The sequence below is a fragment of the Panthera tigris genome, chromosome A3 (genome assembly GCF_018350195.1).
Source record: "Panthera tigris isolate Pti1 chromosome A3, P.tigris_Pti1_mat1.1, whole genome shotgun sequence".
Taxonomy (NCBI): domain Eukaryota; kingdom Metazoa; phylum Chordata; class Mammalia; order Carnivora; family Felidae; genus Panthera; species Panthera tigris.
This window is the reverse complement of record NC_056662.1, coordinates 29,865,963-30,151,403: the sequence shown is the minus strand read 5'-3', so window position 1 is coordinate 30,151,403 and position 285,441 is coordinate 29,865,963. Positions and strand designations below refer to the sequence as shown.

At 46.1% G+C, this 285,441-nt stretch overlaps 7 protein-coding genes, 1 non-coding gene and 2 pseudogenes across 24 annotated transcripts in view; 7 read left to right on the top strand and 3 right to left on the bottom strand.

Moving 5' to 3' along the window:
• SPEF1 (sperm flagellar 1) overlaps window positions 1-1,719 on the top strand; it is a 5,729-nt gene extending 4,010 nt beyond the window's left edge. For 2 of the 4 annotated variants that reach the window (XM_015535177.2, XM_015535173.2), the window contains exons 4-8: window positions 187-226; window positions 382-442; window positions 646-769; window positions 885-988; window positions 1,246-1,719. In XM_015535177.2, the coding sequence (XP_015390663.2) occupies window positions 187-226; window positions 382-442; window positions 646-769; window positions 885-988; window positions 1,246-1,570 (654 nt within the window). In that variant the 3' untranslated portion in view covers window positions 1,571-1,719. Of the gene's footprint in view, window positions 1-186; window positions 227-381; window positions 443-645; window positions 770-884 lie in introns of all 4 variants that reach the window. The other 2 variants (XM_042980841.1, XM_007073217.3) reach the window with 2 other exon arrangements.
• An 8,430-nt stretch (window positions 1,720-10,149) lies between these two features.
• Window positions 10,150-23,321, top strand: CA3H20orf27 (chromosome A3 C20orf27 homolog). 3 transcript variants are annotated; one of them, XM_042980840.1, is made up of 7 exons: window positions 10,150-10,270; window positions 10,652-10,708; window positions 17,178-17,293; window positions 18,765-18,907; window positions 21,292-21,430; window positions 22,316-22,438; window positions 22,674-23,321. In XM_042980840.1, exons 3-7 carry the CDS (start codon window positions 17,275-17,277, stop codon window positions 22,772-22,774), a joined length of 525 nt encoding a protein of 174 aa, XP_042836774.1. In that variant the 5' UTR covers window positions 10,150-10,270; window positions 10,652-10,708; window positions 17,178-17,274; the 3' UTR covers window positions 22,775-23,321. The 3 variants fall into 3 exon arrangements, with proteins under 3 accessions (XP_042836774.1, XP_007073277.1, XP_015390656.1); XM_007073215.2 differs by lacking the exon at window positions 10,652-10,708; XM_015535170.2 differs by lacking the exon at window positions 10,652-10,708 and having other exon boundaries at window positions 17,124-17,293.
• Window positions 23,322-24,538: 1,217 nt separating this feature from the next.
• Window positions 24,539-43,613, bottom strand: HSPA12B (heat shock protein family A (Hsp70) member 12B). Its single transcript, XM_042980839.1, has 13 exons — window positions 43,484-43,613; window positions 38,312-38,371; window positions 36,387-36,484; window positions 35,296-35,420; window positions 31,559-31,745; window positions 31,108-31,212; window positions 30,692-30,808; window positions 28,586-28,760; window positions 27,596-27,682; window positions 27,053-27,157; window positions 26,686-26,944; window positions 26,117-26,220; window positions 24,539-25,492 (listed from the first exon to the last, which is right to left on the bottom strand). Exons 2-13 carry the CDS (start codon window positions 38,352-38,354, stop codon window positions 24,855-24,857), a joined length of 2,043 nt encoding a protein of 680 aa, XP_042836773.1. The 5' UTR covers window positions 38,355-38,371; window positions 43,484-43,613; the 3' UTR covers window positions 24,539-24,854.
• On the top strand, window positions 32,314-33,226 carry LOC107179163 (annotated as a pseudogene).
• A 16,245-nt stretch (window positions 43,614-59,858) lies between the features above and the next one.
• Window positions 59,859-83,084, top strand: SIGLEC1 (sialic acid binding Ig like lectin 1). 2 transcript variants are annotated; one of them, XM_007073214.3, is made up of 22 exons: window positions 59,859-60,009; window positions 65,004-65,078; window positions 65,380-65,739; window positions 66,017-66,313; window positions 67,537-67,803; window positions 68,133-68,387; window positions 70,780-71,079; window positions 71,772-72,029; window positions 72,778-73,101; window positions 73,362-73,616; window positions 73,835-74,137; window positions 75,473-75,733; window positions 75,844-76,155; window positions 77,083-77,334; window positions 77,626-77,895; window positions 77,983-78,234; window positions 78,556-78,858; window positions 79,521-79,781; window positions 80,616-80,918; window positions 81,187-81,289; window positions 81,666-81,735; window positions 82,431-83,084. In XM_007073214.3, exons 2-22 carry the CDS (start codon window positions 65,030-65,032, stop codon window positions 82,536-82,538), a joined length of 5,163 nt encoding a protein of 1,720 aa, XP_007073276.2. In that variant the 5' UTR covers window positions 59,859-60,009; window positions 65,004-65,029; the 3' UTR covers window positions 82,539-83,084. The 2 variants fall into 2 exon arrangements, with proteins under 2 accessions (XP_007073276.2, XP_007073275.2); XM_007073213.3 differs by lacking the exon at window positions 59,859-60,009 and having other exon boundaries at window positions 64,702-65,078.
• On the bottom strand, window positions 68,943-69,133 carry LOC122237548. The gene has a single exon (XR_006216149.1). It is a non-coding gene; the product is annotated as a U2 spliceosomal RNA (small nuclear RNA).
• A 5,676-nt stretch (window positions 83,085-88,760) lies between the features above and the next one.
• On the top strand, window positions 88,761-104,650 carry ADAM33 (ADAM metallopeptidase domain 33). 3 transcript variants are annotated; one of them, XR_006215565.1, is made up of 22 exons: window positions 88,761-88,965; window positions 91,121-91,200; window positions 93,482-93,558; window positions 95,513-95,591; window positions 95,780-95,856; window positions 95,942-96,131; window positions 96,352-96,417; window positions 96,499-96,570; window positions 96,762-96,928; window positions 97,015-97,099; window positions 97,198-97,340; window positions 97,884-98,061; window positions 98,177-98,266; window positions 98,504-98,699; window positions 98,820-98,928; window positions 99,022-99,220; window positions 99,324-99,401; window positions 99,484-99,592; window positions 99,676-99,823; window positions 101,142-101,233; window positions 101,329-101,485; window positions 101,740-104,650. XR_006215565.1 is itself a non-coding variant. In XM_042980838.1 (22 exons), exons 1-21 carry the CDS (start codon window positions 88,863-88,865, stop codon window positions 101,446-101,448), a joined length of 2,376 nt encoding a protein of 791 aa, XP_042836772.1. In that variant the 5' UTR covers window positions 88,761-88,862; the 3' UTR covers window positions 101,449-101,485; window positions 101,740-104,650. The 3 variants fall into 3 exon arrangements, 2 of the variants coding, with proteins under 2 accessions (XP_042836772.1, XP_042836771.1); XM_042980838.1 differs by having other exon boundaries at window positions 101,411-101,485; XM_042980837.1 differs by having other exon boundaries at window positions 101,363-101,485.
• Window positions 104,651-106,694: 2,044 nt separating this feature from the next.
• GFRA4 (GDNF family receptor alpha 4) lies at window positions 106,695-111,249 on the top strand. Of its 2 annotated transcripts, none has more exons than XM_042979735.1 (6): window positions 106,695-106,737; window positions 108,627-108,972; window positions 109,165-109,274; window positions 109,368-109,502; window positions 110,176-110,267; window positions 110,400-111,249. In XM_042979735.1, the coding sequence occupies exons 1-6, from the start codon at window positions 106,695-106,697 to the stop codon at window positions 110,478-110,480; spliced, it is 807 nt and encodes a 268-aa protein (XP_042835669.1). In that variant the 3' UTR covers window positions 110,481-111,249. The 2 variants fall into 2 exon arrangements, with proteins under 2 accessions (XP_042835669.1, XP_042835668.1); XM_042979734.1 differs by having other exon boundaries at window positions 108,627-108,978; window positions 109,089-109,271; window positions 109,354-109,502.
• Window positions 111,250-119,036: 7,787 nt separating this feature from the next.
• On the bottom strand, window positions 119,037-276,718 carry ATRN (attractin). 8 transcript variants are annotated; one of them, XM_042980830.1, is made up of 30 exons: window positions 275,929-276,371; window positions 240,256-240,339; window positions 236,619-236,732; window positions 229,634-229,762; window positions 224,705-224,910; window positions 223,462-223,630; window positions 212,876-212,966; window positions 211,699-211,942; window positions 210,768-210,951; window positions 209,581-209,735; window positions 206,657-206,741; window positions 198,235-198,455; window positions 195,915-196,036; window positions 194,975-195,113; window positions 192,886-193,076; window positions 190,234-190,453; window positions 188,802-188,987; window positions 188,066-188,299; window positions 182,111-182,248; window positions 179,276-179,369; window positions 177,116-177,168; window positions 174,167-174,261; window positions 171,461-171,539; window positions 169,386-169,543; window positions 147,626-147,687; window positions 131,540-131,618; window positions 129,120-129,227; window positions 124,076-124,190; window positions 121,614-121,775; window positions 119,037-120,524 (listed from the first exon to the last, which is right to left on the bottom strand). In XM_042980830.1, exons 1-29 carry the CDS (start codon window positions 276,303-276,305, stop codon window positions 121,651-121,653), a joined length of 4,257 nt encoding a protein of 1,418 aa, XP_042836764.1. In that variant the 5' UTR covers window positions 276,306-276,371; the 3' UTR covers window positions 119,037-120,524; window positions 121,614-121,650. The 8 variants fall into 8 exon arrangements, with proteins under 8 accessions (XP_042836764.1, XP_042836766.1, XP_042836765.1 ...); XM_042980832.1 differs by having other exon boundaries at window positions 119,037-119,322; XM_042980831.1 differs by having other exon boundaries at window positions 121,631-121,775.
• On the top strand, window positions 155,811-156,737 carry LOC102960571 (annotated as a pseudogene).
• Window positions 276,719-285,441: the final 8,723 nt, after the last annotated feature.

Sequence of the window (285,441 nt, the reverse complement as noted above, 5' to 3'; positions counted from 1 at the left end):
CCCACTCAAGTTTCTCCCACTACTTTGTGGGAGCTTCCCAGGCAGCGGGAAGCCCTGCCGTGGCAAGAAGTGTGGGAGAAGGGTGTCTGGCAAAGGGAGCCTGGTCTTGGGGACCACGGAAGAGACATGGGGCTCCTTGGGGATGAGCGAATCCTACCTCACAGTAAACCCTGGGGGTTCTTTCAGGAGCTGGCTCCCCAGGATGGCACTGGCTACATGGATGTGGGTAAAGTGGCCTTTACTTTTCTTCTCTCCCAGGAGAAGCTTTCCTCCTGTCCTTCCTTCCTATGGGGGAAGGGGGGCCGGGGTTGGGGGAAGCAAGGGAGAAGTCAGGAAAATAGGACTCCAGCACGGTTAACTCCTTCACTTGCCTGGTCTCAGGTTTGTCCCAGAAGGCCCGAGGGGAAGGTGGCCCGGACTCTCAGGGAGGAGGGCAGCTCAGGTAAGGAGGCTGGGAGTTCCTACCTCACCAGGCCTGGTGATCTCCCTACACAGGGCTGGCAGGTAAGGGTGGTGGCAGGTTGTTCCTGGGAAAGCAGGAAGTGGGGGTGTAGGGACGGGGAGCGAAGGCCTGGCCTAGGGGCATTGGAAGGATGAGAATGGGGCCTGAGGTTCGGGCCTCCGCTAAGCTGCTTCCCACCCCAGGGGGGGTCGGCTGCCAGCACCCCGACCTCCGGGATATAGTCAGGCACTGCAGGGCGACCCAAGCTTCGTCCTCCAGATCGCTGAAAAGGAGCAGGAGCTGTTGGCCTCTCAGGAGACTGTGCAGGTGAGGGTGACTGGGAAGGCGCGGGTGGTGGTGGGGCGGTGGGTGCTTAGGGCCTGCAGTGGTGGGGACAGAAGGCAGCGGGCCTCTGGCTTGACCTTTGTGCGGCGCGGCCCAGGTCCTGCAGATGAAGGTGAGGCGCTTAGAGCATTTGCTGCAGCTCAAGAACGTGCGCATCGACGATCTCTCCCGGCGGCTCCAGCAGGCAGAGCGTAAGCAGCGGTGAGCGGCGGCCGGGGCCGCGCGGGGACGCCCCAGTACCCGCCAGAGCCCGGACGCCTAGACCGACGCACCCACCCACGCACCCACCGACGGACTGACGGACCTACCGGCGCGCGGAGCCAGCAGCTCCAAAGAGCCTCATGGGCGCCAGCGCTCCCCTCCCTTTGGTTGGGGGTGAGTTGGGGGGCAGTGAGGCAGGAGCCCTCAGAACGCAGCCCCCCGGACTGACCCACCTCCTTCCACTCCATCCGGGTCAGGAGAATGGACCGCTTTGCAGAACCCAGAAGCCACGTGCAGAGACTTGGCATGCTCCCCAAAGCCATGCCCGACACCAGGGGCCCCACCTTGGTGCTCCCTGCTCTTGGCCTTAGGGGGCGGTGCCCGGACTCGGTGCACACCCCTAGAAACAGGTCCCCACCCAGCCCTGAGGACTGCGGCGTCTCCATCCGGGCTAGTTCTCTGCGCTCTGGACCTCGGGGGAAGCTGCCCGAGGCAGCTGAGGGAGAAGCTTCCCTCTCCGGCGCGCTCACCTGGGGCCCAACTCGAGGCTGGAGAGCACAGCAGCTGGAGAGGAAGGGGTGAGGAGTGGCTTCAGCCAGGAGTGGGGAAGACATGGGCTGTGCCTGTTCCAAACACTCTTCCCTCCCCTCCTAGGGGGCACCTTTGAGAATGTTTTGGAGATACAGGACCGCACTACCCCCATTAAAGAAGTTGTGCTATCTTTCCTGCGACTGCCTTCTCTGTCTAGATTTCTTGCCCTTCTTAAGCCGCACTGCCCGCCCCCCCCCCCCATTTTGAGTGAAAGAGCCTTGTAGGCCCAGAGTGGGTTTCACCTTTGGTCAGCTGGGCCCTGGGTGGCCACTGCCTGGTAGGTTGATGATATCACAGGGTCAGGTCTTGTGCACTAGAACAGCCTGACTTCTAACACTGGCCTTAGACTGACCCCCAAACTCACCCTCACAGAATCTTCTAGCCCTGTCCAAACCCAACTCCAAACCCAGGCTTCAGATTCTCCCGAAATGTAGCTGCACCCTCACCCTCAACGCTGCCCATGGACTGACCCCTAAACCTGTCCTCTGTGTGACTCCCAACCCTGCTCACAGACTTGATCCATAGTTCTATGGACTGAGGCCAAGCTTGATTCCCAACCCTGACCAAGATACTATGGCCATGATATGACCCTAACTCTGAAAATTTACTGACTACTGGCATTACATTTTGAGACCCCACAATTCTATTCCTAGACATATTTCAGCATATACCCAGGGGAAACTTAAGCTCTTGTGTTCTGTATTCTGTAACACGGGTATAGCAATAGTCATAGCAACATTCTTTGTAATAGAAAAGAATTGAAAATAACTTGTATTAGTTTCTATCGCTGTGTAAGAAATCACCACAAACTTAAAACAGCACAAATTTATTATCTCATCTTTTCTGTGTGTCAAGAGTCCAGGTGTGGCCTAGCTGGGCCCTCTGCTTCAGAGTTTCTCATAAGGCTGCACTCAAAGTGGTGGCTAGGGCTGTGGTTTCACCGGAAGTCTTAACTGGGGAAGGATTCACTTCCAAGTTGACTTGGTTGTTGACAGAGTTTGGTTCCTTGTGGGCTGTAGGACTGAGGGTTTCAGTTTCTTGCTAGTTGTTGGCTGGTGCCCTCATTTCCTTGCCATTTGGTCACTTCCAGTATGCTAGCTCACTTCATCAAAGCCAGCAAGGGAGAGAGTTAACAGAGTCTTCTTGCAAGATGGCAATTACAATCCTATCTAATATAATCACAGAAGTGACACCCATCACATTTGTTGTATCCTATTTTTTTTTCTTTTTTTTCCCTTCCCTCCCTCCTGTTGTATCCTATTTATTACAAGTCATGAGGTCCAGCCCACATTCAAGGGGAGAGGTGTGCATGGGTGTGAATACCAGGAGACAGGGATCATTGGGAGCCATTGTAGAAGCTGTCTGTCTACCACAAGGAGGAAAAAAGCAGTGAAAGGATAAAATCTAGGATAGTGGTTACCTCTGAGAGGAAGCAGAAGGCAGAGATGCAAGAAGCATAGGAGTGAGTTATTTTTAATGTTTTAGTCCTTGGACAGGTGGTGGGTTTACAGGTGTTCATAGTGGGCTGTTTATGGACAAGCAGGGAGAGAGTGTTATGAACTAAGGACTATGGGTAGCCCAATTCTGTTCACCTGAGCTCCTAAAATAATAAATAAAAATACAATTGATGACTACTCCTGACCTTGGTCTGAGCCTCTTCCCTGCCTCTTCTCTGCACTCAACCTGGACTTAGGTTAACACTGGCTTCAGCCTGACCTTCTACTTTCCCCAAATTAACAACCAGCCCTCACACATATTGACCCCAGCTCTAGCACTGTTATCCTGCCGTAGTCTGCACTGATTCTCCAAAGTTCTGTTCTCTGAATCTGTCATCATGGACCACACACACCTGGAGACTCCTATGTGTGGAGCTGGTAGGAACGGTTTGTGGAGGGGCTTGGGGACCAGGAGGTTGGGTAGGGTATGGTTCTGCCTGACGGGAGGACAGTGGGCCCAGAATACAGGTGTGGTGGCAGGGATCACCCTCTCAAGAGTCTGCTGGCTTCCTCCACGGCAGAGGCTAGGCCAAGTCCTGGAGGTTCCTTTTCCTCGAGTTCCTGCCCCAACCCTGGCTATTCCTAATACCTGGATGTGCCTGAATCTAAAATCATGTTCGAAACCCTACAAATTAAATCCCCCAAACAATGGAGAATTTTACTGAATGTTTCTTGGGAATAAATATGAAAGTGGATTACATCACACATTATAATTCTATACCTCTTCTCAACATCTCTCTTATTCTCCAAACTTCCCCTCTGACAGCCATTGCCATATTTCCCCCCTCTGATCCTCACACCCCTCTTCCCTTTCTGACCCACAGGAAATCTGATTTCTTCTGGTTCATTCATTTATTAATTCCTCAAATGTTTGTTTAGTGCCTACTACGTACTAAATGCCAGGAACACAAATATAAAACACAATTTGTCTCCCCAAGTGTTTACAATCCTAGAAGAGGAGAAGGCATGCAAAAAGATACTTAAATTTTGTTGTTACTCAATGTTTTGAATAATAAAACACACATAAAAAGTAAAAAGTCCACTCGGTGCCCACACACATGTAATAGGGTTAATTTTGGTTTCTGTGCATTCTTTCAGAATGTCTTTTTGTGAATGCAAGCAAATATTCACCTTTATGGCTATTCTGCCCCCCGCCCTTTTCTTACCATAAAAGGGAAGCATACTACCCACTCTGTCCTGTATCTTGATTTTCCACTCCATACAATCTCTTACAGGTATGCAATGGTCAATGTTATATGCCAACTTTACTGGGCCACAGGGTGCCCAGATATTTGGTCAAACATTCTTGGTGTTTCTGTGAGGGTGTTTTCAGATGAGATTTGCATTTAAATTTAAAGGTAGGGGCACCTGGGTGACTCAGTTGGTTAAACGTCTGACTTTGGTTCAGGTCATGATCTCAAGATTGTGAGACTGAGCCCCGTGTCGGTCTCTACACTGGGTATGGAGCCTGCTTAAGACGCTCTCTCCCTTTCCTTTTGCCCTCCGCTTTCCCTCAAAAATAAAATAAAATAAAATAAAATAAAATAAAATAAAATAAAGATAAAAATAAATAAAGGTAGACTGAGTAAAACAGATTGCTCTCCCTAATGTGCACGGACCTCATCCAATCAGTTGAAGGCCAGAATAGAATATAAAGGATGTCTCTTCCCTGAGTAAGAGAAACTTTCTTCTTTCTGATGGTCTTTGAACTGGGACTTTTTTTTTTCTTTCTGCCTTTGGACTCTAACTGAAATGTCAATTCTTCCTTTGTCTTGAGCCTGCCAGCCTTTGGATTTGACTCTCCTAGGTTCCAGTTTGCTGACTCATTCTGTAGATCTTGCTACTTTCCAGTTAGCTCTCTTATCACAAGAGCTTATTACTTATAATAAGTCTGTATCTGTATCACCTATATAACCTAAAGCCCTGTCTCTATATCGTCTCCCATTAGTTCTGTTTCTCTGGTGAACTTCAACTAATACAATATTTTTCCATACCGTTACATTGAAAACTTCCTGTTTTAAAAGCCATATAATATTCTATTGTGTGTACAAAATTTAATTACTCAGTCCTCTCTTCATGGACATGTAAGTTGTTTCTGTTATTAAAAACAATAATGCAACAATGAATAACCTCCTGCATCCATATTTAGTATTTCATGCAAGTATAGCTGCATGGTTAATTCTACATTAGGACAAAGAATATGTACATTTGTAATCTTGATGGATATTGTGAAATTGTCCTTCGCAAGGGCATGGTTCAGAGCAGAGGCTGAAGACTGGTGGCCTGTTGCCCTGTGTTGGTTTGCACAGTGTCATGTTTTTACAAAACTGGTAATTTTTGTACTGATGAGGAGGTGAGGCAACTAGAACTCTCCTAGTACTCTGCTGATGGGGTATGAGTTCAACCATTTCAGAAAATCGTTTGGCAGTTTCCTATAAAATTAAACACCTGCCTATGCTATTGTGTCAGTTAGGGTTTAATCATAGAAACATAGAAACAAAAAACATAGTTGGCTTTGGGTCAACTGTTAAACAATTTCTGTAAGACTGTTGTTTCGTATCTGATGCTGGAGCTTAAAGTCCACAGGTCATGCTGTTGGGAAGGGAGGATGGATATAAAGTGGGGGAGAGAAAGGACAAGCCGGAACCCATGAGAATAAGCTGAAAGCTTTGATTGCCAACTCGAGCTCGTGTCGGTTCCCACTACCTCCAAACTTGATGATATGGGTTTCTTGCAGGAGAGGCTGGTGCCCTCTGTTATCTGACCCAGGAGTCAAAGAAACTGAAGGAGGATCCAGGGAAAGGTGGAGTAGTTGCAAGCCTGACTGTGACCCCATGTCAATGACGTGAGCCAGCAGATAGGTAACAAAGTGTATGGGCTAGACAACTTCTGCCTAGACTTTGCAAGTCTGCCAATACAGCCACTGCTTTTCTTTTGCCCTCTGAATATCATGCCAAAATGCTTGCCGTGGGGGTGCCTGGGTAGCTCAGTAGGTTGAGCATCTGACTCTTGATTTTGGCTCAGATCATGATTCCAGAGTTGTGGGATTGAGCCCTGCATTGGGCTCCGCGCTGAGCGTGGAGCTTGCTTAAGATTTTCCCTCCCTCTCTCTCTCTCCCTCTCTCTCTGCCCCTCTCCCCAAATCACACTCACCCTAAAATAAAAAGTAAAGGGGCACCTGGGTGGCTCAGTCGGTTAAGCGTCCGACTTCGGCTCAGGTCATGATCTCACGGTCCATGGGTTCGAGCCCCGTGTTGGGCTCTGTGCTGACAGCTCAGAGCCTGGAGCCTGCTTCAGATTCTGTGTCTCCCTCTCTCTCTGACCCTCCCCTGTTCATGCTCTGTCTCTCTCTGTCTCAAAAATAAATAAACATTAAAAAAAATAAAAAATAAAATAAAATAAAAAGTAAAAAGGGCGCCTGGGTAGCTCAGTCAGTTGGGCATCCAACTTCAGCTCAGGTCATGATCTCACAGTTTGTGGGTTTGAGCCCTGCATCGGGCTCTGTGCTGACAGCTCGGATCCTGGAGCCTGGAGCCCCTGCTTCGAGTTCTGTGTCTCCTTCTATCTCTGACCCTCCCCTGCTCATGCTTTGCCTCTCAAAAATAAATAAACATTAAAATTTTTTAAAAAAATAAAATAAAGGGGCGCCTGGGTGGCTCAGTCGGTTAAGCGTCCGACTTCGGCTCAGGTCATGATCTCGCGGTCCATGAGTTCAAGCCCCGCGTCGGGCTCTGTGCTGACAGCTCAGAGCCTGGAGCCTGTTTCGGATTCTGTGTCTCCCTCTCTCTGACCCTCCCCCGTTCATGCTCTTTCTCTGTCTCAAAAATAAACGTTAAAAAAAATTTTAAAAAAATCAAAAATAAAGAAAATAAAATAAAAAATAAATTAAAAACATATTTTACAAATGACTGTTGTGGCCCACCCTAATTGGAAGGGAATTCTGGGAAATGTAGTTCACCACAGCTAAGTTGACACCTTATAAAGGCATCACAGCTATTCCCCAGCAATTTCATTCCTCAATATATACTCAAGAGAAATTGCATATATATGTTTACCGAGGTGGGTACTAGAATACACAATACAGTTTATACTATCTTTGTGCAGGGCTTCTTTTGCTTAATATTGCCTGTGAGAATCATCCATGTTGTTACACATATTCAGTAGAGGTTGTTTTATGTCACGGCTGTATGATAGGCCATTGTATGAATACAGTGAAATTCATTTATTCATTCTATTGTTGATGGACACTTAGATTGTCTCCAGTTTGAGGCCATTCCAAATGGTGCTGCCATGCGTATTTGTATACATGTCTTTTGGTATGTAACTAAGAATGGAACTGCTCGGTCAAAGGGTTGGCATTTTCAGCTTTAATACTGCCCAGCAGTTTTCCAACAAGGTTACAATTGTTTAATTTTTATTAAAAAGAATAGAGTCCAGAATACCATATGTTTGGAGCTGGAATGGGTATTTTACATGAGTTCAGTCTGTTCTCCTAAACTGGAGTTGTTCTTTTTTTTAAAAATGTTTATGTATTTATTTTTGGGAGAGAGAGAGAGAGAGAGAGAGAGAGAGAGAGAGAGAGAGAGAGAGAGAGAATGAGCAAGGGAGGGACACAGAGAGAGGGAGACCGAGAATCCCAAGCCGTTTCTGCACTGTCAGAGAACCGTGAGATCATGACCTGAGTGGAAATCAAGAGTCAGATGCTTAACCGACTGAGCCACCCAGGTGCCCCTTTTATTTTTTATTTTAGAGAGAAAGAGAAAGTATGAGCCACCCAGGTGCCCCTGGAGTTGTTCTTAATGCCTTCCCTTACTGCCCCAATCTCCAGGGTGCCTGTGGCTTCCCTCAAAGCTCTATTAAGGCCCTCTGCGCAGGAAGTCCCAGGGCCTGGGCGCCACTCTGATATTAGCATCCCTCTTCTTGGTAAACAGACCCATTGGGCTGCAATGGAGCCTGTAGTATCCCAGGGCATGGGCAGCTCTGTATTGCAGATCCTTTCAATTGGCCAGTCCCCCAAACTGCCCAGCACCTAGGAGTGTGAAGAGTGTTTGGCAGGGACAAGAAACCACAGCTGTTTTTGTGTGGCGTACTCCCACCCTGAACTGTGAGAACATGTAACTCCATAGCCTAGCACAGTAACTTGCTCATCATACACACTTAGTCAATATTTGCTTAAAGAAGTTGACAGGAAATGGCCCCAGGCAGTGCCCAGTTAGCAGCTAGTCTCTATTTGAAACAGCCCACACCAGGGATAGTTTTGAGAAGAAGTTGTCTTCAAAGAGATAATAAAGGCAGGTCTTAACTTGGTCTTGAAGGGAGTGTGAGTTTTGTCCATGAAAGGAGAGTGGAAAGGGCATTCTAGGTGGAAAGGTAGCATAAGGAGGGTATCATGAAAGCAAATGTCTGCACAGTCCCAGAAGGTAAAATCAATGTGAGAAAACAGGGATTGGTGGGGACGAGACAGCAAGTTGATGTGCCAGTCCTTGGTGCCAGGCTAGAATGTGAGTCCACGTTGTTAGATCTTCTGATATTTTAAAAGGGGAATAAGAAGAGGAAGAGGAGGAAGAGGAAAAAGAAAGAGAGGAGGAAGAGAAAGAGAAGGAGAAACGGACGAAGAATTAGAATTTTTAAAAGCCTCGTGTGGGCTAAACAAAATATATCTGTAGTCTCCTTTAGGCCCACTGTCTGCCAACTTTAAACGCTGCAGAATCGAATAGACAGACATGAGAATACAATTTAGTGGAGGGAGCATAGTGGGGTACATGGAACGGTGGGGCTGGGTAGTGAAAGATCATCTGGCAGAAGTGGATGGGCTGGGATCAGAACGTAGGAATCTCCCAATGCCCACGCTGGAGGGCAGTATCTCAAACGCCAGAGTGCACATGAATCACCCAAAATGCTTCTAAAAAGTTTGTGAAATTCTGCTTGAGGCAGTCCCAGAACACGGAGGTTTTGGAGGAGGGGAAGATGCGATGGAAACAATAGCTCAGTAAGATTAATTTGCCAACAGTGTGGAGGCCAGAGGCTATGGGATAGGTTAGGAGTCACGGGTATCCATCGGAAGACAGGAACCTTGACGGGTCCCCAAAGGCAGCGACCCAGGTCCCTCTAAAAGGAAGCCGACCCTAAGCCGTGCCATACCATCTCTCCCCCTAGTTACATTGGAAGGAGAGAACCTCGGGCTCTGGAAGGCTCCCCGCAGGCACTTTAGGGACCCTGTCAAAGCCAGCGAAATGTGGGAGGAGGACTGTTGTTCCAGGACCACCCGCGGAGCAGCTACTGTAATTCCTAAAGACCCTAGGACCACGCCTCTCGCTCCCAGTCTCCGTGCAGGTGCTCACATCCCACCCCGAGACGCTGAGCTACGCGCATCCCGCTGCCATGGCGACCGCCTCCATGGAGACCAGGAGCAGAGGCTGCGGTCCCCCGGGGCCCATCCCGCGTGCCTTCTTTGTTCTGATGCTTAATCGGGCCGGCCCAGCTCCCAGGACGCCTTTCGAGTCTGCGCGACAGCGCTTCCTCTGAGGCGGAGGGATAGGGTGGAAGAGGAAGAGGCTGAAACCCCGAGGTCGCAAAGTGGGAAGGATGGAGGTTTCTCAGCTCCTGAACCGGAGGATCTAGCTATGCCCATATCGATTGCCGATGCGGGCTTGTAAGCCTAGGGAGAAAAGAGACCTACAGGCGCCCCACCTATCTCTGAGTCCTGCCTTATGGCTGCTCGAGGGGACAGAGCCCAGGAAAGCCCCCTTTCGAGTTGGGGCCCGGGCGGGTCGTGCAAACTCCACCGATGAAGTTGGGACTCGGGCGGGGCCTATTCGAGACGCTCCTCCTTTCCTCTCCCCTTTCCGCCCCATGCTGGCCCCTGGCCGCGTCTGGCTGCCTGGATCCTTTCATCGCGAGAACTCGCCGGTAGGTGTAGGCTCGCCTGGCGCAGCAGAGGGCCCCCTGCACGTGATGCAGTGGCGCAACGCCCGTTGGCGGTTCTCTGGCGTCCTCTTATTGGTCGGAAGAGTCCTCGCCCCACCCCCTCGGTCGGCCAATGGGCGGAGGCGGGGGCGTGCCGGTGAAGCGGGCGGCGGCGGCGGCGCGGGGTTCCCTCCTCGTGCCCGGCGTTGAGTCCCCGCTGCCGCCGCGACCGCCACCGCCGCCACCGCGGTCGACCGTGCCCGACTGGCCCCGGGGTGCGCCCTGCACGGTGAGAATGCTCCTCCTCCTGCCACCTCCCAGTTCCGCCCCACTCGGCGAGATCTCCTCCCGGCAGAGCGCCGTCCTAGGCAGTTGGTGACTAGGACCCCACCGGGCTGGGGCGACGGTTCCGCTGTCGGTCCGCACCGGGGTGCTCTCTGGCATCTGAGCTGGGGAAATGTCAGTCCGGAGGCCGCGGGTGACCGTTAGGTGGTGGAGACGGGATGTTTTCCGCGGCGCGTTGTCGGGGGCACGTGTGACACAGCGAGGGTGGGGGCGTAATGGGGTCAGCACCGTCAGCACACACGTATCCCTCCCCCGTTATTGTCACTGCCTCGCTGTGTGACCTTGGACCAGTAGCCTCTGAACCTCTTGTTCTCGACATCTTCAGGGAGGAGGGCGGTGATGTCGGGCAGTGCGGACTCCTGAGACTCCTGCGTCAGCAGAGGTGAGGGTGGGGAGGGCAGAGGATTATCTGAGGGACAGAGCTGCCACCTAGAAGCCTGCGAGGGGTGTGATGGAGGGGGGACGTCTAACTGCATCTCTTCCCCCAGAAGATGAGAAAGGGGCGGTGATGGGGCGCCACACCCACGGGGATGGAGGCCCTGAGAGGATACAGGGTCTTACACCCGGGCCCCTGATGCCTTTGGGGGCTTGGCCATATCCTTCCTATCATCACAGCAGGAACGGTTTTATTTAAGTTCTGGACCAGGAGCTCTGCTGGACTGAGAAGAGAATCTTTAGGTTGCCTTTTTTCTTGAATCTTGGTATTGGGAAGTGGGAGTAGGGCATTTCTCTCCCCTGGGAGCTAAAGAAGGTCAGGGGCAAGTGTCGCCCCCTGGACCAGGCCTGGCCTCTACTTCTTGGGGCCTTCAGGTGACAGGCTCAGGGCAAGGCCTCGGTGGGGCAGGCAATCTGGAGTTTAGAGGGGTCTAAGAACCCTCTAGCTGGGGCATGGGGGAGGAGTTTGGGGAGACACAAGTGTGTGGGATGGTAGGGGTCTCTTCCCCACTTCACCCCTGCTTGTGAGAGAGAGACACTATATTTAACCCTGCACTTTTGCCTGCTGGAGAGAGGAGGAAATGGAGTCACATCCAGACTGAGTTGATGTAAAACTGCCACCACCAAACCTGGCACCCAGGCTTGCTTTTCCAGGCTTTGTTGTAGGCATGCAATTCCCTCACTATGTGCCCAGTCCTATGTCAGGTTCTGGAATCAGCAGGTCAGTGTCCTCTCAATGGGCACTCTGTTTACAAGTTTGAGCTTTAATGAGAGGCTGGACAGTGCTCCTGCTGGACTGAGTCCTTAAGCCAGGATTTAGCTGTGGGCTAGGGTGGGGTGGGAGTGGGGGAGGCGGGGAGGTAGAACGTCGTGGAGTGCCTGGCTCAGAAAGTCCTTGCACAGGTTGAGGGTGGGGATGGAGGAATGAATGAGAAAGAGACCCCAAGAGTTTGGGGCCGTGCCCCCAGCCGCAAAGTGGAGGACTAGCTGGGGCTTGCCCTGTGATGCCTGGGATCTGAGGGCTGCTTCTGAGGCCGAGAAGTGGTATTAGGGGTGCAGCTGTGGGATGGAGGAGAAGCATGGCATATTCTGGAGCTCCAATTTGCCATGGGTACTGTCTTGGTGCTCTTTTCAGTCTGGAGCCTTGGGCCCTATCTTGGGACAGCCTGGAGTAGCAGCTAGCACCCTGTGGGACAGGAGCCTGGGGGGCTGAGAACTCCGGGTTTCTGGGTAACTGTCCATTTGTCCTTCTGTTTGCTCACTTGCCGTGTCCCTGGACCTTCTCATGCCAGAGGTTCCACCGGGCCTGGCTGAGCCCTGCCCTAGATAGGGTAACCTTGAAGCAGCCTTTCTCTTTAAAGCTGAGAGGGACCTCAGCTCTCTGTCTCCCAAAGAGACTGTTCCTCCAGTTTCCCTGAGAGTAACTAAGAACCAGACAAGACCTGTAAGGCCCTTGTTCCAGCTTTCCATCCCTCCCCATCCTGTGACTGTCCATGGTATCACCACCGGTGACCTGTTGACAGTTTATCTAATCTGGGGAGGGGGTCTTGTTTTTGTTGTTGGGGTTGGGACATTTCTCAGAATATACATTCTTCACATCTTCCTCTGGTTGAAGGGGGCAGCAGTCTGCAAGTCTGCTCTCTGGCAATCACTGGGGACCTGGCTGGCTTGAGAGTGGGGGAGGAGAGAGGCAGGAGAAGGGAAGGGGGGGAGGCCCCTCACCCCTTGAGCTGTTTTCTGAGAAGGCTGAAGTCCCTGGGGCCCACCCTGAGGGCCATTCCAGGATTATCGTGAAGAGCCTCTCTACCACTGCTACCCTGAAATTGCTGTTGCTTTAGAAACCGGGCCTTTGGGATTTGCTTTTGCAAAGATGGGCGTGGAATGGGCAGCTCTGTCAAGAGGTTCAAGTACCAGCTGCACCAAACTCACAGAGGAAGAGGTCACTGCTTATTCCTGTGTTACAGATGAGGAAACTGAGGCACAGAGACTGAAAGTAACTTCCCATACTGCCTGAATGTGAACCAGCACTGCTGGGCCCTGGAGCCCATGCTCCTGACCACGTCCCCACTGTCTCTGTGGGGCTGTGCAGCTTGGGCCACACTCAGGGCTTGGCTAGCACGGGAGGAGGCCTGGGGTTACGAGGGGGCCTAGCAGTTCCTGTGGACACAGCTGCAGCAGGGGGAAGCTAGATACCTTCTCCTCCTGCTTCTGCTGAGGAATTGTGTTTGGATGAGAGTCTGGCTCCCACGGGACAGAGACTGACAGGGCTCTCTGCTGAGAAAGGAGGCTTGCTTTTTCTAGCCTCCTCTGGCCCCTTAAGTCACTTGCCTTCCATCTCTGTGTTCTCACTGCCCAAGCGCTACAGGCATGCTTGAATGCCTGCTCTGTACTGAGCTCTGGGCAGTGCAGAGGGCATTCCATCTCAAGGGGAGCAACTGATTGTGGCAAGGCTAGAATAATGCCCAGTGGGAGGCCACACTCCGTGAGATGGGGGGAGGGGAGTGCCCTCTGGGGCAAGGGTTGGCTAAGAGAGCAGGGTGAGTTCCTCTTTCTGAGAGCTTCCGGTTTAGAGTCACTGGCCTTGACATGTCACATCTACCAAGAGGGTCCAGCCAAGGCCCATGCTTGGGTTCCCCTTAGTTTGGTCATTCATTCATTTAACGAATATAAACTGGACACAGCTGCTCCCTGCCAGGTGCTGGGCTGGGTACTGGGGACAAAGAGCTTGGCAAAAACACAGTCCTTGCCCTGGTAAGGTGGGGAACATAAAATGATGAACATAAAATGAGGATTGTGCTACCCTAAAAAAGTCCTCTGGGGCTGAGACTGAAGCTAAGGTTTGGATGGGGGCAGGGGATTGTTCCAGGCAGGAGGGAGGGCCTGGACAGAGGCAGGCAGGCCATAGCAGTGGGTTATTGGGAAAGACAGGGAGGGGGCCCTGCATGTAGTGGGTCAGAGTGTTTGTGGAAGGAGTCTCCAGGAGACTTTCCTCACCAGCCACTGGTTAAGAGTTTCACCCGGGCCTGCAGGAAGGGTCTTGGGAGATGGGGGGACTTTGCGGACGTTGAGTTGTTGTTCGCCTGTGGCTGCAGAGGTGTGGCTGGAGCAGCCTCTGCAGAAGGTAAGAAGCGGGCCTGGTACCTTCGTGCTTGGTCATTTTTCACATTTTTTACATGGTTCTGAGTCTACAGCTTCAGCAGATGGCTGGAGTAGGTGGGTTGGGGGGCAGGCCTCTCTTTAAGGACCAGGCTCTCTGGGGATGAGTTGAGCATTCCAGGGCTAAGGGGCTGCCTTTCTGGGACTGACCCCAGAGTGGCACTGGCCAGAGATAAGTGGGGGCATAGTTCCCTTCCCTGTTCCCTGGGCCTGGGAGCTAGCTGAGGTAGGGGCCGAGGGAGGGCCTGGGAAGGGCCTGGGACCTTGGGACCCAAGCCTTGCCCTTCGCTGTACCTCTGTAGGCTGCCTCACATCTGTGGGAGGCTGGTACCTGAGCTGTTTACGACGCTCATGAGGCCCTCGGGGCTGGGTGGGCTTCTCTTGCACTGGGAAGTGGGAAAGGAGTTGAGGCCTGCTACCGGGGCAGCTTGGTACCTAAGGGACCTCAAGGTCATGTCCTCTGCAGGCCCAGCCCCCCACTAGGAGGCCACCCTGTGGTTTCTCTTCATTCCCCGGATTAGCCAAGGTCATTCATGGGTTGCTCATCTCTAAATACTTCAGTGTGTATCTGTGAAAAATAAGGACATACATCTCTATATGACACAAGTCCATTATCTCAACGAGATCAGCTAATATTTCTTAATGCCACCTCAGATCTAGTCCCATTCACATTTTCCAGTTATCCCCCAAATGTCCTTTCTTTATAGGTAGTTAGAACCCCCTACCCCATTTATTTTTCTTCTTGCAGCTGATGTGGTGGAAAAATCCAGGTCACTTGTCCCATAGAGTATCCTTCTTGGTCTCTTTGTGTGTTAATTTAGAACAGCAGTTGGCAAACTTTTTCTGTAAAGGGCCAGATAGTAAACATTTTAGACTTTGCAGGCCATGTGGTCTCTGTTGCAACTACTCAAAGTAGTTTTGCTTTAGTGCAGAAGCAGTTTTGGACAACATGTAAACAAAGGAGTACAGTTGTATTCAAATACAACTTTACAAAAAACAGGCAGCAGCCTCAGGCTATAGTTTGCCCATCCCCTATTTAGAACAGCTGCCCCTCCTGTATTTTTCTTTTTTATTCTTTTTTTTTAAATTTTTTTTAATGTTTATTTTTGAGAGACAGAGACAGAGCCTGAGTTGTGGAGGGAGGGGCAGGGAGAGAGGGAGACACAGAATCCAAAGCAGGCTCCAGGCTCTGAGCTGTCATCACAGAGCCCCACGTGGGGCTCAAACTCACAAACCGAGAGACCATGACCTCAGCCGAAGTCGGATGCTTAACCGGCTGAGCCACTCAAGTGCCCCTCTTTTTTTTTTTTTTTTTTTTTTTTTTTTAGTTTATTTATTTTGAGAGTGAGAGAGAGCACACGCACAAGCGCCAGGGAGGGACAGAGAGAGAGGGGGAGAGATAATCATGTCAGTGCAGAACCCCATGTGGGGCTTGAACTCATGAACCGTGAGATCATGACCTGAGCCGAAATAAAGAGTCGGACACTCAAATGACTGAGCCACCCAGGTGCTCCTCTCCTTTATTTTTCTTGCACTTTGGGGGGAAAAAAACAAAATGACCCATCAGTTGTCTTGTAGAATATTCTGACTTCTGGGTTTGCTTCTTTGCTTTTTCATGGAGTTATCTAATGTGTGCACTAACCTCTGCATTTTCTTTTTTTTTTTTAATTTTTTTTTAACATTTATTTATTTTTGGGACAGAGAGAGACAGAGCATGAACAAGGGAGGGTCAGAGAGAGAGGGAGACACAGAATCCGAAACAGGCTCCAGGCTCTGAGCGGTCAGCACAGAGCCCGACGCGGGGCTCGAACTCACGGACCGCGAGATTGTGACCTGAGCCGAAGTCAGACGCTTAACCGACTGAGCCACCCAGGCACCCCTAACCTCTGCATTTTCAATAAGCAAGAAGTTAGAGCTCGGGGCTTCTTTAGATCTAGGTTAGACATTTCAGGCAGGACCCCCTTGTCAGTGATGCTGGGACTTCATGGCGTCTCACATCAGGAAGCCTCTGTGTGTCAGGTTGTCCCATTGTGAGTGAGGGGAGCTTGCTTGACAGCGTATGACTGGCTGACACTACATCCTTCCATGCAAACTCGTGTCATTCTTCTTAAGAACCCCAGGCCATCCGTAGGTGGCACTGGGGCATCTGTGAGCATCTACTTCTGCCAACGTTTGCCCTCCTTGTTAAGGATCCCCTGCCTCCCTGCCTCCAGCCTTTGTCTCTTTGGCACTTGCTTGGCATTTGGCCATTCCTTTGTTACTTAATAGTGAGGATTCTTCTGTAAAGAAGAGCCTTCCTTTAACCACCAGGACAATTTAGTTACATGAAAGGCCGAGGGACAGGCTGAATTATTTCTCTTTATTGCCAGTTTTCCGAGTAAAGAGGGCCTTGCTACTGTCAGTGAACGAGGGTTCGGGTGTGTTTATTTTGCGTTCTTCTTTTTTTGTAATCTCTGTGAATGCTCCAGTTTTATGTATTCCATCTGTTTCCATCAGTTGCCCTCATTATTCTTTTTGATGCTTAGATGGTCCCAGCTCAGCCCATCAGAGGCCAGGCTGCTCACACAGGCTTCCTGGGGGTGCCTCCTGCTGCCCCTGCCCTGAGGCTGCCCTTGGGGAGCTGAGCTAGGAGGCTGGCCCAGAGAATGAGGCCAGAGGCCGAATGGTGGGTTGCAATGGGGCAATTCCTTCACGGGGCATCTGTTCAGCATATGGCACTGACCTGTCACCGGGAGGGAATCTCCAAGGACCCATCTTAGGTGGGCCCCCATTCTTGCTCTCTTTCAAGCATCTTGTTGACTCTGACCTAGACCCAGCAGCACTGGGTGTGTAACCTGAATAATGTGGCATCTGGCTACAGGAGGGTCTAGCCCTTGGGGTCACCAGCATGAGAACTAGCCTCTAAAAAGTGCCAGTGGTATCCTTTTCCTTTTCAGGCTGTCCCTCCTGCCAGCCTCAGGTGGGTTGGGTACCAGAGTCCCGTACCGATGCTTTGGCACTGAGAAGCCACGGCTCAGCACATGCTGGTGGGGCTCTGGGTCAGTAGGGCATCAGGCAGGGGTGAGGGCTCTTGGGGAATGTGAGGAGTGGGGGAGCAGAAGCCCCCCCCCACCATGCTAGAGGGTACAGGCACCCCTTGGGCTGTTGAGAACAGCAGGGTGTTGGGTTTTAGTGTCTTCCCTAAAGAGATCTCTGCTTTCCCCCAGCCGTAGGGCCATGGGTGGCCCTGACCCCTGCCCTCCCCACTCCCCATCCTTCAGGCTCCTGCTGGCGTCCCTGAGCATGGGAGGCTGCTGCGCTTGAGCGGCGGTGTCTGGCTGGAGCTGCGCGTCTTTCTCCGTGGCAGGGAGGGCATCCATGGCTGCAGCCAACAAGGGTGAGTGCCTTCCTAGCTTGGCAGATTTGCACAGGTCTCCCAGGGGACCCTGGTGGGAGGGGTATTGTTACTTGTGGGGCCTGCATTGGCTGTGTGTGTGTGTGTGTGTGTGTGTGAGAGAGAGAGAGAGAGAGAGAGAGAGAGAGAGAGAGAGAGAGAATTACATTACATCAGTGTAATTATACCAGTGTTTTTGTTGGGTCCTGGTGCTCATGCAAGCACTAGCAGGAAACCTGAGGACGCTTGCTGGCTCCTTGGTGTGCTGGTTTATGGAAGTATGTGCCCTCATGTCCCTCTGTTTCAGCCCCCCTATTCCACTGTGGGGGCTGGTGGGGGGCATTAGGACCTGGGGGTGAGCACTGAGGCTGATAAGGTAGGTAGGGCCACAGGAGGCTACAGAAGGGAATTTTGGTTTCATTCAGGGTCCAGAAGGGCTCACAGAGGGTTTTAGGCAAGGGAGGCCAGGTAAAATTTGAGGGTCAGTTCTGGGGCCTCAGCAGGGAATGTGGAAGTGCCAGGCTGCCCCTCCCCACTCCCCGGGCCTCCAGTGAGTGTTCAAGAACCCAGGCCAGGTCCGGCCCAGCCCCTCCCACCAACAGGACTCTGGGCAGGGCTCCTGGGAGTCTGTGGCTGTGGGCCAGAGAGGATTGAGGTCCTTCTCATGGCAAGATGGGTCTCCCCCAGCCCAGGCCCTCAGCCCAGCTCCAATTGCTCTGTCCATCTCAACTCCCTGCCTCCTGGCCTTGGAGAACCAGACACAGCCAGGGATAGCTGAGGGCCCTGTGTGTTTTGCAGGGTGGGGTGGGGTGGGGTCATGAAGTAGAGGAGGGAAGGGTGTTTCTGGGAGGGGTCTGAGAGGCTCCCCTGGGTTCTTCCATCTTCCTTGCTGGTGATCAGTGATGGAGTTAAGAGGTAACTGCAGCCTCTTCTAGGTGGGCTCAGTGTGGTTTTTGGCCCCCTTTGCTTTCTCCCACCCCCAGAAAGGTCCCAAAGAGGCTGTTTGTGTCCCTGCCCACCTCCTCTCAGGTTAGGGTTCATCAGGAGGGGCCTTGGCACTGACAGACCTGGAAGAGAAGATTCCAGAGATGGGAGCTTGGCACTGTGAAGGAGAGCACTGCGTAGGGTACCCAAGGCCTGGGGCTAAGAGTCTGGAGGACTCTTCTGGTCTCTGTCATCAGCCTCATCTCCTCTAAGTAAGAGATTGTACTAGCCAATCCCTGACTCCCTCTGTCACACCAGTTCTCAGGGTGCTTATATTTTGTGGGAGGACTGGGCAGGTGGGCAGCTTTAACCCTCATAACCTCTAGCGTTCAGTAGGACGTGGCCTAGCCCTGAAAGGAGTCCAGGCAGTGTGTGCTAGATGATGTCAAGGGTAGTTGCCAGGGGGTCGGCCAGGGGGTGACAAGGGGGAATAGTTTCCTGGCGGTAAAGGAAGCCAGCAGCCCCTGGAGCCCTCCCACTCTCTTCCTAGGCAACAAGCCCAGAGTCCGGAGTATCCGCTTTGCGGCAGGCCATGATGCAGAAGGTTCCCAGAGCCATGTACACTTTGATGAGAAGCTGCATGACTCTGTGGTCATGGTCACCCAGGAGAGCGACAGCAGCTTTCTGGTCAAGGTATGTGCACACCTCCCCCGCCATCTTCCGCCTTACTCCCTCTACATCCTCCATGGCCCTGCCTGGCTTCCTGGACCTGTCTGTTCCATTTCCTCTAAGGTGGCTGCAAAGGCACATCTTTGTCCCTTCCTGGGCCTTGGTTTCCCTATCTGTAAAGTGGGAGGGAGGTGGTGAGATTGCAGTGATGAAATGAGTACCTTTAGCATGGTACTCGAACAAGAGGAACCGAACTCTTATTAGTGTCACCCCAACAACAGCAATGGAAGGTGGTATCAGGGCTCGAGGTGCCGCAGGGCTTGGGTTCAGGACCAGGCCCACTCATCTGTCTCTGTGACCCTGGGCAGGTCACCTCAGTTTCCTCTTCTCTGAGATGAAGGCAGTTCACACCTCAGAGAGTGCAAGAATGAGATGAAAGAACGCAGGTGTGAGGGGAATTTTGCTGGCAACAAGGTGTGACGTTATTTCCCTTCTTGCCAGACCTCTGGCTGATTTAGGCTCTTTGCGGTGTGAGTGTTTACTGAGCACCGCCATGCTTTCTGGGTGGAACGTCCACCTCTCTCAGCGCCACACCTCACACACCCTCTGGTGTGACTTCCCCAACTGCTGGGGCACTATCAGATCCCACATGCACTTGGAAGGTGCAGGAAGAAGTGTCTGGAGGGGATGGATTGTGGGGAAACGGAGTGAGGCCTTCAGGTTGGCAATAAGCCAGGGCTCTGAAGCTGAACAGGAATGCCCTGGCAAGGGGAGGGCATCTGGTCCATCGAGACCTCCCTGAGGAGGGGCCCAGACTCATCATTTTCTGCCCAAATGTAACATCCGTGCTCTTTTCCTTTAGCTGATAACTTCCTCAAGGGAATAAACAGAATGAAACAAAACTTTAGGGAATAGCTCCCTTTCCCGCCACCTCCCCATTGCAAAATCCATTGACGTCTATTAGAGAAAATTTGGAAGCTAGAGAAAACTATGAAGAAATTTAAAAGCACACACAATCATAGTATCTAGACACAATGACAGTTAATTTTTGATGTGTGTCATTTCAGCTTTTTTTTGCTCGTTTACAAAAACAAAAAGCTAGTATCACAGCGGTGTTTTGCTTGCTTGTGTTGTGAATCATTTCCTATGTCAGTAAATAATTTTCCACAAGATTTTACAACTGTCTGGTATTCCATTAAATGTATCATCATTGACTTAGCTGGTTCACTATTCCTGGTGTTACGAATGTTTCCATTTTTTATTGTTATAAATGAGGCAGCAAGGAGTGTTTTTTGCACATCTCTGAGATTTCCCCTGGAAAATTCTGCAGTTGGTGCGGCTGGGCCACAGGGTCACCATTGGCAGGATAGCCAGAAATCGTTCTTGAGGACTGTGTCCTCCACCTGCACAGTGCGGGAGCCACATGGGCTAAGCTTTGTCATACCGTGATGTCTGCCTGTCCCATCGAAAGGCCAAATGCTTCACGCAGCCAGTCCTAACAAGCCCCAGGAACAGAGCTGTGCAGCCCTTGAAACTGAGCATGCCACTCTGTGTGCACATAAGTTGTGGGTACATTACGCACCCCTGTGCCTCCTGGACTGCCCTCTGGCCAGCCTACCTGCTCAGCTGCCACCCCAGCTTGTGGCCCTTCACATGACTGGACTTAACCAAGGTTGGCATCTGTCCCAGGGGGCACTGGTTGCCAGTCACCGTGTATGAACAACAGAAATGGCTTGGGGCTTTGGGCACACTGAGCATTTGAGTGGGCAGGCAGGCGTCCACGTTCAGGTGCCAGCAGAGTTCAGTAGCTGGTGCCCATGGGCCAGCTTTACACTGACACAGCTGGTCTAGTGTCTGTTTTCCTAATTCTATCCCATCCTTCATCCTGTGCAGTATGTGTGCTGCCCACTATCTCCACAGGAGTGGCTAAAGGACCCGTGTCCCTGACCCCAGCCTATTGGCTCTGGGCAGGTGCTGGCAGTGGCGGGGGCAGGTGAACGGCCTGCATCGTGGGACTTTGAGCTAGCTTCCCCTGTGGGCAATGGCTGGTGCCTTGATATGTGCCACATGTGGCAGGAGTGGCTAAGAGGCCTAGGGAGACCTTTACCCTGGCCATACTGCCTGGCTTCCATTTCCTTATCTATAAAGTGGGCCACCGTTTGCTGTGGGGCCCACACAACAGGTGCTGAGTAACCAGCTGAGGGGATGAGGTCCTCAGGCGAAGTGCCTGGAGCCACTGGACTTGGTGTGTGGACAAGCTGGAGTGGCGGAGGGAGTTAGACCCCCTCTGGGATTCCTACAGCAGCCGGTGCAGGGGCCCACAGGATCCCAGGTGGCAGGAGCTGGGTGGGCCCTGGGGTAGGCTGAGAGTGACTAGGTGCCTCCCCCTCCCCACCTTCTTGCTACAGGTTGGCTTCCTGAAGATCTTGCACAGGTATGAGATTACCTTCACTCTGCCCCCGGTGCACAGGCTGAGCAAGGACGTCCGAGAAGCACCTGTCCCTAGCCTACACCTCAAGCTCCTCAGCGTCATGCCCATCCCAGAAGGTGTGTGCCCTGCTCAGGGTGCTGGAGGCCTACCCTCCTCCAGCAGGGCCTGGATGTAACCAGAGTGAGAGCATGGGGTGCTTCCCCCTGTTCTAGGGTAGATGGGCAGTTCAGCAGTTGGGCGACATGACGCCTCTTTAAGAGCTCGCAGTGTGGCATCTCAGCAGCTCCCATGCCCCAGGCCTTGCTCCCTGGGCAGGGGTCCCGTGGGCTCACCCTGCTGGCCAGTGCCTGTGTATCACCGGATAGTACCCTCAGTGAGGTGGTGGAGCCAATGAGCAACTGGCTCTGGGCTTCCAGCTCTCCCTCCTGTCTGCCCTTCAAGAAAAATCTGCCAGAGCCCCAGGGACCCTGGGCAGCTACCTCCTAGCACCCGGCAGTCACAGGCTTTGGACTTGGGACTGCTTCTGCCTTCCCTGTAGCTTCAGGCCCTCTCCTGCCACCTGGAGGCTAGGGTGTCAGTTTCATAGTCACTCACACCCCAGTTTCAGTTTCATGTCCCCCTATTTCCTCCTCATGACTTTGCCCTTAAGTGGATTCAGTGAGCTCCCACAGGCCTTTACCTCTTGCCACCCCATCTGCGAAGGGCTTGCCCATCCCCCTTTCCCTATCAACCCCCTCTCCCTGCCTGCCCTTTTGGGGAATCAGTGGACCCTCCTCCTGGAAGCCCGAGTTTGACCCTTGGAGCCATAACAGGGTTGTCCACAGGCTGGAAACACATAGACCTCATTGAAGAGGAGGAAGTTTCCAGGGCCTGTGTGCCCGGCCCTGGGGGGACAAGTCCTGGGCCATCCTTACTCCTTTGGAGGAGGTGGCCAGTCTTGGTGCCAGTGAGTGCTGGGGGACAGGGGCGGGAGGCCACAGAGATGCTGATCATCTGGGCAGGTTACAGCGTCAAGTGTGAATACTCGGCCCACAAGGAGGGAGTCCTCAAGGAGGAGATGCTGCTAGCCTGTGAAGGTGGCACCGGCACCTGTGTGCGAGTGACAGTGCAAGCGCGAGTCATGGGTGAGCGTGCGAGCTTTGGGTCTGGCTAGAGGGGGGAGGTGCCAGCTTGACTGCAAGGGATTTCTGCCCTCCCCATCTGAAAGAGGGGTCCTTGCTCTGGCCTGGGGTTCCCGGGTACCTTCCCCCCACCCCCATCCCAGCAGAGCCCAGAGGGAAGGTGGAGGGGAGTCTCCTAGAGTGGGTGGGTGGGGCCAGGGAACCAGCCTGGTATCCTGATTTGTCACCTGCCTTGCAGACCGACACCATGGCACACCCATGCTGCTTGATGGGGTCAAGTGCGTGGGTGCCGAGCTAGAATACGACTCAGAGCACAGCGACTGGCACGGCTTTGACTGAGGCCTGCGGCCCTGCGCGCCTCAGAGCCCCACAGCCTTAAACCCCACCTCATCTCCCCGAACGCTGTATCATGGTGTGGCTTCCTCACCCCTCCCCGGGGTGGGTGTGGGGTGTCCAGGGGCCTCTCACCTCTGCCTTCATTGTGCCACCTCCCTGCCTCTCGTGTGTCCTCCTCTCCCACTTCCTCCTCTCTGTGTGCCTCAGTCTCCTGCCGGAAGAAATGGGTTGAGCCCCCAAGGAGGCTATCTGAGGAGGGGAGGGGGGGCCTGGGGTGGGTTCTACCCACCCCCCACCCCAAGTCACAGGGGCTCCAGCCAGGGCTTGGGAGAGGAGGGAACTGGCTCTGTGACGTCGTCGTCACTCCCATTACTGCTGCTGCTGTCTGGCTTTTGCCCTCCCCTGCCCCCTCCCTCTTTCCTACTGCTGTCCACACTGAGTAGGAGGGAGGTGCAGTCCCCAAGCCCTAACCCCCAGATCTGTGTTACTTGGTTTTTAAAGGACTGGTTGGGATAAAACCCTAAAGAAATAAAAGTTTCAGTGGACATCAGAGGCCAGCTAATGTTTGTTTTCCATCGCTCTGAGAATGCCCAATCCTTTGCAGATGAGTTAAGGAACAGCTCTGGTTGTGTTCATTCTTTTAGGAGGCAAGGGCATGGGGCACCTGGGTGGCTCGGTCGGTTGAGCGTCCGACTTCAGCTCAGGTCACGATCTCGCAGTCTGTGAGTTCGAGCCCTGTGTCGGGCTCTGGGCTGATGGCTCAGAGCCTGGAGCCTGCTTCCCATTCTGTGTCTCCCTCTCTCTCTGCCCCTCCCCCGTTCATGCTCTGTCTCTCTCTGTCTCAAAAATAAATAAATGTTAGGAGGCAAGGGCACTTCATGCTATTATAGCACCTAGCCCCCAAAGAAGTATGCACGAGTGGTATTTTAGGCCTGGGAATAGTTGACAAAAGTTTGGCTGGGGTGAGGCCTTATGCCTAAGCCAGAGAGAGGTCTTAGGGGAAGTTCTGTTTGGGATATTTGACAGCAGCACCCCCTTCTGGTCATTTCCCAGCTCTGCACAAAGCTGAAAGCACTCTCCCTTCTTTGAACCCAGGCCCCCTCCACTACTCCTCCATTGGGGTCCTCTCCTGTGAGGTACCAGCAGGCTCTGGCTTCACCTGAAGCATAAATGCTTTATTGTCGCCTTAGGGTTCTCAGGCAGGTGGGTCAGCTGCATGTCATGGGTGGGCAGGAAATGTCCCAATGGCACATTGAGTTGATGACAGAGCCACGATCAGCTCTTAGTGCCTCTTCTGTCCACCCTGCAGCTCCCCAAGTCCCACTGCGCTTGGGTAGCTGGGATAGGGTGCAAGTGGGTCATTCATAGGCTGCCCTAGGGGCCTTCTCAGATGAGTCATTTGTCCTGAAGGAAGCCCCCGCATGTTCCCCCACTCCTCTCATAAGTGCCTTCAGCCTGTATCCTCCTCATTAGCCTGCTGAGAAAGTTTTAAAATTAACAGTCACACTTGGATGGGTGGTGCCACGCCCGGGGAGGTCCTATACTCCTGTGACTCTCGTGCCAGTCCCCAGCCATTTTTCTGTGGCATGGGGCTGCTCTGCCCAGCTCCCTGTGTAGGCTGAGCCCATCAATCCACGCACGCGGCCCTTCAGGCCAAAGCTCTGCACATCCTCCTTCCTCCTGCTGCCCCTCCTGCAGCGGCCCTGCTCCGCCTCTCCCGGCTGCCTTCACACCTCCCCCCCCCCCGCCCCCCCCCCCCCCCCCCAGTTCAGGCCAGGGCTCGGTCTTCTGGTGCATTCTGCCTTCGGGGTGACGTGTTCCCTGTGGGCGCACCGGCTTACAAACCTCTTCTGATTCCTTGACCTCAGCCCTTGGCAGGGCTCTGCAGCCTTCCAGTCAGCGGACCTGGGCCCAATTCCAAAGCCAGAGTCTGTCCCCACCCATCCTGCGACCTCATCTCCCCAGGCGGGAGGGTGGGGGAAGAGGCGCGACTTCAGAACCAGCAGCTCCATCCACTAGAGCCGACCCCACGACCACAAGAGGGCGGGGCCTGGCACTGGGGAACTGGTCCTCGCGCACGCCCTCAGTTGGAAAGAAAGTCGATGGCGGCGCGCACGGAGCGATTGGTGCTGACGTCGACGGCGGTGACCTTAATCTCGGTGTCGCCAAACTGCATGGCGGCGCGGATCTCGCGGCGGCCGGAGGACGCACCGTCGTAGGGCTCTAGCTCCAGGCTGAGCGCGCCGCACTTGCGCACGCCGGGGTCTGTGATGAAGCGCGCGTCCTCGGCGGCGCAGCAGTACAGGTTGATGAGCACGCGCCGCTGGCCCGGGCGCGCCGGGCAGTAGCTGCGCCGCACCTCCTCGCCCAGGGCCACCGACTGCTCGGCGGCCACGAAGCGCTCGAAGACGTCGGTGCACCAGCGGCGGCCATCGCGGACCAGCAGTTTCTCGGGCGGGTGGCGCCCAGCCACGAATCGGTTGAGCACGCCTACGCCGTAGGTGAGCGGTGAGCGGCGCACCCGCACCACGCCCGGCGCCTGCCCGAACAGCACCGCGCCCTTGAGGATGGTGAGGCCCACGTCGTGCGGGACCACCACGCGCAGGCCGCGGGCGCCCAGCGCCGCCTGCACCGCGTGCTGCAGCACAGCCGACTCGGCAAAGCCGCCCACCAGGAACAGCAGCTTCACGCCCTGCACCTCGGGCCGTGCCAGCAGCGCCTCTGCGGGAGGGGGCGGGAGGAGAGGATGGAAAGGGAGGTGACACAGAGCACCAGCCTCTGAGGCCGCCGCGGTGCGGCCTCGGGCACCTCCCCTCCCACCATCCTGCATCCTGCTGGCAACTAGAAGCTAGCCATCTCACCCTAAAACGGTAGACGGGTTCTGAGGAAGAAAAACCGAGTTTTCACTGAGTGCTCCAGGCAGCCTTCACGGGCTCTGCTTCCCTGACACTCTACCCCCCCCCCCCTTTCCTCCTCCTCCATGTCCTGGAGGGCAAAGAGATAAGGATACACATTTACAGTGCCTGCTGCCCACTGTGGGCGCATCTCTAGTACTTCAGCTCTTCAAGTCCCTATGATAACAGTTTTGGGAACCCGGTGCTATCACTCCGTTTTATGAATGAGGAAACTGAGGCACCAGAGGGTCTTTCACTTGGAGAGGCTGTACACATCATCCCTCCTAGCTCTTAATACCCACCACACTGTGTCCTCCGGTTGTCCCAGATGATTCTGGGTCTCATTCCGGTGTTTGGATGTGTGGAGGGTCCGGGCACTAATAAGGAGTGGTCATTCTTGCGTCTGAGTGTGAATGTGGGGGTTAGTGGAGGACCCAAGCTTCGTACTCACCTATGTGCTGGATGATCCCACTGACCGTGGGCTGAAAGAGCTCGTTCATGGCCTCACAAGTCATCCTGAGCATCCCCTGTGAGGACCACTTCACGAAGTTCACGCTGTTGGTGAAGGGGGCACAGGCTCATGGGCTGGGGTCTGGAGCTCTACCCCTGCTCCAGGCCTTCTGTGCACTGGGCACTGACTGCATGTTGTGTCCTTCCACCCCACTCCCTCAGGAGCTTTTTAGCCGTCTGCCTGCTCCAGTTCCAGGCATGAAGTCCCAGGAGAGGAGCCTCCAGGCAGAGGAGCGAAGGCGCCTGGCCCGCATGGTGTGTGTGGCTGTGGGGGTGCGGGGAGGCGCAAAATGTAGGCCCTTTCCCTGGGGGCTGAAGATTCTCTTGCCACGGACCGGGCCTGAGGATTCTAGCTGGGGTGCTTAGGCTCCTCCCCTGACTCCAGCTGGTAAGACATGTACACAGGGCAGATTGGGCAGACCTCCCACTGTCCTCTGGGGCCCACATCCTCCCTTGCAGGGGCGTCCGGCATCCGCAAACCCTGCTTGAGTCCTTGGTCCCCGGGCCCACCTGCTCCGGCGCAGGGCTGTCTCCACGTTGTGGCCTCGCTGCTTGCGGTAGAAGTCAATGAAGGAGAAAGGCAGCGAGATGTTGAGTGCCCCTGCACGGTGTGGGCCTGCCGTGCGTTTGCGGGCCTCGAAGGCGATGGTCAGATCCACCCAGGCTGCCGGGCGTTGCCTTTTGAAGGTGGCGATGAAGTCTTCTCCAAAGATGCGGCCCAGCAGCTCCTCAAAAGCCAGGTCCACGCCCACCGCGCCATAGGGGCCGCCTGAGACCCGGCAGGGAGTGAAGGGGGCGTCAGCGCAGACTCAGCCGCCAGGGGGCATTGGCGGGGCCTGGGCGCGCTGGGCACCAAGGGTGCTGCCTGGCTACTCACCAGATGCCTTGTAGAGTTCCTTTAGGGTGCCATGCGGCTGCTCCAGCTGGTGCACGGTCAGGTCCACCGTGCCTCCCCCGCAGTCTGCCACCACGTAGCGGTCTCCTGCGGCGGCGAGCGTGAGCACACACTCCTGGCTTGCTTTGCACCCTCAGCTCTGCGCCCCTTCCAGGTTCACCCAGCCCCCAGCCCTGCCCCAGTCGCTAGCCTTGCCTGCGGGGAGGATGGGGGTGGGGTGGCTGTAAGGGACTTCAGGTGCTTGAACCTTACGCCAATGGGTACGGGCGTAAGGTTTTGGAGGAAAATGTTTCCAGTGCTCTGCAACTCCATCCGCGGAGAATCTCCAGAAGTGGGAGTTAGGGGCGCGGCTGAGTGGGTTGGGGGTGCAGGTAACCATGAGACTGCCAGGTTAGGTGCAGCTAATGGAGGAGGAGGGTCTGCGTTTCTAAGGTCTGAACCTCACTTCGCAAATGTTCCCATGCCCCCAATCAGTATATGATGACCCGCAGGGCTCAAGAAACACCCGTCCACCCCCACCCCCACCTGCTTGCATCTCTGCCCACAGCTCTCCGACGCCGGACTCCACCAGGAACGTGCGGCTGTGGCGGGACCGGCGCAGCTGCTCGCGGGCTGGGGGTTGAGGGACAGCAGGACAGTGGGGTTAGAAGGAGGTGCCTCAGCTACCACACTCGACCCCATCCTCCCACCAGCACCCTCCATGAGCATCTGGAGCAGCCAGTTCTTCTGAAACTCCTGCTCTACTCCTAAGTAGGAGAAGGCAATGCTGAACCTCAAAGGATCCAGAAAACCCGATGCGGTAATCTCAGGTGCTGTGACCAACAGCTGAGGGGAAGGAAGTATTTCTGGCCTCAGGACATTCCCTTAACGTAGGTGGGCTAGGGCCACTGCAAAATAGGGGTTAGGAGAGCTTGGAGGAGCTGTGTGTGTGTGGGGGGGGATCTTGGGGGATCCAGGGGAGCCTGGGACTTGGGATTTCTCCTAGTCATGGGAGGTGGCATCTGGGAGAGTGACTAAGACTGACCATAGCTGTCTCAGTGCACGGCCCTGGCACTGGAGTTTGAGCTTGGTAGCAGCAGCTCAGGGCTGTTGTGGGGGAGGGAGAAGATAGCTGATGTGCCAGGACGGGAGAAGCTGCTGATTCAGTGGCTGTTTAAGAGAAAACTGAAGACCACCTTTGGCTCAGAGTAGGGGCTGATTTCTTCCTTTCTCACCTGAGCACCTCCCCTCAGGGCAGGTTGTGTCCCCCTACCCTCAGATTCAGGACTGGGATGGAGTCCTACCCTGCTCAGACAGTGCTCCCCCAGGACAAGGTGAAATCTCTATCCTCAGATTGGGCTCTACCCCAGGTCAGGGCTGCACCTCCTTCCTCAGACTGAATTCCACCAGAGATGTGGCTGGGGGGGGGGGTGTCCTCTTCGTGTGGGACATGGCTGAGTGCCTGGCCTCAGTGACCCTCTGACCCTCTCAGGGCAAATGTAATACCACCAGTCAGTGCCCCTGAGTGCAGCTCACCCTGCCGGAAGCTGGAATCGATGGAGCGGCGCTCACCCAGGCGTCCACTGCCTGGAGCCCGGCTGCTTAGGTCCACGAGCTGGTGTAGACGCAGCTTGCGGCAATAGACAGAGGCAGCCTCTGGCTCCAGGGCGATGAGTAGTTGGTCTGCATCCTCCCTCGACACCAGGCCAGCCTGGGAATAGGTGGTGGGCGGGGCCAGGGACCTCCATGGGCCAAGTGTCATACCTAAGATGGCACCTCAGGGCAGGCAACCAGGGCCTTTGGGGCTCCCACCTCCTCCCCGTCACACCTCACCCATGCTAGGCCTCCCAGGCCCCTCCAAGCTGCCCAAATTTGGAGCTGCCTCACGGCTACCCTGTGACCAGGCTGGGGAGGGCCATGGCCATGGCCAAGAATACCATGGGGTTGCCCAGCAGGAAGAGACCCTAGGCAGTGAAAACCGAGAGCATCTGGGACGTGCCCCTCTAAGCTGCCCAGGCTGTAGCAAGGTCCCCTTCACAGGTACAGGGCTGGCCAGCTGAGCACTGGCTGAGGCTGTAAACCTAGACTCTAGCACAGTATGTATGGGGTGTAATGGCCAGACCACCAATCAGAGGAGGTGGTATGGGGGGGGGCGGTCACCTTTGGCTCACTGAGCCCTTTTCCTTCACCAGGCTGGTGTCAGATAATAGCCACAGGCCTCCCCACTCCCAGGAGAACTCTGTTCCCCAGAGAATCAGATATAGGCATCAAGAGACTCTCAACAGTGAAATTCCAGGCGCCAGGAGGGGCCAGTTGTGAGGAGAAAAACACTTGGGATCTGTTACTTCCTATATTGGGACAGGGGATCCCTGTGGGAAGTACTTTATGGTTTTGTGGGGTTCCCTGGATTCTGACCAGGTGGGGGTTGGGGACGGGTGGGTATCGAGACTTCCTGCCCAGGGCCAGCCCTTCCTGAGCTGGCAGCCAGGAACAGTGTGGGAGGAAGCAGAGTGGATAAACCAGCAGGGGGCACTAGGGTGGGGGGTGTTTATTCTGGCTGGGCACAGCCTTGCTTTCATCCTGGTCTCTGTGGGGTGGGGGAATGCCTACAACCTCAGGGTTAGCTCCTTCCAGGGACAAGTGTAGGCACCTGCAGACCTGGCACCTGGGGCATGCCTGGCCCACAGGAGCATGGGGGGTTGAGGGTTCTGGTATCTTCCAGGGGGTGCACAGGCAAACCTTTTGGAGGTCCTTGGGTGTCCCCCAAGGCCCCAGGGGGAGGACCAAGCAATGAGTTTTGCTCTGAGAGGCTGTGCTCCCCTCTTTCCCCACCCCATCTTCCTGGAGGTGGGGGAACCTGAGCTGTGCACTCAGGTCCCCCCAGTCTCCAGACCTTTGGGCATCTCTTATGGTAGGAAGCCCAGGAAGCATTGACCCAAATCACCTCCCTTCATAGTTTCGTAGTCCTGTCTCCCCTACTGCAGAGCTTACAGTGGCTGGGGCATGGTGGTGGAGCCCCTGAAAATACCGGAGCTGGCTGCCCAGCTACGGTGTGTTAGCTGCTATTGGCTCCCAGCTGCCCCCCCCCCCCCTTCTCTAGAGAACTGCCCTCAGCTGAATGGAAACCACCTCACTTGGAAAGGTTTCCCCCTCACCTCCAGCAACCAACAACAGACCAATATGGATATACAAAAAGCGGGCCCCCTTGCCTTCCTGTGGTCAACTGCTGGGTACAGTTCTCCCTCCAGTGCTCTTCATGGGATTGGGCTGAGGCTAGACTCCAGTTGAGACCACATTCCTGCTCGGCTCTTTCTCTTGGCCCATTTCCCTCACTCCTCTTTCTCCCAAGAGCCCTTCTCCAATACACCACATGCATAGGACCCATCTTGGGCTCTGCTAGGAAACCCGACTTAAGACGCTGGCTAAGCTGGCCTGGGCCATGCCTCTCGTCCCTCTGCTCTCTGTTCCTGCAGGCTCACACCCTCTCCTGGTGGCGACAACCTTCCAAAATGCCCAGCAGGGGAAGGCCAGAGGTCTTTGTACACAGTGACCAGTCCCAAGGGTGGTGGGTAAATGAGAATCTGGGGCCATCCCTAGAGCCCTCCAGAGCTATGCCCACTGGTCTGCCTTGCACATCCTCACCAGGTAGGCAGCCTCACGCATGAACTGCTTGGCAGGCTGTTTCCAGATGGCAGGCACCGTCAACACCCAGCGCACGGTGTCCTTCTCTGGCAGCGATGGGCACTGCTCCCTCAGCTCCTGGAGCAGGAGGGGGCAATGAGAGGTAGGCTGGCTTGGGTTGCAGGGGTGGGAGGTGTCTTCAGCCTTCTATGGGAGCTGGAGGGACTAATCAGGCCTCAGGAAGGACTTCCCAGCTGAGTTGGAAGAATTCCTAACACCTCCTCCCCCAACACCCGTATGGCCCATGCAGGCTCTATCAGATAGGAAGGCAGGGGCTGGCGAAAATGACTTCTGACCTCTAACGGATGGGCTGACAGGAAAAGATGGACCTGGCGGGGGTCCCTGCCCCGGTGGGCAGGGATGGGGCCACAGCACACCTGAAGGGCATGCTCCTTGAAGAAGCGTAGGGCATGGGCGAACACCTCCAGGGCAGGCATTTTCTTTCCGTTTACAGCCTCTAGCTGGGTCTTCAGGGTGAGATCCTGGCAGGAACATAGGCGATTCTGCAGGAGGCCATAGCTCTACCCCCATTTCCTGACAAACTCTCTCTGAAAATCACGCCATTTCCTGGTGCTTCCCCTCCGAAGTGTGGGCTCAGCTGGGCTCTCCTGCTAATCCAGGAGAACACCAGTTCTGTCCCCAGCCCTCTCATTAGCCCCGCCCTCCTCTAATCCCGGCCTCACCCCTTAGCCCCTCCTCCACTTTGACTCCCAAGCCCCCTCAGCCTCTCCTCACCTTTTACCTTTGCTCACCCTCCTTGAGCCCTGCCCTTTCCCCTCCTGCCCCCGCCTCCCTGGCTGGAGTGTCCCAAGCCAGAATGTGCCTTACAGTGGCGCTGTGGATCTTCATCTTGAACTTCTCGAAATAGAGCCAGTCCCGCGCCTCCTCAGGGTCCAGATCGTGGTAGTAATCGCGGGCAGTGTAGCCAAAGCTGTGAAAGGCGCCCTCCGGGGTCAACAGCAGGCAGGTGGGGGTCTTCTGGTGGGCCACTCCTGGGTCCCCGCCCTCCCATTTCCTGTGGGGGCACAGGACTGTCAGTGTTGTCAGCGAAACCCTCCCTTCCTGAGGTTGGGTACCCGCTCTGGAATCAGCTGTGTGACCTTGGGCAGGCCACCTAGCCTTCCTGAGCAGCAGTCTTCCTACGTGTAATATGGAGATAATAATAGTACCTACCTCTTAGAGTTCTCCTGAAGACAGTGCTTGGCATCCACTCAAATCTCCATAAAATGCTGCTCATGGGATCCTTTCTATCCATGGGGCCACAGGACCTATCAACATTCTCAGCTCCTGCTTCCTCCATGAGGTACACCATTGGCCTTCGCCTCCCTCCTTAAGCAGCAGCAGGCCATCATCCACCTGCCTGGGTCTGGCCTCCTGACGTATCTCCTGAGGACTCTAGCAGAGGCTTTCTCCCAGCCAGATGGTGTGCCCTCCTCTAGGCTGTCTTCCACCGCCAAGCTTCTTCAAAGCATTTGTGATCATTCCTATCTGACCCACTTCAACAGCTACACCCCAGTTGACTGCACCTCCAGCAAGATCCCCAAACCTGAATGAGATTCCAAGCCTCCCTATCTGCAGGCACCATGTGGATCTCCACCCAGAACTCCTGGTCTAGTTCACTGGTCTGGCAACTTGTCTCTCCCCTTCCTCTAACTTCTCTGATGCCCTGAACCCTCTCGGCCAAGCTTGTCCCCTGCAGCCTTTAGGGGAGAGAACTGGGAATCCAGGCAGAAGGCACAGCATGTGGAGAGGTGTGAAAGCGCAGGGATAACCAGCTATAGGCTGGCTCAAAATGCAGAAGGAGAAAATACAGGAATGTTAAGGTCAGCTAGGGAAGAGCATCAAATGCCACATCTGAATTCTTTTGGTGGGCTTTAAGTAGAAGAATGAAGAATCATGACCACATTTGCTTTTAGAAAAGTCACCGGTTGATCTTTGTGGTAGCAGCAGCAGTGACCACCATTCAGTCGCTGGTATGTAGCTTTTTGTTCGCACCCAGGAGCTTCGCACTCAGGAGCTACACACCCTCGAGGTGGCTAGCCAGGAGACAGTTGCCCAGATCAAGGCTCACATAGACTTGTTGGGGGGGCCATGCTCCAAGGAGATCAAATCGTGCTCCTGACAGGCACACCCCTAGAAGATGAAGCTATCAGGGCCTGTGTGGGGTGGAGGCTCTGACCACTCTGGGGGAACCATCCACATGCTTGGAGGTGAAGTCCATGGTTCTCTGGGCCATGCTGGGAAAGTAAGGGGGTAGACTCCCAAAGTGGCCAAACAGGAGAAAAAGAAGACAGGCCAGGCCAAGCAGTGGATGCAGTAAAACTGGTGCTTTGTTAATGTCGTGCCCACCATTGTCAAAAGAAGGGCCCCAATGCCAACTCTTAAGTCCTTTGTAATCCTGGCTTTCTCTAATAAAGCTACTTAGTGAGTCAAAAAAGAAAGAAAGAAAAGAAGAGAAGAGAAGAGAAGAGAAGAGAAGAGAAGAGAAGAGAAGAGAAAAGGAAAGGAAGAGAAGAGAAGAGAAGAGAAGAGAAGAGAAGAGAAAAAGAAAAAAGAAAGGTCACTGGTCCCCACATGGCAACAGACGGAGGGGAGGAAAAATGGAGAAGGAAAACCAGAGACGAGGATTTTGCAACCATCCAGGTGAGAGTGGGTGGGGCTGAACTTAGGGGTTGTGGCTGTGGAGAGAAGTGGCTGGGTGTTCCAGAGATACTAGAGAGGTAGAAGTGATAGGGCTTGGTGACTGGTAGGGTGGGGAGGGTTTGGGAAGAAGCCAAGATGTCCCCCAATTACTTCCTGTGACTGTCTCGTCCACAGGACTGAGACACTGTCCTTTCTTGTGTCCTCTGCCCCAACATAGGGTCCAGCATGGTCTCAACGGTGTGCACTGACAAACATGCCAGCTGGGATGTCCTGCAGCCCCTTGAGGGCTGTAAGTGCCCAGAGCCATTGTGGCCTAAATGTGGATGTGGGTGGAGCAGAGAAAGGGGAAGGGAAGTTCATGCTCATGCAGGTCAAGTTCCTTGTATCTTTGGGGAAGTAACCCTTATGTTTGTTTCTCCATCCACCCCGCCATCTACCCTTCTGGGCCCTGGGGAAGCCCCTTTGCTCCCTCATCCCAATCTGGGTTGGAGCTTTGGGGTCTTCTAGAAGGGCCTTCCACCTACTGGCCGCAGCTTCCCTAAGACATAAAGGATCAGGGTCTTGAGGCCTGGAGGGGAGTATCAAATGTGTTGTTCAAACAAAACTCAACTATATCAGGATGTATTTTTTTTTTGAACATCTCTTTCATAACAGCTGTGTAACTTGTCAACTCAGCCCTCTGATCCTTCATGTCCCTGTCCTTCACCTGAGGTGTTGAACCTAGGAATCTGCCTGTAGGAGTCTACTGCGCAGAAATCCCAGCACAGGTTTTCAAGGAAGGACATTCATTGCAGCACTTCGTGTAATAGTGAAAAATTAGAGGACAAGAAACCTCCTAAAACTATCAGTAGAAAAGTGGACAAATTATGTCTGTACTCCGCAGCTGTTAAAAGAAATTGTGGCTTCAGCAGGAGCCTATATAAGAACAGACCTGTCAACCAAGATGCATGCCCAGAGCCCAAGGGAGCCAGGAGGCTGCCTTGTTTTTGTTTGGCTGGTTCATTTTTCTTTTTCCTTTTTTAAGAAAAAATAAAGCAGGTGGATTTGAAAAAAAAAAAAAAGAAAGAAATTGTGGCTTTATGTGTTGACACAAAACATCTACAAAATAATGTTGAAAGCTTAAAGTAAGGCAAGTTGTATGATATCCCATTTTTATTTTAAATTCTTTCTTTAGTGTTTATTTATTTTTGAAAGAGAGACAGAGTGTGAGTGGCGGAGGGGCAGAGAGAGAGGGAGACACAGAATCCAAAGCAGGCTCCAGGCTCTGAGCTGTCAGCACAGAGCCCAACCTGGAGCTCGAACTCATGGACCACGAGATCATGACCTGAGCCAAAGTTGGATGCTTAACCGAATGAGCCACCAGACACCCCTCCCACTTTTATTTTACAGACACATATATGTGCATATATGCCTGTGTGCATTTGTGTACAAGCCCAGAAAGGCATTTGTGTATTTAACTGTAACATTTTTTAAAATTAAAAATGAAGCCCAGGGGCTCCTGGGTGGCTCAGTTGGTTAAACATCAGATTCTTGATTTCAGCTCAGGTCATGATCTCACGGTTCATAGGTTCGAGACTCATGCTGGGCTCTGTGCTGACAGCATGGAGCCTGCATGGGATTCTGTCTTCCTCTCTCTCTCTCTCTCCCTCCCTTGCTTGCACTCCTCTCTCTCAAAATAAATAAGTAAACTTAAAAAAAAAAAACGAAACCCAATATTTCTATTGGGTGTTTCTCTGATTGAGGATGGGGCCCAGGCCTAGGACCCATCCTCTAACTTTCTGCCCCCACAGGAAGCCCCAAGCTAGGGATGGAGGGAGCTCTGGAGAGACCCCATGTCTCTTCAGTGACAGTCTTTCTGAGACCAGGCCCATCCCAGGGAGTGAGGACCCCCCGCCCCAATCTCCCAGCTCAGCCACCCTCACCTCATCATGTGGATGGCTTCAGGATCACTGGCAAAGCTGAAGGCATAGCCACTGGAGGTGGTGCCAAAGTCAATGGCCACCACCACAGAGAAGGGAGCATGCTGGGGGGCTCGGGCCTCGGGCTTCTGTGAGGACAAGATCCAGAGTCAGGCAGCAGCCCAAGGGCCCGACTGACTGCCTGCCGAAGCCCCTCCTCTCCCCTGGCTGTGGTCCAGACTGGCCCCGGCTCCAGCCACCTGCCCCAAATCCCCTCCCCTAACCTAGCCTCCAGGCTAAGCCCTGGAACTGCAACTGCTCAGAAGCCCAAGGCCTCTCAGGTCACCCTCTGCAGCTTGTGGCATAAGCTCTTGCTTTCCTCTTTCGGTTCTCTGTCCACCTTCTGCCTGGCTGGCCTGAGCCCCACCCCCATCTCACAGCACCGCACAGCCCCGGCCCAGCTGAGAGCAATCTCGCTCTTCTGGGCAGCTTCAGTAACACACAGACCTGTGTATATTTGACCCCCTAGATCTTTGTGTCCACAGTGACACGACCAGATTCTGTCAGTTTTGTGGCAGAGAAGAAAGGCCTGTGCACGTGCCCAGAGCAGTTCTGCCTTCTCCCAGGCCAGGCCTGGGCTCCCTAAGAACAAGGGGGTCTCCAGGCTGCATCACTAGGTGAGGCCATCCTGGGTGGGGTGACCCAGGGAGTTTGGGAGAAGGTTATATCCTGGATACTTCAAGCTAGTAGTTTCCAAACTAACATTTAGCAATATGTGTCTTCTCTTCCTCAGATATACCACTACATGTCAGAAGTCTCCTTGCCCTAGGCAGGCTATGGTCTATGGGTGTCACCCCAGAGTGGTGCTGTCTGGGTGTTAGTTACATTGGGCTCACCTTAGTAGACTATTACCCCTAGAGTCCAAGGTCACCTAAGGCTAACTCTTCTGGGAGGGACATGACTGGAGAATGCAAGGGCAAGATCCAGGCAGCACCCCCAGCCCAACCCAGGCCCTGCTAAGGCTCTGATAGACACCAGGCCTTGCTTTCTGGAGTGTGACCTGCCTCCATACCACCCAGGCCACCCACCACCAGGATCCCTGTTCCCGGGCTTACTGGAGACTGCGAGGGTGTGAGGGGGGCAATGCCACAGCTTTCCTGGGTCCTTGGGGAGCCGGGCGGGCTGGGCACGGGGGACCGCTCGGGGCTAGAGCCTGCAAAGAGAGGGTAAGTTACTCTGGCACACCATCATGTTAGGAGCCGGTGGCTGGGCACTGGGAGGTTCTCCATCAGTCCTTGCTGGGCTGAGGCAAGGGGCACCCTGCCGTGGAAGGGGAAATAGTTGGGGAGGGAAGGAAGGACAAGACCGAGGCAGGCAGGGGAGGACTGAGGGCCTGTTATCGATTTGAGGTGACCCATCCCTGGAGGGTGACCCATGCCTCACCTGAGGACTCCTTGTCTCCCCCAGCATCCCTAAGACACAGCAGGTGAGGGGAGAGATAGAGAAGAATTATGGGGACTGGGGGAGACTGAGTCTAGAGACAGAAGGGCAGGAGAGATGGGTGAGTGGGCTCCTGGGGCAGGGTGAGGGTGGAGGGCAGAGAAACCAGAAGAGGTGGGGAACTGCAGACAGAACTGAGCAGCAGGAGGGGCTGCTCCCCTCCCCACTAGAGTTTGGCCACATGGTTCTAATCAGGACCCGAGGGAGTCACCCTCCCTCTCCCCCTCCCTCCACCAAGGGCCAAGGATAGGCCCAGCTGGCTCTGTGGTGAGGATCAAGAAGGCGAATCGTGCTTCCCCCAGCCCAGCTCTGAGCTGAGGCATGTCCACAACACTAGGAAGTTGGATTTTGAGCCTCCCTTCCCTACAACACATGGAAACCTGGAGCCAGCATCTGGGGGCAGGAGGTCCCACTGAAACCCTCTCTCAGGCCCAGCACTGAGCTGGACCTTTGCTGGGAGGAAACAGCAGCTCCAGAAGGCAGCCCAAAGCCTGGCTTGGAGGATCAGGCAGTTTAGGGGCCTGCCTGGCTGGAAATCCCCTAGGTGTGGGCTGGTGGCTCATCACCACCCCACTGGGCGTTGCTAAGGCCCCTACCAGCAGTGCTGGGCTGCCCTGAGATTCATGTGTGGGGACAGGGAGGCTGGCCCAGGAGGCTGATGGGGTCTTGCATGAAGACCCGTGGACATGTCAACTGGTCTGGCTTGCTTTAGGCCAGGTCCTGTATTCCTTCAGTAGCTACCCTGCTGTGTGCCCTGATAGGTCCCAGCTCTTGCTGGCCTTGGAATACCCTGGGAACATGTACATACAGGGGATTCTAGGAAGTGCCTGGACAGGGCCAGAGTCTGTCTTGAGGTGCTGGAGGGGCAGGGTTATGGTGGTCAGTGTCCCAGGGCTCCTTTTTCTAAGTGGCCAGTACGGGCCTGGGCCCTGCCACCAGCTCCAGCTTGAGGGGCCAAGTTGCTGTGGCTTGGGCCTGGGAAGGGAGGCAGGAAGGAAGGCCCAGCCCACCAGGTCTTTGTTAATGGACTTCCTGAGGAGTGGCCCTCCTGACTTCTGGCCTCCCACCCCTGCAGAGAGCCCAGAGCCTGCTCCCAGACCAGGCCAGAGGCAGATGAAGGTGTACACGCGCAGAATTCTGTGCATGCAGACCACCTGCCAATATATACACTCTCATACAAGGCCTTGCACACAGACTTACCCTCAGGCAGACAGACACAGACACACAGAGACACACAGACACAGACACAGACACACACAGACACACACACTCACACTCATACCAGGTCCCGTGTACACAGACCCTGCCCAAGACATGCAAACGCATTCAGTCCTGTGCACACAGACCCGCTGTGCACACACTCACAGACACACACTCACATACACAGTCCTGTAAGCACCAACCCTTCCTGCACAAACACACTGTCTCAAGAACCTCGTCTGGGAGAGTTGCCCATGTGCAGGCTGGGGGTGGGTCTCAGTGTCAGGATGAGAGGGGTGGTGGGTTAGGGCACAGGCTGGGGGAGGGAGGAGAGTCTTACCAATGTACAGCCCTTGCAGGCCCATCTCTGGGACAGCCAGCATCTCTGCAGGCCCTGTGACTGTCAACAGGAACAGACAAACAGAATGGCATTTATTTGTTCCTTTGTTCCCTTATTGAAAGCTTATTTATTTTAGTTATTTACTTTTGGCTAGAGTCCTTTGAAGCGAATCCCAGACATCACGTTGTTTCACCTATAAATTCTTCAATACGTCGCTCCAACAGATAAAGACTCCACAAACGTCGTTGCAACATCCTCATCATGTGTGACAATATTAACAGCAATTCCTTAGGCTCGGCTAACATTCAGTCCCACAGTGCCAGCTTGTCTCCAAAATGTCTTAACATTTGCTTTGTTGGAATCAGGATGCTCCTAAATGTTTTCGAGTGCCCACTCTGTGCCAGGTGTTAGCAGACATTAGCGACCCAGAGAGACACTGTTCCCGCCCTGGAGGCCTACAGGCTGGTGGGGAAACTGATTACAGTAGGATAATCACCGAAGTGAATTTGAGATTACAAATGATGCTGTCAAGGTCACAGCTGGATACAAACCAAGCAGAAAGGCTTGGTAAGGCTGGAGAGAGAGGCTGGGCTGGGCTGGGCTGATCCTCTAGGCAGACCCTCCAGGACCCTATTTTAGATTTGGTTTTATATGACGGGGAACAGCAAATCTTGAAAGGTTTGAAGTAGCTGAGCAGAATTGGGGGCATGACTAAATCTGCATTTTAAAAAGTCCCTTGGCTGTATGGAGAGTGCAGATTGCAGCAGGCAGTTTGGAAGCAGAAGCCCTATGGGGGCACCAGGCGACAGATGATGGTGGTAGCTATGTGTCTTGAGACAGAAGTCGAGTTCTGAAGTTAGAGAGACCAACAGCGCTGATAGAAGACGGCTGGATTGGATATTGGGGATTAGGACGAAGATGTCAAGGGTGACATTGTCCGATTCGAGCTAGGGGATGGACAGTGAGATGGAGAATACCGGAGAAGGGCAGACTGGCAGGGGAAAGGGGCAGAGTTCTAGGTGCAGTATTGAAACTTCCCAGAGAACAGACCAAGGAGCCAGATGGTGTATGATGCAGAGGTCAGAGAGAAAGCTGAGGGGGAGATGCACATTTGGGAGTCATGTCAAGGGAGGCCTGGCAGGGAGTAGTGGGGGAAGAGTAGGGAGAACCAGCACGGAAAGGCTGGCTGGAGGAAGGTGTGCTGCTGGAGAAGACTGGATGCTTGCTATAGTCCCATGAAGATCTCGGATCTAAGAGAAGTACGCGAAGCTAGATGCCTTTAGAGGTTATTAGAGGAGGCTTGCAACACCTGTTCTAATGGCCCAAGGCCATCATTTCAGCAGAATGAAAGAGATGGGGTAGAAGTCAAGTGAGCCTGGGCAAGGAGCGAGCAGAGGGTAAGAGAATGCAGTGAGCACTTCCAAGAAGCATGGCTGAGGTCAGGGGCTGGTGTGAGGGCAGTAGCTGGAGGAACAGAAAGCCTGAGGACGGGAAGATGTGCTTTCATTTTCTTTTCTAAGATGGGAGCAACCTGAGTTTGTGTCTGGGGGCCAGGCTAGAAGCAGCAGCACCAGAGCCCCCTGGGAGCTGTTAGAAATGCACAACCTCAGGCCCCGCTCAAGACCTGTTGAGTCAGAACTTGCATTTTAACAAGATCTGTGCACATGAAAGTTTGAGAAGTGCTGCTTAACGTGTTCCTGGGCCGATCTTCAGATAACCTGTGCTAAAGTCCTCAGCTGTGGGCCTGGCAGCCCCCCTAAACAAAGGTGAGGCTACTCAGAGCCCCCTCCCTCTCTGTAGCCAGTGGCCTGATCAGGAAGTTTTGCTAACAGAATGCAGGTGAGCGCAGAGCTGGGCACCATCACACGCATGCACACATATGCACAGCACGCACCCTTGCTCACACACAGTTTACACAGCCCAGCCCCATTGTGGACGGACACTCAGACATGTCCAGGATACTCCTGCATGGCCAGCACCATAGACATTTCCAGACACATGCAATCCTGCTGTCAGCGGAGGCGCACAGTTGGATGCCCAGGAGTGAGAATCTCGGGAAAGACAGGGGCTGCTTTGGGGCACTCAGAGCAGCAGAGTGATGCTAAGAAACAGGAAGGCAAATAGTGCACATGGGTGTGGACCTTGAGAGCCAGGACAGGGGCTGAGTGCAGGGAGAGGGAGTAGTGTGCTGGAGGTGAGCCTCCCCAGCCATGAGAGCTGATTCTGCATCTCTCTCCAACTCTGCATTCACGGACATCACATGGGTTAACTTGAAATTAGCCATGGTACAAGTATTTACACCAAGGAAATTGGCAAACACCATAGATTGGGTTTTTCTCCCTCTGAGAGAGTTGACAGTATTGACCACAGCACACCCTGTGGATTGAGGCCACAAGGGGGAAGCTGACAGCCCTGTCTGTGCATTGTTTCGATTCTTGAGCAAAAAAAACTTATTGAGCATTTGTTTGCATCAGGCTCTGTGCTAAGTGGTTGAATGAATGAATGAATGGATTTTCTGGATGAAGGCTCTATTGTATTTAGAGGAGAATCAATCTAGAGCTACCAGGAAAAGAAGACTCAGGAGTCATCCCTCTAAGCTGGATTCCATGTCCAAACTGTGTGCCTACAGTCCTCCCAGCTATCTGAAGCTGGTCCAGTTTTCTCCTGTCTCTGAGCATGTGGACACGGATCGTGCCTACACTGGGGTCTCAGGGACGGCAAGGGTTTACGATTGCACCTGGCCAGAGTGCATCATGTCGCCTCTCTGTGCTTCAGTGTCTTTCCTGTAAAATGGGGTATGCAGGGGGCTTGTTAAGACCTACAAGTCCAGATAAGGAAGGTGGTTGATAAGGGCAGGAACTTGGACAGATGTGAGCAGTTCTTCTTCTTTTTTTAATGTTTATTTATTTTTGAGAGAGAGAGCGGGGGACGGGCAGAGAGAGAGGGAGACACAGAATCTGAAGCAGGCTCCAGACTCTGAGCTGTCAGCACAGATTCTGATGTGGGGCTTGAACTCACAAACAGTGAGATCATGACCTGAGCCAAAGTTGGATGCTCAACAGACAGCCACCCAGGAGCCCCATATGTGAGCAGTTATTCTTATCCTTCATGATGTGGATTCTGAATTTTCTCTGTTAGAAGTTTTTGGTCTTATTGAGACTTTTATTCTAATCATTCTGAGTTCTTTGGTGGGGGGGAGGACCTGAATCAATCTGTGTTAAAGAAGGGGGATCCTGCCAATTCCTTGAGAGTTGGAGGTAGAAGGGCCTGGTGGCCCCATATGTCTTTGCGACATCCCCCATCATGCATATGCCCCCAGAAACACTTAAGGACAGTATTGGTTTCTCAAAGCTACGACTGGGACAGAATCCACAGCTGGAAAGGGGGCAAAGTAGATCCTCACCGCAGGGGCCGACTAATTTCAGACTGGGGATGCTTATGGGTTTGAACATAACCGGGTGGGGCAGTTTGATTTACACAGAAAGTAATGTCATTTCCTGGCTACAAGCACAGGCTAAACTCTGGCCCCAGCTTGACCCCTACCCTACCCACAGACAGACGCTTAACCTTCCCATGGAGTGACCCCTAGCCCTTGGATTCATATTGATCTCTAATCTTCAGCTTCACACTGACCCCTGGCCCTGACTTCTACCCAATAGGTATGACCTATTAGTCACTGGGGACCATGACAGGGTGTGGCTGAGTAGAGACTCGAAACGGGAGACTCCCATTCCAGAGTGCTTCCTGGACTCACAAAAGCCTAGAACTGGCCTGATGGAGAGAATTTTCCAGAGATCTCTTCCTGGGGAGGGGACATTAAGGCTGGGTACTTATGCCCCCAAAGTGTACTCAGGGTGTGTGGTGTTGCTGGATTTCAGGGCTCCACACATACCTGTCCTCTGCCTATGAGGACAAAGAGCCCACCCTGATCTTTACAGTTCCTCTCCATCCCCTGCAGGCAGGGACTGCCTGGACCCTGCCTTTCCCATCCACTGTTTTCTGCTCAACATCCTGCCAGCCCTTTAATGGGATGGGATTCTGTCAGCAGGCAGAGAGGCCACAGGCATTTCTCCCAAGCCGCAGGTTGGGCCAACCAGGGCCAAGGGACAGATCAGAAATGGCACCCAAAGAGCTGCTCCAGTCTGTCTCTAGAGAGGAGCCCTCTGGGAGAGGGACCAGTAGGAGGCTGTGGGGTAGGGAGGTTGCCTCCTCCAGTGCTGAGGCAGGGGGTGCCATAAATGGTCTCCCATGGCCCCTCCCTGTCCTCAACTTTTCTTTCCATACATCCTGCCCCACCCCCTTTGGGTCCTCACCATGGGGGCTTCCAGTTCACAAACAACCTCTGTTCCACAGAGCCCAAGGCTTAAAGCCCCTCCCATCCTCTGCCCACCAGGCCCCCATCACCTCCCTTACCTTCTGGGGCTCTAAAGCTGTGCTTGCTCTCACATCGAGGCCATATTTTAGAGCTCCCTCCCTCCCAGTCTCTCTCCCCACAACACAAGCCTGCTTTACAGACTGGCTCCATTGCCCCTAAAGGGAGCCCAGACCCCACCCCACCTGCTCCCGCCCCTCCCCCTGGCCCCCCCCCCCCCGCCCCCCAGCTGGCCTGTGGAGAGAATCCAGAGGTCCCTGGTCAGGAGGCCATCCCAGTCTGGAACTGTGGCATCCTGGTCACTGCCACTCTCGAGCTTCTCAGACCATAGGCCCTAAGACCCTCCTCTCCCACCAGGTGACCTCCCTCCCCCAAACACACACACACACACACACACACACACACACACACACACACTCAACCCCCAGGTCTCCACGTCTGACCTAGGCATTGTGTTCTCCACAAACTGGCTTACCGGAGAAGACCCCAGCCCCACTCCAGTCCCCCAGCCCCACCCCCACCGCGGCACAGGGGTCTCCCCAGCCCCCCACACTCCGCAGTGCGTGTGTGGGGTCTCGGAGCCTGGATGTGAATACAAGGTCGCCGCTCCAACTGCTTTTCTGAACCCGCAGCCCCAATGGAGAGAACGCCTTGCAGGATCTGTCCCCAGCCCAACCCGCCAGGGTTAGGAAGTTTTTTTTTGGGGGGGGGGGTCGGTTCTCAGCCTACAGCCCGGGACAGACAGGACCGCACAGCTCGCCGCCTTTCTCCTCTCTGGGAGACCCCCGCCCAGAACTCACCTCCACCCTCCCGACAGCTCGACCTGGGTTCGGCCGCCTCGATCCCGGGTCCGCAGCCCCTGGTCGTACCCGCCGCGGCAGCCACAGCCCTCGACGTGCGCCCAGCCCGCGCCTCAGGCTCGCCCCGCGCCGCCCACCCCGCCCGCGGCCCCCTCCCCCAGGCCGGATGGTCGCGCGCTCCCGGCCCAGATGTGCGAGGCCGGGGCGGGGCCTGGCTGCGCGGGCCTCTCGGAGGGGCCCAACCCGGCCCCGCGTCCCAGCCCCTCCTAGCGCCCCTCCTGCGCCCCGTCGCTGCGCCTCCCCCCTCCGCCCCGCCGGCAGCCTGGGGGGTGGGAGGGGGCGAAGTGTGAGAAGGGGAGGTGGAAGGAGGGAAGAGGAATTCCAGACGCCTCGTTGGCCTCCTGCGGCCGAGGGGCTCCCCCTCCTCGCCCCTACAGGCCCACCTCAGGGGCTCAGTTTAGGCCAGCCCAACTCCAGAGCCTCGCTGCTGGTGAGGGAGGGCCCTGGCCCAGACTCCTTACAGTCCCCAGTCCATCCCACTTTCTAACCCCCTCCCATCCCTAGCCAGGTCTCCAAGGGTCAGAGAGAAAAGGCTGAATCGAAGGTGAGGTCAGCCCCTCGGGCCCCAGCCTGGGGCCCAGCTCTGTCCTTGAGGCCTGGGGTGTTGAGGAAGGGTTCTCATTGCTGGCAAGGGGATTACTGGGAACTCACCCTGTCTCTGCAAAGAGCACCCAGCCCCTTTCCTGTGAGGGCTCACAGCCTTCTTCCTATCCAAATCAGGCGCTCTGGGGGGTGCTGGGACATGGCTCCAAACAGGGGTTTGGAGACCCCTTTCTGCTAGGCCCTTCCAAAGCAGCCCTCTTACCTTGCCCATCACCACCTCCTGGTAGGCAGGGCCTGGGCTGGGCCCCTTTCCTTCTACCCAGTGTGCCCCCACAAGGACTCGGGCTGGGGCACAGGTGGGAAGGGGGCCAAGGTCTGCTTCTCAGCCAAGTCTCTCTGCACCAGGAGGGTTGGCTTCCTGTCTGGTCTCCAACCCCATCCCCAAACAAGGGCCGCACAGCTCTTTGGGCATCATAGCTGCCTCACCACCCCAAACCTTTGCAGAGGCCATTTTTCCCTCCCTAGAATACTGTCCCTCCTCCTCACTGCCCATCTAAAAGTTCCCCAGCTGAGTATCACCTCTCCTAGGCTTGTGGCCCTTATTATCAGGGCCACTGCCCTAGACTGCCCTGCGACAAGATGGGAATAGGGGATGAGCTGCACCAGACAGCTTTTGGGTATCAGTACGTAGGCAGTAAGTCAGCAAGGTATCCAATCAACAGCCTCCGCTGACTGTTCCCACGAGTGTGTGCATCTGTTTGTGTGTGTGTGTGTGTGTGTGTGTGTGTGTGTGCGCCAATGACTGTGTATGTGTATGTCTATGTTCATGTGTTAGGGTGGTTTTAGGGATAGTTTTTTAGGTAGTTTTTAGTTTAGATAGTTTTTAGGTAGTTTTGTGTGTGACTGTGTCTTTGTCTCTGTGTCTCTTATATACATGTGTCACTGGGTCTTGTGTCTTCGTGTGTGTGTGTGTATTTGTGTGTGTGACATGTGTGTGATGGGGGCTATCAGGCCTTCATATCATGCCAGAGGCTGAGCAAAGCCTGGGGTGGGGGTGGGGGGGTTGAAGGGGCTGCAGGTGAGTGTATGAAGGCAAAGGGTCTGGCTCCTCAGGCACAACCTGTCTCTTGTTTTTCTTTTTCTTTTCCACTGCAGTTTTCTTCCATCCCCCACCCCCAGCTCTACATGTTGGCTCATCTCTGAGGGTCACAGCAGCAGGCTCTGAGCAGGAGTGAAGACTCATGGTAGGGGGTCCTCAGCCCTCGCATCCTCGTACTTGGCCTCCTCCTTCTGTTCCCCCCCCCCCCATTTCAGGCCCCCTCAGTCTGACTTGGGAGTTACAGGCCCCACCCTTGGGCAGCTTCCAGTCTGACAGAAGAGAAGGACAGCAAGGAAGCCCAGTGAATCCTCACATTCGAAAATATTTGATTCAGTTGCCAGCAGCTTTGGGCCCAGGTGGGCATGCACAAGGATCCTGCAGAGCCCTTGCATTTAGTATCTTTTCTGTGCCCTTGCAACACCCTCCTCTCTCTCCCAGTGCCATCGTGGGCCCGCCCACTGACCTCACCGGCTTTCTGCTTCTCTGGGGAGGGGGGCAGCTGGAGGAAGGATCAGCCTCTGAGAGTATCCTCCCAGGAGCAGCTTCTCTCCACACCAGGCCTTCCCCTTCTGACCTTGGCTCATCCATTCTCCAGAGGATGCCACCACTTCCAGCCCCCTCCCTCCAACACATCTCTATTGTGCAACTGGAGGTAACTTTCCAAAGTGCAAGTCTGGCCCCATCGCTTCACCAGTTTATATTCTCTGTGGCTCCCCATCACCAAGTGATCCAAGGTGTGGACTGCCCTTGGTTGACCTATCAAGCTCCCCTTCCCAGACCTAACTTCCAACCTCTTCTCCTGCCCCTCGAACACAAGCTCCAGACCTTTGGTCCACCTGGGCCAGGCCCCACCCCTGACCTGCTCAACAACATTCTTCTTTCCCTTGAGCCCGCGGGGAGAACCTGGCCCCTTGAACCCTGCTGTGGGTCCTGTGTCAGTTTGGGGAGCCCCCAGCCCTGGTCATCACTAGGCGGGGCTCTCAGGAAAACTGTGGGTTGAGAAGGCAGAAGCAGGGCTCTCCTTTTCCAGTGCCCAGCACCCGACCTGTCATGGCAGACCAGCAGGCACTTTTAGGGCTGGGGGGGTCTCAGTCTCCCCTCCCTCCTGCCCAGGCCCAGCTGCTTGCTGTGCCCCAGCTTGGGGCACACACATGCACACCACACCAGTGGGAGGGCAGGTGCCTTGGGAAGGGTGGGCAGAGGCTTTTATTCACCAGTAGACCCTGGTGACTGAACCTCATGGTTTGCTGGTGCCTGGCTGGTACCTTACCCTGTCACCAAACCTTTTCGGGGAAGGGTCCTTCATCCTTATTCTACAGAAGAGAAAGCTGAGGTGTAGGGAGAACAGGGTACTGCTCCATTCAGACCCAGTGGTGGATTCAGGGCCCGTGCCCTTGCCTGTGCAAGGAGGCTGGCAAGGGAATATGGTACCTAGGCAGCCAGAGAGGCTCCCCAATGGTTTTCCAGCCCTGCCTGCCCCTTCCCAGGGACAGGAGGTGGATGACTCTTGGGACAGAAGCCTCTAGAGTGTTCCTCTACCAGATTCCTGAGGTGACAGCTTCCTTCCAGGAATTACTCCGCCTGACCCCACCCAGCTGGACTTCCTCTCTGTGACCCACAGCCATGTCATTTTCCTCATTGGAGATGGGAATGTGGGAGGCCCAGGCCATGGTCAGCTTTGGAAGTGCCCTGCCTCCCCTGTTGTAGGGGCAACTGGTGCCTCTTTTTCCATAAAAAGAAAGCCCTGGGGTCCTACCTTCCTGCTGAGCTTCTCCAGCACCCTGCCCCAGATGACACCCAAAGGACCAGAATCGGCCCCATTCCCGGAACTCTGCAGCAACACTGTCCCACTTGTCGCCCCATGTGCAGTGTGATGTATCAGTGAGTACATCGGGAAGACTTCTTGGAGGAGGTGACCCCTGACCTGAGCCCTGAAGGACGACTGAGAGAGTTATCCATGTGGAGAAGTGGGAAGGACATTCCAGGAGGAGGAAATAGTGCAGATAAAAGCAAGGGGGGGGGGCGGGGGACGGGGGGCGTGCAGAGAGAGCAGGAGGCAGGATGGAATTGACAGACTCAGCTTGTTTCACTTGGGCATCTTGTTTGGGATCTTTGGTTTCTACCAGACCACTGAGAATTAAGCTTCATTGTACATTCTCTCTGCTCACCCCTTTCCTTAGCTTGAGTGCTTCCTCCTCTTGCCAGCTTCTATCCCACAGAATTGCCCCTTTGCTAGTGTTCTGTGAGCGCACAGAAAAGGGCTGAGAGTCTAAGGGAACAGGAAATGTTGGGGAAAGATAACACTTCCATTTCAGTCATGTTAAGCGGGAGGAGACTGTGCAGTTGTCCTTTCCTCCCATATCTATTCTCTTGTTCTTAACAATAGAATCTTCTGGGTGCCTGGGTGGCTCAGTCGGTTGAGCATCTACTCTTGGTTTCTGCTCAGGTCATGATCTCCCAGTTCATGGGTTCAAGCCCCGTGTTGGGCCCTGCACTGCCGGTGCAGAGCCTGCTTTGGATTCTCTCTCTCTCTCTCTCTCTCTCTCTGCCCCACCCTTCCCTCTCTCTCTCTTTCTCTCTCTCTCTGTCTGCCCTCCCCTGCTCATTCTCTCTCTCTCAAAAATAAATAAACTTAAGAAAAACCCCAAACAATAGAATCTTCTCTTTTTAGCCATGCACATGGCCACCCAGCATAAAGAGATTTCCCAGCCTTCCTTCCTGCTAGGCGTGGCCATGTGATTAAGTTCTGGCTAATAAGACATAAGCAGAAGTGATATGCCATGTCTTCCAGCCCTTAAACACTGGTGGGTGCCTGTTGTTCTTTGTTCCTCATTCTGCCTTTCTCTCCTGGAGCACTGAAGGGATAACTGGAACTCTCACCACCATTTTTGGGACATAAAGTTGAGGAACACACCCCAGTGGTAGCAGAAAAGGGACCTGCAGAGAGACTGGCACGTGAGCAGTATGCCCATGCCAGCCCAAGGCTGTGGACGTCTGGACTTTTAATGCAAAAGAAAGAAACTCTTGCTTAGGATGCTGTGTTTTCAGGCTCTGTTGCTCATAGCAGAATGTAATCCTATCTGATTTGCCCCCAAAGAGAAATGTTGACTAGGCAGTTGGTGTATAGATCTGGAGCTCAGAGCACAGTGTGGGGTTGCGGGTAGAAATTTGGCAGTCATCCTCATGGACGTGGTAATGGAAGCCACGAGAGTGGATGAGATCACCCAGGCAGAGTGCGCAGTGTGAAAGAGAAAGGAAAGGGCTTCCTAGGAGGCAGCCCATCCCACCCTTTTGCCCACAAAAGACGATTCTGGCTTTGCCACTCAGTTTCAACCTCGTATAAGGAGGGTTCTGCCTCCCCAGAACACTTTTTGGGTTTTATGATGCAGAATCAGGATGGAGGGAGGCTAGGGGAAAGGTAAGAGGTGTATGGACAGGGCTTGGGGAAATTGTTTTGAGATTTTCGAGAGAGAATTGTAGGAGCAGCTATAGTGTGTGGCAAAGTGGGTGGAAGACGAAAGGAAAGGGGTTTCATAATGTGTTGCTATAACCTAAGTATCCCTTTCATGATATTCAAGAAAACACACAGAACTTGAAGTTTGTTGAAATTACTTTTTGGTTGCTAGACTGGATCTCTTCTGTCATAACATCACCCAGAGACTGGTCCATTTGCATAATGGGTTTAGAAGGATTACACAAGTATCATTAGGGGCTCCTGGGTGGCTCACTCAGTTGAGCGTCCAACCCTTGATTTTGACTCATTTTCCCACAACCATGGGATCATGACCTGAGTAGGGCTCCATGCTGAGCGAAGAGCCTGTTTCAGATTCTCTCTCCCTCCCTCTACCCCTCTGCCCTGCTTGCGCTCTCTGTGAAAAACAACAAACAAAAACCCACCAATTACAGCAGTGTAGGTAAAGAAGAAGCTTATGCCAAGGGCACAGGGTTTGTATGTTGTAGAACCCAGGGGCAGAAAAGGGTGTGTCTGGGCCTCACAAGAGTCTGGAACAGGAGCTGGAAATATGCCAGTAGCCAGGGAGCCATCACCTGGCCACTTTCCTCCCCCTGTGGCTACAAGGACTGTCCTCTCTGTTGCTCTCTGCATATCTGCTGGATTCTTCTCTTGTTGTAGATTGCCTTTTTAAAAATAATTAATAGGGGCACCTGGGTGGCTCAGTCGGTTAAGCGTCTGACTTGGGCTCAGGTCATGATCTCATGGTTCTTGGGTTTGAGCCCTGCATCGAGGTCTGTGCTGACAGCTCAGAGCCTGGAGCCTGTCTCCCTCCCTCTCTCTCCCCCTCCCCCACTTGTGCTCTTGTCTCTTTCTCTCAAAAATAAACATTAAAACATTTTTTTAAATAAATAATAATTAGTAGATTTGGGCTACATTTTAACTGAAGTACGGTTGACACCCAATGTTACATGAGTTTCAGGTGTACAACACGGTGATTTGGCAAGTCTAGAGCTATGCTGTGCTCACCGCAAGCGTAGCTGCTGTGGGTCACCCTACAACGCTATTACCCTACCACTGGCTGTATTCCCTATGCTGTACCTTTCGTCCCCGTGACTCACTCATTCCGTAACTGGAAGCCTGCACCTCCCACTCCCCTTTACTCCTTCTTGCCCATCCCCCACCCGATAGATTTTATTTTTAAAACCAGTTTCAAGTTTACAAAAATATTGAGCAGAGAGTACCGAGTTCCCATATAGCCTTTCCTGGCACAGTCTCCCCTACGTTAACCTCTTAGATTAGTTGTAGTGAATTCGTTGCAATTCATGAACCGACATTGATACATTATTAACTAAAGGCCATAGGTCACATTAAGGTTCCCCCTTTGTGTTTTACACGTATAGGTTTTGAAGAACACATAATATCATGTATTCGTCATTACAGTATCATGCAGAATAGTTTCAGTGCTGTAAAAATCCCCTGTGTTCCACTTATGTATCTGTGGAAAACTTGGCAACCACAGGCAAAAACATTTTTGCCTTTTCTTGAATGTCAACTAGTTGGAATCATACAGAATATAGTCTTTTCAGACTGGCTTCTTTCACTCGGTAAGAAGCATTTAAGTTTCCTCCATGGCTTTTCATGGCTTGGTAGCTCATTTCTCTTTGTCACTAAATAATATTCCATTGTATGCACATAACACAGTTTATTTACCCATTTGCTCATTGAAGGACATCTTGGTTACTTCCAGTTTTTGGCGATTATAAGTAAAGCTGCTAGAAACATTTGCATACCGAGTCTTGTGTAGACATGTTTTCAAGTCAATTGAGTAAAATATCTAGGAGTGTGACCGCTGGGTCATATGGTAAGACTGTGTTTAACTTTGTAAGAAACCGCCGAACTGTCTTCCAAAGTAGCTGTGCCATTTTGCATTCCCACCAGAAAGAATGGAAGTTCTTGTTTTTCTACACCCTTGTCAGCATTTGGCTGTTGGTGTTCTGGATTTTGGCCATTCTGACAGGTATGTGGTGGTATCTCCTTGTCATTTTAGTTTGCAATTTCCCAATGACGTATGATGTTGAGCATCTTTTCACATGGTCACTTGCCATTTGTGTATCTTTGGTGGATATCTGTTCAGATCCTTTGTGCATTTTTTAAAGATTTTTTAAAATTATTTTAAGTAATCTCTACATCCAACGTAGGGCTTGGACTCATGACCCCGAGATCAAGAGTTGCAAGTTTCACCCACTGAGACAGCCAGGTGCCCCTTGTTGTGCATTTTTCAATGTTTGACTTCTTATTGTTGAGGTGTAAGAGTTCTTTGTATATTTTGGATACACGTCCCTTATCAGATCTGTGTTTTGCAAATATTTTCTCCTAGTCTGTGGCTTGTCTTTTCATTCCCTTAACAGATTGCCTTTTATTTATTTTTTCTTCTCCATGCATGTGAGCATTCCTGAATTTATCTGTCCTCCATTTCAGCTACAAGCAGAAGCCAAGTGGTGTCGCTTAGTCCTGGTTCCAGATTTTTGAGAGACACTATTATTTGACCAGTCTGGTGACGTGAGAAATTAATTACGGCTGGATGGTGGCGTGGTGGCATTAAGGTAGCTGGAAAGGAGTCTGGGAAATGCAAATGTAGTTATTCAGCCTCTGTAGTAAGGTAGACAAACCAGAGGGAAGTAGGAGTGGTACCGAGTGCCGACCCTTCATAGGAACATAGGACATAGAGCAAGGTGGGTGGGAGGGGGTCTGATATGGTGTAGTATATGGAGGTAAAGAAATTCAACTGGTAAAGGATGGGACAAAATGGAAACAAAATTTCCTACACCAATTCCACTCCTCAGAACTTTTCCTATTTTTAGATACTCCAGAGTTTTACCATTATAGTTCTAAATTTAGTAACTCAAGAATATCTAATGATACCTCATCACCAAAGCAAGAATTTGGTTCTTGCTCAGTTGGTTAAGCATCCAACTCTTGGTTTCAGCTCATGTCACAATCTCATGGTTTGTGAGTTTGAGCACTGCATCAGGCTCTGCATTGATGGTGCAGAGCCTGCTTGGGATTTTCTGTCTCCCTCTCTCTCTGCCCCCCCTCTGCTCATTCTCTATCTCTCTCTCTCAAAATAAATAAATAAATAAATAAACTTTTTTTAAAAAGCAAGAATTTAAACCGCACTATCTCCCATCTCCACCCTTGCCCACTTTCTCGGTTCTGGTTCCGTTGGCTACACTATGATCACAGTCTCAGGTTGCTGTTATTTATAGTTCTGAACAATTTATATTCAAAACTTAGTTCCTCTTTACTCAACTTCAGAACTTCTTGAGCCCCATCACTATGTAAGGCTAACTAGCCTTCCTTCCCCACCTCCTTCTAATTTCTGTTGGTTTTATCTTCACATTTCCATGGTCAAAGTTTATAACACTTACATTCTGTTTTGTAATTATAGCGAAATCTCCCATTCTTCATCTTCAGGGTGATTCTGAAAACTGAAAATCAGCCAATTTTGTGATTGTATAAACATTATTTACTACAGAACCAAATAATGAGATAGCTCCATTGAGCAGGAAATGTAATCCCATTCCTTCCACCCTATGCTGCTTGAAGACTCGCTGTCTCCAACATCAAGGTCAAGTGGGTTCTCTTTTCTTACACTCCACTGGTTGCTCAAAATCATGCCTCACATGTGTTTGCTTCATATTCAGTCCCTGGAATAGATTTTGTTGTTTCTGGTTTTCTAACTGCTTTTCTTTTTACTTCCAGAGAGAAGAAACAGATGTCCTTACCATTATGTTACCACAGAGTCTATTTGTCATACACACTTTCCCATGCCTGGGCCCTTTGTCTGAGTAGTCAGATGTCGTGGCTGTTGGTGTGTTTATCCAGCACTCCTTTCCCCTCCCCCTTTCTTTTGGTGAACTGCTGCTTCTCCAGTCCAGTGTGTGATCCCCCCCCCCCAATTGCTGTGCCTTAGGGGTGGGCTTGTACACCATCACAAGATGGTGACTCTTCTGAGGGCTGGAAACACATCTGAGACAAGTGTGATTGGAGTCTTTCTATAGGATTTGACAAGTGGATATTGGGAAAGGGAAGCACTCACTCCTTTAGCTTCAGGTAAGGTTTGATCCAGAGACTGCGATGATGTCATCAAGGACAGAGGGTCACTGTGTATCTTTCCTCTACCCTCAGTGTTGTCCTCATCCCCTGGCTCCTCAGAGTGGACTGTCATCAGCAACATGTTCCTCTTGTGTATAAAATGGGGAGGGGGGGCACCTGGGTGGCTCAGTCAGTTAAGCGGCCGACTTCGGCCCAGGTCACGATCTCGTGGTCCGTGAGTTCGAGCCCCGCGTCAGGCTCTGTGCTGACAGCTCAGAACCTGGAGCCTGTTTCAGATTCTGTGTCTCCCTCTCTCTGACCCTCCCCTGTTCATGCTCTGTCTCTCTCTGTCTCAAAAATAAACATAAAAAAAAAAAATAAAATGGGGAGGGGGTGGACAATTCCACCTAATCCACAGGCTTAAGAATATAAGAGGAAAATGAAAGGGTTTTTTTTGTTTGTTTTTAACCAAAGGTAGGGTGAATTCGTTTTGGACACCCAAACCACAGATGTTCACACTCCTTTCTATTGAATTTGTTTTTATTTCAATGATTCTATTTTAAATTTCCAAGAATTATTTTATGCTTTTTTTTTTTTTTCACAGCTGCCTCTTTTTGTCTTAAGAATAAAATGGAATTATGGGGCTCCTGGGTGGCTCAGTTGGTTAAGCATCTGACTTCAGCTCAGGTCATGATCTAGCTGTCCGTGGGTTCAAGCCCTGCGTCAGGCTCTGTGCTGACAGCTTGGAGCCTGGAGCCTGCTTTGGATTCTGTGTCTCCCCCTCTCTCTCCCCTCCCCCACTCACACTCTGTCTCTCAAAAATGAATAAACATTTTAAAAAATTTAAAAAGGAATATAATGGAATTAGAGTCTTTTTATAAGTTCTCTTTTGTTCTTTTTTTTAATGTTTATTTATTTATTTATTTATTTTTGAGAAAGAGAGAGAGAGAACACAAGCAGGGGTGGAGCAGAGAGAGAGAGGGGGAGACACAGAATCCAAAGCAGGCTCCAGGCTCCAAACTGTCAGCACTTAACTGAGACAGCCACCCAGGCTCCCCCCTCTTCTGTTTTTTCAATTATGTATCCTCTGGGATCAGTTTGTTCACCTTTTGTTTAGTTTATTGAAGAGGCAGCATAGGAAGCAGCCCAAGTGTCCATCGTAGACAAATTGATAAAGTTGTGGTACATAGGTACAATGGAATGTTATTCAGCCATAAAAAAAGAATGAAATCTTGTCATTTGCAGCAACATGAATGCAACTGGAGAGTATAAGGCTGAGATGAGTCAGTCAGAGAAAGACGGATAAATACCATATGACTTCCCTCAGATGTGGAATTGAAGAAACAAAACAAGCAAAGAAAAAAAGAGACAAACCAAGAATCGGACTCTTAACCATAGAGAACAAACCGGTGATCACCAGTGGAGAGGTGGGTGGGGCATGTGGGTAACATGTGAAGGAGATGTCGAGCACACTTATCTTGACGAGCACTGAGTAATGTATAGAATTGTTGGAATACTGTATTCTACACCTGAAATTAATGTAACGCTGTGTGCGAACGATACTGGAATTAAAATAAAAAAGGGGCGCCTGGGTGGCTCAGTCGGTTAAGCGTCCGACTTCAGCCAGGTCACGATCTCGCGGTCCGTGAGTTCGAGCCCCACGTCAGGCTCTGGGCTGATGGCTCGGAGCCTGGAGCCTGTTTCCGATTCTGTGTCTCCCTCTCTCTCTGCCCCTCCCCCGTTCATGCTCTGTCTCTCTCTGTCCCAAAAATAAAAAATAAAAAAAATAAAAATAAAAAAAAAGTTGGAAAAAAAGGGGCACCTGGGTGGCTCAGTCGGTTGGGCGTCCGACTTCGGCTCAGGTCACGATCTCGCGGTCTGTGAGTTTGAGCCCCGTGTCGGGCTCTGTGCTGACTGCTCAGAGCCTGGAGCCTGTTTCAGATTCTGTGTCTCCCTCTCTCTCTGACCCTCCCCCGTTCATGCTCTGTCTCTGTCTCAAAAATAAATAAACGTTAAAAAAAATAAAATAAAAAAGAGGCAGGATACTCTCAGCTGAGTAGTTCGGGGTGCAATACAGGAAACAGGCTACCTGGGTTCAGAGTCCACTTCTCTGCCCCTTACTAGCTGTGTAAACTTCAGCCAAGTTAATTTACCGGTCTGTGACTCAGCTTCCTTAAAGTGGAGGTGACAACAGCACGTGGCTCAGAGGGTCCTTACGGGTGTAAACTGGCTCGATGCTGCCAGGTCAGCACTCGATAGCGACTTGCTCTTCTCAATCCTCCTTTGGTTGGGTTTTCTCAATTGGCTGATAATGTCTGGTGGTCAGTTCAACTTTATGAGGGAAGGGCAGGGCTGACTGGGATTGGCATGGATGGAAGGGATTTTCTCTGCCCTGAAGTGTTAGCAGTTGGGGGTGGAGAAGCACATATGCCTTCAAACTCTCGGGGAGCAGAAATGGGTGCATGAGCAGGACAGGAGAGCGAGAGGGTCAGACCACAGGCTCTGGGGCAACAGAATGAATGACAATTCAGAGTGTAGCTATGGGAGGTCACCTTGGGCGGGGAAGGGGGAGCACAGCCTTCAGCCACTGTCACTGCACTCACAGAACTGTTCTGACATTCCAGGCTTGGTGGTAGGCTCTTCACAGAGGCTGTCCCAAGGGCCTCAGGTTCAGAGTGGTTGAGCGACTTCCCCCTGATCACACAGCTGGTGAATGACATGTCTGGATTTGAGCTCAGCTCTATGTAAGGCCCAGCCTCGGAACCACTGAGCTACACGACTCCCACCTGTCCCCTGAAGATCTTTGGGCCGGTGGGGATTGAGCTGGCCGTACCTCAGACGTTGCAGTGGGATCTGAAAGGACAAAGGCAAGGAAACAGAGGGCTCTGGCGCCCTCTAGGGGAGATAGGGGGCTCTACGGAGATGCTGTCAAGGAGGTGGGCAGTTGGCCTGCAGCTGTTATCCCACCAGTTCCAAGGAATGAGTGATTTTTAAAAAAATGTTTATTTATTTATTTTGAGAGAGAGAGAGAGAGATCAGGGGAGAGGCAGAGAGAGAGGGAGAAAGAGAATCCCAAGAAGGCCCCACACTACTAGTGGGGAGCCAACGCAGGGCTTAAACACATGAACCATGAGATGGTGACCTGAGCTCAACCCAAGAGTCAGGTGCTTAACTGACTGAGCCACCCAGGTGCCCTAAGGGATGAGTGATTCAATGAGGATCCTGGTTGCTCCAAGAAAAGTCAGGGCTTCATCTCCCACCCCCCTTCTACCCCCTCAACTCCTTAGTAATGAACCTCTAGTATTTACCTGGGCACATCATCTATTGGAATAAAGACATGAGGTCATGTGACTAACTTCTGGCTCACGTGATAGAAGCAGAAATGAAGGGTGCAATGTAAAGAATTGTCCTTAAAAGATGGGGGCATGACCTGTTTTGTTCGTTCCTCTATCTTGCTTTCTGGAATGCAGATATAACGGCTGGTGTCCCAGCAACCATTTTAGACCATACGTGGAAGCAGCCCATTGAAGATGGCAAAGCAAAAAACTTAAAAGTGTTCTAGTTTCGTGATTGTGCAGCTACCACATCAGCCTTGGACACCAACACTTACCTGAGGGAGAGGGACATACACTTCTATTTAAAGCCCTATTAACTCTAATTTTCTGCATTGTAGCCAAACTTTGTATTCATTAAAAAAAATCATGCTTGCTTATTCCAGAGCAAAAGTAAAACACATTATCCAGATTTTACAAAGAGTAACACCATTAAGCCATGAAATAAATTCATTTATTAGCCAGATTTAATTTCACATTCAAAATTTCCCACTTCAAGCATTGCCACTAAAAACATACCGTGTGGCATCTCGTCTCAGGCTCTTTCCCAGTCCTGAAAGGTTCTGTTACCTTAGGATCTGCTATTCTCAGGACAGATTTTGATCTGATGTTTTCAATTGCAAAGAGATGGAACTTCAGGATACAAAAGCCTGAGAATTGTTAAAAGAGCTCCCCGCCCCTGACCTTTATTCCTTCCATTTTACAACCTCCAAACAATAAGGGTATGAAAGTAGTTATACACACTACCTTCAGCCACCTGCCTCAAGGTTGAAACCTCGGTTGTCAAGAGTCAAGGGCCTGAGCTGCATTAGTTTCAAGCGATGGAAACTGCATGCCAAAGTTGCGTGACTACCATTTATGGCGCAAATTCTCGCTAGAACTTCGGGGCGTTCTCTCACTGCAGCAGCTGGAATGAAAGGAAGGAGCCTTGTCCTTTCTATTCTACTCTTTTCTTTTTCTTTCTCTCTTTTTTTAAGAGCAATTTTAGGTTTGCGTCAAAATGAGAGGAAGATACACTGATTTTCCATATGACCCATAACCCCAACATGCATGGCCTCACCCCGTTATCAACATCCCCACCAATTTGTTGTAATTGATAAACCTACATTGACACAGGATAATCATCCAAATCCATAGTTTACGTTAGAGTTCACTCAATTTTTTAAAAAATTTAAATCCAAGTTAGTTGACATATAGTATAAGAACGATTTCAGGAATAGAATTTAGTGATTCATCACTTACATATAACGCCCAGTGCTCATCCCAACAAATGCCCTCCTTAATGCCCATCACCCATTAAGCCCAACCCCGCACCCACAACCCCTCCAGAAACTTTGTTCTGTGCATTTAAGAGTCTTATGGTTTGCCTCCCTCTCTGTTTTTATATTATTTTTTCTTCCCTTCCCCTATGTTCATGTTTTGTTTCTTAAATTCCACATATAAGTGAAATCATATATTTGTCTTTCTCTGACTGACTTATTTCGCTTATCATAATACACTCTAGTTTCATCTGCATTGTAGCAAATGGCAAGATTTCATTCTTTTTGATTGCTGAGTAATATTCCTATACACACACACACACACCCCACGTCTTCTTCATCCATTCATCAGTCACTGGACATTTGGGCTCTTTCCATAATGTGGCTATTGTTGATAGTGCTGTTGTAAACATTGGGATGAATGTGCCCCTTTGAATCAACATTAAAAAAAATTTTTTTAATGTTTATTTATTTTTGAGACAGAGAGAGACAGAGCATGAACAGGGGAGGGGCAGAGAGAGAGGGAGACACAGAATCTGAAACAGGCTCCAGGCTCTGAGCTGTCAGCACAGAGCCTGACGCGGGGCTCGAACTCACGGACTGTGAGATCGTGACCTGAGCCGAAGTCGGACGCTTAACCGACCGAGCCACCCAGGCGCCCCAGAATCAACATTTTTATATCCTTTGGGTGCATACCTAGTAGTGCAATTTCTGGGTTATAGGGTAGCTCTAGCTTTAATTTTTTAAGGAAACTCCATATTGTTTTCCGGAGTGGCTGCACCCATGCGAAAGGATTCTCCTTTCTCTGTATCCTTGGCAACATCTGTTGTTGCTGAGTTGTTAATGCTAGCCATTGTGACCGGTGTGAAGTGGTATCTCGTTGTAGTTTTGATTTGTATTTCCCTGATGATGAGTGATGGTAGGCATCTTTTCATGTGTCTGTTGTCATCTGGATGTCTTCTTTGAAAAAGTGTCTATTCGTGTCTTTTGCCCATTTCTTCACTGGATTATTTGTTTTTTGGGCGTTTGGTGTGATAAGTTCTTTATAGACTTTGGATACTAATCCTTTATCTGATATGCCATTTGCAAATATCTTCTCCCATTTCATTGGTTGCCTTTTAGTTTTGCTGATTGTTTCCTTCGCCGTACAGGTTCATTCTTCTGCATGTCGCTGTCCAGTTTCCCCCACACCATTTGTTAAAGACATTTTTTTTCCATTGGATATTCCTTCCTGCTTTGCCAAAGGGTTCACTCAGTTTTGAACATTCTATGGATTTGGGCAGGTGTATAATGACATGCATCCATCATCGTATCACACAAAACAGTTTCACTGCCCTAAAAAATCATCTGTGCTCTACCTATTCATCCTTTCCTCCCCACTAACCTCTGGTAACATCAACCTTTTTACTGTCTTCCTAGTTTTGCCTCGTCCACGATGTCGTACAGTTGGAATCAGCTGCACAGGCCTAGAGCTGAACCAACAAGTTTTATGTTGGGGTTGGAGGAGGAAGCAATGGATGAACCCATTGAGTTTTGGTCAAAAAAGGAAATGACCCAAGGTTAGGAAAGATACAGGACAGTGAGGCCAGAGTGAGTGACAGAGCCCTAATGTTCTGGGGCTTGAGGACTTTAGGGTAAAATGTCAGGAGACATCTGCTTTGTGGTTTTGGATTCTGGGTTCGGAGTTTCGTGTCCTTTTTGATCTGTACATGTGGGTTTGCCCACAGGGTCCAGGGGTCCTGACCTGCCACGGTTGGGCTCTCCACCACTACAGGTAGGTAGGGGTTGAGTTGAATTCAGTTTGAGTTGTGAAATGAGAAACGTGTTGTCACTCAACACCTGCTCCATATGTCGAATGTCTGGCACATAGTAGGCCATCAATAAACCTACATTAAAATAAAATAAACCTAGAATAAAAAAACAGTAACCAGTCATGGTGGGGAGTTTTCTTTTTTCTGCCTAAGTGGGAAGATGCTGAAATCACATGAAGGGGGTGGGGGCGTAGGACAGACAGTGAGGAAGAGAAGGTGAATCAGAGACACTTCTATGGTCTGAGGAGTATCCTGGAGGTTGGAGCCCCTGTGTCCCCCACAAGTAGGGCCTACTTGGAGGTTCTATCCCACTGGTAGCAGTGGGGCACTGAGAGGCTCCCAGGGCTGGGAGAATCAATACTTGTGTCTGGGTATCCTGTAATGCTCCTTCACCCCAGGCCGGGCTTGCCTTCCTCCTGGTTGTCAGGAGGGATGTGTGTAGAAAGTTATCTTCCTCTTCTCTCGGACTCCCTGAAAAGGCCAAGTGGCCACAAAGAAGAGGAGAATGGACACGGCTGGTAAGCAGGACCTCCCAATTTCCCGCTTTGCCTTAGAGGAGACACCAGCGTGGCCCCTGATCCCACTTCTGCTTGCTCACTACCCTAAGGGCCTTGCCAGGGTCCTTCCCCTGCCTAGGAGGTCTTTCCTGTCTTGATATTACGCAAGGCCTGCAGCTGCCTCCCTGACGAGCCTCCAGGCTGGGCAGTAGAGCTGAGGCTTTGGGAAAAGAGGAAGCAACCTCTGAGGCTGGATCTCCTCTCTTGGGGTGGCAGAGCCCTGGGAAGCCACCAGCACCACGAGCACCTGGCCTTCCTTCCTGTTCTCCTGTCCTGCCGTTCACCAGCCTTGCAGCCACTTCCCTCAGTGGAACAGGTATTCCCAACATTGGAATGCGGGAGGAGGTCTGGGAGAGGGGCGGGGTTGAGATTTGCTTGGGAGTCTTGGGGGTGGGTGCTGGACCGGAACCAACCCAAGCCCTAGATGCTAATCAAAGCTGCACTCATTACCCAAACCATTCCATGCCCCCAAATCTTCCCCAACCCCCATCCCAATCCCCATCCCAACCAACTTCCAGTCCTACCTCAACCCCAGTTCCACCCCAAACATTTCCTATGCATCATCTCCATCCAGCCTCAATCCTGACCTTCATCCTCCCCCAACCCATCACTCTCCTCCCCATGTCCACCCAATTCCATCCCACATGGCAGCCGAGCTTCTCCTTCACCCTGGCCCAGCTGCCGACCAACCCTCATCTTGCCCTCATGGGAGCCCAGGCCCACTCGCCTCCTTCATCACCACTTCTTCATCCAAGCAGGACTCCCAGCACTGTCTAGCACAGTTTCGGGAATGGCTGCTTGGGCTCTGAGCGTTTATAGCCAGATTGGCAAACGAGATGTGGGATTTCTACTGCCCATTTCAACCCAGTAGACCTCATTTATGGATTATATGGCTTTCCAAGTGAAACCTTTGGCTTATATTTGGGGCTTTCCACTATTACGAAGATAACATAGTCTGGAATTGCCCGTCTGTACCCTGATTTCCTATCTGGGGGGCAGAGCACTCCAGATGGCCGTGTCATCTCACTTCTCTCGTTCTCCAGCCTGATAGGGAAGTTAGGGAGGGGAGAGCCCTGGTGCTAGGAAACAGAAACTGAATCCTGCATAGCTGTCTGCAGTGAAATTACCTCTGCCCTTCTTTCTGATGTCTGGGATCAGAGGTCAGGGACTCAGGGCCCTAGCCAGCCCTCCCCAGTTGTCCTAGGACACTGGGTCTCACATAGGCTTTGCCACTCACTTGCTCTCACACAGGCAGCAAACATGGGCACCCACCATGTGCCAGGCCACCTCAGCCCAACCATGATGCAACATATACCAATTTGGGGGGTGGGGATTTAAACCCTGTCTTCAGAGCACCCAAGACTTGGAGATACAAAGTGAACCTCAGGAACTTTCTGAGGTCTGGGGAACAATCCTCTCCCACATGGTCACTGCTTAAATAAGGGGTTGTTTCAAGGCTGAGGGGCTCTGGTCCCCCAATACAGGACTCCCTTCCCCAGGACTGGCAACCACCCCCTTACCACCAGGGGGCGCAGGGTGCACACCAGGCGCCCAGCTCAATTCAAGCCCTAGGAGCACCTAACCTTCAGCAAGAGGTTTTCAAATAGAGACAAAGGTCTTCCTTTCTGGGGTCTGTCTTGCCCCTTCTTTTTCCAGGAAGGCTCTCTGGGATGAGGCTGGTCTTTGGGGTGGAAGAGGTTGAGCCAACGAGTTGCACTCTGATGGGTCTGATCTCTTGGGTATTGTAGCTGGGCCAAGTGCAGGTGACATCTCCATGCTGTGACTTGAGGTGGTTCTAGAAAGGATCTTCTCACATGTTTCTTTTTTTTTTTTTTAATTTTTTTTAACGTTTATTCATTTTTGAGACAGAGAGAGACAGAGCATGAACGGGGGAGGGTCACAGAGAGAGGGAGACACAGAATCCGAAACAGGCTCCAGGCTCTGAGCTGTCAGCACAGAGCCCGACACGGGGCTCGAACTCATGAACCGTGAGATCTTGACCTGAGCCGAAGTCGGACGCTTAACCGACCGAGCCACCCAGGCGCCCCTCTTCTCACATGTTTCAAAAAGCCTGCTCCATTTAGGGGTCAGTAGGTCTAAAATCCCACCATTCCTCCTGTTGGTTCAGCATTGTCCTTTCCATGACCCCAAATGGGAACAGCAGGGGCACTGGAGCCAACACGCCACTATCTTACTGATCGATGTCTCTGCTATAGTGGAGCTCACCCTCTTACCCAGTGTGGCTCTGGGCCCCAGACCCACACCTCCCCGCCACATGCCCAGTTCTGCCTTTCAGCCCAGCATCCAGGCCACAGCCACTGCCTGGGCCAGCATGAGCCTCTCCTGTGGCTAGGGACCAGGTATAGAGGGTGTGGGCACATCCTCCTGGGACAGGAGCAGGCCCAGGGCCACACAAAGAAAGAGACGGAGACAGTCAGCCTCAGCAAATGACCAGACTTGTCTGCTGGAGCAGCCCAGCCAGGGGGCCGGGTCCCCTGAGAAACAATGCTCTTCCTGGCCTTCCCACATCTTTGCCTTTGCCACGCTCCCTGCCAGGATGCCCCTTGTCCCTTCACACTTGGCTAAGCACTGTCATTCTGACAGGCAATCCAGACCCCATCTAGGCCCTGGGTGTCTGCTCAGCACCTCCCCAGGTGTGCCCCCTGGTAGTCCCCAAAATCAGTTGGGCCCCACCCTGCGGCTGATGGGCTGGGGGCTGGGAGATGTCATGAGTTTCCTGTCCCCAGTCCCAGCCTCCCCCCCCTCCCCCTGCCAAGTCAGCATTTAGGACCAGGGAGGATTGCAAAGTTTGCAACATGGGTTTTTGTGTGCATGTTGTAAAATGTACTTAATATAAAACTTAACTGTCTTAACCACTTTTAAGTGTACAAGTCAGTGGCATTAGGTACATTCACAATATTGTGTAACCATCACCACTTTCTATTTCCAGAAATGTTTCATCATCCAAAAAAGAGACTCTGTATTCATTAAACACTAACTCCCCACTCTCTCCTCCCCACCCCCCTCCTTGCTCCTTGTAACCTCTATTCTACTTTCTATCTCTTTGACTCTTCATACTCCAGGGACCTCATATAGGTAGAATCACATAATATTTGTCCTTTTGTATCTGGCTGGTTTCACTTAGGATAATTTTTTGAGGTTCGCCCATGTTGTGACATGTGTCAGACTTTCGTTCCTTTTTATGGTTGGGTAATATTCTATCGTATGGATATACCACATCTCTTTTATCCATTCATCTGTTGATGGACACTTGGATTGTTTCTACCTTTTGGCTATTGTGAATAATGTGGCTATGAACATGAGTGTACAAGTATCTGTTTGAGTCTCTGTTTTAAATTTTTTTGGGTAGATGCCTGGAAGTGGAATTGCTGGGCTTTTTGAGGAACCGCCAAACGATTTTCCACAGGGGCTGCGCCATTTTACATTCCACAGGGGCTGCGCCATTGTTCCCACCAGCAGTGCACAAGGCTTCCAATTTCCCCACGTCTTCATCTCCAGCAGCATTTATTATTTTCTGGTTGCGTTTGCCTGTTAGTAGCCATTCTAACGGGTGTGAAGTGTAGCTGATTGTGGTTTTAATTTGCATTTTCCTATTGCCTAATGATGTTGAGCATCAGGCTTCTTGGCCACTTGTGTATCACCTTTGGAGAAGTGTGTATTCAAGTCCTCAGCCCAGTTTCTGAATTTGGATTATTTGGGGGTTTTGTTGTTGCTATTTTTGTTGAGTTGTCAGAGTTCTTTATATATTCTAGATATCAATCCCCTATCAGATATATGATTTGCAAATATTTTCTCCCATTCTTTTCACTCTCTTCATAGCGTCCTTTGATGTGCACACAAGTTTTCAAATTTGACCAAGTCCAATTTTTCTATTTTTTTCCTTCTGTTGCTTGTGTTTTGGTGTCATACTTGAGAAATCCTTGCCTGATCCTAGGTCATGGTGTTTTTCACCCATGTTTTCTTTTATAGTTTTATGGTTGTATAGTTTTAGTTATGAGTGTTTCTGGCATTTCTCCCCACTCAGATTCATATCTTTGGCACTCTGTTTTTTACATTTTTTTAATGCTTGTTCACTTTTTGAGAAAGAGAGAGACAGAGTGCGAGGAGGGGAGGGGCAGAGAGAGAGACACACGCAGAATCCGAAGCAGGCTCCAGGCTCTGAGCTGTCAGCACACAGCGCAACACCAGGCTTGAACCCATGGACCATGAGATCATGAGCTGAGCTGAAGTCAGACACTTAGCCAACCGAGTTACCCAGGCGCCCCTTCATTGGTACTCTTTAGAGCCTCATTTCTAGCAGGGACTCTCGGTGGCAGAGAGCCCACCATCATGTGCATGGTATACAGTCGACATTTAACTCACGTTTGCGGGATATGTGTTGTGCAGGGCTCTTGTGTCCTGTGCCCAGACTTGCCCAGCCGCCAACTCTGGGCCCCCAAGGACCACACCTCTCTCTTGCTCACCACTGCAAGGCCTAGGGGGCTCTGCACTGCTTCAGGGCACATGTCCTCAGCCCCAGCTCCTGAGAAGTGGGTGGTCACCAGCTTCCAAGGACAAGGCAAGCACAGAGGTAGCTGTGGGGCGGCCACAGGGACCCCGAAGGGCAAGTTTCAGCTAGAATCCACCTTCAAGCTGCACCCTGAAGACCAAATAAGGTTTCAACAGGCAAAGATCATTTGTGGTGGGGGCAGAACTGGTCAGCTGGAGAGCCCGTGGGTAGATGGGAGTAGCCACAGGTGCGTGTGTGGGGACCCGGGAATGGGAGCAGAACGGGGAGCAGGATGAGGACTTTTCGGGGATGTAAGTAAATCTTAAAGGCAGCACTTTGGAAAGTGTTCGGTCAAGCCCCACTACGGCCTACAGTTGGTAAGGCTGGTGGTAAGAAGACAAATTTCAAACCATCAATCTCACTGGGTTCCGTCCTCTCTGGGCTCCAGTTCCTGTTGGGTTGGGTGGGGAAATGGGGGGGGGGGAGGAAAGGGAGAAACAGCTGTTCATCTGCTCTGGAGGAGTGTCCTTGAGGGGCTGGGAAAGCAGAACTTGGGGTGGGGCTGAGAGACGCACAGAGGGCTTTGTGGGGCATGTCACCAAGTGAAGGCATTCCCTGGTGCAGTCTGAGTCAGGAACGTGGGCTCCTGGCTCCACGCCCTGCCCTCTCACTGGGTTGGCCAGCATAGCATGTGGAGGGCACAAGGCTGGACTCTCAGCAGGCTCTGAGGCTGAGGTGCCCCGAGTTTCCCTAGAAGGCCCCCGTATGCCCCACCAGCACAGTGTGCATCACCCTCTTAGGCACCAGAAGTAGTGTCACACCTGCCATGGACTACCTGATCCAGCTTCTCCAGTTGACCTCATCTATCTCAGCAGGTAAGCTTTGCTGGCCTTCCCCATCTCACAGGGCCTGGCCTTGGTGAGTCGAGCCCTCCGTTGCCCGAGCAGACTGCACTGTGCCTGGTCACCGGTTTGTCTGCTGAGATTGAAGGAAGGCTCAGGGAGGCAGTGGCTGGCGGGGGGGGGGGGGGGAGGGGGGTGGCATCCAGAGGGGTTGCTCCAAGGGTGCTTTGCTGGGGGCAGGGCAGGCTATGGGGACTCGTCTGGGGCAGATCTGAGGGCCCTGTGGTGGTCCCCAGCCTTCATCACTCTCCTCTCTGTCCCACCTCACCCTCAGGCCTGGCCTCATGGGGTGTCTCCAGTCCCCAGGATGTGAAGGGCGTGAAGGGGTCCTGCCTCGTCATCCCCTGTGTCTTCAGCTTTCCAGCTGATGTGGAAGTGCCACATGGCATCACAGCCATCTGGTACTACGACTACTCGGGCAAGAGGCAGGTGGTGAGCCACTCGGAGAACCCCAAGCTGGCGGAGGCACACTTTCGTGGCCGCGCCCAGCTCTTGGGGCGCACTGAGCACAGGATATGCAGCCTGATGCTGAAGGACCTGCAGCCTGAGGATTCGGGCTCCTACAACTTCCGTTTTGAGATCAGTGATGGCAACCGCTGGTCAGATGTCAAAGGCACTGTGGTCACCGTGACAGGTGAGGGGCAGGGTGGCCTAGCTACTGCCCGGAAGCGTCTCCCAAGCTGCTCCTGGCCCCATTGGCTCACAGCCCCAATCCTGAGCCCACCAGCCCCGGCCTAAACCCAGCCCCACCTCTCCCTTGCATTCACCCTCAGTGGGGCTGGGGATAGAAAGCAGCCTCTCCTTCCTCTTAAAGGACCCTGCTCAGGTCTTGCCCCTCAGCTGGACTTTCTAGGGTGTTCGGCCTCATGTGTGGCGAAGAGGAGTCCTCAGCCTCTGGTCTTTGTCCTCAGAGAAGCCCGAGGAGCCCACGATCGCTTGGCCAGCGGAGCTTCGCGAAGGCATGGAGGCCAACTTCAACTGCTCCACTCCCTACGCCTGCCCGGAGGAGCAGATCAGCCTGCAGTGGCTAGGCCAGGACCCCGCGCGCTCCATCACTTCCAACCACCAGAAGCTCGAGCCCACGGGCATCAGCCACTTGGGGACCCTCCATATGCCCCTGTCCTGGCAGGACCATGGCCGGACCCTGCAATGCCAACTCTCGGTAGCCAACCACAAGACTCAGGGCAAGATTCACCTCCAAGTGCAGTGTGAGTGTGCTGGGCGCCACTCCCTTGGTACTGAGGGCACATCTGTGGCTTCCCCAGCAGAAACCGTTCCCTCCTCCAGCCTGGGGAAACAGAGCCCTCACCCCCGAGGCAAAGCCAGACATGCTTGGACCTCCAGGGTCAGGCAGGGCGAGAGACACCGCTAAGCCCTTCTGAGTCACATTTAATGGCTTCCTTGTACCTTTTGTCCCTGAGGCCAGGTTGGGCAGAGAAGGGGAGACAAAGTGCCAGAGAATTGGGGGTCAGGCAGCAAGGCCCCTGGGATTTATCCCAGCTCTGGAGGATGCACTGTGTGTGTGTGTGTGTGTGTGTGTGTGTGTAGGAGGGTTCACCCCTCTCCTGCCTAAGACTATTCAGACTCACGGTGATCAGGGTATTGCCCAGACACCGCAAAGAGGTGGTGGATGAAAGCCTGAGTTTCTACCTGATTCTGCATCTTCCCGTCATGGTAAAACATGGCAGAGCCTGTTCTAGAACAACTGCTGTTCACAGGCACCAGGCTGCCTGGATCCATGAGGCGCAGGAGCAAACGGGGCAAACTGGTCAAGTGACTTGCCCTGCAGAGCCTCCGTGTCCTCTGTTCAGGAGACTCACAGATCTCAAGGAACTGGTGTGGAAATTGCAGGGGTGCTTGGCACATACCGAGCACTCTAAAACATTAGCTGCTGTTATTTGCCTATTTACCTAGATTAAGCACTTGAACATATTAGCTTCTATTAGCATATTTACGTAGTAAGAGGCTTTGGAACAAGATTTATAGAAACACAATTGTTTTGTATGGTTGGCACCTTCCTCACACATGGGCTAACCGTTCTCAGAGCTCGTTTGACTCTGCCTTTGGACCCCTCCATTCGGTGTCTGGTCCCGTGCCAATAGCTACCACAGGCCACCTAAGCAGGCGGTATGGTGCTCACGGTCCCCAAACAGAACAGAAGGCAATGGACGCTGCCATGAGGCAGAAAGCCGTGGAAGGCAGTGTAGGCTGGACGCTAGGCCAAGTGCTGAATTATCAGGCCCTCAGTGGAAAAGGAAGGAATCAGGACCTCCTTGCGAGTTGGGGGGCAGAGCCGGCCCTGACAGGGGAAGGGATGGGCCTGACCGTTATCCAGATGGGGTTCCTTAGGGCGGAGGGTTGAGAGAGGAGAGAAGGGCTGCCATTGCCCTCCATGGGTTCCTCGCCTGATGCCCCCCATCATGACTTGCAGATGCCCCCAAGGGTGTGGAGATCCTTCTTAGCCCCTCAGGGCGGAACATCCTTCCAGGTGATCTGGTCATACTCACCTGCAAGGTGAACAGCAGCTACCCCGAGGTCAGTTCCACGCAGTGGGCCAAGGATGGGACGCAGCTCAAAGTCCAGGGTCCTGTGCTGCAGTTGCCCCAGGTGGCCTGGGGTGATGCCGGTGTCTACACCTGCCAAGCTGGGAATGGCGTGGGCTCCACGGTGTCGCCCCCTGTCAGCCTCCACGTCTTTAGTGAGTCCTGGGTGAGCCTGAGTCTTGACCAGAGGGTGGGGGTGGGGATCCAGGCTACTGTTGCTGAAGGGAGCCAGGCCAAGGTGCCTCCTGGAACGCAGGCATGGAGTCCTAGCCCTGTCTCAGATAGGTGACAAGCCTTCCTGGCAGGGTGGGATGTCACGAGAACCCTTGTAAACAGGACAAAGAGATGCAGTGCCCGTCCAGAAGGCTCTGCTGCAGAAGGGGCGTGATGCAGAACATGCAGGGGTTTAGGCTGAGTGGCTACAACCCCGGTGCCCTGGAAGTCAGCTGGGTATCCCCCCGCGTGCCCCATGCCGCCCCCACAGCGGCTGAGGTCCAGGTGAGCCCAGCAGGCCCCGTCCTAGAGAACCAGACGGTGACACTGACCTGCAACACGCCCAAAGAAGCGCCCAGCAAGCTGCGCTACAGCTGGTACAGGAACCACGTCTTGCTGGAGGACGCCCACAGCCACACCCTGCAGCTGCACTCGACCACCAGGGCCGATACCGGCTTCTACTTCTGCGAGGTGCACAATTCCTACGGCAGCCAGCGCTCTGGCCCCGTCAGCGTGGTGGTCAACCGTAAGTGGCAGGACAGGGGGGCACCGGACGCTGCCAGAGCCCGGTCAAAGGGCGGTCAAAGGGCGAGGGCCCCCACAGGAGGGTTAGGGTCCTGGGCCTGGTTGGCCTTGAGCTCGTGTCCCAGCTCCGCATAACCGGGCACGCTTTGACCTCTCTGGGCCTCAATTTCCTCCTGTTTTAGAATCCTTTCCATTTTGAAACAAGTTAAGCTTGCGAAAAGTTGCAAGGAGAACACAAGGAATGACCACCTGCCTTTACCTTAGTGTCCCCATTTGTTAACAGTTTGGTACGTTCGCTCTCTCTCTTTAAATATATACGTGTATGTATATATATGTGCATACGCACAAGTATGCATATACGTGTGTATTACACACGTGCATATACACGTATGTGTGCAAAAGTGTACACGCATTTTCTATGTAAACATATATATGGGCATTTCATATGTATATACTCTGTATGTGTAGATATCCACCAGTTGGCTGTCACGTATCTGTTAGCCACGTGCTTACATTCTTCTTTTAAATTTATTTTTAACTGTTATTTATTTATTTTTGTGTGTGCACCATTCCTGGAAGTGCTGCAATACCAGGTCGATGCGTGGAGTGGACGGAGCAAGCTCCTACTCCATCTCCCTGCTCCAAAAATCCATGTAATATATTGTCCTCAGATAGAGGACGTATCAGATATTAAACTGACAAGAACAGAGACGACACTTAATCATAGCCAAAAGGCCAAGAATCGATATTTTAAAAATCTTTTAAAATTTACATCCAGGGGCTCCTGGGTGGCTCAGTCGGTTAAGCGTCTGACTTCGGCTCAGGTCATGATCCCGTGGTTTGTGAGTTCGAGCCCCACATCGGGCTCTGTGTTGACAGCTCAGAGCCTGGAGCCTGCTTCAAATTCTGTGTCTCCTCCTCTTTCTGCCCCTCCCCTGCTCATGCTTTGTCTCTCCCTGTCTCTCAATAATGTATAAATGTTAAAAAAATGTTTTTTTAAATTTACATCCAAGTTAGTTAACATAGAGTGTAATAACAACATATAGTGTAATAATGATTTTAGTGATTCATCACTCATCCAAACAAGCGTCCTCCTTAATGCCCCTTGCCCATTTAACCCACCCATCCCCCCACCCAAAACCCTGCCAGCAACCCTCAGTTTGTTCTCTGTACTTAAGGTTTGTCTCTTATGGTTTGTCTCCCTCCCTGTTTTTTATGTTATTTTTGCTTCCCTTCCTTTACGTTCATCTGTTTTGTGTCTTAAATTCCACATATGAGTGAAAGCGTGATATTTGTCTGTCTCTGACTGACCTATTTCATTTAGCACAATACACTCTAATTCCATCCACGTTATTGTAAATGGCAAGATTTCATTCTTTTTATTGCTGTATTTATTTATTGTATATACATATACCACATCTTTATCCATTCGTCAGGTGATGGACATTGGGCTCTTTCCATCTGTTGGCTATTGTTGATAGTGCTGCTGTAAACATTGGAGTTCATGTCCCCCTTCAAGAGAGCACTCCTGTATCCTTTGGATAAATACTTAGTAGTGCAATTGCTGGGTCATAGGGTTGTTCTGTTTTTAATTTTTTGAGGAACCTCCATACTGTTTTCCAGAGTGGCTGCACCAGTTCGCATATCTACATGTTTACATTCTCAAAATTGTAGATGATGTCCCTCTAGCCCTTAACTCCTCAGCGTGTATATCCAAAGGTCATTCTCATACATAACCACAGTACACTGATCACAGCCAAGCCATTTAATATTGATACAATTGATAGTATTGATAGAGCAATATTTTTTAATCTACAGGCCATATTTGAATTTTACCAATTGACCCCATCGTGTCCTTTATGGCAATTTTTTTTTCTGGTGCAAGATCTAAGCCAGGATCCTGAATTTCATTCAGTTGTTAAGTCTCTTTATTCTCCCCTTTTAAAAAATCTTTATTTATTTTTGAGAGAGAGAGAGAGAAAGAGAGAGGCAGAGTGTGAGTGGGGGAGGATCACAGAGAGAGGGAGACACAGAATCCAAAGCAGGCTCCAGGCTCTGAGCTGTCAGAACAGAGCCCGACGCGGGGCTCAAACTCACAAACCGAGAGATCATGACCTGAGCCGTAGCCGGTTGCTTAACAAACCGAGCCACCCAGGCACCCCCAGTCTTCCCATCTTTAAAGTGGGGCCCCTGATCCACATTCACAGGGTTGCCACACTTATTGGCCAAGAAGACAAAGTGATTTGCTCAGCCCAGGGACAAATGTGTTCAACAGGCACTCAAGAGCTCTGGGGTTGCCCCTTCACAGGGCATTGTGGGACAAAGGAGGTGCAGGGTCAGTCCAGGGATTGTCCCTGTCTGAGGATGACCATCACCCATCTGTCTCCACACAGACCCGCCCCTTGTGCCAGACCTAACTGCCTTCTTGGAGACGCAGGAGGGGCTGGTGGGCCTCTTCCACTGCTCGGTGGTCAGCGAGCCCGTGGCCACCCTGGTGCTGTCACACAATGGCCTCATCCTGGCCTCCACCCCAGGGGAGGAGGACCACAGCTCGCGCTTCAGTGTCTTCTCCAACCCCAACTCCCTGAACCTGGAGATCCGAGACTTGCAGCCAGGCGACAGTGGGAAATACACGTGCTCAGCCACCAACTCCCTTGGGAATTCATCCTCCACCCTGGACTTCCAGGCCAAAGGTAAGACAGGCACAGGGAGGCTGGTGGAGGGAGCCTGAGGAGGAGGGCTGCTCTGATCTCTTCCTCCCAGGAGTCCAGAGCGCTCAGCTGAGGGGCTGACCAAGCTGTTTTGTAAAAAAAATAATAATAATAATTTTTTAAAAATCACATCAAAGATCTGGACTATACCGTCATCCCAACCTGGGAGGTTCCTGAGGCCAAGGCAAAAGGGAAACATGGCAGGTGGCATTATTCCTTATGTACACATTTTGTCTCTGAACTTGAAGGGTCCTTCATATCCATCTGTTTTTTATGTATCAAATGTTTGGGGCAGGCTCTGTTAGGAGTCAGATGCAGGAGGGAAAATGGAAAAACAGGGGCTTCCACATCTTGAAGGATGTACTGCCATTTCCTCCTGCTGAGGCCATGACAGACCGAGCTAATCGATCAAGCCAGGTTCTTGATGTAAGTCCGGGCTCTGGCTCCCAATCCTTCTCAACCATGCTGCAGCCAGCTACTACCCATAGGTCAGAATCGGCATTCAAGGACAAACCCCCCTGATACCAAGAGGTTCACAGAGCTGATGCCGTGAAGCCCAGACCTGCCTGTAGTCATGTGGGGAGAGGTGAACCCTGGAGGCCTTCCTGCAGCAGGTGGCACGGAGCTGCCGGTGTGCGGGGGACCTGATCCTCCCTTACTCCCTCTTTTGCCAGTGGCCCACCTCCTCATCAGCCCCACAGCAGAAGTGGTAGAAGGGCAAGGAGTAACACTGAGCTGCAGGAGTGGTCTGAGCCCGACGCCTGACATCCGCTTCTCCTGGTACCGGAATGGAGCCCTGCTTTTCGAGGGGCCCAGCAGCAGCTTTCATCTCCCTGCGGCCTCCAGCACCGACACCGGCTCTTACTACTGTCAGGCCAAGGATGGCCACAGTGCCAGCGGCCCCTCTTCCTCCGCCATCCTCACTGTGCTCTGTGAGCGGTCTTCCCACCAGCCCCTGCCTGCCATGGGGAGGGTCAGCCTGCCAGCCACCCCCACCTCCCTCAGGCCCTCCTGCTGCTGCCTTGCTCCAGGGTCTAGATCAGGAAGGCAGCCGCAGGTCTGCGAACCATAGAGCTCTCCACCCAGGGCTGAAATGTGGGGAACAAACCTGGGGCTTTCTCTACCTCCCTACGTCCCACCCCCCAAACCCAGCCCCTCCAGGGCCCTCTGCCTCTAGCCTCAAGTGCATCGTTGGGCACCATGTCCGGGCTTTGTCCTCCTGGGCTGGGACCCTGGACACCATGCTTCCATATATGTGTACACACTCATCGGCTGTGCCCTCACAAGCTCCCATAGCCACGAAGGCAGAACTTCTCAGCATAGAGACTGTGTCCTGTTAAGAGTGGGTGCCCCATGTTAGCCTGAGGGGCCAACCTTCAGTGTGTCAGAAGCACATGACGTTATGCTAGCCCATATGACAGCCTTGTCCAAGCTAGAAAAATGGCATTCCTTCCTCTGGGAAGACTCAGTATAGCACTATGGCACAGCTTAGCATGAGGGGCATGGGCTGCATTCCTCCTACCCCGGTTTGGTTGTCCTTGTGCAGTACACAACCTACACAGCTGTTTATGGCAACTTTAAGCACATGCCTTTGTTTAGTGTGGCTAGCCAGCTTTGAGTGGACCTGTACGACCCTGGTGGAGGCCATGGGATGAATGACTATGCTCTTCCTCCCTATAGATGCCCCACGCCAGCCCACACTCACTGCCCAGCTGGACCCTGACGCCGCAGGGGTTGGGGCTAGACGTCAAGGACTCCTCTTGTGCCGTGTGGACAGCAACCCCCCCGCCCAGCTGCGACTGCTCCACGGGGACCATGTTGTGGCCTCTTCTTCCCTGCCATGGGGCTGTGGGGGTTGTTCTCAGCACCTAAAGGTCACCAGAGCCCCCAACCTGCTGCGTGTGGAGATTCGTGACCCAGTGTTGGAGGATGAGGGTGTGTACCTGTGTGAGGCCAGCAATGCACTGGGCAACACCTCTGCCTCTGCAACCTTTGATGCCCAAGGTGAGTCATGGCAGGGAATGGGTGGCTCAGGGTCAGGGGCTGGTACTTGGGACGCTGCCACCCCTGGCTCCCCAAGGAGGGTCTGTTAGCTGAAACCACCTCCATTCAGCAGCGGGAGCTCGCTTTGCTCCCCGGCCCCATGGGAAGCCCAGGGGGTCTCATTCCTGCCTTCTCCAGCCTGGGAGGCTGGACTCCGACCCCACGGGGGAAGTGGTCAGGGTAAAGCCTGTCTCAGCTGGCCCGTGCTGCCTACTCTCCAGCCACTATTCTGGTCATCACACCATCGCGCACGCTGCGAGAGGGCACCGTGGCCAACCTGACCTGCAGTGTGAACCGGGAGGCCAGCGGCCCTGCCAACTTCTCCTGGTTCCGGAATGGGGCGTTGTGGGCCCAGGGCCCCCTGGAGACCGTGACGCTGCTGCCTGTGGCCAGAACAGATGCTGCCCTCTATGCCTGCCGCATTCTTACCGAGGCTGGGGCCCAGCTCTCCACCCCAGTGGTCCTGAGTGTGCTCTGTGAGTGATGGGCAAGGGCAGAGTTGGGTACTCAGGGGGTGAGGGAGTGGTCAGTGGGAGGGAACAGGGTAGGGTTGGGTTTGGGGGGGGTCAGAGCGTGGCTGGGGCGTGGACAAGGGCAGGTCTGACCTGTGTGTGTGGAGGGGGAGGGGCACACAGGGGCAGCTGGACTGTGGTGAGTTGTACTGGGGGTGGCCTGACCTCCTTCCTGTCTGCAGATCCTCCAGAACCTCCAAAGCTGTCAGCCCTCCTGGATGTGGGCGAGGGCCATGTAGCTGTGTTCATTTGCACTGTGGACAGTCGCCCTGTGGCCCAGCTGGCCCTGTTCCATGGGGAGCGCCTCCTGGCCACCAGCCTGGGGCCCCTGCTCCCACACCATGGCCGCCTCCAGGTCAAAGCCACAGCCAACTCCCTGAAGCTAGAGGTCCGAGACTTGAACTTGGAGGACTCCGGAAGCTACCGATGTGAGGCCACAAATGCCCTTGGATCCACCAATAGCTCCCTCTTCTTTCAGGTTCAAGGTGAGTTTCAGTTCTCTAAAGACGTGGTAGACCCCCTGGGGGCTGTTCTAGCCAGACTTTGGGCTGGGTCATGTGGATTCTGTGCAGAGATGTGAGTCTTTTCCAGGTTAAGGGAGTTTCTAGCTACCCAGCAGGCCTCCCTTTGTCTCCAGCCAAATATTTTCACCTGTAATAACTGTGGTAACCACTAGGGGGCAGTGGCAATTGCATAAGGTGGCTTGCTTGGTTGGAGCGCTTCTGTCAGAAACTTCTTTTATAATAACATAATTTTGATACATAATAAGAATTTTCATACAAAACAGAAGACACATATACTATGCATACATGTGTGTAATGTATGTGCGTGAATATGAATATGCACATACATGTATATGTAGAAATATATACACATACACATTAATATACATATATTCTTCTGTAAAAATCCTCCCTAAGTGAATAAGCCAAGAAAGAGGAAAGTTAACACCCATAAGGCTGCAAAGGCCAAGGAAAAAAACACCCTTTTTTTCCTCCCACGATGACAAACATCAATTTTCGAGCACTGTCCTTGGGCTTTGGTTCTATATGTCTTTTCTTAGTTATCATACCCATTCCACTGGAAGAGACACTGAGGGTCAGAGTTTCAGGAGCTTGCTCATGGTCACATGACTAGCTAGCTCTGGATTGATTTGGTTCTGATTCCAGGCACAGCCTGTGCTCCCACCACTCCAGCTACCCCACCTCCTTGCTCCCCACCCCAGCCTCGTCCTGCCTGGGACCCAGGGGGCACCCGGACAGCCCTTTGCTTGGTCCTCCCAGTTCGTGGGCTCTCATGACTTGGAGCCTGGGTGCAGAGCAGGCCTGGAGAGGACTCAAGACCACATAGTGGCTAACTTTCCCTCCAAGTCCTCGGCCACCCATGCTGGGTCCAGATCAGTATCAGGACCAGGCCCTCAGCGCGGCCTAAACCCCTCCCATTTCAGTGCTTCAGGGGGTCAAGCCAGCATTTGCCAAGAACTAACATGTGCATGTGCTGTGCCTGGCACTGGGTTACAGGTCATATAGGCTGGGCCTGCACTAGGCTCACCTTCTGGTAGGTGAGATATGACTGACAGAACAAAACTGTGGCTCAAGGTGGTAGGTGGTAAAGACCGGGATAGACCCAGTGCAGGGGAGTTGGCAACAGGACAGGAGGAGGCATGGAGCTGAACTGGGGCCCTTGGTGGTGGTGTGATAGGTAAGCTATGGCTCCTGGACATAGGATTGAGGTCATGCAGTTCTGGTGTGCACATACATCCCTAGACTGTGGGAGGGTATGGTGGAGAGCCCTCACCTGCTCTTGGTTTATCCCCACAGGAGCCTGGGTCCAGGTGTCACCATCGCCCGAGCTCCGGGAGGGCCAGGCTGTGGTCTTGAGATGCCAGGTGCCCACAGGGGTCCTGGAGGGGACCTCATACCTCTGGTATCGGGATGGCCAGCCCCTCCCGGAGTCGAACTCGGCCACGCTCCACTTTGCAGCCATTACTGTGAGTCAGGCTGGGGCGTACCATTGCCAAGCCCAGTCTCCAGGCTCAGCCACCACGAGCCAGGCCGCCCCTGTCATCCTCCACGTGTCCTGTAAGCTTTCATCCTGTCCATTGTTTCTTCAGGGGTGAAGGAAACAAAGGCACAGCTGGGGGAGGGGTTGGGGGAGCCCAGGCGCCCTGACCACTCCCCACCTCCTGTAGATGCCCCTCGCCAGGCCACGCTCACCACCCTGATGGACACAGGCCCTGGGCGACTGGGCCTCCTCCTGTGCCGTGTGAACAGTGACCCTCCAGCCCAGCTGCAACTGCTCCACGGGGACCACCTCGTGGCCTCTACCCTACAAGGTGTGGGGGAACTTGCAAGCAGCTCTCCGCGGCTGCAGGTGGCTGTGGCCCCCAACACCCTACGCCTGGAGATCCACAATGCAGCGCTGGAGGATGAGGGCGTCTACACCTGTCAGGCCACCAACACCTTGGGCCAGACCTCAGCCTCTGCCAACTTCGATGCCCAGGGTCAGTGTGGGGATGTGAGTGTGTGCATGGATGGCTCCTTTAAGAGAGGAGAGGAGGCTGGAGAGGGTTCTGGAAGCCTAAGGCACAGCAGGTGGGCTGAACATAAGGACTGTCTCCATTCCCATCCCCCCTTTAAGGGCAGCAATTTCCAGACTTGGGTTTCATGGAAGAGCCTGCTTTATTTTTTCATTTTTTAAACATTTTTAATTTATTTTGAGAGAGAGAGAGAGAGAGAGAGAGAATGAATCACAAGCAGGCTCCACGCTATCAGTGCAGAGCCCGACATGGGACTCAATCTCACAAACCGTGAGATCGTGACCTGAGCTGAAATCAAGAGTCAGACGCTTAACCGACTGAGCTGCCCAGGCACCTGGAAGAGTCTTTTTTAAAAACAGAAGTCTGCTGGGGTGCCTGGGTGGCTCAGTCAGTTAAGTGTTCGACTTCGGCTCGTGTTCTCACAGTTCGTGGGTTCAAGCCCCGCGTGGGGCTCCGTACTGACAACTCAGAGCCTGGAGCCTGCTTTGGATTCTGTGTCTCCCTCTCTCTCTGCCCCTCCCCCACCCCCACTCGTGCTATGTATGTCTCTCTCTCTCAAAGATAAATAAAACATTAAAAAAACAAACAGAAGTTTGCCTGATGTCCAGAGGATAAAGCTAATCAAGAGAAAGGAGGAAACACCACGGGGCAGGGGAGGCTTGTGTTCTCCCATGTGCCCCCCACCAGGATCAGGGAGGGCTCAGGGCACTCCAGGGCTCTACAGAACTCTGCCTGGGACCACGAGAGAGGGCGAGCTGTTTCCCAAGCTCGACCTTGAGCCTCGTTTACAGGCGGGCCACCTGTGCCTCTCAGAGGCTGACATGGAGACAGGTGGCTGGCTTACCCAGCTTCACAACTCTCCAGCGTCCCCCTGCCCTTCTCTCTCCCCAGCTGTGAGTGTGCAGGTGTGGCCCAAGGCCATCGTGCAGGAAGGGCAGCTGGTGAACCTGACCTGTCTTGTGTGGACCACCAACCAGACCCAGCTCACCTACATATGGTACCAGGACGGGCAGCAGCGCCCAGGGGCCCACTCCATCCTTCTGCCCAATGTCACAGTCACGGATGCTGCCTCCTACCGCTGTGGTGTGCTGACGCCTGGCCGGGCACCCCGCCTCTCCAGACCTGTCATTCTGGATGTCCTCTGTGAGTCTGGTTGGATGCAGGATGGGGCAACAAGGGATCAGGGCATGGCCAGAGTCCCACAGATGTCCAACCCAGAAACAGTCCCCATCTGTCCGATGAAGCTCAGAACAAGGAACACTGAGTTGAGGGTGAGAGGAGATATGTTCTCTCTGGGCAGTGGAGCAGGGGCCATAGATTGGGTAATCGGGGCCCTTGGGGTAGGGAGCCAGGACCCTCCTGGTTTTGAATGCCACCCGCCAACTAGCCTCCCGGCTGCAGTCCTCTGAACTGTTTCCTTTGGTGTCCCTGTAGACGCACCCCGCAGCCTGCGCCTGACCTACCTCCTCGAGAGCCGTGGTGGACGGCTGGCCCTGGTACTGTGCACTGTGGACAGCCACCCAGCCGCCCAGCTGGCCCTCAGGCATGCTGGCCGCCTCCTGGCCTCCTCGACCACAGCCTCTGTCCCCAACACCCTGCGTCTGGAGCTGTGGGAGCCCCGGCCCAGCGATGAGGGTCTCTACAGTTGCTCTGCCCACAGTCCTCTGGGCCAGGCCAATGCATCCCTGGAACTGCGGCTAGAAGGTGAGGCAGGGCATGCCAAGCCCACCAGGGGAGGGACCAGCTGTGGGATCTGGCTGGGCCTAGCTAACCCTGCTCTCCTCGGTACAGGTGTGCGGGTGACCCTGTCACCATCAGCTGCTGTGCCCGAGGGGGCCCCCGTCACAGTGACCTGTAAAGACCCTGCTGCCCACCCACCTACTCTCTATGCCTGGTACCACAACAGCCGTTGGCTGCAGGAAGGCCCTGCTGCCTCTCTCTCGATCCCAGCAGCTACACGGGCTCATGCGGGTGCCTACACCTGCCAGGTCCGGGATGCCCAGGGCACACGCAGCTCCCGGCCCACAGCCCTGCAAGTCCACTGTGAGCAGGGGTCCTTGGCTGGGGGTGCCGAAGATGAGGGCGGGTGGAGGGCACTTCTGGGCCTTTGTAGGGGTGGACACAGGGCTGCAGCGGACCTTGGAATGGGCACTTGGGAAAAGAAGGACATAGGTGGTGAGAAAAGAGACCCTAGGGTCCTGTGAATCCTGCCTGGAGGAGTCTGTCCACAAGACTCCTGAGAACTTGTCACTTCTAGGAAGTGACCATTTGTCCAGAGGCTTCACCTTCACCAGTGCCAGGCCGGTAGGCCATGGTACAGGGTTTCTTAACAAGGCCTCCAACTATGTCTTATCCTGCCACCAGATGCCCCTCGGGATGTTGTCCTGTCGTCGTTTCGGGACTCAAGGGCGAGCCCCATGACCGTGGTACAATGCACCGTGGACAGCGAGCCACCTGCTGAGCTGGCCCTGTCCCGTGATGGCAAAGTTCTGGCCACCAGCCACGGGGTTGACGGCTTGGCATCAGGGACAGGCCATATCCAGGTGGCCCGCAATGCCCTGCGGCTGCAGGTGCAAGAGGTACCCTCAGGTGACAAGGACACCTATGTGTGCACAGCCCACAACTTCCTGGGTTCAGTCAACACCACAGGGCAGCTGCAGGCAGAAGGTGAGTGGGAGAAGGGGGAGGGGAAGGGGCGCAGGCGCAGCGGGGCTATGTGTCTGTGAGGGGTGGAGCTCCTGCGAGAGGGGGCAGGCTGACCAGAATGGGTGGATCTAGCCGTGCCCCATCTGATGGAAGAGAAACAGCTCTCCTGGAGGCAGGTGCCCAGTCTGAAGGGGAGAGACAGCCTTGCCCTTGGAGAACCCCCTACGAGGGTGGAGCTGTAGCTGTGCCAAGGGGACCTTGGATGCGGGCAAGGCATAACCCCACCGTCACAGACCCCAACTTGGGGTGGGGGCACAGGCCTGCCCTGGGGAAGCTGGGGTGGGAAGAGAGACACAAGCTCTACCTTCAGGGATGAGGTGGAGCCCTACCTTTGGGGAGTCCAACCTGAGAGCAGAACACAACCTCATCCATCGGAAAGTCTGGTTTGTTAAGAGAGACACACAGCCCTGTCCTGGAGGTCCCCAGTGCGAGAATAAGAGACAGCCTTGCTCTCAGAGATCTCAGTCTTATGGGAGAGACACGGTCTCACCTTTGAGAGCCCCAAGTCAGAACGGACCTTCCCATAATGCACAGAAGGCTCTCAGATGCCCAGATCCTACCCAGAGGCTCCAGCTCCCACAGGCCTGCTGATCCCTGACGACCTCCTGGTCCTTGGCCCGCAGGTGCACGTGTGGTGGCCGAGCCAGGGCTGGACGTGCCTGAGGGTGCACCGCTGAACCTGAGCTGTCGCCTCCCTGGTGGTCCTGGGCCCATAGGCAACTCCACCTTCGCTTGGTTCTGGAATGGCCAGCGACTGCACGTGGAGCCTGGACCCACCCTTGCCTTCACCCACGTGGCCCGTGCCCAAGCTGGGGCGTACCACTGCCGGGCCCAACACCCCAGTGGGACCACAACCTCTGCTCCAGTCATGCTCCGGGTTCTATGTGAGTATGACACCACCCCCCCGCCCCTCGCCCGCCTCAGTCTGTCCACACCTCACATGCGCACCTCAGGTCTTCCTTCTCTTCTGTCTGCAAAGAGCAAAGACCTTGCAGGTATGGAGTTCCGGGTGGGAGGACTCCCGCTCACTGATTGTGTGACCTTGGGTACCCATGCCTTGGTTTCCTCATGCATGACGTATCAGTCCCCTCACCCCGCGAGGAGCATAGGAGATAACGGCACGCAGAGTGCCCGGCATACAATAGGCCGTCATCAGCCTTGGTCCCTTACTCCATTCCTCATGAAGGCACCATGCTGTCAGTCCAATATGGCTGTACTAACAAGCCACTCCAAAACATAGAGCGTAAAATGACAGCCATTTTATTTGCTCACAGTTCCGTGGGTCAGAAACAGGGGCCTGGCTGAGCTGGGCAGGTCTCTCGCTGGCCTCACCTCATGTGGCTGCAGTTGTCCAGTGGCTGAGCTGAAGCTAGACAGCCTAGGATGGCTTCATCCTCATGGCCGGCAGGGGCTTCATCCAGGGGCTGGCTGCTGGCTGGGCCACCACACGTTGTCCAGCATGCTGGCCCGGGCTTCCCACATGACTGTGTTCGCAGGAGGGCAGAAGCTGCAAGGCCCCTTGAGGTCTAGCCCTGAAGTCACATAAAGCCCCTTCTGCTTTCTAGTGGTCAAAGCAAGTCACAGATCAAGGAGTGGTGGGGGGCGGGGGGCGGTGGGGTTGGCTCTACCTCTTGATGGGAAGAGCAGCAAAGTCATCTTGCCTGGGTACAGGGAGGGGAGGATTTGCGGCCATCATCACACTCCCTGTATTCCCATAGACCCTCCCACGATGCCCACCATGACGGTCTTTGTGGAGCCGGAGGGGGGCATCCAGGGCATCTTGGACTGCCGAGTGGACAGCGAGCCCCTAGCCAGCCTGAGCCTTCACCTCGGCACTAGGCTGGTGGCCTCCAGCCAGGCCTGGGGTGCTCCTGCAGAGCCACACATCCGTGTCACGGCCACTGCCAATGTCTTGAGGGTGGACATGGAGGAGCTGAGGCCCAGCGACCAGGGGGAATACGTGTGCTCTGCCTCCAATGCCCTGGGCTCTGCGTCTGCCTCCACCTACTTTGGAACCAGAGGTAGGTGGGGCGTCCGTCTCCCAGGCCCCTCTGCACAGAGGCCCAGCTCTCGGGTCCAAAGGCTTCCTTCTGAGGTCTTCCCTGAATCCCTTCTGCTGTAATCAGTTTGACTAGTCCAGACTGGTTGCCTGAAGCGCCTTTGCATGGAGGGGGCTTCTGAGATAAAGTGAAAGCTAGAATAGTTTTCATCTTTGGGGAGTCACCTTGGGAGGGAGGATTGGAGGCCTGGAGTCATAGGCGCCACCTCAGCCTCGCCCTTGTGTTCCAGCTCTGCACCGCCTGAGTCTGTTCCAGAAGCTACTCTGGGTCCTGGGGCTGCTGGTGGGCCTCCTCTTCCTGTTGTTGGGCCTGGGGGCCTTCTGCGCCTGGAGGTGGGTTCAGAACTGGGGGTGGATGGGGTCACCTCGCCCTCCCCCTTGCCCCTCAACATTCCCTCGTGTCATTCCTACCAAATTCACAGGCTCCATACTCTCTAGCCTGTCTCTCTTTCTCCCACTGCTCCAAATTTGGGAATCGCTTCTAGAATCCTCTTTATATCCATCTTGCTATGGTTTTCTTCTTTCTTTATCTGGACCCTGTCTGTGTAAAGAAAGTGCTGGGAAGGAAGAAAGATAAGGCACCCCCCTTCCCCACAATGCTCCCACTGCTCTGTGCAGTGAGAAGTCTGGGGCTAAGCAATGGGGTTCTGGAGAGGGAGGGGAGGCAGGGGGAGGGGAGAGACTTTCTGAGTCCATTCTTGTGTTGCAGGAGGCATTTTCGTAAGGCGAGCATGGGTGAGAATTTGGTTGAGATGGATTCTCAGAAGGAGACGGCACAGGTATCCATTCACCATGTGGGCACAGGCGGACACAATGCCTAGCTAACCCACAGCGCAAGGTTGGCACCTAGAGACCGCAGTCATATACAGGATGGCCCCTGGGGCTAGGGAGAGAATATGGAGAACCCAGGGACCCCTGAGAAGATAGGGGAGCCACATTCTGACTGGGGCCCACAGCAGTCGCGGGTTTGCTCACTGGGCACTTCTTTGGGCATACCGTAGGCCAGCGTGACTGGTTCTCTATGGGACCTGCTGGCTGGGTGACTGGGGCAGACCTTCTGAACTTAGCAGCATCACTTCCACATCCAAGACACCTCTTGGAACACAGAACCCCACCTGTGTTTTGAGCTCTCTCTTTCCCACTCCTGAGTCTGCCGATCACCTGGGCAGGAGTGAAAGTCTGTTTTCCCTTCCCTGTGATGTATCACCTCTGTAGATAATCATTTGGTGGGCCAGGGCTCGTAGCCTCATGGCCAGCCAGGCACATGCTCACCAATCCCCTTGGGATCCCTACACATGGCTTGAGGTCTGGGGGACCGTCCACCAGAGTTAGAGGTCAGGTGATGACGGTTCCCAGAGTCCTCATGTGACCAGTGTTTTCTCTGAGGGAAGCTCAGTGGTCCTGATCCAGCCACATGTGGGACCTTGTCCTGTGCTCCACCCCTGAGCTGACCTGTAGCATTGCCTACCCTCAGGAGGAGGAGGTCACCAGAATCTGCAATGACGCAGGCTTCGTGAACAAGGTAGCACTGAGTCCTGCCTGCCTCTGTGAAAACAATTCTGCGACATCTGACTTTCTGTGACCTGGCTCCAAACCTCTTGCCAAGAAAAATGGGCAATGATAGGTGAAGGGGCACCCTAATCTACCCAAGAGGTGCTGACCCCCGAGGACTCTGAGGAGAAACGGACTGGTCATGTTGTCAACTTCTCTGTTCCTTTTCCCTGGATCTCATCTTTCCTTTTCTCTTCCAATGGACTGCCCCTCACATATTTTCCCCCAAGCCCACTGTGGACTTTTTGGATGGATTAGAAAAGAAGAGAATCTTTCTACAGCCTCACAGACTGGCCTAGGCACTCTGTATTGGTTAGAATAGAAGTTAGGCTGCTGTAATAAGAGACCAAATACAGTAACTTCAACATGAGGGAACTTTCTTTTTCTTTCCCATACGAGTCTGGGTATGCTATGGTAGTTTAAGGTGTTGGAACTCTAGATCCGTCTATCTTATTTTTCTCCATCCCTAAAATGTTACCTTTGGTTGTGAGGTTCACGGCAGCCCCACTCTGTTCACACTCCCTCCAGCAAGAAGGACAAAAAGTGGACATTGCAGGCACATACCTTCCCATTGTGGACACAGCCCAGAAGTTGCTTGTCACTTCCACTCACTTCCCATCAGCTAGAGTTTAGTCACATGGCTGCCCCAAGCTGCAAAGGATTCTATTCTATTTCCAAAGGACTCCCAACCATGGACTCATCCCTGAGACTTCTAACATTGGTGACAATGCCTCCAGCAGGCCTCATTTTTAGTGTCCTTCTACCCAAGGCCAGGATGTGTCCCTGGTCATTCTGTCCATGGGCTTCCCAGAGGAGTTAGTCCCTCTCACATATTAAGACTGAGGAAATCAAGAGGGTTTGGTGATCCCTAGGGAGAGGGCATGCAGGCAATTCAGTTGCCTGAGCAGGCAATTTCATCAGGCCCCAGGAAGAGATGCCCCCATTCGTACCTCCAGGGAGAGTGGAGAGCACTCTCGATTCTACTCTAGGTGCATTCCTCTCCATGATCACGAGCTCACTCGCTCTTCTTGGAGGCTTGTGTGCCCAGGGCTTTCAGGTTGAATGAGGGTCACAAAGAAGGAATAAGTTGCTCCATGAAGTCAGTGCATGAGAGGAGCCAGTTCTTGGGTGGGCTATTGACTCCCCTCATAGCCTGGTGGCAGACGGTAAGAGGAGCAAAGACCTCCCCTGGAATTTGAGCTGAGAAACATGGAGAGTAGTGGGGAGTTGTCATCGGGCGCTAACAGGTTGGGGAAGAAACTGGAGGCCAGGTAAGCTCCATGTAGCCACAGCTGGAAGCTTCCTGGTCCCAGGTTCTAGTCCTTGTAATGCATGATTGCCAGACTCTTCCTGGGGCCTGTCTGGCATGTCTTCCCAATAAACATCCATCCTGTGACATAACTGGAGTGAGTCTCTTTCTCGCAACCCAAACTGCTGCACTGGAACACAAGATCCAAATGTGAATCTCTTTCTGGGAGACTGTCTGACGGAGGGGGCCGGCAAGTGCGAATTACATGACATTTACCACAGGCTACCTTACGCTCAAGCGCTTTGCGCCCTCTCCTGCTCCTTGAGGCTCTGGGCGCTGCTCACGCGTCCACGTGCGTCCAGATGCCCAGCACCTCACTTGGCATGCAGTAGGTGAACGCTTAGTAAGCACTGGTTTTTCTACACTGTTGTCAAGTGAGAGGGTGGAAAATGTGCACTAAATCCAGAGGTGGGACAGAGGGAGAGCAAGCCAAATGCAGCTGGATGTTTTTGGGCTGTCTGGGGAAGAGAGGGTAAGGGGAAGACTGCTTCTGTGCATCTCCAAGGGGATAGGTCCATCTGGGGTTGGAAGGTCCTCAGAGGGGTTAGTTGTCCACCCCCAGAGGTCTGAGGCACCTCAAGACTTTAAAAATAAACTTCTGGGCGCCTGGGTGGCTCAGTCGGTTAAGCGTCCGACTTCGGCTCAGGTCATGATCTCACAGTTCGTGAGTTCGAGCCCCGCGTCGGGTTCTGTGCTGACGGCTCAGAGCCTGGAGCCTGTTTCAGATTCTGTGTCTCCCTTTCTCTCTGCCCCTCTCCTGCTCATGCTCTGTCTCTTTCTGTCTCAAAAATAAATAAACATTAAAAAAAATTTAAAAATAATAAATAAAAACAAACTTCTAATTCAAGTGTGACCCACATACAGAAAACTGTAAACTTAATGACTTTTCCAAAAAGGTACACACACATGTAAACAGCACCCAGAGCAAGAAACAGACCATTGCCAGCTCCCCAGAGTGTCCCTTCAGCCCCCTCCCACGGGCAACCAACCAGAAGGTAGCTACTGTCCTGATATCTAACACCATAGATTTGATTGGCCTGTTTTCGAACTTTATATAAATGGAGTCCTATAGAATATATGACGACTTCAGAAAACTGACATTATCTATGACAGCTAAAATACTCTTCCCTATGACCCTGAAATTCCATCCCTGGGCATTTATGCAAAAGGACTAAGGGTTTACATCCACTGTGAGACTTGTACGAGAATGTTTATGGTCACCCTGTTCTGGGTCACTCTTCAGAATGAGTCTTGTTTACAGACGGTGTGTGTCACCCATTACGTGAGCACGTACAAAGATTTAACTCTTACTGGTTCGCCTCCTTCCCTGGATACTCCCCAATGGCCCTGTGGAGAGTGACTCTGGCAAGTCCCTTGGGAAATCATCTTTCCCACAGTCGCACTTCTAGGATCCCTCTTCCTCCACTTTGGTTCAATGGTCCCACCCCCTCCTCTGCGACCTCAAATATAAATAGTGCTCTGAGATTTCAACAGAAAATTCCTCGGATATACTTGGACATAGCTCATCGGGGTTTGGGAGGCATCCACTTTGCAAGGATGACTCCAATCCCCACATGGCTCTTAGGCTACATGCCCACCTTGTTTTATTAGCACTGACTGTGTGCCTTGGCCTGTGCCAGGCACTAAATAAAGACATAGTCCCAGACCCCATGGAGCTCACGGTCTGGGGGAGACAGACAAGGAAATGGACAACCACACTGCTGTGTGATATATGATGCAGGGAGAAGTATATGCAGGAGACAGTAACCCAGGCTTTGGGTCAGGAAGAACCCCTTGGCAAGGAGGCACCAAAGCCTAGGTCTGTAGTGGGAATAGAAGCTCACCAGTTCACTGGTTTCTTGCCAGAGAGGAGAGGATCTTGCCTTCTCTCCCTGATGTCCACATTGAAGTCTCCCCTCCGTGTTCAGAGTGTGGCTACTCTGGGAGTCTGCTCTGCAATCCTGGCCCCCAGCTCATTTAGGGCTCAAGCCGCCTCTAAGCCCTGCCAGGCCCTGCCAGGCTGCACACTTGGCGTTGTCCTGTCGCTGTGATCTCTGGGGCTTTCTTAGTTGCTTCTTTCTTCTTCCTCTTCAGGACCCCTTTACCAGGGTTAGGACTGTATCTCCACAATTTCCCCTTTCTCAGGATCTACATTTGTTTTGGAATCTCTAGGTGTGCTCCTGGTTCGAGATGGAAGCCTAGGTCCCTCTGTCCACCCCGATTCTTCCCCAAATCCTCCCTAAGAGAAGCGATAGCAAAAACAGACCCAGGGTATGACAGGATGCCTTGCTTTCTGCTCCCCTGGCTCATCTAACAGGAGGATCAGGGAGTTCTGTGCTGCAAGGGGGGGGGGGGGCTCTGTCGCTGTCAGCACCCGTGGTGACCCTATTTCATCACTCACAGAGGGAGGGCTTGATGCCTCTCCAGCCTGTCCACACTAGAGCTTCCAGTGTGACCAAAGCCATCTAAGTCTATCTTAGGTCTGGTTCCCCAAAATGAGGTTTCAGAGGCAAGCGAAGTAAGGCTGTGCTCCGAGGGGAAACTGGTAAAGGGATGAAGGCAAGAAGCTAAAGATACATGCACATAAATGTCCACAGCAACATTTTTGGTAAACATCTCAAAACTAGGAACCACCCTAACTAATGTCCAGCAACAGTAGAATCAATGGGGAAAACAGATGTTACATTCACACAATTGGATGCTATTTGTCAATGGAAATAGCTGAACTAAAGCCACACACAACAGGCTGAGTACATTTCACAAACTGAAAAATATTTGCGACTCATATTCCAGACAAAAGATTAATACCTCTTGTATATAAAGAGTTCCTTCAAGTTGTTAAGAGAAAGACCCACAGCTCCATACAAACATGAGCCAAGGATGTGAACAGGCAATTCAGGGTATAGGAAATACAAATGACTCTTAAATGTTTGAACAATTATTTGAGGTCACTGCTAAGAGAAATGCAAATTAAGACTGCACTTTCGAGGCACCTGGGTGTCTCAGTTGGTTAGGCATCTGACTCTTGATTTCAGCTCAGGTCATGATCTCACAGTTCGTGAGTTCAAGCCCTGCATCAGCTCTGCACTGACAGTGTGGAACCTGCTTGGGATTCTCCCTCTCTCCCTCTGCCACTCCCCTGCTTGTGCTCACTCTCTCTCTCTCAAAAATAAATAAATAAATAAATAAATAAATAAATCATAAAAAAGATTCTCTCTTTCTAAAAAAAAATAAGAGAGAGAGAGAGAGAGAGAGAGAGAGAGAGAGAGACTGCACTTTCACCTTCAGACAGGCAAATATCACAGTCTGAGAACTGTGTTGGTAAGGCTGTGGGCAAAGGAACACTCTAGATATTGCTGGTGCAACCGTAAAATGGCCCAAGGAATCCCACTTGTAGGAAATCATCTCACAAATTAGTGTGTATATAAAAGTATCCATCACAGCATGGTTCGTAACAGCAGAAGGGCTGGAAACCATTTGTATGCTCAAGACGGGACTATACAAGTAAGTGGCAACGTTCAACTACAAAAATGAGGACTCCGCACACCCACTTGAAGAGCTAAAATTCAAAAGATTGACAACACTAAATGCTGGTGTGGCTGTAGGGGCACTGAAACTCTCATACACTGCTGGTGGGGATGCAAAATGGTACAGTCACTTTAGGAAATCGTTTTTTGTTGTTTTTTTTTTAACTTAAATATGCCCTTGCCGTATGACCCTGCATTTCTACTTCTGGGTCATCACAGATGAGAAATGAGAAATGAAAACATATGTCCACACAAAGACTTCACAGCGATTTTGTAGCAGCTGTGTTTAGAAGAGTCTCGCACTGGAGCAGGAGAACCCACATGCCTAACTGGAGAACACGGAGCCACCGCGCTCCCCTCGACCGTGGAACACACTTGGCACCTACCAAAGAACAAATTACTGATCACGAAGCAATGTAAACGAATCTCAAAAACATAGAGGGAAGGAAGCCAGACACAGAAGAGCACATGCTTTAGGATAACATTTATATGACGTTCTGGAAGAGGCGAAACTAATCTGTAGGCTCAAAGCCTATCCCTGATTGCCTGGGGCTGGGAGAGGGAGAGAGTGACTGGGGAGAGGCACAGGGGAACTCTGGGGGGGGGGGGCGATGGAAACTGAAGCTGGAACTCTTCCTAACCGAACCGCTGCATTTACTACTCCGAATTTACTACTCAGCACGCAAATCTTCAAAAGAAGAAATGGATGTTACCAAAGCCAAAAGGAACCCCCCACGTCTGGACCTCCGTGGCTTTGTGCAACTGTTCCCTCTGGCCACCACCAGGGACAAGGGCTGCCCCGGCCCTCAGCCGCGAGCCTGTCGGCCGCCTCGCCTTTGCGGGGGCATTAAGTCCCCGGGACTGCGGCTGGACCACCACGGCGCGCCGCGGGGACAGGGGCTGGCGGCCACCGCGATGCAGAGGCAGGCGAGCTCCGAGCCGGTCCAGCCGAGCTCCACACCTGCCAGTCGCGGTCGCCCGGCCTCCCTTCTCCTAGGGGCACTTCCGCGGGATTCTGGCCAGGGAGCGTCTGGGCAGGACTGGTGGCCAGGCGGGGACAGAGGTCCGCCCCAGGAGACCCCAGAGGGGGGCGCTCCCTGCGCAGACCCGAGGGGCAACAGGTGGCCCCCAGCCCTGGTCTCTCTCCCCCCACCCCAAAGGTCCTCAAAGGCCCTTCCGAGGGGCCCCGCCCCATCCCCACTCCACCCCGCTCCGCCCCCGCGAGGAGAGGGCGCAGAGACCCACCCCCGCTGGTTGGCGCGGGAAGGTCCCCCGTGGGGCCGCACGGATTCCGCCGGCCCTGCACCCGCCCTTAGACGGCGGCTCCGGCTCCCCGAGGGCGCACGAGGTCCGGCCCGCTGCCAGGGTGCGGCGGATGGGCTTCGGGGCTCCGTTCGGGGTGGCGCGGGAGGGTCGGGAGGCGGCGGGCCGGCCGCTCTGGCCGTGGGTCGGCCCGGATCCAGACGGGGCGGAGCCGGGAGCCGGGAGCCGCAGCGTGGACACCGAGGCACTCACAGCTATGGGCCGGGGGTCTCTGAGAGCTCGAGGGTCGCAGGCGTCGCTGCTGCTGCTGCTGCTGCTGTGGCTACCTTTGCAAGTGTCGGGGACCGAGGCGTTTCAAGGTGAGTGGGATGTGCCCGGCGGGGCAGGCCAGGTCACTGTCAGGGGATGGAGGGCCTGAACTGCCCTTCCCCCACCCACGGTGGCCAGGAGAACAGGGCTTGCCCAGGCTTTGGCACCGTTGGACCTGCCCAGGGACTGTCTGCTGTACTTGGGCTGGCTTGGAGTCCAGACTGACACAGTGCCAATGGCAAAGCAGTGGTGATGATGGTTGGAGGGGGTGGGGGGCGTCTCCTCTAAGCAGCTGCCCAAGTCCCCAGACCCCTCTTCTAGGATTCTCTGCTCTGACCACCCCCAGACCCCACCCACCAGTGTGGACTTTTTCCTGCACCTCCATCCCTTAAGGCCAGCCCACTGTTCCCCAGAGTCCCTGCTGTGCCCTCGGACTAGGGGGCCAGCTGTGGCCTCCACAGTCAGTCTGGCCCCCATGCTCACCCCACACCCCAGGGCCTTGGGGCAGTGTGTGTGTGTGTGTGTGTTGTTGATATTGTCGCCTTGTTTGGTGAGATAACGAAGGGTGCTCCGGACAGGCTGGACCCTGGGAAGTAACCTCAGCAACCCCGGTGGGTAGGAGAATTGGCGGTGTCCTGGATGTGAAGTGCCCCGCCACCTGCCTGGGAGGACACCAGGGAGGAGGCAGGAAGGGCTGGGCTGGGCTGCGCTGGGTGGCCTGGGAGTGCTGGGTTCCAGAGCACTGTGGGGAGCACCTGTAGGGATGGGGTCCTCTTCTGTTCTGGGGCCAGGAGGGGGCGGATGATAGCCCTTATGCCTTTGAGGATGGCTGCTCCCTCCTCCTCAGCATGGGGTCAGGAGAGGGTGATAGAACCCCTGGGAGGAGTGGAGAGAGGCTTTGTGCTCCCCGACACCACACTGGCTCCCCCGTTCAGCTCCCGCCCTAATCCTCCTCACCACAGCTCTGTCTGCGCCTCCCTCTCCCTCCTCACAAAGGCACACCCTCCCCTCTGTACTGAGGAGGCTTAGGGCCAGCAAGAAGTACTTTTCCACACCCAGTTAAGTCCTCTCTGGGCTGGGAGACACCCCTTCCCTACCCTGCTTACCCCTCCTCCCAGAAGCCCTCAGATCCCTCCCCACTCCCCTCCCAGCCGCCCCGCCCTGCCCAACCATGGCAGCCCACTCATCCAATCAGGGAGGGCTTCCTGGGGGAAGGGGAATCCTAGAACTGCTGCTATTCCAGGTCTTTGATGCTGGGGTCTGGGGGAGAAGATGGAGGAGGAGAAAGGACTTGGGGTGGCCTGGCAAGAGCTGAGCCACTTCCACCGTCTGCCATCTCAGCGTGGGGTTGGGGCAGGCTGGGTGCTGGGGAACTGTCAGTCCTGGGAGCTGGGCTTGCCTCCCCAGGGATTGTGTCAGAGGGCAGGGAGGGCTGCCTACAGGCTCTGGGCTGCCTGGGGCCTGGCTCTGCTGGGCAGCTGGGCGGGGGTAGTGAGGGTTGCTGGAACCCACTGTGGGGTGGGGGGCTGGGAGCATTCCAGGGGAGCATTCCAGAGCCTTCTGAGTAATGCTTGGCTCTGGTATTCCTCCAGGGCCCCCTTAAAGCGCACCCGGCCTGGGAGCACTCAGGCTCTCTCCCCCCGGGTCCTCCCCACCTCCAAGATCCAAGAAAGGGGCTTCCAAGCTAGGGTCCCTGGAAGTCCTGCTTCCAGCATGAAGCCCCCAAGGGAGCTGTCTGGGCAAGGTGGGCCGCCCAAGACATGTGGCTGTTGTTTTTCTCAGATGGTGGAGGAGACACAGTCACCCTCTCTTCACAGATCTCTCACTCCAAAGGCATCTGCTGCCCAGGCTAAAAATACCCGAGGCTGCCTCCCTCTTCCTTCTCCTCTGCACGGGGGGCTTGGTCTCTTGTGATCTCTGACCCCCAAGCCTCCCCCAGGTCAGTGGGGCCTCTGGCTTCCCCAGCTGAGCTATCCTTCCCAGGCTCCTCTGTCTCTGTTCTGCCACCTCCCTGGTGGCTCCTCAGTTCCAAGGATGCCCGAGGAGCAGGAGCGGCCACCCTCCTCCAGGCTACACCTCTGAATAATGAAGGTGGAGTCTCCTGTTCCTCTTTGCTGATGTCCTATCACCTCATCCCTCTGTCGTGCCCTACTCCTCTATGTTCCTCAGACTTCCCCCTCAGCTTTTACTCTGTCTTCACCCCAGGAGACAACCCTGGAGAGCCAGTCACCCTGCACTGGGTCCTGGATGGACGACCCCGGCGCACGGTCACCCTGGAGGAGCCGGTCAGTGCCAGGTCGTCCTTCCCTTTGCGGGGGGGCCCGGGGTCTCCCAGCCCCTTTCCCCGTCTTCAAAGTTTAGCGTGGCAGTTTGGCTGGGGTCTTTTAGGCCCCTTTCCGGAGGTTTGGCAGGTGGGGGTGGGGAGACACATGAGATCACAAGAGCCTGCACGCATGGAAGTCATTTTCAGGCTTCCTGCCCCACCGTCCTCTTCTCCCTTCCTCCCAGAATTATCCAGGGGAATTATCCTCCCCACCAGGCAGAGATAGGGCCAGAATTTGTGAGCCCTGAAACTTTTCAGGGACCTCTTTATGCAAACACCAAAATATCTTCCTTTTGCAAAGTTTACCAGAACGTGTTACCCTGTGGACACATTGCTGTCTCCTCCAGTAACACTTCAGCCTCCCTGGCTCGTGCAGAATCCACTTCTGGCCAGGGGGCACTGGTCACCCTCCTAGGGCAGGCCCGCCTGATTTTGCTTCTCCAGGATGCTCTGTCCCACTTGCTGCCAACACCCACCCATCACACACTTCCAGAATAACCATGCTCCTGTCTGTATGTGCCACACAGCTTTGCTACAAATCAGGAGGCCAGTGCCCTTAGAATCCCCATATCACAGAGGGGCAAACTGAAGCCCAGAGAAGTTGGAGAAAGTACCCAAGGTCACACAGCTCTTTAGCCCAGAAGCCTGATATCCACTAAGGTCTGAAAGACTTCTAACCATTGGCCAATGTCCCCCAATTTTAGAGAGGCCTCTTCATCCTGAATTTTCAGGTAAAAGGTGACAAACCACTGTCTAAGACAGCAAGGAAGGCAGTAGAGCACTGTCGTGAAGGCTGGAAGGCCCCCACAGGCCCAGGAGCTTTTAACCTAGGGCCCTACTGGGTCCCCCAGACCCTCAGGGGCCCCCATTCAAGCATGGTGCTGACCCGGGCTTTGAGTTAGTTGTCCTGGACATCACTGGCAGAGGGCAAGGCTGGGCACATGCTGGGCACCTCCCTGCCAGTCCAGCTTAGGCTGTGACAAGGAAGGGCATCTCAGAGGACCTTGCTTTCCCCTGCCTCGCCCCTACCCCCCCCCCGCCCCCCCACCGCCGGGAAGCCTGCCAAGCTGAGGCCAGCAGACAGAGATGAGGCAGGGAATCCTGTCCAAGAGGCAGGAAATACCCACATTTCAGGTTAGGGATGGGGTGTGTAGTGAGGAGCAGGGTCACCAGGAGGGCAAAAAGCAAGGAAAAACAGCAGAAGGACAAAGAGAAGGGAGCCCAGGGTGGGGGTGAGGTAGGAGGAGGCTTTCCATCTGGGGCTGCTGCCTGCGCTGGGTACAAACCTTTCTCCAATAAAGTAAGTGACATTCCAGCCATGTGAGCTCATGCTTGGGGCCTTGGGGTGGGGGGCTCTTGGCTGGGGTTGCAGGGTTGTCTGCCTCCCACCTGCAGAGAAAGGGCCCCCACAAGAATCTGAGCCCCTTGGCCCGGGGCCCAGCCCAGTGCATGGTGCAGGGAAGGGTGAGGGCCAGCATTCCAAAGACACAGCAGCTCTCCAGGATGCTCCTGGGCTGGTTCCAACTCTGGGCCCCCAGCCAGGCAGAGTGGACAAGGCAGAGGGGCCGGCAGATGGGGTATTTCCACAGGGTGGGAGAGGCAAACAGGCTAGCGAGAAGGAGAGGCTGCGGGCTGGCCCAGGCCAGCCCCCGTGACATCTAGCTGAGATGTTTTTTCTCTTGGCCTGAGGTAGGGGGTCAGGGTTTACTTTATGGTCTCAGCAAAGCAGGTGTGGGGCAGGCCTTCAGAAGGCTAGGGGAATTTTCAGTTTGTCAGAATTGAAGGAGGAGGGATAAAGTCTGAATTCTACAGGGAGTGGGGAGCAGCAAGAAACGAGGCCGTAAGGAGGCCTGAGCCTGGCTACCTAATGCTCCCCCAGCCAATGTCTTCAGGACCCCATTGTCCTCCCCACTTCGAGGAAGCCTTCCGGCTGTGACAAAGGAGGGAGGGCCAGAGGAAGAGTCCAGTAGCCTTGGGCAAGTCAGGGTACCTTCCTGGGACCCCTCGTTTCATCCCTCTGGAGGATGAGGTGTGCCCCTAGCAGGCTATGTCCAATGGCTGTTGTCAGAACCAAAACCGTCCCGAGTTTGGGAACATATTTGCCCGCATGTTCTCACCCCCACATCCATCCACACCTACCATGACCAGTGGGGAGCCTGCTGCCCCCTGCCCCCTGTGCTCTCCTTCGCCAGCCAGCTCCACATCCCACCTGCTCCCTCAGCCCTACTCTCCTTCTTGACCAGGTCTCGAAGCTAGACATGGGGCTGGTGGCCTTGGAGGCTGAAGGGCAGCAGCTCCTGCTCGAGCTGGAGAAGAACCAGTGAGTACCAGGCAGGGGAGGGGGCCGGGAGCCGAGAGCAGCTCCCGCTCTCTGGAGGGGATCAGTGCTGGGGGCAGGGATGGAGGGGAACCCCTAAGGCAGGCTGGATGGGGCGAGGGCTCCAGAGGAAGAGGTACAGGAATTGTCCTGCCAGCCCATGACTGGCTCCCTCAAGGCTGAAGTAGACTGCTAAGCCTGGGTCAGCCCTGCTGTGGGGCACATCCTTCATTCCAGCCCCAGGATTATCTCGTTAGCTTCCTGCCAGAAATGAATGAGCATCACCTAGTGGGTGCTCACAGGGTGTGCTGAGTCCAAAGAGAATCCAAAATGGATTCCAAAGATGGGCAGGTGCTCGGGGCTGAGGTGAGGTGTGGCCTTTGTAGGTCAAGACTCCTTCAGGAGGCAGGGATTTGTCTGGCCTGCCTGGAGGGTCTCTATCTACAGGGAAGGGAGCAGTGGGAAATGAATTTGGGGAGTCCCAGTAAAGCCAGATCACAGAGGCCTTTTTTTTTTTTTTTAATTAGAGTGAGAGTGAGAGTGAGAGCGCGCGCGCGAGAGAGAGAGGGAGAGAGAGAGAGAGGGGGAGAGAGAGAGAGAGAGAGAGAAAGCAGGGAAGAGGGGCAGAGGGAGCGGGAGGGAGAGAATCTCAAGCAAGCTCCATGCTCAGTGTGGAGCCCAATGTGGGGCTGGATCCCACGACCCTGGGATCACAACCTGAGCTGAAATCAAGACTCAGAAGCTCAACCAACTGAGCCCCGCAGGCGGCCCCACAGAGGCCATTGTAAGGCTGAGTGTCTTTGCAAAGCCAAAGATTCTGAGCTGGTGAATGAGTAGGCGGTGTGGGGCTGGGTGGGGTGGGTGTCCATGATGGAGCGTGGGGTCTGGAAACCATCCAGATGGAATTATCAACAGCCATCGTTTGTCGAGGGCTCGCTTCATTGAAGACACTGTTCCAAGCACTCTACACATGTTGGCTTCTCCCCCATGGAGCCAGATGGACCGGGAACAGGATCTAGTTCCACCACACAGAACCATAGTTCCTCTGACGTTCAACGTCCCCACACATGAGAGGGGGTGACCACAGCACCTACTCTTTGGGTTGAGTCTGTGCGTGGAGTCAGGGAGGGCAAAGCTGGAGAAGGTGGAGGAAAGACTAGGAGGTGGAGAAGCAGGCGCCACAGGTCTTTGGAGTGGTCTGGCAGTAAAGAGGTCAAGGCGAGGTGGGGATGGAGATTTTCTTTACGGAAGAGACATTAGCTCACAGTTGATCCACCTTGGTGGGAAGGACCCCGGAAAGATGGAGAAGGAAGGTGAGATCGTTAATGGAGTGGGGTCTGAAGAAGATGGGGATGGGGCTCCCTGCCCAGGTGGGCAGGCAGGAGCAGCTGTGGACAGGTGGGGATTCTCTTTTCTCTGGAAGCATGGGGTGAGCATCACTGAAGGACAGCTGGGGAGAAACGTGGGGTCTGGGGGCCAGAGAACAGAGGCCTGACAAGGCTGGGCATCGGGCAGGGCCACCCAGGGAGTTTACTGCCCTTCCTTGGCTCCAGGCCCCACCTCCTCATCAATGTCTCCTGAATCCTCCCTCCCGCCCCTCCCCAAACCTGTGGAAGGAGCTGCCCACCATAGACTCCACAGGGACCACAAACTGTTTCTCCATTCCTGCTCCTCCCTGCTGCTTCCCACACACCCACTTCCCACACCTCAGCCCTCACCAAGGCTCCTCCCTGCATCCCCCCCCCCCCACCTTTCTTCCTCCAGCCCAAGGTTTTTCTGAGCTGAGCAGCACACAGTCGCTCCTGTCCCTTCCCTCAGATACATTTGGGTGCTTCTCCAGGGCTAGCCCTATGCCTCACTCATGGAGCTGCTCAATTAGCATTCAGGGAGGAAGGCTGGAGGGCATCCTGGAGGAGGCCTGGCTGAATTAGGTGACCCTTATAACACCCCCTCCCAGCAGGCTGCTGGCCCCGGGATACACAGAAACCCACTATACCCCAGATGGGCAGCCAGTGGTGCTGGTCCCCGACCACACGGTGAGATACTTCCATGGGCTCTGAGGACAGGGTAAGGGATGCTGGGGGGGTGCACTCCCTGAGGACCTCTCCACCATTCCTTTCCCATTCGCCTCCTCTTTTTAAAGAGAGGCTGGAGCCAGCCCCCCCACCAGCCCCTCCCAGTTCAACACCAGCTGAGATTTGGGGCTGGGTCCCTTGCTCTCCAGGACCACTGCCATTACCATGGACGTGTGAGGGGCTTCCCTGACTCCTGGGTAGTCTTCAGCACCTGCTCTGGGATGAGGTGAGGAGTTCTGGGGGAGGGGGCTGGGCCTGGGACTGGGGAAAGAGTCCCCTCACACCCTCCTCTGCACTCTTCCGAACTCTAGGGGCCTGATCACACTGGGCAGCAATGTCAGTTATTATGTGCATCCACGGTCAGCTGGAGACTCCGAGGACTTCATCACTCACAAGATGTTCCCAACCAGGCAGCTGCTCAGCTGGAAAGGGGCCTGCGGCCACAGGGATGCCAGGAGCAAAGGGGACATGGCCAGCCTTTCTCGTGCCACCCAGATCAAGGTCAGGGGCACAGAGAGGGGTGGGAGTGGAAATGGAGTATCCATAGCCCTGCAAATCGGAAAAGACAGGAATACACAGCCCCAGTTCAGGGCCTCCTGTCCTGATATTTTTATTTGGAGGCTGAAGAAACAAGTTCCAGCAATTTTTAAAGTTAACTTTGTGCTTCCTGGGAATTGGGGTTGGCAGCCTGCCACTCAGGGTCACCATTGCCTCTTCCCAGGAGAGGAGGGAGGTCCGCAGGAGCCCGAGGTTCTTGGAGCTGTACATAGTGGCTGACCACACACTGGTGAGCAGAGGCCCCAGGGGGGTGGTGGGGTGGGATGGGGCCAGCTCAGCCTGCCAGGAACTCTTCTGTATGTCTTTCCAGTTCTTGACCCAGCACAGGAACTTGAACCACACCAAACAGCGACTCCTGGAGGTGGCCAACTACGTAGACCAGGTTGGGGTTGGCGGGAAGAGAGTCCTAATGGGGGTGACTGCGACATGGGCTGGCAAGTCCTGGCAGGAGGTGGCAGGGTTGGAGAGGAGCACAGAGTATGGAGCAGAGAGGAGAGGGTGCCCCCCCCCCCGGGAAGAGCACAGGCACTGTGGCACATCTTGTCCCCCAGCTCAGCCTGGTCCCGTCCACAGATTCTCAGGACTCTGGATATTCAGGTGGCACTGACTGGCCTGGAAGTGTGGACAGAGCAAGACCAGAGCCGTATCACGTCAGACGCGAATGCCACGCTCTGGGCCTTCCTGCAGTGGCGCCGAGGGCTGTGGGCACGGTGGCCACACGACTCCACGCAGCTGCTCACGTGGGTCCCTCCTACGCCCACGTGGGTCCCCGTCTGGGCAGCCCAGAATCCTGGCCCCACCGGGTCACGCTGCGTTCTGCCTTCAGGGGCCGCGCCTTCCAGGGCGCCACTGTGGGCCTGGCGCCCATCGAGGGCATGTGTCGCGCTGAGAGTTCGGGAGGCGTGAGCACGGTGAGCTCCACCCGGGACAGGAGGGGGCGGAGAGGGACAGGGTAGGAGGCATCCCCGCAGCCCCCAGTGACGCAGTGACCGTCCCTACGCCCTCCCAGGATCACTCAGAGCTTCCCATTGGCGCAGCAGCCACCATGGCCCACGAGATAGGTCACAGCCTTGGCCTCAGCCACGACCCTGACGGCTGCTGCGTGGAGGCGGCGGCTGAGCAAGGCGGCTGCGTCATGGCTGCGGCCACCGGGTACAGACGCCGAGGTCGGGGGCGGGGGGCGGGGGGCGGCAGGAGTTCCGGGGGAGGCTCCGCTAGACCAGGGGACCTTCCTCAGCTGCCTTTCTTTGGGAGAAATGGTTATCCCTCGATTTCCTCTTCCGTAAAATAGAGATAGTGGTCATAGCACCCACCCCGAGACTTCTTTATGAGGCTTAAAGGGAGGAAACGCAGAAGTGAATTCTCAAAAGTATGGAGCTTTTCAGAACATCCTAGCAAGGATTCTCCAACCCCGGGAGTAACGGCGCTAGGTCGCGATTTGACCTTGAGTGCCGGGCTGCCTGGTCCTGGCGTGACACCCTCCCGTCTCGGGCTCGCCGTGTGACTATGTACAGTTTACTTGCCCTCTTTGGCCTCCGCGTGTGGAGGATCCCGGCTGCCTGCTGCTTAGGCGGTTTCTGCGCATCCAGGGGCTGTGTGGCCAAGCACAGGGAGTAGTGGCGGGAGGGGGTCGGAGACGAGCAGGGGATTGAGGGGGGCGGTCCCCGCACGCCCGACGTCCTTCCCCTCCTGTAGGCACCCGTTCCCACGCGTATTCAGCCCCTGCAGCCGGCGCCAGCTGCGCGCCTTCTTCCGCAAGGGGGGCGGTGCGTGTCTTTCCAACGCGCCGGACTCCAGGGTCCTCGTGCCTCGGGCGCGCTGCGGGAACGGCCTCGTGGAGGACGGCGAGGAGTGTGACTGCGGCTCCAGCCAGGTCAGGTCCGCGCTCCCGGTCCCCGGGGGCCGAGGCTGGCGCCCCGCTCGCCCCCTCCCCCGGGGTCTGGGTCGCTGCGCCCTCATCTGGTCCTACACCCTCTCTCCGGCTCCAGGAGTGCCCGGACGCCTGCTGCCTCGCCCACAACTGCTCGCTGCGTGCGGGAGCCCAGTGCACACGCGGGGACTGCTGCGCGCGCTGCCTGGTGAGGGCGTGGGGGGGGCTCGGGGTGAGGGTTAGGGGGCGCTCGGGAGCGGGCTGTTGGTCTTGGCTGATTGGCGCCCTCTGGTGCCCCTGCTGGTGCTGGCTCTGCTCTGCGCGCGGGCCCGCCTGGCCTCACCTGGCCCTCCAGCCTCTGAGCCTCTGTATCGGCGTGGATCTCTCAATGTCCATTGTCTCGCTGTCCCTCGGCCGCCCTCCCTCCACCTGGTCCCCTGCGTAGCTGAAGCCGGCTGGCGTGCTGTGCCGCCGAGCTGCTGGCGACTGTGACCTCCCAGAGTTCTGCACGGGCACCTCCCCCTACTGCCCCCCGGACACTTTCCTACTAGACGGCTCTTCCTGCGCCAGCGGCCGGGGCTACTGCCGGGATGGCGCGTGTCCTACACTGGAGCAGCAGTGCCAGCAGCTCTGGGGGCCTGGTGAGACTACCCGAGTACCGCTGGCCCTATCCTCGGGAATGCACCGTTTTTTACGCAGGGGAAGATGGGGGGGAGGGGGGGGGGTACTGAAGCCAGTGCGGTCCGCCCATGCTTCCTCAGGCTCCAGCCCAGCCCCGGAGGCCTGTTTCCAGACTGTGAACTCAGCAGGAGACGCCCACGGAAACTGTGGCCAGGACCGCAAGGGTGGCTTCGTGCCTTGTGCGCAGAGGTGGGGAGTGGGGCGGAGTTAGGGGAAGCGGGTGGTGCACTGGGGCAAGAAGGACTCTCTGGCCATGCGGTCACCCTCCACTTTCGTCCCCAGGGATGCACAGTGTGGGAAGCTGCAATGCCTGGGTGGGGAGCAGCGCCCACTGGCACCACACACGGTACCGGTGGACTCCACGGTTGGACTAGGCAGCAGCGAGGTGACCTGCAGGGGAGTCTTCCTGCTGCCTGGTGTCCAGCTAGACCTGTATGACGTGGGCCTGGTAGAGCCAGGCACCCAGTGTGGCCCTAGAATGGTGAGCCCTGTGAGCCCTGCACACCAAACCCTTCCCTAATGCTTGAGTCCTGTAGGCCAAAACGTCACTCCCCCTCACTGCCTGGTGCACACACCACCCATAGGTGTGCCAGGACGGGAGCTGCCAAAACACGACCTTCTGGGAGCTGGAGCGATGCCTGACAGCCTGCCATGGCCATGGAGTGAGTGGCCGGAAAGGTGATGAGGGGGTGGCCTTGGACTTCCTGATCCCACGGGGCCCTCCTTCTCTCTTCCCCTCTGTAGGTTTGCAACAGTAACCATAACTGCCACTGTGCTCCGGGCTGGGCTCCGCCGTCCTGCAACAAGCCAGGGTTTGGTGGCAGTGTGGACAGCGGTCCTATACAGCCTGAAAGTGTGTCCAAGGAGGGAGGGGGTGTGGGGAGGGGCTGAGGCGGGGCACGTGCTGAGGACGCAGCCTTACCCTGTTGTCCACAGACCACAAGGCCTTCCTGCTGGTGGTGATCCTTAGCTTTCTGCTGCCTCTGCTCCCCGGGGCCAGTCTGGCCTGGTGCTGCTACCGACAGCCGGGATCCCGTCTCCAGCAATGCCTCTGCGGCTCAAGGAGGGGTCCTGCATGCACTGGGTAGGCTCTGAGCCCACTCCTGTGGTTGCTGCTCTGCAGAACTCTGCTGGACCTGGGGGAGCTGGGGTGGGGTCCTTAGACCTTCCCCCCAGGAGCAGAGAGATGGGCAGAAGCAAGTGGGAAGAAGCCCTGAGCAGGAGGCCACAATGGCCTCCCGTTGGAGCCGATGATGTGGACCCCTGTGGGGCCCTCTTCCCCTCCCCATTAATGTGGTTCAGCACCCCCCCCCCCCCGTTGTGTTTCTCCCACCAGGGGGCTGCCTCATCCTAGACTGCCATTGTTCTGCCAGCTAAGAATGCAGTTCTCGCTCCACTGTGCCCTTCCAGACCTTCCTAGCCTCTCATGAGTTGTCAGCCCCCTTTCCCACTTCCTCTGCCTAAATCTTTTCTGTACACCTTTGAAGTCCCCCGATGCTGGACCCAGCACACCCTTTTTGCTCCTTACCGTTGGTTAGTTTTGGCACTGGCTGCCCTTGTGCCAAGGGCCTGTCCCTAACCCAGTTCTCCATGACCTGGGAGGAGAATCACATAGTACCTAAGCATGGTTGACCTAGGGCTGGACCCTTCAGTGGGGTGCTGGGCAAGGGAGGCACCCCATGGCACATCTGACACTCCCTGGACTTGGGAGTGCTCTGGGCAAGCTGCCAGAAGGGGCAGGGTTTGGGCTAGAGATTGGGGCAGAGGGCATCCCAGACAGGGGCAGGGCACCAGCCAGGTCCCAGGTTCCGAGACGGGCTTTGACACAATGAGCAGTGATTGTGGGTCAATGGGGGAGGAGCAAGGTGGTCAGAGTTTGGTGTGTCAGCATAAGGGGGTCTAGAGACGGGGCAGGGTGGGGGACAACTGCATATCAGCACTAAAGCAGAATCTTGTGGACGACGGAGACTGTTTCAGAGAGATAGCAAAGGAAGTGGCAAGGCGCTGGGCAATGGGGCATGAGCAGCCAAGCATGGCTTGGAGGCATTGAGGGCAGCAATGGTCAGCAGGGCTACCCAGTGACAAGGGGCGCAGGCATGGCTGCTCCTGGGGGAGGAAGTCCACCCTGCTTTGGAACCTGAGTGATGCCAATATCTGGGTGGTGCCAGGGTGCTGGGGTGATGGCAGAGCTTGGGAGAAATGTCAGGGCTAGAGAGAAGTGCCGGTGGTTCTGGGAAGGCAGGAGCCTGGGCCCAGGGGCCTTTCTCAGGAGGGAGCAGGAAGGGACCTGGAGGGAGTGACATGGAGCAGAAGGGTAGAGAATCATTCAAGCAGAACTCAGGCTGTGCGCACCTGCTCAGGACCACTGTTCTGACCTCCTGCCCTCTTATCCCACTGCTTAGGCCCAAAGATGGCCCACACCGGGACCCTCCCCCTAGGAGCGTTCACAGCATGGAGTCAGGCCCAGCAGCCACTGAAGAGCCCGGACTCTGGGGTGAGTGAACCACGGTAGGAGATGGGGAGGGAGGTGAGGATGGGCTCTTGCCTTCTGCCTCCTTCTAGACGACCCCCCCTCCATTTATCTCCCAGTTACCTTGAGGCCCCTGTCCCCACCCTGCTCCAGAGACTTCTGCCTGTGGTCACAACATTTGTCCTCCACCCATTGCTCCAGACCTTAAGAACTCTGCCAGAGCCCAAGAGCCACCTTGAGAAGCATCTGTCCTGTTGCCTTGCCTGAAACCCCAAGGTAGGTAGAGACCCTCCCCACCTTACCTACCCATCTCTGTTGTCCCTCATCTGCCCTCCCCTACTGAGGTTTTTGAGCGTTATTATGCAAAGGAGATGTGACCTTGTGGAAAAGCTACTGTCATGGAGACCAGAAGCTGGCAGTCCCTAGGGTGGGAGAGAGAGAAGTTGTATCTCTTTCTGGGTCATCGGTCCTCACTGAGGGAGCAAAAGGGATCCCAGCCCTCAGGGGTGACCTCTCCTCTTCATTTGCAGCAGGTCAAGTCTAGAAGCCAAGATCCTGTCTCTGGTGAGAGAGGGGCTCCTGAGATGAGGATACTTACAGACAGGCGACTGCTGACAGCCACCACAAGAACTTGGTCTCCCAGGGGCAGAGCCAGTGAATCACACTTCCTGCACTTTTGCAGCCTGCAAGTTTCTTCCCTGAGTCGAGCTCTGCCCCACCCACTTCAGGACCCCGGAGCCTTATCAGAAGATGCCCAATGCTGCCCCATTCCCTATGGCTGGGGGGATCCTGGCAGGGTATATATTCCAGCCCAAGAATCTATCAGTCCAAGGAGCAAAGGTCATGTAGTCACTGACGTCCTGTCACCAGGGGAGGCTGGGTCATTCTGGGCATTGGGAGAGGTCTCTATCCAGGGAACTTGGGTGTCTCTGCATATGTATTTTACCTAGACCCAGCTCTGCAGAATCCAGTGACTGCTGGGCCAGAAGCCTGGGCTCCAGGGGCCCTACATTTCAGATTGAGTCTACTTCCCTGGAGCTTGGCTCTTGCAAAAACAAAACAAAACAAAACAATCCACAAAATCCTTGGGATCCTCCTCCCTCCCTTTTCCTGCCATGTCCTCCAGATGCTTCCTCAGCCTCACCTCTGTTATTGGTCCTCCACCTGAGGTTTTGGAGGAGTGTGGTTCTGCTGTAGCCCTCTCACTTTGGACATTACTCAGCCTTCCCTCCATTCCATGGGAGGGGACAGTGGGAGCTGTTTTAAAAAGGATACCAAAGTAGAAGTCAGAAGAAAGATAGGCTGACCTCAAGCTTCTGTGAGTCTTTTCTGTATGTAAATTCATCCCCATTGGGGCTCCCTGAGGGTCCCAAGGGGTGGTGGCTGGTGGGTGGAGCCTCAGATGGCAGCTGTGGACCCAGATGTACCTGGGCATAGGACAGTGTTGCCTAGCTTGAATGATCCCTTTGCCCTGTCTATTCTGCCTCCCTTGGAAGTTCTCAGAAGTCACTTATTCTCTCCCCATTCTTCATGAAAGAATTGCTGAGTGATCTTCTGTATCAGCCAGCTGTTGCTGCATAACAAAACCACCCCCAAACACAGCTTAAAATAACCAATTCTGTGAATTGGTAAATTAGGTTAAACTCAGCTGGTAGTTCATTTGGGCTCATATGTTTGCAGTCAACTTCTGGCCAGTTGGGCAATTCTGCCTCTGGGTTTGGCTACCTATTGCATAGAGTGATGAGGACGAATAGACTATGTACCCATAGCTTGTTCACGTGACAGCTAAGGAGGGTTCTAAAGAGCAGGACCAGGATTAGGGTAAGGCAAGTGACGCACTTACCTTGAGCACACACAAAAAAGGCAATCAAGATAAATAAGATCTTAATGCAATCTTTTAAAGGATCAAAATTAAAACCAAATATCAATGATGAACAAAATATCAAAATTTTAACTGAACATCAGATCAGTAACAGTGTCATGCCAAGTCATGTTGGAACCTGAGGCAGAAGGAAAAATTCATAGTAGTGATCCTGTCTCATCCTAGCCCCAGCCCTGTCAGAAAGTAAGTGGAAGCTTGTAAGGCCTCTGGAAGATTCTGTGACTGGCACATTTTACTTCCATAACATCCTATTGGCCCAAGCAAGTCACAGGGCCGGCCCAGGTTCCAGGGGTAGGGAGAGTAACTCTACCTCTTGCTGGCAGAACAGCAGGATCCTGCTTCAGAGGGCATGAAGACTAATTTTTGCAACCAACCAACCACTCCTTGCATTGGCAGCAGAGAAGAGGCAGCCCCAGAGGTTGAATGAGACGGTTTTCTAAAGCTGCCATCTGTCTGAATTGTACCCATGGGATTCTGATTTATAAAGATGACCTGAGTAATGACATGGAGAGGTTAATGCCACTGAAAGAAGTTTTTATTACACACAATTCCCAAGAGAAGGGATCATGCTATGCCATGCAGGATCACATGGGGAAGCATGAGGTTTGGCCAGGAGGCCGAAGCAGGAGTGAGGGGAGAGCCTAGGAAGGGCAAAGCATGGCTCAGGATTGGCCAGGCATGGGGCACAGGGATGGTCTTTAATTGTCAGGTACCTGGCCCTGTGGTGATTTAGGGCAGGGCAAATACTGGCTTGGTAAGAGCTAGAAAAAAGGCAGCGCTTGTGGGTATAGACTCAGAATTGGTTGGTCTGCACATGAAAGATATTCATAGGCAAATTTTCATTAACTCTAGGAATTAGCCAGCCCAGGAAGGGGCAGTCTCTCCCCCAAACACCAAGCTCCACCCCGCCAACCAAGATGTCAAACCATCATAAAATGCAAAAAAATAAGGAACATCATTAATACATCTCTCCACACTCTCATCCATCAGGGAGGTGTCTGGACCCCATGGGACTCCCACTCATATTTCATGTCTTAAAATGCCTAAAATTGCATGATACGGAGAAAAACCTGCATGATAAAAATTGAATGATCAAAAGCTGGATTTACCATGAAAGTGGTACTTTGAGGGAAATTTATAGCCACAGTATCTTTTATACAAAGAGAGCTAAAAGTCAGTGGGATAAAGGTCCAAGTTAAGAAGTTGGCTCAGGACTAGATGATTTCACTGATGAATTCTACCAAACATTTAAAGGAGAGTTAATGCCAATCACTTTCAAACTCTCCCAAAAAAATTCAAAGAGAAGGAAACACTCCCAAATTCATTTTAGGAAACCAGCATTGTCCTGATAACAAAGCCAGATAAGGACCATACAAGAAAACTACAAAGCAATATTCCTGATGAATACAGATGCAGAAATTCTCAACAAAATATTTAAGAAGTGAATTCAACAGCACATTAAAAGGATCATATACCATGATCACGTGGGTTTTATCTCACGTGAGATGCAAGGATGGTTTAACATATGCAAATCAATAAGTATGATATACCACATTAATAGAAAGATTAAAAAACATATGATCATCTCAATAGATGCAGAATAAGCATTTGACAAAGTATGGCATCCTTTGGGGCGCCTGGGTGGCTCAGTCGGTTGAGCGTCCAACTTCAGCTCAGGTCATGATCTCGAGGTGTGTGAGTTCGAGCCCCGCGTCAGGCTCTGTGCTGACAGCTCGGAGCCTGGAGCCTGCTTCAGATTCTGTGTCTCCCTCTCTCTCTGCCCCTCCCCTGCTCATGCTCTGTCTTTCTCTGTCTCAAAAATAAATAAAAACATTTAAAAAAAATTTTTTAATAAAAAAAAAGTATGGCATCCTTTCATTAAAACCCTCAGAAAATTGGGTATAGGAGGAGTAAACCTCAACATAACAAAGGCCAGATATAACAAACCCTAACATGACATCATATTCAATGGTGATTGGTTGAAATCTTTCCCTCTAAGATCAGGAACAAAATAAGGATACTTAACACCAACCACTCTCATTAAGCATAGTGCTGGAAATGCTAGTGGGAGCACTTAGAAAAAAAGGAATGAAAGGCCTCCAAATCAGACAGGGAGAAAATTATCCTTGTTTGCGGATAACATGATTTTATTTTATTTATTTTTAAAAGTGTATTTATTTTGAGAGCAGGAGAGGGGCGGGGAGAGAGAGAGAGAGAGAGAGAATGAGAGAGAGAATCCCAAGCCAACTCCATGCTGTCAGCACAGAGCCTAACTCAGGGCTCCATCCCACCACTGTGAGATCATGACCTGAGCCGAAATCAAGAGTCAGAGGCTTCATCAACTGAGCCACTCAGGCTCCCCGACATAATTTTATACATAGAAAATCCTAAAGATTCCACCCAAAAACTGTTAGGACTAATGAATGAATTCAGTATTACCACATTCAAAATCAACATACAAAGATCAGGTGTGTTTCTATTCACTGACAAATTATCCTTAAGAGAAATAAAACAGTCCCATTTTCAATTGCACCAAAAAAAAAAAAATACTACGGAATATATTTAACCAAGGAGGTAAGAGGACTGCACAATGAAAACGACAAGACTTTCATGATGGAAGTTGAAGAAGACACAAATAAATGGAAAGATATTCTGTGTTCATCAATCAGAGGAATTATTAAAGTGTCCACCCAAAGCCATTTATAGATTAGTGCAATCCCTATCAAAATTCCAATGGTATTTCTCACAGAAATAGAAAAGATGATCTGAAAATTTGTACAGAACCACAAAAGACCCCAAATAGCCAAAGCAATCCTGATGAGGGTATAGATAAGGGGAACACTAACATTTTTGTTAGCAACTTTTCTTCAAGTCTAAAGTGAGTTAGGGGAGCTTGGGTGGCTCAGTAGTTAAGCATGGGATTTAGGCTCAGGTCATGATCTCACAGTCCGGTTTGTGAATTCAAGCCCCTGCTATCAGAGGAGAGCCTGCTTCGGTTCCTCTGTTCCCTCTCTCCCTGCCCCTCCCTCACTTGGGCGCATGTCCGTGCTCTCTCCTTCTCTCAAAAATAAATAAACTTAAAAAAAATTAAAACTACGGGCTCCTGGGTGGCTCAGTTGGTTAGGTATCTGACTGGTTCAGGTCACAATCTTGCAGTTCCTGAGTTTGAGCCCCACACTGGGCTCTCTGCTGTCAGTGCAGAGCCTGCTTTGGATCCTCTGTCCCATCCCACCCCCCCCCCAACCCCCCACCCCACCCCCGTAGCTCTCTCTGTCTCTCAGAAATAAATAAACATTAAAAACAATAGTTTGGCATGAGAGAGACCAGGTCCCCTTAGTGTGTTGTGTGGGTGTTGCTCGGAGGTGGGGGGAGGGTCCACTTAGGCGCACATCCAGGTGCTCTATTCAGTGGCTCCGGGACCTACGCAAAGGCACAGCCTGGGGCGGGGAGTCATTCCCATCACAAAGGCTCCTCCCCACAGCAGTATTCCCACTGGCACAGACACTTGGGTTCCCACCAAGCTGGGCTCAGGCAGGGCTGGGAAGGGGGCACCTGTTCCACCAGGACTCTGCTTCCAGCCGTCCTCTCTGTTCGCCGCCCGCCATGGTCCTCTGCCTGGCACCCGCGATGCTGCTGCTGCTTCTGGGTAAGTGGCCACCTCCTCCCACAGACCCCTGAACTCCTGGCCTCTCTGACCAATCTTCAGGGACAGAGTGAGGGGGCAAGAGGGTGATTCTGGAAAAAGAACCGCAGGAAGGGGCACCAACAAGAGACCTGTGCAAGAGGTGTGCATGCGGATACCTGGTGGCCGCAGTGCAACACTTGCCTTTGGGCTCTGCGGAGCACAACCCGCCCCCAAGTCCCGTCTTTGTACTCCTGCCCCAGACACTTGCTTTTTCCTATTGGGTCCCCTCTCCCACCTCTGTTTCCTTTCCCCAACCCCTTCCTTCCATCTGCAGTCTTGGAGGTTCACACTCATTCCTTGCCCTGCATCTTCAGGGTCTCTGTGCCACGCATCTGCTGTTCCACCTGCTTGGCTTCCCTTCCCCAGCTGGGGCATTGTGGAGGGAGGGGTCACTTTACCAGGTGGAGGGAGGTGGGGAGAATGGAATCTGGCAAAGGTTTAAGGGCAGATGAGATATTGGGGCTGAGATGTGCTTTTTAAGGGTAACGATGAGGCAAGGGTACTACTGGCAGAGGGAGACCAAGACCTTAGGTGACACTAAGCGCTGTTGTGTGTGGCTGAGGCCTGGGGATGTGAGGGGGCTTGGCTGGGAGAGGAGGGCAAAGTTTGCCTGCTGCTCCTGGCATCCTGGAGATGAGGGAAGGGGAGGGAAGGGGAGGGAAGGAGACAGGAAGGAAGGGCTCCCCGCCTCATGTCTACCCTCTCCACTTACTTACTAATTCTAAGCCCTCGGGATCTGTTCTTTCTACCTGTGGAGCAGACGTGCTGAAATCACAGCAAGAATCACCATGGCTCCCACCATCCAATCCATGGATCCTGAAAGAGGAGGCCAGTGCCAGTTAGGGACCCTGCTCCCAGACCTGAGGCCAGGGCCACCTCCCTCCCTCCACAAACCCAGCGAGATGGATGTGGGGCCAGGCTGGAAAACTTTTACCTAGACGGAAGTGGCTCCCAGGGGCTGAGAGCCCCGTGGGGCATGGGTAGCCTGTTCTTTTGGTGACCTGGGTCCTGGGGAAGGGCTGCCAAGTCCTGACTTCCGAGACCCTGGCTTGGTGGCCAGCGGAGTGCCACTTGTCATGGCCTTGAGGCTCAGGACAGCTCTGTGGTCTGACAAGAGGGACTTCTCTGGAATCCACACTCTGGCAGCCAGGCCTAAGTGGGCCTTCCAGGGACCAGAGCCCTTTCAGGGAATCCCTCTTTTGCCTGGCTGGTGGGGAGTGGAGGGACTGGGGAAAGCCAGAGCCCTCACGGGCCAGCAGGGGTTAGTTAGATGGGCGAGAAGGGAGCATCAGAAGGGAATTGGGGCGGGGAGACACCCGCGGTAAGGCACAGAAGGAGGCGCATGAGAAGGTCTGGAAGCAGGGAGCATCAGACACCTATAGACTCACTCCAAGGCTCTCCTTGGGGAAGGGAGGAGTAGAGGAAAGGGAGAAAGCTCAGGTGTCCCAGAGTGTCAGAGGAGCAGCCTCTGCCTTCAACGCCATTTCTGATAAATGTCCTTTAGCCAAGTGTCCAGAAGCCTTGCTCTGTTTCCACTGTCAGGTGGACACCCCTTTGAACGGGTGTGGCCATTCTGGGGAAGGAGTGGTACCTGGGCCTCAGCGCCTGGGGAAAGCCAGGCCTTGGTGCGTCTCATCCATCCCTGACGTGTTGCAGGACTCCCCAGAGCCCACCGCCGCCCATCCCCGCGGCAGAAGGCCAGTCAGTGCCAGGAGGTCACGCCTCCGAACCACAGTCTGCCCCTTTGGGCTCCTAGCGCCCTGCATCTTCAGAAGGCGTGGCCAGAGGGCGGAGGTGAAGTGTACTGATAAGGGCTCAGCGAGAACAGCAGCTGCCCGCTCCTCCACTAGGGTCGCCGAGTTCGGCCGGACGGAACCGATGCTTGGATGCGGCCGAGGCTTGCACGGCTGATGCGCGGTGCCAGCGGCTGCGCACCGAGTACGTGGCGCAGTGCCTGGGTCGGGCCGCGGCTGGGGGCTGCCCCCAGGCCCGCTGCCGCCGCGCCCTGCGCCGCTTCTTCGCCCGCGGGCCACCAGCTCTCACCCACGCGCTGCTCTTCTGCTCGTGCGTCAACGCCGCGTGCGCCGAGCGCAGGCGCCAGACCTTCGTGCCCGCCTGCGCCTTCTCGGGGCCCGGCCCGGCGCCGCCCTCCTGCCTCGCACCCTTAGACGCCTGCGAGCACAGCCGGGTCTGCAGGTGCGGGCACTAGGTGGAATAAGACGGCGGCCGGGCGGGTCCGGGTCCCCGGGTGCCGGCAGGGTGTGGGAGGGAGCGGGGCAGGTCTGCAGGTGTGAGAGGGGTGTGGGGAGCAGCCGGGCGGAGACTGGGCGGGGCAGGGCGGGGCAGGGCGGGGCCTCCCGCTCACGGCCCTCCCGCCGCGCCGCGCAGGCCCCGCCTCCTGGCCTTCCAGGCCTCCTGTGCTCCCGCCCCCAGCGCCCCCGACGGCTGCCTGCAGGACCAAGCCCCCCGCTGCCTGCGCGCCTTCGCGGGCCTCGTAGGTACGCACTGCGGGGACCCGGGCGCGGGCGGGGCTCTCCCGGGGATGCCTGCGCCTGAGTGGGCCGATTACCCCGTCTTCGGGGTCCCCGCAGGCACCGCCATCACCCCCAACTACGTGGACAACGCGAGTGCGCGCGTGGCGCCCTGGTGCGACTGCGGAGCCAGCGGAAACCGGCGTGAGGAGTGCGAAGCCTTCCGGGGGCTCTTCACCAGGAACCGCTGCTTGGGTGAGGGGCCCTGGGCGGGGCGGCGCAGACTTGCCCCTTCCCAAGTTTAGAGGTGAGGAAACGGAGGCCTTTTGCAGCAGCCACGCAGCTGCACACCCCTATGCTGCTGACTCGCCCCTGAAGAAACCCTTGCCCAGTTGTCTCGAAGACAAGGTCACAGACGAAGGTAGAATTTTAGTGATGACTAGGCTGGTGACACTTCAGGCCGGAGGGAGGAGGCAGTCAAAACAAGTTTCAGAGCTCCTGTAATGGAACGAAGAGAAATTCCTGCTTCTGCCACTTCTGAGGTGGTTCCCCCTACCCCGGGAATGCCAACGCCTCCACTGATGATCTTGCCTTTTGGGTCTGAATAACTGGGTGGCCTGAGTGTGAAGTCCGATTCTGCCACTTACCAGCCTAGAGTTAGTTATCTCCCCTGTCCTCTTGTGCCCATCTATAATATGGGGCTGATAATTGTCACCTTTGTGAGGACGACAGTTTGCAAGGCACTGTTAGCACAGGTGTCTCTATTTTGTTATTCCTTGTCATGCACCTTCCATTCCAGAAGCCAGTCTCTGCAGACGTCCTATCCACCCATCCCACTGCAGGATGCCAGAGGTCTCTGTCCCAGAGGAACTGAGCCTTGTGCTAGGGTTTCCCAGCCAAGCCCACCTTGGGTCCCTTCCTTCCATAGATGGTGCCATACAGGCCTTTGATGGTGGGTGGCCAGTAATCCTGCAGGACCAGCTAGATGTCCACCAGGACCCCGAGAATAGCCTCCTGCAAGTAGGTGTAAGGGAGGGGATGGTGAGCTGGTGGGGCTAAATGGAGGCATGAATGGCCTGGGATGGGGGTGGTGGAGGCAGAGAGCAGAACCCAGCTTCTGCCTCAAGTCCACATTGTCCTTGCACCCCAAAGGTGTCCTCCACAGATGGGCTCCTGGTTGGGAGCTCCCTGCTCCCCATGCTCCCTGTCCTGGCTTTCCAGCCCCTGCTCTGACTAGGACAGCAGACCTTGGACAACATCACTGTTCCATCCTGCCTGGGGTACAGGGCCACATCTGCACCCTACTGCCCCACTGAAGTTGGACTGGTGTGCCTCCCAAGCTAGCCCCAGTGCTCTCAGCCCACTGCCCTTTTTAGGTCTGCACACCCTGTGTGCCTGTCCTCTAGAGTGAGGGATGTGGGTTGAGGGCTTGATGCAAAGCCCCTGGTTTCCCTTTTTGTGGGTTTCTTGGTTATAGGTCCCTTTCTCCACTGACCTTGGAACAGTTGGGTTCTCCCACAAGATAGGGATGGGGGGGGGGTCACCTGTGTTGCTGAGGCCTCACTGGGACTCCAGATCACCTAGAGGTCAGAAACCATCCAGATTCCCAGAATTCTAAGAGATTTCATTAGCTTCTTCAAACATAACGTGCCCTAAGGAGTACATCTGAACAGACGTTTAGGCAAAACTTTTAACACTGCAGCCTTTCATGGCACTGTCCTAGTGAGGCACCCCCATCATGATAGCCACCTATGCCGCATGACTTATGTTGGCAAAGTTCTTCCCATCCATGATATGCTGCTTGGTGGGCACCACCTGGAGTGAGAATCCAGTCCCCTGCATTGCACTGGTTGTATAGCCATCTTCCCCATGGCTTAACCTAGCACTATGAATGACATCCAAAACTCAATAAACCCCATGCACTGAGACTGGCCTTACTTTCATGTGATCTGTCTTGGGAGCCTGGAGACCAAGGTCAGCCACAGGGTATGCCTCTGCTGGTCTGTGACTTCAGATGTCCTCAGAAACAATCTGGACTACATTTGCTCACCTATGGATGCCAAACTGAATCAGCTATTAGATCCTAGTGGCAGAAATTCCTGTTGACTTGTCTTCTCTGCTCGTACTCAGATACTGAAAACTACATTTCCCAGCTAGGAGGTGGTCATGTGGCACAGTCCTGGCCATAAGTGGAGCCACAGGTGAGGAGGCTTCCAGGGGAGCTCTTGAAACGGAACTGATTTGTTGTCTGGTCCCTTCAGCCTTTAGCATCCTCTCCCTTCTTCTTCCCCAGAACTTGATGGCAGTGCCTGGGGACATTGGTGCCATTTTGAAAATGAAGCCACATGACATTGTGGAGTCACTGTACCAGCCCCCATCTGCCTCCCTCTAGACTTCACTGTATGAGAAAAATACCTTTAGTTTGTTTAAGCCAATTTCTCCACAGACATCTGTTATTTGCAGCCAAACGTAGTCTCTGATTGTTACTACCATCTTTGGGGTGCCATGGAGTCCCAGGATCACTTAGGGGACCCCCTCCTCAGTGTGCACAGAGCCCAGACCTGACAGACAACTTCAGAGTGGTGCTAATTGCTTTTTTGTTTCCACATATTCTGCCTGCTTCTGTCCATATGAAGAGTTGAATTCTTTGCTGGAGCCTAGGGAAATTTATCATAGAAGTTTTCACAAGTACCCATGTGTGGACCCAGCATATGTCAAGCGATTGTGTTGATTTGCAGTTCTGCAAAGGTGTTTGGGGGAGGAGAAGGCAGAACAATGGGGACAAATACTAAGCCTTCTGCCCACTTCCTTCTTCCTCAAGAGCTTGGAGATGCCTGATGAGTTAAGGGTTACAGAGTCTCTGGCCTGCTCCTTCTCAAACCCTGAGGCTTGTCAGGGGCCGTGAAACAGATTGAAGTGCATGTTGTTGGTGCCTTGCTCAGAGCCCTCTCTGGCCAAGCTGCTAGGGAATGTTGGATGTTAACACAGCTCACAGTTGTTCCCTTCTCTAGAAGAAATGCCTGTAGGGTTATATTCTGTTCTGTAAGGTGGACGGCAACCTTGGGGTGGGGGGACAATTCTGTGCAACATTCATGCCCCAGAACTCCCTGTGGGGGATCCGGCTGAAGCTAGATCCTAGCTGAGACCACATCCTAACTTAGTGCCTTCCCCTGCCTGCTCCTGCCTCCCTTAGAGGTTCCCCTGAAGGTACTCACTCTGATAAATCATGGCCTGAGAATTCCCATCTTAGGCTGAACTTCTGGAGAACATCACCTAAGACACAAGGGTTAAGCACAGATCACAACAAAGCCCAGGCTTTGGGCTGTCCTGACCAGAAAAAGAGCCACTGGTTCTGAGACCATATGTTTAGCAATCACAACAAACCCACAGACACCACACGTGGCAACTATCAACCAGCCTTCCAGCTTCAGCCAGTAATCTTATGGGAACCAAACACAAATCAAACCTGCTTGGGTATATACCTGAGCAATCTGGGCATCAGGCACAGCTGTCTCCAGGGTTTCAAGTGATGGTGCACTTGTTGGTCTGTGCATAGCTTCCCTTTGTAGTCAGGCAGGCTCTCACTGCAGGGTGGGTAAGAATGCCATCAGCAGCTGCAGATCTAGTCTCTCCTTTTAGGAATCTCAGCAGAGAAAGGTACCTCTTTTACCCATCATTCATGGACTGAGCCAGGCAGGACCTTGGTGGGCCCAGTGTGGGTTATAAGCCCCTTCCAGTGGCTGGGGAGTGACATCAGTGCACAAAGATCACATGAAATGGGAAGCACAGTTCTCTAAGGGGGGGTGGGGGCGGGGAGGGAGGAGTGTTGGGCAGAGTGAAGCTCAGAGTCCACCCTGTTTATGAAGAAGGAATGTTCTTGACCATCTTCACCTGCATGGGAACGCGGACCTGTATGTGGGCTGGGGAGAGATGGGGTGTTTGTGTGTGCTCGGAGCTGAGGCAGAACAGTCTGTTCACCACGACTGCATATGGTGATCCAAATGGAGGATTAAATATCTGCTAAACGACTGGCTGTATGTGAGTGCGTGTTAAACTGTGTCACTTCATTTTTGTTAAGTTTTTAAAAATGTAAGTAATCTTGGGGCGCCTGGGTGGCTCAGTTGGTAAGCGTCTGACTTCGACTCCGGTCATGAACTCCTGGTTCATGAGTTCGAGCCCCACGTCGGGCTCTGTGCTGACAGTGCAGAGCCTGGAGCCTGCTTCGGATTCTGTGTGTCTCTCTCTCTGCCCCTCCCCTGCTCATACTCTTGTCTCTCTCTCTCAAAAATAAACAAAACATTAAAAAAATCCTTTAAAAATAAAAGTAATCTCTACACTGCATATGGGGCTTGAACTCACAACCCCAAGATTGAGTCACATGCTCGCCTGACTAGGCCAGCCAGGTGCCCCTATCACTTCATTTTTTTCACTCAGACAATTAGAGTAAAATACAGGCACACACACCTTTTGGAAGACTGGGAAGATAAAAAAAGAGCAGAACCTCGTTGCAAACAGTGGCACTGTTCCACGGAAGCTGGCGGTCTTCCTTCGGTACTTCTCCCCAACTCAGGCACAGCCTTTAAGCAAATGGGAGCCGCTGTAACATCAGACAATGTGCTTTCCAAAAGAGGCTTCCTAACTGGGTGCGGTGGGAAAATGGAAGGTCACGGGGTTCCTGCTGCCTGGTTGTCTGTTCTTCCTCAGAGTGAAGATTCCCTTGTGGGAGGCTTGAAGCCATTTGGCGCATGGACCCAGGCAGCTCTGAAGAGAAGCCAAGAGGAGGGGACCAGGCGCTGTGGCTTACAAAGGTCACCATCTTGCCACCCCTGGGCCAGTAGACTTTCCAAGGGTTTTGTTGCTGTAAGGGGCTGAATGGTGGCTCCAAAGATACGTCTGCATCCTAAGCCCTGGAACCTGTGAACGTCACCTTAGATGCAGGCTAAAGAGTGAAAGTTACCTAATATAGCAAAAGATGTGATTAAGAATCTGGACAGAAGGTGCTTATCTGGGATTATCAGAGTGGGTCGTAAATGCATCCTTACAAGAGAGGCGGGGGAGACTGGATACACATGGAAGAGAGGACAATGTAAAGACAGATATGGGAGTGATGTAGCCACAAGCCAAGGAGTGTTGGTGTCCACCAGAATGGGTTCTCCCATGGAACTTCTGGAAGGAGCAGAGCCCCACCAACTCTGTGGTTTCAGACTTTTGGCCTACAGAATTGAGAATAAATTTCCATTTGAAGCCACCCAAGTTGGGGAATTTGTTACAGTGGTCCCAGGAAACCAAGAGTTGTCTGAGTTCAGTTTTTGTCACTTCTACCTGAAAAAGTCTGGCCAAATGCCTCAAGGCTGAGTCCAGCTGTGCCCCCCCCCCCCCCCCCCCCCCGCCCATGACCAGGAACAGGTCCTGCCTTGTTGGTCCATATCTGAGTGTTGGCCTCTGTGTCCTTCCAGGTAGCCTGCTTGCTGTCACTCTTTCATGTGCACTTGGGGACACTACGGTCCTGGCCCTGGCCTTATCCCTGTGACTGGGCCTCTGCTAGCCGTTGTCAACGCTGAGCTTCTAGCTGGCAGGTGGCTGGGGGTGCAGGGTGGGGTCAGGCAGGAAGGCAGGTGCTAGGAGCATCCGTGGATTTATTGGTGGAAACTTCACGGCTCATGAATGTGCAGTCTGGCTTGGAGCCTGTTGTCTAGGTGCAGGGTTGATGTGGAAACTGCATGCTGCTCACCTCCACCCTCCCTGCGCATCCCCCACTCCAGCTGAGTCAGGCAGAGCCAAACTCACAGCAGCTGCTCGTTTTTACAGGAAGTGGAGACACAGGTGAGATTTCAAGAGAAGCAGGACAGGGGCCACGTGAGGCTCCAGGAGACATCCCCCAACTGGACAGCAACTTGCCAGGGAGCCTGGCATGCCCGTGAAAGGAGACAGAGCACTATGCTCCACACAACCGACAGGTCACCTGGTCTGGTCCTTTTCCCGTGTTGGCGACACAGGATGGGAGGGGATTCTTGTCAGGTGTCACACACCTAGTAACAGAGGGCTGCAGGGTGTGTCTGTTCACATGCAGCCTACACATGTGTAGGTGGGGCTGGGGACTCAGATACCAAGAGTGATGCTGCCACTGCTGACAGAACTTTCCAGAATGATGGCCAGTTCTGGGTAAAGTTTTGAAGAAAACAAGGTTTGGTCTTCCCTTGATTTTACCCAATAGTTTGATTTCTGGAAAACGAGACTGTATCAAACCAGCTCTCAAATCCTTGTGGTTGCAACAGGGTTGACGTCTACACTAAAATAATTAGGAACAGATTTCCTCATCTCCACAAATATCGAGCAAGACATTTAAACACCGAGTGGGAGGTGGGTCAGTTCTTGGCCCGGGTGGGGCCATCCCACGTGTCACCCACGAAATCACAGCAGCGCCTCCCCCTGCAATGCAATAGCCAGAATCACCCCCACCTGTTTCCCAAATGTCTTGTGCCAATTGAGAACCGTGCCCCACAGGCCCCGGCCAGGCCCAGCTCCTGCCACGGGCACCTCTTACTGTTTGGACACCAGAAGCAAGATGAGTTGGCTTTTCTAACACTGCAAGACCCTGGATTTCAGGATTCTCCACACTTTTCCCTTCGGCCTATAAACTGGCTAATTCTAGAAGTCAACTCTTTCTTGTGATGCCTTGCCAGAAGCAGCCAATATTAATCAACACATACCATATTCTGGTTTTCTTGACCTTCTTCCCTCTGAGCTAAAAACTCAGTAGCCACGCAGACTGCTTTCCAAGCTGTCGAACTTAACAGCCTTACCAGATGTTTTCCCACTACCTGCCAGGGATCCCGGTTGTTCTGCCGCTGCCATCTGTTCTCTCCTTGCCTGCCACCTGGCCACTACGCAAGCCAAAGCTATGCATTTTAAGGTGGCTTGCCTCTATTTGGTGACTCAGGGACCCACGTGCCTTCCAACATCTTTAGCACCTGACCTCTAGGGAGTCCGGCGTGGGAACACTGAATGGACCAAGTTTAGAACTGGTGTCTATCACTTACTCCAACATTTCTCTGGCCACAGCTCAGTGTATGGTCCCCCACCTAACCTGTGGGTCCAATAGCAAAATCTAACAGGTTTGGTGAATACACAGCATGGCCTCTGCCATAACACCACACGCTCACAGGATTCCATCCTGTCTTAAGCAGCTGGTGGCACCCACAGCCCTCCCCCTAGAATAGTTTCAAGGTCTTCTCCAACCTGGCATTGGCCACAAGCCCAACCATTTACCTCCCCAGCCCAGACCCAAGTTCTGGTGGGCTGGCCGGGCCTGGTGCCTCACCCACCCTCTCCTATGTGAACCATGTTGACCCACGTTCTGATGTTCTCAACTCCCCTTATGCTGATCTCATCCTTCTAGGGCTCCTGCACTCCACACCAGGGCGCCGAAGTGTACTGTTCTGACCCTGCCCCAAGCACAGGAGCCGCACTCACAGACAAAGCTTTGTGGATGGGAAGAACATCAAAAATTCAAACCGAGGACAACAATGTGGCTGTGGAGTCCTCAACCTGTCGGCACACCTGAGATTTAGCAGTTTGGAAAACCTAAACATTCAGGAACCCGAGAGAGAATGAGAAGGTGAGAGACCAAGGACAGCTGGGTGGCTCTGGCCTCCGCGTGGGCTGTGCCCAACCCAAAACCCGCCCCGTGCCAGGGCAGAGCTGCTCCCCCCACCATTCTCCCTCCCCAGCACTGCTGTTTCAAGGGCAACACAGGCTACAGTGGGGATGTTGGGAGTCTGCTCACAAGCTGTGTGGGGCTCTCTGTCCTCCTTCATCCCAACAGGTGCCTGAGGTGCCCACCCTGCTGACTTTACACCTTTACCTTCACTGAATGCCAAGTGCTGCCTCTGAGACAGTCTGAACACTGGTAACCATCTTAAACATTGTTTCCCTTTTCTTAAGGTTCTAATGACCAAACTGTAAAAATAAATGAAATAAAACAAACTCAAAATTAAACACTCAGAGCAAAAACCACATTTTTACCAGATCTACTTTTATTTCAGAAGGAAGTTTGTATTATAGTATTTACTTCTGTTTATATACAAGTTCTTCACATTTGTGTTTAAAATGCACAGACCTCCCTTAATTCTCTTGTTCCTGCTTAAATTAGCTGTTATTTTACAATACAAAAAATACCAAAAAATTGCAGTCCTAAATGTATGTATAACACCCACAGTCCCCAGCAATGAAATAGTTTACAATACTTACTCCATATTTACATGAGTGCAATAGATGCTAAATTATACATATTAACAAACTAAGCTTGAATCCAAACCCAAACAAACAAACAAACAAAAAAAACAAAAACAAAAAAAACCCCAAAACAATAACCGTAAATACCTATAAAACAAAAACATTTCCAGAGCCAGAATTAGTTCAACAAAACAGGCTTCACTAGTGTTTAGAATGTTTTGTGCACAAATTTCAGTTACTGAAAGTCAATTCCATTATTGCCTTTGAAAGCGAAGGCGCCAGTTTTCCTCTCCACTTCAAACCATCTCCCTGCAGGTGAGGGAGTTTGAACGATTCCGGGGAAATGTCTCTTGGCGGGCCTGCCATCATGGTGATTTTCGTGGTTTGGTAAATTGGGCAAACATTTCAGACTGCGAGCTGGTGCACGGCCTGAGGACAGACCCCTGCCTTCCTGGGTTTGTCCTCAGGGTGGCCAATTCTCACAGGAACTGCCACGAGGAGAGGTCTCTTGGGATGAGGGGCTTGAGCTGGGTTTTGCTGTTAATTCCACAAAGCTTCTTTTCCATCTTGGTCACTGCCCTAGTGTTAGCTTAGGTTGTTAGTTAGTGCTTAGTGAATATTCATTGAATGGGTGGATGGATGTTAGAAACTAAAGGATCAAAGGTGTTCTCAAAAATGACACCAGCACCCAAGGAAGTGAGTCTCCACCCTCTCCCCAGATACACTCCATTGAGTTGACAGAGATGCACTGAAAAGGTAACATGTCTTTTTCCTACCGATAGTGCTCTGGTCTTCTCATCCGTCCGCCCCACACTTCCTGGTGTGTCCGCAATATTGCACTTTGGGCCTCACCCACACAAGTTCTGGTATTTTCCTGTTGCTGACAGTCTTCTGTCCAGGGCTGCTTTTCTTCCAGGTTAGCTCACAACTCCTCCCACCTTTTAGAGGTGATCTCACAGGAAGTGCAGACTTCTCCCCAAACTGTGTGTGTGCAGGAGTAGGGGGAGACAGGAGGCCAGGGGCTGTGCAATTCTCCAGGAGGGAACAGGAACTATTTATCAATGAACTAGCCACCCTACTCCCACCCCCAGTTTTCAGTATAGGAAACCATGGTTCTGGGAAATGGTCATTAAAATTTTAGACCAAACAGATACATCCTGGAAAACCCCTTTTTGGAAAACCTGATATAGTCTTTGAACTTAGAGACCAAGAGAAACAGTCCTCAGGACAAGATGGGTCATTGCTGGCCAAGCACAGCACCAAGAGGCTAACAGAAAGATTCATGATGCACTTGCAGAGCCAACAACAGTGACAGCGACCTTCCTGCTGCCTTTGCGTCTCCTCACACAATGCTGTTTAAATGGGCTCAATGCCCGATTTCTCCTCTGTGTACTGACAATTTCTGTTTTAGAGTCGTCCAATTAGTACCAGATGCGTTTGGACACACTGGCATGATGGGGGTGCCTTTTTGGCTCTGTTATCAATGTATCAGGGCCCAACGAGAGGACTTCTTCAAACTTGGATATTCAGTATGTGGCACAAAAATATACTAGGTAAAACTCAGACACCGTTACATTTAATAAAAATACATTAACATAGTTTTTTGTTTTATGTACACTCTGAATGAACATTCTGGACACTACTGTATAATTATGTACAAGTGCAACATCGATGTTTTCATGACAATTTTAACTTATATACAGGCTCTCTTGTGACACGCAGGCATTTCTCTGAAGTTCCAGATGATTCCCTCCTGGTAACTGGCTCCTAAGCTGACTGCCTCTTTCTCCTGCCACTCCCTTCCTCTGGCCTGAGTCTGGAGGAAGTTCTTCGCTCTTGACTGCAAAGGAGAAGCAGGTGGATTCAGCTGTTTCTCCACTGTTGGAGCAAAATTAAACATCACTTGCTCCTTTTAAAAAATAAACTATCTTCTAGAAAAAAATAAAATATCCAGGTGGCTAAGGGACACAGTACATGTTATTTCAAGGCCTGGAAACCCATGGGGAAGAGACTTCTTTGGCCAAAGAAACACTGGTCCTTCGAACAAACAAGGATTTTCCTTACGGGAGGTCCCTCTCCAGGGGCTTCCCTCTCTCTGGCCAAGAGGCCTCATGGCAATTGCAGGGGTAAAGCGCCACTCTGTGGCAGGCTCTGTGGGTGCTGTGGTGTGGAGCAGGGATGTGGGAAGCTTGGAAGAGAAGGGGTCCTTTCTAGAATTGTCTGCTCTTTACCAATGATGTGAAGAAGCAGCTTTTTGAGAGACAAGTCTCAAAGTAGAGGTGTTTTGTGCATCAGACAGTGTTTTATGGTTCGACTTCCTTGAAAACATCTTTCCAGGCAGCTCTTCGTGGGTGAGGGGTTGGTGCTGGGAAAGACACAGCACTCCTGCTCTAGGCACTGCATTTAAAGGTGAAATGCTGCAGTCTTTGCCCTTTTGAGTATTAATTTCTCCAAATTCACAAACTTGAGCATTTTGTCGTCTAAAGGTCCATCCCTATGGGGTAATGTCAGAGAACTCCAAAGTTTTGAAGCAGAATACAGACCTGGGGAGGCTGCTGCATAATGCCAGAATACAGAGCACCATACACAGGGACAACACGACACCCAGGCAGTGGCCGGGGGAGAAGAGCAGGACTGCCCTACCCCACTTACATTTGGTCACTTTCCACTTGGCATAGTTATTCCTCCTCATCCATTTCCTCCATGTGCTTTTCATCGTCCACAGTGGTCACTGCCCCGCCCATAGCCACCACCCAGGTCTGGGAAGGAGGATGGGAGAGCTGGGCTGAGCCTCTCCCGGAGAAGAACGGGCAAACAATCCCAGGTCCTTCTCCAGGCTTTGGGCGTGCGATTCCACCAGCAGCCTGAGGATGACCCACATTCTTTGAGCAGGCTACAGGAACACACTGTTGCTTTTAGGTGCAGGGGTCCCAAGTGCTGTCATGCTCTTTTCTGTTCAAGGGAGACGTGTAACATGAACGAGTCCCTTCCTCTGTGGTGTCCTGGCAGGAGTGGCCAGAAGGGCTGGAGCAAACATCAGGCCTAGAGTTGGGGAGAGGGGCAGGGGGCACACGAGAACCACACCTTATTTAGGGCCCCTTTTGATGACAACACAAACAGGAGCTTTCACAGTTTGGTCACTTCCGCTTTCCTCTCAGTCCCTGCTGCTAGGTTAAACGTTCCCTGGGGTGAGAAAATTCTTTCCCTGGCTGCAAATCAGATTTTAGAAAAACAGCAGATTGCCAATGGTAGCTATTTAAATTTTGTAAGAATGTAGGAATGCAATTATGTAAAAACACAGGCTTACTAACTTTCCAATTGCTAGATCTATTTAAAGTCTAGGCACTTAGTGTGTGTGTGTGTGTGTGTGTGTGTGTGTGTGTGTGTGTGTGTGAGAGAGAGAGAGAGAGAGAGAGAGAGAGAGAGAAGAGAGACAGAGATGAAGAGAAAGAGAGACAGAGGGAGAAAATTTCAAATGGATTAAGACTAAATTAATCAAGTTGCTATAGAAAACTACCTACTACATCAGTTTACATTCTAAGTAACACTGCTGACCTTGACATTTAAAATAGCTCCCTTCTACCTTAGTTTGATATGATTCAAAAGAGCCAGACCATTGTTAATTCTCAACTAGAAAAAAGCTACTCCCTGGAAGAGAGAGATTTGCCTACATCGTGCAAGAATAAGTAGCACATCTTTTAAAAAAGATAGCAGGCTTCAGATGAGGACAAATTCATTCATCTGACTAATTTTTAAAAGACCACGTTCAAGAACGACGGATGGTGAATGTCTACTTGTAAACACTACATCTTTTGTTTTTTGCAAGTTGAGACGGCCCCAAGAGCAGTTTTCCACAAGTGAACCTGAGTGTCATTCCCAGCTCCCTCACTGGCTCTATACCCCAGCGTCCTCCAGCAACAACTGGATCACCCCTGGACCTGCAATTAAATCAGTGATGTCCTATGCAAAAGTAAAAGGTTAGATGCTGGAGCACAGATGGGAGAAACCGGCAAAGAAAGCTTGTGAACATGCAGAGGAGTCAGATGTTTCGAGGGTTTCCAGTCTTCGGCCCGCTTCGCACAGCATCTCCCCGCCTGCCCCCTCCCTGCAGACGGCGCTGGCACGCCACACCTGGCTCGCTCACTCACGGAGAGTCCCTGGCCCAGCCTCAAATGCAGGTCCCAGGTTGCGCAGGGGGCTGCTGCTTCCGGTTTCTCACGGCTCCTGACTTCTCTTTGTACACTATTGGCATCTGCTGAGAAATGTCCACCAGGGCGCTGGCCACTGCGAGACCTGGGGAGAGCCCACCGTGAACATGTGTTAAGGAGCAGCTTGCTTTGCTTTTGAAAATAATTAAAAAAAAAATTTTTTTTTACATTCCTGGAGTGCAATAAACAAATAAGTAAAGCATATAGGGAAAAGTCTTCCTTCTGCTTTGTGCCTCCCACCTCCCTCCATCCGAGCTCTGCTTTCATTAGTTTGTATATATTCTTTCAGGATTTACTGATGCAAATACAAATACATATTGTTCTCCCCTCCCTACTTTTTACACAAAAGATGTAGCATGCTGTTCAGTAGATCAATGAAGCAAAGAACTCTGCTTGGCAGTTGGAGCATTTAAATAAGATTGCAGCCGTGCTTTAAGTGGTAAATTTTTCCTGCTGGCCTCAAAAAAGGGTGCCAAGAAAAAGCAGCACTCTTTTTGAGTAAATTCAGATTCATCCCACATAACTCAGGCAACACTGGTTATTTTTGTATCTATCCTATGACACAGGTTAGGACACATTCTGGGGCCAGGCTTTGGAATAAGCAAGGTTCTTTAACCGCCCCATGCCTCAGTTTCCTCATTTGCAAAATGGGGACAATAGCAGTACAGGGCCTGTGTGAGGAGTCACTGAGTGAATCCACATAAAAATCTTAGAACAGTACCTGGCTCATCACCCCACCACCTCTACCACCTGTGCTTTAGGGACTAGTGGTTCCATTCTCCTTTTTGTACTGGGAGCTGGGTTCCCCGTGCATGTGAACAAGCCAGTGCAGGCTCAGCGCTCCGGTGAGGTTCTCAGGAGCCATGGGAGTGCCACTTGTCACTCCACTTCACTGAGCCTATAAAATGGAGGCATGTGCCTGGCACGCTTGGGGAATCCACAGCAGTGACATTGTTCTAGCAAAGGCAGAGCTGGGTACTCTCAGAGTCCTGAGGAAGAGCCATCTAAAATTGGGAGTACAGAAGAGGTTGCAGGGATGGGCTCACTTGGGGTGGGTCTCAGGTGGTGTGCAGGCTTTCATCAGGAGTTGAACAGGATGGGGTCTATCAGGCAAAGGGCAGGGCAGAAAAGGCCACAGTACTACAAGCCTGTCACTTCCCTACTGCAGTCAGGGCCTTGCTCTTAGGGAGCACAGGCCAAGTCTGCTGAGCTGGGATGCAGCAGGAGACCACGCTCCAGAGTTCAGGTTAATGGGTCATTCTACCCTCAACACAGGTAAAGCCGAGTTAGGAGCTGAACTCACATCCCTAGGTGAGGGCAAATCAAGCTGTTACCCTATGAAGATGACAAATCCTGGCCTGATCATGCCTAAAGGCCTTCCTCATGAAGACCCAGAAACCATTTTGAAAGCTTGGCTGGAGGCGCCTCTGAATTTGAGAGCTACAGTTGGGGGGCTGTGGAGCTCAGGGGCTGGGCAAGGATTCTGGGACACACTTTATCACAGACATAAGGCTTTCTTTGGCTAAGGCAACCCTGACCCCCATCATTTCAATTAAAAGCTGTGTAAAACATATTGTGCATATTGTCTGAGGCATCCCTCCAAAGTACTCCACGATTTTTCCAAAACTGTATTCCATATCTCAGTGTTTGATAAGAGGATATTTATCGAAATTATGATTTATACTTGATAGAATTGCATAGAAGACACTGGTAAAATGTTATGTAGTAATCTGTAAAAATGTTTATGAGTTGTATGAAAAAAGAAGAAGAAAAAATTAGATCTATACAATCATTTCAACAAAGTTGCTGGTCAGGGCTGGAAAGGAAAGAGGACAATGAACATAGTTGGGTGTTGGATGGTACAATTATGAGTACATTTCTAAAAACTTCCTTTAAGTTGTTATAATTGCTATTTCTGCCTTATATGTGAAACAGAGTGAAAAAGCAAAAGAAATGCAGTCATGCTAGAAATACCAATCTGAGAGTGTCCAGCTTGGAGGAGAGCCATGAGAGTAGGTAAGATGACTGAGGAAGAATGCATGGACGGAGGGGGGACATCCTGCATTCAAGGCTGAGTAAGGGAAAAAGAGACAAGAGAGGGGTGGCAGAGACAGAGCTGAGCAAAACACTGCAGCAAGGGAAGGTGTGGCCGGAAGCATCAACACCACAGAGAGGCTGAGGGAGCTGGTGCAGGGAGGGAACTCTGGGATCGTCCCTGGGAAAGAACTGTGACCTCAGGAAAGACAGTTTAGGGAACACCAGGCACAATGGGATCATCTTGCCGAATCCTTACAATGACATGAGGTAGGCATGAGCCTACTGTTCACTGTCGCCTCTACACCCAAGTTCACACTTCTCGGGTTTGTCACTGGCCTTCATACGCACCTGACTGCCCGGGAGGAGGGATTCCACCGAGCCCTCGAGGCAGCCTCACAAACACAGAGAGGACAGCAGCTTTGTTGCCAAAACACGGTTCCAGAGCAATGGGTTTGGGAACAGTCTGGTGGAAGAAAACAAAGAGTTAACTAAAACGGTGTTTCTCACGTGTTAATACTGCAGCCTTCACATGTGATTTTTATCTATTTTTTAAGTTTATTTGAGAGAGACAGAGAGGGTGTAGAGAGAGAGAGGATCTCAAGCAGACTCCGCACTGACAGCCAAGAGCCCGATGCGGGGCTTGAACTCACGAAACTGTGAGATCATGACCTGAGCCTAAATTAAGAGCTGGATGCTCAGCTGACTGAGCCATCCAGGTGCCCCACAGGTGATTTTTAAATATGCCCTCTGTATTAGTTTCTACTGCTGTGTAACAAATTACTAACTTAGTTGCTTACAACAGCACCTATTTATTCTCTCAGTTTTGTAGGTCAGAAGTTCGGGCGAGCTCTGTTAGAGCTCCCTGCTTAGAGATACAAGTATATTCATCTCTTCCATCAGTTCTGGAAAATTCTCAGCTCTTATCTCACAAAGTTCTCAAGGATCTCAGCTCTTATCTTCACAAAGTGGAAGCCCAGTTATCATCTGCACTGGCTCTTATTTGGAGGCTCTAGGGAAGAATCTGTTCAAAAAACATTCAGGTGGCTGGCAGATTCTAGTTCCTTGCAGCTGTAGGTCTGAAGTCGCCATTTCCTTGCTGGTGATCTGGAGGGGATCACTCTTCCAGAGGTCTCCTCACATGGCCCCTCCAGCTTCAGATCAGTGGTGGCATGCCAAGTCCTTTTCTTGTTTCCTCTCCTGCCACCAGCCAGAAAAAACTCCCTCAGTATCTTATGGTCTCAGCTACCTTGGGATTTGTATTACTCCTACAAAATCCCTTCGTAACAGTACCTAGAGTAGTGTCTGATTGAAAAACCATGAGATGGGAATCTTGGAGGCCATCTTCGGAATTTTGCCCGTCATATCCCAAATATGCCATTCATTTCTTCAATTTGGTTGAAGAAAATAACTTCCAGAACTATGGTGGCTGCAGCACAGGGAAGGATGGGGTGGGTGAAAGGGCAGTGACAACAGTGGAGGTGTGCTCAGTAGTTGACGACAGAGCCAAAGACATGTGCTGATGGACTGGTTGTCCAATGAGAATGAGAGGAAGCATGGCCCAAGTACAACTCCAGGATTTTCGTCTGAGCAGCTAGGATGATGGAGGTGATATGTACTGAGTTGGGGGCAATATGCAAGAGAAGAGGTGTGGGGAGTAACATCCAGAGCTCAGCTCTGGACATGTTAACTCGGAGATGGCTGCTAAGATATCCAAGTGGGAACTCTGAGTAAGCAATGGGATATAGGAATCAGAGGCTCACAGAAGAGGTCTAAGCAGAGATCATGGTATTAAATATAAACCCACGATGGAAAAGATCACTGCTGTGGTCTGAATGTTTGTCTCCTTCCAAAATTCGTATGTTAAATCTTAATGCCCAATACAATATTTGGAGGTGGGGACTTTCAGAGGTGATTGATTACTGCCCTTATAAAAGGGACCTTAGAGAATTCCCTAGCCCCTTCCACCATGTAAGAACAGAGTGAGAAGGCACCATCTATGAACTAGGAAGGGGGCTCTCACCAGACACTGAATCTGCCAGCACCTTGATCCTGGACTTCCTAGCCTTGAGAATTGTGAGAAATTTCTCTTGTTTCTACAACACCCAGTCTCTGGTGTTTTGTTATAGCAGCTCGAATAGGGCTACAACAGTCACCAAAGGAGTTGGTGTAAAAGAAGTGAGAGGAGGCCCAAAGACTGAGCTGGATGTGCACCACTGTTAAAGAGGTGGGGAGTTGGAGAGGGTTGAACAAAGAACACTGAGAAAGAGCAGCTAGAAGGTGAGAGTGTGCTGTCCTGGAAGGAGAGTCAAGAAAGTGTTTTAAGAAGCAACCAACTGGGTCATATGCTGTTGATATATGACATATGGTGCTGCTTAGTACTTAAGATTTGTCTATTTTTTTTACATCCCACAAATTGTTATTTTATCATGTTTGCTTAGATTCATGTATATGTTTACCATTTCACTTATTCACAATTCCTTCTTATACCTCAGTTTCCCTCCGGGGTAAATTTTCCTTTTTTCTAGCACATCCTTTAGACATTTCGTTTGTACGGGACTTTTGGTGGCCAACTCAGCTTTCCTTCTAATTGGAAGAGATCTTCATTCTATCCTCATTCTTGGAAGGCCAAGTTGCCAGGCACGCTATTCTAAGTTAGCAGTTCTCTTTATGTTGTTTGGAGACACTCTTCCACGTTCCTTTGGCTTCTGGTGTTACTAATGAGAAGTCACAGGCTGGCACTTTGTCATTTCCTTTAAGTATCTTTTTTTTTCTCTAGTTATTTTTTAATGTGGTAAAATACACATAACATATACCATCTTAACACCCCCCGCCCCCCCGCCGCCTTTTATTAAGTAAGTTTCACATCCAGAGTGAAGCCCAACACGGGGCTTGAACTTCATGACCCTGAGATCAAGACTTGAGCTGAGATCAAGAGTTGGATGCTTAACTGACTGAGCCGCCTAGGCATCCTGGATCTTAACCCTTTTTAAGTGTATGCTTCAGTGGTATTAAGTAGACTGATGCTGTTATGCAACCATCACCACCACCCATCTCCAGAAGCCTTTTCATCTTGCAGAACTGAAACTCTACACCCATTACACAGTGACTCCCTATTCCCCCTTCCCCTCCAACCCCTGACAACCGCCATTATACTTTGTTGCTATGGACCTGACTACTCTATACATCTTATAAAAGTGGAATCATACAGTATTTTTTTTTTTTTTTTGTGACTGGCTTATTTTGCTTAAGGTTCACCCATGTTGTAGCAGGTGTGAGAATTACCTTCCTTTTTAAGACTGAATAATATTCCATTGTATGTATAGACCACATTTTACACACCCACTTGTCTACGGCACTAGGGCTGCTCCATCTTTTAGCTATTGTGAATAACGCTGCTATTAACATGGGTGTACAAATGTATCTTTGAGGCTTGGCTTTTAATTCTTGCAGGTATATATCCAGAAGAGGAATTGCTAGATTATATGATAATTCTATTTTTATTTTTTGGAGAAAGAACAATACTGGTTTTCACAGCACTACATCATTTCACATCCCCACTACCAGTGCCCGTGGGTTCCAATTGTTCCACACTGTGGCAATCATCCAATATATATATATATATATATAAAATATATATTAGGTCTTCTCATTTTATCCTCTATATATATATATTTTTTTACGTTTTATTTATTTGAGAGAGACAGAGACAGCATAAGTGGGGGTAGGGGAGAGAGGGAGGGAGAGAGAGAATCCCAAGTAGGTTCCATACTGTCAGCACAGAACCCCACGTGGGGCTTGAACCCACGAAGTCACAAGATCATGACCTGAGCCGAAACCAAGAGTCAGACAACCAACTGAGCCACCCAGGTACCCCTATACTCCATATTCTTATTATCTGTTATATTTTCCATCTCCTGGTCTTTCTGTCTTGCATTCTGTGTAATTTCTGCAAATTCATCTTCCAGTTCAAAAGTTCTCCTTTGAGTCTAACATGCTGTTTAACATGTAAACTGAGTCATTTAAAAAATTTTAACCGCTATATGTTCCATTTCCTTTTTTAAAAAAAGTGTTTTATTTATTTTTGAGAGAGAGACAGTGAGAGTGGGGGAGAGGCAGAGAGAGAGGGAGACATAGAAGCTAAAGCAGACTCCAGGCTCTAAGCTATTAGCACAGAGCCCAATCCGGGGCTTAAATCCATAAACCACAAGATCAGGACCTGAGCTGAAGTTGGACGCTCAACTGACTGACCCACCCAGGCACCTCCATTTCCTTTTTTTTAAAGTTCATTTTTTATTTTTAAGTAATCTCTACACCCAAAGGGGACCCAAACTCACGAGCTCGAGATCAAGAGTCACACGCTGTACTGACTGAGCCAGCCAGTGCCCCTGTATGTTCCATCTCTGACAGTTCCATTTGGTTCTTTTGCAGTTCTGGTCATTCTTGACTCATGGTGTCCTCATCTTTATAATTCTCTTTTCACGTCTTTAAACATTTCATACAGAGCTATATTATACTCTTTAGAGGTCTACTCTAACATGTGAAGTCCTGTCTAAACCCACTGTCCACGGTGTCTGCTAACTCCTTTTCCTGCTAGCTTGTCTCTCTTGTCCTTGGTGATCTCTGATTGCTTGATCTTGATCTGTGGGGATCCTACAGGGCTGAATTGGGGATGTTTTCCCACAGAGAGGACATGCACTTACCTCAGCTGGCAGTCATGGTGTGTGACCAATCTGGGACCACTTCACAACATATTTGGTTCTGGTTTTGGTTCATGATTTCTTCTTTTTGTGGGGAAGGATACAAGAGTATTCCCTGGGAATTTCACCCACTTCCTATGAGCTCAGTAATGCTTTAATAAGTATTTGAAAATTTAGGATCTATAACTACTTCCCCAGAATATCTGAAATATTTCATCATTTTGTCAAGAGAAACTTTTATCACTTTCTTCACAACTTTTTTTTTTTTTTTTTTTGGAGAGGTCAGTAATATTTACACTCCATGGAATGCATAGTGAATTAATGATTTTTGCCCCTTTAAGAAAATTTCCTAAACTAATAAAAAACAATGGTTCAATTTTATTCTTTTCTAATACAAGTTTTAAAGTATTGTGCCACAGGATACTTCCAAGAATATGAGACAAATCATTTATATTTTAAAATCCCTCGAACATAAGAATACTTAATGGCATGAATGAAAAACTGAAAAATGAAAGCAAAAGAGTACCTGACAACATCAGTGTGTCACCTTATTGTTAAAGAGAGAGAAAGAGAGAGAGAGAGAGAGAGAGAGAAACATAAGAGGCAACAGAATAAGGCTCTTGTTCTCTGTGGTTTCCCAGACTTAAAAGCATAAGTTTGGACAGGTTTTCAGGACTTCTGAATCACATTCTCACCTTTATACTCCCCCCAATAAGATCAGGAGGCTCTTCATCTGTTTCCAAGGCAACGTTTACAGAGGCAAAAGGGCGACTGGCCATCTGTTGCATCTCTCGAAGAAGTTGCTATTGATCAACATAGCAAGCATTAATGCACCGAGAACTAAGGGATTTTATTAGAGAATACCACAGATTAGAAGTACCTCATCCTCCCTGGTTCAAACAAATCAAGTCCAAAATGATATCTTTTGAGACAGCTGGAGAAACCTGGACACAGACCAGGTATTAGAGAACATGAGTACAACTGTGCGATGATGGGTAAGTTATTCTGCCTCTCTGAGCCTCAGTTTCCTCATCTGTGAGAGAGCACTAGGGTCAGTAACTATTTCATAGGATTGTTGTGAGGAGTAAATTAATTAATCTATATAAAACCTCTGAGAACAGTGGCTGGAATTTAGAAATGTTCAAATGTCAGCTCTTGTTGTAACAAACTTGTCTGGATTTTACTGGCATAACTTCTAATATTTTCTTATCACGAGTGATGTTGGTTATCTGGATATCCTTTCTAGTGTTAACAAGGAGGCAATATTTTTGAGTTTACTAAGAGTTTTGTTTTTAAACTAGGAATGGGTGTTGAATTTCAATAAAAGATGACATGATTATTTGGCCACAACTACAAATTTAGGTTCTATATTTACCCACTGATATAACCTATTCCAGTAGGTTTTCTGGTATGAAATGATCCTTTTATTACACTGGTCAATTAGACTGCTGCACCTACAGTCATTATATGACTGGCCTTTTCTATGCATATAATGAGTTAGGGCTCTTTTAAGCTTTCCAACTTTTCCCTTACTTGGGAACAGTTTATGTCTTTTGGAAATAAGTAATTCTCATAAGCACTCAAGGAAAAAATAGACTAGTATTACTTACATAAGCTCACCTCAAACTAAAAATCCCTGGGTAATGCCCTCTGTGGAGAGAGTAATATTTTGACAAGTTTTCAATTCCTTCCCTGGCCACTGGTTTATTGAGGCTTCCCATTTCTTTCTTTCTTACTCCATTTGGATAACTTACATTTTTTCAGAACACTGTATAATTCATCAGGATTTTAAGATGTCTTAGTAACACAGCTATTAAAAAAATCCCTCTGAATATGTTACCCACTGAATTTTAAAAATGATAATTAAAAGGATGCAACATTATCTATATGATAACAACACCTTTACATGGGTCAGAAAAGCGGTCATGGCCCCCAGGAAGAGGCCCATATCCTGGAGCCTAGGCTAACCTCATTATAGACACTAATGTTCAGTGAACAGTGCTGCATGCCTAGGAGTTTTGATTTCACACATTCCTGTTCTCTTCTAAGTCTTGTCTACAGATCAATTTTTAATACAATTAATCTTTTATTTTAAAGAGAGAGCGCACGAGTAGGGGAGAAGGAGAGAGGGAGAGAGAGAGGGAGAGAGGGAGGGAGGGAGAGAGGGAGAGAGAGAGAGAGAGAGGGAGGGAGGGAGAGAGAGAGGGAGGGAGGGAGAGAGAGAGGGAGGGAGGGAGGGAGGGAGAGAGAGAGAGAGAGAGGGAGAGAGAGAGAGAGAGGGAGAGAGAGAATCCCAAGCAGGTTCCATACTCAACACGGAGCCTGATGTGGGGCTTGATCCTACAACCCTGGGATCATGACCTGAGCCGAAATCAAGAGTTGAACGCTCTATCGACTGAGTCACCCAGGTGCCCCCAGATCAATTTTTATGTAGAAAAGGGCATGAGTAGATACAGAAAATCAAGGAGCGTATGTCAGTCTGGATCTCAGTGCCCTTCCATTAGCAACGATGCAATAGACAGGATGACTAGAAGGCAAATAATATCAGTGAAAGTTATGATAAACAAAGATCTTATGCTGTAGTTTTTAACCAAGTTTACTTAGTTGATTTGTCAATTATAAATATTTCCTTGACTTATTGGTATTTCTTTTGGAACACAGCACTAGAAATAAATCAAGACTCACTAAAAAATAAAACTCAAGCAAAAACTTAACTAGACCAGACACTGATTTATCTTTCCTTGAGTGAAGAGATATTTCTGAGATGCTTAGCTCATTAATTTTACTTTCGTTCTTGTGAAAGGCTCTGCTACTGAGCCCTCAGAACTCCTGCCTGAGTTAAGGACAGAGTGCCGGTAGAATATGGGTAGAACTGAAATCTGCAAGTCAATATTAGAGTTTCCTTTTAGAAAGTTAAAAGCACGTGGTGCAGAATTAATTATACTCTGTATAGCACTAACTGAAATCTACTGACCACATTTTGCGGAAAGGGCAGCACTACTCCCCCTACAGTATGTCTTTCAATTATCACTAAATAGCTAAAACTGACTTGCTTTAGAGGAACAGAAAGGAAGAAGCTCTTACAGGCATTCGCGAACCATCCACTGAGGCTTACCTCTCTACGCCTGGAGGCCCAACAACTTTGTTTGATCTTCCAAACCACAGCAGCCACCAGGAGCAAAGAGAGGAAACAACTGTGAGAAAGGAAAGTACTGAGTTATTATCCCAGCCCCCAGAATCAGCACTGTCACCCACACTGCAGGTCAGGCAGGGAGTGCCCTCCCAAAACCAATTCCAAGCACCTTTCTGATGATTCATCACAACCATGTCCTGGTTCACAGGAAGCCAGTGTGAGAAGACTCTCAGAAGCTGAGCTTCCTGTCCTACATCAGGACAGTACTGTCCCCACAAGGCACCGGGAGAGAGCTGCAACCTCCCACTGGGTTTTTTATTGGAATGACCAGTCATGGCTCATCCCAAATAAGAAAAACAGTTCTAGGATAATAATAATGAACGACAAGCATGCCATTTAACTGAATTGGCAAGCCTTTACTGATAAAGTCTAACAAAATGAGAAAAGTTAATTATTACAGTAACAACCAGCTTTTCATAAGGAAGAGGTAAATACACAAGAAATAATCTTCTATATAATAATATATTCAACTATAGTTTTATAAAATAAATTCATATAATTTTTATAAAATAAAGTCAACCTCAAACCGACCATTTTCTCAAAAGTATTAGCAGAGAATACCTCCCAGTGGTCTTGTAACTGCAAATGCGTTCAATGTTCTCTCATCTGTAAACCAAGTGTGGAAGGTTTGAAAAGCTACCCTGACAGCAGAGAGAATGAGTGACTTCTGTCATCTGCAAACACAAGGCATTTGTAGCATGGGGTCGGCTTCCAAGTACCCAAGTGTGGGCCGGAGGCAGGCCCCTCAGGCCGGCTGGAGAAGGGCACTCTGAGGTGTGAGGATGACTGAACTTCCACCCTCTCTCAAGTAGAAACCTCAAGGCTCCCGCAGCCCACCACTGCCCTGACATGAATGAGGGAAGACCCTTCCAATGGATTCCCTGACTAGAGAGAAGGGGCTTCCAGAGTCATCATTCAGGCGAGAGCCTTCAGTTCCTGTCTTGCTGGGCACCTTGGCTGTCCTGACACTGCTGGTCTGTTCCTCCTCCCTGACAGTCTCTATTTACCCTTTAATCAATACTTTATTGAGATAGGGCCTGTTCTGGGCCCACAAAATACACTGATGAACTGAAGACTGGTGTTCCCATGGAGTTTACATTCTGTCAGGAGGAGCTAAAGAGTAAACAAAATAAATAAGCAAATTACAGAGCATGTTAGAAGGTAGTAAATGAGACAGAAATAAAAAGAGGGTTCAGGGCAAGGGGGTTCGGGAGTGACAATGGCACGATAAAGCAGTATGGTCAGAGTGGGTGAGCCTTACTTCTTGAGGAGGTGACATCTGAGCAAGACTTGGAGGAGGTGTGGGGGTTGGCTCAGGGGATGTCTACAGAAACAGGCCTGGGCGACGGGCTCAGCCGTGCACAGCCAGAGGTAAGGACATAGACTAGAGCCGCTTGAGGAACCTGAGGATGCCACCATGGCTGGGGTAGGGGGAGTCAGGTCACAGATAAAGGCAAAGAAGTAAGGGGACACAGACCATGGAAGGCCTGAAGGCATTTGAGTGGAGAAGTATCATGATTTAACTTATGCTGAGGAGACCAATAGGGCAGCAACGGTAGAAATAGGGAGCCCAGCAGTCTAGGAGAGATGATGGTGGCTCAAGCTAGGCTCTGGTAACAGGAGTGTGAAAAGCACTCTGGAAATCTTGACATAATTGGAAGGTTGAGACAACAGAATTTCCTGATGTGCTAGATGTAGGGTATGGAACAGAGAAGTCAGAGATTTTGGCCTCAGAAACTTGCCATCAACTTAAACAGGGAAGGCTCTGGGTGGAGCAGGTCCAGGACAGCAGTCTGAATTCTGAGAATCTGCCTAGTCACCAAAGGGAGATGATGTGGGCAGATATAGGAGTCTGAAGGCTGGGTGCCAGGTCTGGCCTGGAGATGGCATTTGGAGTCATCAGTATATAGTTAACCCTTGAACAACACAAGGGTTAGGGGGGCTGACCTCCCGCAGAGTCAAAAATCCACGTATAAATTATGACTCCTCCAAAACTGAACTACTAATAGTCTACTACTGACAGGAAGCCTTACTGACATCATAAACAGCAGATTAACTCATATTTTGTATATGTATTATATACATATGTATTATATGCTATATTCTTACCATAAAGTAAGGTATGGAAAACAAAATATTAAGAAAATCATAAGGGGCGCCTGGGTGGCTGAGTCAATTAAGCATCTGCCTCTTGATTTTGGCTCAGGTCATGATTTTGTGGTTCGTGAGATTGAGCCCCAGGTCAGGCTCTGTGCTGATGGTGTGGAGCCTGCTTGGGATTCTCTCTCCCTTTCTCTCTATCCCTCCCTGACTCGCGTGCTCTCTGTTTCAAAATAAATAAAGAAATATTTTTAAAAAAATTTTTTTAATGTTTTATTTATTTTTGAGACAGAGACAGACTGAGCATGAGCAGGGGAGGGGCAGAGAGAGAGAGGGAGACACAGAATCTGAAGCAGGCTCCAGGGCTCTGAGCTGTCAGCACAGAGCCCGACATGGGGCTCGAACTCACAGACTGTGAGATCATGACCTGAGCTGAAGTTGGATGCTTAACCGACTGAGCCACCCAGGCGCCCCTCAAAATAAATAAATAAATATTAAAAAAAGAAAGATAAATTACATTTACTGCACCGTATTTGTTTTAAAAAAATCTATGTATAAGTGGACCTGCACAGTTCAAACCTGTGTTGTTCGAAGGTCACCTGCATATTGTATTTGAAGTAATAAATCTGGATGAGATCACCCAGGGAGTGAATACAAATACAGAAAAATGTCCTGGGGGGGCACCCCACTATTGAGAAGTTGGGGAGAAGAGGAAGAAGCAGTAAGGGAGTCTGAGAAGAGTAACCCGTCTTTCTTGGTTTCCATGCACAATGCTGTTTTTTTACATTTTTATTCTAATAGAAACACAAGGAGGCAGCATATCCACATGTAAGGGCAAGAAGCGAATGAGAACAGTTTCCAAGTTGGCCAAGACCCTACTGATGTAGCTGAGTACAGGGCTGTCCTCAGAGGTGAGCACCCTGGTACCACTCAGAGGCCTCTCCTGGAACTACCCTCAAGCCAGAGGTGTAAACCATGCAGCTCAGTGTCCCCTGTCCCCCTAGGCCTAGGTGGGGCTTCTGTCTTCAACGGACACTTGTTAAAAACACCAAAAACCCAGTTGCTTCCACCAGTTCCAGCTTTTCTAAGAAGCGACACAAACAGCATACCAATTCACAGTGATTGTCCCTCAAAGCTGGTATGTGCATGATTTCTCCCAGGGCAATACAACAACAAAAATTCTAGTTATTTCAAAAAACGTGGCGCTCGCTGATACACCTCCTTTCTTTTCTTCCTTCCGCTAACTTATGTACTGGTGGTGCTGTAACTCAGTCTTCACCCTACTGCAGTCTCTCTTATTAACTGTCTCCCAGATTTTTCTATGCAAATGTAATTTTAAAGAAACATTATACCATGAAAATTTTCAAACATACACACAAGTAGAGGGAATGATCTAGTGAATTCCTTTGTGTCTATTACTTATCCTTGGAAGTTATTAACATTTTGCCAATGTCACTCAAAGATCATCAAAGTGTATTTCTCGTTTCAAACCTAGGACACTAGCCCTAGGCTGAGTCTCTTACTTCCAGCCTGCATTGTACCTGAGGAGAAAACAAGAATCCTTTTGTCTTTTTATCCTAAACCTGCTCCTGCTTATCCAAGGTTTGCACTTTCCTGAGACTATTCTAAAAAAATCCATTTCTTAATTCTAGGTTTTTCTATCTTTTATATAGGTCTTCAGAAAACTCACAATTTGTGTGAGAGCTCAGCTTTTGGGGCATCTCTCTGTTTTCTCACCAGCTTAATTTTAATTGTGCAGCTAGAATGACATTTTTTTTTAAGCTTTGTTTTTGAGAGAGAGCCAGAGTGTGAGTGGAGGAGGAACAGAGAGAGAGAGACACAGAATCTGAAGCAGGCTTCAGGGTCCGAGCTGTCAGCACAGAGCCCGATGCGGGGCTCGAACTCACAAACTGTGAGATCATGACCTGTGAAGATGGATGCTTAACCGACTGAGCCACCCAGGCACCCCTAGAATGACATTTTTGAGAGCATCTTGAACTTTCCATCCAGAGGGCATGGCATGACTATTAACTAATGGTTATGTTTTCCTGCCCTTACAAGTCTGGCTTTTCTAAAACTATGTATGCATTTCTTGGCCTGGCTTTGACCTCCAAGCTAACCTGAAAGCAGAGATACCACTGCTTCTTCCCATGTTCCTGTGATTTTACACTCATCATTCTGGTCAGAATTAGATCCAGAGCAGCAGGAACCCACGATCACTTCTATCTTCTGGAACATGAAATGGATTTGCCAAAATGTCTGTTGTCAATCTGGCAAGGGTCTAGCAGAAGTTCAGATAATTACGTTTTACAAGTACATTGTATCCTGCCTACATCAGAAATTCCCATTATGTGCTCTCCTTTTGGCCAGGTGATGTGATGTCATTTATTTCTCCTTTTTAACCTCACTCAGATGCTGCCCTGGCACCCGTGACTCCAGCCACAAAGACTTCCACAGAGTGTTAGTGGGGCTCTTCTTACTACTACCAGTTGTCGTCCTAACCACTCTAGCACTCATTCCCCGATACAAAGCCCTTTCACACACATGACCTCATCTAATTCCCAGAGCAAGCAAGTGGGTCTTATTATTCCCCTCTTCATACACAAGGCTCCTACTAGAGTCTGGATTAGCATCTAATTAAGACATAAAGAGGGTTTAATGGATTTGTCACAATCTAGAGTTTATGTCACTGTGCCTGAGTCTGGAAATATTTTGCCTAACTCAACTTACACTGATTTTCTCACTTGAATCACTGAGCGCCCCCACAACATCCTGATCTACTTCTCTTCTGTGTTATCTGAGCTATTTTTCAGAGTGATTAGGATCGTTTGGATACCTTTCTTTCCCCCTTATTTTCATGTAGCTCCTTTGGGACCTGGTTAACTTGCTTGAGGAAAATATTTTCTTCCCCATGCTCAAAAAGAATCTATTCTCAGTTAAAAGATCATCATCATTCCTAGTTCTTAAAGCAAAACTCAGAAATAAACAAAGTTCTGGATTCTTTTCCAAAGGTTCCCTTTCAAAAGGTAGGAGTGACAACAACACCATCTGTCCTTGTTTACTAGACAAGATTCCATGGTCTCTAAAGATGTCCCCAGTCAATTCTGATGGTGTCATTCAGTCTTCCACCAGGCAGCAGAAGAGACTGCTCCTCATTGGGCTGGTGCTTAGCAGCAGGGTCATCTCATTCTGTACACATGTTCCAAGAATACACCTGCTAACTGGAGCTACTGAATTAGCATGCAGCCTCTCCATCCCTTCAAAGTGTGCCATCAACCAGCACCCAGTAGCTTTCTTCCCTCAGAGAGGCTGGTGCCTATGGTTCCTCAAGACTCTGCAGTTCTCCTGAAGGCTTAGTTTACTTTCCACATATATTTGCAAATGACTGTGTACTAGGTACTGAAGGTGTGTGTGTGTGTGTGTGTGTGTGTGTGTGCGCGCGCGCAGGGATGAGAGACAGCGTCTCTGCTCTCTTGAAGCTTAAGAGTCTAACTGTGGACACAGATATGAAGCAAGTAAAAAACTGTGAGAAGGACCACGATGAAAAATAGTATTGTTCTATGGGAGAGAATAAGGGAAGACCATTTAGTTCTGGGGCTCTGGGATGAAATCCTGGAGGAAGTGATGCTGTGCCAAGTTTTGAAGGATGAGTGTAGTATAATAAAAAATGTATTTATTTGGTCTCTGTCCTAAGTTCCTGGCACAGAGGTCCTAAAATTCTTAAAATTTTCTGAGTGACAGGAGTGTCCCCCTCCCCACATTTTTAGACAAATGTTCACAACAGCTTTATTTATAATAGCCAAAAACTGGAAACAGCCCAAATGTCCATCTCCATCGAGAAGTGAAGAAATAAATTGTGGTTGATCTTTACATAAAATATCACTCAGTATTAAAAAAAATTTTTTTAATGTTTATTTATTTTTGAGACGATGCAAGAGACAGAGTGCAAGCAGTGGAGGGGTAGACAGAGGGAGACACAGAATCTGAAGCGGGTTCTGAGCTGTCAGCCCAGAGCCCGACGCGGGGCTTGAACTCATGAACTGTGAGATCATGACCTGAGCTGAAGTCAGACGCTTAACCGACTAAGCCACCCAGGTGTCCCAAAATATCTCTCAGTATTAAAAAGGAATGAGCTACTTTTAAATTTGATTAAAAATTTAAAAATATATATATATCTTTAATAGGTTTTTTTTTTGTCCAAACTGATTTACACAGTTTTAGGTAAAATTTAAAAAATGACAGGGTCTCTGGGTCTGAATGAGCTGTTTTTTTTTTAGAACAGGTTTATTGAAATGTAATTCAGGAGGGTCCTTTGTATCCTAATGAATGACTCATGGGAGGGAGGGACCCAAATAGCTTCAGGATGGAGGCTGGTCACCAGAAAAACCAATCACATGATTAGAGAGCTAGAATGTTCAGTGCCCTCCCTGCTGCATCCCCACCCAACAACCAGAGGGGAGGGGAGATGGCTAGACACTGAGTTCATTAATCACGTCTCTGTAATGGAACCTTGAAAGAAATGAGGAGCCATGAAGTTTGAGGGAGCTTTTGGGTTGGTGAACACATATGTTCACGTGCTGGGAGGGGGGCATGCCCAGAGAGGGAGTGGAAGCTGTGCTCTCTACCCACCCCTATAACCTGCCCTATGAATCTCTTCAATTTGGCTGTTCCTGAGTTACATTCTTTCCAATAACTGTAATTTTAAGTGCTGTGCTTTTTCTGAGTTCTGTGAGTCATTCTGGCAAACTGTCAAATGTGGGGAGGGTCACAGGAACCCCCGAATTTGTAGTTGGCCAGGCAGAAGCATGGGCAGCCTGAGGACCCATTCGTGGTTGACATCTGAAGTGGGTGCAGTCCCGGCAGACTGAGCCCTTAACTGGTGGGGTCTGTGCCAACTCCAGGTAGTGTCAGAACTGAACAGACCTGCAGGACACCGAGTTGGTGTCAGAGAATTGGATGTTGTCTGGAAAAACCAAGCAATGAGTAAAACTATAGAGATGAAGGGTAGGGAGAAGCAAGCAAGCATTTTCCAGGAAAAAAGGAAAACCACGCGCAAGTACTGTGAGGTAGGAAAGGAGCCTGGTGCTTGTGAAAAATCGGAAGATGGCTCATGCAGTGGGACTGCAGAGGAGAGTAGCATAAGATGAATATGGAGATGCGAACAAAGGTCAGTTGACCTGGGTTAGTTTAGATACAATGAGAAGCCACAGAGTATAAGGGAACAGAGGTACATGGATTCATTTCCAAGGTCTCCTCGGATTTTGTGTGGACCGTAGAGGGGCTCTGACTGCGGGGGTGTGGTGAGGGAGTGCCTGGTGCATGGGAGACAAGTCACTCGGAAGCGGCAGCAGGGCAGACGGTGAGGAAGGACCAAAAAGTTCACTTCTGGGAGTGTTATGCCACAGACGGGACGGCAGAGTTCAATCGGAATACAGAATGAGAAGATGGCCAGGGTCAAGCTCTGGGAGAACATCGACAGTGAGAAGCTGACAGAAAAGTTCAACAAAAGAGTGGCCTCAGAGCAGTCTGGGGTCAGAGAAGGCCAGCAGAGTCTCAATGACGGGTGGTCAGCTCCTTGATACTGATGAGAATCAAGAAGATGACAACTAAAAAGCATCTCTGGGATGTGGCAATAGAGGTGCTCTTGCTGCCCTCCACACACACACAAATTTAGATGGAGTGTGGTGATGGAAGTCAGAACAGGGAGGGCTGAAAAGCAAAAAAGGTTTCTAGTACAAGGATTTTTAAGGGCAGTGAAAACACTCCATAGGGTATTAGGAGACTGGATATATGTCATTATGTATTTGCCCAAACCTATAGAATATACAACACCAAGAGTGACCCCTAAGGTCAACTATGGGCTTTGGAGGATCATGATGTGTCAGTGTAGGTTCATCCTCGGTAAAAAATGTACAATTCTGGGGAGTGATGTTGATGATGGGGGAGAGGCTATGCTTGTGTGGGGGCAGGGAGATACGGGAAATCTCTGTACTTTCTTCTCAATTTTGTCATATCTGTAAAATTGCTTTAAACAGAGATTCTAAAAAATTTAAACAAACAAACAAACCCAAACAAAATAAAAATGTGCTGGAGCCCACAGCCAATGGATACAAGAAGGGAAGGGAACTGCCACAGTGTTCAAGGGGAGCTACATTCAGCGTGGCCACAACAGGCGGCTTCTTCTCCATTCTGTGTTTGTGCTAAGCAGTGGGAGACAGCAGCTGAGGCAGTGAGCCCTGGGCCTGGGGCCGGGCAGGCCAGGCAGGATGGTGGCCCTTTCACTCAGGAGACAAACTAACAGTACAGCCTGCCCAGCAACATGCTCTGCCCCTACTCCACACTCACTAGAGGATGTGACACACAGAAACAGCATCCTGGAGGATGGGACACACAGAAATAGCATCCACACACAGACAAATGGCAGTCTTCAACACATCCCCAAATCAGACATTTTGAGGAAACCAATACTGTGAAAGAGAGGCATCAAACAACAGCAACAAAACCCAAACATCCGAGGAGAGTTATTAATAATAGCACAAAATAAGACTTCAAAATAAAATAAAATAAAATAAAATAAAATATAAAATAAAATAAAATATTAATCTCACAAAGGAACATGAGAAGAAGCTACATTCACAGTGAAACAGGCCATAAGAAAAAATATATTAGAAATAAAGTGCAAAAGTTAAAAAAAAACTTATCAGATGGACTCAACAAAGGAAATGGACCCAACTTTGGATTACATTAATGAGCTGGAAAATACTGCTGTGGAGCTCACATAGAATGCAGTGCAAAAGGAAAATGAAAGAGTAAGTGAGTTCAGTTAAGAAATATAAAGGACAGATCCAGAATCTTCCTCATTAATCTAACAGAGAATTCTAGAATTCAAGCAAAAGGATGAAAGGAGTAGAAACAAGCAAAGAGAAGACAACACTGCAAAACTCAAGACTCCAGTCCTCAGTCTGAAAGCCCCTCCTCCTCGCCCCGTATCAAATTCCTTCTCAGGTCCTTTCTGAATTACTCATACAGTCCTGCAGAACAACAACATCCAACAAAGGGAAAGGCATGGGACACATAAGATGGTGTGAGAAAAAAAATGGTAAAACTTACAAAAATCGTTCCTACAGAACCTAAAATGACTACAATCTAGAATTTAAATCCCAGATAATCGCTACTTTGGAGGCCACCGGATGGCTGTGCAGGCTGTTACAGGGCTCACTGAAAGCCTCATAGCAGACAGCTCTTGTAGGGACTGGACTCATGAAGCTGCCAGGAGCTGAGGCCGTGGTCCCATCCCCTTCAGTGGCTACACAATCTTCCTTCCCATCTGACCTCCCATGCTTTAGCTTGCGTGTGGATGGATTAATACTGCCCCAGGCCCTGAATTCACAGAATTTTCAGCTAACTTAGGGTTTCTCAATGCCAACTGAACATAAGAATCACAAGAGAGCCTTTGAAATATCACAAGGATCAGGTGCCCTAAGAGACCAAGGAATTGGCATCTCTGGGGCATGGGGCCCAGGCGGCTCCTAGTGCTTTTTAAGTTTCCCAGGGTGTTCTAAGGTACAGCTAGGGCTGTGAGACATGTAACTGTTTCAGGCTCTCAAACCCAATTTAAAACCTGTAGGAGAGGCCTCTAATTGGCCCTGTTCATCTTTGCATGTCAAATTATAGGTTCAGCTATGTATGAGTTGTTCTTAAGCTCCAGCCTGGTAAATAAATGCATTGAAGGGTGATTAAGTACTATCATAAGAGTCCCAAAGGGGATGGACTTTGGGGTGAATATATCAGGAGAAGACTCATGGAATAGGCAACTGGGTTGGGTTCTGAAGGGTTAAGACTATGACAGGTCAGTGGGATCAGGTAAATACCTTTGAGACAAATGCAGAGGAGACCCAGATAAGTCTACCACCCCTCCAGGCTCTGCAGCTCCTGTGGCCAAAAAGGAAGGAAATGACAGCTATCTTGGAGAGGCTCATAAGCTGGTGGAAGTCACAGGGCAAAGATTGATGAAATACTGAATTTGCAAGAATATAGAATGATGCTTCGGCCCCACTCTTGAAGGACCACAGAAGGTGGCTCAGGTCAGTGACCCTACCTGCCTGCCACTAAACAGAGTAAAAAAACTACTGGGAGGGGTGGGAGGAGATCTTGGGATTTTGATTTCTCCTGTGGTAACATTAGAAGGCAGTTTCCTTTTGGAATCTTTACTTCTGTGGAATGAAGAGATTTTCTTGTGAATGGGAGGTCGTTTCATCAACTTTCCAGCACTCCATACCGCTAGCATTGCAACATTTAGGAGAGAGGTTCTGTGGTGCCCACTCAGCTCCAATGAACTGTGCTGAGTATTTACTGAAAAAGGGAGTAACACAGAGAGTGAGTCCCGGGCCTAGTGGATGGTGTGGTCCCTGGAACCGAAGCAATTAATATCTTGCCTTGATTCACTGGCACTCCTACTGCAGAGTATAGTAAAGCTGTAATCAAATAGATTCCACACGGATATAGGAACACCTAAACATGAAAAGACAACAGGGAAAATACCCATGAAGAAAACAGGGAAGGACAGAGAGGTCTGCTTCGTGGAAAACACCATAAATGGGGTTCAAAGACAAACAACTGAGCACACACACCTGTTAATAGTTGCAAAATAAAACAAGGTCCTAAATTTTAGTACAAAAAAGGCAAATATCCCGATAGAAATAAAAACAAAGGATAGGGACAGGTAATTCAAAACAAGAACTATAAGAGATCAGTAAGCATCACTCATAATTAAAGACATCCAAATTTAAGATACCAGTGATACCTCTCAGACTGGCAAATTAAAAACAATGGCAATTTTTAGTGTTGCTAAGACATAGTAAGAGGAAGAGGCCATAAGACAAATTATATTCCTGCTGTAGGAGTGTAAATTCATGCCACTGTTGAGGGCCCATGGCAGTGTTTTTGCATTTTGATGCAGCAATTATAGGGACATAAAAGCTATCCCAGAGAGATCTTCATAGAAAAACGTAAAGGTATATGTAACAAAATTGAAGACAATCTAAGAGTCAGTCAAAAGAGGACTGGTTAAACAAAATATGGTACTTGTACTATGAGAAAAGCTGTTTAGAAATGAAGTGAATCTCCACATGGGAAAGTTAACCATAAAACATGGCGAAAAAGACAAGTTATAGAACATGTAAGCAGGGAACCCACTTTATAAACCAAAGAATCAGAAAAAAACAGAACTTATGTGCAGCATATATACAGAGAAAAAACTGTGGAAACACATGCATCCAAATATTAACAGTGATAATTTCTTAAAAGTAGAATTAGGAGAAGTTTGAATTTTAATTTTTACGTTGTTTGAAGTTTTACTACGAACATAAACTACTTTTGATGTTTTATAAGAGAATTATGTGTATGCTGATTTTCTACTTTAAAAAGTCTGAATGAAGACTTAATATTTTGTTTTCAAATACTTGGATTAGTTTAGCATTATTTTATCGTATCTTTTTATGTCATCCCTACCAATTTTTCCCTTTACATTATCTAGATCATTGTTGCTCAATAGAAATTTAATGTGAGCCTCATATGTAATTATAAAAGTTCTAGTAGCCACATTAAAAAGTAAAAAGAAACAGGTGAAATTAATTTTAATAAAATAGTTTTATTTAACCCAAGATTGCCAAAACATCATTTGAACATGTGACCAGTATAAAAATTGAGACATTTTATATTCTAAGTCTTCAAAATCCAGTGTGTATTTAATACTAATAAGCACATCTCAATTTGAACACTAAATTTTTACCAGAAAATATTTCATCTGTATTTAAATTTCCTAAAATCCACAAGTGAAAAAGTAGATTCACATATCCAGGTTGTTCTAAACATACTTAAAAGTTCTCTACTAACTGAATCAAGTAGCAGTTTTTAAATTATATTTAAATTAGTTAAAATGAAAAAGTCAGTTTCTTAGTCACACCAGCTACATTTCAAGTGCTTGTGAGCTACATGTGACAAGTGACTGTTAAGTCTATACTGATCTTTTACCTTCTTGTTTATTACTATCTACTTTTTATTTCTATTTAGCTTTTCATCACTTAAAACAAATCGGAACCTTTTAAACTTTATCTATTTTGGTCGTTATGTATATATTCCACTGGTTAATCTGATTTTGTGCCAGTGCCACACTGACCACTGTAGCTTGACAAAATGTTTACTATCTGGGAGGGCCAGTGGACGGTCTCCCCACCCTCTCCATTTTTTCTTGGTAATTCTTGATCTTGTTATGCTGTAATTTTGAGCAATTTATTAACTGAAGTAATACAAATATACAAATTTCATTTTTATTGGTGAAATGTAGAAATATAATTGATTTTTTCCTAAGAAACACTGAAGGCTTTTATTAGATTCTTTTATCTCCCTCCAAGATTAGAGGGCTGCAACGGTTACTTCTTGGTAGAGATGTCATCGTCATCCAGAAACTAAAGGGTACAGTTTATAGCAGGCAGAAGGGGACCCATCAGGATGTGGATGAATCTTGATGTGAGGCCATCTGCGTTCCAACATCACTTGGGAAGGGATTTCTCCTTTCACGGTAGAAAGGGGAGGGCACCCCATGGCTTACTATGGGAAATATAATTATATGGTTTTCATGACAGCGTCTGCCTTTACCAATAAGAGCTGCAAAAGATGTACACCTCTGAACGACATAAAACTGATTTTTTAATACTGCCCTTGTGTCTAGCTACTTTGCTGAATTCACCTATTAATTCTAACATTTTTTATGCAAATTCTTTTGAATTCCTCCCATAATCATGTTGCAAGTGTGATGATTTTTCTTTTTCAGTTCTTACGTATTTTATTTTTCTTCTCTTACTGTATCGGCTAGAACCTTTGTCACAATGTCGAATGAAGTAATTGGTAAGTAGAATCTGTCTTGTTCCCAAACTCGAAGAGAAAGTTTCTAACATTTTTCCATTAAGAGTGTGGTTTGCTATTGGCTTTATACATTGGTCCTTTATCAGATTTAAAGAAGTTTTTTTCTATTCTGAGTTTCCTAGAAGTTTTTTAATGAATGATATCAAATTTTATCAAATGCTTTCCCCCACTGATTAAGATGATCTTATTATTCTCCTCCCTTATTATGCAATTAATGTTAATTACATGGATTGATTTTTCTGATGCTAAATCAACTTTGTAATTCCTGGAATGAACTCAACTGGGTCATAGTGGATTTTTGCTTCTTCATTCCTGAGTGAGATTGGCTTGTAAATTCCATTCTCATAATACTCTTGTCAGGTTGTGCTAAATTCATAAAATAAATTGGGATGTATTCCTTCCTTTTCGGTTCTCTAGAAGATTTGGCTAATAATGATATTATTTCTTCCTTAAAACGTTATAAATTACCAATGAAGCCACCTGGGCCTGGAGTTACCTTTGTGGGAAAATTTTAAGTTATGTATTGTTTTTAAACAGATATAGGGCTATCCAATATTCAAGTTCCTATTCTGTATCAATTTCAGTAAGTTGTAGATAATTTTGTTTTTTTAACTGTTTCATTCCATTTGTTCAATTTTCAAACTTATTTGCATAAAGTTGCTCATAAAATACTCTTATGGAGGAAAAAAATGTCTGCAGCATTTGGAGTAATGCTTCCTTTTAAATTTTTGACATTATTTATACCTTCTCTCTTTTTTTCTTGGTCAATCTTGCCAAGGGATTATCAGTATTATTATTTTCAAAGATCCAACTTTGCGGTTCTTTCAATTCTCTCTACTGTACTTCTTCCCCTGTAACATTAATTTTACTCTATTTATACTGCTTCCTTCTACTTTCTTTCGGTTTAATTAGTTCTTTTTCTGACTTACTGAGAAAGCTTTTTTCCTTTTCCAATATGTGCTTTTTATAAAGCAGTGATCTTCAACCTTAGCTGCACACTGCAATCACCGGGGAGCTTTCAAATGCTTAAGTCCCATCCCCAGAGATTCTGACATGACTGGTCTGAGATGTGGCACGGGCATCAAAAGCTTCCCAAGTGATTCTACTGTGTAACCAAGGTTGAGAACCACAGATTTAAAGCCATACCTTCTAAGTACAACTTTAACTGCATCTTGATCATTCAAATTGTTTTAAAATTTCTGCAGTGATTTTATGAAAATTTTTATTTTTTAAAATTTTCAAGTTTATTGGTAGGGGCAGAGAGAGAGGGAGACAGAATCTCAAGCACTGACAATGCAGAGCTTTACGTGGAGCTGGAACTCATCAATAATGAGATTATGACCTGAGCCAAAATCAAGAGTTGGATGCTTAACTGACTGAGCCACCCAGGCACCCCTTCTGTAAAATTTTTAAATGGACAAATCCAATACATGGCTTTAGAAGTCAGGTGAGTAGTTATTTTGGGGGAAGAATGAAGGGGCTGTGACTGATAACACAGGGAGCTTCTAAAGTGCATGTTTAATTTGTGATAATTTATTGAGCTGGACACCTGCTCTATAAGTGTTTCTGTAATTTTATAGTATACTTAAAAATAGATTTCATACAAGGACTGGGAATTACAATGGCATTAGCCTTCTCAATATTAATACTGGGAGCTAGAAGAAACAGCATTAACGTCTTCTAAATTCTAATGGAAAATAGTTTCCAGCCTAGAATTCTGCATTCAAACTTTTGATCAAACATGAAGGTAAAATTAGAACATTTTCAGACAGAGAAAGTTACAGAAAAGTTACCTCCCCTGCAACTTTTCTCAAAACTCCTGGAGAACGTGCCCCAGTAAAAGGAGGAAATAAATAGGGAGATAATGACAGGAGATCCTGGAAACAGAGATTTCAACACAAGAGGAAGGCAGAAGAAGTTCCCAAGATGGTAATCGTGCAGCAGGCCTCCAGAGCTAGCGCACCCAGGGCAGCAGGCTGGAGGGCTCCAGGACAGACATCTCCAAAAGAAACTGAAACCAGGAGACTACACCTGCTTATGTCTGACCACAGACAGATTTTTCAGTTCTAGTTACACAGAAAACCAAATCAGGGCTAGTTACATAGAAAACCAAACGATGAAAAAACCCAGGTTACGATAAACAAAGAGTGATTCCCCCATCCAAAAAATGGGGAGGTATAATCATAGTTCAACCCAGCTGTGAATAGGGGTTTTACAGTTGTAACAACAAAAACGGGAGCACTGATTTAGCCAAACATTGTGATGTAACTATATGACATGAGGGGGAAGGCAGGGGATTTCGCACTCGTGGTATGTGGGGAGTTGTTGGGTGAGGTTACATGCGATAATGAATCCTCATCTATAGTGGGACATCGAAAGATAGACTGAACTGGAAAATCAAGAAATAGTGTAAGCATGGAGAAGTTAAATATCCTTACGACAATTTAAACTGGAGGGAAGTAAGGGATGGGAAGGTGTGGGGCAGGATGCTGCTACTTTCTCTTATGAGATCTGGAGCATGTGTATTTTTCAATTATGTGTATACAGTATTTCATAAAAACAAAGTTAAAAATAAAAGAATCCCAAGAAGTAACAAGTTACTTTTAGCTTAAAAACTCTGGATAATCACCTGAATCATCCCTGAACAAGAAGCAGCATATTGGTAGCACACACTAGTAATCATTATTGATTGTTTCAACCCCAAATTCTCCCCATATGAAGGTCCAAATTATCTACATTTTAGTATAGAATACATGAAAAGCGGCTCCCAAAAGCCAGAACATACAAAGCAAATGTTTTCATTCATCAGATTACACTGAATTTACATTATTGCAACCAACATGTAACTTCTCAAAAAGGCCTATTAAGTTAGTTGGATCTGTTTTGCCCACACCAGATTATTCATTTATCTTTTATGAGCTGATAATTAATGGGATTAAGTACCTGAATCAAAAGAGAGGATATGGTTTGTAGAAGTGAAATTACCTGAAGAAAGTCACGAAGAACTGTACCAGGTCCATAAAATTGCTGTGCTGGGAGAAGGCGATCTGTGAGGGAGAAACAGGCAGCGTGAGGAGGTAGACTACTGAGCAGCACCATCAACTCGGCCTTCCTGGTTCAAGGGTTAAGCTAAAAGACACACTTGAAATGCTCAGGAAGAGTTCTTTAACCCTTTAGTTTCTTTTCTGGCTTAACTGCCAACCCAGAGGTAATATTCTGAAGCCTCAACGCGAACTCCCAGAGTGCCAGCCTTTCTGCTCTTGACATCAGATCTAAGTCCTTTCAGTGTGACCTTGAAGACCTCTCAGACCCCCAACATGAAAACCCCAATGCCAGGCAAGCCAGTTTGCTTGCTACCTCCTCTGCCTTCCTCTGGACAAAATGCTCTCCTTGTTTGCTTTGAGTTCAAGTTCTTGGATCTACCTCGAGCTCAGGAGCTTCTTCTGTGCCCTTCATCCCTTTGATACTTACATGCTCAGCAAATACTCACTCAGGATAGTGTCCTTTCAAAAAAAACCCGTATCTCAAGTTTTACTACATTAAGTATCATCTGACAACCAATATAACACCAGTTGGAACCTAAATAATTTTATTACACGGTTAATAGTTTTTATGCAAAGAATATAAAAAAGTCCCTAATGTAGTTCATCGAAGACACCACTGACTGAAACAGGCATTATTTTGTATACAATTAAGAAAAAACATTGTCAATTATACTATGACAAAATGCTTTAAAAATCATTGACTAAGATGCATCGTGATTTCAGAGATGTTAGAACATGAAAAAAATAAGCATGTCAGGATTTATTACTAAGTATGATAACTGTGTCATTATATTAGGTATAATACTCATAGTACTAGCCAGATGTTATGGCATATTCCCTGCTTTTTAAATTTTTTATGAATTTTTTTTAATGTTTATTTTTGAGAGAGAGACAGAGTGCAAGCAAGGGAGGGGCAGAGACAGAGGAAACACTGTATCTGAAGCAGGCTGTCAGTACAGAGCCTGACGTGGGGCTCAACCCATGAACCGCTAGATCATGACTTGAGCCAAAGTCGGATGCTGAAGTGACTAAGCCACCCAGGCGCCTCTTCCCTGCTTATTTAAAGAGAACATAGCCCTCCTTGGAGAGACAATGGTACTGTAAGTAAAACAATTATTGACTAAGGTGATTACTGCTCCAGCACAGACAATAAATATGACAGGAATCAGAGAAGTAAATGATTAGCGGCTTCTTTTTCTAATCCCACCCAACTCTCTTTGTCAGACAACAGCTTCCATCCTATGGTAATGAAAGAAAAGTCCCAGCACTGGGACAATTCAAGGCTTTGTGCTTTTTTTTTTTTTTTCAATTTTTATTTTTTTAATATGAAATTTATTGTCAAATTGGTTTCCATATAACACCCAGTGCTCATCCCAACAGGTGCCCTCCTCAATGCCCATAACCCATTTTCCCCTCCCTCCCACCCCCCACCAACCCTCAGTTTATTCTCAGTTTTTAAGAGTCTCTTATGGTTTGCCTCCTTCCCTCTCTGTAACTTTTTTTTCCCTCTTCTTCTTAACAGTTTCTCGGGTCTTCTGTTAAGTTTCTCAGGATCTACATAAGAGTGAAAACATATGGCATCTATCTTTCTCTGTATGACTTATTTCACTTAGCATAACACTCTCCAGTTCCAACCATGTTGCTACAAAAGGCCATATTTCATTCTTTCTCATTGCCAAGTAGTATTCCGTTGTACGTATAAACCACAACTTCTTTATCCATTCACCAGTTGATGGACATTTAGGCTCTTTCCATAATTTGGCTATCGTTGAAAGTGTTGCTAGAAACAAGTGCCCCTATGCATCAGCACTCCCATATCCCTTGGGTAAATTCCTAGCAGTACTATTGCTGGGTCATAGACTAGATCTGTTTTTAATTTTTTGAGGAACCTCCACACTGTAAAGAACTCACCAAACTCCACACCTGAAAAACAAATAATCCAGTGAAGAAATGGGCAGAAGACATGAATAGACACTTCTCTAAAGAAGACATCCAGATGGCCAACAGGCACATGAAAAGATGCTCAACGTCGCTCCTCATCAGGGAAATACAAATCAAAACCGCACCCAGATACCACCTCACGCCAGTCAGAGTGGCCAAAATGAACAAATCAGGGGACTACAGATGCTGGAGAGGATGTGGAGAAATGGGAACCCTCTTGTACTGTTGGCTTTGTGCTATTTTTACAACCAGACTCAAAGAGGCATAGGAGGTTTCCAATGTTTGCCTTTTCTGATGGTCTTGTTTTCTTTTAGACATTCCATAAATAAAGTTCCAACACTACCTATTCAGGCTATAGGACATTATGGGGAATAGAATTTTCAGTTTTTGTGTCCTCTCTCTAGCCACCATATAGTCAGAAATACAAAGATACATAGATTTTATGCCACAGGTAAGGAGAAACCCACATTCTTTGCTTTTACTTCATTTTCTAACAGTAACCAGTCACAAATAAGATCCTTTGAGAATATGGCCACCACCCTTGCACAAAAGCTCTTTAATAAGCTGGAGAAGAACAATTGTTTAAACAAGGTTATTCAATCTTGAGGAATGAGGACTCCAGGTTACAGCATATAAAGAAGGAGAAGGTAACAGATTCCAGTCCAACCAATTCTGTTTCTAGACTTTCATCTTTTAAAGCATTAGTATGTCCTCATTGTTTAGACTTAAAGTGATCCTGAGATGCTTTCCCCACTGTCAGGTGCCAGGAAGCACGGATGCGAATAGTACCCTCTGAGGACTACCAGATGTCTGTGCCCCTTGTGCCACAAAACACTCCTCAGTGCCGCGATCACAGCTGACTTCTTGGTGAAGTAGGGAAACACCACGTTCATGTCTAATTCAAAACCACAACGAACCAATACAAATTGGTTGCCAGCGTGGCTGCTACCCAAGACTCACATTAAGGCAATCTCTTTTGTTACGTATTACAAAGGTTTTGTAGGGGGAAAAAAAAGTCCTAACATAAAAGTGTTTATGAACAGACTGACCATTTAGAAACATCTATTCTTGCTCAACACCGCACCTACCATGTCAGTCTTTGTGGATTAAGCTTTGATTGACAGGGTGATGAACTTATTGTCCAAACTGAAAACTTCTGAGAGAGAAGGGGAAACACAATTCAAAATTACACCAGGCAATCCCTATCAAAATAACACCAGCATTCTTCACAGAGCCAAAACAAACAATTCTAAAACTGGAACCAGAAAAGACCCCAAATAGCCAATGTTGAAAAAGAAAACCAAAGATGGAGGCATCACAATTCCAGACTTCAAGCTGTATTACAAAGTTGTAACCATCAAATATGATGCTGGCACAAAAACAGACACACAGATCAATGCAGCAGAATAGAGAACCCAGAAAAGGGTCCACATATGTATGGCCAACTATTCTTCAACAAAGCAGGGAAGAATATCCAATGGAAAAAAGACAGTCTCTTCAGCAAATGGTGCTAGGAAAACTGGACAGCAACATGCAGAAGAATGAAACTGAACTACTTTTTTACACCACACACAAAAATAAATTCAAATTCAAGACCTAAATATAAGACAGGAAACCATCAAAATCCTGTAAGAGAACATAGAGAGCAACCTTTTTGACCTCGGCCACAGCAACTTCTTACTAGACATGTCTCTGCAGACAAGGGAAACAAAAGCCAAAATGAACTACTGGGACTTCATCAAGATAAAAAGCTTCTGCACAGGAAACAATCAACAAAACTAAAAGGCAACTGATAGAATAGGAGAAGTTATCTGCAAAGGACATATGGGATAAAGGGTTAGTATCCAAAATCGACAAAGAGCTTATCAAACTCAACACCCAAAAAACAAATAATCCAGTGAAGAAATGGGCAGAAGACATGGATAGACACTTTTCCAAAGAAGACATTCAGAAGACAGACACATGAAAAGATGCTCAACATCACTCATCATCAGGGAAATACAAATCAAAGCCACAATGAAATACTACTTCACACCTGTCAGAGTGGCTAAAAAAAATTTTTTTTAACGTTTATTTATTTTTGAGACAGAGAGAGACAGAGCATGAACGGGGGAGGGTCAGAGAGAGGGAGACACAGAATCTGAAACAGGCTCCAGGCTCTGAGCTGTCAGCACAGAGCCCGACGCAGGGCTTGAACTCACTGACAGCGAGATCATGATCTGAGCAGAAGTCGGCCGCTTAACCGAGTGAGCCACCCAGGCACCCCCAGAGTGGCTAAAATGAACAACTCAAGAAACAACAGATGTTGGCAAGGATGCAGAGCAAGGGGAACCCTTTTGCACTGCTGTTGGGAATGCAAACTGTTGCAGCCATTCTGGAAAACAGTATGGAGGTTCCTCAAAAAATTAAAAATAGAACTACCCTACGCCCCAGCAAATGCATTACTAGGTATTTATCCAAAGGATACAAAAATGCTGATTCAAAGGGGCACATGCACCCCAATGTTTATAGCAGCACTATCAACCACAGTCAACTTATGAAAAGAGCCCAAATGTCCATTGACTGATGAATGGATAAAGAAGATGTGGAATATATACACAATGGAATATTACTCGGTGATGAAAAAGAATAAAATCTTGCCATTTGCAACAAAGTGGATGGAACTAGAATGTATTATGCTAAGTGAAATAAGTCAGTCAGAGAAAGACAAATATATGATTTCACTCATATGTGGAATTTATGAAACAAAACAGATGAACATAGGGGAAGGGAAGGAAAAATAAGATAAAAGCAGAGAGGGAGGCAAACCATAAGAGACTCTTAAATACAGACAACAAACTGAGGGTTGCTGGAGGGGAGGTGGATGGGGGGGATGGGGCAAATGAGTGATGGGCATTAAGGAGACACTTAAAGGGGATGAGCAGTAGGTGTTATATGTAAGGATGAATCACTAATTGTATTACTGAAACCAATATTACACTATATGTTAACTAGAATTTAAATAGAAAAAAATTACAGTGGGACCACAAGCATGAATTGCACTGTTGCTACTCAGACCATCAGACATGCAAACCAATTGCAAAAGTGATCTTGTGGAAGATTAGATTTTACTGAAAGTGCTGTTGGAGAACTGATCGCACAAAACCACAGGCAAATGAGGACTTGGCAGGATTATCAACTGAAGAGGTATGAAGGTAAAAACACAAGTCCTTCAAAATGCTCCAGGGAGGATTAAGAGAGGACCCTGGGAAAATTGGTGATGCTCTTGACTACTAAATCATGCTGTGAAGTCAAATCTGAAGTGAAGGACTCCATCAGTGCTGTCCGATCTCCAGGCACTATCTATCTGCACAACTGAAGCCACACCTCTACTTATCTTGCTCAAGTTTTCTTAGATGTGCATTTATTTATGGTCTTTTTCTTTCATTAGAAAATAAGATCCATGAGGAGGGACCTTGCTGCTGACTACATGTCTCTAGTGCCTAAAGCACTGACTGGCACATAAGAGTGTTTAATAAATATGTGCTGAATAAATGAATAGGGTAACTGGAAAAATAATGACCCTATCTCCACCTTCCCCCAAAACTGAGTTAAGACCTGACTGAGTTTTCTTTCTTCTAAGAATTGGCTCATGGTTGCAACCATAATTTAAAATTTGTTAACTGTAAAATTAAACACTTTCGTGCTTTTGTTTCACCTAAGACAATATTCCAATCAGAACTTTCTTCCATGAATTATTACAAAATAGACATTGAAACAAACATTGAAGTGCTTGTGGCTTTTCTGACACTGAAGAAAATGGGGACTGTCTATAATAAAATATACTTAATACAAGGAAGAAAACATCATTACGATTTGTAAATAAAACTCACAGTATCATTTTTCTCCCTTTAGTAGGTATCGCTCCCCACATTCCAGCAAACCTAGAATTCATGTCCCCTGACATTTCCACAACCTGCTTCTGCTTCACTTTCAGCAGTAAGTTTGATTAAGCTGTGCTTCCCCAGGGGACCCTCTGGGCATATTAAATAAATCTGAGAAACTAAATCCAGAAGCCCAGCTAGCCCCAGGGTTTAGGGGAGTGCACGGTGGGCCTACATTTCCCACGCAGTAATTTTGTTTCTGCCAAACACGTGTTTTCAGGTTGCTCTACTACTGAACTTGGTCTTTCCGTCACCAGAATGCCCTGCCCACCCATCTGCAGTGGGCACCCTCTGTCCCTTGCTACCCGGTCCAAACACTCCCTTCCTCATTCTGCCACCTGCTCCTCCACTGGGAATTGGCTCTCTCTTCTCTACATTCCCAGTGCCTGATCCACTTCCCTTTCAGGGCATGGGACAGTCATATTCCACCTTATATGATGGCTGTGTATGCAAGAGATGTCCTGGAAAAACAGATTCCTGTACTCTTCTGTCTACAAAGGTATCAATTTCTGACTTTCTAATTGCTATAGGATAAAGAACAAAAAGGCAATTCCCTACCTCCCACAGAAGCAGATACCCTGACCTCCAGAGGGCAAATACACCATCGTATTCCAAGAACTAGACAACGGTTCTCAAACTCTGGAGAGCTTGCAACAAAGCGTGAATCCCATTTCTACTCCTGAAGCTTTAAGCTCCCCAGGTGATTCTGATGCTGGTGTCCAAAGACTGTATTTTAGGGGACACTGAACTAAAGAATTAAAGGAAAGAGTCTACCCTGCTCCTTCCCCTGAACAATTCCTTTAGTGTTTTGGAACTACACTGAAAAAATTTGTCATTTTTACTTGGAAGGTTTGGCCCCCAAAGAAATGAACTTGGATCTTCTCCAGGGGTGGGAGTGTGGTGGGGAAAGGGGGAAGGATGAGGATAGTGCTTTGAAACAGAGAGGTATGGCCCAAACCCTGAGACCAGGAAACGGAAGGAATGGAGAAGATGTTCTAGAGTTTTGAAAGGGCCAAGGAATACAGGGTGACTGCATGGTAGGCCTGGGGAGGCTCTGGGGCCTCACTGATTATTCTGTGCTCAAGTGCCTAGGTCTGAGACACATGGGAATGAGGACAGCTGTCTTAAAACAAACCTAACGGCCAGAAGCCAGGGCAGTCAGTGAATGAAGATCAGAGTGCCTTCCCCAGATCTCTGGGTTCAGGTAAGTCCTGAGGTTTCTGCAGTCCTGAGAAGGGGATGGGGCTCTCTGAGAATGGATTTCTTATCAACTGTGGTAGGGAGGGTGCTCTAAAATTTTTTTAAAAATTAAAAAAAACTAAGGCACTTCTTATATTAAACTACCACAGAACAGATTCTTTTTCTAACATTTGTATTTTACATCTACTATATGCAATCCAGAAAAGTAGGTATTCGGAAACAAGTGAACGAATGGACGAATGAATACTGAACTAATAGGGAAAGACCACTGTTTAATACAGAAGGTTTGAAAACAGAGAGGGAAGGACCTCTAGTTTGCCTTTATCTTCTCCACCATGAGTGATCTTCGCTGTTATGAACACACAAGGTAGAGGATGGGAAAGGACAGCTGGCCATCCTGAGAAGTAAAGATTGCTAGCTCCCAGGCAGCACCTGGTGGGCTCTGAGAAAACCCAAGGTCTGTATGTACCTGACAGAATCCTGATGGGCTGCTCCGATGGCTCTTGAGGCCCGCAGCTTCACCAGGGCTCACCTCCTACTGGTCTGGGAGTCTGTCCAGACCGGGGCCCCTCTGCTCTTCAAACAGGCTCTGCAGACGCTGAAGATCTCACTTCAGGATCTGAGAGGGCCAAAGTGGCCTTGGCTGCCATCTGGGCTCCTGGCTTCACCATGCCAATCTTGCCACACAGCTGTGGCACTGCAAGGCTGGAAGTCAGGAGAGAATGGACTCCTCCTGTAAGAACTCAGGCCTCAGCTGTGTCAAAGATGGAAGACTCTGTGACCACTCTCACCGGGCTCTACTGCTGCTACCACCTTGAGTTTTGCTGTGCCACAGAAAAGTTTTCTTGTATTAAGTCTTGCCATTTGCAACAACATGGATGGATCTAGAAGGTGTAATGCTAAGTGAAGTCAGTCAGAGAAAGTCAAATACCATGCAATTTCACTCATTAGTGGAATTTAAGGAAAAAAAAAAACAAAGAAAAAAAAAGAGACAAACCAAAAAACAGACTCTTAACTACAGAAAACTGATGTTACCAGAGGGGAGGAGGGTGGGGGATATGTGAAACAGGGGATGGGGATTAAGAAGTACATTTGTGATGGACACTGGGTGATGTATGGAATTGCCGAATCACTATACTATACGCCCGAAACTAGTATTCACACTGTATGCTAACTATATTGGAATTAAAACAAAAAAAGAATAAAGGAACACTGGATGCCCTTGTGGCAGCTGCAGAAGCTTCCAGCAGAGGTGGGCCTGCAGCTTCTTCACAAAATAATTGATAGCATTTGTAGCCGAGCTTATCCTCTCTACCAGGATTCGCGCTGTGTTTGGGATTCAACAGAATGGAAGAATGTTCTAGAAGATATTACCAAATTTTTCAAAGCTGTAGTTGGTAAAAATTTACCTGATGAAGAGGTATTTCAGCAGTTGAATCAGCTGAATTAATTTCATCAAGAAGCTATCATGAAATGCTTAAAAAGTAGGAAAAGATGAAATCAGGCAGGCTCTGTTACAAGAAATAGTTGATATTTCTTCTCACAGCTACAGGATTTTGATTGGCAGTTAAAGCTTGCATCGTCTAGTAACAAGATTGCTACATTATAAATGCTACTTAAAAAAATTTTTTTTAGTGTTTATTTATTTTTGAGAGAGAGAGAGAGAGAGAGAGAGAGAGAATAAGATGAGAAGGGGCAGAGAGAGAGGGAGACACAGAATCTGAGGCAGGCTCCAGGCTGTGAGCTGTCAGCACAGAGCCTGACGTGGGGCCGGAACCCACAAACTGTGAGATCGTGACCTGAGCTGAAGTCCGGCACTTAACATACTGAGCCACCCAGGTGACCCACAAATGCTACTTTTAAACTTTAATCTAGATGTAAAAGAAAATGGCGAAGTCAAACCGTATTGTCGAAATAAGTAAAGAAGAGCTGCAGAATCTAATAAATTCTTTGGAAGCAGCTAACAAGGTGGTCCCACAGTTGAAATAACTGGAAACTATCAGATTTCACTGTTACACCTGAGACGGCCGAGTGACTGCTGTGTGTTCAGAAAACCTGCAATATACAGACTGTTATCCTGTGCTGAGAGAACAGCCGTGCTGAGATTGCAGAGATAAAAATTTATCAGCTTCCCGAGCTGAGATTGCAGAGATAAAAATTTATCAGCTTCCCGAAAGAACAGGAAATGACATGGATGACAGGAAATGCATAAAAATGAAAGATCAAAAAGCTGTAACAGTGATTTATATTTTCATAACGGTTGTTTTGCACTTATTAAATATTTGAGAAATCTTTATAGATATACAATTTCAGTTTTACTGAAAACTAGAAATGGGCTCTAAAGTAATGTAAACATACAAAGCACAAATATACTTGAATGTTGCTTAAAGGAATGTATGAATAGCAGGGTGTGTAACATGGATATATATGATTAATTTATATTTCAAAAATAACTTCCAAGAATGCATATGCTGCATATATAACTCAGCAGATTCTGTAACTTTCTTATATTTCAAAGATTGTAAAATGTAAATTTCTTAAGAAGCTCTTCTTCAGACATGAACAAGAAAAAAATAATTAAACCTGTGTGAACAGTTTTGAGTTATGAATTCTAGAAATTAGATTCTTTTACTAGAATAGGAAAAAATGAAAATAACACTGTTACTTCTGCATTTGTGTGTCTGATTGGGAGGGTATGCTCTGATAAAAAGAACAGATGTCATTGTGTAGTGTATATATAACTATTCAAATATCAGCTAAGATTAAATATAGGTCCACTTTTGTTATAAACTTCATAGTGAAGTGAATAGTTTTGGGTGTTAACAACTTCACTGGAAAACAAACCATTTTTAATTTTAGTTAACTTTAAAAACAAGTATTCTGGGGTGGCTCAGTTGGTTAAGCGTCTGACTCTTAATTTAGGCTCAGGTCAAGATCTCACGGTTCCTGGGCTGACAGCGTGGGGCCTGCTTGGGATTCTCTCTCTCTCTCTCTCTCTCTCTCTCTCTCTCTCTCTCTGTCTCTCCCCTTGTCGAACTCTCTCTCCCCCTCTCTCTCTCAAAATAAATAAATATTTATATATATACACTAAAAACAAAAATAAAATAATTTTCTTAAAAACAAAACAAAAACAAATGGGAGTTCTATCTGGAACTCCATACTGAGACCACGGGCTCTGGACTGGATCCCAGTGCCCATCAACTGGCCTCACATACTAGCCACCTAATGCTGGTTTGTGCTGGCACAGAAACCGTATACCCAGACTCTGCTCAGAGCCTCAAAGCAAGTTAATACCACCGAGCCACTCCTTCCTGACATGTGATTAGCTAACACTCACCATCCGTGCCCTCCCAGCCTCCCACCTCAACACTGCTCTGTGCTTTCTTCCCCACTTGTCCTTCCAGCCACTCCTTCCACCACTCTCCAGAATTCTGATTCCATTTTATCATGATCATTAGTAATTTCAAAGTCATTAAGAACTACATATACTGTACCTGGCTGAAATATCTATAAGGACAAAAGAGCTAATCATGCAAACCAATGGTTCCTGCTCCCTATTTCCTCTTGTAAAGGTTTCTCTCCAGAGGTCCCCACCTTTATTTAGGTTTCTTTTCAGTTCTTCTGTGGGTTACCTTTTTATCACTAATTAGTGTTTTGTTTTATTTTATTTGCTATTTCTTGACTTAGCCATTTTAGGCACCACTTACTGACTTTCCTACTATAATCAAAGGTGATTTAGGCCATTGTCTCCACCAGCTCCTTCCAGTATAGTCACATCATTGTTTTTAGGGCCTCTGTCAGTTTCTGTGTCACTGTTATGAGGGCGATGGTGTTGAAGGATGCCAACAGAGACAGGGAACGGATAAACCACCCTTGGATACAGGGAAAAGATGTGCCTGTTACACACAAACGGTTGCAGAAGCAGGAGGCAATTTGGCCATGGCCCTCTGGAAGGAAGCTTCCCAGTCCTCATAGCCCAGAGGGAGGAGATCTCAGGCCTCTGATGCACCCGTGCTTGGAGATGAGCCCAGCAGCTCTCAGGGAGGCTCCCTTTGCCATCTCACCAGGGTGAGGTGTGTTAGACTGAGGGAAAACAGGGTTTTGTCCCAGACTCCTGACTGTTGTAGAGACTGCCCAACAGCAGCCAATAACTGGTAAAACCCTAGTAAAATGCTGTGTACTTCCTGCAAAGTAAAAGAAAGTCAGTTCCAAGATACACCCCAGCTGGCCTAGATGTGCTAGGTTCCAGCTAGCCTAGGCTGCTGGCCCAGCTGTGGCTACCTTCAGGAGGTTAAATAATACACTCAGACCTTTATTCTTTTTTTCTATCACTTGTATGATCTTTTTTGCATTTTTTTATTATGGAAAATTTTAAATTTAAAAAGTAGAGAGAACAGAATAATGAACCCAGTGTGCTCACTACCCAGTTGTAATAATGACCAGCCCAAGGTCAGTCTTGTTTCATCCATATGCTAGCCTCTTTCCCCACAATCATATTATTTTGAAGCAAATCCCAGGTTTCCTATCATTTCATCCTTAAATATTTCAATACATATAGTTATCTCTTAATGCCCCTCTTTGTGAAATTAGGATGTTTGTGTCCTCATCCCTTTCTTTTCTTCTACCACTTTCGACAACTTCTAGAACAATTCAATCCTGTAACACCAGACTGTGCATACTGGGATGACAAATTCTTGGTCTCCAACCCGAGCTGGCACCTTAGCACTGGTTGGCAATCATTCTGACAATATCAGAAAAAGCTCTCAGCACCTTTAGAAAAGTTGCAAAAAACCCCACAAAGTTCTGATACCAACCCGAAAGCTCTCGTACCTACAACTATTCATCCATCTAGTGCACGTTTGTGAAGTGTCTACAGCTGATCAACACTATGCTAGGACACTGAGGACACAGACATATAAGGCATCCTCCTTGCCCTTAAGGAAATCTTTGTAGGGTGAAAAGTTTGACAAGTCTACAGCCGTGGAGGCACAGATGAGGAAAGAAAGTTGCTACCAGGTGTATCTGAGGGACACCTGATGGACCCACTCCCCTGGGTTTCCAAGTAAGAATTCTACCTGGACTTCCCAACTCAGGCCCAGCTCCCCCCAAACCATTCTCCCAACTGCTGCCAAAAGGGTCTTTCAAAAACACTGATCTTTGGACACTTCTTGGCTTATGACACATCAACAATTCCCAGTGGTTTTCAGGTCAGGGTTCAACCCCTCTGCTGAAGCCTCCAGTCTCGTCATGACAGCCTCTGCCTAGTTCTCCAGCACCTTGCTCACAGAGCTGCCACTTCACCTCTGGTGAACTCCTGCTTGTTCTTGAAAGTGACTGGGTATGCCCTTTCCCCACCCCAAACACCCCTACTCCCCAACCTCACGTTCCTGACACTCAGCCCTGGTACTGCTCATCCTCACTCAGACCCAGGTGGCATGGGACACTCCCCTCTCCTCCCAGGGCTCCCAGAAGAATGTGGGCACATCCTGCCACCCCGCGTCCGACAGCTCCTCCTATCCATTCAAGACTGCTGCTTTGGGCTACAAGTCTGTGGAGTGAGTGGATGTTAAGGGAAGCCTATTGGGTCCTGGATATGGAGGTCACACGAGAGAGGTCTGTTAGTAATGGAGATTTACCCTTCCTAGCCATAGGTGTTTTTCACAGATGGTGTCGATGAAACTATCCAGGGAGAATGGGTCCAGAGGAAATCCAAGGGAACAATGGTATTAAAAAACTAAGAAGAAACAGCCAAAGCCATAGGTGGAAAGTGAAAGAGAGGAGGCTTTCAAGAAGGAATAATAAATAATGATCCTAATGAAAATCACAAGATAGTATAAGAACCTTAAATGCCACTTTGAAACAAAGAAAGACTTATGCTTTAAGTCGCTCAGTTCTAGATGTATTTCATGGCTTTATAATTCTTAAAACTTTTAAGGTACAGATATCTGACACCAGGAGGTATGTACATATGCCATCATTATCATTATACAATAATATAAACATTAAAAGTATATTTGACATTACTCACAATAGCCAAAGAGTGAAAACAACCCAAGTATCCATCAACAGATGAATGGATAAATAAAATGTGGTATATGTATATCCATACAATATCATTCAATCTTAAAATGGAGTTAAGTACTCAGACATACTAAATATAAATGAATCTTGAAATCAGTATGCTAAGTGAAAGAAGGCAGTCTCAAAGGACCGTATATTATGTAATTACATTATTACGAAATGCCCAGAATAGGCAAAGCTATAGGGATAGAAAGTAGACTGGTGGTTGCCAGGGGCTAAGGGGAGGGAGGAACGGGGAGTGACCGTTACTGAGGGTTTCTTTCTGGGGTGATGAAATACTCTAAAATTGATTGAAGGCAAAGTTACATAACTCTGTGAATATACTAAAAACTACTAAAGGGTGCACTTTAAATGGGCGAATTGTATAGTATGTGGATTATATCTCAACAAAACTGTTACCAAAAGAAGCATATCTGAGTGAAGTCTCATACATCCTTTGCTTAGTGGAGTAATCCTGTTAGCACCTATAAACCTAAAGTCCAAATGAATGCCCAGTTCTCAATACAAATTCCGTGTTGCCTTCGCTTGTGAACACTAGCCTCTTACATAAACCAGCAGATGAAACACCCAGCACGGAGAAGGCTTTAATATTAGTTCCACATTACAATAACAACCTCTGTTGCAGAGCCAGTAACAAGCCTGAACCCCAGCTTCACTGCCCACCTTCCCAGCTCACACAAAACATCTGCCTGTCCATTCTCTATCTTGAATACCTACCCTCCCAAACTATGGGCATGGCTATGCCAGCTGAGTCCCTCTGGCAAGGACACGCAGGATTGCTTTCAGAAAGCAGAGGCTGAGGGAGGGGCGCTCACCCACAGGAGCAACTGACCAGAAAACATGCACAACTGGCCCCAACACACCCACCACCCTTCTACACACAAGGCCTTTTCAATCTGGGTGTTGTGTTTTGTTTTTTTTTTTTTAACTGTGTCTACAAGGATTTTTACAGTTGGTTTCAAATTCCCTCAGTTAGCAGTTACAGGTTTTGATCTGTTCCTAATTATGGAAAAGAATCCTGGGATTGGTACAGAGTGAAGGAACTTGAGTTCAGCATTACAATTTTTAAAGTGCCAATGTTTATATGAATTCTGAGAACTAGATTTCCTCAGTTATTCTGCTTTAAAAAATGAGAATCAAGGACAAAAAGGCTTTGCCTGCATTGAAAGCCATACTAAAATTTAACCGAATGACCTATCCTGCACCATTTAGACACTTCCTTACTCTTTTCCATAAATTAGTCTCTACATTTTTACCGAATCTGGATAGTCTCTAAGTGTGCATGGGTGTGTTTAAGAGCTAACCACATCTAGAAAAGCTAAGGCTCTGAGGAAAACAGAGCAGTACAGACACGTACAGCCCCCTTTGTTGAGCACACCGCTGGATGTGTGCAGGAGGAGGCAGGCTGAGCCCTCCACACGGCACACATCCAGGTACAGTCCCGAGTGCACAGAGAACGGGTGTCGTGTGCAGACACCGAGGACGCGCAATGCCGCAGCTCTATTTACGCTGCCTGCAAATACTACAGTTAGTTGTACCAAAGAGTAAAAAGACACATTTCCAATAGAACTTACCTGCTCGTTCAAGGAAAGCTTGGCAAATTAAATGGTGAGCACGCCATAGTTTATTTTCGAAAGTGCTCCTGAATACAGCTTTCATAAGTGGATCTTACTCAAGTAAGTGATCCAGCCCAGGTGAAGAACGGAAAATCAGGCAGAAAGTCAACATCCCTTTGACTCTTAAACTTAAAATTAGTACTTTTTAAAAGTAAGTGTGGGGAAGAGATCCCTCTAGAAGGAAATGCTCTAAAACCATTTCAGTGGCTTTCAGAGGGTGGAGCAACAGGGCACTGGGAGGAAAAAAAACTAGAACTCAGCATTGGCAAGAGCACGACTATCTCCAGCACAAGAGCCTGTTTATATGCACGGAGCCCTCTTTCTAAATGGGAAAAATGTCAGCAGCATAAGATTTTCACTAAGAACCTTAAAAACGTTCATCATTTTTCGGCTATACACAACAAAGCCTAAAGTTCAATCAGAGTCAGAAGTAACAAGGTATGTCAGTATGAAAACAACCTCAACTTAAAACAAGCCAAGAAATAATATTTACTAGACCCCAAATCAAATATTTTATAAATGTATCTGATCTATAATTGGATAGTGTTAGACGTTACCAAAGTGAAATTGTATTGACTAGAGCCTACAGCTCAACCTCTATGGGGCCAAACAACCTAAATAAATCCCTGGGTGCCACCTAAGATTCCCATTACCTTGGTGTATTCACGCTGCATAATCCTCTCCCCTTGAGTGCGGGTGGGCCTGACCTAATCAGGTGAACACTTTTAAGAAGGTCCTGAGGTCAGTCAGGAAAAGTCAGAAAAAGTTGAAGCTTCAGTAGACAAATCTCTATTTTTGGTCTAAAATTTTTATTTTCTTTTTTTTATTTAAAAAAAATTTTTTTTTTTAACGTTTATTTATTTTGGGGACAGAGAGAGACAGAGCATGAACGGGGGAGGGACAGAGAGAGAGGGAGACACAGAATCGGAAGCAGGCTCCAGGCTCTGAGCCATCAGCCCAGAGCCCAACGCGGGGCTCGAACTCATGGACCGCAAGATCGTGACCTGAGCTGAAGTCGGATGCTTAACCGACTGAGCCACCCAGGCGCCCCTAAAATTTTTATTTTCAAATGTTATAGAAATGGAATCATACAGTATACAAATTGCTAAGCCTCCCCCCACCTCAGCAAAATTTCCTTGGGATTCATCCAAATTATTGTATCGATAGTTTATTTCTTTTTATTGCTGAGTATTACATATGTATATGTATTGCATACATATACGTATGATATGTATGTAGCACAGTGTGGCCATTAACCTGCTGAAGAATATTTGGGTAGTTTCTAGTTGGGGCTATTATGAGTAACGCTGCTGAATATTGCTGCACAGGTGCTATAAACATGGGTGTACAGGTGTCTGTGTAATCACCGGTTTTCATTTCTCTGGGATAAATGCCCAGGAACGCAAATGCTGGGTTGTATACTAAGTGCAAGTTTAGTTTGATAAGAAGATGCCAAACCACTTTCCGGAGTGGCTATACCATCTTACTTTCCCACCAGCAATGTATGTGTGATCCAATTTCTTTGTATTCTCTCAAGCATTCGGTGTTCTCACTATTTTGATAGGTATGTGGTGATGTCTCATTGTGGTTTTAATTTGCATTTCTTTAGTGGCTTCTGAATCTGCGTATCTCATGTCCTTATTTGCCGTAACGTATAATCTACTTGATGAACTGTCTCTTCACATCTTTTGTTCATTTTTAAATTAGAGCACTTCTTTTTTAAAGTGTTGAGTTTTGAGAACTGTTATAGTCTAGATACAAGTGCTTTGTTAGAAATATGATTTGCAAATATTTTCTCCCAGTATGTAGCTTACTGTTTCATCCTCTTGCCAGGGTCTTACTACATACAGCAAAAGCTTTTGGTCTTGATGTGGTCCAATTTATCAATTTCTTCCTTTACGGGTCATGTTTTTGTTGTCAAATCTAGAAATCTTTTGCCCAGACTTAGGATATAAAGTTCTTCTTCAAGGGGCGCCTGAGTGGGTCAGTCGATTAAGCGTCCGACTTTGGTTCAGGTCATGATCTTGTGGTTCATGAGTTGGAGCCCCGAGTCGGGGTCTGTGCTGACAGCTCAGAGCCTGGAGCCTGCTTTGGATTCTGTGTCTCTATTTTTTCTCTTCCCGTGCTTAATAACTCCTGGAGATAACACACTGCAGTTGTGCTAGTGGTTACAGTATTTGGAGATAAAATTAATATTTTTTAATGTTTCTTTTTTTTGGGGGGGGAGGGGGGGAGAGAGAGAGAGAGAGAGAGAGAGAGAGAGAGAGAGAGAGAGAGAACGAACCCCAAGCAGGCTCTGCACTGACAGTGCAGAGCCCGACCACTACACAGCCCGATGCAGGGCTCTATCTCACAAACAGTGAGATCATAACCTGAGCTGAAATCAAGAGTTGAACACTTAACCGACTGAGCCACCCAAGAGTCCCTAAAATTAATATTTTTGACTAGAAGGATCTAATGATGCGTCCACAGAAACTGAACGTGGACACATCATTAAGATGTAATCAGAAATGGCCAGATGACTCCAGTTAACATTTCTGAAACAGCGATCACATTATTTCAAAATACTTACTCTGTAGATAAGTGTCTTTTAATTTTTTCCCCTTAAATACTTTCATTTATCTTGGGAAGGGGCCTCTGAGGGGGAGGGTGCGATCTCTTTAGCTAGCAGAGTAGCGTGCCTGTTATCCTCACACACCCTATTTTTGAGGACACCGTAGCCATGCTTCATGGGCGGTCAGAGCTGCGTACAGCAGCCTTGCCCTTTGATATCCTGGGACTCTGTCAAGTGAACCAGAGAAACAGCCCTTTGCAGCATGGCAGAGCCCCCAAAGTTCCGGGATTTACCTCCACTTCAATAATATTGAATGTTTTTTAGCATGAGAATGTGTTATAACATTTGAATTAATTTGGACTACACTTTGGCTTTGGAGAGGAATCATTTCAAATAGACACAGGTACTTTTTATTAACTTCTTATTCTTGCTATCTTAAATTCCTTACTGTGTTTAACGGCACACTTGCCAAAATACTTAGCATGTTAAAAAAAAAAAAAAGCAGGCTTTTGATTTTTTTGTTTTTTTGTTTTTTTTTAAACAGCTTCAGATTGAAGCTGAGAGTTACCATAAACAAGTTGAGTGGCAGGCCTGGTATGCTGTGTCTTGTTACATAAAGCTATTGCCAGAATCTCAGTAAATATAACATTTAAAAAATTTGTCTTTGTATATTCATAACAAATAACGACAAGTGAGAATTACATTATGCTCTTCCTGTATCATATTTTACTAAGATTTCACACTTCATTATCTACTGCTGAATTGTTTAATAGTAATGTTACATGGAAATGATAGATCATTTTTACTTTATATTTTTATATAATGAGGTAACATGAAATATAATTTGATGTACAATTTTGCCTGTTACAGAGGGTGTGCTAATTATAGTGGCATATGCACAAAACATTTTGACATGACAAGAGGCTGAATAAGTAGCCACTTTACTTAGGAAAAAAAAGGTATGATCTATAATGAGCTGATTTTGTGTAAGATGTGAGGTTTAGATCAAAGTTCATTTATTTGTCTGTTGTTGCCCAATTGTTCCAGCGGTACTTATTTGAAAAGGCTATCCTTCCTCCACTGAATTAATTGTCTTTGTTTCTTTGTTAAAAATCGTATCGACATATTTACGTGGTTCTGTTTCAGGGTTCTTTATTCTATTCCTTGATCTGTCTATCCCTCCACCAACAACCACAAAGTCTTGATTACTGTAACTAAACAATAAACCTTAACATTATATACAGTGATTCCTCCCACTTTATTCCTCTTTTTCACACTTGTTACAGCTATTGGAGACTCTCTGCCTTTTTGTATAAACTTTAGATTAAGTTTATCTATATTTACCAAAAAAAAAAAAAAAAAAAAGTCTTGCTGTGGTATTTAAAACTTTTTAAAATTAGGGTAAAACCTACATAAGGTAAAATTTACCATTTTAACTTTTTTTTTTTATTTAAAAAAAAAATTTCTTTTTTTTAATGTTTATTTATTTTTGAGACAGGGAGAGACAGAGCATGAACAGGGGAGGGTCAGAGAGAGGGAGACACAGAATATGAAGCAGGCTCCAGGCTCTGAGCTGTCAGCACAGAGCCCGACGCGGGGTTCAAACTCACGGACCGTGAGATCATGACCTGAGCCGAAGTCGGCCGCCCAACCGACTGAGCCACCCAGGTGCCCCATTAACTTTTTTTTTTTTTAATGCTTATTTATTTATTTTTGAGAGAGAGAGCACAAGCAGGGGAGGGGCAGAGAAAGAGAGGGAGACACAGAATCCGAAGCAGGCTCCAGGCTCCCAGCTGTCAGCACAGAGCCCGATGTGGGGCATGAACCCACAAACCGTGAAATCGTGACCTGAGCCAAAGTTGGACGCTTAACCAACTGAGCCACCCAGGTACTCCCCATTTTATTTTATTTATTTATTTAATTAAAAAAATTTTTTTTCATGTTTATTTATTTTTGAGAGAGACAGAGACAGAAGATGAGTGGGTTAGGGGCAGAGAGAGAGGGAGACACAGAATCTGAAGCAGGCTCCCTCTGAGCTGTCAGCACAGAGCTCTGCGCAGAGCTCGAACTCACAAATGGTGAGATCATGACCTGAGCCGAAGTCGGACACTCAACCGACTGAGCCACCCAGGCACCCCCAGGTGCTCTCCATTTTAAGCATTTTTAAGTGTATGATTCAGTACTCTTTTTTATTTATTTTATTATGATTTTTTTAACGTTATTACTGAGAGACAGAGAGACACAGAGTGTGAGCAGGGGAGGGGTAGAGAGAGGGGGAGACACAGAATCTGAAGTAGGCTCCAGGCTCTGAGCTGTCAGCACAGAGCCCGACGCAGGGCTCAAACTCACAAACTGTGAGATCATGACCTGAGCCGAAGGTTGTGGCTTAACCAACTGAGCCACCCAGGCGCCCTGATTCAGTACTCTTAAGCAGAGATGCTGCAAAAATTAGATAAGAGGATAGTGTGAGTAACTTTATGTCTATACATCTGAAAAAAATTAAATAAATAATAACTAGGAAAAATTATTTTAAATGACTCAAACAGAAAGGGAAAATCCAAAATATCCTATAACTTTTAAAGAAGCTGAAACAACAGTTTAAAAAAATCTCCACAAATAAAACACCAAAATCTCATGATTTTACAGGAGAGATCTATCAGGTACTCAAGGGTCATAGAATTCTAATCTTATATGATCTCTTCCAGAAAGAAGAAAAAATCAATTTATAATTACTAATGGTTAGTTTAACCTTGATATACACATCTAACAAGGAAAGCAAAAGGAAATTGGACGAATGGTGGTGTCATTCACTGAGAAAAGAGGCCTGGGGTTTGGGGCTGAGGTCATAGGAATGACTATGTGCGAAAGGCAGGAGCTTGTGATTGTCCAGGTAGAGATGTCTAGGCAGCCACCAAGAATATTGGTCTGGAGCTCAAGTATAAGCTGGGCTGGAGACAGCACTGAGAATCACCAATACAGAGAATCCCATAAGTCTTACAGGTGGGATGGAATTACCCCGGGAAACTGTATGGGATGTGACTGATTCGCAGACAACCCCAATATTTAAGGAAGGAGATTCCCTGGAGACTGGCCAGAGAATCAGGGAAAGAAAGGACCAGGAAGGCCAGAAAGACAGTGACTCAAACCACTCTGTGAGCAAGAGAGCAGTGAGGAGACTGAAGAATTCAGTGACTGGCATCTGCTAAGACAGGACAGTTTCAGGATGTGGTGAGGGAAGGAGGCACTGCTGTGTGGGCTGATGGATGAGTAGATAAGAGGAAGCACAGATAGGGAGCCAACACTATGAGAAGGCTGGCCAAGGAGGGAAGCAGACAGTGTCTAAGAGCAACGGGAAAAGCCGATTAGAGGATGAGCACATTGGTAGACCACTAGACAGAAAAAGGAAAGTGGTTGGTGAGAAAAAAAACCACAACACAGAACCTATCCTCACATTCCAGGAAGGAGAAGATTGCTCTGTAGTCACAGTCCCAAGGCATGGACACAAAATCACCACAAGTCCTTTTCAAACACATTGTCACTGATCAGTGACGACTTGCTTCTGAGAGTCGGTGAACGGCCACAGACCAGTCCTGTGACTGTGCTTCGATGGCTAAAGGTGAACCAGCGCTTGGAAGTCCACCCAGCCCTGAATTCCACACAGGGGGTAAAAGAGAAAAGTATGGAGGCAAGGCACTTGAGGACAGTGGCAGATGATAAAGAGCAAAAATGAGGTCACGGGTCTTGGATAAGAGGGAGTCTACTGGTCACCCAAGAACAGAGAAAACGATCAAGGTTGATAACATTGGTGGCAGCAGCAGGTGACATGCTTTCAGGTCACATACACAAAAAATCTGAGGTGTGGAGCGGCTACACGATCTGTCTAGGAGCAAGCCAGGACGCATCCCCCTGTCCAACTGCAGGGCCTGTGCTCTTACAGGCAACCTTGTGCTGCCACCCAATGCTATCTTCCTTTAAACTCTGCCCGCATTTGTGGCATCTTTCTGTATGGCACATCCCACACTCTGGCTCTCGCTGGTTAGAAGTGTGTTTATTTCATTTATACCCACCTTCCCCCAGAACCGAAGCTCTATAGGCTTTTACATGGCAAGTGCTCATTGAAGAAATGAATACAGCTGTAGTTACCGAACGTGTTATGTGCCAAGTTGCTTTCAAGAGCGTGGATCATTTCCCTTCTCAAGTGACTGAAGCCATCCCCACCACACCTTCTTTACGGTGCTCAGGTGTTCACGTTCCTTTGCCACAGAGACTACAAAGGCAAAGCTATACTGTGCACCTCATTTACCTCAAGTTCCAAATTAGTGGATTTAGCCTCCACTGAAGAGATTTCACTATGTCTGCAGGTTGAGACCAAAAAGTACTTCTTACCTGAATTTTGATGGGCCAGGTGAAATTACTGACATAGACGAAGAAAGTGATATTTGGATGGTTGCGAAAATCAAATTTCTCATTAGAGAAGCTATCTTTGTACTCCTTAATGTTGGTTTTTGAAACAACAGGCATCTCTTCTCCAGCCTGGGTTCCAGCTGTCAGGAAGAAAAGAATGAAATACAAGAGCCCCATTTTTTTTTCTTTTTTTGGGCAGAATCTGTCCTCATTAATAATGACAGTTTAGCATTTACTTAACACTCACTATGTTCCAGGAATAGCCTTTAAGAGCACAATCTCCTTTAGTTCTAACAACAACTCTTATTATTCTCATTTATAGATCAGGAAACTGAGGTTCAGAGAAATTTAGTAACTTGGCTCAGGTCACACAGCCAGCAAGAAGCAGAGGTGAGATTTGCAGCAGGAAGGCAGATACACAATGCTGTGCCCTTAACCAGAATGCTTTTGCAGGGGTCTCGGAACTCCTCAGCACTGAAACGATGGCATGCAGTTGTGAAAATACAGATACCACTGGAATCCTGCTGACAAGCAATGGCCCTCACTCTGCACGTTAACACTTCAACTGCTTTACGTTTCCCCTTTATACCTGTTTGTCAGTACTCTTGATCCCCCATATCAGGGACAGAGTCACCTCTCCCTTCCTAACTAGCAGTGACCTCATGTCTCAACAGCAGCAGGGAGAAAGGAGCTCTAGGGAATCACTCCGTCCCTTCTGTTATCAGCTACAACTGTATTTAAATCCCCTCAATCTGGCATAAACTTATCCTCTTCCCAAATAGCCCTTCAATATTCCATATTCTCCCTTAGCCAGGAATTCTAGTATCTACAAAGACTCAAAAAACAGATTTTTTTTTTCCCATGTCTGCATTAAATACTGTGACTGGAGCCCAGGTTTTTGGGTCCTCATTAAGAGAATCATTGAAAAGCATTCACATGCTCACAGATGTTGCCCTTCTCCCAAGGCTCTCATAATTCCAACTTTTTCTTAGAAGTGTCTCCTCACCGCAAGTTTCTAAACCTTCTCTGAATTCTATACAATCTTTTAAAACGTGATAAGCATGTCTTAAGATAGATAGCATATCTTTTAAGATATGATAAACATAATACATACAAAGGTTACGTTTAGGGGTGCCTGGGTGGCTCAGTTGATTGAGCATCCGACTTCAGCTCAGGTCATGATCTCACAGTCCGTGAGTTCGAGCCCCGCGTCAGGCTCTGTGCTGACAGCTCAGAGCCTGGAGCCTGCTTCGGATTCTGTGTCTCCCTCTCTCTCTCCCCCTCCCCTGCTCAAGGTAGTGTTTCAAGCACTACATTGACTACTTTGTTTATTATGTCATTTCATCCTCACCATGTTCTGCACAGCTAGGTGTTTTAATCATCCCTTGTATACACGAGAAACTGGCTCAGAAAGCTGAATTTGCCTAATCGCACAGTGCAGCATAGATAGTAACAGGCAGAGTTCAAACCCAGATCTGCCAAGCTACGTTCATAAGCACTACATCAGGCCCACCTGTTACTTCTTCAGATTTTCTTTAGTGAATCGTAGCAAGGTAAACAGGCTAGCAAACACTATGCTCTGAGAGCTTGATTTAATTCCCAAAGTATATTTCCCCTTACTTACTAAGATCTCATTCTATTTAAAATATTTCCATTTCTTGCAACTCTGAGTCATTTCCATATTGTCCTTCTGAAGCATGGATGGGGAGGTGACGGGAGTGCCGGAGCAGTGGCTACAGCAATGCTATTAAAGCTGGTAGCAGGGCAGGGGTGGTGAGCACGTACTGAGTCTGACACCGTGGTAGGCGCTGGCACGTATAACCTAAGTTCATCTACACAACAGTTCTAGGAGGTAAGTATCGTTATCTTCTCTTTACGACAACCCTAAGGTTTAGAGAGGGGTTTGGACACTTGGTTCAAGGTCTCCCAGGTAGTAAGTGGCAAAAGTGGGTTTCAAACCCATCTGTCTGTCCCCAGCGCCCCCTTTCTCAACAACTACATCACTTTTCTCAATCTGCTACTTCCACTTCAAAGGTCTTCTCTAGGTATGTCTTTACCTGAGAAGCTGGCGGCCCAGGTGATGTTGAGGTTGAAGTTTTTGGAGGCATTGATGAACATGTCCAAATCCCTGTTTTGCTGATGAGAGGTGCGAACAGTTAGAAAATTAATTATAACAGTTTCCAGATTTTGAAAGAAAACAGTAATCAAATTTTATTACTCTCAATTTTCTTCATTACAAAACATATTTTACGACGTCTTAAAAGAAACTCACACTTATAAAATATGAGTTAACATTTCTAACCAGTTTTCCCAAATAAATTTCATTTCTCTCCCTTAAAAGTATATATAATTTAATGCTTTATCATATGCCTAACTCTATGAAAAAGTATCTTTTAAAAAACCCCTCACCAGAGCACAATGTCTTAAATCATATGGCCTATGTTAAGGGAAGCAGCGTCGTAAGGATCATCTAGGTAGTTGGGCTCCAAATGTCTGGAGAGCTCACACCAATACATAAACACTTAACCAAGTCCCCAGTTTATGTGTATTTATAAATTAAACCTACATACTTCTGAGCTGATAGATTACATATATTGTGAAGTTCTCCAAAATGGAAATGGCTTTTAAAAAAAGCATATAAAACTGAAATAAACTAACTTAAAAAAATACTTTGTGTCCATTCGGGATTTGAAAAAACATTTTTCTCTCACTAAAAAAAATCAAGAGAAATATGACTGAATATTCCTCATTAGTTTTGAAATCCCTTTACCACTTAAAGACAACTATTTGAAGAGCTAGGTTATTTTGATCCTTGATTTTAATGACTGAAAAAGACCTCTCTGAGAAATGTGCTGAGCCAATGGGAAGAAGTGCACTGTTGGCTACAATGGGTAAACTGATGCTAATTTTAAGTTTTCACTGAAATTTGACGAATAAATCTCTTTCTTGTGGTCAAAGAATTGTTTTTGCAAGTGAATCAGATGTCATATTTTTAAATTTTGTAAATGGATCCAATCCTGCTGAAATTCTGTATCTTGAAAGATCAAAAAACAAGTCAGATCGGTAAGATTTGTAATGGTCTTTACAGCACAAAATCACAACAATGGAAATATTTCCAAACAGTCATTTTCAAAATGTGATCTCCAATCCAGAAGTTTCTCTTGCAAAGCAGTTATTTACCTTCTCATTTACTGATATAACCTGTTGTCCTCTTGCAGGGGACAGCTCAAGTGTTTATGTTTATTGGAAGCACACTACTAATAATTACTTCTTTTGGAAAGGATCAATAAACTTGAAATCCTAGTGCTTTTATAAAAGACAGAACATACATATTGGATAATTCTATTAAATATTCTGTCATAAGATAAACAGGGAACTCCAGAGAGGTTAAAAGATTTTCGTAGCTCCTCACCTCATCAAGAAGTATTACGAGGAGTCTTGTTTATTTAAAATAAAATCAACAACATCAATCACATCCTGAAAGACATCCTTCAACCACTTGCTGAGGAATAAGGTATTAAACAAATTTCATGTGTGGTACTTTGGTATAACCTTATCTTAAAACCTTTTTTTTTTTTTTTAAATACCAGTCACCAGAGCCATTCAAATGATACGACATACAGTGTGTCCACAGAATATTTTCATTAAGGTTACTTATTGTTTTTACTTAAAAAGAAATTCACTCATTGGAATAGATTTTCTCTAGTTCATTTTTCTTTAAATTTACCATTAAAATGGAATATAAAAAATAAATCTTACTTTCATTTCATTATATAATAAACATCCCACACTCTGGATTTTATTCTACTACTAATTTATTTATTTTTTTTTAATTTAGTAATGTTAACAATGTTTGTTAACAAAGGAATATAAATGGGCCTACCGTCATATTATCCTCTGTGTATTATTTGTTATGTTTATTGTGACAGGAATTTTGTGACTGTAAATGGCTTTGTGTATGTTGATGAGAAATAAGAAAGCTTAAACGAGGTTCCTAAATAATTTATCATCAAGTTTACTGAAATTTCATTACGTACTGGACTGGCCATTGAATGACTTTATATTTCATTGAAAAAAATCATATAGGTGTGCCTTCATGTTCTAAATGCTTCACTTTTAAATGTCGTGCTATGTTGGCTCCCTCTACCCCTAGGTAGTACCTTATGGCAGGCTGTGGTTCATCATTAATGAAAGAAGATATAAACCCACATTTCAAACAACAGTCTTAATAATTTCAATGATTTCTGGTCAACTTCTTGTTGGACTCGATTGCACCTTCACCAGTTTTATCTCCTACTGAGGCTAACAACTTATTCTAGGCATGGAAGCGTCACCTCTGCCATTGTCCTCGTATCACTGGCATTCATTTCAATCTGCAGTCCGTCTGAGGGTACTTGTTAAGCGTCTGGTCCATTTTAAGAAATGAATCTGGGCCTTGCCATGCGCCCCTCTAACGGGGAGCTCCCCTTGCAGTCTGCTCTCCTTTCCTGTATGGGGATGCAATGGGTTGATGGGCAAACCAAGTATGTGTGGAGTCAGTGTCAGCCTGTGTATCAGATCCTGACAAATCTTGACAACGTCACTCTTGTCTTTGAGATGGAGAGGAGATAAAATGTAGATCCTAACATTTCTTTCCTGCACCTCTAAACAGTCCTGCGTACTCCACTTTGGAGACCATGCTAATGCCGTGCTTCTATCCATAAGGATCAAGAAAAAGAGTCACATGAATTCAAAACAAAGCAAGAAAACTTCTAAAATCTTACTTCATCAGGTGTCGCCACAAAATTGATGGCTGTGTAATAGCGGTCATCTTCCTGGGATAGGCTAAAGGTGAACTGATAGTCAATAAGAAGAGTATCTATAGAAAGAAAGAAATGTATATTCAAAAATTAAAACAAAACAGAACAAGTCTTTAGAGATACAGACTGATTTTCTTATAAATATTCAACAGCCAGGAAACACTTTTAGCTCACTTATAACTGGGAACTAGGAAGCTTTTCAAAGGAAATAAAGTCTGTGGGCAGTATTGTTTTATTTGGAATAACCTATCAAACTCTCCTTGTATCATGATCCTGGCTGAGACTTTAGGCTCCAACCTCACTCACCTACAAATATTAATTGTACATCTATTACATGCTAGGTTTTGCTTAAAGATACACAGCTATAAATTAATGATATAAAAGGAATCGAGACTCCATGGAAAAATAGGCTGATTCCAGGTCTGGAGCAAGGAATATGTGCCTTGACTATCTTATTCGAGAAAGCAAGAAAGCATTCAAACACTAAAGTGATGTAGCAAAAGAACATGCCTTTAGAGAGAAACTAATGGCCAAAGATGGTATAATTTTTTTTTCCTAGTCCAAAAAAGGTGGTTTTATTAAAACATGGGGACAGGACCCATGGGCAGAAAGAGCTAGCTGCCCAAGATGGTAGAATTTAATTCTAAAAAGTCTATTGTACAACTCAACAACCTGATTTAAAAATGAACAGAGGACTTGAATGGATACTTCTCCCAAGAAGATATTCAAAATGGCCAGTAAGTACATGAAAGTAAGTTCAACATCATTAATCGCTACGAAAATACAAATCAAAACCACAATGAGATACCACCTCACGCACAGTAAGATGGCTACTACAAAAAAAAGAAAAGAAAAGAAAAGAAAAGAACAAGGGTTGGTGAGGATGTGGAAAAACTGGAAACCTTGTGGGAATGTGAAATGGTGCAGCTAACGTGGAAAACAGTATGGTAGTTTCTCGAAAAATTAAAAGTAGAATTACCAAATGATCCAGCAATTCTACCCAAAGAGTTGAAAGTAGGATCTTGAAGTGATATTTGTACACCATGTTCATAGCAGCCAAACAGATCATGGCTATAATTCACAATAGCCAAAAGATGGAAGCAACCCAAAGGTCCGTCAACAGTATACATAAAGTGGAATATTAAAAAGGAAGGAAATTCTGACATATACTACAACCTGGAACAATCTTGAAGACACTATGCCAAACGAAATAAGCCAACCACAGAAGACAGATACTGTATGATTCCACTTATATGAGATGCCTAGAGCAGTCAACATTATAGAAACAGAAAACAGAATGGTGACTGCCAGGAGCCAGAAGAAGAGGGAAACGGAGAGTTGTTGTTAAGTTTATTTTTTACTGTTTAAGAAACTGCCAAATGGTTTGCCAGAGTGCCTACACCATTTTATATCCCATAAAGAATGCATGGTTCCAGTTTCCCATAGCATTGCTAAAACTTGGCATTGGGTATTGGCTTTGTTTTCCAAGATAGATACGTTGTAATGTACCAGATTACAAAAAATTCACTGATATGGTTTCGAGTTCCACATTTAACTTATCTTTAAGAAATAACCAGTTGTCTAGTTTTGGTATGGTATCAAAGGATAGTATCCATAATTAACTGAAAGGGTTATTAAAATACTCTACTCCTTTCCAACTCTATCTGGTGAGGCCAGGTTTTTCTTAATGTACTCTAACCAAAGAGGTGTATTCAACAGACTGAATGTAGAGCAGAGGTGAAAATCCAGTCATCTATTAAGTCACAGTACTGACTTTTGATTCTAGTCATTCTAGGGGTGTGCCTCACTGTGGTTTTAATACACATACCCCAGATGTGTGATGTTACTAAGTCTTTTGTTCATGTTGGCCAACTGTCTTCTTTGGTGAAATGTCTATTTCAAATCATTCCTTGTTTTCAACTTGAATTGTCTCCTCATTTAGTTGTAAAAGTGTTGTTGTTTTTTTAATATATTCTGGATACAAGCTCCTTATCAAATACATAATTTGCAAACATTTTTTCTTCTCTGTGGCTTTTTACTTTTTAATGGTATTCTTTTAAATACAAGTTTCAACTTTTGATAAAGTCCCAATAAATAATTTTTTCTTTCAGGGTGCCTGGGTGGCTCAGTCGGTTGAGCACCTGACTTCAGCTCAAGTCATGATCTCATGGTTTGTGAGTTTGAGCCCCACCTTGGGCTCTGTGCTGACGGCTCAGGGCTTGGAGCCTGCTTGGGATTCTGTGCCTCCTTCTCTCTCTGCCTCTCCCCCACTCATGCTCTCTCTCTTTCAAAAATAAATAAAAATTTTTAAAATTTTTAAAAATTGTATTTCTTTTATGAATTGTGCTTTGAGAATCATATCTAAGAATTCTTTCCCCTACACAAAGTTATGAAGTTTTTCTCATTTCTTCTAAAAGAGATATATGTGTATATATTTACATATATTATATACACACATACAATGTATATCTATATGTGTATATATATATATGTGTGTGTGTCACATTTATAGGTTCCAGGTGGACATGAATTTTGAGTGGATGCTATTCAATCCAGGAAAACAGGTACAAAATTAGAGTGGATATGCGAAAACGTTACTCCGTTTCTCTGGTTCTGTAACTGTGCCTACTATGTGGATTTTCCTATAGAAAGAAAATACATTTACCCATAAGAACCTGGCCCCTTTGCCAGATTTACCTTTCACTGTAAGTTAATCATTAAATATTTTATTTATTAGTTCCTAAAGAGGTAATTAACATAAATGTAGTAAATGTGATAGAATAGAAACACATCAAATTAGGACCCACCTCCATGATATTCTTAAAGCACTTACCATTCTCAACCCATGTTAAAGTATGAAGTTTTATTGATCTATTTGGCCTTTAAACAAATATGAATTGTGAAAACACTTACAATAGCATGTTCCTTTGAGAGGGTTTCCCTGGTATCGATTTTCTACTTCACATCTAGGAGGATAAAAATGAAGATTATTTTCTATTGCTAGGTAAAACAAAATCTACATTCATTTTAAAATCAAGCAGATCCTTTTATATAAAACTAAACTGAAAACAAGTCTGAGTCTGTACAATTACATTCTTCACTGTTACTCAGATCAGGGAGCTTGATGAGAGTCTGTGTTCAGGTTCAGTAGTGATGGCCCAGCAGTTCACACCACCGCCAACGAATAAACATTTGCCAAAGTGCAGGAGACAAATCCAAATATAATAAACCTAGATCCTTGGTTTTTTGAAAACACATAAAAAACACATTTTTACTTTTGTGTGGACTAAATATTCCTCTAAGACTGAAGTTAAAATATTTTTCAAATATTCATTTCTCACTTCCTTCCTCTTGTCCCTGAATAAAACTGATCCTGTTCTGTAAAAATAAGCAGGCAAAGGCTAAACACTGAGAATCACATTTATTTATTTATTTGTTTTTTTGTTTGTTAAACCCTTGAACGTGGTTCACCAGTCTGAAGAAAAAAAATAAAGTCTAATAAAAAAGAAATCATTACTCCTCCACTGAAATACACAAATATCATTTATGAACATCAGCAAAACCCAATCTCCCACTTCACAAGGTCATTCATACTGGCAGGCCCAGTAGCTAAGAGCTATAAGAAAGGGAGGAAAGCTTGGGTCAAGCACTCTTCTCAGATAAATAATACGGGATATTGTGTCCTTTGATCCCAGGTGATTCTTAGCTCTTGCTTGTATCTAAATCTCTTCAATAGGGGTGCCTGGGTGGCTCAGTCAGTTAAGTGTCCGACTTCGGGTCAAGTCATGGTTCGTGAGTTTGAGCCCCGTGTCGGGCTCTGTGCTGACAGCTCAGAGCCTGGGACCTGCTTTGCATTCTGTGTCTCTCTCTGCCCCTCCCCTACTCACACACTCTCTCTCTCTCAAAAATAAATAAACATAAAAAACAAATAAATAAAATCTCTTGAAGAGAAAGTCTTTTACTGGACCTATACCTCATTTCATTATTGTACACCTGAGAAAAGGAGTCATTAATTTTGTTCTATTATATTTTTCTGTTTAAAGGAGCCTAGATCACAAGGCTAAACTTAATCTTTGATTAAACATTTCTTCACATACTAGCTTTAAGGCATCATGAAACCAGTAAATATGCACAGCAGTGTGAACTATAAAATGCAGACAGAGCAATTCTTTCCTTGAACATCACCAGCAAGGTCTGGGTCACTGGTGACATTATTACTACTGTTCTTTGGGGGAAAAAAGTTCACCAATGATGTATTTGTTTGTATCAGCTCAATGCTGTGATACTACTATGCATTTCTCTCACTTAAGTCTCTTCTTGAGAACGAGTCAACCTGGAACACGTGTTTTATGAGGTTTTCTGGGGAGGCAGACAGGTATATACTTGTTGGGGAATAATCTCTTGTTTCAACTCATCAGGACACTAAAAACAATTATTGCTAGTCCCACTATTGATGAACAGGAAATGTGAGGCTCGGCTTGGTTAAGTGATTTGTCTCAAGAGCACCCTGCTCAGTGGAGGCTCAGCCAGGGCTAAAGCTCCATGTCTGTCTGACGCTGTCTGAATCCTCATGGATGGGAACCCCTGACTCTTCCTTGGAAGATGTCTGACATACTTCACCAAGGAAAATGCTAGAATAAGGAGGGATGGGTTAAAGCCCTGAGGATCATCTCTACTATCAGACAACCAAAATGCTAAATAAAACACTGTCCTGGAATACCAGTTCTTCCAAATTTCTTGGGAAAGGGTGTAATCCCTGGATGTGACAAAAACTGAGTAGCGACTGAGGTGAAAAAATGAATCTAAGTCAGGAACCCAGGAAATGTCAGTGTCACTCAAACATAAAATGTGAACTAAAGAACCATTAAGGAACTGCTGCCAAACCTACGACCTCTTCAGTATGGAGGCTGACCAAATTAGACCTGTCTGAAGTAGACAGGGCGAACTTCCAAATCCATCAACCCGGGGATCCCCCAGAGCCCATGACAACAGGGCACAGACCCAGCCTGCCTGGCTGTCAGTCACTGACTCCAGGTGTGGCCTGTGGCAGGGGCCCGAGGATGTGGTACTCACAGCTGGCACTCGTCCCCCTTGACGCCCTTGGTGGTACAGAAGCACTTGCCCGTGTTGGTGTTACAGAGCGACGCATGCCCATTGCACTTGCACGCTGGGGGAAGGAAAAGGAATGGAGGTCACAACTGGCTTAAGAGATGACTACTATCACAGACTTTTCCTAAAACACGTAATTTTATCTGGATTGGATTTGATAGGAAAGACAGACGAAAATGAAAGCATTTAAAGGATAAGATTCAAGTTTTTCAGCTAATGATTTATCTCAAATAATGTAAAGGCAACATTAAAAGAACCAAAATCCAAGGACAGGAGGAAAGAGAATGCTGGTTCCCACTGCCATCTGAAGCAACCATTTTGATCTATTTTGATCTTTTTGATAGATGGATTGTCACTACTATGACTCATTCATTCAGTAAATATTTGTGAAGCATCTCCAGTATGGCGCTGGGTGTGGGGACACAGACATAGTCCCTGCCCCCACGGAGATGCTCTGAGCAATGACAGCCCCTGAGGGGAGGCTTGGTCTGGCCGCTCAGCCTCAGCTGAGGTGCCTGCTCCACAAAGGCTACGTTTCAAATCCTAACAGGGCTCAGAACTGGGGTGAAATTGCAATGGCAGGTCAGGGGCCCCGCAAGGCTCACTACCCTGGCTTCCACTTTAGCCTCTGCAGAAGACAACTCCTGTCACCTCTTCTTCCAGCCATCAACAAATCACCTTCTTCATCCAACGCATAAGTGTGAGCCAGGACACATTTTATACATGGGATGAAACAAGCCTTTCGCTCAATACCTTTTCACTTTACACCTTGTTTTTCTGTAAATAAATTAAAGGCATTAGGGCTGAGGACAGGTGTACTTAAAATAAATCCTGTGAAGAAAAAAATCACCCAAAGAAACTCATGAAACTGAATAGGGCAGCGGTTAAGAGGATGGATGCTGGAGTCAGAAGCACGAGTGTTCTGCTCTTGGCTCTGCTGGGTACAGAGAGGAGTGGGGTGTGTTAGCAAGAAGCTCGGGCCTGACGTCAGGCTGCCTGGGCACGAGTTCATTCTCCCGCACTTAGCTCCTCTGTAAGGAGGAGCTCCTCTGGGCATGCTATTTACCTTCTCTAGGCCTCACTTTCCTTGTCTATGCAATGGGGATGAGAATAGTATCCACCTCACAGGCTAGCTGCAAGGATGATGGGAGGTAATACATGAATGAGACACAGTAAGCATTCAATAGATCATGGCCACTGTCCTTCACTCAGGACTACACAATTCTAAGAGGAAAACATTACAAACTTGGTGCCACTCACAGTATTTTAAAAATCATGCTGTTATAGATTGCAGCTCTGAAAAAGAAATCTAGCTCTAAATTCTGGACAAGTGAACTCAAGCCCCACAAATGCCTCAGAGGATGTCATTTTTCTAAATGGCAGCTGCAAAAATGGGGATGATGGCACCTGGAGGCACAAGCAGGCCCAGCAGTCAGTCCCATGTCCTGGATGTGGTTCCCCGTATGGCCACAAGCCACAGTGAGCTTTTAGGCAGAATGCATGGTCTTGAAGATGATAAAGGTGCCCGAGGTCTGGTGCCTGAGGGGGCCTCAGGCACAGCGTCTTGTGTACATTCCCCAGTAATGCCAGGTACTCTGACTGCTATTGAACAGATGAAGCCCAGTCATAATGAGAGGGGAAAATATGTTTACTAAATACCTTTTAATCCGAGCAAGAACTTTTTACTTAAGAGTGGTGGGAAAGGGCAGTAGGAGGGTACTAATAACTGCCCACATCTACTGAACGCCCTGCTCTGATCACTTTCACCTCAACCCCACCCTATTCTCCCCATTTTACAGATGAGGAGACTGACCCCTGAGAGGTGAAGGGATGTACGGCTAAAATGCCAGCTCTCTCCTGGTTGCTCTGGCATCAGATTCTCAAGGGCTGTGCTAAGGAGTTTGGAGGTGGGATTTGGGAAGTGAGCAAAGATTTTCCTTTCTTATTTACTTTCCTGCTCAGAACCTGAAGGGTCTTCCCAATGCAAACAAGAACAAGCCAAAAAGCAGTTCATCATTTTAAATCCTTAAAATATACTAGAAGTGCTGAGGAGTCCTGCATCTGGTTAAAACCCTGTGTGTGGTTTTTGGGACCTGACCACAGCCCATGACCCAGGTTTACCTCACTGGCCTCCTGCACTGGCCTGGGTGGCAGTCTCTGAAGGGAGCTGCCAGCAGGGTCTCAGCCCCCGCCCTGTCCCACCCCCAGTAGGCCACACTCTCACATGTCTGCATTTCTAGCTCAGGCGCCTGCATTCCCTCATCTCTTTATCTGACGTCTGGGGCAGATCTTCTTGCCTCTGCTGAGCCTCCTCAGGGGGAAGAAGGGGGTAGCCCTGAAGACACTGCCTCCGAGTTCAGTAAGGTCCCTGGCACTTTCCCACTCCCCTCCCATGCTCAGGGTCCCTTACAGGCTTCTGCTGGAGCCTGCTGTTAGGGGCTCTCCCCACCTCTGTGCTGATCCACCTGACGGTCATCCAGCATTCACTCCAGGGGGCTGGAAACGGAGCGAGGGGACTCAGAGCTTTCCCGGTTTCAGGTTTAAGCCTTTTGCTTTACCCTCACAGTGAATGATTAAAGGCTTAACTCTTCCATTTTTGGCTCGTTGCTTTAACCAGATACTCAGACACTTGGCAGCCTTGCTCACTCCCTCCCACGTTCAGCTGAGCTCCTGACAAGTATGACAAAGAAATGCAGTATCCAAAACCAAGTGGCTTTTTTCCTCCTAGATATTCAAGTCAAACAGAAGCACTGTGTTCTGCCTGCTTTGCAGTCAGTAACCCCGAGGGACGTGACTCACGCTGACATCTTCCTCCATTTGTGGGATCCCCGTAGAAGCCAGATATGCAGGTCTCGCAGTGCTTGCCTGTGGTCAGGTTCTCACACTTCTCACAGATGCTCTGATTAATGCATTTGCTGTGCCCGTTGCACTGGCAAGCTGAAAGAAAAAGAATCTGAAGGGGCCTGTCCCATGGTAGAATAGGGTGGAGTCAGTTCCACGAGATTTACTTGCAACTGTCTTTTATTACCTTATTACCTCTAAATGCAAAATCATTAAAACTGGCCCACTAAAAACTAGTTTGAGAAATGAGATCAAAACATCCATATATGGCTAGTCCAGGAAATCAGAAATATACCACAGCAAGGTGAAAGTCTACAGCCATTAAAAAAATAATTTGCTCAAAAAAAATTAAATAAATAAATAAAAAATAAAAAAAATAAAAAAAAAATAATTTGCTCTTGTTTGTAAAATAATGTACGTTCACGAGAGTAAGTTTGAAGAACATAAGGAAGGGAGGAAAATCATAATCAACTGCACAACCCAGAGATCACTGTGCACATTTGGAATTTTAGTTTCAGTATTTTTTCTGTACAGTTTAACACAGTTTGTGCTCATATTAACACTCAATTTTGATTTTTTTAAATTTATAGCACGGTTACTTTACGTTATTTCATCTATCATAAACCATAAAAAATTTCTTAATGCTTATTTATTTATTTGTGTGCGAGAGACAGAGAGAGAGCTTGCAAGCAGGGAGGGGCAGAGAGAGAGGGAGACACAGAATCCGAAGCAGGTTCCAGGCTCTGAGCTGTCAGCAATTTTTCTCTTTTAGAAAAATAACCACTTTATATATAAAAACATTTCCACAAGTGGAGTTAGTAAGATTCTTGATGCATATAGGACTTTACAACTAGAAAGGTATATAAAACCTGGGCCTCTCAGGACTGCTGTTCACTGCAGATTCCAGTGGGGCCATCCACAGAGTGCATAACCTGTACCACTACAGATGGAAGATCTCATTCTGCAAGTCTGTCTTTTCCCCTCCAGCTCTACTGAGATACTACTGTGTAAGGAGCACAATGCATTGATTTGATACACTTATATATCACTAAATGATTACTACGGTAATGTTAGCCTTGCCTCATATCACATAATTACTATTGTTTTTTTGTGGTGAAAACATTTAAGGTTTACTTTTTAGCAACCTTTGCAGATCTCTCTTGGTTGACCAACGTGATACAGGTTTTCACCGTCTCGGCAACCTTCCACAGTCTTGCATCAGTTCTGTTTACCCACCTCTTTTCTAATCCCTGCAGGTATTTGACTTGTCCTATACAGACTGCAGCTGAAAAACTTAAAAATGACTCTATCAGTTAGGAATGCACCAAGAATACTTGGTGTGGGATATACATGTTGTTCCTGTTAAGGTGAACAACTGTATAGGTGTCAAAAGGGCAAAGTACAACACACACACAAAATGTAATACCTAAAACCATTTACCAATAAAAATCTGTGTTCTAGTTCAAGATAAAAAGACTGAACAAATGTTTCTCTCTCTCTCTCTCTCTTCCCCTTCAAAATCCCACTGAAAGTACAGAAAAAAAATGTAAAAACAAGCATAAATCAATCAGAGTATGGGATAAGAAGAAAAAGTGCTATCAGAAGTGTATTGAGAGATACTTCCGAAATACTGAACAATTTCTAGAAATTACAAAACAGATAGTGTCAGGTATCTAATAGAAAAAGGGGAGTTGAGACATTCTGTCTCCTAATGTAGAAGGTGGGGACAGGGAAAGTTACTAGATGCACTTGACCAACTGACACTTGAAAAATCCAACTGAGGCTGGGAGACAGAGCAGGCTTTGGGAGAGTGGCAAACAGCAGGAAGTATCTCGTGACCAGCTCTGTGTCTGTTCAACCTCACACAACATACAAAAATAAACCCAAAATGGATTGTGGACTTAAACAGAAGAAAAAATCTATGAAACTTTAAAAAAGAAAACACAGGGGGTGCCTGGGTGGCTTAGTCGTGTCCAACTTCGGCTCAGGTCATGATCTCACTGTTCATGAGTTCGAACCCCGCATTGGGCTCTGTGCCGACGGCTCAGAGCCTGGAGCCTGCTTCAGACTCTGTGTTTCCCTCTCTCTCTCTCATCCCCTCCCCCGCTCACGCTCTGTCTCTGTTTCTTGGGAAAATAAACATTTAAAAATTTTATTAAAAAAAAAATAAAAAAGAAAACATAGGAGGAGCACCTGAGTGGCTGAGTTGGTTGAGTCTGACTCTTGATTTCGGCCCAGGTCATGATCTCACAGTTGATGGGACTGAGTCGCGCATCAGGCTGATTCTCTCTTGAGTATCAATTCTCCACTTCAGATTCTCTCTCTCCCTCTCTCTCTGCCCCTCCCTCCCCCCAGTGCATCACTCACTTTCTCTCTCTCGAAATAAATAAACAAACATGAAAAAAAAGAAAACAGGAGTAAATCTCTGTGATCTTGGGTTAGTTAGGCACTGATTTCTTACAGTACCAAAAGCACATGGGATAAAAGAAAACACTGATACACTGAACTCACAAAATTTAAAACTTGTATATTTCAAAAGATTCCACCAAAAAAGTAAAAAGAAACCCACAGAATGGAAGAAAATATTTGCAAATCATATACTCAGTAAGGAACTTGTATCTAGAATTCACAAAGAATTTTACATGTCCATAAGAAAAAGACAAATAATGCAATTTAAAAATGGGCAAAGAATTTGAATAGACATTTCTCCTAAGAAGATGCAAATGGCCTGTAAGATGCTCAACTTCATCAGTCATGAGAGAAATGCAAATCAAAACCAGTGAGATACTGTTTCTCACATGCTAGAATATCTGCAATCAAAAAACGGACACAGGCATTGATGAGCATGGGGAGAAAGCTCAACCTTTTCAGACTTCTAGTGAGAATGGAAAATGGTGCCACTACTTTGGAAAACCCCGTGCCCATTATTCCTCATTCCCACTCCCAGCCCTAGTCAACAGTTAACCTATTTTTTTTCTCCGTATATTTGCTCTTTTTTGGCCATCTCATATAAATGGTATCATAATAATAAACAGTCTTGAATCTGACTGGTTTTACGGAGCATGCTTTTGAGGCTCATCCATGTCACAGAATATAGTACTCTGCTCCTTTTTGTTGCCTAATAGTATTCCATCATATGGATGTATCACATTTTGTTTATCCATTCGCCATCTGACAGACACTGGGTTGTTTCCACTTTTGTCTATTATGAATAATGCTGCTATGAGCATTCACCGCAAGTTTTTGGGTAGACATATGTTTTTAATTCTCTTGGGTATATATTGGGCCATATGACAACTCTATGTTTAACTTTTTGAGGAACTGCCAAACGGTTTTCCAAAGTGGCCGCACCATTTTACATTCCTTCCAGCAATGTGTGAGGGTTCCAATTTCTTGAATGTTGTTGAGCATCTTTTCATGTGCTTATTGGCCATTTGTGTATCTTCTTTGGAGAAATGTCTATTTCAATCTTTTGCCCATTTCATAATTGGGTTCTTTTTTTTTTTTTTTTTACTGTTGAGTTTTAAGAGTTCTTTATGTATTCTGGACTTTAGACTCTTACCAGATACTGTATATGATTTGCAAATATTCTCTCCCATTCTGTGGGTTGCCATTTCACCTCATATATTCCTGATATTAACAAAAAGGCACAGATTTAAATATTTCATGAATTAAACTAGTAGATAAGAAACAGAATTATAGATCCTTTGACCTCTTAGAGAGGAAAAAAGGAACACAGGAAATTTGTTTGGTAGACAAAAAAAAAAAAAAAAAAAAAACTGGTTTCTTATTTTACATTTTCCTGCTCTTTTCCTTGCCTGAGAATGACTTCTTTATATCCTTTGCCCACTTTTTCTGTTGAGCTTACACATTTTTTTCTTCCTGGAGGACAGAGGTTTACATACTCTGGATGATAATCTTTATACTGCAGATATTTTCCCCCAGCCTATTTCTTGCCTTTTACTGTTACTTAGGGTGGTCTTTCCCTTACAGAAGTCCTCATTGCCCTGTTGTCAGTGGCACCGTGTGTCAGACTCTTGGAGAAGTTCTTACCCACTAACCTCCTGGGGTCTTTGCACCTAACCTCTCCCAGCTGTTCTGGAGGCCCATCAGCACATTCTTGAGTATTTACTGACAGTCTGAATCAAAGGCCAATTTCTCAGGGTTGATTTCTCAGGACACCCTTCCCAACTCATGGTCTATTCCTTCTTGACCAACCACTGGAAGGAAGGGGGAGGAAGGGAACAGAGGGAGAGGGGGAGGGAGAGCAGGCAGGCAGGCTTAATTTTTCCTCTTGCCAGGGATAGGGACCCTTCCCTCCCCCTTCTCCCTTTTCTTAGAGCACTTCAAGGGAACCTATTTTTACAAATCCTTTCTCTTCTCCTTTAACATGTATATGTACGTAAACCTTTTCAAAAACCTAAATAAACCTCTTATCAGCACAACAATCAGAGGAATTTTTTCTTAAGGGCCTGGGAGCCATCACTTTGAAATGCAAACATCAAGGAAGCCAGCACCCTACCTCCCTGTCACTATGGGAATTTAGTCTGGGTGCATTAGTGCCACACTGTAACCAGCTGCTTGCTATAAAGATATAAGTAGCTTATATGCCTATTTAAAAAGGCGAGCTTTCTCAGGGCACCCGGGTGGCTCAGTCGGTTAAGCGTCCGACCTCGGCTCAGGTCATGACCTCACGGTTTGTGAGTTCGAGCCCCGCATTAGGCTCTGTGCTGACAGCTCAGAGCCTGGAGCCTGCTTCAGATTCTGTGTCTTCCTCTCTCTCTGACCCTCCCCCACTCACACTCTGTCTCTCTCTGGAGACTAAGTAAACATTAAAAAAAAAAAAAAAAAAAGGTGAGAAGGTGTACCACTGGCGTACCAGTCTGGTTTAATGCTTACTCAAAATAAGACTATTTTCTTTTTTTTTCTACATTTGTGAAAAGGAATTTCTGGGTTGGCAGGAAATTTATTTTTCATTTTTCCTCTAACAATTGCCACAATGTATTTTTCAGTAAAAAGCAAACTAGAACAACAGATATCATATTAATCCTATATAGCATAGTATTTTCTATTTTTTAAGTTTACATATTTATTTTGAGAGAGAGAGAGGGGGAGAGAGGGAGAGGAACAGAGAGAAAGAGAGAAAGGGAGAGAGGGAGAGAGGGAGAGAATTCAAGTAGGCTCTGTGCTGGCAGTGCAGAACCTGATGAGGGGCTTGAACTCATGAAACTATGAGATCATGACCTGAGCTTGAGTCACAAGCTCAACTGACTGAGCCACCCCCTGCACCCCAGTATTTTCTATCTCTAAAATAGAAATGGGTATGTCTGAAGGTATCTATATTAAACCATTAAAAGTTTTTACCTCTATGAAGAACTGGACCTGAGAAGAGGAATTCCAGTTTTTATTTTATCTACATCTGCAGTATTTGTTTATAATGAACATACTTCATTACTTCTGTAGTGAAAGCAAAACACCTCACTTGAACTTCTGTGTTTTCATTAATTGACATTGAAAATATTTTTCAGGGGCACCTGGGTGGCTCGGTCAGTTGTGTCTGACTCTTGATTTCATCTCTGAGAGTCATGATCTCACGATCCTGGGATTGAGTCCCTCGTCAGGCTCTGTGCTGGTGGTGTGGAGCCTGCTTGGGATTCTCTCTTCCTTTCTCTCTGACTCTCCCCAGCCTATGCTCACTCGCTGGCTCTCTCAAAATAAATAAACTTAAAAAAAAAAAAAAAACCCAAAACCAAATTAGTTAAAAAAAAAATAGTTTTCATGCAAAACTATTTCTCCTAAAATGATGTTATTTTTTTCCTAAAGGAAATTCATATAAATAACATAGCTTTCAAAGTTTTATTCTTTATAAATAGGCAGCGAAACACTTGATTTTGGGCATTCAAGACAAATTACCTGGACAATGAATGAAAGACCAGTTGTATCTGCTGTCCTCCAGGCACATGCTGGAATTGAGAAGGGGCTGCGGGTAGGAATTTCCCACAGGGGCCTGAGAAGGCATCTTCACTGGTCCTTTATAGGAGCCTTCTATGCATTTCCCTTTGCCAGTATTGCTGGGGTCAGTACACCAGCCGCAGCCTGGCTGCTCCAAGCAATGGCTGCAGGTACAGTAGCCTGAACAATTTTCAGCTGTAAGAGGGCACAAGTTACAATTCACTAGCACAATTCACTAGGTTGCTTTGAATTCATTGTATTTAAATTACCCTTTTTAAAAACAATTACCTTTTTTTTTTTTAAAACACACTATTCAACTTCTGTCAGTCAAGACTCCTATTCTAAAGTGACTGTTTAAATGACACAATAAATTTAAAGAGCCCAATACCTTGCCCAACACAGAATAGGGACTCCCCCCCCCCCCCTCAATCCCAGGATGTTGAGGGAGAAAGGGACCTTAGTGGTCATCTACCGGAGTCCATTTATTTCATCAATCAGGAGAGTAAGGTGTGGAGACGTTGCACGGATGAAGCAGTAGGATACTGAAGCTGGGCAAGCTGCTTCTGGACTCTGCGGTCTATCCCACAGGGCTTGGTTCTGCATGAAGGTTCTCCTCCGGCAGTCTCAGCATTGTCCCTAAAATGCTCAGGGGCCGACAGCGCGGCCCCACAGCAGGAACGGCACCCTTTTCACTTACGGGGGCAGCTGCTCATGGTGTACCACTCCATACACTGGCCAAAAGGGAAGGAGGCCACGTAGGCGTTGGAGTCCACGCACTGCTTCATGTTGCTGCACCACATACACTCTGAGCTGCCACTGGTGCACTCTCCACACGCCGTCCGCAAGGCACACGGCGTCCGGCACTGCTTGGCACTGTGGTTCGCTGGGAAGCAAACCCAAGAGAGACACTTAGAGCTCCCACCACGTTGGCTGAGATCAAAAAGGCCTGTCAGGGTGGGTTGTGACCCATTAGCGTGTCACGACATCAATGCAGTGGGCTACATTAAATGTAGGGGGAAACGGAAAACACAGAGTCACCATGTACTGGTTAGTCAAGTATACTCATACGCTTGGGGGGTAAAAAACTCTTTCTTTTCAAAGAGCCTTAAGGACAGACATGAGGGAACAAGCTAATCTTTCTATAAGAGCAGTGGTTCTAAAGCTCCTTACAAAATATGGGACCCAGGATATTGAAACCCACCTCAACATGAAAACTTGTATCTTTGTGTATTTGGGGGGTAGAAGGAGCACAGCATTCATTAAATGCACCAAAGCATTCAGGACCCAAAAAGGCTGAGAAGCTCCCCTACAGGAAGTTTAGCAACCATATTTTAAGGGGATTCCTACAGCGCTATGCGTTCTCTTCTACACCTGGGTACTCTTCAGACAACTTACAGTACCTTGCTAAAATGAGACACTATGTCAATGGAGTCCAGCCTCCCAAAAAGCTCCCACAAAATTCTATCTGCTGTGTGCGTCCCTGCGTCCCTCTGCAGGAATAAGACGTTTGCGCGTGCTGCAGAGGCTGCCCCCAGGCCTGCCTTTGGGAAGCTTGACTGTAGCCCAGAGGAGAGACCCCAAGCCCATGGGGAGCCTGAATGTAGCCCAGAGGAGAGATCTGAACCTGAGAAGCTACTCAGGGTGTGCTCCTCGATACTCTCTCACAGCTCTAGCGTGCTTCAGGTTTGCTTCTGCTGTCACGTAACCGCTCTCCTCATTTTTCTGTCTACTGTCCCTGCAGTGACCTGCTTGCTCTTCTGATCTTTTCTTTGCATTCTTGTTCTTTCTTCCACAGCATTTCTTTGCCAGCACCAAGACATCTGCCTGTTGGAGCAAATTCTCAACACTTTTTGTGGTCAACACACCAATCAATCTCACTGTAAATGAGAATATTAGGCTCTTTTGAATAGAATTAGTGATTTTTGTTTATGATTATGGCTCATACTACGCAGAGCCAAAGACTATTTCCTTCTGCGTTTAAATTCTGGGTGACACTCTGCTTCATATGCTTGAAACCAATACTCCATCTGTTGCTCGTGACTATCTCACACATCTCAATATTTAACTATGCCTCCTACAGTTTCTCTTTCAGTGAGCTTCCAATGACAATCATTCACCCATATACTTACCAGGCCTTTCGCAGACACTACCATTGAGTGGGTTGATGCAGGTTGCAGCCTTCAAGCCCCGAGTACTGGGTTCTGACAAGATTCCACAGAATCCAGCATCACTGGGCTCAGACGGCATCCACTGTAGCAAACTATTTGTGAATGGGGACATATCTTCCCAGCACCAGTAGGACACATTGATCTTCCGAAGGCCAACCCATGGGGTTAAGGTGAGCTTGGACTATAGGCAAAAGAGACACAGCTATGTATAAGCAATGTCTTGAACAAAACAGGCTTCTAGATAAAAACCACTAAGTTACATATACCCACAGATAAAAGAAAACCTCCCTATCCTGACTGAGCCACAGCAGAGTAGGACAGACTATCATTTTTAATGTTATATATCATCCCTGGCACTTCAATATGACCATTTTACAAAGGACAGAAATATAAGTCAGAGAAGATATAAAAATTTTCATAGAGATTAACAGCAAAGAGGTAATAATAAGTCCCTAAAGTACTATACCCTATGGCAAATGTTACACAGACGGCCATCCCCCAACCTCGGTTTAAATGATTACTTATGCATAAAAGCATCTTACCAATAATTTATGAAATACTGGTTATATGCTTATCCTTGGATCATTAACTAAGCTTGTGTTGGGGCTTTGGCCAGTTCAGATGATTGAAGATTTGTACTTTCAAGCTGGCGAGTACTGCCTGGCACTGAATTTTCTAGGGAATAAGAGGACCTCTGGGAGTCTCTGCCATCTTCTGCTCTATTAAAGTTTTCTTCTTGTTACAATTTAAAACAATTTTTAAGTCGAAGTATACGCTTCAGTCCAGCAATGAAAGATATTCCTAATATTGGCAGTTACAAACAGAATGTACAATGTATTTCCATTTTTGAGAGGAAAAAAATATACGTGCCTGTTAAAGATGTCAAAGAAATAAACATACCCAGAAGCTATTTTTAGTCGTAATAAATGATATTTATTTTGATTTTAATGCTAGCATCTTCTAAATTTCCTTTGCAATATGCATTTTTTAAGGAAAGAAAGCTAATTAAAATTAGTATCTTTTAAAAGTCCTTCAATTTCTTCCTCTTTGGCTTCAGGATAGAATTCATAGCAATCAGCATTATACACAAGGCCTCTCTGGATTTGATACCTCGTGTGGCCCGGCCACAGGACCTCCCTTCCCCCTAGCCCGCAGCCAGTCATGCAAACATACCTGCAGCTCACCCCTCGATCTCCACATCTTGCATGTGGCGGTACAATATAAAGATGGTGTTTCCCTCTCCACCTTCCCAACTCTCTCATCTTCAGAGATTACCTCTCTGGCTGTCTATCAGCCAGCCTCTGCCCTACAGGCTAGGTCCAGCGCTCGCTCTCGTTCTTCCGTGCAAGCCTGGGATTTAGGTTTAGACTCACACCTATGGAAGCACTTTTCACTACAGTTGTCTTTTCACCTGTCAGTCTCACCACAAGACTATGAATTCCTGTTGTACAAATGTGTTCCCAGCAGACCTGGGAGCTATGCAGAACCTTCTGGAGCCAGAAAACTGGAGGAAGAGGGAAAAGGTACCAGAAGATATATCTGTGGCCAGCTGGCAGAGCAGGACCCTTCTAGCCAGGTGTTCTTTCAAAGACATTCACCTGGGGGTCCCTGGTAATGTGGAAAGCTGTAAGCCATCAATTCTCTGAGGGAGTGACTACAGGTAAGACCAGCCAACAGCCAAGGACAGAACAGAGGAAGAGGCCCATTTCTGGGGCTGAGGAAAAGAGAAACAAATCTCTGATGGAGATTATGTAATGTGAAAAACCCTTCAAAATATCATAAAACATAAAATGCGGCCATAGTGTTCCCTGAGATAACCACATTTATAATGTATTGCCAGTGTCTGAAGTGTCCATGCCGTATGGCAAAGCCGCACTGGAAAAAAGACCAACTGGAGAAAAGAAAAATACTATAGCGCCCCTCCCACCAGTCACACAGCAGGTGGTATACAGAGGCCAATGTAGCCAGGACCCAGACCACACTTTCCATGTTTTTCCCTGAAGGGGGCTGCACCCAACAAAGTGCTGCTCATCCCTCTCTAGACAAAATGTGTTTGTAGAATATCAACTACAGGTCACCTGAGGGCACTGGGAGGACAGGAAGAGAACTTGGGGCTTTCTGGGCTCAGAAACGTTTGATAAGAAAGTGCTCTCTCCTTTGGAGCTGGTCAGACCTAAGGAAGACCCAACAGTTCTTAGGGTGATTACCATTAAATATTACACACTGTAACAATACCTGAAACCTGACAGACTCCAGTGGCTTCCTTCAACCTAGCTAATCGGTAGTGACATCCCCTTTCCCTCTCCCCCAGCAGAACCCAGAAGCCAGGATGAAAGCACCAGCTGATGTCACAAGGATATGTGACACATGGTGCTACTCAATATACGTGTAATTATCCCTTTGTCTTACAATCTAATCGATATGACTTACAAAGTCTGAACAATTTTAAGGTAAGAAAGAAAGCATCAAGGGAAGAGCATCTGATCGTGCCAGTCTCTTAGTATACTCACACACTAGCACTCCGCGTGCCAGGCACATCACAGGGAAGCTGTGTTCGTGCTCTCAGTGGAAGGGTGGGTGGTAGAAATTTAAGTTCTGAGGATGTTAACTCACCATGCTCTGTGATGACTGCATTATTCGCAGCTGCTTAAGGACAAATTCTACCTTCTTCTGGGTTGTAAGAGAAGCCAAAAAGGCATTGTGGTTCCTACAGGACAATTTAGCATTGTCATAATTCTCCTTGGCAGTGGTAATTTTCAAACACGAGTTTCCGACCAAATGCCAGCCAATGCCACAGATATTTTCTTTTGTAAAGCGGGGGAAAAAGAAAAAAAAGAGTTTTAGAAACCACACAAAACCACTACATTACCAGTTTGAATCACCGGAAACCTAGAAGGTTTTTGCAATTTGAATTCCACAGTACTTCACTAGGATATGGTGATGGCATCCAACCCATCACTAAGGACCAATACAGAATAGAAGAAAGTTAGACTTCACCAGTCCTATTTCCTGGATCTCAAGAGGCATACTCTAAGGTCAACTCTCTATATCTTGGAAGAAAAAAATCCTAGGTGCCAGTGCTCAATTTCTAAACTCCTTTTTGACGAACAATTAGAAACAAGACTAAAATCCTAAGTGAAGAGCAGAAAAATAAATATGCACAATGGAAGGATGGGGAAGAAAACTGTGGAGTGTGGAAATGAGTTGGTGAGTGAGTAAGACTACAGTCTTCAAAAGCTGCACTATTTTCACATCAAGTGGAAAGGGCACAAATCAAGGGCACAAAACGTCCCCAAAGTGAGGTGGAAAGATCCTTTTCGGGAAAAAACAAAACAAAACAAAACAAAACAAAACAAAACAACAACAAATCCAAAGTGATACAGCTGCAGCACATGAGGCAAGATGGGAATCTACTTCTGCAATCACCCTGAACCCACCCAGTTCAGCTCTGTGCCCTGCCCCACAGAAGCTCTGCATGCTTCCTAAAAGGGCACAGCAAAGCAACTTTGCCAGAAGTAAGTTCCCTGAAGAATGCCACCAACAATGCCCGTTACCAGTCAGTGAGGTAAGTGGAAGGTGCCATGGGAAAGGGTTCATTGAAGAGCAGATAAAGACTTGTTCTTGCAGGGTGCCTGGGTGGCTCAGTCGGTTAAGTGCCTGACTTCAACTCAGGTCATGATCTTGCAGTCTGTGAGTTCGAGCCCCACATCAAGCTCTGTGCTGATAGCTCAGAGCCTGGAGCCTGCTTCGGATTCTGTGTCTCCCCACCCCCAACCCCACTTACACTCTGCACCCCCCAACCCCACTTGCACTCTGTCTCTCTCTCTCAAAAGTAATAAACGTTAAAAAAATTAAAAAAAAAAATAAAAGACTTGTTCTTCCAAGTGTGGCATCAGTGTCACTACTCGTTATAATCTAGATTCTAGAGCCCCACCCCCGATGCATATGAGAATCTGATTTCTGACAAAATCCCCTGCAGTGCACTGAAGTTTGAGATGCCATGAGATAAAGAACGAGAAGCTCACACTCATGCAAGATGAATCAAGTACTTCCAAAGGACATTCAAAAGGGGCCAGGCAGACCTTGTTGCCCTGGGCATGCTTCAGCTGCTGCACAGAACCACAGATGTACCCCTTTTGGGCAATCGTGGTTGAGCAAATGTTATCATAGAACTTCTGTCGTGGCTGGCCAGCCTGAGGCCCTCAACTCTTCATTCCAAACCTTAGAGGCCATAAATTGAGATATTCAGGACTGGAGATCACCCCAGGAGGTGCTGCTGATAAAGGCATCTCTCTTCCTTCTTGTCAGAAGGTGCTGACAATCTAATCCCAGTGTTCAGGAAGAACTATTCATAAAGTACCCCTCAGACGGACTGGCTGCCAAAATTGCTGCATTCTACTGCCAGGTGACCACAACAGAGGCGAGCAGAGACAGTGCAGCAGGCTCGAAGATACGGAGCCAAACTGTCATTCCATTCCCCAGAGCAGCAGATGATGCTTTACTTTATCTCAAAGCACAGTACGAGCAAATGCTTAAGAACTGTATTTTCATTAAAAAGAATAACCACAATTATGGTACGGTGGATGAATGGTTAAAATGAGTTTGTTTCCTGTACTGGGTTCAATCTGGGCTGCACAGTATGGGGGGCGTGTGTGTGACGTCTCTGGACCCATGCACATCAAGATGCCCCTACAAGGCCTACCAGGCAGGGCGATGCACTCCTGATTCCGGGGCTCCCACTGGCAGTTCTGGTCCAGGGCACAGCTCCTACAGCTGGTCTTCTTGTTACAGTAGTACATGGGGTTATCCTTGGGGCAATTCTCATATGTGGAAATGGAGATCTAGAACACAGTGGACAAAAGCTTTTCTCTTAATCCCCGGCCAGAACTCATGGTGAGGACAAACAGGATGTTAAAATCAACAAAATTTTAACTGAGGAAGCAAACTGCAAATAAACACACAAATAAGATGCAGATGAATCAGGCCTGCAATGGAAATAGGGTGCTGAAATCTTCCGCACAAGGACATGCCTTGACCCAGCAAGGAGGCAAGGTGCTCTATTTTAAACACCACTCTTCTATCTGCTCATTTGTGAAATGGCGGCGTTCAACTCACTGCTTTTCAAAAGCCTCCCAAACAATTTAAAACTTTCATATTTTATGAACTGCTTTGTGGAATAAACTGTCAAAAACTATAGAAGCTGAGTCATTCTATTATTTTTTGCCCTAGAACCTAAAAAAGGAGATTCTGCAAAGACGCAGAATCACCTTCAGTCTCAAGTTCTAAAACTTGCTCCCAAAAGCTTGCACAGGTAGAGTGAGCTCACTCACACCAAACATCCAGCACTTAGCTACAGTCATGCCTCTAAGGAGTAGGGAGTACACAGAAGAATAGTCCTGCTCTCTTCTAAAACACTACACATCAACCCTTGTGGCCAGCAGGACCTTTGAAATTATGATGCACATAGCAGCCCTTCCTAAAAGAAAACCTAAGCGATATAATAAAATCCAAATCCACACCAAAGGTTTTAAAAATAAGTCTGGGCCAGTATTTGTACCATACACGCTATAGTCTTACACCTGACCCCCCCCCCACCCCGGGGCCCTTTCATCCTCTGAAATCCTTGAGAGACGGCCCCTGACCTGGCCTTCCGTGCAGCTGTGGTTCACAGGGACACAATGGTCATTGCACCAGTGGCAGTCGTTGGTGTTGGCTGTGCAGCTGTAACAATCAGTGTGCTGGTCGCATCTGTCATGGTCAAGAGCTACGAAAAGAAGAAAAATTCATCAACTGTGACAGCTCCTCCTCAGAAAAATCTGAGACTAAGGTTTTTAAAAAATGTTAACAAGGGATGGGAAGTAAAATAAGTAAAACTGGCAGGAAAATATACTGGTGTGCTCAGGTTAAGAGAATATTTAGAAATAAGTTAAGAAGTTTAAAGAAACACTCTTTTGTAAGCCCCCTACTCCCATAGAAAGTACACAGAGAGGGAAAAACAAAGATATATTCATTTCATTCAACGATAATGAGATATAATGGAAGCAGGTCAGGTTCTCTGAATACTTTTTTTCCCCGAGAAAAAAAGCAGCTAGCAATAGAATGAACACCAAGAGCTGTCGAGGACCCAAACAAAGTAACGTCACAGACCAAACCACTCCTCCTAGCTGTAAATGCAAGGCTAATCTGGGCACAGGAAGCAGGCAGCACCACAGAAGCCCAAAGGAGGCACCAGGCTGAGATACATTCTGTACACATGTATGTAAATCTAAGAGTCTTAAGTTTGAGATCTTCTGGGCTACTACAGACCTGCTGCATCTCCTGTGGACCCCTGACAGGCCAAGGTCAGCAACAAAAGAGAGCCCATACAACCATGCTGCTTCATCTGTTGATCCACTTGCAAACATGGCACATGATGGAACCCATGGACAAGACAAGGCAGGGCCCACCCCCACGAAGCATGCTCCTTGGGTTGCTGATGTCCTCCTCTGGTCATCGCCCCACGGACTGGGCCCACACAGAAAGAAGAGTGACCAGGGATATGACATCTGAGATAAGTTCACGGCAAAGGGATTCATACTGAACCATCTAAGGTAATTAAATATTATTTTCTATAATCATGTACATTTAATTTGAACTTTTAAAACCTGGATTAAAAAAAAAAACCAATTTCACAGATTTTATCCCTTTGAACCCTACCAGGTTCTGGTCCTCTCTGTTCTTCAGCGCTCACTGGGAAGTTGCCTGGGTGTCCTTTTTGAGGATTTGTACTCATCTTAATTTGAAGCATTCCAGGACAGTAAAAGCTGACTCTATCCACCATAACCCTCATGGTAACATGCTACACCAACTCTAACAGTTAAGAAATTCAGCCAACATTCTTTAAATTAATTGAAGTGAACAAATACTTTGCAGAGACATTTTTCTTACTTTTAAAGGTAGGATATTACCTCACTTTATTACAGATATTATCTCACTGTATTACACTGTGCTGTAAGCCAGAGCAAAAGCATAAGAAGCTAAGTAGACAAGATGAAGAAAGCCTGGAAAACATAAGGGGTAGTTCTAAAAGCTGGGACCACTGGTCATCCTCAGCAACTCTCTTGCCTTGCTATCATTGCTGTGCCCAGCTAGAGAAGCTACAGAAGAGTACTCTGCATAGAGAGCAACTCTACCTCTATCCACTAGAACAATCTACTCCAACATAGCTTTTCTGGGTTGCCCCTCTTAATCTCATCCTTAACATCAGAACTGCATAATCCAATATGGTAGCCACTAGCCTCATGTAATTTTTTTAAAAATTTTTTAAATGTTTCTTTATTTCTGAGACAGAGAGAGACAGAGCATGAGCGGGGGAGGGGCAGAGAGGGAGACACAGAATCCGAAGCAGGCTCCGGGCTCTGAGCTGTCAGCACGGAGCCCGACACGGGGCTCGAACTCACAAACCGCGAGTTCGTGACCTGGGCCAAAGTCAGACGCTTAACTGACTGAGCCACCCAGGCACCCCTGTAATTTTTTAATTTAAGTTAATTAAAGTTTAAAATTCAATTCTTTGGTCTCACCAGTCTCATTTCAAGTGTCTCATATAGCCACATGTGACTAGTAGCTCCCATACTGAGACAATGCACATGTAATATACTTTCATCATCACAAAAAGGTTGTCCTGGATTGCATTGCCTGAGACCAACTGCTAGGTTCAGGAGTTGGTATACAAAAATCTATGCAATGCTAAGGTTTTGTCTCCATCACTCATGGCTTCTAGGAGCCATGTGGCATGATCGCATCTATCGTAAAAATGTTTAGAAACCAATTTTTAATCACCCATAAGCCTTTGCTCCAGTTATTACCAAATAATTCTGGATAATAAAATGAAGATAAAAAATGAATATATCTTAAGTGCTTCCACGATTCAGACAAAATGAGATTTCAAATTAATTAAATTTTAAGAAAAGGATAAAAACATACTTCCTTTGGAAAAACATTCTGATTTTAACTTTTCTTCTTGTGCTTCAGTTGCCAACTCCCAGGAGATGCACTGAGATGACCCTGTGTCCCACACACACCGGATGCCGGGCCCTGCCGCTAGACAAGCAGCTTCACTCCGGTGTGCTTCACACTGTTCCGAGGTGAATACCAGGATGTCACTGAGGAGGAGACTATTGAAACCACCAAATACATACATGGTGCTACAGGGAGAAAAAAAAAAAAAAGGAGAGGCGTAGTTTACTGAAAGTTTCTATAAACAAATGCATGAAATGCTTCTTACAATCCTTAGACAAAATGTCCCCAAATGCCCATCCATTCGGGATGTGATGTGAATAAACAATGGTATATCCACACAGTGAAACAGCAGTCGGTAGATGTAAAAAGGAATGAGCACGATTTCTACATACTGCTCTGGAGTGACCTTCAGGACCTATTGCTATGTGAAAAAAAAGGAAATGCAGAGAAAAGTATATATTGTATGTTAGCATTTATCTAGTGAGGGGAGGGGAAAAAGGAAATCAAACACACACAGACACACATGCACACACACACCGCTTTTCATTTAAGAACAACAAAGCTTTTCTTTGAAAAAAATTTTTAATGTTTATTTTTGAGAGACAGAGAGAAGTGCAAGTGGGGGAGGGGCAGAGAGAGAGAGAGACAGGATCTGAAGTGGGCTCTGGGCTGACAGCAGAGAGCCTGATGTGGGGCTTGAACTCATGAACCATGAAACCATGACCTGAGCCAAAGTGGGACACTTAACCCACAGAGCCAGCCAGGCAGTCCAACAAAGCGTCTCTTTGACTTACCTTCTTAAAAGGGTAGGACCAACCTAGTAGCAATGAATATAACTGGTATTTAGATTGTGGTATCTAAAAACCATTCTCTCCCCTACCACTTAAAAAACAAAAACAAAACACAAAACCCTAGGACTCTTCAGAGGCAACCCCTAGTAAGTCAGGTTTAAAAATAAAAACAAGGGGGGGAAAAAAAAAACTAGGCAGAAAAATCAGCAGTGGTACACTGGGGGAGACAGACTCTACTGAGTCAGTCTAGACAAGACACTAAACAAACAGCAACAACCCACAGTGGTGAAGGTGGGGGAATCAGAATCCACATCTGATATTACCTAAAATGTTTCCGTTTCAATAAAATGTTACAATATATGCAAAGAAACAAGAATGTGAACCAAATAGAGGAAGCAAAACAGTCCATCAAAACGGTCTCTGGGATGGCCCACATGTTGGACTCAAGAGACAAAGGCTTCAAATCAGCTATTACAAATATATTCAAAGAAAACTGTCTGAAGAATTAAGTCAAATTAGGATACGAGCGACTCAACAGGTAAAGAATACCCATAAAGAGATACCAATTATAAGGAACAATTAAAAGGAAGTTCTGGAGTTGAAAAGTACAGTAAGTGAAATGAAAAATTCACTAGAGGGACTCAGCTGACTTGACCTGGCAGAGGAAAGAAACAGTGAATTTAAACATACATCAATAGTACCATAAGGGACTCTTAAATACAGAGAACAAACTGAGGGTTGCTGGAGGGGAGATGGATGGGGGGATGGGCTAAATAGGTGATGGCCATTAAGGAGGGCACTTGTTGGGATGAGCACTGGGTGTTATATGTAAGTGATGAATCACTAAATTCTATTCCTGAAATCATTATTATACTATATGTTAACTAATTTGGATTTAAATAAAATCCTAAAAATTAAAAAAAGATATATCAATAACGATTATATAATCTGAAGAAAAAAAAATTTTTTAATCAAAGAAAATGAAAAGAGCATCAGAGACTTGTGGGAAACTATCAAGCATCATACATAAGCATAATGGGAGTCCCAGAAAGAAAAGAGAGAGAACAGAAAACACATTAAAAAAAATAATGGTTGAAAACTCCCCAGATTTGATGAAAATTATTAATCTATACATCCATAAAATTCAACAAATTCCAAGTAGGATAGTCGCAAAAAGATCCATACTTACACACATTATAATTAAAAACTGCTGAGGGAAGGTGGGCAGGGAATGGGCTAAATGGGTGATGAGTATTAGGAGGGTGCTTGTTGTGTTGAGCCCTGGATGTTATATGTAAGTGATGAATCACTAAATTCTACTCCTGAAAACAAATTAACTTATTAATTAATTAATAAAAACTGCTAAAAAACCCAAACAAAGAGAAACTCTTGAAAGCAATAAAAGTAGGATAACGCATCACATACAAGAGAATCACACTAAGATTAATGGCTAAGACACAATGGAAGCCAGAAGGCAGAGGACTGAAATATTCAAAGTACAGAAAGTAAAAAGCGTCAAATAACATTTTTTTAACCAACAAAACTATCCTTCCACAATGAAACTGAAATAAAGACATCCCCAGATAAACAAAGACTAAGAAAATTCTTTGCTGGCAGGACTGCCTTACTGAGAAAGAGTAAAGTAACAATAATAGTTGAAGACTTCAACATCTCACTCTTAATAATGAGAAAACAACTAGGCATAAAATCAACAAGGCTACACAACACTTGAACAACATTATCAACCAATTTGACTTAACTGACAACTATGGAACACTCCACCCAAATAGAATAACACATATATTCTTTTCAAGGGCACATGGAACATTCTCCAGAATAGACCATATATGCTAGACCATAAAAAAAACTCAGTAAATATTTGCGTTTTTCCCCCCACTCCCTTCAGTAAGTGTTTTTTTTAAGAAAAGAAATCTTCAAAATATGTTCTCTAATCCCCAAAATGGAATTAAATTAGAAATCAACAGGCAGAAAGTCTGTGAACTCTACAAATATCTGAAAAACAAACAACATATTCTGAATAATCTATGGGTCAAAGAAGAAATCACAAGGGAAATTAGAGAATATTTTTAACTAAATAAAAACAAAAATATGCCATTTTAAAAGTTTATGGGATGGGATTAAAGTAGTGCTTACAGACAAACTTACAGCTTTAAACACATACATTGGGGGAAAAAGGATCTAAAATCAATAACCTAAGCTTCCACCTTAAGAAACTAGAAAAAGAAAAACAAACTAAACCCAAAGCAATCAGAAGGGAGAAAATGATATAGAAAAAAACAATAAAATATATACAAAAAAAAACAGAGAAAAATAAATGAAATCAATAGTTTGTTCTTTAAAAAATCAACAAAATTGACAACGCGTTAGAATGACCAAGAACATAGACGGAAAATAAATTAACAAAATTAGGAATGAAGAAGGGACATCATTGTTGACCTTATAAAGATTAAAAAGCATATAAAGAAATACTATGGACTTTTATGCCAACAAATTAGACAAGTTAAATGCAACAAATTCCTAGCAAGACTTACTACTGAAAGTGACTCATTCTTCAAAAAATTAAAAAGTAGAGCTACAACATGATTCAGCAATTCCACTTCTGGGTATATACCCCAAAGAAAGAAAGCTAGACTATCAACAATAGCCAAAGTGTGGAAAGAGCCCAAATGTCCATCGATGGATGAATGGATAAAGAAGATGTGGTATATACATACAATGGAGTATTACTCGGCAACCAAAAAGAATGAAATCTTGCCATTTGCAACTACGATGGATGGAACTAGAGGGTATAATGCTAAGCGGAATTAGAGAAAGACAAATATCATATGACTTCACTCATGTGAGGACTTTAAGATACAAAACAGATGAACATAAGGGAAGGAAAGGAAAAATCATGTAAGAACAGGGAGGGGGACAAAACATAAGAGACTCTTAAATATGGACAACAAACTGAGGGTTACTGGAGGGGTTGTGGGACGGGGGGTGGGCTAAATGGGTAAGGGGCACTAAGGAATCTACTCCTGAAATCATTGTTGCACTATATGCTAACTAACTTGGATGTAAATTTAAAAAAATAAATTAAAAAAAAAATAACTGAAAGCTACGACTCAAATACATATTTGTACATCCATGTTTACAGCAGCCTTATTTGCAACAGGCAAAGTTGGAAGCAAACCGAGTGTCTACTGATAAACAGAATGTGGAATATATACACAAAGGAATATTTATTATTCAGCCTTAAAAAGGAAAGAAATTCTGACACATGTACAGCATGGATGAATGAACCCTGATGATATTCTGCTAAGTGAAATAAGCTAGCCACAACAATACAAACACTGTATGATTCCAACTAAAGGTACCCAAAGGAGTTAAATTCACAGAGACAGAAAGGAGAATGCTGGTTGCCAAAGACAGGGGGCAGAGCAGAATGAGGAGTTACTGTTTAATGGGGAGACAGTTTCAATTGTGCATGATGAAAAAGTTCAGGAGATGAACGGCAGTGATGGTTACACACAATGTGAACACACCTAGTGCCACTAAACCATACGCTTAAAACTGGTTAAGATGGTAAATCTTACGTTATGAAAATTTTATCACAATTAAAAAAAAAAAAGCTAAAGAAACTGCTTAACAAAAAATAGGAAATCTGAATAGATAAACGTACCACAAGTAAAGAGACTGGATTACCAATTAAAAATCTTCCCACGAAGAAAAGCCCAGGCCCAGATGAATTCTACCAAGTCCCTGATGAATTCTATCAAACATCAAACATGTAAAGTAGTAATACCAATCCTTTATGAACTCTCAGAAAATAAAGGGGGAAAGAATACCTCTCAATTTATTCTGTCCAGTATTAATCAGACAAATATGTCATAAAAAAACATAAAACGATGGAGCAATATCCCTCATGAATAAAGACGGGGGACATTTTTGAACAAGGACGTTTGTGGGTGATGGATATGTTATCTTGATTGTGGTGATGATTTTACAAGTGTATACTTATGTCAAAATTTATCAAACTATAGACTTTTAGTATATTCAATTTGTTGTGTATATCAGCTCCTGTTGTTGATATTCATAACAGGCCATATATGCAGAATCACACCTATTCTGTGTGATTAACACAGAATAAAGCTGTTTAACAGGCCATATATGCCAGAATCACACCTATTCAAAATAAAAGCAGTTGTGTAACAGCTCCAGGGAAAGTTCTTAAATGCTATCATGGAAGGCCAATGCCAGCAAATGATGCAGTCTGTATCACAAAGTATACTGGGCCATATCTGTCACACACATGGTATCTCTCTTGTGTGATGTGTGCTGGTACATCCTCAATCCTGCCATCCACTGTGCCAGATCAGAACCTGAAGAAAGAGTTAGGTTGGGGACTGTATAGACAGGAGACATAGCACTATCCTTAAATATAATAATCTCCTGCAAAAATCTGAAGAACAGAAACAAGATCAATCAGCAGAAGACAGAAGACAGAAGATAGAAGTCGATTCCAGGTAATATAAAGGAGAACCCGCTAATAACTGGCGTCTGCAGGAAAGGAAGGAGCTTCCTTCTTAGGTGAGTTTTCCATCCCTGGACATGTTTAAAGGGGATGCCTGCATTAAGTGGAAGTTTCGAGCAGGTAACTTCCAGAACTCTTCCAACTCCAAGATCCTACAACGTGCCAGGAAGTTTAGAACTAACCCACAATGACGTGTAGAGTAATTTACTCTCACTTGCCTCAATTTCCTTCAAATTAACACAAGACTAGTTTACTAAAGCATAAAGATTTTGTGGCTCTCTTATGTATTTGCCATATATTATATTTAAAAATTGACACATTTCAATTACCAAAAATGAGCCTTACATTTAATTTTTAATCTCATTATTGGATTAGTATCGCATTGAGCAGTCTGGATTCAACTAGTCAATCTGCTGCTTCAACCAAATAAGCTCCATCTCCCTCCTGGTGCAGCTGGTGTTTTCAGCAACTCTGAATCCATCTGGTCACACGTTGGCTATGGGAGGCACGCAGAGCCCTTCAAAAAGGCCTGGAGCCGGAAAAAGGTGCAGCGGCATCTACGCAGCCTCGGTGCCTCAGAACCAGCTCTTCTTCCCACCTCCCTCACAAAACCCACGAAAACAACAACTTAAGTGAGGCACAGCTCACCCAACGCTGCTCATCAGTTAAGAAAAACCACCACTTGGAATACGGGATACGAAGAAATGATATGAATCCAAGTTTCTCTTTGAGTAAATTCTTTCACAAGATTAAACTAGCCGTGGCCTCTCTCGTCATCCGCTGCCCTCCCCCAACCCTGCCCCACATGCACAGATTATTCACATACAGGCCCAAACATACCACTGGAATTACACAAAAATGAAAACCTTATTATAACCCAGGCAAGCCATTCCTAATTCTGATTCGTGGTTAAATTCTATCGTATGGTAAACTATCAACTTCTCTGAGTTTGTATAAAACCAAAGAATGTTTTAACAGAAGATCCATTTATCTGCTAGTTACCATCACTGTACTAACAGCTGTCACGATTTAGCAAACGCCTATTATGTGTCAAATCCTGTGCCAGGAGAACCAGGAGCACAAAGATGAATAAAGCAGAGGCCCAGACACCCATAGGCAAGAGGACGACAAAATGGCCCTGCGGCTTTTCAGATGAAAGCATCAGGAGGCATACACTAGAAAACTTCAGGGTTTTCCTACACTGATAAAGTACAAGCTTACAATTTAAGAGGACACTTCGATTAGTAAAGTTGTCAGTCTATACCATCAAATGTTCTCATAGGAAAACCATATTTATCACTACATTTCAGCTAAGTTATTACTTTAAAAAGATGTCACCTTTTCCCAATATCTAAGTGTCTGAATTCTGTCGATTCTTCCCTCACGACATCCCCAAGACATGTCCAGGTCTTCATCTCATCTTGCATCGTAACAACAGAAATTTTGAAAGTCAAGGAAATCCTAACATAATGTTGGCGTTATAGCATTTAAATAGTTCCAGGGTTGATAAGGCTCAGAACTTTAGAAGGTAAAACAGACAACACTCATAACAGCTGAAACAAAATGGGAAAAGTTAAGAACATGATTAGGCTGTTTAGGAAATCAAAAATCTTTAAAGCACAAAGTAAGCAACAGGCAGAGTGGCCATTCTGGATCCTCCTTCTCCAGGAGCAGATTCACGAAGAACTCTGTTAGCTCGGGCCAGGCATTTTTGAGCGATGCAAGGAAATGGAGTACGGACTTCAGATTATCCAAGCACTACAGATTGATCTATATGAAGTTTCGCAGTCTTCCCATCTCTATTCCTCTACCTCGCCCGCCACTGAAATCTCTCTTTACCACTCAGATACAACTGTGAGAGACCTGACAACCCAAGTGGTGCAGACAACAGCGAACAGCGGAGGGCAGAAGACAGCAACTGAGCATAACTCTCGCTGCCCCATGAGACAGCACCAAACGTAGCATACCCCTGCATGCCAACAAAACCACACCAACAAACTTGGCATCACAAGGAATTCAAATCGACATCAGATATTTTATTTTATTTTTTTCCTCTTTAAAAAAATTTTTTTTAATATAATTTATGGTCAGGTTAGTTAACATAACAGTGTATACAGTGTGCTCTTGGTTTGGGGGGTAGATTCCCGTGATTCATCACTTACAACACCCAGTGCTCATCCCGACAAGTGTCCTCCTCAATGCCCATCACCCATTTTCCCCTCTCCCCCGCACCTCCCCCACCATCAACCCTCAGTTTCTTCTCTGTATTTAAGAGCCTCTTATGGTTTGCCTCCCTCTCTGTTTGAAACTATTTTTTCCACTTCCCTTCCCCCACAGTCTTCTGTTATGTTTCTCAAGTTCCACATATGAGTGAAAACATATGATATCTGTCTTTCTCTGCCTGACTTATTTCACTTAGCATAATACCCTCCAGTTCCATCCACGTTGTTGCAAATGGCAGGACTGCATCCTTTCTCATTGCCAAGCAGTATTCCTTTGTATATATAAACCACATCTTCTTTATCCATTCGTCAGCTGATGGACATTTGGGATCTTTCCATAATTTGGCTATTGTTGATAGTGCTGCTATAAACATTGGGGTGCATGTGCCCCTATGAATCAGCACTCCTGTATCCCTTGGATAAATTCCTAGTAGTGCTATTGCTGGGTCGTAGGGTAGTTCTACTTTTAATTTTTTGAGGAACCTCCACCCTGTTTTCCAGAGCGGCTGCACCAGTTTGCATTCCCACCAACAGTACAAGAGGGTTCCCGTTTCTCCACATCCTCGCCAGCATCTGTTGTCTCCTGAGTTGTTCATTTTAGCCACTCTGACCAGTGCGAGGTGGTATCTCAATGTGGTTTTGATTTGAATTTCCCCACACCAGATATTTTAAATATAAATCAGGAAATCCGTATGTACAAAATTCCATGAAAAACGAATGGGCTGAGGGAATCCTGCAAATAATATGTAAGTCCAACTCCACTATCTCATGTGTAACCTCACTTTCATTTTAAACACAAGAGAAAAGGAGCAAATGCTTCTTCTCCAATTAATTACCTGTTGTGTAAGACTGCCGAGTGGCCAAATCTGTTGACGTCATGATGAAGATCAGGTCTGGGAAGCACTGACCAGCGGTCACAAGCTAGGAGCAAGAAAAGCGCATTTCAGAAGGAATTGTTATTCATAATCAGTTAGGAACTCGCATCTTCTTTGGGAAGAAGACCGCAACAAGCACAACTCATAAAACGTATCTCTCAGTTTTTCTTAATCACACCATTATTTCGGAGGTAAAATACAGCAGCAGCAGAACAACAGGGCATGGGAGGCAGGACAATATGGCAATTCTAATTCACGAATGCATGTAACATCCTTGACACTCACATCACTCACTCTGTTGCCTATCACTTTTACCCACTAGAGTGTTTCTTAATTTGACATTTTTCAAAACTTATGTAAGTAAAATATGTGGGTTCCATAATTATTTTCCAGTTCAAACTTCACCTAGTTTTTTAAAAAGTCCTTGGGGTGCCTGGGTGGCTCAGTCGGTTAAGCGTCCGACTTCAGCTCAGGTCACGATCTCGCGGTCCGTGAATTCGAGCCCCGTGTCGGGCTCTGGGCTGATGGCTCAGAGCCTGGAGCCTGCTTCCGATTCTGTGTCTCCCTCTCTCTCTGCCCCTCCCCCGTTCATGCTCTGTCTCTCTCTGTCTCAAAAATAAATAAACGTTAAAAAAAAAAAATTTTTTTAAAGTCCTTTTCTAGGTTCCCTAGACCTACCAATTTTTCTGTTTTGTTGCATGTCAGTAACTTCCCTTCTGTACCTTAATCCAACTGGTGCTGCAGAATGCTGCCAACCTCACTCACACTCCCTCTCAGAGACACTCAGACATTCATACTCACTAAGCAAAGGTTCTTCCACTTGATCCAGACCTTTATTCAACTCTGACAATAACAGCTTTCACTTCCTTCTCCCCAGCCTAGACTCTGTGGTCTTCTTCACACAGAGAACAGAGGCCACCAACTCTCATAGCTTCCTGCCCACCCACCTTGCTTCCTTCCCTAAAACCACAGGATGGCGGGAACTGCTTTCTCTTGTTCCACCTGGCTTTCACCACAGCATTTAAATGTGCCCAAGGAGGCACTCAACTTATGTAAGCCTTTTCTTCCCTTCACAGAGAAGTGGGTTGGGTTTTTTTCTCTTTTCTTTTTTCACTAAAACACTTAACATTCATGTTGTACATCTGACCTTACATCGCTGCTATCTGGATTACTCCTCCTCCCTGACTACAGGCTAACAAAGGACATCTTTGTTGTCAAATCCAACAGGCCCTAGAGTCCTTGTTTTACTTAATTCTTCTGCACCCATTGTTAACCGCTCCCTCACAGGTCACCAATCTTGCCTCACTTTCCTCCTGCTTCTCTGACATGTTTTCACAGTCTCCACTCTCCTTCAAACTTCTTTATCCATCCATCCTCTGGCTGTCTGCTCATCCCTGATGACACATGCTCCCTAGAGGCTTGCCCCTGCCTAAGGCTTCCCACTGACCTCTGTATGGCTCAGTCCCACAGTCATCTCCAGCTGAACATGTACCTAAACCCAATTATTCCCTTCCTCCCAACCCAGTCCCTCTCCTTCTACTTCCAGCCTTGGTAAAAAGCACCTTCTACCATGGGCACACCAGATACCCAGCAATAGGGTACAAGTGCTGCCTAACTTCACCTAGCTGACTTCCTGGGGACCCAGCCTGGATGGACCATCCTCAAGAATTTGGACCTGACCTCAAGGTCCAAAGAATGTGGATCTGACCTCAAGAATTTCCCTGACCATAATCCTTACTCTCTTGAGTTAAAGAATGCCCAAAGATGCTTTCATGTATTCTTCTAAGAGCAAGCAACACCCTGAATTGCAATTATATCGTCTGTTCTCTGCCTCCCCCACTATGAGTCCCAGCACTGTAATTTACTCATCTTACAATCTCCGAGCTTAGTGGCTGGCACATATATGTCTGTTAAAAAAGAACATCTGATGATACAAGAGAACTTCTAGTATTTGTTTTGCATGAACACATACTGCCCTCTTCTGGTCAAGTATATTACCACACCAAAATTTTTGATAAAGTTCCATGTCAAAAAGTATTACATCAAGAATGTGTAAAAACAATTTTTAGGGAATGAGATAAAGCTATTGGTTAAACCAACTTAACACAATGCTGGTGGTAACAACTACGTAACACTATTATATAAGTCATTCATTTGTAACACGGAGGCTGCTCACCCCAACCCATCCTCAAAAATTAACATTCAACCAATTGATGGGAGTGACTTCACTTAATAGAACTCAATATAGAAAAATATCAAAAATTTAAATAAAAATATAAACAAGAACTTAATATAGAAGTAATACTTTTTAATAGATGTGCAATATTTGTCATATGAATATAAAAAATACCATTTGGGGGGTGGCTGGGTGGCTCCGTCGGTTAAGCATCCAGCTTTGGTTCTGGTCATGATCTTGCAGTTGTGAGCATGAGCCCCATGTGGGGCTCGCTTTAGATCCTCTGTCCCCCTCTCTCTCTGCTCCCCACCCCCACTCTCATGTGTTCTCTCAAAAATAAATAAATATTTAAAAAAATTTTTAGAATACCATTTGGACCTCTTTCAAATGGCCTGACCATTTTCAACTACCAATATTTTCAGTTTCTTCTAAAATGTTGTTTATAGGGCGCCTGGGTGGCTCAGTCAATTGAGCATCCGACTTCCGCTCAGGTCATGATCTTGTGGTTCATGGGTCAAAGCCCCACATTGGTCTCTGCACTAACAGGTGAAACCTGGCTCAGATTCTCTGTCTCCCTCTCTCTCTCTTCCCTTCCCCCACTCGTGCTCTCTCTCTCGAAAACAAACATACAGACATACATACACAAATAAAATGCTGCTTATAGACAAAAGAAGATTCTTCAAAACTAAAATGGCTTTGGGAAACTTACTAATGTCGTAAGCCATGAAATCTGAAGAGAAGCATTTGGCGCCATGGCTCATGGATGTATCATTGTGTGTGTTTCCTCCAAACACCAGCATGGTTCCACTCACTATCACAGCTGTGTGCAAGTAACGGAAAAATCGGCTGTCCTTAAGAATGGTCCTTTTGAGTTTATTTAAAAATAATAAATACAAGGTTAGTTTTTTAGGATATTTATCATCTATTTGCTAATGCAAACACAACCAATTTCTTAACTTTAGAACCAAATGTGCAAATACTAGATTTTTCCCTATATATAAGTAACTTTCTCAACAATAAATAAATATGTAAAACCTTAAAGGTCTATGAGAATTTTGACAAAGCACATTAAGAGTCTTAAAAATGATCATAACTTACGACCTTATAATTCCAGTTTCTGGGTAGAAATCACATAAAATACAGACAAAAGCTTATGTATAATGCCTTATTAATAAGACAAAAACTAGAAACCAGAACTTCCAACTGTTCAAGCTTCGTACACCCACACGACAGAGTATTTACACAGCCACTAAAATGACAGACATTTTAATGACTGACAGAATGTAAACTGGTATCCATAGCATGGTCTCAAATATGTAAGGAAATACAAAAAGAGAAACCATGCTTTATATAATCACATTATTTCATCATTCAAATCTGCTTTACATTTATTAAAATTAGCATACTTTATATAGTTCAATTTATAGGAGAGGGAGTACTGCTCTAATTTAGGTCCTGAGACCACCTCTGTTTGATGATTTCATGCAATGAAGCCAGTAACTAACCCCAATGATGACACTTCGGTCATCAAGAAAAGGTTAAAAAATGGGTAGATTCTACTTAATTACAACAATGTGCATAAGCTCAGCTTTGTAGAACAATTGACTCCTCAGGATTCTGAAGAGCTAAAATTTTACAGTGGTACTGAGTGTATGAAAATTGAAAAACCAGTCAAAAAATACTAAGCATCTTCTAATCAATCTACTACAAAATTATAGAATAATGCAACAAAATAAACTAGCTACACTATTACCTTCTGCTTCTTTCCCAACTTTCCTATCTACAACGCTGAAGAGAATTATCTGCTAGGCCTGAAAACAAAAATATAACACAATATCTTCCGGACAATTGCCAGAATTCACACCTTAGAGTAAAAGCTCAAGAAAAAGCACCCACCACATCTGGGTGTCCACATCGTATCTGTAGAGATCATCTGCGAGCCGGTATTTATTGGCGCTGAAAGCCTTGTAGCCGCCATGTACGTACAGGGCCCTGGTCCTGTAGTCATAGACACTGCTGTGGCCATAGCCCCCTTGGACAAGGGCACCCTGGGTATGTAATATACTCCATGTGTTCTTAGCTGGAAGGGGAAAACAGTTAAAGGCAAATGTTGCAGGCTCCTCCTCCCCTAATACTTTAAATGACCAATTAGTTTACAATGAGAGATTTCAGGAGACTTGATACATATACATTTCTTTTACCTTTTAATTTTTAAAGGAAAGCCATCTAAAACTTATAACAAAACCAGGTGGCCAAACATCAACCTGTTAAATGATCTGATGGTCTAATATACCATGCAGGAAAATAATTACATTAAATTTAAAAGACCCAGATTCCCCTCAGTTGAACACTCAATACCCCGTGACCTTCAGTGACCAATACCCAGATGTACTTTATGGGCCTACTTTCTCAAACTATCAATTATGGGCAGTACTCCTGCACCAAAACAGCAGATATAATAAAATTTAACCAATGGAAAGATTACACATTAAGAGGAAATCACAGTCCATTAACCCAATCTCTAAAGGGTGGTCTAATTTTTTTTTTTTTTTTTTGTCAGAATACTTGTAGTTCCAAATCACTTTTATTTATTTACTTTATTTCCAACACCTAAAGCATTTAGTGCCATCTTTGGCTCCTCACCAAACTGACAGTAACAAATATATACTACTTAGCAGCAGCAAGGATCTGAATTTCAATAGTAATATAGCAACATTCACTGCGTTTCAAGATAAAGTACTGGGTCAAAGTTAGGTGGACTCTTGTTGAACAGTCAAAACAATACGGATAAAGGTTTTAAAAGAATCACTAGAAAAAATACACCTACCCAAGTCATATTCCTGTACATTGCTTATATATCCATAGAGAGGGCAATGACCAAAGATGACCAGCATGACCACTCGGCCAGTTTTCAAAGTGACAATGTGTGCTGAGTGCCCGACCACTGCATACTGCTCTTTGGCTTTAGGGGTCAACAACACCCATGATTCATTATGAATATGGAACACTCTCAACTCATTGGTCACATTCCCTGTCGAATCAATTTTTCCTCCGTACATGTAAATTTTATCCTAGGGGAAAAAATGTAAACAAAATTCTAAAACACATCAAAAGGATCAAATCTGAGAAGGAAAAGAAGTTCAAAACCTCAATATTATTCTTAGCTTAAAAAGTGCTAGTGAAATACACCTTTCAGTGACTTATTAGGAAAAGGCCGGAGAAAGGAACAAGATAAAATGAAACAAATCATATTCTGCATCTCCCAACACTTCACCACTGTTCTTGGACTTCCTCATACAAGATCTCTAACGGTATAAAATGTGTTGGGAAGATAAAGTTGAAAAGTTCCCTTATCCTACCATAAACCACAAAAACAAGGAAATGAAAGTGATTATTCAGTTATATTGCAAGGTAGCTATTCTTGGCTAAACTTGCTAATGAACATAAAAGCTAATTTATACAGTATAAATTTTTACCATTTAGTACTATAATCATAATACCCCAGTATAATTTGAGTCCATTAAAATCTCTCAGGTTAAATTGGTTTCAACTTTAATTTCCACTTACAACCTAGCCAATTAAATAGCTCCCCATACCCGACGAATAGTAAGTTTTCCCCCAACTAAAAACCAACACTGACGTCAAAATTATAGAGACAGAGAGTAGAGTGGTGGTTGCCAGGGGCTGGGGGTGGGGGGTGGGGGGTGGGGGGTGGGATGGGAAGTTACTATTTAATAGGCATAGAGTTGTAGTTTTACAAGATGAAAAGAGGTACAGAGATGGATGGTGGTGACAGTTGCACATTAGGCATGTATTTTATACCATTGAACTGTACGCTTAAAAATGGTTAAGATGGTAAATTTCATGTTATGTGTATTTTACCACAATAAAAAAGATTAGAGACAAAAACCCAACATTACATAGCTTTTCAATCACATAATACAATAAAAAGTAAGTGTGGAAGACTTGAGTTTCTAGCTTAGTACAGAGTGGAGACATTTTACCTTGTATAATGCTAAAGAATGGCCATATCTAACAACCACATTGTTCACAGAACGGTTCAGGGCAAGCCACTCCCTAGAAGCAAGGTCATACCTACAAAACAAACATCATATTTTCACCCAAATGACAAAACAGAGTATCTTATACTTTTTTATTTGTGATATAATACAGTTTGGAGATGCTAATTAAACGTGCCATGCATACAAGAAGGCACCTCTACAAACAAACAAACCTAACATCTGGGTCCATGGGGGCATATCAGAGCTTGGGAAGCAAGGCTGGGCTGCACAGCCCTAAGACGAGGAAAAAAATCTACTGGAAGTTTCTAATGGTTCCTGAAAACCTCTCTACACGCAGTCTAAATTACTTGCAAGTTGCATTATACTCAAGGGACATTTACTGCCATAACTTCTCTTTCATTTAATCATGTGAAATTGAAGACAGGTACTGAAAAAGGAATGGTAATTAAGTAAAAGAAAACTCCCGACTTTTCCTTTACTTTATCTAATTGATTTTTTTAAAGTCGTATTTTCAAGGAAGCTGGATTATCATTTAACATTTCAATTACACTTATGGATTCATTTAAAGACTTTTAAAATACAAGCACTAAGTAAACATCATTCCAGACATTTTTGATGCATATATATAGAAAAATACACTGACAATATATATATTTATACAAAGGGGATCGTGCTACAGTTGATACTTTAAATAGTGTCAATTTATATATAATTTAATAGAAAAAAGAAGTGAAAAAGAAACCAATGCTATTGTTCTACTTTAAATAAATGTTTATTTTCTATGTTTCCCTGAATAATCCAAGTTTTTTTATTATGAAAAATTATGTAAACAAGAAAAAAGAAGAAAGTTTTATCAACAAAGTAGCAAAAAAAGGAAACAAATAAATGTCCACCAATAGAAAAAGGATTATGTCTATATAATAAAATTATAGAGTGAAAAATAAATACTCTCAAACAACACATTCTCAACATAAATGTCAAAACAATCCTAAGCTAAAGAATCAAACTGCAGAATACTGTTTCTATAATGACTAAAAATAGAAAACTTATTAATTATATGTTCATATCTATCAAAAGTATAAAGACGTGTATGTGAACAAATGATACAACATCAGGATACTGATTATCTCTGAGATGGGGTGGAACATGTGGGGATCTTTAATTATATTAGGAATGCCTTATTTCCTAACCTAGGTGGTGTATGCATTAGTATTCATTATTCTTTTCTAAACCTTTCCTTTGGTCTTAAATATTTTATACATGATCTAAAACAAAATGGGGACATTTACTGAATAATATATTAATACCAGTTATTATCTTATGTATTTTTAAATATTCCACATTTTTAAAAATACATGAAAAATTATTTAGAGGTTGGATTCACTTTAGTTTTTAAGTTACATACAAAATTAGGTTAATTTTGGACAGAATCCATTAACTTCCTGCTTTGAAAGTTGAAAACCTTAGCACTCACATTTCCTCCTATTTTTTCTCCCAATTTTTGTTATGTAATTTTTACACTGTCCCAGTTTGTAACAGCCACACTCCATTCTGTAACTGTGATACCATAGTTCTTTAGCACTGGATCTGTATTTTAGCTGAAGCAATCTCCTCACCGTCCTCTTACCACAACTTCTCCTTGAGTCTTTAATTCCTAATTTTGCTGCTGAGTGGTTTTTTTTCTAGTGGAGCTCATATATGCTCCTTTCCCTAAATTCTCTCATGTTTAAGAATACCTGCTTGGGGGACAGCCGGGCGGCTCAGTCAAGGTTGGGTGTCCAACTTTGCTTCAGGTCATGATCACACTGTTCATGGGTTTGAGCCCCATATTGGGCTCTGTGCTGACAGCTCAGAGCCTGAAGCCTGCTTCCGATTCTGTGTCTCCTATTCTCTCTGCCCCTCCCCTGCTCACACTCTGTCTCTCTCTCAAAAATAAATAAAACATAAAAGAAAAAAAAAAAAAGAATACCTGCTTGCTAGCTTTACAGCTGAATGACATCTTGGCTGGGTATAATATCTTTGGGCCATCCTTTCTTGCCTTTAGAACTTTGCAGATGCTGCTCCCTTGAAAAATACTGCAGTGAATGTTGCTATGGAGAAGCCCAAGGCTAGTCTGATTTTTCCCCCTTTCATGTGGCTTGCTCTCCTGTTTGGAAGCCTCATTCTCATTCTCTCTCCTTCTCCCTCTCTCTCCCCCTTTCTCTCTCTATTCTTTTTTAAAGTCACACTATTATATTTTACTTAGGTAGAAATAACTAAAATCCATCCAGGGTAATGTCTTTACAAAATGGACTGCATACCACTATAATACTTTTATGGAGTTCTGGTTGTGAGAGGTCTTTCCTCAGGACTGGCATGGCTTCTAAAAATACTAATATACCTAATGTTTTGTCTGTAAGCTTGAAAGAGGAAAGAAACAGAGAGCACCCAAACCCCTAGATGATTTATTCTACTTCTCTTTCAAATGACACAGAGGGTGCTCAATCTGTATCTTATGCATTTTGTTCCTCATAGTCAATGAGTCAGCTCAAGAGCCTGTCAGAGACACTAAGGTACTGGCAGGTCCCAATAACCTGGCACAGATGAACAAGCCAAAGTTCTTACATAACAGGCTGTGACTCTTTTCACAACCCAGAAAAGCAAACACAAGGCAAGAACAATATTGATGCAATAAAACATAAGAAATTCCAAGCACTAAATAAATTCTTCTGGGAGCTCAGTTCAAGATAACAGAATATTGAACAACTAGTTCTAAGACCTGGACACACAGATAAGCAAAGACAAACTTCAGGAATTCAGAAGCAGGTGTCTTTCAGAACTGCAGCCATCTCTCTCACAAACCCCTCCTTGATGGCTGCTATCACAATGATAATCACAGCACAGGCCACAGGCCCCACCACCCACAGGGTCCTGGTATTCCAATCACAGTGTCTGATCATCCGAAGACCATGGCAAAGGCTCTGTGGAGGCTGAACATGAGTCCAGCCAGAGGAGGCACAGAACTACCTGAGAGGCTTTCCATCCAATAATTTGTCCTTTATCCTAAAAGTTCAATAACTTGATCAAATCAGGTCTTGTTGAACAGCTATACAATTTTCCTGAAACCTCTTGTTCTATTTCAATCCGTTTGTCCTATTTGTTAGGTTCTTTTCTTCAGCGACAGCAATTATCTTTATATTGGATCTCCTGTCTTCCATGTGTCTTTGCTTTTCTAATTATTTCAACCTGTATTCGCTGGAATGTCTATAAAGCTGTCAGTAATTCAATTTTCTTTCTACTTTTTGCTGTATATAATTTATTTACATTTCCTTAAATGTGTAATCTCCCATTTCATCTCATTGTTGTTATTTTCCTGTCTCTCAGTTTGTTTTTCTGAATTCAAATCCTCATTAAGTTGACGTGCAGCATGCAGCAGCTGGAAGGAATCTCCTTATTTTTCCTCTATGATAGCTGACAGCATTTACAAACTGTTTTCTTCCTCTTTATTTTTCCATCATAGAATATGATGTGTTAGCTACAACATCATTTCTTTCATCTTGCTGGTGATTAGACATTGCCCTCCAGACATTTATAAAGTGTGGGTGATTTCTCAATTCTTTTTCTGGAATAGCTAAGACCAGTTATCCTTCCATCCTAGCTTTATTGTGAGAGCTGGTATTTCATCTTCTATCCACTTTTCTGAAGTCTGAGGACATGCTGGGGCTCAGATGGAGGAGTATGTAGTCTATTAGAATAAATTACCCAGACTCTGCTCTCCTCTGAGATTTTAAGTGTCCTACCCCAGTGGTCAATGCATATCCCAAATTAAAAGAAGCCTTGACTTCTGGACAGAGAGAGTCAGCCATTCAATTGATTTTCCCTCTTTTCACCCAATCCTCCTCAGCAACAATTTCTAATTTCTCTGACTCTTTAATTAAGAGGGTGAAACAACAATGATACTCATTCAGTTTGCTTCTTTCAGATGTGGGACTATTTGTGAGAACTCTCAGAATCTCACCCACATGGTTTCTATGGGGCAGAACAGGGGGTCAGTCTTACTGTTTCTGTGAATCTGTTTTAAAGTTTCCTGGGGGCACCTGGGTGGCTCAGTCCATTAAGCATCTGGCTCAGGTCATGATTTCACAGTTGCACAAGTTCGAGCCCCACAATGGGCTCTGTGCTGATGGTGCAGAGCCTGCTTGGAATTCTCCCTCCCTTTTACCCCTCCCTTGCTTGTGCTGTCTCTGTCTCTCTCAAAATAAATACACTTTAAAAAAAAAAAAAAAAAGGAGTTTACTGGATTAGGTATTTGGTTATCTGCTACTCAATATCCTACTTTAAAAAAAATTTTTTTTTAATTTTTAATGTTTATTCATTTTTGAGAGAGAGACAGAGTGTGAGCAGGGACGGGCAGAGAGAGAAGGAGGCACAGATTTGGAAGCAGGCTCCAGGCTCTGAGCTGTCAGCAGAGCCTGATGTGGGGCTCAAACTCACAAACCACAATATCATGACCTGAGCCGATGTCCAACGCTTAATCAATTGAACCACCCAGGAGCCCCACGCAAATAATGTTTTTAAACTCTTTTTTGCTTAAGGGAAGAAAATTCAGTGATAAAATTTCAATTGGAAATCTTAACCCTGGAGACAAAGACCATTTGTTTCCCAAGACGACTCCTAGGTGACATAAAATGGGCATTGCTTTTTAACGCAAGTTAGAAGTTTTGGGTTAACAGGGTTGTGGGAAAAATAGACAGTAAGTTCAATTGCTGAAATATGGCTATGTAAGAGTATAAATGATGATTAAGTTTATAATGTAAGTTCCAGAAACACTTCTTCTAAAAGGAGTCACTATATTTACCTTTCATGAGTTAGTAAAATTGTATTTGAAACTGTATTAATATTTACATGAAATACATAAAGCTATAAAAATCATGTTCTGATCAAGTACAAGAAGAAAAAATGCTACAATCTAAAAAACAAATGTGGCATATGAGATACACCAGTCAAATAAAAGCAAGAGGTGACATTAATATTTCTAGGAACAGATATTTGTGAAAGAAGCAAAGAATTCATTTACTCTCCCACTCACCTGGTAAATACTTATTTAAGCTCATTCTATGAGCAAAGCCCTGAGCTGAGTGAGCAAACAAGGTCTCTAACCATGGAGAATGTATAATAGAAAAGGCAAAACCTGAGAAGCACAAGGGGCACACGTAGCATTAAAAATGATGAACACTGCTCTAAAAGAAATGACAATTCTGAAAAAGAACAGGGAGAGCCTGTCTGAACTGGATGATCATCAGGGAAGATCTCTTGTGGGACAGTTAACTGAGATCTCAAGGGTGAGAAGAAAACAGCCCTGGGGTACAACAGCAAGAAGAATCTGGATTGAGGGAGGGGTGAGCACACAGAGAGTTTTAGACAAACAAAGAAGGCTGGTGAGGTGGGAAAGGAACAAGTTGAGTCTGGGAAGGTAAGCAGTGGTCAGATCAGGTAGGCCCCATTATGTCCAATGGGAAAAGCTACGGATAGGTTTTAAGAAGGTAGTAAATTATATGATCTACACTATATTAAAAAAATCATAACAGTTGGTATTTAAAAAGTGAATTAAGAGGAATGCATGGAAACAGACGTGCTAGGAATCTACTGCTAAAGCTTAGGTGAGAGATAGTGGCAGGCTGGGCACAGAGAGGAAAGAGTGAACATAACATGTATTTAGTGGGCTCCACAGGAGATTAGGATATGAGGAGGTGAAGGAGAGGAAGTATCAAAGTCATTCCCAGATTTTTTGCTTTGAGAGACGATAATGCCAAATACAGGGGTAAAAATCACATCAATAGTAGAATACTTGACTCTCACAGTATCTAGTATCATAGCAGAAGAGACAATCACTTTCAGACCTTTAATTTTACCTTACTTCTCAGGGCAGTGGCACTAGAAACAGTGAAAAACAGAGTGGGGATAGATTTTAAAAGTAGAGCTAAAAAGGGGCGCCGGGGTGGCTCATTCGGTTGAGCGTCCAACTTCAGCTTGGGTCATGGTCTCGCAGTTCATGAGTTGGCGCCCCGCGTCGGGCTCTGTGCTAACAAACAGCTCAGAGCCTGAAGCCTGCTTCAGAATCTGTATCTCTCTCTCTCCCCCTCCCCTGCTCATGCTCTGCCTCTGTCTCTCAAAAATAAATGTTAAAAAAATAAAAATAAATAAAAGTAGAGCTAACAATGTCTGCTGACATATGGTAGCAGACAGACACTGGGGCGGTGGTCTTCATGATCTTGTCTTCTTGGTATTCATGCCCATGTATAATACCTTACCTTCCCCTCAAGTGTGGACAGGATCTATGACTTGCTTCTAACCAACAGAACGTGGCAAAGATGGTGACATGTCATTTCCATGACATCCGTCCTACCAGCAGACTCAGTCTAGAGAGTCTCCTTGTGACCTAACGAAGCAAGCAGCCACACTAGGGAAGTCAAAGTGATAAGAAACTGTGGGCGGCCTCTAGGAGTTGAGAGCAGACTCTACTTGACAGTCGGCAAGAAGCTGGGGCTATAACCACAAGGAAGTGGATTCTGCCAACAGCCCTAGTGAGCTTGGAAGTGGACTTTCCCCCCAGCAGAACCTCTAAATGAGAACAAAGGCCAGGTGACACTATGATTGCGGAGCACCCAGTTAAGCCACGCCCAGACTCTTGACCAGCAGAAACTATGAGGTAATAAATGGGTGCTGTTTTAAGCTGCTCAATTTGTAGTCGCTTGTCGTGCAGCAATAGATAACTAATATACATACTGACATGGGATGTGAAAAAACAAGAAGTCAGGGAAGGCTTCCAAAATTTTGGGGTTAAGCAAATAGCAGTATGAAGTGGTCATTAACTGAGATAGGGTCATCTGGGGCAAGAGCTGGCCAGGAGGAAAGATCAGTTTTGGACACATACAGTTTAAGATGCCTCTGAGATAGCCAAAAGATTGAGATGTCAAATAAAGAGGTGGAGATAAGGGTTCAGATGAAAAGGCTAGGATGCAGACATAAAATTGGGGGTCACCAACATAAAGGCCAAGATATTAGATGAGATCACCAGGAGAGTGAATATATACTCTCATGGAAGAGGGCCAAGAGCTGAGCCCTGGGACACAGCATCATTCAGAAGTCAGTCCGCTGAAGAAGAACCGGCTAAAGAGGCTGCAAAGGAATAAACAGTGGGAACAAATATCAGGAGATTGTGGAGCCCTGGAAGCCAAGGGAAGAAAAGGTTTACAAGAGGAGGGATGGACAAGTTTTATCAAATGTTGGTGAAAGACCAAGTAAGATGAGGACTCAGAACTGAATATTTAAAATTCAACTCCTTGATCACATTAGTCACATTTCAAGCGCTCAATAACCACAAATGGCTAGTGACATGACAGTGACCCACTGGGCAGTGCTGATGTACAGAAACAGAGGACAGAATAAATGAGCACAGATGTGGGTAATGGCTACATGTGGTGGTGGGAGTTCGTGGAAGTTCTCTTCGGATAACTTTTACCTTTCAAAACAGAAACAGGAAGCAAGGGAATTGGCTGAGAATGAAAACAGGAGACAATGTGGTAGAGATTTGAAAAATGAAGAGAAATATGATGCCTGAGCAGGAGAATGAGAAAGACTGGGGCAAAACCAATGGACTGTGAACCCCTGTGGGAGTCCAGGATTGCTGGAGTTCGCCCAACTTCTTGCATGTACGTGCATGTCTTCTGCCAAATTTAGGCAACTATCGGCCATAGTTTCTTCAAATACTTTTTCAGACATTCTCTCTTGCTCTTCTCCTTCTAGGACTCCCTGGTGACAGAAATGCTAAGATTTATTGTTATAGTCCCCAGGTCTCTGAGGCTCTGCTCATTTTTAAAATACTCTATTTTCTCTCTGGATGAGATTGAGGGACTTCTGTTGTTCTACCTTCAGATTCATGGACTCTTTCCTCTGTCCTCTCCATTCTGTTGATACTGTCCGCTGAGATTTTTGTTTTGGTTACTGTATTTTTCAGTTCTAAAATTTCCATCTTATTCTTCCTTATATCTTCGATTTCTTTGGTGAGACCTTATTATTCATTTGTTTCAAGTATGTCTATAATTGTACACTGAAGCATTTTTATAATGGCTGCTTTAAAATCCTGTCAGATAATTCTATTATCTATGTCATCCTGCTGTCAGCAACTTAATTGCTTTTTTTTCATTCGAGTTGAGATTTTCCTGGCTCTTTGCATGAGAAATGATTTTCGATTGAATCTGAACATTTTGGGTGTCATGACATGAGCCTCCGGATCTTATTTAAATCTACTGTTATAGCAAGCCTCCTCTGTCACCCAAGTGGGGAAGAGGGAAGGCCAACTCATTACTGCCAGGCTCCCCACGCGGTCTCCACTGACATCACATGGGTGAGGGAGGCCTCATTCTTGCCTGGAAGAGAAGAAAGGCCCAGCTCCTCACTAGGCCTTCTCTAATACTGGCAGTGGGGTGGGGGTGGAGGGTTGCAGCACCTCACCACACCCTGACAGGAACAGAAATCTAGACTCTACACTCAGACTTTGCTGACAGGGATGAGGGTGGGGCCACAGTTCTTTCTGTGGTGTTTGCAGCAGAGTGGTTATTTGTGTCTTACAGTTTTCTGTCTTGCTGTCTTCCTAAGCTGCCCTTTTCCTAGTCGTTAGGCTAGAGAGAATAGGTAGGCTTTTTCTTGAGGCTTTTTCGGCTTGTGTCTATTGGCATTTTCAGATTGCTGCTTTTTCCAACATCAAATCTGGGATATATGAGACAAAAAGAAAACCCATGGAATCTACTGTTACATCATTCCTTGGGTCCCGAGGTCCCTAGCCAGACTGCCTTCTCCCTCCTTTTCACAGTTTTCTCATGTTTGTTTTATATATAATGTCCAGGGTTTTTAACTGTACTAACCTTCATTCCTTTGTGATTTTTAATAATTTCCTTTTTCATATTCTATTACTAAAGGAGTTTCTATTGTGCTTACTTACTGTGTTCCTCTTAGGCTCGTCTTTAATTCTGAGATACTTTAAAATTCTTTCCTAACTTCTATCAACTCATTTCTGGACTTTTCTACTTCTGATTCTACTGTTCTTTCATATCTCGCATCATTGTCTTCCTGCATTTTAGCTTGTCTGGGAATTCTAACTTACCATTTTCATCAGTTTGGAGAGTATATTTTTCTAGTACGCTTTCACGTACAAAGGGGGGGTTATCCTACTCCTTGGTCTCTTTATTCTATGTTACTTTAACTTTTATTTTTCTAGGTCATTAATAACTTCATATGTTTTTTTTCTGTTGCTCAATTTTAAGCAAAACTAGTTTTTTCCTAAACTTGTACAGGAGGGGCCTGGGTTAGGATTGACTTCCTAATTTCTCAGCTCTCCAGCTCACTCTTCTGTTGCTAACAGTGTGTGTTCAAACACATGGCAGCTTACTTGTTGAACTATCCTGGCTCTGTTCCCCTCCCTGACTGTTATCTGGACACCCTTTTCCTTTTTTTCTATTGTCACTGTCCTGTTCAATTTGAATTCTATTCCCAGTGGTTTCTCCTCAGTGTGGAACTTTCTCCTGCAAAGAAAATCTGCCTAGTTCATTTAGAGAGCTAATAAGGCACAAACTGTTCTAGCCCCTTCAGATCCTACTATAGATCCCTTGTGCTTACCCAGTACTAGAATATGCAAATCTTTCCAGCTCCAGCTGCTGTTCTCAAAGCAGCTTCTTCTAGGTATACTGGAGCCTGTCAGTCAGTCCCTTGCTCCCCTTTGCTTATTCCTACACAGATGGCAATACCACACAGGTTCTGGAGCTGTCAATGGGTTAGCCCCACCCATCTGTGTAGATAACTTCTGACCAAGCTTTGTTTTGTTACTCATGTGTTGTTGTTGTTTTTTTTCCATTTTGCTATCCTAGTTGCATGTGTGCTTTAATGACTACTTGGGGGATTCAGAAACTATGCCACTGCTGCCATAGTTCCAGAATCCCTTAAAGAACAGATGCTGGTTTTTGACAATCTTCATTAATAAAAAATGCCTAGAAAAAATCTCCAGGGCATAAAATCAGCATGAGTACATGTTCATAAATTTCTCCCCAAAGTCAATCTTCATAACTAACTTCATAACTCCACTGTGATAATATATATTCTCCTTTCAAGATGAACAGCATGGGACCAGCAGGAGACCTTGAACACTGGGTCAAATATTAGACAATAGCATAATTTCCTCTAGAAAACTACAAATGCAAACCATGTGACCTACAGATAAGCTAATTAAAATAAGAGGTAAAGTAACCCCCAATTTTTGTAGAACCCCCCCCCCATGTGTACCTAAAGCAAAATATGAGAGATGGTATCTAGAAAAGACGAATTACTACTTATGATAAAAACACATTCTTTGTGCCTCCCACCTTCAAAAACTAAGGATATGTCAAACAAATTCTGGAACACCACTACCAAAATATTAACAGTGATTTTCTGGGTGATGGAATTACTGATGATTTCTTTTCTTTTTATCTCTACTTTATAAATTTTTGAAATGGAAAACTAGTCAGCTTCTTGAAAAAATGTTTAAAACAACTTACGCTAGAACCATGTTGTAATCTGAGTGGTTGAACATATATCCTCCAACAACCCACATTATATTTCCATTGACCACAGCTTTGTGAGAGGCTCTGGGGAGCTTTAGGTTAGAATATTCCTCTTGAGTCCAAAATGACTGGTTAGCTGGTACAGGAATTGAACATCCAGGACCTAATAAAACAGAATAAATTAGATTCACAAAATGCAGCTTTAAAATTACTGCATTTCAAGTTTTAATCATATAAATGTAACAAATACCTAAAGTATACTTAGTTTTCCTTTAGCATCTAAATATCAAAGTCCTTTAATTCGTGCTTTCAATTCACTCAAAGCTAGTGACCAAGGGTCATCTCCAATAAAATTGAAAATCACACACTTTTCTAATTATGACCTGACCATATCCAGGTTAGGATTTTTTAGTAATGAAATACTTGCTTAAGCAGCTCTCAGAGGAAAGACCGGACAAAGGAATTATTAATTCAAATGAAAAACTTTCAGACTAAAATTTAAAGACTAGTCCCAGGAGTAATAATAGAAACTATCCATTTCCTGGAAAATCAAGAAACTCCACTGTTGGGGGTGTGGCTCCTGCTGCAAGCTGTGCACAGTGGGAGGTACTCAAATACTTCAATTACTTAACCCTTTGATGTCAGCCAAATCCCACAAAGCATTAAACAAGCACATTTCCTTTCAAAATAAAAGTGCTTGGTAGAAAGGGTAATGTATAAAGAAAATTACTAAATCAGTAACAGCTGTTATCAGAGATTCCCTGAAAGAATTTGCTACAATTTCTTTAATAATCTCTATCTGCAGATAATTCCACTCACTGACTGTTTTAGGATTCTATTATATAATAGACCCCAATTTTTTTGGAATTTATTGAAAGTATCTGAGAGATACCATTACTATTAGTTTTTGTCCCACCTCCCAGCTTGGTTCTCTGCTATGTCTTCTTAAGGTTGAGACCAAGCCCTCAAACTTTTATGAATGAATTGCAAAGAATGTCAAACCCCTCCACAATTCTCAAGAGACTACAACCACACATCTGTGAAATTCAAAGATTTGTAAGAATCTGAATAAAGAGATGCAAAAACTTAAATGCTACATACTAACATATATTATATATATATATTAACATATATTATATATATGGTATATACCCAACGAATAAAGTCAATGTAGAACATAAGGAACTAGGAAGATGCGGTAAACTGGAAGAAAAGCAAAGATAAAAGAAGCTCCTACCCTGCCAGTCTGGGAAGCAGGAGCATCCTCTGACATCACTTGAATTGCAAATGCCTCGATCGGGGAAACCACAGTTGTGTATACAATGAGGAATGTCGCATGCTTCACCTTTCCAGTTTTCAGAACATTCACATTGGACAGTGTTGCTGCTATTACTGATCTTACATTCTCCTCGGCCTGAGCAATTGTTCGGACACATGTCAAAACTATAAAAACAGTTGGGGAAAATTAAATCAACACAAAGCAACGCTTCAATTAATTCAGCAAAACTTCTGCCTACACAAGGTTTAAGACTATCTGTCACTGGCTCTCCAGTTCATTCACGAGCATAACGGCAGTACTTACCTTTCAGCCAAAGTGGGGTCACTCAACACTGCATAACTAGGGCATATCAACCCTGTTGGATTCTCATAAGAAGAGACAAGTCAAAAAACTTACTTAGGGAGAAGAAATTCTTACAAAATGTCCACATTTAACTTCTCAAGGGTGGGAAGACTATGCTGCTCTTGGTGGCCCCATCAGTGACGAGCATTAGGAAATGAGGTTACAAGTTTGGAGGAAAAGGATGAAACAAACGGCTAACAATACATTATACCATCTTCATGATACATATACCTCTGAGAGTTCAGAGAATATAAGATTATTGACCGGATTGGTGTATTTAAAATTCCTCAGTAAGTTTATCTACTCATGTCAGAGAGAAGAAAAAGGAAGGACCAGTTTCACTCAACAGCTTAACTATAATGTGTCTCATAATAACATGACTTTAAGATAACTGTATTGTCAGCATTCTGAAAAGACATAATTCAGATTTTAAAGGAGGGGACAATAACCAAACTATCAAGATACTTTTAAGAGTACAGATTTCTTCTAAGGCCTATACAGAAAACTAAAAAGAAATTTTGCAGCAAAGCATGTCAGAAAATTAGGAATCAGCTATTAAAAACAAGCTAATTAGGGGCACCTGGGTGGCTCAGTGCGTTAAGTGCCCGACTCTTGGTTTCGGCTCAGGTCATGATCCCATAGTTGGTGAGTTTGAGCCTTGCGTTGGGCTCTGTGCTGTTAGTGTGGAGCCTGCTTGGGATTCTCTCTCTCTCCCTTTCTCTCTGGCCCTCCCCTGCTTGTACTCTGCCTCTCAAAATAAATAAATAAACTTTAAAAAAAAAAAAAAAGCTAATTAATGTTCACACCTACACTGAAATATCAGTTTATGACGTATTTATAAAATTCTATATTTGTATACAGTATTTTAATAATCTATATAATTATAATGAAAGAAATGTGTATGCCTACTTTTGAAGCCCCAGTAAGCTGATTAAGTACACGAAGTATTTGGTTAGAAAAGCTAAATGACATTCTTGTAGGCCTCTACCAAGAGGTGCCTACTGTCTCTCTGTAATAATACAAACACGGAAGTGAAGCTTCAGTTTCATCTTTTTCAAAAAAAAAAGGCCTTTGGGGTACTTGGGTGGCTCAGTTGGTTGACTGTCTAACTCTTGGTTTTGGCTCAGGTCAGGATCTCACAGTTCATGGGTTCGGGCCCCTGCATCGGGTTCTGCACTCACAGTGTGGAGCCTGCTTGAGATTCTCTCTCTCTCCCTCTCTCTCTGCCCTCCCCTGCTCACACACACTCTCTCTGGCTCTCTGAATGAATGAAGGAATGAATGAATGAATAAACCTTTTTTTAAAAATTCTAAAAGAAAAAGGTCTTTGCAAGGCCAACAGTTTATAAAAAATAAAGTTTAAATTTCAGATTGGACTTGTTATTGTAAAATGGCTACAACAATCACATTTCGTTTTTCTAAAAGGCCTAAAATAAAACTGTAGCAAAAGCACTGCCATGCCACTGTGAGCACCCCTATGCCTCACACCAAAAATATGTCAAATTACAATCTCCTACTGCCACACTTATTAACCATATACAAGGGAATGGCACTCAACCAAAATCTAATGTTGCTGAAAAATGAAGAGAAGGGAGCAACCCTTAACGCCTTTTGAACTAAAGGAGGGAAAATATAACAGCCTCTCTTACACCTCAACTTCCCCACTCCAGTGCCCTTAGGCAGACGTTCATCTCATGTGCCAAAAATTAACTGTGAGCACTCTCTAAAGTTACATAAAATCTCAGGGCGCCTGGGTGGCTCAGTCGGTTGAGCGTCCGATTCTTGGTTTTGACTCAGGTCACGATCTCACAGTTCGTGGGTTGGAGCCCTGCATCAGGCTCCACACTGACACCATGGAGCCTGCTTGCGATTCCCTCTCCCTCTCTCTCTGCCCCTCCCCCACTTGTGCTTGCACTCACTTTCTCTCTCTCAGAATAAGTAAATAAACTTTAAAATTAAATAAATAGGAGCGCCTGGGTGGCTCAGTCAGTTAAGCGTCTGACTCTTGATCTCAGCTCAGGTCATGATCTCAAGGTTTGTGAGTTCAAGCCCCACATCGGGCTCTGCGCTGATGGCACGGAGCCTGCTTCAGATTCTACCTCTCTTCTCTCTGCCCCTCATCTGTTTGTGCTCTAAATAAATAAATAAATAAATAAAGTTACATAAAAATCTCAAAGCACAAACATCATTTTTTAATCTCTGAAAAGTGAAAGTGGCAGGTAATAATACATCAAAACATCTGTTTCTATGTCTAAACTGGAGTAATGAGAAAAATTGGTCTAATTATCTGTGCTTAAAATATGACTCAGAAATAAAATGAAGTGTCAATTTGTGTGAAAATAAAATATAACTATTTTTTTCTTCTTTTAAAAGAAAATCAGGGAACATCTAAGTAGCTGTGGGTAGCCAGTCTCAAGGGTCCCCCAGCTACGGTCAGACCAAAGCTAGGATTCAGTGCAACTTGAGGATGCCTGTAAAAAGAATAACAATGTTTCATGTATGTGTTTCTAGGCATTCTTCTGGGAATAAAGATCATCGTTTTATTTGGCTTTTCAAAGGGTCTGGAACCCCTAAAATGGTTTAGGACTCCTTTTTAAAGAACAGAGATCTTGGAACCAAGAAGCTATTAAAATTTAGGATAACCTCAACCTTCCTTCACTTAACAAATAAATACTAATTCTGGTCTCCAGGAGAGATCAAGGCTCCCTTAACCAATCAGGGTAAGAGTAACATGCGTTTCTTGGTCACAGAGCTAGAACTCTCCAGTGATAGGGCAAAGGGTTTCCAATGTCAAGGGGTGCTTGAATTGCGCCCCCTCCAGGGGTGCTCCCTCCCTGGAGTTTCTCTTCTCCCTCAAGGCTGCTATTATGAGGGGGCTTGCAAGAGCTAAAACTGTGCCTAAGGACCTACAGGGAACCCAGAAGGAGGCCTAGTTGAATGGCTAGAGCAATGCTACTCAGAGTGTGGACCATGGGTAGGCAGCAGCAGCATCACCCAGGAACTTATCAGAAATTTGGATTCTCAGGCCCCAGCTCTGTTGAACTACGGTTTCTGGGTAGGGTTCAGGAATCTGCGTCTTAACAAGCCCTCCAGGAGATCTCAGTGCCATGTGCAGTTTGAAAAGCCCTGGCCTAAGGGGATGCCTGGCTGGCTCAGTCAGAAGAACACCTGACTCTTGATCTGGGGTTGTGAGTTTGATCCCCACGCTGGATGTAGAGATTACTTAAATAAATACTTAAAAAAAAGCAAAGCAAAGCTCTGGCCTAAACCTCTCCCCTCCCCTTTAGAGCTGAGTGTCCCACTCAGTGCCATGGCTTTCTAACCTTCCACTGTGAACTGTGCCCCCACCAGGTCTCTGACCTTACCTTCCTCAGCTAGGGTCACCTAGGGCCCCCTCTGCTTACCCAATCTCCTAGCTGTCAGTTCCCTCCTTGAAACTTTCTTTTCTGAGCTTCTGTGACAAACAGCGCATTGGCATTCCTCTGTCCCTTAGCTGCTTCTACGGCCCCTCTCCTCACTGTGCACTCGGGCCCATAAGCCAGTGAGTCACTGTCCGCGTGCCAGTGACTCCCAGATGACATCCCCAGCTCTGGCAGCTCTTCTGGGCCCTAGATCTGAATATCAATGTCCTGCTTACACATCTCACTTGTACCCAACCAGACTCATCAGTCTTTCCCCTCAACCTAGCCTTTATGCCTGCCTGGGTCACTAAAAATCACCTTGCTAGTACTGTGATACGCTGCCCAGGCTGCCAAGTCACCAACCCCGGGCACCTGAAAAGCTAAATCACCATATCAAACAAGGTAGAGCTGGCTCTAAATAGGCCTATGAGAATATGGAGAGCCTGAGAATATGGGCAGAAGTAGAATCCAGCATAACGGTTATACATGGAGCTTACTGCCTCTGCCAGGATTTGGCAAACTTATTCTGTAAAAACCCAAATAGTATCTTAGGCTGTGTGGGCCACAGAAGCTCTTCAGCACAAACCCTTTGCTTAGGGTGCTTTATGAATTTAACCACTTATGAAAATAAACATTTCTTAAAAGGAAAAAAAGAAAGGCCAAAAGTTAGCCTCTTTCCTATCACAACAAATTCCCAAAGCTGCCTAAGTCTGTTGTCTGCATTTCCTTTGTAACCTCAACGAAGTTCTCATCAATGGGCTAACCCGAGTACGTGAAAATGAATAATAGTTGTTAAATTGCACTCAGCAAAAAAAACCCAATGCTTTTATCCATTAGCAGAAAAATGCCCCTCTCTTCCAGGAGAAGCTCAAAGGCAGTTAGAGCTGGGATGAAATTGTGGTCCCACCACTCTGACAATGTATTTTACCATTTCCCACCAGTTTCCTCAATTACAGAACAAGTGAACAAATAGTGCCCATACCTCATGAGTTTTTGAAGGAACTTTAAATGAGAAAATCCATGCAAACTTCTTAGTGCAATGCCTGGCACACTGTCAGCCCTCAACTATGTTAGTCATTATTATTGTTAAAACAAAGAGTAAAGTTTCTTCATAAAATCACAAAGATTAGACTTAAATATCTTACTTGTAAGTGATATTAAATCCAGTCAAATTATAAGCAGCATCACTAAAAAAATGCAGCAGGGCATAACCTGATGTGGCAACAACCTCGGGGACAGTCTCATTGCCGTCTCTCTCAGGAACGATGAGGCCACTGAAATGGAAACACATTTCTTATAAAGGGAAGCGTACTCAACAGGCATGTCACATGGCGGCATACAAATTCAAAACTGGAATTCATCCTTATAATTAAAAAAAAAAAAAAAAAAAACACTTCCAGGAAAAGGGGCAAATTCCTGTGATAAATGCATAGTGCCACCCTGTTAGTTCTGGATCCAGTTCTGAATCCTCAGCGGGACAGATCTGAATCTTTCCTAGGCTTGCCTTTATCCTGGGTTATATTTCTAATGAGATTTGAAATCAATCAGCCTATTCTTTTTTTATGTATACAAAACTGTTTGTAATGGTTCTTTGAAAGACTGAGTAAACCTTCAAAATTACAGAAACTAACAAACTTTATAAGTTGATGAATGCCAAATATATACTACTGAAAAGTATGAAAAGTAAAAATATAAATAAATAAATTGGCTAAACACCCACAATCTTAACTCTATCAGTATTCTGATGTACTTTTTTTTGCCTGATACCATTATCACAGCTTATATTCTATTTTACAAGTAATACACCAGAAGCATTTCCTCTCTCATTTGGATTCCAGCACACAATAGTATTTGCTGGGTGTCTGGAGAGTGTTAAAAACTATCAAATCAAAGGGTCTAAATGATGGCTTTAAGACTCTTGATCCATATGCTTTCCAGAAGCCATATACCAATCTGAAATCTCATCAATAAAGAATAAAAAGGTCCATCCTACCTCATCTGCCAAGAAGAAGTACCAGTCCTATATTAGCCTTGCTAACCTGGTAAGTGAAAAGTGATTTTTTTATATTGTGGTTTTGAGTTTCTTTTATATTCCTGAGGTTAATCATTCTTCCTGTGTTTACTTGCCTTTTGCATTTCTTCATATGCTCACATCTTTTGCCCAATAACCAACTCACTATCACCACCACAACCACCACCAACACCTCATTCAGTAAAAACCTTAATCCTTACCAGGCCCTATGCAATCTGCTTCACACACACAACCCCACACAATGAACAAACATCTCATTACTACTCTCTTCCCTTCAGTCACTCAACCCCAGCTGCACTAGCCTCCTTGCTTTCCCAAAGCACATACCGTGTAAACTACTCCCTCAAGGGCCTATGACAATCTTAAATGGTCATTCACTGTGACCTAGCAATTCTAAGTTCTTTGTAGAACGAACACTTGCTCGTGTACACAAAGACTAATATACAACCACCCTCACTGCAGCACTATTCAGAATGGCAATACATTGGAAACCACCTAGGGGTGCCTGGCTGGCTCGGTCAGTACAGCATGTGACTCCTGATCTCAGGGTCATGAGTTCAAGCCCTACATGGAGTATAGTGATGACACAAATACAAAAAAATACAAAAAAAAAAAAATACAAAAAAAATACAAAATACAAAATACAAAAAATAAAATACAAAAAAAAATACCAAAAAAAATTTTTTTTTGTATTTTTTTTAACATTTATTCATTTTTGAGAGTGAGAGAGACAGAGCATGAGCAGGAGAAGGGCAGACAGAGGGGAAGACACAGAACCAGAAGAAGGCTCCAGGCTCTGAGCGGTCAGCCCAGAGCCCAGTGCAGGGCTGGAACTCACGGACTGCAAGATCATGACCTGAGCCGAAGTCGGGACGCTCAACCAACTGAGCCACCCAGGCACCCCCCCAAGAAATTTTTTTTTAAAGAAGAAGAAAACCTCCTAAATGCTCATCTGCAGAGAGTTAGATGCATCAATCATTCCATACCGGTAGTTCTGCAGAACGAACAAGGAACTCATCAAGGCATTCTGATAAGTAGGGAAAAAAACAAGATACAAAACAATGGACCTAGTATATGTGTACATTTACACATATTTAGGTAAGTGCATATAAAAAAAATGAAATGGAAGAATAGAGAAGCGGGAAATTAGGAAGAGGAGCCAGGATTTTCATTCAATAAAAATATCTAGACTGAATTCTACAAACTCTAGGACTGTGTAGGTACTCCAGGGTTTACAAAACAGTGAAGCATTCTGCATTGTGTATTCAACTCACAAATATTCACTGATACTGAATGTGAGACACCGTTCTAGGTACCAGAACACAACAGTGAAGAAGCCTCTGCTCTCATGGAGTTCATATTAGAGAAACAACAAATAAGTCCAGAAATATCCCCCACCCCCACATACAGGCGTGTATATGTAACACCAAGCAGAGATAAATGCTATAAAAAGAAAAAAACAGTGAAAGAACAAAGGCGCTGGGGCACCTGGGTGGCTCAGTCAGTTCAGTGTCCAACTCTTGATTTCAGCTCAAGTCATGATCCCAGGGTCATGATTTCAAGGCCCACTCTGGGCATGGAGCCTCCTTAAGATTCTCTCTCTCTCCCTCTGCCCCTCCTGTTCTCTCTTAAAAAAAAAAAAAAAAGGTGGGGGGGACACCTGGGTGGCTCAGCTGGTTAAGCGTCCAACTCTTGGTTTCGGCTCAGGTCATGATCTCATGGCTCATGAGTTCGAGCCCCACATTGGGCTCTGTGCTGGCAGTGTGGAGCCTGCTTGGGATTTTCTATTTCCCTCTCTCTATGCCCCTTCCCTGCTCATGCATGCATGCACAGGCACGCTCTCTCTCTCTCTTTCTCTCTCTCTCTGTCAAGATAAAGAAATAAACTTAAAAAGGGGGGGACACCTGGGTCATTTAAGCATCCGGCTTTGGTTCAGGTCATGAAATCATGGTTCACGAATTCAAGCCCTGCATCAGGCTCTGTGCTGATAGCTCAGAGCCTAGAGCCTGTTTCAGATTCTGTGTCTCCCTCTCTCTGTTTCTCTCTCTCAAAAATAAAGATTCTGAAAAAAAGGTGCTACTTTAGAAAGGGCAGTTAGGGAAGGCATCTTGGAAAAGGTGACATTTGCTTTCATCAGTTTTATGTACCAGAATCCCTTGAAATGCTAAGTGGGGAAGTACATATAAGAGGGCGATGTAGAAACAGATATGCTGAAAGCAATCTTCCCATAAGAAATACTGGCCCAGGATGACTCGGGGCTTCAGTCACATGTGGAAAACCCAGCACTCTTATCCTAGCATGAGCTTTAGGACCAGAGGGAATGCCAATTCTCACTCCACATCCCTGGGCATGTCATAGACATCTGGGAACCTCAGTGTCCTAAGTGCACATGGAGAGAAATCCTATCCACCCGGCAGTGATACAATAAGAATCAAACTATTACAGCACGTGAAGTGCTTAAACATTGATTGCCTCACATTAATAGGTATTCAGTAAATGATGGCTAATGATATCTATTATTTATATGGTGGGGACATTTAAGTGCGCAGGACGAACGGTAGAAAGGGTGGAGGGAGAAAGAACAGAGTCACAGAAGGGGTGTGAGGGTCACCTATGTTAGATGACCATGATGCTGGAGAAAGGGGGTCAGCTTCCCCACTGTCAGAGAGACTCGGGCATTTGCTTCTTTATATTTGAAAACCTGACATTATGACAGCTTTAGAATGTGCTACTTTCTCCCAGTGTGAAAATAAAACAACTGGTTTATGTAAAAATAAACTTTTACAGGGTAAATGAATACAAATGCAGCCTCAACCCAGCATGCAAAGCAATGGAAAGTGCGTGGGTGAGAAAGTGATGCTGCAGGCATGCCATTCAACTGTCACCCCGAGCTGCTTCCCACCCCCACCCCCACCTCCTGTCCCCAGGTAGATAAATACACACAAGCACAGCTTAGGTTGCAGCCAGTTTTTCAACTTGAGCAAATCAAGAACTGCCTGCCCTGGGGTTCTACATAACCTTTATTTTAAACACAGAGTACCACTGTTCAGAACCATTTTTGAAAATCGCTATTCAAAGATATCCATTATCACGGTGCCAGGCAGACATGGGCTCTGTGAACACACCTGGGGCACACCCTGACTTCACCAACGACACTACCCAAGTTTACTAGCAGTCCTAGGTCTCCTTGCAAGACCAGACGCTCTTCAAAGGCTGGGAGATTGGAAGGTAAGCCAGATTTTTAAAGTCAGGGGTCAGAGCCCGGTGGTGGGGCGAGGCAGAGTCTGTACTTCCGCCTGGTAAAGAAGGTCCGAGACCCTGAGAGGTGCCTGCCTTTGACTACTCTCTGCGCCATGGTCTGACGACGCCATCATATGGCTCCTCTAACAGCCCTTCATCACAGTCTAAACAACTGCCTTATCAATGTCACTCCCCCACCAAAAAAGAATTAACACGTACACACAAAAAACTTTAAAAGGAATAATGTTCTGTTGAAGGATGTTCTCAGAAAGGAAAACTACTCTCCCTGTTCCATCACCACTACCACCTCTGCATCTCCTACCAACAGATCTCAGCAGAAGAGCTGCTCCACAAAGGTGCTACGTTTATACATTTGTTGAACTGAACACACCACAAAATCAAGATGTGGTACAGCTGCAAGAGTCTTGGTCCTGCGGTTCTCAGATTTGTCTGCTAATAGAACTCTGTTTGATAACCAAATTTTGTTCTGATAAACAAATTTTATTCAGAAATTCCATATGTAAAAGATAAATGTGATCAACCAGCTCAGAATCAAATTAAACTTTGTAGTTTGCAACATACTCAGAGAAAACATGGTACGATGCCAGCACTTTGGGCAGAAGCCGAGTACAAGAGCACTTAAATGACCTGTTCAGGTTCATACAGAGACTGGGGCAGAACTGGGATAAACAGTCCCCAGTTTCTGAATCCCATGTGGTTCTTTTCTTATTAGCTGGGCTGTCTGCCAGCAGGCTCTTAACACTCTGGGATGCCTGCACATCTCCCCCGGCTTGATTCCTCTCTCGAGAACTCTCCTGGCCCAGCAGCACCCCTCAGCCTCCACCTTGTGACAGCACCCTCAAGGCTTCAACAGTTGTTTTCAAGGTGTTCTGCACATCGGTGCTTTTAGGAGTTTTGTGTTTCAGGTAAATTTTGATTTTTAAACACACATTTTTTTCACTAACATCTTAGAGAATTCACACTATGTTGTCAGTTTAAATTTTAAAATAACCAATGGATTAATGTATATTATCAATTAACCAGCTTTTTTAGAGAAACATAAAAATCCTTCTATTAATCTGTGCATATACTTTGGCTTCTCTCAGAAGTCACTGACTTAGGGATGCCCAGCTGGCTCAGTCGGTTGAGCCTCTGACTGGGTTTCGGCTTAGGTCATGACCCCAGGGTCATGAGATCGAGCCCTGTGTTGAGCTCTATGCTAAGCATGGAGCCTGCTTAAGATTCTCTCTCCCTCTCTCTCTCTCTCTCTCTCCCCCCCGCCCCCCGCTCATGCTCCCTCTCTCAAATTAAATAAATTAAATAAAAAATAAATAATAATTTAAAAAGAAGTCACTGACTAGAAAAATTACAGCCTCCTGATTGTTTTGTTGCTGTTGTTGCTTCACGTGTCGGCTCACCAGACACACAATCCAGGTGAGCCACAGGGTTATGCACACCCGCTTGGCTGATGCTCCCCCAAGGGCTACTGGCAAGCTGATGCACAGTGCCTGGCACATAATAGGGACTCCATGAATTCTGACTCATGAACTCAGTGTCAAGTGAACCCCCAAGTACTATCATGATAACAGCGTAACAGAGATAGTTTCCTTACTTGTGTTGAAGTTTGGGGTGCCTTGCTATAACCTAAGGTACGCTTCAAACTCTGGCATAAAGATAAGTGCACCCAACGCTTGGACAATGACATTTTACTGCTTAGCATGGCCTATATACTCTGCTCTTTGGCTCCAGAGTGGACCTTTGAAACCCAGAAAATAACCTCGGTGCTCAGTTCAGAGACATGCTGGGGAGAATTCCAAGCCCAAGGGAATGGAGAAATACAAGGGCACATTAGTCCCCTGATCTCCTGAGCTCTCTGGCTTCTTGTGTACTCTTTACTCTCTGTTACCTCCTCGCTGACAGGAAACATCAACTACACCAGCCCCATGTGAGGAATACAAAAAATATTTGTCGAACTGATTTCTTTTTAAAGTCAGAGAAAGAAATCCAGAAAGTCAGCCGCAGATGAAAAACTGACAGCTACGGCTCTCTAAGGGGATGTGCAGTTTTGAAAAATATAGTTCATAAATCGTCTATTGAGTAAAAGGAAGAAAAATAGAATGGTTTTGAATTCCCATGCAGTCAAAAATATAATAAACAACACAACTACTTATTGTTAATAAAAACTAAAATGCTGAAACAATTCAGAATACCCCATGTATTTAGTGTTAAGTGTTTCCTAATAAGGAATATACTTGTTTAAAAAATCACAACACAAAATTGGTATTTTCCTCATTTTCCACAGGTAACTGCTGTTCATTTTCTGTGTATTTTTCCAAAAAGCTTCCTTCACCCATATTAATGCATATACATAAACACACACACACACACACACACACACACACACACACACACACAAACTATATCTGGATTCAACAAGTAACTCCTGAAGGCCTATGCAATGAGGAACACAAGGGTCAAGGTGAATGTGGGTCCTGATTTAAATTTTTCACAAAAACAATATCCAATATATTACTCACAAAACATTTTTTAAATGTAAACTTCACCACCACCACAAGAAGTAAGTAAACTTGATAGTACCACCACAATTTTATACATCAGGAGACCGAAATGAGAGGTCCAGTACTCTGCCCAGAAACTTACCTAGTATCTACAGGAAACCAAGTCAGGCCTAGCACACAAGTGACAGAGGACTCCAGAACTAGCACTCTCGCCATGAAATAAAGGTGGTAAGTAAGTGATAATAAAAGTGATGAGCAATAAAAGTTTGCAATCTAGGAGATAAGTTTGAATTCAGAAATCAGATAATGATTAACTAGTACTTATATGACAGAGCTTACCTAAAGGCAGCAACTAGTGGTGCGTAAATTGAGTCTCCATCATAAACGTATAAATGATCCCAACTACACTCTGTAGCAAAATGATTAAAACGAAGTCTCATTATTCTATTTGGCCTGAAAAGAACAAAAAAAGAGTAATTTATAATAATCAGCATAACTACCAGACATTTGAGAAGAAAACAGAGATAGATTTTTAAAGATAAATTTACACGGAGAGAAGAAATTAATAGTATATAAACAACATTCCTTTATCGGTCAAAGATTTACTTTTCTTTGTACTTACTATGTGCGAGACCACTAATCATGCAACGGTAAACAAGGCGGACAGGTCTATGCCTCTTCAGGCCCTACAGCCCATACAGTGGCTGTTCTTTAACAGCCTGTGAACCAACCAGTTAGCTGGTTCATTTCTGCACTTCTTTTCCTATTCAACTTAGGATTTCACACTACATCATTTCACACACACAACTGCCAATTCTTTAAACTTGCCTACCCTTCTGCCTTTTCATGGAGCTACCTGGCAAAGCCCCGGTCTAGAGGAAACCAGTGATCTCCTTTGATTCAAATTAAATCCAAAGAAAACTAAGCTGTGCTGGAGGTAGTCACAACACTGGATAGGCTGGTTCCAGGACTGGTCACAGCTCACCAACTTCAAATTGGCACTTTACTTCTGCCAGCAGTCAGTCCTACTACTAATTCTCTCTCTCCTTCCCCACAATTGCTACTAACTCCCAATTACTATTTCAAACCACTCAGTCTCACCTCCTTGCTTAAGCTCAGCACTCAGACAAAAATCTCTCAACTCCCCATTTTCCAAAACAGATACACCTGTCTATTCCTCCTTCCATCTCTTAAACATTTCACATCTCCCTCTCATCTGGAACTTCCCACATCCATACTTAAATGTCCTTAAGTCTCACACATTTTACCAAAAACACAACAAAACATAAAAACTTCAAATTTCAACTCTCCTTCTAGCCATTACCCAACCTACCCCTCCTCTCTCCTCTGAAGAGAGTGAGCCTCCACACAAGACTTTGCTTTCTGTTTCCTCACATCCTACTCACCCACTTTGTTCTCAAACCTGGCTTCCACCCAAACACTCCACTCAAAAAGCTCTTGGTAAAATCAGCACCATTTATACCCTGGTGATGTCTAATTATATGTCTCCAGTCTAGGCCTTCCCTCTACCCCACACGTGTCTACCTAACATCTCTAAGCAAACAATTAAGTACATAAGCAAGTTAACTCAGCTGATGATAACTACCATGAAGAAATGAAAGGAATGTGATGTGTCCAACAGGTGGCAGGGAGTTATCCCAGAAAGCTTTGGAAAAGATGAGAATGACAAGAGATAAGCCATGTGAAAAAAGCTGGGGAACAATGTTTCAGGCAGAGGGAAGAGCACAGTCTTAAAGTCTTAGTGAGAAAGGGATTGATGTGTCTAGGCAACGTGAAGAAAATCAGCGTGTCTGAAACAGAGCAAACAGAGGAAACCACAGGAGACAAGAAGCGAGAGGTGGGCAAGGGGCAACAGCAAAAACCGGGAGGCCAATTTCAAGGCTATCACCGTGGCCCAGAAAACAGAGGATGGCTGGGGTCTTACAACAACTGTAGAGATGAAGATGAAAGGGAGATCGTAAATGGATTGGGAAGACACTCTAGAGGGAGAACAGACAGAACTTACTGGCAGGCTGAATATGGAGATAAGAAAGGAAGGAGTGAAACTTTTTTGCTTAGGCTCGGGAGGAACCACCACCAAGGGCACACTGGGAGGGATGCTGGAGAAAGACGTCAGATAGAAATAAACTGACAGAAAGGGCAAGAGCAAACAACTCCTTAAAGCAGCCATTCTCAAAGTGGGGTCCTCACAATGCCAGAGGCCTTGGGACCCGTTGGCATTTACTGATGGTGCAAGAGCAGTGGTGGGTGAAACTGCTGGTACCTGAGAACAGAGCAGGGCAGAGGCACCAAACCGTACCAGTAATCGCTGTTATTCTTTAATACTACACGTTCCCAAGGAAAAAGGAGTTTCATTTAAGAGTGTCTTTATTAAGCGGTAAAAACGGCTAATTTTATTAAACTGTGGCCCACGAATACACATCTTTTGAATATTCTGCCTGACAGGCTGGGAAGTGTGCATAAAGCACTTCTGCTGTCTAACAAAGTACTGCGGGCTCCAGGAAAATCGCTTTTGCAATTGTTTGAGTGCTGAGCTGAAACTATCGCTTTTTTCTCGAACACTACTTATCATTTTTACTTGAAAGGACAACTGACAAACTATGGTTACTCAGACTCGGATATCTGGTAGATACTTCCTTAAAAATGAACAAAGCAGGTCTGTCACTTCAAAGAAAACAACTGGCACTATTTGTTGCCAAAGATAAAATTCAGGCTTTCAAAGCAATAATTAGTTTTGGAAAATCTGTCTCTGCCACCCAGATAAAACTTTCCAATGCTTAAAATTTTCTGATGAGATTAAATGGTGACATTAACCAATGTGATTTTTTTCATATTGTATCATGAAATATATCAAAATTTGGAAGATCTGAATAGTTCAGGGAACCATTATTTTCTAAATAACCCATATAACCTGTTACAAAACCATGCAAGGCTTAAAGAGCCATTCAAAAGTATAAGAAAACTCAAAAGATTTTAATTTAAATTCCAAAAGTTCATTAATAATGTTTTAGATTCCACACTGCAATTTACGTTTAAGAAATTAGCACTTGTCAAGCTTTGATGCAGTGTCAAAGAAGACCATCCAAAATTATTTAAAAATGTTATTCAGATATCCTTCCTTTTCCTACTACACATTCAAGTAAAGCCTAATTTTCTTCACATGCTTCAACCACAATAACATATTCTAACAAACTGAATGCAGAAGAAAATATGATAATCCACCTATCTTCTACTGAGCCAGACAGAGAAGTGATTTTACAAAAATGTAACACGATACCATTCTTCTCACTGATGTTTTTTTAAATATAGGGTTTGCTTTTTCATAAAAATATACCATTTTGTGCTAACATGTAGTAGGTTTATTATTGCTTTTAAATGAGTTAATAAGGAATTTCCTTAGTTTTTATTTATAATATAATAAACACAGATATAACCCACACAAACAAGAGTTATTTGGAATTTTCAAAATTTAAGAGTGTAAAGGGGTCCTGAGACCAAAAAGTTTGAGAAACACTGCTTTAAAGATGTGCCATGGAGAGAAGAAGGCAAGAGCTGGAGGGGCACAGGAGGCCCAGAGAAGAAGCTATTTTTATTTTTCTGCCCACAATAAAAATAAGTACTTAGAAAAATGATATAATATTATAATTTTCTAATGGTATAAATCATTTAAAATATTCAACAGTTCTAAGTATGATAACTGAAAATATACAAACTTCTGGTGTGTATAATTCATTCACAGCTTTAAATCAACACAAGACAAAAACTGAAAACAAAAATTGTTTTCAAATTCACAATGAAGGTTAATAAAATCATATTCACTTGTCAAATGAAAAGTTATCAAATAAAAAATATTTTAAGTACTCTATGCTACAGGTTGTTAATTTTACTTGTAAAAAAAGTAACGCCACACTGAGCTCTAAAAAAAAAAATTTTTAAACCAGCCATTACTACTTACTGTCCTTCAATGAGCCATGTACATTTTGTTTTATATTTATAATTTCCAGGTCCATCTGTTACAAACCCAGAAGATCCAGTTAGTCTGTAATGCAAAAAACAAACAAACAAACAGAAAACAAAAAACAAAAATGTAAGTCCATCCAAGTTTCACATACTAATCTTTCTTAATTCTCAAATAATGCAAGTTAAGCATAGTAAGTACATTAATGCACACTATAACCAGAAGAAAATGACTGGGTAGCTATAGTCAGATTATACTAATCTAGATGAAAAAAATAATTTCCATAAACTTAAGAAAGGGGGGTACAAATACATTAAAACCAACAGGAATTGAAAAAAAAAAGCGTATCTAAATCTTTCTAGCTGAGATAGGAAAATCATACTTTGAAAATGGCTACCATGAAAATGGCTACAAGAACTTACTTATAAATACGAGCTGGTTTTTAAAAAGATCACACAGTTACAGTTACGACTAAAGGGTATTTAATACAATAACACTGTGGAAAGCAGAACTGTGACAGGCAAGCACATCAAGCCACAATACACAACGGACCCATCACAGCCATTTGGCTGCCACTTCTGAAGGCAATCTACCACGTCCCACGAGCAGTGACCGTCAGCACCTGTCTTCCCACACTCGTGCCAAGTCCGAAGTTTAATATTTTTAGGTCTTGACTATACGATAGGCATATACTGATATCTCATTAATGTTTTGGCTGGTACATACCTTGATGCTTAAGTGTCTTCTCATATGTTTTGGTCATTTGTATTTCCTCCTCTCTGAATTAAAATTCCATACTCTTTGCCCACTTTGCTACCAAGCTGTCTTTTTCAAATTAATGTTTAGGAGCTCTTTTTATATTAAAGAGCTCCCATCTGCATGTAAAATGTACTATAAATACATTTTCTCAGTTTACTTTTTTCTTTATATTTTGTGTCTGGTATCTTTTCCTATATAGAACTTTTGAAATTTAAGAAGGATGCTATTTCCTTCCACACTGCTGTTTCCAGATCATCTTTTGTCCGTCTTCCATCACCAATGTCAGCCTGTCTGAAACAGATGCTCTCCTCTGGGTCTGCCTCCCTTACTTTCTGACTTATCTACTGACATCCCAGTTATTCCTTCTTGCCCACTGATATTAGCATCTAGTTCATTCAACTACATCAACATATAAGATGTTCTAATCAGAACCCAGGTTTTCCATTTCTTTTTTTTTTAATTTTTTTTTTTAACATTTATTTATTTTTGAGACAGAGACAGAGCATGAACGGGGGAGGGGCAGAGAGAGAGGGAGACACAGAATCGGAAGCAGGCTGCAAGCCATCAGCCCAGAGCCTGACGCGGGGCTCGAACTCACGGACTGCGAGATCGTGACCTGAGCTGAAGTCGGATGCTCAACAGACTGAGCCACCCAGGCGCCCCTGGGTTTTCCATTTCTTAACTTCACCATTAACAGTCTTTTTTTCCACCCATATTAGTCACCCACTCCTCTGGGTCCTGCCATTTCTTGTAACAGCATGAGTACCAAAATCTGCATTTTAGGCATCCTACATTCTGGCCACCATCTCTTATCTCTCAAGTTCATTTAGCCTAGTTCTCCCTTTCCAGTGAGTCATCATCCCCATGGGGACCTCCAATCCACTGAACTATCACTTCTTCATGCTCATCACCCACCACACACACATTCGACTTTCCCACTTAGTTAAGATTCCATGGTCCATCACAATTATCATCACCTTCAAATCCTTCTTGGCCTTTTGCCCTTCTCTCCCTCTGCTGTACTCACCTGGATACTGGTATCTCCATGTCTTACTCCCAACATCCATTCTAACCCAAAAAGATTAGTCTGAGCCACTCATGGTTTCCTATGCCCCCTGACAATAACTGATTAGAACCTAACACAACTGACAGAAAAACAGAAATAGTAATGGCTTAACCAAGATAATAAAGTCCAAAGGTAAGAAATACAGAGAACACAAAAGGATTTCCATAATCATGAGGGACCTAATGTTCTTCTATCTAGTTGCTTTGTCATCCTCAACATGTGGCTTCCACCTCATAATCCAAGATGGCTGCTCAAACTCCAGCTTTTATTCCCACATTCTACCCAGCAGGAAGGAGGAAAACAAAGTGCACAATCCCTCCTTCTAAGTCAAACAAGACAGTTCAACTTATATCCCATCAGCCAAAACTTAATGACATATCTAAATGTAGAGGGAGGCTGAGAAATGTAGCCACTATTCCAAATGACCATGTATTCAGTGAAAAATCAGGATTCCCTTCATTAGAGAAGTGGAGAAAGGAGACGAAGGGTCATTACTAGTTTCTGTCACAGCACATAGTCAAATACTTAAATGTCAGGGGAAGGCTTGATGGAGGCCTTCCAGGAAGTATTTTCTCATTAACAAAGACAGTGTGGTAGACAGGGAGATTTGCCACATAATCTCCCTTCTGAGGAAGGACTAACAGCCTGGTCAACAGTTTTTACCGGCTCTTACAGTTCAGGAGCTGCCTTGCCCCAGGTCACACCCTGCCCAGGGCGGTCCATACCACAAAGGGTGGAAAGTCTGGAGCAATCCAACAAAAAACAACTCTGACAGTCCTTGCTTCTGAGCACCCCTTTGTCAGGCCTACACTGAAGTTCAACTTTTTCCTTTGCCCAATTCTGCTCTCTGCACCTTCCTCTCACACTGTTATAACCAATTTGTGCCCCAAACACAAATCTCAGTAATGCAGCCATTATGCTACAAGGCTGAACGGGAAGCCAATACCAAGGATGACCAACCAAAGGAATGCAAAGGTGATGAACGCAGCATCAACCAACCACAGAGACCACTTCCAGTTTATGGGCAAATAAACTTCCCACTGGTTACTGGTTTATTGTATATGTATGTGTGGACATAGTTTAGGCCCTTCTAGCTCACAATGTTTTCTGGCTTTCTACTATGCTTGTTTTGCTCCTAAGGGTTGCTCTGGACTGCACATAGACATGCTCAGGTATTTGCAAATCAGCATCACTTTTAGAAAAGAAATAGGTCATTTTTATTTTAAATATCTACTCAGTATTTTTAAATCTAGCATTTACATAATTTTACAGACAATGCATAGTTATGATCACAGACAAGCTGTCAACTAAACGATTCACCTTTTGTAACTTTTCTCCCCAAGTATACCCCCACCCACACCACATTAAGATAAACATTTAACCACCTAGTAAGCATTCTTAACTATTTTTCTTCATATTCATGAGCCCATGATATATGCGCAGTTCTCTTAATTTTTGGCTACACATATTATACAAACTTTTCTGCATCTTCCTTTTCTAACCCAACAAAACTTTGTGAGAGTCTCTCCAACTAAACAGGTATTAGTCTAATTCACTTTTTATGAAGCATATTCTAACCTATGGAGGTAGTGTTTTTTTTCCTGCCTTTCTCCTGCTAACATTCATTTTGTTTTCAGTCAGTTGGCATTATGCACATTGCTGCAATAAATATCCCTATACATATGGCCTTACTTGTGCTTTAATTGCTAAGAATAGAATCTTAGGAGGAGGATTACTGGGCCAAAGGAATATGAATTTTAATTGTTAAATAAGCTGCCAATTTTCAAAAGGCTGTAACAACTCACATTTGCATCAGCAATACGTGAGAATATGCTATTTTCCACATCCTCTCTGTATTCTTGTTACTTTTAAATTTTTAACTTGAGGGGCAGCTGGGCGGCTCGGTCAGTTAAGCACCCAACTCTTGATCTCGGCTCAGCTCATGATTTCATGGTTTGTGAATTCAAGCCCTGCGTCAGGCTCTATGCTGACAGCATGGAACCTGCTTAGGATTCTTTCTCTCTGCCTCTTCCTCGCTCGCGTGCACTCTCCCTCTCAAAATAAATAAATAAACATTTTTTAAAAAATAAATAAATAAATGGGGGGGTGCCTGGGTGGCTCAATCCGTTAAACATCTGACTTCAGCTCAGGTCGTGATCTCACAGTTTGTGAGTTCGAGCCCCGCGTCAGGCTCTGTGCTGACAGTTTGGAGCCTAGAGCCTGCTTCGGATTCTGTGGCTCCCTCTCCCTCTGCCCCTCCCCGGCTGGCACTCTGTCTTGCACTCTCTCAAAAACAAATAAACATTAAAAAAAATCAAACAAACAAAATGAAGTTACATTTGTAATAAATAAATAAGTAAATAAATTCTTTTAACTTAAAATTCCCTATGTTCTAGTGAATGGCTAACAAATGGTTACTGAAAATTTAGAGAGATTTGAAAGGGGAAGGCTAGGAATATCAACTAAACTTTCAGGTCAAGTTTTACATTCTCGTTGGCAATCCAGGTGTAGATACCAGTACTGCCTGTGCTCACTTCACTGGCAGTCACACAAAGACACTGGATTGAAACAAAGGCTTTTCAACAATACAAAACCAGAAATATAAAGAATTAACTTGTTGCTTCTACCAACTTTCCAATTCAAGAATACGCTGAGGGTGATTATGTGGTAGAAACAAATACAGGGAAAATAGGGGAACCCTCCAAAGGAGGCGGGTTTCAAAGAAGTCAGCTTACAATTATTTCTACTTTATTTGTATTATTACCAGGCAATGTGGCCTATAAAAAAACCCTCAACTTTTCTCACCTGTTAAGATTTTCTTTGCGGTCAAGTATGTTGGACATTGATAAACTCTGACCAAAGTTCCTTGGACGTTAAAAATTAAAAAAAAAAAAAAAGATTGGGGCGCCTGGGTGGCTCGGTCGGTTAAGCGTCCAACTTCGGCTCAGGTCATGATCTCACGGTCCGTGGCTTCGAGCCCCGCATCAGGCTCTGTGCTGACAGCTCAGAGCCTGGAGCCTGTTTCAGATTCTGTGTCTCCCTCTCTCTGTGACCCTCCCCCGTTCATGCTCTGTCTCTCTCTGTCTCAAAAATAAATAAACGTTAAAAAAAAATTTTTTTTTAATTAAAAAAAAGATAATCTATTGTAGGAAATGTAAACTACTATGTATGTGTAATTCAGTTTATTGAATTCACTATTCAAACCCTTTATATTCTTACCTGTTACCTACAAGATCTAATTCTGAGAAAAGTATATCAAAATCCCATACCATGACACATTTGCCACATTATTTTTGTTTTATGTATTGAGCTATTTAGCCATATAAGCTCCATAACTATTAGATCTTCATAAATTGTCTCTTTTATCATGATAATAACCCACTTATATAGTTTGATGTTCACATTCCACCTTGTCTACTGACAACCGATTTTTTTTGTTGTTTTCCTGGGCCATAGTTCTTTATCCAACTCTATTTTTCATATTTCCTTACCAAATTTTCAAGTCTCTTTCTTCTAAACAGGATATGGTTAGGTTTTGTTTCTTAACCTGACAGTTTTACTGTCATAATATAATCTATTCACATACAGTACGACGTATGACTGCTATACTGATTTGATTTCTTCCAACCAAAAATTTAAGTCAATCTTAGTGAGGAGTAATTCATATACAATAAATGGCACCTTAAATGTACTATCTGTTAGGTTTTGACAAATGTACACACGTGGGGAACCTTCCCAAACAACACATAAAACAGGTCTTGTTACCCCGGAAAGTTCCTTCACACACTTTGCAGGTAATCCCTCCCAATACTGATCTTATTTCCATCACTATAGACCAGTTTTCTACAACCTAATTTAATAAAGTCATACAGAGACACTCTTGTGCCTCGCTTCTTTTGATCAGCAAAATGTTTTCTCAGTATTGTGTGTATCCGCAATTTGCTCCTTCCTATCGCTGAGTAGTATTCTACTGCATGAATATACCACAACCTGTTTATTCATTCTCCTGTTGACGGATGCTTGGATTATGTAGTTAGAGGCTCTTATGAATAAAGATGCTAAGAATACTGTGTACAAGCCTTTGTGTGGGCATGTGTGGACATTCCTCTTGGATAACTACATAAAAGTGAAATCGCTAGATCAAATAATAGATATATAGTTAAATTTAAAGAAACTGCCAAAACGTTTCCTAAGTGGGTGTACCATCTTACACTCCCATCCCATCTAAGTATGAATCTTCTCTGCTCCCAGGTCTCCCAACACTCCCCTGGTCTCAAGCACAGGTAAGATTCTGCCCATCCATTTAGCAATATATTGACCTTGTGGAGGTCAGGAACACCAACTATACTCCATGAGTGCAACATCACACTTTCCGGGATCTGCTGCTTCATCATCCATGCCCCCTGCTACACTGGCCCAGTTATACATCAGTTCTCTCTGTCTGGAAGGATCACAACAGATCCCAGATCCTGTAAGTTTCCTGTAGGTCCCCACAGCAAGCTGGCTCAAGAAAAGCAGAGTGCTTGCAGTTGGGAGAGCCAAGGAAACAAGTCTCATACAGGCTGCCATGTTCCTCATATCCCCCTTGGCTCCTCTTCATAGCTAAAGTCCATTTAAGTTTGGATTTTCTGTTGCTTTCAAGTAAAAACCATCCCAGTTACTAATTTCACCAATTCTGAAATGAACAAATTTTTCCTAATAGTCCAGAAACCAGGATGCACCGTAAAATCAACGGCATGTCACAATTTAAAGGAAGTGCTTTTTTTTCTTTCTTAGTAGTACACGAGGTAAGAGTGCATTTTACACTCAGTGGCATCTTAGCAAGCTGAAATTACACATATGGCAAACCCTAAACCTGGCTGAACCCAACTCTGCTTACTTAGTATATGCAACCAAATAGCCGGATAAAACTAGAGACACAACATTGTGCTGACTGGTCTTACTTCACATTTATAAACACACATCTCAAGTAGATTCTCAGCACTGCAGGACAACAATCCTTCCATTTTTCTGGTCAATTCTCTTTTATACCTTATTTTCTTTCAACTTTCCAAACCCTCTTTCCCCTCTTCAATTTCAGCGGATGATCAGTGAATTGCTTTATTCGTTTCATATCTATTTTTCCCCAGTGGAATGTAAATTTCATGACAGTGAAGATTTTTGTCTGTTCTGTTCACTAATTCCAGTGCCTAGAAATGTGCCTGGCGTCCTAACGGCACTAAGTGAATAGTAATAAAAGAAAGAAATTACGAGAGAACTAGATTTTCTTCCAATTACTAAATGCATGACTTTGCCTTCCAGTTATACTGGATGAACTATCTAAATCCATCTAAGGTTAAATTTTCTACCTGGGCCTACAATCCTCAAATTCTACTCAATCAGGGCACCAGCAGAACAAACCTAATTCCAACCCCTACCCCACACTTCTCTCTATTGTATCAGCAGAAGATGAGCTGTCGTATTCCCTTCCTAAAAAACAAACTCCCTTGGGGTGCCTGGGTGGCTCAAGTGGTTGAGCATCTGCCTTCGGCTTGGGTCATGATCTCATGATTTCATGGTTTGTGAGTTCAAGCCCCACATCAGGTTCTCTGCTGTCAGTGCAGAGCCCACTTCAGATCCTCTGTCCCCCTCCCCCTTGCCCCTGTCCTACTTGCGCATGTGCTATCTCACTCTCTCTCTTAAAAATAAACTTAAAAAAAAAAAACCTCCCTTTATCTCGTGTTCCTCTCACGTTGCTGCCACTTCTTTGTTCACTTTTACAGCAAAAGTCTTGAGAATTATCCACTCTCACTGACAACGCTCTCACCTACTAATTTCTTAACACATTCCAGCTAGGCTTTAACCCTAACCTCCTCAGCCACCCCCCACCCCACTCCCCCCCCCACCAAATCCTTTTGTTAAGTTATATAAGCATTTGAAATAGCTGATGCCTCCCTCTTTCTTAAAACACTTTCTTCACTTGGTTTCCAAAACCCTTCACTCTCAATTCACAACCTCTTCTCAATCCCCTCTGCTAAATTCACCTGCTTGTCCCAATCTCTAGTTGTAGGAATGCCCCAGGGCTCCAACTTCAATCTGCTTCTCTGATGGAAGTCATATTGATCTCATACTGGCCCAAAACTTTAAATACCATTTCTATATTTTTTTAACAATGAAATTTTCATTCCTGTGATATGGTAATACCATTCTGATTATCCCAGGCAAAAACTATGACTAATACAAGCATATCTGCTGTTAAAAAAAAAAGGGGGGGGGGCACCTGGGTGGCTCAGTCGGTTAAGCGTCCGACTTCGGCTCAGGTCATGATCTCACAGTCCGTGGGTTCAAGACCCACGTCGGGCTCTGTGCTGACAGCTCAGAGCCTGCAGCCAGCTTAGGATTCTGTGTCTCCCTCTCTCTCTGCCCCTCCCCTGCTCATACTCTGTCTCTGTCTCAAAAATAAATAAAAACATTAAAAAAAAGACTATTTCATTTTTTCTTTTCCAATATTTATGACTTTATTATTTTTCTAGCCTTATTACAATTAGTTAAGATCTCCATTATGATATGGAAAAATATTGGTGATGGTAAGTATCCTTGTTCTGCTCTCAATCTCAGGGAAAAGCTTTCAGTATTTCACCAGTGTGATATTTACCCTAAGTTCTTTGCAAAACCCTTTCTTAATACCAGATTAAGGAAGTACCTTTGTATCCCTAGTTTGCTAAAGATTTTTAACATTAGTATTGAGTTCTATTTTTTCAAAAAAAACACCAAAACTGTGTATCTAATGATCATTTGCCTTTTTTCCCTTATTCAATTAATGCTGTGAATGATATTGATTTTCAAATATTAAATTGACCTTGAATTTCTCAAATAAACCCAACTTGGTCATGATTCTTCTGATATTTTGCTGGATACAATTTGCAAATATCTTGTTTAAAATTTTTTATGTGTTGGTTAGACCGACCTGCTTTTTCTCTGTCAGGTTTTCATAACAAAATTATGCTGGCTGTATAAAAACAAGAAAGAAATTTTACCTATTTCCTTATGCAGAAGTGTCTGTATAAGATTGGTGCTATTTCTCCTGTAAAAGTTTGGAAGAATTCACTGGTAAAGACATCTGAGCCTGAAGTTTTCTTTTAAGCAAGTTGGTTTTACTAGAGTTTGCCATTTCATCTGATTTTTTCAAATTTATCAGAATAAACATTAGTAATATCCTCCTATGATTCTTCCAATGTATCTAGAATCTATAGTGATACCCTCTTTATCATTATTGACATCAGTAATTTGTTTTCTTTTTCTCTTTATCAATCTCCCCAGCAACTTACCAGTTTTGTCTTTTCTTTTTTTCTTTTGTTCTAGATTTTATTTTTTTAAGTAATCTCTACAACCAACTGGGGCTCAGACTCACAACCCTGAGATCAAGAGTCACACGCTCCACTGGCTGAGCCAAACAGGCACCAGTCAATTTTGTCTTTTCTCCTCTAATGACTTTTAATATATTTTGCAGTTCTTCCATATTCTTGAGTTGAAAACAGATCACTGATTTTCAATCTTTCTTTTTTAATGCATGCATTAAAAGCCCTAACTTTCATTCTCTGCATTGCATTAGTTGTATCCCATCTTCTGACATATAATACTCTCATTAACATTGAGTTCAAAATTTCAAATTCCCAGGGTGATTTCCTTTTTACTTCATGAATATTTTGAAGAGCACAGTAACTATATGATGTAATATTCTCCATATGTCAATTAAAAGTGTTTTAATTTTTTAAATGTTTTTGTTTATTTTTGAGAGAGAGAAGAGAGAGACAGAGAGAGCATGAGCAGGGAAAGGTCAGACAGAGAGGGAGACAGAATCTGAAGCAGGCTCCAGGCTCTGAGCTGTTAGCACACAGCCCGACTTGAGGCTCAAACTCTTGAACTGCGAGATCATGACCTGAGCCGAAGCTGGACGCTCAACCAACTGAGCCACCCAGGCGCCCCAAGAGAAGTGTTTTAAAATCTTTGTTCTATTAATCAGAGAGAGGAATATTAAAATATTTTTTAGCATCAATGGATGTTAAAAAAGCAGGAGGAAAACCTAATGAGGAGCAGAATATATGCATGGTTTTAAAGTGTTTCCCCATATACTGCTTACTGGTTGCAAGAAGGAAATAAAATAGTGAGTAGATAGTGGAAAAAAAAAAAGATAATACCTCAAACAGGAGAACAAAATTAATATAAAAAATAAGGAAGACACAGGCATCCCCTGCCTCCAAATGTGATATCCTGAGAAGGGATATCCCCTCACTTACACAGTATTCTGACCAAGGATGCATAACTTGAATCTAACCAGGAGGAAACACAAAGCAAAAGCAAAATAGGAAACTGGATTAAAAGAGGGAGGATGTATTCATGAAAGAATGTCAATATCATTAAAAATAAATATAAATAAATAAATAAGAAAGGCAGTAGAAATGTTGTAGATCAGGAATCAGCAAACTATAGTCCGTAGGCCAAATCCTGCCTAACTGTTCATGTAAATAAATGTTGTTGGAACACAGCCATGCCCTTTTGCTTATTGTCAATGTTCATGTTACAAGAGCAGAGGTGAGTAACTATACAGACACAAAGCAGAAAATATTTACTATCTGGTCCTTTACAGAAAAGATTTGCTGACCCATATTCGAGATTAAAGTAGGCTAAAGAGGGGCGCCTGGGTGGCTCAGTCGGTTGAGCGCCGACTTCGGCTCAGGTCACGATCTCGCGGTCCGTGAGTTCGAGCCCCGCATCGGGCCCCTGTGCTGACAGCTCAGAGCCCGGAGCCTGTTTCAATTCTGTGTCTCCCTCTCTCTGACCCTCCCCCATTCATGCTCTGTCTCTCCCTGTCTCAAAAATAAATAAACGTTAAAAAAAAAAAAATTAAAAAAAAATAAATAAAGTAGGCTAAAGAGATATGATGCAATACCCAACCCTACACTGGATCTGGTACTGGAGGTGGGGGAAGCAAAAAATATAAAGGACATTATCAGGTCAATTGATAAAATTCAGTACAAACAATATAGTAAAGGTATTATATCAGTATTAAATTTACTGAAGGTGAAAACAGTACCTTAATACTTAAGTCTCTTAAAACTATCACTATTCTTAGAAAATACACACTATTTTTGAAAAATTTTTAAGTTTATTTTTGAGAGAGAGCGTGCACACACGGGAGAGGGGCAGAGGGGGTGGGGAAAGAATCCCAAACAGGCTCCACACTGTCAGCGCAGAGCTGGACATGGGACTAGAACTCACAAACTGCGAGATCAGGACCTGAGTCGAAACCAAGAGTCAGATGCTCAACCGACTGAGCCACCCAGGTGCCCCTAAATAGTACTTCAATTTAAAGGGCCAAGGGCCACGAGACAGATATATCTTATTCTCAAATGGTTCACAGAAAACCACTGTGTGTATGTGTGAGAGAGAAAGAGAGAGCACAGCACAAGCAAGCTCACAAATGACAGAGTATTTTTTATCCCTTTGCCTCTCTGTGCTTCTGTCCAGGTGTCTTCCCAACATATTCTTAGACATATTCTTATTCTTACAGTTCATTGATTCTCTCTACATCTCTATCTAAAGTTCCTAAAATCAGTTACTGTATCTCCAGTTTCTGTTAATATTTTCTTCTTGAGAGAGAAAGAGAGAGAGAGAGACAGAGACAGAGACAGAGACAGAGACAGAGAAAGAGAGAGAATGCACTCGTGAACACGGCAAGGGCACCGAGTGGGGAAGAGAGAGAATCCTAAGCTGGCTCCACACCCGAAGTGTGGCTCACAACCATGAGATCATGACCTGAGCAGAAATCAAGGGTCAGATATTTAACCAACTGAGCCACCCAGGCACCCTGTTAATTCTTTTTTATATTTTCTAATTCTTTGCTGAAATTGTTGATCTTGTCATTTAGATTCTTAAAGCTATCAATCATTTCAAAGTCTGTTTCTAATCATTCTAACTGCTGACTTCTGCATGTCTCCAATAATGTCCTTCTTCTGTTCCAAGATCCAATTCAGAACCCAACACCACAGTTAGCTGTCATGTCTTCTTGCCTCCTTGAACCTGTTTTTTTTAATAATTTAAATTTTAGTTGAAATAATAGATTCACATGCAGTTATAAGAAATTATAGAGTGATTCCTTGTATACTTTGACCAAGTTCCCCAAATGGTAACATTTTTCAAAACAACAGTGAAATATCATAACTAGAACACTGATGTTGGTAAGTCAATATTATTCAGATTTCCACAGTTTTACTTATACTCATTTGTGTGTGCGTGTGCGTGTGTACGTGTAAGTTCTATATAATTTTGTCACCTGTGTAGATTCGTGCATCTATCACCATAGTCAAGATACTAAATGGTTCCAACACTATAAGGATTCCTCATATTGCCCTTCTGTAACCATACAGCTCCCTCCCACATCTCCCCCATCCCACCCCACCTGCCACTCCACATTCTTAACCCTTGGAAATATTTAATCTGTCATTCTATCTTTTAAAAAAAATTTTTTAAACATCTATTTATTTTTGAGAGACAGAGACAGAGCACAAGCAGGGAAGGGGCAGAGAGAGAGAGAAAGAGAGAGAGAGAGGGAGACACAGAATCCAAAGCAGGCTCCAGGCTCTGACCTGTCAGCAGAGAGCCCAATATAGGGCTCAAACCCACACAACTGTGAGATCATGACCTGAGCCAAAGTCAGACACTTAACTGAGCCACCTAGGTGCCCCAATCTGTCATTCTGTCTTTATGCAATGTTCCTCTTTGTCTCTGGTAATTTTCTTTGCTCTAAAATATAATTTGTCAGGGCACCTGGGTGGCTCAGTTGGTGAAGACAGAGCTCCTGCTCTGTCTCTGTCTCTCAAAAAATAAATAAATGTTAAAATGGTAAAAAAAAAAAATTTTTTTAATAAAAATAAAAAATATAATTTATCAATTATTAGTATAGCCATTCCTGCCCCTTTTATTCTTTCAGTTAATGCTTGCATGGAATACTTTTTCCATTCTTTTACTTTCTACCTACATACGTTATTGAATTTGAAGTGACTTTCCTACAAGCAGCATATAGTTGAGTCACATTTTTTCAACCAATCTGCATTTACATTTTAGGTAATGATTACATTTATAGTAATTATGGAAATGTTAAGACTAAATCGGCCACTCTATCATTCGTGTACAGTTTTCTTAGTGGTTACTCCAGGCACCAGAATATACATATGTGACTTATAACAATCTACTGGTGTAATGTTCTACCACTTTTAGTGGAGTGTGGCAACCTCACTTCCACTTAGGTCCTTTATCCTATGTTAAATATCATCATATTGAGTATCAGATGGTTTTATAATTTTTATTCAGTCACCAAATATGATTGCTAAAACTCAGGAGGAAAAGGAGAGTCTATTACTTTATGTCCCTGTATTTCTGCTCTCTCCATTGTTCCTTCTTTTTTCTTGATGCTCCAAGATTTATTCTTTTATCATTTCTTTTCTGTTTAAAGAATTTCCTTTAGCCAATCTTTAATGCTAGATCTGGAAGCAACAAATTCTTTTTTATTTTCCATCATCTGAAAATGTTTTATTTCCCTTTAATTCCTGAGGGACAGTTCTGCTGAATACAGAATTCACAAATGACAGTTATTTTATTTCAACACTTAAGAAATAATGTGCCACTTCCACTGGTCCCCATGGTTCAGATGAGAAATCTGTTATCTGAACAGGTGTTCCTCATCATTTCTCTCTGGCTGCTTTCAAGAAACCTTTCTCTGCCCTTAAGTTTCCAGGCTTTCTATACTGTTCCATTGATCTATTGGTCTGTTCTTTCACCAATACGACACTGTCTTGATTACTGCAGCTTTACAGTAAGTCGTGAAGTCAGGGAGTGTTGATCCTCCAACTTTGTTCTTCTCTTTCAATATTGTGCTGACTACTCTGGGTCTTTGGTTTCTCCATGTAAATGTTAGAATCAGTTTCCCAATATCCACAAAATAATTCACTGGGATTTTGCTTGGGATTACATTGAATTTATAGATCAAGCAGGGAAGAAGGGAAGAACTGATATCTTGACAACAGTGAGTCTTCTCATCCATGAGCAAGGGATGTATCTCCATGTACTTAGTTCTTGATTTTGTTCAGCAGAGTGTGTAGGTTTCCTGATATAGATTTTATACGTATTTTGCTAGACCTATGCCTGAGTATTTCATTTTTGGTGGTGCTAATGTAAATGGTACTGTGTTTTTAATTTCAAATTCCACTTCTTCATTGCTGATACAAAGGAAAGCAACTGACCTCTGTGTATTAACCTTGTATCCATCTCACACTTTTAGATTTCAAGAGTTTGATTATGATGCATCTTGGTGTGGATTTGAGTTTCTCTTGTATGGGGTTTACAGTTTCTGAGACCTGGAGGTTTGTTTCTTTTGCCAAATTTGGTAAGTTTTCAGCCATTATTTCTTTCAAATACTCTCAGCCCCACTCTCATTTCCTTCTGGGACTTCAATTATACAAGTGTTAGATCTTTTCCAGGGGCGCCTGCATGGCTCAGTCGGTTGGGCATCCGACTTCAGCTCAGGTCATGATCTCACAGTTCATGAGTTTGAGCCCCACATTGGGCTCTGTGTTGGCAGCTCAGAGCCTGGAGACTGCTTCGGATTCTGTGTCTCCCCCTCTCTCTGCCCTTCCCACCCTGCTCCTGCTCTCTCTCTCTCTCTCCCAAAAATAAATAAACACTAAAAAAAAATTTTTTTAAAACAAACAAAAAAACAAGTGTTAGATCTCTCTCACAGATTTTTTTCAAGTGTGTTTTCTCTCTGTTGTTTAGACTGGAAGAACTCTATCCTTCAGTTCTCAGGTTCACTAATTCTATCCTCTGTCACTGTCATTCTACTAATTGAACCCATACAATAAGTTGGCGGGGGGGGGGGGGGATGTTGTTGTTACTGTGGTTTTCAATTCTAAAATTTCCATTTGGTTCTAATTTAATTTGTAATTTGATTCTAATTTATTTAGTTCTTTACTGAGATTGTGTACTTTTATTTCTTTCAAAATAATTTTTAATTGATTTTGAAGCATTTTTATGACAGCTGCTTTAAAATTCTTGTGAGAAAATTCCAATATCTGATACATCTTAGACTGGTGTCTGTTGTCTTTTCTGATTCAAGTTGCAATTTACTTTGTTATTGGTATGACAAGCAAGTTTCTATTGTATCCTTAATATTTTGCCTCTTATGTTAGAAGTCACTAACACAGGGCCTTATTAAATATTTTATTTTAGCAGGTAGTCACCCTGTTTAGTTTTAGCATATGGACCTTACCCACTTTTCTGGGCTATTATTCCAATGGCAGATTAATTTTCAGAGTCTTTCTGGTATTATTTGGCCTGCTCTGTGTATCTGGTGCCACTGGGCTCCCAAGGGTCCCTGCTGGTGCTGCCTGAAGGGATGAAGGAGTTTCCCCAAGCCAGGCTGCCAGGTGCCTATTGGTGGGAGAGGGGTGTGATGGCCTTAGGTTCCTCCCCAACCCTCCCCACCCCCCCCCACCTCCCCACCCCCACTTCCCAGTATCTCTGAGTGGGAAAGTCAAGTCTTGAACCCACAGAGACAAAAATGACAGAACATGCTGCTTCCCATAGGTGGGTCCCTCTTGCCAGTTCCACCCACCTGCCCCTGTATCTCTGGCTAGGGGAGAAGCAGCTCAGGCCCACATAACCAAAGAAACTTCCCTGGACCAGGCCACTTGCAGCTGTGTCCTTTTTGCCACTAGTGTTCACCCCAGTATCTTTGGTTGGGGGAAGAGACCCTCAGGTCCTCAAGGACAAAGAAGCTTCTCAGACTGGAACAACTGCTGTTCTGAGTCTCACTTGCTAGTTCTGCCCACCTGCCTTGATATCTCTCAGTGGAAAAGGGAAGTCTTAAGACCAGTGGGAAAAAGACTGCTTTGTCTCCACACTTATATTCAGTGGATTCCTAATTGATTCCCCTTGGTTATGACATTAAGCTTGCCTGATGTTTTCAAAGGGATTTTCATTAAATTATTTTTTAATATTTATTTTGGAGAGAGACAGAGCATGAGTGGGTGAGGGGCAGACAGCAAGGGAGACACAGAATCTGAAGCAGGCTCCAGGCTCTGAGCTAGGAGCACAGAGCCTGATGGGGGGCTCGAACTCACGAACCACATCATGACCTGAATCGAAGTCGGATGCTTAACCAACTGAGCCACACAGGGGCCCTATGGGGACTTCCATTAGATTCATGGAAGGAATGAGCCTACCTGGACTACATTCTATTGCAGGTCAGAAGGTCAGGAAGCCTAAGGTCTGGGAGGCCCTTTTCTGTTGGCTAGGGGGACTATAATATATAGCCCTAGGGCTATATTGTTCTTCTAGTCCAGTGGTTCCAAACCAGCTCACCTCTTCTTCTTATAACCTTTCAGAGTTCTCCTTTTGTTGTCTTCTGTACCAATTCTAGGATGTATAGACTTAGCAGAGAAAACGGGTCTGTACTATCTCACCTGTACTAGAAATCTCCTATGAGTCTGCTTCAATTGTGTTTTCTCTCTGGATTTTTTAGTCAATTCTTTTATTCTTATATATACCTGGTTATTTCTTAATGTAATGCCAGACTAAGTTTTATAAATATGTTGTAGATATAACATAAAATATATATAGCTATACGTAAATATATATTACATGTTATCAGTAAATATACAAAAACTATACAGACAACTGAATCAATGATTGATGGTGTCTTTCTCCAGAGAAAATTTACCATTTACTTCTAGCAAGCAATAAGGCTAGGAGCAGGTTTCCTTAATCCAATCAAGGACTGAGGTGATTTGAAAGCTGGGCTTCAGCCTTTGTGAGAGCTAATCCTTAAGGTATAGCCTATCCTTCAGAGTTCCCAACTAAAAGCCTGGGGTGTTTTCCAATGCTCTTCCTTCTCCGCAGGCCCTGAACTCCCAATTTTGTCCCCTAACTCTGCATAACTACCAAAAACTCTACTTAAAATCTCAGCCTCTCTGTTACCTCTTTGTTCAAACTCTTAGATGCACAATTCAAATCAGCCAATCACTCTAAGGGAAAAGCTATACCGAAAGCTGCCCTCACCCCTCTGAGTTTTCCTTCTCTAAAATATGAATATTTCAAGTCCTTGCTGTCTGACTTGCTCACTTTCTAAAGTCTTAAACAGATTTTTTGAATTATTTTCCTTTTTTTTTTTTTTTTTAGTTGTTCTCAGTTGGGAGTGTCAGCTTAGAAAAAGCTATCCTACCATCGATACAAACAGAAATCTTCCCATAGCTTGTTTTGTGATATGAAAAGACGTTCTGGGCTCATTTTATAGATTTCCTGGCTTCCTTTTTCCAAGATACCCTAGGTTCCTTTTAGTGGGAATTATTATTTAGAGAATAGAGACTGGAACTAGAAGTGCTTAATGCTGTCCAAGTGGGTTTCTCAGATTTTTAGTAGAGAGAACTAGGAAATACGTTTTTAAAAAAGAAAATACAGAAGCACCTGACTGATTCTGTTGGTAGAACATGCGACTCAGTCTCAGCATTGTGAGTTCAAGCCCCACGCTGGGCATAAAACCTACTTCAAAAAGTAAAGAAAAGAAAAGAAAAAGAAAAGAAAATATATCATGAGTTCATACTGACACTTCTGATCAAATTTAAGATTCCTGGATTCTTACCCAATCTCTGATTGTATCTCTTTTCCACATCAAAATCTATGGCCTCAATCCAATGTAACTATCTACTTGCTTACAATCTTACAACACAGAACCTCCAGAATAACACTACCAATATTATTCCCAAGTATCTGATTATTAAAATCAGTTTATATCTTTGCAGCTCTTTGTCCTTAGGGGTATATCCCAGCAGAAATTTATAGTCACATTACTCTGTTTCAGAGTCACTTGAAATACTCTGTATGCTTCAAACCTGATATACATTTAGGCTCACTTATTTCATTTTGTGTTTCATTTTTTGGAATTTTTTTCCTCTCATTTTATTTTTGTTTTATAACATGGTAAGGCATTTACATGATTCTAAAGCCTAATCCACAAAACAAGGTATATTCTAAGTCTAGGTTCCATAGCTGTTTCTTGCACCCAATCCCCTCCCTCTCCTTAGAGTAACCATTATTATTAGTTTCTGGTTTACCATTCCTTTGGTAGGTCTGTGTGTATGCACAACAATACATATTTACATATTTATAGGCCCCTTTATTTGAAAAATCATAACCCACAATACCACTGTTCTGCCCCTTGCTTTTATCATTTAACAATATATTCTCAAAATGACCACATAGCATACATAGAGACATAGTCCTTGTTCCTTTTTATAGCCACTCCCTTTACAGTATTCCATTGTGTGGATATGCTGTATTTTACCTAAACAGTCCTCTAATGCTCTGAGCCCAGACTAAACTGCCATTCAATTTTGCTTTATAATTTAAATTCACTAAAAAATCAAATGCTCAGATAGCCAGATCAACTAACTTGCTGCCATCCTGGCCTTTGCCATCACAGCTTTTTTGTTGTTATTGTAAAGTTTATTTATTTTGAGAAAGACACAGCATGAGTGCGGGAGGGGCAGAGAGAGGGAGAGAGAGAGAATGCCAAGCAAAGAGAGGGAGAGAGAGAGAATACCAAGCAAGCTCCACACTGCCTGCCAGCACAGAGCTGGATGCGGGGCTCGAACCCACAAAACCGTGAGATCATGACCTGAGCTGAAACCAAGAGTCAGACTCTTAATGGACTCAGCCACAGGCGCTACTGTCTACTGTCATAGCTTTAAGCAAAGAAGCTAACCATACAAGCAAGAAGCAAAACATACTAACAAAGCTCCTAATCAAACCCCTGATACAGAGTTCTCACCTAGAATATACACCAAATCACGAAAAAAAACACAAATGGTGGGGCCCCGACATAAACCTCTCTCAGCTGGGATCTAGCATTGCACTGGTGTCTTTAAAAGCTCCACAAATGATTCTAATACATACTACAAATTAAGAGCAAATCTTCCATACACAATCTTCGAATTTCTAGGTGTTAAAGTAGCTGAATTTTTGGCACTGAAATACTGAAAATATTTCCACATTCCAAAGTCTCACCTTTAGTAAAAATGTTTTACGTAATTCCTTAAAATCAAAATACAATGAAAAAAGTTCATCAAGAAAATTCATTCATACTAATGGCCCTAAAATGTAACAGATTAAGCATTTGTCCCAATTATTAAAAAAAAAAAAATAGTAAATCTACAACTATAATAAATCATGTAACATTACAAATGAGTGCTATATGCTTAAATGTTTAGGATACCTTACCATACTCATCCACAATGATAACTAAAACTACCATGAAATAATATGGCTCCCTCATATTTTTAAAAAATAATAAATCATCGACCTTGAAAGACTCAGTAAAATCAAGGGACAATTCCTTTGTTCACATCCTGGGCTCTGTCCTAGGAGCTGTCCTGGATCCAGTCCTCCATGATCCCCCCGAATCACATCTGTATTCATGGCTTCACCTACCTACCATCTATATGCTGGTAACCACCCAAACTACATTTCCAGCACAAAGCAAGACCCATACTTGAGACGAATATTTCTTATGTCAAAAAATTAAATCCCCTTCTTTTACTGATTTTTTTCCAACATTTTGTCATCATGCACCCTCTTTCAACTCATCAATTGTTCCTTTACCTCACCCCATTCATTCACCTACAAAACCTTTTTGTCCATTCTCTATTCCCACTGTCCATGACAATGCCTTGGTTCAAATTCTCCTCATCCAAGTTTGGTCTCTGCAACAGCTCAGCCTAGCTCCCTGATCTGACCAGTTCTCTACAGAGCAATCTGTCATCTTCCTCAAAGGCCAGTCTGATCATGTCAAACCTGCCTGGAAACCTGTGTCTGCCTTGATGGACATAAGGCCCATCACAATCCAACCCCACCTTACCTCTCCTGCTCCATCTCTAGCTACTGCTCCCCAGACTGAGCAGCCTAAAGTGCAGCAATACTGAATGTCACTCTCTTCCCTCAACTTACCTGTCCTTAAGGTAACTTAAGGTAACTTAAGTCCTTAAGGACTTACCTGTCCTTACCAGTCCTTACCTTCCCTCAACTTACCTGTCCCAGGCCTTAGCACATCCTATCTCTATCTTCCCTCCCTGTTGCTTCCCCACCTAGTAAATCCTAACCACCCTTTCAGATCTCAGTTCAAAGTCCCTTGGAACTCTGGAAACCACGCCCAACGTTTTTGATGCTGAGTTGAATTACGCCTTCTCTGTGTTCAGACTTATCACGTGGTCTCTTACTGATACAGAGAAACATCTCTACCTACTAGACAACCATGATTTTCTCAAGGATATATCTCATTCACCTTTTTTTTCTCCAGTGCCTAAAACATCATAGATGTTCATGCAACATTTGCTGACTAATGAATAAAAATATCAATTCCAGCAAAATTCATAACAACAAAAATTTTCAAGCTCTTACTACCAGCAGTTTACTACAAAGAGAGTCCAAGATAAACTCATATATGTATCCATGACATTCTGGAGAGAAGAACATTTCAGAAGCTAAAAAAACTAGAGGCAGAGCCTTTGTTCAAAGACATCTAGACAGTGATCTGACTCTATACCCCCAGATGAGGAGGTGTCTTGCGGATGCCTAGTTTGGCTCAAGAACCAGGAGTCCAATAGCTTATGTAAATCATTTCCTTAAACGTCCATCAGAAGATAATTTGTATTATGTTTTTCTAAATAATAAAATTAAAACTCAGAGCATAACAGGGCAGTGCAACAGCAAAAACTGGGAGTTCCAGAATCAACAAAACTCAACCCTGCAAAGAAACCAGGAGCCAAAAAATATGGCTCTGACACAAGCTATATTCGGCTCTGCTTTGTGTGGCCCCCTCACCTCTTACAGGTTTCTAGATACATTCTTACCTATTAATTTGAAATATTACATTAATCTTGTGGGAGGAGTATCTCTTCCCATCCAACTATAGTCCACCTGAAATGAGAAAATAGCCCCATTCTCCTAGGCTCAAGATGTGGGTGTGACATTTGTTAGCTTCTTCCTCTATTTTAACCCCTTCCTCAAATGTATGACCAATTTATGATACAATTGCCATCAAAGGCTTCCTCAGACTCATCCTTTCATCTCCATTCCCCCTGCTATGCTCTACCCCAAGACCAAAATAATTCATAGTAGTCTTAACAGCCAAAGCCGCTGGCGATCTTCACAGCTTCAGAGACCTGCCCACAAAGTCTACTAAGCAGCCCACAGCCAGACAGCATTCCTAGAGCACCGAGGTCACCATGTTACTGCCCTTGTCAAGTGTTTACAATGACTGCACAGACAAGGTTCGTCAGTTTTACATTTACCAAAGGAAGAAAAGAGGAATAAGATTTACACTGAGTTCTGTCTCATTCTAGCAGTAAGTTATATTACCCACAGATTTTTTTAGAAGTACTATTCATCTCAATAAGAGATGCTCTTCCAATAAAAATCTACCTATTATGTTTAATTATTATTTCTAAAAATGTCCATTACATTTATATGGTTTGCTCATCTGTGCACTAAAAATAATCATAATGATTAGTTAATTCAGAAAAAGGTCTCATGGTAACATAAGGTCTCATGGTAACATGAAATTGAAAAAAAAATTTATTTATACACAAATCCTCGTTTTAAAGAAATATGGTAACATACTCAACTATCTTCAATATAGAAACACTCAGAATAAAATTCTATGGCAGAAATACATGTACACAAATTAGTGCATGTAAAACTGGTGAAATCTGAATAAGGTTAATAAAACTGCATCAATGCCAATTTTCTGGTTGTGCTCTTGTACTACTGTTATGCAAGTTGTTACCATTAAAAGAAACAGGATAGAATATCTCTCTACTATTTCTTATAATCCTATGTGAATCTATAATTATCTTAAAATAAAACGTTTAAAGAATTATGTAGAAGGATTTTGAAATTTATTACAAAGTAATCAAAACAGGCTGGTACTCATATAACAATAGGCATACAGGTCAATGGAATATAACTGAGAGTCTAGAAAAAAACCCATACATCTACTCAACTGACAAGGGTACCAGGACCATTTAGTGGAGAGAAAAAAATAGTCTTTTCAATAAATGGAACAACTGGATATCCGCATGCAAAAGAACAAAGTGGAACCTCCACCTCACAGCATGTACAAAAAATAATTCAAAATGGATCAAAGACCAAAATGTAAGAGCTAAGTCCATAAAACTCTTAAATATTAAACACAGATGTAAATCTTCATGCTCTTGGATTAGCTAATGGTTTCTCAGATAAGACACTCAAAGCACAAGCAACCAAAGAAAAAATAAATCAGACTTTATTAAAATTAAAAATTTTTGTATGTCAAAAGATACTATCAAGGTTATTTTTTTGTGAAAAACAATGAACAAAATTAGAAGAAATTATTTGCAAATCACGTCTGATAATATTAGAAATATCTAGAATATATAAAGAACACTTGCAACTCAACAATAAAAAGACAAAGAGCCTAATTTTTTTTTTAATTTTTTTTTCAACGTTTTTAATTTATTTTTGGGACAGAGAGAGAGAGAGCATGAATGGGGGAGGGGCAGAGAGAGAGGGAGACACAGAATCGGAAACAGGCTCCAGGCTCCAAGCCATCAGCCCAGAGCCTGACGCGGGGCTCGAACTCACGGACCACGAGATCGTGACCTGGCTGAAGTCGGATGCTTAACCAACTGCGCCACCCAGGCGCCCCAAAGAGCCTAATTTTAAAATGTGCAAAGGGTCAGAGTAGACATTTCTCCAAATTGGCCAAAAAACACATGAAAATATACTCAAAATCAACAGACACTAAGGAAATGCAAATCAAACCCATAACGGATATCAGTTACACTCATTAGGATAGCATAAAACCACAGAAAGTAAGTACCGGTGAGAATGTACAGAAAAATGAACCCTCATAAATTGCTGTTAAGAATATAAACTGGTGCCGTCTCTGTGAAAAATGTCTGGCACTTCCTCAAGAAGTAAAACACTGAGTTACACGACCCAGCAATTCCACTCCTGGGTATACACCCAAGAGACATACCCAGATGTCCACACAAACTTGTTCACAAATGTTCAGAGCAGCATTATTCACAATAGTCAAAAGGTGAAAATCACGTAAATGACCATCAACTGATGCAATGGATAAATAAGATGTGGTTTACGCATACAATGGAATATTATTCAGCCATAAAAAGGAATGAAGTCCTGGTCCATGATGCAAAGATGAATCTTTCAAACATTATGCTAAAAGTCAGTCAAAACAATCACATGTTGTATAATAACATTTATATGAAATGTCTAGAATAGATAAATCCATCGAGAGAAAGCAGACTGTGGCTGTCAGGGGTTGGGAGAAAGGAGGACTGGGGGTGAGTGACTGCTAATAGGTACAGCGTTTCTGCCTGGTGTAATGAAAATATTTTGGAATTAGATGCTGATGGTTGCACAATTTTATGAATATACTAAAAGTCACTGAATTGTATGCTTTAAAGTGGTGAGTTTTATGGCATGTGACATCTAAATCAATGGGCAGAATTCATAGCCCAGAAAAAAAATTATAAAATTATATGGGGTTATTAGAATGAAAATAAGAATTTAAGGGGAAAAAAAGGCTCAGTGCAAAAACTGACTGTTTAAGATGACCACACATGTATTTTTTTTAATGAATGAGAACGGTTATCAAACTGCTATGGAATTTGGATTCCAGTAAATTTTAAAAAATAATATAATTTTTTTAGTAACTCTGTTCTTTGCAACTATGTAAGTCCATTTTTAAAAAATGGTATATGTCAACCTAAAAGTATGCAAGGAAGTAAAAAGAATTTTAAAATTATTTTGGAGGTGCTTCAAAAGTTTGAAGATAACAACTCTAGATAATATTCATATACAGGTGCATAAAGAGATAAGTAAAGAATGTTACTTGTAACTGTTTTTGTAATAGGACAAGGTGGAAAAATCTAAATGCCAATCAGCAGGAGAATGGGTAAATAAACTGGAGTTATATATTGAATACAGCTATAAATCAACTACAGCTACATTTATCAATACAAATCTCAAAAGCATTAAAAAATGGATTTTGGGGGTGAAAACAATATGTTATAGAATAGTCACTTTTTATGAAGTCTGAAAACATGATCTTGTTTTTGGAAACAAGACATTGTGTGGGTGTGGGTGTATGTGTGTCTGTAGTAAAAGTAGAAATGTGCGAGGGAAATAATGAACATCAACTTTACCATACAAATTACCTCTGAAAAGAGAGTAAGGGGAAATGGGATCAGGGAGGAGTAACACAGGGGCTTTGGTTCGTATCTGTAACATTTTATATTATATAATTCAATATTACTATATTATAATAGTAAAAAGAAGAAGGAAATTCAGCAAAACTAGGTTGCAGGTAAACAGATGTTCATTTTATTACTCTTTGTATCTCTTCCATAGACTTGAAATGTTTCATATTAAAAGGAAATTAAAGTTAGCTCAGAGACTGAACCCAGCACCAAACATAATTGCTTTAATAAAGCAACCAGTTACCCTGCCAGGGTTGGTCAGGGTTTCTCAACCAGCCGCCCAAACGATGCTCCAATTAAAAGACAGTACTGGTATATACTAAAAAAGAAGTATAGGACACAGTATTTAAATACAAGTTACAGAAGGGCATAAAAGAAAACTAATTCTGCAAATTTGCCTCAAGATCATCTTGCCAAACCTTCTGATCAAAATCCTTGTATAGCTTTGTAAGAGGTCTCTAGTACTTCAAAAAACAATATTAAAAGGGGAAAATTAAGTGACAATTATAGTCAATCTGGCCTTTCCACTCAATTGTGAAAAAAACATCCACACAGGAAATATGGTATCTGCAGAGAAACGCTTACAAATAGCTGAAAACCACTATCATTTTATGATTTAGAAACAAAACACCAAAAAAATTTTAAGACATAATTTTTAAAGCAAAAATGCCTACATACCAATCATTAGGACAGAAAAGTCTATTTCTATAGCACAGAGTCCAATTCAATCTCTACTGGAATATAAATTCAATCCAAAATTGTCATTTTTTGACTATAAATCATGCTTTTCCTTATAAAATTAATTTAAAATATATTAATATGTGCCACATGTTAAGTAGGGAAAAGGTCAAATTTTTCTTTTAATATTATGAATATCATTACAAATTATATTTAAAATGTATACAATAGTCTGTTAAGAAATTATGTTTTAGGGGCGCTTGGGTGGCTCAGTCGGTTAAGCATCCGACTTCAGCTCAGGTCACGATCTCACAGTTCGTGAGTTCGAGCCCCGCGTCGGGCTCTGTGCTGACAGCTCAGAGCCTGGAGCCTGCTTCACATTCTGCGTCTCCCTCTCTCTCTGCCCCTTCCCTGCTCATGCTGTATCTCTCTCTGTCTCAAAAATAAACATTTAAAAAAATTAAAAAAAAAAAAAAAGAAATTATGTTTTAGTCTATTTAAAATCATCTCATCAAAAACGGGATACTTTGTTTAGAAAGATTATTTTTTAATTCCTAAGAGTCCACAAGATTGTAAATTTTTGTGAAGGGATGTGTGAAACAAAAAATACCAGAAACACTGGTCAAGAAAGGTGACTTATGTGTCTCTTAACAGCACCTGACACAGTTCCAGCCCCTAATGCTTATAAGCTTATTAATAAACAAATTAGAAAATTCTTAATTAGAATGCAATATTAGGGGCGCCTGGGTGGCTCAATCGGTTAAGCGTCCGACTTCGGCTCAGGTCACGATCTCACGGTCCGTGAGTTCGAGCCCCACGTCAGGCTCTGTGCTGACAGCTCAGAGCCTGGAGCCTGTTTCAGATTCTGTGTCTCCCTCTCTCTCTGACCCTCCCCCATTCATGCTCTGTCTCTCTCTGTCTCAAAAATAAATAAATATTAAAAACAATTTTTTTTAAAAATGCAATATCAAATTCTAAAAAGACAAAGAATTCAGCCACGACTAAAATTAACTTCTATAAGTGCAAGACAATTCAAGATGAGTAAACATGTAAATAAATAGCCAGAATTGAAGTTCACTCAAAATGTTACCTTGAAAGAACAGAAAACTTACAGAATTAAAAATTGAAAGAATCAAATCAAACCAGGGTCTCAAGTAGTAAAAGAAAAGCATTTAAAGGAAGATGACATCCATAAAATGAGAAGAAAGAAAAAATAAATAAATAAGCAAGACAAATATGAGAAAGCCACTCTCAGAAGGAAAAATGAGGAAACGTCTAGCTAATTATAAAGGGCTAGTCTGAAAGTACAAGGAGAAAAGGGAAATGGAAAGAAGAGAGTAACAAAATGAAGAATTAAATCAGTATACAATACATGGATAGAGATGCTTTTGCCACAATCATTTGAGAAATCACAGAAAATGATAAAGAGTGTGAGAAAAAAAGTTTCAGAATAGGTCAGTGTCTGATAAATTTCCAGACACAAATACTCCGAAAAGTACAACGGTTTCATTTCAGTTTTTAGAAACAAGATTGTGCTAAAGAGAAAAACTAATATGACTTCTGTTCAACCACAGTACCAGATACCTACTTCTAAATGTAATACTCAAGATAAATGTAACCTACACATTTATTAAGTCATTTCAACATTTTTAGAAAAAACTGTTTTGATCATAAATGTACTCTGTTTTTCTCCTATATATTTATCTCTCCTCTACACTGTAGTAAATAAAAAGCATTTAGCTATCTTGGGAAACTTTCAAAGAGGTAAAGCTTAAATGTCAGATATCTGCTTTCAAACATATAACTTATGCAATTATATTACGACCTTCATACTCAATTTTTCTTCTTACTCAACAAACATATTTTTACCTTTTCTTTTCTTTCTTTTTGTAAGTAAGCTCCATGACCAATGTGGGGCTTAAACTCACAACCCTGAGATCCAGAGTTGCATTTTCTACTGAATGAGCCAGCCAGGTGTCCCAATTTTTACCTTTTCAAATAAGTAAATTTTATCTTTTGGAAATCAGCAAAAAATTTTAAGTGTCTATTATGTAAGTATTTTACAGAGTTTTTATCCAATATAACATAATTGATTTCTCCCATAATTCTATCTCCCCCATCACAAAGTCAGGAGACAAATAAATGCCATTCAGTGACTTGGCTCCATGAGATTGAAACTCAGTATGGAACAGTCTTCACTGCAGCGACCTCAAAGAGCCAGCCAGCATGGGGCACCTCAGTGGCTCAGTTGGTTAAGTGTCCGACTCTTGACTTCAGCTCAGGTCATGATCTCGCAGTTTGTGGGCTCAAGTCCCATGCTGGGCTCTGTGCTGATGGCACAGAGCATGCTTAGGATTCTCCCTCTGCCCTTCCCCCCACTTGCGTGCACGCCCGCACACTCTCTATCTCTAAATAAATAAATAAACATTAAAAAACAAAAAACAGGGGCGCCTGGGTGGCTCAGTTGGTTAAGCGGCCGACTTCGGCTCAGGTCATGATCTCACGGTTTGTGAGTTCGAGCCCCGCGTCGGGCTCTGTGCTGACAGCTCAGAGACTGGAGCCTGCTTCACATTCTGTGTCTCCCTCTCCCTCTGCCCCTCCCCTGCTCTTACTCTGTCTCTCTCTCCTTCAAAAATAAATAAACATTAAAAAAAATAAAAAATAAATAAAAAATAAAAATAATAAACAAAAAACAAAAAACAAGAGCCAGCATAATGCATTCTACATAGTGGGACCCCCACAGTCCCTCATAATGATTGAGTGAATTCCTGATATACTAGGAGACCGGCATTTCATTACTTGATACAGTATTTTCAAGAGCATTCCCAATTTTCATCACCAACACTTATTGAGTATTCACCAAATGGCAGATTCTGGAAATATGCAGGGATGTCACTGTTCTTACCTGCCTAGCATGGGCCCCACGTTCTGGTACATGATGTGTGTTCTTTCTCCTTTCCTACTTCCCCATCCTCAGTCCATGCCACTTACTCCTACTGGAGCTGGGCCTCACACCCCAGCTCCACAGCAGGTGCTCAACTCAGGTACGATCAGAACATTCCCCATGACCCAAACACAGGGATTGCTTCAGTAAAGGACAAGGGACCAGTCAGCACTCTTTATTTGCAATGAGCATCTAAGAAAGGGTCATTCTTCTCCAGTGGCCAGTTCAATTTAACTTCTGGAGACACCACCTGAAGACAGTCTGCCTGAGAATATGGCCAACAGAGAGAAGATCAAAGCCAAGAGATGGAGAGAGACCAAGTGGACCCCTGGATCCAGCCACACACAAAGCCAACAATATCCCCTTGACCTTCCTGTCACATGAACCAATAAATCTCTCCCATCTTTTTTCTCTTAAGCTTACATGAGTTTGGTGTCTGTCACCAAAAGAACCTTGAAAGAAATTATATCCAACACAATTCACAAATACAAATTAATGAGCCCTCAAATGGGAAATTGGCTAAATAGAGCTGAGGTACAGGGCAGTGAAAAACAGCCTCATTCCCAGCTGGAAGTTGGCAATTTGAGTTACACAGTATCAAAGAAACAAGCTAAACTATTGCCTGTGGTAACTTAGGGTTCAGATCATGTGCCCATCAACACCGGAAAACGAAGACTTGGCAGAAAAATGTCAGGAATTTAGACCATGTTGTCAATTCTGAGAGAATGAGGCTCAAACTCCTCGGTGTAGAATATGAAGACTTTCATGATCCTGACCTATGTTCCTCTGTATGTCAGGAATTGTTCTACATTATAAGGAACAGGAAATCCAACCCTAACTGGCTTAAGAAAAATACAGAATGCAGTACCTCACAAAACTGAAAAGTACAGCTTCAAGCAACATTTGATCCAGAGATTCATACAATCATCAGGTCTCCAGCTCCATTTCCTTGACATCTACCCTCTTCTAGAAGTTGCTGTGACCATAGGTGGGTTCCTATACAACAATGCTAGCTATAACAGTTTCTAAGTTTTATATCCTCAGCACACAAAGCAGATGACAAAGCATCCCTTTCATTAAATATCCAGAGGAGAGAGCTCTCCAGAAAAAGTCCTGAGATTCACTTTAAGTCAGCTTAGATCACATGCCTACCTCAAACCTCCTAACAACCAGAGGCTGGAATACCCTGATGGCTTAGCCCAGGTCAAGCATGCACCTGAAGCTGGAGGTTGTTGGGAAAGGAAGAGGAAAGCCCATTATCACCTTCCAGGCTCACACCATTCCAACACATCCCTCACAGGTTATGCCCCAACAACATCCATGTTCAGTTCGCTAAGTGCTGTGGGTTGAATTGTGCCCCACAAAAAGATATGTTGGAGTCTAACCCTCGGTACCTGTAAACGTGACCTTATTTAGAAACAGAGAGGTTGCGATATACTCAAGATGAGGTCGTACTCAAACATCCAACATGACTGGCATCCTTACGAGACAAGAGACACACAGGGAAAGTGTCATGTGAATCTGAAGTGATGGAGGCAGAGACTAAAGTGATGCATCTACAAGCCAAGGAATGCTAACGATTGCTGGCAATTCCAGCAGCTAAGAATGGCATGGAACAGATTCTCCCTTAGAGCTTTCTGCGAGAACATGACACTACTGACACTTGATTTCAGACTTGTGACCTCCAGAACTGGAAGAAATTAAATTTCTGTTGTTTTAAGCTACCCAGTTTGTGGTACTTTGTTACAACAAACCTAGGAAACTAATACACTTAGGTAAGGATGATAGTCCATGATTCTTTGCCTTTGTACATGCTCTTTTCTCCTTCTGGAATGCTCATCTCTCCCAGATGGTCTGTCTATTCACACTAAACCTCAGATCTGCCCAAATGTTCTCTTCTTCCACCATGCCTTCCACCATGGCCCCTCTCCATCCACTATGTTTGAGTCCAGCACCACATACTGCTTGCATTTTTATGATTAAATTTTAATTGCCTGTGCACATAGCTGTCCTCCCTTCAGAATTATGAGCTCTCCAACGGGATAGCAAGGCTTTCTTACCCACCTTTATATCAAGGCAAGTGAACAGCACCTAACACATAATAATCATTCAAAAGCTTCTATGTATTGAACAGGCTGATAGCTCATCTCAGAAAAAGATAATGGGTATGATTTCAGAGAATGGTCTATAGCAGATTATAGAGAACTGAAGATGGGCTTTGAGGTAGAATCTAGATAAGGAGACAAAAAGAATATGGGGGCGGCAAGAAGGAAAGGTGTTAAATTTAGCAAATATGCAGAAAAACTACAAAGTAGATGAATATGATTAGGGAAAAAAGAATGTGTTTGGGGCAGTGGGAGCCTTCTGCTGAGGGGCATTTTCCAGGTAATAAGAGGAGTAGAAAAAGAAAAGAGGTTTCTGAGCAAGACCGTTGACACACGTTTTCAGGGGATTCCTATGACAAAGTGTTGAATGGACTCTGGAGGTGCAAGAGACCAGTCAGGGTGCAACAGAGGCAGGCCAGCAAGGAGGTGAAGGGCCAGAGGATCTAGGACAGCAGCAGCAGGAGTGCGAAGCAACACAATTTTAAGACTTTAGAGAAGAGAGAATAAACAGAAAAAGCAAAGGATTACTCTTTAGTTTTGACCTTTGGTTATTTCGCAGGATTGACTACTGAAATAAGAGAGTATAAAGGAAAAGACTATTTTTTTCCATGAGGATAAAAGTTTGTCTCAGATGGCTTACTATGAGGTGACCATAAAACATCCCAAAAAGATGCCCAGCATACAGAAGGCAAAGAAGTACCTGAGATTTATGAGAACAAAAGACACAGACGGCAATCATACAGGTAAGGATGACTTTTTTTGTAAGTCATAAAAAAGATATTGCAGAATTTTATTCTTTCATTCCACAAATATTTATTGTGCACCATGTCCTAGGCACTGTTCTAGGCTCTGGGAAGCCAGAGCTCATGGAGCTTATACTCTACTGGGGAACACAGACAAGTCTATTTGACTCATGAACATAAATTTAGGGCTTCAAGTTAATACTGCTTAGTAGTTATGATAAACCAAAACAAAAAAAATTTTTTTACCTTTTTCTTTTTTCAAATTTTATTTTCCAGACATTTCCTTTCATATAGGTATACATGTCCCTGATCAGTAGCCAAACAGGTTTGAGTAAGTTAAGGGTTTGTTTTTTCCTTTGGTTTGTTTGTTTATTTTAATGCCAGCATATTGCTGCAATAAATCTGTTTTTCCTCCTTTGTTTCTTAATGGCATCAGGAAACCCTTCCAAAGAATGTTCATAAAGGGTGACTGGACTCAGAAAAAAATGAGAGGACAAATGGTACAATGGAAAGCAAGGGTATAGGAATTAACAAGGCCTGAATTCAAATCCCAGTCCAGTTTTTTCACAAGTTGTATAAGCTGGAGCAAGTTACTCAGTATCTCCAAGCTTCAGTTCACCCATCCGTGAAATGGGAATAACTTCACTCTAAGGATTAAAATAAGTAATTTCTAAATGGCACTTGACACAACACCTAGAAAAAAATGGGGAAAATGCTGGTGGCAGCTACTGCTGCGACTAATACCACCATCACCCCATATGCCCGGCACAAAATAGATGCTCAATAAATGCCTATTTCTTTTCTTTCTTTCTCTTTCTTTCGTTTTTTAAAATTTGTTGTAAATAATTTCTACGCCCAACGTGGGGCTTGAACTTATGACCCTGAGATCAAGAGACTCACGCTCTTCCAACTGAATGAGCCAGGCGCTGCATATTTTTTCCTTCTAGGGAAGGGAAGTTCTTAATATCCTGGGTAATTACAAGGCTCCCATTCACTAGGCTATTGTAGTCTATCCTCCTGAAACTTCCACTTGATAGAAGAATTACATGCAATTAATTTCATAAATGGGCTTACTATCTTTATTTCTAATTTGATGGCATGTATTTATCCTCCAAAGAAAAATTTCAATGGTGAGGTCACAAATAGAAGAAAATGATCACTGATGAGGTGCCTGGGTGGCTTGGTCGGTTAAGCATCTGACTGTTGATTTCTGTTCAGGTCATTATCTCGTGGTTCGTGGGATTGAGCCCCGCATCAGGGATTCTCTCTCTGCCCCTCCCCCTCAGAAAAATTAAAAAAAAAAAATGATCACTGAATTATGAATGCTAACATAAAAATAAACGAAACTGGCACTGCTTTAGAAATCATCCATCAAAGATTCCATAGTAATTTTTACTAAACTGACACCAATAATAATATCCTCTGTGATTAATCACTTCTGTAGGAACTTTCATTTGGAAAAAAATTAAGTGATTTTCTAACTGCAACCACATAATAACACAAATTTTATACGACACCCTCAGAGTTGTCCAGAAGATTAAATGGCACAATGCATATGAAAACATTTGGCCAGGTCCCTGGCACATAGTATGCATCCAGCGATAACTTCAGTGAAATCTACTCCTCTTATTATCTTACATTCCTTTCAATTAACAGAAAAGACCTTATAACCACAATTTTCACACAGGAATTATGGAACTAGAAAGATTTAAAAAACACACTGACTTGATGCCATTCCAAACCAGAAAGGTATTCATTTGAATGTCTCTTCATTTAATAACAAAAAGGTCTGTGAGTTAAATCAAGACACGTACCACTATAATCAAAACCAACATTTCAGTCTTCCCCTAAAATAATCCTTCCACTAACAATTTAATGAAAGTTTTTTAAAAGGCCAGAGACATTAAGTTCCTCTTACTTTCATTTTTAAAAATGCAAATTCCAGAAGCCTACAAAATATACTGGAATTATCATGACCAAAGTCATAACTGTTTGCCCAGGAAAGAGCAGTGACACCGCCTCGAACCTGCTCAAACAGAGCATCCACAAAGACCAGGGGTGCCCCTTCACTCATGCATGACACCATCTGAGACAACCAGTGTCAGGACTGCTTATTCCCTATAACAAGTGGCTCTTCTCCAATCCTCTGGACTACAAGAGACCCCTGCTCTTTCTCCCTGGCAATCTCCCTCATACACAAATGACCCCAATGCTTACACCTGTCCTGCTAAGTGGATAGCCTAAGAGCACCCAATCTCAGTGTGTATAAAATCTCCTCCTGTGTCCCTATGTCTGTTAATGGTATTACTATCTTCTCAGTCGCCCAAGATAGGATCTAGTTTGCTTTCCCTCACCATCCCCCTCCCTTCCCAAGAATGAACCAGTTTCAAAGCAAGACCTGTCTTTTACCTCTGCAATACCACCTAGCACCTACCCTGCCTCCATTCCCACAGCCTATCTCAGGTTCTCATTACTGCCGTCCTGACCCAGGCCAGCCCCCACCCAGGTACCCAATGAGTCCACATACTCTGAAGAGTAGACAGACAGATCTTGCTATGCATGTTCCTCCACACCCTGTGGGCCCCCACTGCCTTCCACAGCATTCCAGATTCTCAGAACTTAAAGGACTCTTCTCTGACACAACCACCCATTCACTTGATCTTAGAAGATCTTCAAATTCAAAATGCTCTGGCCTTACTTTCAGGCCATTCCTGCTCTGGCTCCAATCTAAAATCCTGTAATGCCATGAAAATGAGAGTGAACTATGCCATTCCATTGCTCGATAGCTAAAGGTCAAAATTCTCAACTCAACCTACAGGGCTTCACATGGCCTGGCCCCTGCCTATCTCTCTAGTCTTGCCATGCTCCCATTTGCTCTCTGCTTCAGCTCTCTGGCCTTCTATCCAGCTTGCCATGATCCCCTTCATCCCAAGCCTCTGGACATGCTGGCCCTTTAGCACCCCACTCCTCACATAGGCAGTGCTATCCTACCCTTCAAATCTCAACTCAAAAGTCACTTATTCAACCACTAGCCTTACCATTCCAAACTAAGTCCTCTGTTTGTCCTCTATCCTTTCTTCCATAGCCTCAAGCAAAATAATAATAAATCAGTTATTAGATTTCCTATTCCCAAGCTAGAATGTAAGCTCCATAAGAGCAGGACTATGTTGGTCTTGTTTGCCACTGTATCTCACAACTTACCCCAGAGGAGCCCTCAACAAATATGAGTCAATTAATGTAATTCATAAATCAGAACACCCTAAGTTACAAGGCCACAGGGCGACTGGGTGGCTCAGTTGGTTAAGCATCTGACTCTTGGATTTTGGCTAAGGTCATGATCTCCCGGTTCACAGGATCAAGCCCCACATCGGGCTCTGTGCTGATGGCTTGGAGCCTGCTTCAGATTCCCTCTCTCTCTCCCTCTCTCTCTGCCCCTCCTGTGCATTCTCTCTCTCTCTCAAAAATGAACTTAAAAAAAAAAAAAAAGTTACAAGGCCAGCCCCCACTACACACAGGTCATGAAATCACTTGGTTACTCCCTAACAATAAACAGCTCATCTCCTCAATGTTTCTGAGTTCCCCTGAAGATCTGACATTACATGAGTCTACAGTTCTACCATTCCAAACATCCCTCTCACAGGTCTCTTCTACACACCCTGGTACCAGCAATACTTTGCTTTCTGGGCTCCACAATTTTGCTTGCATCCTTCCTCCCATCTGGAATTTTTTTTTCCCAGCTATACATTTCCAAATCCTATTTTTCTTCAAATGCTCAAATCCAATGTCGCTTCTTCCTCGAAGTCTTCTTTGCATTCCCCCAGCTAGTCACAACCTCCCTCCCTGAATTCCCACAGGTTCTCCATTATTTCATTTAGGTCTGATCAAATGTCACTTCAAATGAGAGTTCCTCCTAAAGTTACTCACTGGTTATAATTTTCTATCAGGTCATCCTGTTTTATTTTCTTGACAGCATTTTACTATTATCTGAAATTATCTTGTTCATTTTTTCTTTACTTATTTGCTTATTTACTTATTAACTGCCTGTCTCCCCCACTGGAACGTAAGATCCATGAGAGCAGGGACCCTCTGTCTTGGTTTCCATATTTCCCCACTCCTCCACACCTGACATCAAAAATGTTTAGTAAAATCTGCCAAAGGCATGAATGACTCCGTAGTCCTTATGACTAGGGTCATTTGTGTACCTATCTTTCTCTTACTGTATTCCAAATTCCAGGTGGACTAGGTCAAAGTCTAGCTAATCTATTTGTTTGTGTGCATTACCTGGAAATCCTTTCACAACTGAAGCAAATAATAGATAACTTTTAATTAACGAATTAATGATCTCTCCAGGAGGTACTGTCCCAAACCAGGCCAACTCAGAACTCCATATTCTCCAGAAACCAGGGCATACAGGAACCTCCTTCTATGCCCTCTCCATCCTGTTCCAATCAGCCACCTCTAGTGAGCTTCAAAAGGCGAGTCTCTTCACTTTCCTCGAGCCAACAACCACTGATTCTATCTCTAATATCTCACAATCCTAACCTCTTCCTTCTATCTCCAGCCAACAAATCACTTCCAGGGCCCTGTTTCTTCAGAGTACCCTACATCTCCAATGAGTCGGAGAACTCATCAGGCCCTAGGGAACAAGGAGACGTTAAAACGAAGTGTTTCTTAAAGACTAGCTCTCTTTTCTTTTATACCCCGTTTATCCGAAAGCGGCCCAGTTTCAAGGACTGGCTTGGATACTCTTTGGGACCCTAAGCTTTCTTCTCATGTACCCGCCGCACCCAAATCCCTCTGTAGTGCCTCCACCCGTGCCTCGAACCTTTTCATCTTCCAGTACAAGACAACCCTAGGCCAGAGACGATGATCTCCTCGGAAGCAAATGGTCCTCAAACACCGAGGGGCGGCCGTACCCTCCCCACTTACTGTCCGGCATCTGCCTCAGGCCTGGAGCCATCTCGGCGCCCCTTAGCCTCAGTCTCCCTCTGGGCCTGACCCTCCAACACCACCCCCCACTCACCTGAAGCGGCCCCCGCAGTGCTGGCATTGCTCGCCCACCCAGCCGGTGGGACAGACGCACTGGCCGGTGCCAGGGTTGCAGCGGCCGCCGTTGACACAGGGTCGGTCACATTCCTTGGCCTCGGCTGCGGCTGAGCCCGACACCGCCGACGCCGCTGCCGCGGCCTCGGCCGCCCAGGGCAGCAGCAGCAGCGGCGGCGGGAGCAGCAGCAGCAGCAGCAGCAGCAGCCGCGGGAGGCGCAGCCCGGCCCCCAGCCCCGGCCTCCCAGCCCCGGTCGCGTCCCAGTCCCAGCGCTGCCCGCCGTTCCTGCCCGCAAGCGCTGTCGCCGCCGTCCTGCTCCTCAGCCTCGCCTTAGTCGCCGCCGCCGCCGCCACCATCTTCCCGGGGCTGAGACGGCGCCCCGCGAACACATACACACACCGCACGGCCGGCTCCGCTTTGCCTGGCCGTGCGGGGCGGGGCTGGGCGGACGGTGGCTCGGGCGGTCAATCCTGGGGGCGGGGCCAGAGCTGCGCGGTAGGCGGAGCGGTGCGTGCGTGCGTGGGCGGCGCGCGGCGCGCGGGCCGTCCTCTAGCACACGCGGCCTTGGAGGCGGGTGTCTGACCCTTGGTCTACCGCTTGCTGAGGCCCCTTGCCCCTCGGGTCAGAGGCGCCTTTGCGCTCCGGTTCTTAGCCTTCTCTCGGTGCCCCGGCGACAGGTTAGCATCCCTGAGGCAGCCTCTTACCGTTGGCTGCCTGGGAGCCGTCCGCTCTGCTAGCAAAGCCGGCTGTGTTGAGGACTGCCCTTCCGGAGACCCCGGCGTGTGTCATCGCTCTGCCTGCGGGGGACTACCTGCGGGGCAGAAGGGGCCTAGAAGGCTTCGTCGTGGTGTGCGGTACTGTAGAAAGAGTGCTGCGCACCAGCCTCTGCTTTCCCTTCTGTAAAGTAGGGATGACGAAGTAACACGTGTATTAACCACAGCGCATAGGCTATGCGCAATAAATGCCCAATACTCTTGAGTGAAGAGTTCAGCTTCCTTGATTCAGGCCGATCCAGTGGCCGACCAGAGCCGCCCCCCCCCTTAATTCTGTGGAGGAAGTTTGGGGTTATCTTACTTTGCACTATATGTTCTCAAATACCTCTTAAGAGAGGCCAGCACCCTCAGCCCACCGCACACATCTGCACCTAGAGCCCTTCTTGTCAGGTAGTTTGTTACTTTGGTGGCCCCAGTGAAACAAGCCTCCTGACAGTGTAACCTTGTGTGGTCGTCAACCCTGGAATCTGGACTGGACCTGTGATTCGATTTAACCAATGGCAGAACGTGGCAGAAGTGACTGTGCCAATTACAGATACGAGCTTTGAGAATACCTGGTAACCTAGATTTTGATTTTGATAATCCTGAGCTGCTCCCCCTCTTCCACCTTGCTGTAGAAAGATGACACAGAGACATAGAGAGGGAAAGGCCCTGAGACATGGAGAAGTCGAGACCCAGTTACCACCAAGAAGTGAAGTCCCAGACACATGTACCTGGAGAACCCATCCCAGCTGAGGGACCAGTCATTGAGGGAAGAAGCCACCTAGGTTGTCCCAGCCATCTGAGCTGTTCCTCATTACCTGGAACAGAGGTAAGTCTTTCCTCCTGTGCCTTTTCCAAAATCCTGAGAAACTGGCTGTCAGTTGAAGCCTCTAAGTTTTAGAGAGGTTTATTACTCAGCAATAGATAACCACATATTGTCTGACATAAGCCTTGTGTTGTGAGGAATATTCCTGTGTCCGCTCAGAGTTTGAGCACCCTGCAGTCCCTGGGAAACAAAGAAATCCACTTTTGCTTTACCTTAGAGCTCAGAATTCTAGAATATACCCGTACTCATACCTAGGTCCGGACCTACCTTCCTGTGTATCCACTTCAAGGCAGGTGAAGCCTAACAGCCCACCAGTCTCCGCCCTCAGCTCTCCACCCACACATCCCTCCTATTACACAAAACACATTGTTCAGCTTAGGCCCTACCACAGGCATTCTGGTTTGCAGGTGGTTTTTGCTGCAGTGTCCTACAGGGGCTGTGTAGAATGAGGTGGGGATGGAAGACATGGCCCTACCCTCTGGCAAGAACCCAGTCAGATGGAGGTGGCTTACATGAAGCTGTGCCCTGGCTTCAGGAAGCACTGCTCTCCCTACTCCCCCAGGCCAGAAATGGAACCAGACTTTCCCTTCTTTCTTCACAGCAAAACCGAGGCCAGGCTGTGAAGTTTCACATAATTTTACAAATACTCAGAGGTAAGAGAAAATGGTTTGCGTCCACAGGGCAGCAATATGGCTGCCCTAGAACCTTGCTACAGCAAATGTTTTCCTCTTTAATCTACTCCCTTCTCTGGTTCTCTTTCCTTAGCCATGTTTTGCTCAAATGATCTTGCCTTAAAAAAAATGAAATCTGGGACGCCTGAGTGGCTCCGTCGGTTAAGCGTCCGACCTCCACTCAGGTCGTGATCTAGCAGTTCATGAGTTCGAGCCCCAGGTCGGGCTCTGCGCTGACAGCTCAGAGCCTGGAGCCTGCTTCAGATTCTGTGTCTCCCTTTCTCTGCCCCTGCCCCGCTCACACTCTGTCTCTCTGTATCTCAAAAATGAATAAACGCTAAAAAAATTTTTTTTAATAAAAAACAAACAAAATCTTACCTTGACTATGCAGGGAAATACTGCAATCTTCTTTCTCCTTTACTGTTGTCAAAGAGTCTCCTGCACTTTATACTTTTGCATGGTGGAATTAAAGATGGCTACAAATTGTTTTGCAGTCCTTCCATGGAAAGATGGGGACTAATTCCCCCAACTCCTTGAATCTGGGCTGGTCTTAGTGTTTGTTGCACCAATAGACTGTGGTGGAAGTGAAATACTGAAACTTCTGAGTCAAGGTCCAAGAAGTTTTGCTGCTTCTTTCTGAGTGCCTTCGAACACTTGCTCTGAGGAAATCCAGCTGCCATAAAAGAAGCCCAGCTAATCTGATACTGCCATATTGCAAGGAAGCAGCTGCAGCCATTCCGGACCCTAGCCATTTGGTTCTTCCCAGTTAAGACCCCAGACACTAATGAAGCAGAGGGGGTGCCACCTCTGCTAACCCACCCAAACCACGGATACATGAACAAAGTAAATAAATGTACTTCTCTAAGCCACTAAGTTTGGGGATGGTTTGTTTTAGGACTGCAATAAATTCCCAAAATACTCTAACTTCCTGCCTCCAAAGATAAGAATAAGTCTTTAAGGTAAACTTGATTAACAATGGCTGTATAATTGTATATACATATAGGATGTACAATGAGTCATTTATATATAATACACAGAGGGTTCTGATCATTGGGTCATTCTTCCTGAAAAGGGTCATTGCAGCTCCAGAAGCATGTCTGCTGGACTCCTTACACCTTACCACCAACACTCTATGACTGTTCTATCTGAAATCCCACACCATCTTTTTCTCCACTAGTCCTTTCAAGGTGGCCACTTCCAGGACCTAGAAATTTTAATGTTAATGGCAAGGAATTCCAATGGCAAAAAATTCCTGGAACTGCTTTAAGTCCAGACTCCACATAACAGAGTCCTCACCAACTGCGTGGCCAAGGAGGTTTGTATCCACTAAGACGGTTTGAAGTTACCTCTGCCCATTTTTTCCTTCTTTTTTTTTTTTTTTTAACTCAGGAAAGGCATTCTCTCTGTTTGTATGCCCTTTGCTCTCTCTAATTTCATGTCATCATTTTCTATATCTTTGCATTGTCTCCAGGTCATGGACATGGATGTTTTTAACAATTGTTTGGCTTTTACTCATGCGTTGTCTTAGGTCAGTTTCCTTAGAAGCAGAGCCCGAAACAGGATTTATTATGAGAGTACTCTCTGGAGAAAGGCAATGAAGGAAGCAGGACAGATAGGGAAGGGAGCTAAGCAAAGATGTGGTCTTATCTGGAGTCAAGAGGCAGCCTAAACCTATGGAGAGCCTTGAGACATAGATTGTATCTAAGAGTTGATTCCACCTTGAGACAAGAAGGCATTGTTTTGTATACAAATCTCATTTGGCAGCCAGCCAACACTCACAGCCATAAGAAAGATCCAAAAAAAAATTTGGGAGGGGGATCAGTCTACTGTATACAACAAATACTTATGGAGCACTGGATTGTACGGATGAACGCGCCCTGGTAAGATCTATCTGATCAAGCTGTCTGACCTTCCCTAAGTATCAAGAGACTTCACTCTGTACTATTGGAAAAATCAACATTTTTTATGTCAAGGATCTTCTTATACTCTTCATCTATTTGGAACAAAGCAATTCCCTAATTATAGATATCAGAATCTTACCTAACATGTAAGGTACTATATTGCCTGTGAAAAAGGTTGATCCTGAGGGTTTGGAACAAACACAATGGTAGCAATGGTAGCTCCCGTGTGAAGGATAGGTCAACTTACAAACATAAGATCCCTATAGTACTTGGGAGGCTCTACAAGTAAATGTTCAGGGATCCTTGATCTGGGAGCATAGGATTAGCCCCCTTAGCTGTTGTCAGAGCTCCTGGTGGCTGCCATAGGTAAGGCCCACGAATACAGGAAGTGGCCTTTATATCAACTCAAAGGACAGAGGACTTGAAAAAAACCTTATAATCCAAGTTACAATTAGTTATTAAACTTAAAATGGTGCTTTAAAAGAAATGTCCACAGGGGTGCCTGGGTGGCTCAGTCAGTTTAGCGTCTGACTTCGGCTCAGGTCATGATCTCATGGCTTGTGAGTTTGAGCCCTGCATCGGGCTCGGAGCCTGGAGCCTGCTTTGGATTCTCTGTCTCCCTCTCTCTCTCTGCCCCTCCCCAGCTCATGCGCTCGCTCTGTCTCTCTCTCTCTCTCTCAAAAATAAACATTCAAAAAAAATTTTTTTAAATAAAAGAACTTTCCACAAATTCTTTGATAGTCTCATTAAAAGTTGGAGTTTAATTCCTCTCTGTAGAATAAAGGCCAGACTTAGTGACTCTCTTCTAACAACTTGAATGTGGTAGAATTATACTATATATATTCTGAGGCTAGATCATACAAAGGATAGTTTCTCCTTCCCCTCTTCCTCTCCTTCACATTCTCCCTCTCCTCCCTGTCCTTCTCTCTTCATTTGCTTTGGAGGAAGCCAGCCATCATGTCATGAGGACACTTGAGCAGCCTGTGGAGAGGCACAGGTGGGGAGGAACGGGAACCTGCCACGAAGAACCAGCACATACTTACCAGACGTGTGTAAGACAACTTGGAAATGGATCCTTTGGCCCCTGTCAGGGCTTCAGATGATGCCAGTCCTGGCCAACATCTTGACTGAGACCTCACAAAAGACCCTGAGCCAGAATTGCCTAGTCAAGCTGTTCCTGAATTTCTGACCCATAAAAACTATGAAGATAATAAATTGTTGTAGGCCGCTAAATTTGGGGGCAGTTCGTCTTACAGCAGTAGGTAATTAACACAGGCCACAAGAATTTGGAAGTCCCCCTAAATATACCCAACACCGTAACAGAAGATACTACCATTGAGACAGTATGGCAAACCCGTGGAAGATGTCCATTTCCTTGTTTCCTGCTTTGGCTCATAGAGAAGCCAACTCTCTAAGCTGGCTCCCATGAAAGCCCACTGTGCTGGTGCAGCCAGAAACACCGTCTCTATTGCTAGTGCTTGCCCAAGGCACGGATATAAACTGCTGCCAGTGTTGTGATCAAGGCTCCTGATGCCTACACAGAGGTCCCCATCTCATGTTGCTGCCAAGCCATTGGCATAAACTCCCATCATCTGAGAAGCCACTGACAGCAATGCAGCCTTCATTACAGGGAGGTGGTTCTTGTGTTCACTTGTACTATGACCGCGGCCAGAACCCCAGTATGGAGGAGGGGTAGCAGATAACCCTGTGTACAGAACCAGCTCACCAAAAGCATGGTCTGTGGCTAGAGATATGGCCCAGATTGCAGTGTTTATTTACCAAGTTAAACAGGCTAAAGCCAGATCAGCATATCAAAAATGACTCAAGCAACAGGGAGAGTTTAGCTATGAACTCAGTGAGTCAGGGTCAAGGGCATTGATTATGTACAGAGTTGAAAGAGGACAGAAAGAAAGCAGACTTGCAAGAGTCCTGGGCTTGGGGTAGCTTTGAAGTGTATTTCTATGGCCACTGGTCTGAGCCTCCCATCCTTAGGGTTTGTTTGAAGCCATCACACCCCTTTCTCCCATATGCATTTCAAGGCTATAGCTTCTTTTTGTGTATGAAATTCTCACAGAATTGCCAGGGCTCAAGACTGTGTCTGATACTGGCAAGGGAGCTTGAACACTCTTCTATTAGCTTAGGTTCCCCGGAAAGAAAGCGCTGAGGCAAGAAGTCAAGGTTAATGTGGGATGTAATCCCAGGAAACAGGAGAGTAGGGAAGTGAAACAGGGAAGGGAAGAAAATCAATACAGAATGTGTTATTAGTCAGTGACTAGTGTGAGCCATTCCACAGGGAAATTCCACAGAGGGAACTCTGGGAAGTGGTACAGGACACATGTCTCAGAGAGGCTAGGGGGCAAGGGTGTTTACAGGTATTTATATACCAACTCCAGTCAGCCATTGTTAATATCTGCTAGGGGAGAGAGTGTTAATTACTGAGGGGACCAACACAGAGATAGAGACACTGGTTGATCAGTTTTTTATTTGTTTATTGACCATTTAGGTCTCCCCTTCTGTGAAGTGAGCATTCATATCCTTTGCCCACTTTTCTATTGAATTGCTTCTTTTTCTTACGGATTTGTGAGTATCACTTCTATATTCAGATACTAGTCTTTTCTTCATTATATGTGTAACAAATACCACTTTCTTTATAGTATCATCTAATAAATTATCTTTAATGTATATAAATTTATCAATCTTTTCTCAATAGTCTGTGATTTTCTTTTTTTTTTTTTCTTGAGAGAGAGGGAGCACGCCTATGAGCAGGGGAGGGGCAGAGGGAGAGAGAGAATCTTAAGCAAGCTCCACGGCCAGGGCCATTGAGGCCCTGAAGGGACTCAATCTCATGACAGCGAGATCATGACCTGAGCCAAAATCAAGAGTCAGACTCTTAACTGACTGAGCTTCCCAGGAGCCCTGGTAGTCTGTGCTTTTCATGTCTTGTTTAAGAAATCCTTTCCTACCTTGAGGTTAAAGAGATGATAATTTACCAGGAATTTTTGCTTTTTACAGATAGTTTTTTTTTTTAATGTTTGAGAGAGAGAGACATAGCATGAGTGGGGGAGGGGCAGAGAGAGACAGAAACAGAATCTGAAGCAGGCTCCAGGTTCCAAGCTGTCAACACAGAGCCGGATGCAGGGCTCAAACTTGGAAATGGCAAGATCATGACCTGAGTTGAAGTCGGATGCCCAGCCTCCTGAGCCACCTAGGCTCCCCTTACAGATAGTCTTTAATCCACTTGAAATGACTTAACATGAAGATGCAATATAGGAATTCAGTATTTAATTTTTATCATGGAAAATGCCAAACAGGGCCACCTGGGTGGCTCAGTTGGCTGCGCATCTGACTCTTGATTTCGACTCAGGTCATGTTCCCAGGATCATGGGATCGAGCCCTGCATCAGGCTTAGTGCTGAGTGTGGAGCCTGCTTAAGATTCTTTCTCTCTCTCTCCCCCTCCGCCCATCTCCCCTGCTCACACACACTCTCTCTCTAAAATAATAAAAAAGAAAATGTAGTTTGACATATACAAAAACAGAATCCTGCAATGAACTCAACACTCAGCTTCAACAATTATTAATTTATTTCAGTTGACCACTGCTGTGTAACAAATTACCCCAAAACTTAGCATATTTAAACAGTAATAAACATTTATTATCTTGCACAGTTTCCAAGAGTCAGGATTTTAGGAGTGGCTTAACTGGGCGGTTCTGTCTTAGGATTTGTCATGAGCCTGTGGTCATGTTGTCTGCCTGGCCTGCAGATATCTGAAGCCTTAGCTGGGGCTAAAGGATCTGTTCCAAGGTGACCCTCACCTCTGGCTGGTAAAGTGTTGCCAGGAAGCATCTGTTTCTTGCCACGTGGCCCTCTCCGCAGAGCAGCTGAAGTGTCTTCACAGCAGGGTAGCTGGCTTCCCCCAGAACAAATGATCCAAAAGAGCGCAAGGTGGAAGTTGCAATGACTTTTGTTACACAGTCTTGGAAGACACACAAGATCACTTCTACCACATTGTGTTCATTACAAACAAGTCACTAAGTCCCATCCACATTCAAGGGAGAGAAATTAAGTTCAAAGTTAGTGGTTGTTTTCAAAATCAGCATATAACTGATGGCCAATCTTGTTTCAGCTATGCCTCCATCTACGCTCCCTTAAAAACTGGATTCTTTTGAAGAAAATTCCAGGCATCGTATTGTTTCATGTACAAATACTTTAGTATGGATTTCTAAAAGATAAGTCTTGAAAAAATGTCAAAAACACCATACCATAATCACACAAAAAGTTAACTTAACAATAATTCCTTAAGGTCACCAAAGACGTTCAGTCAAAATTCAATAGCATTCAAGTTCCCCTGATTCATTCCCTCTCCTTCTCTCCCTCTCTCTCCCTGTCCCACTCCCCCCCCCCCTTTTTTTTAATAGTTTATATCAGACATCTCTGTGCATAACTCCAGATCCCCTCAGGCTCACCTGTCATTTAATCCAGACTTTGCTGCCCATATCAGTTCTGCACAGGCTCCAACCAGCTGCACACAGGTGTGGCCTGGCACAGCTTCAGGGCTTCTCTTTAATGCTGCAGTGTGGAATACTGTAGAAACCTGCCTGGAATGCACAACCCAAAAGTGCCAGGCACTTAAAACTCTTTGAGGCAAACTTTGACCAATGGATAACTGCTTTCCTTTTCATCCTGAGATCGACAGTCTGAAGACCCAGTATATGTAACTTCTCACAAGGTCTGTGGGATTAAGAAATCACTCTTCATGGTAGCCAACTTGATCATGCCTTCTTGTGCTTCCCTTTTTCATTTATTGTCCCTCATTCCTGCCCTCTGAGATCACACTCTTCAATAAAGTATTGAATAAAGTATTGCACATAGTTTTGTTTTTTGTTTTTGTTTTTGTTTTTTTAAATCGGGTTCTCCTTTGCGGGGCACCAGACTAAGACACAGTTGGTCCCAAATAGGGCCTCTCTGATCTATAGCTTTCATCCTCTCCCACTTCTCCCTTGCAATTACTGTTTTTTTTTTTAAGTTTATTTATTTTGAGAGAGAGAAAAAAAAGCATGAGCAGGGGAGGGGCAGAGAGAGAGAGGGGGACAGAGAATCCCAAGCAGGCTTTTCACTGTCAACTCAGAGCCCAATTCAGGGCTCAAACCATGAGATCATGACCTGAGCTAAAATGGAATCGGATGCTTAACAGACTGAGCCACCTAGGTGCCCCTCCCTTGCAATTATTTTATTATCATAATAAATCATATTGTTTGTTCTGAGGAGTTTACCACATTCTAGATTTTGCTGACCTCTCTTGCTATGGTGTGTATCATATTCTCCCGTTCTCTGTATTTCC

Bases quoted from the DNA above. Each gene is read 5' to 3' on its own strand.
- HSPA12B (XM_042980839.1), bottom strand. From the start codon at position 38,354: ATGCTGGCTGTCCCAGAGATGGGCCTGCAAGGGCTGTACATTG. The intron at 36,485-38,311 runs GTAAGACTCTCC...CTCTCTTTGCAG, and splicing joins CCTGCAAGGGCTGTACATTG to GCTCTAGCCCCGAGCGGTCC. The intron at 28,761-30,691 runs GTGAGGATGTGC...ACCTATTCCCAG, and splicing joins TGCGTGAGGCTGCCTACCTG to GCTGGCCTGGTGTCGAGGGA.
- ATRN (XM_042980836.1), bottom strand. From the start codon at position 276,305: ATGGTGGCGGCGGCGGCGGCGACTAAGGCGAGGCTGAGGAGCAGGACG. The intron at 224,911-229,633 runs GTAAGATATTTA...CTGTTTTTATAG, and splicing joins GGATTTAATATCACTTACAA to TTTTGACATGTGTCCGAACA. The intron at 223,631-224,704 runs GTAGGAGCTTCT...CTGTTTTATTAG, and splicing joins CTGCTTCCCAGACTGGCAGG to GTCCTGGATGTTCAATTCCT.
- SIGLEC1 (XM_007073214.3), top strand. From the start codon at position 65,030: ATGGACTACCTGATCCAGCTTCTCCAGTTGACCTCATCTATCTCAGCA. The intron at 72,030-72,777 runs GTGAGCGGTCTT...TCCTCCCTATAG, and splicing joins CGCCATCCTCACTGTGCTCT to ATGCCCCACGCCAGCCCACA. The intron at 80,919-81,186 runs GTAGGTGGGGCG...CTTGTGTTCCAG, and splicing joins CACCTACTTTGGAACCAGAG to CTCTGCACCGCCTGAGTCTG.
- ADAM33 (XM_042980837.1), top strand. From the start codon at position 88,863: ATGGGCCGGGGGTCTCTGAGAGCTCGAGGGTCGCAGGCGTCGCTGCTG. The intron at 98,929-99,021 runs GTGGGGAGTGGG...TTTCGTCCCCAG, and splicing joins TTCGTGCCTTGTGCGCAGAG to GGATGCACAGTGTGGGAAGC. The intron at 99,402-99,483 runs GTGAGTGGCCGG...TCCCCTCTGTAG, and splicing joins CAGCCTGCCATGGCCATGGA to GTTTGCAACAGTAACCATAA.
- GFRA4 (XM_042979734.1), top strand. From the start codon at position 106,695: ATGGTCCTCTGCCTGGCACCCGCGATGCTGCTGCTGCTTCTGG. The intron at 106,738-108,626 runs GTAAGTGGCCAC...CTCCTCCACTAG, and splicing joins GATGCTGCTGCTGCTTCTGG to GGTCGCCGAGTTCGGCCGGA. The intron at 109,503-110,175 runs GTGAGGGGCCCT...TTCCTTCCATAG, and splicing joins CACCAGGAACCGCTGCTTGG to ATGGTGCCATACAGGCCTTT.
- CA3H20orf27 (XM_007073215.2), top strand. The intron at 18,908-21,291 runs GTATGTGCACAC...TTCTTGCTACAG, and splicing joins ACAGCAGCTTTCTGGTCAAG to GTTGGCTTCCTGAAGATCTT. The intron at 22,439-22,673 runs GTGAGCGTGCGA...CCTGCCTTGCAG, and splicing joins AGTGCAAGCGCGAGTCATGG to ACCGACACCATGGCACACCC.